General features: G+C 36.0%; 18 protein-coding genes and 1 long non-coding RNA gene across 48 annotated transcripts; 10 read left to right on the top strand and 9 right to left on the bottom strand.

Moving 5' to 3' along the window:
- Nucleotides 1-36,428: 36,428 nt before the first annotated feature.
- On the top strand, nucleotides 36,429-92,730 carry LOC129577942 (mushroom body large-type Kenyon cell-specific protein 1). Of its 15 annotated transcripts, XM_055465812.1 has the most exons (11): nucleotides 36,506-36,566; nucleotides 36,758-36,801; nucleotides 55,779-56,729; nucleotides 84,685-84,819; nucleotides 84,915-85,034; nucleotides 85,167-85,280; nucleotides 85,364-85,578; nucleotides 85,724-85,937; nucleotides 86,101-86,293; nucleotides 89,858-89,979; nucleotides 90,073-92,730. In XM_055465812.1, exons 3-11 carry the CDS (start codon nucleotides 56,636-56,638, stop codon nucleotides 92,220-92,222), a joined length of 3,357 nt encoding a protein of 1,118 aa, XP_055321787.1. In that variant the 5' UTR covers nucleotides 36,506-36,566; nucleotides 36,758-36,801; nucleotides 55,779-56,635; the 3' UTR covers nucleotides 92,223-92,730. The 15 variants fall into 15 exon arrangements, with proteins under 15 accessions (XP_055321785.1, XP_055321782.1, XP_055321780.1 ...); XM_055465810.1 differs by having other exon boundaries at nucleotides 36,429-37,732; XM_055465811.1 differs by lacking the exon at nucleotides 36,758-36,801 and having other exon boundaries at nucleotides 36,505-36,566.
- A 16,874-nt stretch (nucleotides 92,731-109,604) lies between these two features.
- Nucleotides 109,605-111,676, bottom strand: LOC129577940 (probable E3 ubiquitin-protein ligase HERC3). Of its 2 annotated transcripts, none has more exons than XM_055465803.1 (5): nucleotides 111,408-111,676; nucleotides 111,015-111,212; nucleotides 110,421-110,949; nucleotides 110,239-110,314; nucleotides 109,605-110,159 (listed from the first exon to the last, which is right to left on the bottom strand). In XM_055465803.1, exons 2-5 carry the CDS (start codon nucleotides 111,097-111,099, stop codon nucleotides 109,692-109,694), a joined length of 1,158 nt encoding a protein of 385 aa, XP_055321778.1. In that variant the 5' UTR covers nucleotides 111,100-111,212; nucleotides 111,408-111,676; the 3' UTR covers nucleotides 109,605-109,691. The 2 variants fall into 2 exon arrangements, with proteins under 2 accessions (XP_055321778.1, XP_055321777.1); XM_055465802.1 differs by having other exon boundaries at nucleotides 110,400-110,949; nucleotides 111,408-111,675.
- LOC129577941 (ADP-ribosylation factor-like protein 3) lies at nucleotides 111,186-112,498 on the top strand. The gene is made up of 4 exons (XM_055465804.1): nucleotides 111,186-111,313; nucleotides 111,701-111,902; nucleotides 111,999-112,294; nucleotides 112,383-112,498. The coding sequence occupies exons 1-4, from the start codon at nucleotides 111,311-111,313 to the stop codon at nucleotides 112,422-112,424; spliced, it is 543 nt and encodes a 180-aa protein (XP_055321779.1). The 5' UTR covers nucleotides 111,186-111,310; the 3' UTR covers nucleotides 112,425-112,498.
- A 2-nt stretch (nucleotides 112,499-112,500) lies between these two features.
- LOC129577938 (uncharacterized) lies at nucleotides 112,501-116,503 on the top strand. The gene is made up of 7 exons (XM_055465798.1): nucleotides 112,501-112,989; nucleotides 113,118-113,275; nucleotides 113,421-114,743; nucleotides 114,841-115,140; nucleotides 115,208-115,814; nucleotides 115,884-116,155; nucleotides 116,362-116,503. Exons 3-6 carry the CDS (start codon nucleotides 113,430-113,432, stop codon nucleotides 115,979-115,981), a joined length of 2,319 nt encoding a protein of 772 aa, XP_055321773.1. The 5' UTR covers nucleotides 112,501-112,989; nucleotides 113,118-113,275; nucleotides 113,421-113,429; the 3' UTR covers nucleotides 115,982-116,155; nucleotides 116,362-116,503.
- Nucleotides 116,504-116,905: 402 nt separating this feature from the next.
- On the bottom strand, nucleotides 116,906-120,135 carry LOC129577939 (uncharacterized). The gene is made up of 5 exons (XM_055465799.1): nucleotides 118,960-120,135; nucleotides 118,721-118,869; nucleotides 117,583-117,865; nucleotides 117,132-117,374; nucleotides 116,906-117,042 (listed from the first exon to the last, which is right to left on the bottom strand). The coding sequence occupies exons 1-5, from the start codon at nucleotides 119,728-119,730 to the stop codon at nucleotides 116,962-116,964; spliced, it is 1,527 nt and encodes a 508-aa protein (XP_055321774.1). The 5' UTR covers nucleotides 119,731-120,135; the 3' UTR covers nucleotides 116,906-116,961.
- A 9,701-nt stretch (nucleotides 120,136-129,836) lies between these two features.
- LOC129579433 (uncharacterized) lies at nucleotides 129,837-135,577 on the top strand. Its single transcript, XM_055469514.1, has 8 exons — nucleotides 129,837-129,861; nucleotides 129,995-130,313; nucleotides 130,375-130,924; nucleotides 130,992-131,491; nucleotides 131,614-131,796; nucleotides 132,320-132,685; nucleotides 132,770-133,825; nucleotides 134,265-135,577. Exons 1-8 carry the CDS (start codon nucleotides 129,837-129,839, stop codon nucleotides 134,713-134,715), a joined length of 3,450 nt encoding a protein of 1,149 aa, XP_055325489.1. The 3' UTR covers nucleotides 134,716-135,577.
- LOC129577937 (luciferin sulfotransferase) lies at nucleotides 133,892-137,326 on the top strand. The gene is made up of 5 exons (XM_055465797.1): nucleotides 133,892-134,225; nucleotides 135,696-135,925; nucleotides 136,245-136,383; nucleotides 136,468-136,582; nucleotides 136,671-137,326. Exons 2-5 carry the CDS (start codon nucleotides 135,727-135,729, stop codon nucleotides 137,184-137,186), a joined length of 969 nt encoding a protein of 322 aa, XP_055321772.1. The 5' UTR covers nucleotides 133,892-134,225; nucleotides 135,696-135,726; the 3' UTR covers nucleotides 137,187-137,326.
- Nucleotides 137,327-137,624: 298 nt separating this feature from the next.
- On the top strand, nucleotides 137,625-141,678 carry LOC129577935 (protein fem-1 homolog C). Of its 2 annotated transcripts, XM_055465796.1 has the most exons (9): nucleotides 137,625-138,034; nucleotides 138,153-138,656; nucleotides 138,741-138,916; nucleotides 138,981-139,076; nucleotides 139,143-139,320; nucleotides 139,427-139,808; nucleotides 139,892-140,026; nucleotides 140,117-140,242; nucleotides 140,331-141,678. In XM_055465796.1, exons 1-9 carry the CDS (start codon nucleotides 137,889-137,891, stop codon nucleotides 140,553-140,555), a joined length of 1,968 nt encoding a protein of 655 aa, XP_055321771.1. In that variant the 5' UTR covers nucleotides 137,625-137,888; the 3' UTR covers nucleotides 140,556-141,678. The 2 variants fall into 2 exon arrangements, with proteins under 2 accessions (XP_055321771.1, XP_055321770.1); XM_055465795.1 differs by having other exon boundaries at nucleotides 137,709-138,034; nucleotides 138,981-139,320.
- A 1,266-nt stretch (nucleotides 141,679-142,944) lies between these two features.
- LOC129577927 (protein Skeletor, isoforms B/C) lies at nucleotides 142,945-147,971 on the bottom strand. Its single transcript, XM_055465776.1, has 7 exons — nucleotides 146,772-147,971; nucleotides 145,172-145,397; nucleotides 144,739-145,086; nucleotides 144,251-144,668; nucleotides 143,830-144,188; nucleotides 143,585-143,741; nucleotides 142,945-143,496 (listed from the first exon to the last, which is right to left on the bottom strand). Exons 1-7 carry the CDS (start codon nucleotides 146,896-146,898, stop codon nucleotides 143,002-143,004), a joined length of 2,130 nt encoding a protein of 709 aa, XP_055321751.1. The 5' UTR covers nucleotides 146,899-147,971; the 3' UTR covers nucleotides 142,945-143,001.
- Nucleotides 147,972-148,448: 477 nt separating this feature from the next.
- On the bottom strand, nucleotides 148,449-151,711 carry LOC129577932 (allantoicase-like). Of its 4 annotated transcripts, none has more exons than XM_055465788.1 (5): nucleotides 151,455-151,711; nucleotides 150,639-150,746; nucleotides 150,267-150,546; nucleotides 149,751-150,167; nucleotides 148,449-149,674 (listed from the first exon to the last, which is right to left on the bottom strand). In XM_055465788.1, exons 2-5 carry the CDS (start codon nucleotides 150,693-150,695, stop codon nucleotides 149,127-149,129), a joined length of 1,302 nt encoding a protein of 433 aa, XP_055321763.1. In that variant the 5' UTR covers nucleotides 150,696-150,746; nucleotides 151,455-151,711; the 3' UTR covers nucleotides 148,449-149,126. The 4 variants fall into 4 exon arrangements, with proteins under 4 accessions (XP_055321763.1, XP_055321765.1, XP_055321767.1 ...); XM_055465790.1 differs by lacking the exon at nucleotides 151,455-151,711 and adding an exon at nucleotides 150,903-151,305; XM_055465792.1 differs by lacking the exon at nucleotides 151,455-151,711 and adding an exon at nucleotides 151,010-151,305.
- Nucleotides 151,712-153,836: 2,125 nt separating this feature from the next.
- Nucleotides 153,837-170,551, bottom strand: LOC129577928 (protein phosphatase PP2A 55 kDa regulatory subunit). Of its 5 annotated transcripts, XM_055465779.1 has the most exons (6): nucleotides 169,172-170,345; nucleotides 169,006-169,068; nucleotides 164,091-164,312; nucleotides 157,490-157,641; nucleotides 156,576-157,388; nucleotides 153,837-156,443 (listed from the first exon to the last, which is right to left on the bottom strand). In XM_055465779.1, the coding sequence occupies exons 3-6, from the start codon at nucleotides 164,257-164,259 to the stop codon at nucleotides 156,069-156,071; spliced, it is 1,509 nt and encodes a 502-aa protein (XP_055321754.1). In that variant the 5' UTR covers nucleotides 164,260-164,312; nucleotides 169,006-169,068; nucleotides 169,172-170,345; the 3' UTR covers nucleotides 153,837-156,068. The 5 variants fall into 5 exon arrangements, with proteins under 5 accessions (XP_055321754.1, XP_055321753.1, XP_055321752.1 ...); XM_055465778.1 differs by having other exon boundaries at nucleotides 169,006-170,551; XM_055465777.1 differs by lacking the exons at nucleotides 169,006-169,068; nucleotides 169,172-170,345 and adding an exon at nucleotides 165,372-165,384.
- A 1,713-nt stretch (nucleotides 170,552-172,264) lies between these two features.
- Nucleotides 172,265-174,057, bottom strand: LOC129577931 (MKI67 FHA domain-interacting nucleolar phosphoprotein). The gene is made up of 3 exons (XM_055465787.1): nucleotides 173,770-174,057; nucleotides 173,221-173,699; nucleotides 172,265-173,144 (listed from the first exon to the last, which is right to left on the bottom strand). The coding sequence occupies exons 1-3, from the start codon at nucleotides 173,932-173,934 to the stop codon at nucleotides 172,436-172,438; spliced, it is 1,353 nt and encodes a 450-aa protein (XP_055321762.1). The 5' UTR covers nucleotides 173,935-174,057; the 3' UTR covers nucleotides 172,265-172,435.
- Nucleotides 174,058-174,229: 172 nt separating this feature from the next.
- Nucleotides 174,230-177,375, top strand: LOC129577926 (sphingomyelin phosphodiesterase 4). The gene is made up of 6 exons (XM_055465774.1): nucleotides 174,230-174,442; nucleotides 174,535-174,670; nucleotides 174,809-176,427; nucleotides 176,563-176,700; nucleotides 176,775-176,897; nucleotides 176,989-177,375. The coding sequence occupies exons 1-6, from the start codon at nucleotides 174,416-174,418 to the stop codon at nucleotides 177,304-177,306; spliced, it is 2,361 nt and encodes a 786-aa protein (XP_055321749.1). The 5' UTR covers nucleotides 174,230-174,415; the 3' UTR covers nucleotides 177,307-177,375.
- Nucleotides 177,352-178,909, bottom strand: LOC129577933 (meiosis-specific nuclear structural protein 1). Its single transcript, XM_055465793.1, has 4 exons — nucleotides 178,350-178,909; nucleotides 178,030-178,273; nucleotides 177,570-177,958; nucleotides 177,352-177,495 (listed from the first exon to the last, which is right to left on the bottom strand). The coding sequence occupies exons 1-4, from the start codon at nucleotides 178,760-178,762 to the stop codon at nucleotides 177,405-177,407; spliced, it is 1,137 nt and encodes a 378-aa protein (XP_055321768.1). The 5' UTR covers nucleotides 178,763-178,909; the 3' UTR covers nucleotides 177,352-177,404.
- Nucleotides 178,910-179,051: 142 nt separating this feature from the next.
- On the bottom strand, nucleotides 179,052-183,141 carry LOC129577934 (inositol polyphosphate 1-phosphatase). The gene is made up of 5 exons (XM_055465794.1): nucleotides 182,935-183,141; nucleotides 182,261-182,476; nucleotides 182,058-182,106; nucleotides 181,723-181,888; nucleotides 179,052-181,616 (listed from the first exon to the last, which is right to left on the bottom strand). Exons 1-5 carry the CDS (start codon nucleotides 183,139-183,141, stop codon nucleotides 181,175-181,177), a joined length of 1,080 nt encoding a protein of 359 aa, XP_055321769.1. The 3' UTR covers nucleotides 179,052-181,174.
- A 1,026-nt stretch (nucleotides 183,142-184,167) lies between these two features.
- LOC129577929 (abl interactor 2) lies at nucleotides 184,168-187,654 on the top strand. Of its 5 annotated transcripts, none has more exons than XM_055465785.1 (10): nucleotides 184,168-184,304; nucleotides 185,123-185,285; nucleotides 185,359-185,562; nucleotides 185,680-185,851; nucleotides 185,934-186,224; nucleotides 186,410-186,476; nucleotides 186,584-186,668; nucleotides 186,879-187,039; nucleotides 187,112-187,144; nucleotides 187,267-187,654. In XM_055465785.1, exons 1-10 carry the CDS (start codon nucleotides 184,280-184,282, stop codon nucleotides 187,395-187,397), a joined length of 1,332 nt encoding a protein of 443 aa, XP_055321760.1. In that variant the 5' UTR covers nucleotides 184,168-184,279; the 3' UTR covers nucleotides 187,398-187,654. The 5 variants fall into 5 exon arrangements, with proteins under 5 accessions (XP_055321760.1, XP_055321759.1, XP_055321758.1 ...); XM_055465784.1 differs by having other exon boundaries at nucleotides 186,864-187,039; XM_055465783.1 differs by having other exon boundaries at nucleotides 186,560-186,668.
- Nucleotides 187,655-190,916: 3,262 nt separating this feature from the next.
- LOC129577923 (kinesin-like protein KIF19) lies at nucleotides 190,917-207,074 on the bottom strand. 3 transcript variants are annotated; one of them, XM_055465772.1, is made up of 10 exons: nucleotides 207,012-207,062; nucleotides 206,866-206,945; nucleotides 198,655-198,776; nucleotides 198,285-198,525; nucleotides 197,964-198,157; nucleotides 193,751-194,175; nucleotides 193,140-193,690; nucleotides 192,508-193,012; nucleotides 192,227-192,397; nucleotides 190,917-192,019 (listed from the first exon to the last, which is right to left on the bottom strand). In XM_055465772.1, the coding sequence occupies exons 3-10, from the start codon at nucleotides 198,751-198,753 to the stop codon at nucleotides 191,962-191,964; spliced, it is 2,244 nt and encodes a 747-aa protein (XP_055321747.1). In that variant the 5' UTR covers nucleotides 198,754-198,776; nucleotides 206,866-206,945; nucleotides 207,012-207,062; the 3' UTR covers nucleotides 190,917-191,961. The 3 variants fall into 3 exon arrangements, with proteins under 3 accessions (XP_055321747.1, XP_055321746.1, XP_055321748.1); XM_055465771.1 differs by having other exon boundaries at nucleotides 206,866-207,074; XM_055465773.1 differs by lacking the exons at nucleotides 206,866-206,945; nucleotides 207,012-207,062 and adding an exon at nucleotides 199,683-200,871 and having other exon boundaries at nucleotides 190,917-191,823.
- A 4,346-nt stretch (nucleotides 207,075-211,420) lies between these two features.
- On the top strand, nucleotides 211,421-213,892 carry LOC129577925 (uncharacterized). Its single transcript, XR_008689059.1, has 3 exons — nucleotides 211,421-211,868; nucleotides 211,932-212,331; nucleotides 212,475-213,892. It is a non-coding gene; the product is annotated as an uncharacterized LOC129577925 (long non-coding RNA).
- A 471-nt stretch (nucleotides 213,893-214,363) lies between these two features.
- On the top strand, nucleotides 214,364-229,484 carry LOC129577922 (probable myosin light chain kinase DDB_G0284661). Its single transcript, XM_055465770.1, has 8 exons — nucleotides 214,364-216,292; nucleotides 220,899-221,081; nucleotides 221,754-221,995; nucleotides 222,165-222,434; nucleotides 226,932-227,154; nucleotides 227,339-227,552; nucleotides 227,790-228,655; nucleotides 228,769-229,484. The coding sequence occupies exons 1-8, from the start codon at nucleotides 216,247-216,249 to the stop codon at nucleotides 229,191-229,193; spliced, it is 2,469 nt and encodes an 822-aa protein (XP_055321745.1). The 5' UTR covers nucleotides 214,364-216,246; the 3' UTR covers nucleotides 229,194-229,484.
- The last annotated feature ends 5,236 nt before the right edge of the window (nucleotides 229,485-234,720 follow it).

The raw sequence follows: 234,720 nt of genomic DNA, 5'->3' as shown, positions 1-234,720 counted from the left end.
CTCTCTCTCTCTCTCTCTCTCTCTCTCTCTCTCTCTCTCTCTCTCTCTTGCTCCATTTATGTGTTTTGGTTTTTATTTAGACTTTCCATAAACTTTCGTCCTGTGGATTTGCCGTCGTTGTTGTGTGTGTGTGTGTGTTCCGTGTTCCTGCTACTGCTTCTGATTTCCATTCAATGTTCGGTGTGTATGAGAGAAATTGTTCATAAAAATGACACAAGAGTATATAAGGATGAATTTACCCATTAAAAGAACAGTACTAACTAATGTTTATGGTAACTTGTATTCATGGAACTTTAGCTTATCGCATAATTGGGCTGGAATAACTTACTTTGGAGGCTCATCTTGTGATGCCGTCGTTTTCATTTTATGCATTGAAATTTGTATCTCTCTACCGGTCGTTATTTTTTTCGGACTAAACTCACAACGAACCAACCAACCAACCGACACCACTTTCGAGATGAAAATTGAAATGAAAAAAAACTGCGCACAGGCCTTTGCTCGAGTAAATAATCAAACAATTTTTTTTTAAATGTATATAAAAATAATGACAAAAGCTCAATGTTGTTGCGTACGAAAAGTGTGCACGGTGCAGGACAAAGTTTCATTTCGAACAAAATGACGACGAAAAAAAAAACGGATGAAAATGTTTGTTATTTTTATTTCTCCTTCTGCGCTTCCGTTTTGGTCTTTCCGTTTAATGACGGCATTTTCAATCATTCATTAAACGATAAATGCGTGGCCGCATATTGAAACATACGTATGCTGTGTACAATGTTCACACAATTTATCGAATGTACTCTCACTCTCCCATACTCACGGACGGTTTTTATGTTCGCTACATTCATCTACCTCCCTGAATATATTTTAACCATTTACACACACTTACACACACAAACTCTTCAAACGCTGGAAAATACAAAAAGCCAAAACATAATGAAAAAAAAATTAAATAAAACTCACAAAATAATAATCATCGCTACTAGTAGCAGCACATTATGTGTAAGCTACTAAAATACACAAAACACAAACAATGATGGAAAATGCGTAGCAACAACAGTGAACACACTGCAACAGAAAAAAAACTGTGCTTCGAATTTCCAACTCAACTCTTCCATACGTAAGAGTCATTAACCTGAAAATTATTATTAACCTGAACGCACTGCAATCAAAATATAGTTGCATTTTACACACAAATATCTATGATCCGCGTAAATGTTATGTTACCGTGCGGAATGTGTTTATGCGTGTGTGTGTGTGTGTGTGTGTGTGTGTGTGAGAGAGAGAGATAGAGAGAGAGAGAGAGAAACTAAGAAGTGTGTACGACGGTTGATGGAGAGAAGTAGAAGAGACTCCGGCAATGGTTTTTGCTGTTTTGTGTGTTCGATTGAAGAGTGAGATAGTGAATTGATAAAACAATTTAACGGAAATTTTTCTTTACGCATAAAAATCGGTCATTGACCTACACTTCGATTTGATTTAGTGCCTCTAATGGAAGTTTTGTGCACCGCGCCATTACGACGAACGCATATTGGGCTGCATTTGCGATGAGCGCGCACTTCGAATACCTCAAAGTACAGTCGTTGCTGCCACTACTGCTGCTGCTGCTGCTGCTGTTGCTACAAACGAAGGGCTTACAAATAGCACGGCAATGCGTAAGACATTCGCCTACTGCCAGATAATCGCAGGAAAACTTTTGACCCACAAATACATCAAGCCATCGCGTATATTTATATGCAAACGAAGTGAAAATTTCGTTAGATTTTTTTTGTTGAAAATATACACCGTTTTCGCTGTGTTTTTGGCAGTTACATTCATGTTACCGGTTTTGACATGTGCCTTGTGAAAATCCATCGACACAAAATCCATGCCATAAAGTTTTTCACATCTTTCTTCAGTTTTTTTGTTTTTGTGTTTTGGTGTTCGAATTAGTTTGCACTAGATATTTCGAAGTCAAAATTATATAATACACCAAGGAAATTATATCATATTATACATGCATGTAATCATAATTTGGATTCGTGCGGATTGAATGAATGCGATGGATGTGTGTAGCGTCGGCATCAAAATCGTTAGAACATATGGAATGTACGCAAAATGTATAAGAAATGGTACGGGGCATTGGGTGATATGTGTGCACATTTTGTAGGTAAGAAAAGCATGAGTGTATGTGTGTGTGTGTGTGTATGTATTTATGTATGTATGGCAAAAGCGACAAGGATTGATTTGATTAAAGAACTGCTTACTCGTAAATTCATTGAGCTAGGGAGGAGTGCAACCCTTTTCTCTAGCCTAGAATTGCTCGCAATTTTTCTTTTCTTCTCTTTTATTTTTCGATATGTACGGATATCGTATACATAATGCACAAACACAGCACCGTTCGCCGTTTCCTTGTTTTATAATAATAAAATTTCAATATCACGCTTTGTTTAACTATTAGAAATGAGATTGTACGTTTGTACGCGCATTTGACGAATGTGCAATGTGCATAGAAACGAGAATTAGAAATGTAATGAACTTCCCATTCGGTATATTCTTTTTCTCCTCCATTTGCCTATATTTTCGTTATAAAAGTTATAAACAATAGGAAAAGGATTAAATTTTTTCTTTTATTTCAGAGCAAATACAAACATCTGCTTGTGAACAGCAAACGCACACACACACACACACACACATACACACACTGTACACAAATAAAAACGATTTGGTCGAAAGTCATGGACCTTTTCCGTTTTAAGTTGCGTACAGTTCAATAGACGCGTTGTAAACAGTTGGAGCTTCCTCTCTTTCATTCTTTTCTCCATCCCGAAATACGACAAGCAGTAGTTGAATTCGAATAAAGTGGAAATTCCGGGAACAAATCGAGCCAAGTCTATATTCTGCATTGGAATTGATTTCGGTCGCTCTTAAAATGTTCTTTTTTTTTATATTGATTAAAATGGCCATTTTATGCGCGAATCATTCGCGAAAGAGAAGAAGTGAGCCCAACTATGCGCCTGCATGCTCACAGGATTAAGAGCCCGGAAAAGTATAAATGAAAGCTTGTTAACGGCCATGTATTGCAGCAAAAGTAATATAATAACGCTGTTTTCCTTTGAATTTCCTTTTAGCTGCACTTACTGCTGCTACTGCTTGCCATCGTCCATCGTCGGTTCCGGGGGCGATTCAGTGAGCTCACTATTCTCACTGCTCAAATGTTCATACTATTTTTGTAGCGTATGTACTTATCCTCAAATACTCCTTCAACTCTAAACGCTTGCGTTATTTTACAGCACGTTATTATGGCAATAGCCTGAATACCATTAATATCAGAAAAATTTCGCATGGGGTTGTGATATTCACAAATGTTGACCATATTCCATTTTCGTTTCGTTCCATTCCGTTCCTCTTGTTCTTCGTCTTGCTCTTGTGGTTGTTGTGTGTGTGTGTGTGTGTGTTTTTTTTATCATTTTCCAACTGATTTCAACCACATCATCGTCGCATTGCCCGAAGTTCACCAACATCCAGCATCCAACAACAGCATTCACCAATTTTTCTATCGCCTACGACAGAAACGAGTCCTTGCATCACGTTGCCCATTCTATCCGCATCTCTTTTTTTCTACCATCGCATCGTGTCCTTTTCTCCTCGTTGCGTTTATGCTTTTCAAGCTTACAATTTTTATGAGGTAACAAAGTTCACATTTAGGACACCCAATGGTATCGATCCATTTAGTTCGAAGATGCGATACAGACGTTCATTTTTCCCTTTTGTAAATAAAAAAAAACACTAACACACAGCAAACCAACGAACGAGCGAAAGCGAGAAGAGAGAAAGAGCTAGCTAGCGTGTAAGGGAAGAAGAAAGAAAAAATAAGCAAGTGAGCGAGAGAGAAGAAGAGACTATGTAAACGAAATAAAAAAAAACGAAAAATGAACGCGCGACAATGATGACGGCGATGATGATGGTTTCGAAAGCATTGCAGCAGTCATGAAGCAATCTCGACTGAGCCAAACGCAAAAGCAACGACAACGGTAATAGCAGCAGTAGCAGCAACAACAGCAAAGCCAGTCGAAATCGAAGCATTCAACCACCCAATCTACAATGATTGCAACTGACACTGTTGGCGAGATACTTTGCCGCTCACCATTTCAGTTAGATGTAGCTAGCAATTCACACACATGCAACGAGATAAAACCGAACCGAACCAAACGGAAAAAAATTGCAGATTAAAAAGGGACGAAAAATACATAGATATTTGTCTTAATGTGATACATTAAAGGAGCCAGAACGAGAGAAGCAAATATTTGAATCGCGCAAGACAAGTTTTAAAACAACCTCTTCTTTTGCCAGTCAGCTATTTTTTCCTTCCTTTTTTTTTGTATCGTGTCGAAAAAAAAGCACTGAAAAAAAAATTGCACTAGTCGGTGGAAAAATATGTGGTTTGGGGTGTATGATATTTTTTTTTTCATGCATACACATGCACACGTTTCGAGTCTTATGGATTGAACCCGAAAAGGGGATGAGGTCACCATTCAAATATATGCATATAGACTGGAGAACCGAACAAGCACATATAGATATGCGAAAAAGAAATGCGAACGTGTGTATTCTGTGCACCGTATACACAGATACACGAAAAATGCCAACACAATGCAGAAATGATGCTCTCGATGCTATGGTGGAACAACGAAACGAGGGAGAAAAATCTTTAAGGTCAGGGAAATGATTTGGCATTACGATGAGATTGGCCGCATTGGATGTGCCGCAGTGGATGATTTCATGGCATTTGTTTGATTCAAAGGCGTCAATTGACCACGGTCATTTTGACCCTTGAATTTGCCATTTTTTTTTCTACATCTCATGCACGAAATGTCAACATTTTCCAATGGTAAAAATCTTTCTCCGCACCTCGACGAAGTAAAAATGCTGGCGACGACATCGCACACACGAAAAAAAAGAACTAAAATGAATCACATTTTTTTCGCAGTCAGAATGAAGATGATGCTCACCACATTTGGGTGTGCACAGTGCACACGAAAAACATAATAATAATAACAATGCGGAATAAAAAAAAATGCATAGAATAAAACGAGGATTTGCACACAAACACAGGCAAAGTACAAAACAGCGGCAGGAAATACAAAAAAACACACAAACAAAATGGATACATGTAAAAATCTGTGTGTGATGCATATGTACTTGTGTACAACGATAAAAATGGCATAGGAAATAACAACAACAACAACAAATAAGATGATATAATAATTCTGGGCTCGATCGTGCTCCCCTATGTGCTTGGGCACGTTTTAATGCTACCAATCTCTTTTCTCATTATATCTTCCATGAAAAATTATTAGGAACTCTTTTTTTTTCGCTGATGTTTTTCGTTGTATACTTCTGCGTTATATAATATGACTCGTAAAAAATCACTTTTTTTTCCTCAGTCTTCCTCAGTGTCGCTATATCTCCGCGTATACTAAATGAATACATAAACTATAACTTGGAATAATTATGCACGTTTATGTGTGTGGTAAATGGGTTTAGTAAATTCAAGAAAAATGCGAGCAATAACAAAAAAAAATCGCAAATAATTAAATCCGAAACTTCGAACTATGAAGAGTGAAAAAAAAATCTGATGAGCGAGAGATAGAGTGGGAAAGAAAGAGAAAAAAATACATTAGCATCGATGCAAAAATGCACAAACTCATACACTGACACAGGGAAAAGGAGAGCAACCGGGAGAAAGAGAGACATTCTATCACGGAAGAGCAAAGATACAGTTGGCATTTCATGTCAAAACGGCCAATATGCATGCTCCTTTCTCATTTACACTGCTGGCACCTTTGATAATCAATTTACATTTTTCATTGATTGTTCAGATGAGCACATAAAACGAAACACACAAAACTGAAAATGGTGGCAACATTATGCTGAAAACAGTAAGTGACACGAAAAAAAAACAGAGAGGAAAGAGAGAGGGAGAAAGAGACACGAACGGAAAGAAAAAGAGTAGTGCTCATCTACCATATGGCTGAATTTGTGACATCGTATCAAAACATTTTATCCATCGCTCGTGAAATTTTAAAAGGTTTTCAAACCATATTTTGCACTCAGCACCGTATCTCTCTTTCTCACTGTCACAGTAAGCGCATTCGGTTCGTCAGTTTCCTTTTTGCTGGTTTGCAATATATGCTCATCGAATGGAAAAAGACGGAAAGTATGCCTAAATTCGCTTTCACAAACACACACGAGCTTATATTCACACAGCGATTATCTCATCGCTCATTTGAGTTTTTTTTTCTGTTTACAGTGTGTGTGTGTGTGTGTGTGTGTGTGTGTTCAAATTGTTTTTGATCATCACGATTGAGCAATGAACAATGCACCAGCCTTTCAAGTCAAGCTCTTTAAAGCATGCCAAAGTGATTCGATCATAATATTAGTTTTTTTTTCTCCACAAATCCAAAAGAGAGAATATATGAATGTAGAATGATGGGCTAGGGGCCTCACGCCAATTTCCATACATAAAATATGAACAAATAATATGAATTTGTTTATGTTTCAACATATTAAACAGATATGTATGCATAATTTCAATTTTGCTCAATTTTGTTCAATAAATCGACTGTCGGCAGAACCACGTCCAATCTGTTGACGTCATTATCGCTTCAAAAATTCTGGAAGTGGGTTTTGGTGGATCCTCAGGATTGTTCAAAACCGATCCTGGTTCTGGAAGTGGATCCTCAGGATGGACCAGGGCATTGTCAAACCCAGTCTGATCCATCCTGGAGATCCACCAAAACCCACTTCCAGAACATAATTCTCAAGGTGAATATGAACAATAACAAAGCATTCGGGAAATAATACAAAATATTTGAAATCTAGCGTGAATTTTACATGATTTAAATAATACAAATAGATTTTGCTAAATAAAATTTGGCGTGAGTCCCCTAGATGATGGGTATGTGTGTGTGTGTGTGTTGCAAAGTGGAAGAGGTGATTCATTAATTTTGATGCAACAGCATTTTCGAAGCCAACTTTTATACGCCGAGAGAGATTGACAAGCTATTGACGAAATTAAAAAACACCATGCATTATCCTTGATGCAATTAGACAAGTCATGAATTTTTATACGAAAATTCGTTCAAAGCACTTGACAATGGCAAGATGCGGATCGGTGGAAAAACAAACGTACATATACACGCCTACAGCCTTGTTACTTGAGAGCGCGAAAAAAGCACGCGAAATTTGAACAAGTTGTTTTACAACTCGTTTTTTTTCACTATCTTTGTGTGTTTTTGTTACAGAATATGAGCTAAATTTTTCATATGCGTGCCACCATACAAACACACTGCACGAATTTTTCGTTTGCTGTGTGCGCTATTTTGTTTTTGTTTTTGTTTTCATTACTACCGAATATTGACGGTAACATGTCAATCATTCAATTAACTGCATTTTTATTTATTGGATGGAAAAACGTATCCATAAAAAAAAACAACCCATTAACAACCATTAAATATGCTTTGATCGTGAAACACACCAGTTAAATCGCACAAAGGAAAACCAGTTTTTATTTTCGTCTCTATTGATTTCTATCCACTTGAAAATGTTATTATTTGTCAATTGGACAGAAGGAATAAAACCTAAACGGATTGGAATTTAACAGAAATTTAATCGCTCGGAATGATTTAGTGGGAATCTGGTTGAAATTGCAGCAAAAAAAACGAAACCAAAAAAAATGTATTAGCCGCAGAGATTCGAATCGAAATTTGAATTCGTTGCTTTGGACAGCGTTGACTCTTTGGCTGGGAATTCATGCATAAATTGCATACACGAGCAATGTTAAATGAATTTTTAAAAAGAACCGTCGAAATTTCCATTGATATTTTACAACGACAAAATTCAAATATCAATGTCATTCGACATTCGAGTTGCACGATTCATTTGCAAGTATAACATAAGAACGTGAAATGCTCAACCTCCATGCGAAACTATTCATCTGCATTCGGGTTTTGCATCTTAAATAACATCTTTTACGATCAAACACAAGCATCGATCCATAGCTGAATGCTCTCTTTCTCTCTCTTTGCTCCTCTCGCCTTATCCACAGTGCGAGGGAGAAACAATCGAAGCGGCATTTCTCTCTCATTGACACAAAAGTCAAATACCAACACCAACAACAACAACAACAGCAATGGAGCAACAGTTGGGTGCTGATAAATGCATTGCACGGCAACAATTTTCGGAAACTTCCAACTTTGCTCTCATTTGTTTAAGCACTTTTGAGTTCGTACTTGAGACACCTCATCGTTGCAAATGCATGTTTCTTTTCTCATTTTTGTTCGTTTTGTTGTCTGTCTGGCTCTCGCCTTCGTCGTTTCATCGAAATCGAAACTTGATAACAATCCAAATCAAGTTGTGCATACCTCACAATTGGGAAGCAAAAATATGAGACGCAACTAAAAACGGTTTGGCTTGTGTTTCAACTGCTGCTGCTCATTGTGTTTGTAATTGGATGTTGCTCTATTTTCGCGCAATTCGTATTACATAAATTTTGATCTGAAATCTCGAACATTGTCGCACGCGCGCGCGCGTGCAAGCTCATGCCATTCTTGAACAACAACAACAACAACAGAATATAAACACACACATACACTTTTAGCATTGAACGATTTCAAATCGCATTTATTTATACGATACATGAGCACACTCGGCATGCGGTATAAAGTGACAAAGTAAATTAATATATGAAAAAACAACTTATTCATTCATGGAAAATTCTTTTGAATTTTTTGCCGCACACAAAACAAAACAAATTGTAAAAGTGATTCAAGAATTTAGTGGATCATATTAATGAGATGACTGAGATTTTTTGTTGTTGTTCTGGCTGTTTTTTTTCTCTGTATTTATTGATTATTTATTGGGAATAAACAGACAAAAACCGACGAAAAAAAAAATGGGGAAATTGACAAATAAATAGCATCAAAAATTGGTTGGAACGAAAGGCCAATTCATCGTCAAACTATTTGTCATATGAAGTTGATGAAATGACATAAATTAATAATAGATGACAACCACGAGCAATCGAACGAAACGAAGTGAAGAGAATAAAAAGAGAGTAACAAATTTAGTACTGATTATCGGGCCAGGCCAACCTTTAACGAGTATCAAATCGACCATTATTTAAATGTCGAGTTGTGCATTTCAATTATTTTCATATTCGAGCCACACACACTCGACTTGTTAAGAGAAGAAAATGAAAAGCACCAACAACAACTCGTGCGCGGTGTGACACACACACGCCACTGTCAGGAGCAGTGTGTAGAAGAAAGAAAAAAAACGACGACAACAAACAAAAAATAGCAACAACGCGAAATAAATGGACAAAAACAACATTTCATACAGTTGCAGTGTCAGGCGCACTTTCAATACTTCCATTGTCACGCTGCTTATTCTATTGATATTTGCCATAGACAATACGCTCGCGCACGCCACATGCAAATATTTTGCACACATGAAGATAAACAAAAAAGAGAGAGAGAGAGAGAGAGAGAGAGAGAGAGAGAATGAGAAAAAGCACACGACAACCAGAGTAAGTGAGAAAGACAGAAGGAGGGAGGGAGGTATAGAAGAAAAATGAAAAGAAAAAATCGCTCTTTGCCTTTAAATCAAGTTGTAATTTTTCTTATTTGATTTGAGCATATTTTATACTGGAGCGCGTTGTTTTTTCTTCGTGTGGATTCGCGCTCTCGGGCAAGTAGTGTACGGGGCACAAAACGTGCGCGCACTCAAACTCCACGTTTCGCTTGGTTTTCGTTACTGTTGTTGCTTTGTTGTATTTTGAATATGGCTATACGATTCGATGTTTTTTTAAATATGAAATAGAGTTCCCGACGAGAAATTTGCGGTAAAATAGGTGTACGTCGACTATCCGTCGCATATCCGTTTTTGAGTGCGGATACTCGCAATGCGAATAGGTATCCACAATAAAAGTTGCCGCAAAATGTTATCGCTGAATACCCTGCGACTATTCGCGCTGCGATAAATGTGAAGTTGTAACTGGATCGAGTGTGACATTTCGACTTGAAACTTCGTACAACCAACGTGAAGTTGGCTGAGTTCGACGGACTTTTTCGTATTGCGACTATACGTAGAATAGTCGCAATGCGATATTCCGCAAATTTCTCGTCGGGGTTGAAATAATATTTAGTATGAAATTAAAATGAACCAAGGTCACCCACGATTTCCTGATGCAGTTGTTTATGTATATAAATTGTGATTAGTGTGTATAGCAACAACTACTTTTTTTTCGTTGATTTTCTTTGCGTTCGCTGTGTGTTTTTTTTCTACATATGGCTATTCATTTGCTTCGTCTATCGCAACAATGAATACCATTTGATAGAATTCGATGGGGCTTCTCGTTTGCTCAACGAATTAAATCAACTGGCTAACATTTCCTTCAGTCAAACTCGTTCCGATCACAACAATTCTAGCATATTAAGTGATTACACGCTCTTCTGGATTTCGTGTTGCTTGGGCATTTTTTGTTCTGTTTTTTTTTCTCCAGTACGAACAATGCATTTACACATTAGTATTGATGCAACTCTGACAACTACCCCTCTCACTGAGAAAGAAGAAAACAAAAGCAATGCCATTTCGGACCGAAAACTGAGAGCGTCTGTATGTTGGTCAGATCACTGGATGTCTTGGTCGGCCGTTGAACTAAACGATGTATTCGTCGTTTCAGGAATCACTTTTTATGCATCGAAAAATTGTGAGGGAAAAAAACAGAACCGCCACGTATTTCTTCCCAGCCGGAGCGTTGAATCGCTGCTCTTATTTAGGTTATATGTCATGCCATTTGCATATTCGACTCTGCGCAATAAACGGCATTCTTGAAAAACGAAGTAGCGCAAACACATTAAAAAAACAAACACGGAGAGCAAATGCGTTTTTTTCGGCGCTGTCTGTTCAATTCAGTTGTCGATTGCACCGCACCGAGAGTTTTGTTTCATGGCTTCGACAGTTGGCATGTGTGTGTGTGTGCAATGTGCATTCAATGCATTCGAAAGGGAAATATTTTCAACAAATCATCAGAAACGAATGAAACGAAACTTACCATACAATTCAGAACTTTATATGTTAACGTTCTAATAACTTCGATCAAAATCAAGTACGAAACCTATATATGATTTCATGATTATTATCATTACGTATGCAATTCCTAGTGTTATTTCGAAGTATTGGCAATTTTTGCTCAATCGATTTTTATCAATCGGCATTCGGTTTGCGCTGTGTGTGTCTGTTTTTTTCGTACTGTTTTGAATTTTTTGATTGCAACTTTCGTGTTCTTTCCATGTAATCAAAATGAATTTGACTTTAGGTCAAGTTTGTTCGTTTGGCGAACTTTAGAGTTATTGTTGATTTGATTTGAAATTGGCGTTAGTGATGTAGTTTTGTTGTTGTTGTTGTTGTTATTGTTTGGTTTTTGTTTTTGCGAATCGCAATGCATTCGATCATCATCAGCATTTAATGTTTGCATGCACTCTCTCGGTGTGTATGCGCTTTAGTAGTTTTGTTCGACGCTGGCGGGTGCCATTGGGAGCTAACTATCGTGCAAACGACACCATATAATTCGAGCCGAAAAAACTGCACTCTGGCCCCTAATCATAGAGTAGACGCACATTTATAATTATAAATTTGTAGTCTATTTGCTACGGCATGAGAATCAATTTCAATATTGCATGCACATTCGAGATAGAACGTTGATTATTGATTATTATTGAACACTTTGCATTTGCGTTTTGCTAACTGTAATCGTGAAATTGTTTTTCGGTTGTCGTCGACGACATTCGAATGTCGAATCGCTATGTAACTAACAATCTTTTGGCCATTTTGAATGTGAAATTAGCTGTAATTTTCAGTTAGCTGTAATTTGTGCAATCGAGGCCTAGTTTCCTTGTCATTGGTTTTGACTTTATTTTCGTGCACATCGGCTTGTTGCGATTTTCTTGTAACTAGTGACACAAGGAAGTGGACTGCTTCAAATGTCATGGAGATGTCACAATGACATCGATCGGTTCGTTGTTTTCGATATGGTATGGAAATTGAATTTAGTGTCGGTAATTCGTGAATAACGCCTCGAAATAAATATGCAAATTTTGCTGATATTCAATTTTTTATCGTTTTATTTTGATTATTGTCGTTATATGTGATTTTTCCTCGTCTCATTTTTGCTCTTGCACCTCAGCTTCGAGAGTCGGTTTGAGAGAACTTGATAGAATTGCTCGATGCGTATGAATCGTGCAAAACACACATGAATGCTCATAAGCATTCACATGCCGGACAACAATGAAGCAGCGACACAACAAACTTGCGCGCGAGAGCAAGCGACCGATCGACACTGTGCCTCTCTTTCTGTTTCAGTTTCACTGCCCATTGCACTGCGATACGGATGCAAATGTCAATAGTTGTAAATGCTCGCTGAAATAGGCAGTAAAAATATTCATTAGGCAAATTACAATTTAATTAATTTGCTGGTGGTGTCGTTTGTGTTTGCGCATGGAGACGCATGCACGGGCGGCAATCCAACAGCCACATTGCAACAGATTTGCGCTCAACAGGTTTATAAATGAATTTATGTGAATCAACGAAATTACGTTTTTATAATTTTCGCCACACGTTTCATCGATTCCATTTTGAAAATTGAAAATTGGCATCGACTATTGTGCGTTGTCATTGTCGACGCTGTCGTTGCCGTTGTCGACGCAGTCGAATTCAATCAATCAAAAAAAAATTGACATTGTTCGACAGGATCGATTTCAGGACGACGGGCAGCGAGAGAGGGAGAGAAAGAGCAGTGGTAATACCAACAAAATCGAATCAGAGAGCTGAAGTCGACCAACCAAAAGCAATCAGGTGCAATCAAAATTGATGGGCGATGCGCATGTATAATTGATTTACCAGAATTTATCTGACTATCGATTAGACAATTTTATTAACATAGCCGTACGAGTGATTTACAACTAGTGCATTTTGCACTACTACGATTTCGAATTAATTTTTGCTTTGTTTTTTCTCTCCATTTCTCTCTCTCTGTGTGTCCCGCCCTCTCGTTCTCTCGCCTGTGCGCACATTTTCTTGGTAAATGTCAAGGCGAATAAATCCACACACACACACACACACACACACACAACTGGTATTAGCGTTATAATTTATAATATTCAAACATGCAGTCACTGCTCTAATCATTTGAAGATTTGATTTTTTTTTCGTTCATTATTATTTGCTTCGTTTTCTTTCGAATTGATTGTGATACGAAAGACGAAATTGCAAATGAGCTATTCGGTGGAGGAAGTAAAAAAGTGTGTTTGTGTGTGAATTGCAGTGCGCAGCGTGTGCATTGTTAATTTGAATGTTTAAATGCAGTAATTTAAGATAGGGGTCTGGTTGTATTTTGATGCAATTCCACACGCACACGAACGCACATACATGGTCGCGCACGAAAAAAAAATAATGAAGAAAAAACAAACTGGATTTAGTTTTAAATTGGGATTTTTTTTTATTGTGTGTCAATAGAATCGTTGCTGCTGCACAGAGAAGTTCTGCCTTTCTTCCGTTTTCGTGCGTCAACCAAATCGGAGTGCAATACACGCACTGCATGCTTATGTCACACACATAAGTGCTAAACGCTCGAAGATCTCTATCACATTAAAAAAAATTGCATTGTTCGCAAAAAAAAAAAATCACAAAACTGAGCGCAAGCACACAAGACTGAAGAAAAAGAAAAGATTTAAAACTCATTACATAGCAGTTGTGCCTATATATATATATTTCTTTCTGTTTTTTTTTTTCATCGAAATGCAGATGAATGCATTTCGCCAAATACCGCTGCAAATTTCTTTGGTACGCATATTATTTTACTATACACGCGCAAAACAGTTCAAAGCAAACTGGTTCTCACGAATGAAAAAAAAAAGTTATAATAATTTAAAATTTCCGTTAAACCTTTTCCCATTCTCGTCCATATAACATTTGTTGTTTTTGTTGTATATTTTTCTTTATCTTTCGTTCACCTCTTTCTCTAGCTGTCTTTAGTGATTTTGTCTATAAAAATGTTCCCCATGCTCATGTGTACGCGTTGCGTTTATATTTGAAATGCACTTTTTTGTTGTGTGCTGCTTCTCTTGTGCTCTTTCTTCATTCCATCAACGCGCGCGTATAGCCATCATCGGCAGCTTGCCTGGGCTAATCGAATGCTTCATGGAGAGAAAAAAATACAACAAAACGAACGAACGAAAAACAAATGCATTTTAGCGAAATATTGTAAACATTTTCATTTTAATACGTCAAGAAAAGAATCACAGAACTTTCTGAATCTCAGTCAAAACCAAAAAGCATCTTGACTCGTTGTGTTTATTTGTTTTGCCGCTACAGCACTCGCTACGGTGTACGCGTTTTTTGCCGTTGCTGTTGTTGTTGCCGCTTCTTTTCGTTCATCTTATCTCGAATTTTATATGTTTCTATTTATCTAGTGTGTGTGTGAGATTGTCTATGCTTTTTTGAGTGTGGCTCGAATTCCTTGCTGTCAACTAAACAGCCAACACACAGTTTTATGGATGAGACGGTGTTCAGTTGCTGTGTATTATTTTTCTTCTGGCTTTGGAATCGTCTCTCTTTTTGCGCTTCTCTCGTCTTCTTCTTCTTCTTCTTTTTTCACAATATTTTGCGGTAGTTAGAACAAAAGGTATTTTGTGAAAATTAGCCAGAGAAAACAATGAGCACGAAGAGAGCGAGACAAAAAAGACAACCAACGAGTAGTTGTCGACGATGAATGGTTCGGTCTTCGGTTATGATGACTGCGATGACGGAAAAGGCTTCACGTAGTCGCGATGAGACTAAGAATGCTGCATCAAATCGAGGCATTTGTTCTTTTTTTGGTCGATTCACTGCTTTTTCTCTCTCTATTTCTCTCTCCCTCTCCCTCTCCCTCTCCCTCTCCCTCTCCCTCTCCCTCTCCCTCTCCCTCTCTTTCTCTTTCTCCCCGTTGCAAAGTCGTCATCATCATTATCGCGATTTTTCTTATTGAAACCCATTGCTTCCTCAAAAATGACTGTACGTATTTCTATATATACACTATAGATATAAGTACGACTACGAATTTCGAATAGGCACAGCCAGTCGCACACGCGTCACATAGCCCAATCGACTGCGGTATCTTACAAAACATTACTACTATCTAAGAGCATGTGACCATTTTTGCGAGCGAGTAAGTTTTTTTTCTCTGTTGCATTGTTCGCCATATACTCATTTTTTTTTCGACAATTGATCATCACAATACCGCTAAAATAACAACTACAAAAGCGCGAAAATATTTTTGTAGGGCGTTGCCGCTGCCGTTGCCTTACAATTGCATCAAAATACAACTCATATGCACATATTTTAGTTGATGCAATTACCGCATTGTCTTCGCATTGCTGTTTTTGTTAAGTATCACAAGAAAATAAATCAATTTTTAGCATTCGCTAGTGATTGGCAGATAAACGTACGAACGCACACACACACAAGCTCGTCGCGTCCTAAATATGGTTTTAATTCTAACGCCGACTTTGTCGGTTTATCTCAAGTGGCTGCATTTTCAAGAACTTTTCGGCTAATTATCGCAATTACAAATCTGCTAATTCATTACACAGAAAATACTTGAAACTGGAATTTTTCAAAGTGAATTCCAGTGTCCACTGGACACTTTGAAATGCTCGTGCATATTTCAAGCGGCAGCTAGGGAAGAGAGCAAACACACATAAATCATACGCGCCCATTTTTATTGATCAGAGGTTGTCGATCATTTTATCGGATTCATCATCGATAAGGAAGTCAAATTCGAATCGATAAAATTGAGGGCGAACGAGGCAACAGCTTCAAATTTTGCTTACATTCAAATTGCACATTCATTAAGCGTTTGTGAATGTGCAAACCCGGAAAGACGCTATTGCTAGAATCGTATTGCTCGGCCCCAAAATCGGCTTTTTATTAATTGCACCAGCACACAGCATCCACGTCGTGTCACATTAAAAAGAAATATGCAAATATTTATATATAGAGATATCGATACAGTGTTGTAGTGTACGTGTATTATACAGGACAAAATGGGCATTCAAGCTGATTTAAATAATCGCAGTCAAGTTATAAAATTCACTTGAATTATACTGATTCATTCCGAAAATTTTATTTCAAGGTTCTTCATTTTCATATCACATCGCACTTACTCATTTTCGCAGCAGTGCGGCGCGATACACAGCACAACTGTAACGGCAGCAAATCATCGAAACGCGTCGGTCGCCGCAAAGCGTGAACGAAATACCAGAAAAATAATATGACGATTTTTTTTCTTCTTGTTTTCGTGAATAAATTGCATTAAATTTATTGGTTTAAAACTTGTATAGCGATGCGCTTTATACGCTGCGTGCTGCGTTTGTGTGAGTGCGCGCGCATTTGTTTGCTTTCGAATTTAAACTATGTCGCTTTGCACACTTTTATTGCAATTCGTCAAATACTTGCTGTGAGTTGTGGTTGTCGTTTTTGTTACTCTTTTGTTGTTGTTGTTGTTGTTGCTTTTTTTTGCTTATGTATATATACGGTACGTATATATGTATATATATATATACATTTTTTTTTAATCTCCTTTCATTTCATTTTGTTTGCTTTTTCCTCCTTAGTTTTGAGCTCGTCTCGCCCGGCCTATGTGTATATCGCACAACAACGGTGACGACCCAATACGTATTCCCTTCCTGCTTTAGCTACGTACAATTGCGCACAAAAAATGGCACTCATTTTCTTTCTATGCGAACCAGCGACGAAGAAAAAAAATGCAACAGCAGCAACAACAAAAACAGAGAGTCCGGCACTAAAAACGAAAATAAGAATTCAACAAAACAAATACATGACCGAAAATTCTGCGCCCAACTCACTCAGTCTCTCTCTCTCTCTCTCTCTCTCTCTCTCTCTCTCTCTCCGCACATTTTTGTGCAACAATATTTTGCCATTTATTATTTCTGTTTATTCTCTATTCCTTTTTATTCATCAATTTTTGTGCATTTGTGTTCATCACAGTGCCGGTTTCTTGCGCGCTATGCACTTCATTGCGAGCTCGCTTGTTGCATATTTTTGCATTTATTTATTAATATTGTCGTAGTCTTTGTCACTGCTGTCTACTCTTTTTTTCGTCGTCGTCGTCGTCATCGTTGTCTTTTGTTAGGTTGGTAATCTTTTTATTTCGCTTGATTCCTACTTATTTGGATGCACCCAATGCACAAACACATTCGGCAAAAATGCACGGAGAATTGAGCTGGTTGTCAGTTTTGGTGCTGCAACGAATTCAGCTAATATTTTCTAATTGAAATCCACCAAACATCCTGCACCGTGTGTGTTTCCCCGATGATGAAATGTCGTTTTAGGAATAACCATAGGCGATGACAATTTCAATTTGACGACTAGCAAAAATAACAAATTAGTGTGTGTGTTTTTTTTCTCTCCAAATAGATTCCTGATTTGCAACCAGAAATTGTTAGCAATTATTATTCGTCGAATAAATGAGTCACAATCATGATTCCACATCTTGGCTATGGTGCAAAACGCTAAAATGATAGCATTTACATACTGGAATCATCAAGAATTTGCAAACTGAATTTTGATTATTATTTTTTTAAATGGAAAGTTTGTTGGGTTTTCTCTTTGGTTTGGGCAACAACATCAACAATAAAATTGTGATTTTGTGATATTCAATAGCAATTGAATAGAATAGAATGGCTGAGTAATTTTGTTGACAAATTCAAACAAATCGCATTCTAATATATGCTTAATTGCGCTGCTATTGTGGTTTCTGCTGAGCAAATGTGTAAGCCGTGTCTTTGAACAAGGTCACTTTAATTAAACAATTTAGAACGAGATTCGAGCATTTTTCGAAAATTGTTTACGATGGAAATGACAGCGAAAAAATGGTGAATGTTTTTGTATGCATGTGTGTGTGTGTGTGTGTGTGTGTGCGCGCGCTTGCTGTGTCTCATTTGTGATATGAGAGATTGAAGTTTACCATTTTTTTTTAAATATTTGGACCACTAATAGAATGGCTGGATTCAAGTATTCAAAACCGGAGTGCAGACGAACAATGCTGATTTGCGAGCGACTTGGGCTTTGTCTATGCAACAATTGTGATTGTTGTGAATGAAACGGTTTTCAGGGTGTATTTGGTGATTTCTTTTGTCTATCGTCACACCGCAAATACTCATTAAAACGAAGGAGGGAGTATATATGCCTCTCATCATTCATGTGTTACGATTTTTTTTTTTTTGTTGTTGTTTTCGTATGTTCAATTTGACAAAGTCAAGACAAGAGAGCGACCAAAAGCGCTTTTCCGCAACTAACGAATATTTTTCATCATCAAAACTATGGTGTTCAAGAGTCTCCTTTGTAACGTTTGCGCATTGATACTATTAATTTCGAGAAGCTGCCATAGAATATGTGACAACAACACAAGAAGCCGACTGCATGATAATTAAAGTATCTTTGTTGTTCGAAATGGTTTCAGAACCCTGTGTGTATACATTCAGTCCCGTTTTCTCTCTCTCTCTCCCTCTCTCTCTCTCTCTCTCTCTCTCTGGTAAAAGCACACACAGTCAAAACAACAAGACACAGACGAAAAAAAAAGAGTAACAACAGCAATCAGGACACATGCAGCATGCATGTAAAGTTATCATATGTGTTTGTGTGTGTGTGTGACGAAAAAGCCATTTTTTTTGAAGAAATGTGCAATTGTGAATTGTAAACGCACAAATTGCAGCATAACTCTCTTTTTGTCCATGAGATGAATGCAGGATTCATTTCTGCGACATGTTTTGAACTGGCAACATTTTAAAAGAAAAACTTTGTTTTTTCCTCCAAAGCACAAACGATCAGATTTTGACGTATTCGCACTCTCTCATTCACTTGCTCCCGTTACATATCCAATTTGTCCATTTATTTAAAAATCCAGCATACAAAGGACACAACATGTTAAACTATCCTTTCAGAAAATAAAATGTAAAAAAAAGAAGAAGACGAAGAAATGGAAAAAAACCGTATCGCATGGAGAAAAAAGTAAACACTATGGAACGCTTACATGGATGCGTTCAAATGAAATCTGTGTCTATTAAAAATCGCACATATCCAGAAACGACAAACAATTACACTCAAAGACAGAAGAGAGAGAGAGAGAGAGAGAGAGAGAAAGAGAGAGAGAGAGCGAGCGAAAAAAAACAATCTGTGTGCTTTCAAAGAACTAAATAAATATCCCTTTTGCTGCTTTCAACAGATAATTTAGCTCGTTGAATTGGGCTGTCGTTTGAGGCATTAAACATAAGTGATGCGAGTGAGAAAATGGACGGCCTCAGAGAAAAGGAAGTGCTCTGTAGTTCAACATGGTCGCTTTATTCCCCCCCCCCCCCCGTGTCTCGGTCTCTCATCGTCTTTCACTTCTCTCTGAAAGAAAAAAAAAGCGATGCCACAGTTGGGACATGGCAAAGAATTTGAGCTATTGCATGTGAAATACGCTCGAACCATTTACGTATTACTTCCGATTTCAATTGAAATAACAATCCTTGTGCTTCACATCTAAACTCTATGTAATTTCACCGAAAATACTGAAGGTTAACCCGTAAGAGAGCATGTTTGTACCGTTTACAGTTCGAAACTTCTGCTTCTGTGTGCCACGGCATGACTATTACACAGTGAACACAAACAATTTCGTTTTCATTTTGGTGCACGGCTTCAAACGGTGTGTATTGTTCCGTGTACATACTTAACTGTTGAGCCAATTATATAGATTTCGGATTCTTGGAAGAAGCTTTTGCACTAATAACATTTTCGCCTCGAAACACAGCCAAGTGAATGAAGTGCATGCATAACATCTCTGTCGAATAAATGAATGCATTCTTATTTTTCGAAAGCAAAATGAGTTGCTTTCAATGGAAACGTTCTGAAGATCGCAAAATAAGATTAAACATTCCCTTTTCGTATAATGGTAGCCCGAAAACACATGGATACACACCGCCGAATGCCGCAAACAAAGAATGCGCGGTCTAAATATACCGGGGAAAAAAACCAGCAGCGAGGAAAGCATAACAAGCCACAGACTGCATTTCCAAAAAGTATATGCTAATTGAATCGTTGGCGAAATTGGGTAAAGGCATATTTACTCGAACAAAAACATTGGCCCGACAATGAAAGTGAAATTATTTACTCTGTCTCGCTCTCGCTGTTTGGCAACATGTAATAATAGTCACAGAGCTGCGAAATACATAGAATCGATTGCCAAAAAATTTTTCAAGTACAAAATTTATATATTCATTCATTCATTCATTCCGGTCGCACGTTCTCTCTCTCTCTCTTCCTCTCTGCATCTGAAAACTTCGAGCGCCCGGCTTGTGTGCACATATAATATGTACATACATATTTAGTTGGTGTATTCACTTCACTAAAACATATGGCGATATGTGAACAGTGAACACTGCGATACAATGCACGATGTATGTGGCAGTATTTTAACCGAAAATTTCATAGGATCGCATGAACATGAAGTGCATACTGCATCAAGCCGAATGCCGAATTTTCTGTCTATCTGCGTGTGTAAACTGAACATGAGAGCGCTTTGAACTGTTCTTGGCCCCAACACACATTTCGCCGCTCCTGCTGCTGCTGCTGCTACTACTGCTGCCACCGTCGTCGTCGCCGCTGTTGTCGCTGTTTTTGTCGTCGTCGTCATCGTCGTTGATGTTATTGTTGTTGGCTCAGATGCTATTGAACCGAAATGCATGTGGATGGTTTTTATTCCTCGCTTTTATTATTGTTTTGTTTATATAGTTTTTGAGTGCTTTCGTCCTACCGCGCTGCGCTCGTCTCTGTCCCGACTGCCGATAATATCCACAGACGGCAACCAAACGAGTGCACATCAAATTCTCTTTTTTTTGCTCTCTGTTTCGTGTACGTAACATTGAATATGTACCAACGAATATATAGCACATTATTTCTGTCTGCCGAACTCGAATACGCATCCGACCTAGGGCAACCACTTTCACGTTAAACATGCCAAACGCCCAAAATATAAACGCGCTCGTACACATATAGCAGCTCTCCCATACACAAGCATGCACAAAGCAAATGCAAACAGATTTTAATGTCAAACGCGTTGTGCCAGACGGCACAAAGAGAGCAACACAGAACAAAAACAAAAAGGAAGAGGAAAAAAAATGCGTCAAATAAGATATTCGGTACGCAGTACGCGTAAATGCGAAAGTGAAAGAATGAAGTGAAAAAAAAAGAGTATACAACGGCGACCGCCTGTACTGTGTACATTATGTGGAATGGTGTTCGGGTTGATGATCTGGAAATGTTTGATGCTAAAATTAGGAATTTCGGCCGAGCCCAAATCGATGCACACGGCCGCACAACGAAAATATCAAGCAAGCGGCAACAGATATTTGTCCTTAAACTTATCAATATTTGCTTGTTGCAAGATGAATTCAGTGCCAGTGTCGGTTGAGAGCACCGAATGGCAATAACCAAAATCAATGACAAAGTCTTTATACACACACAAAAAAAAAATGTTAAACGCAAAAATTACACCGAAGCGTTCGTGAGTGTGCATGAGCAAGAGCAAGAGCGAGAGAGAGAGAGAGAGAGACGAATCCGGAAAATAAGAATGAAAATAAAAGGGGACTGAAATGTGTAAGTACGATATAAGAAGTGCATTGAACAGCTACGCCACAGTTCAACGGAGTGTATTTTTGAGAGCGCATGACCAAGGCCAAATATATAAACATCAACAGCCAAAAAAATCAACAACAACACCAACGAAAAAAAAAATTAAAACGCAGAGGAACGAAAACTGCATGCATGCTAATGCCGAATGGGTTTTATATTTCGTCGGTTATTTTTGGTTGTTGTATAATGTTCATGCGAGCAGTTTTACTTACACTCACAGTTCGTAATGCACAATTTGGCTTTATGTTTCCTTTGTCTCTTTCTTTTCATCACATCCTTCCCATGTGCGGCCGCTTTGTTTATACTCAGTCAGTTGTGTGTGGTGGGTTCATGAACATTTCGTTTATTTGCGTTTCTCGTTGTTTCGATTATATATATTTCTTTTTTCGTTGTATTTTCATACAAACACACCGAAAAAAAAAATTCTGTTCGTTCGTTCGTGTTTCTGCTTCACATAATTTTGTTCAAACTTTTCCGTCTGGCTTCGTTCTGAGTCAAAAATTGCATTCAAGGTTCCCGCTCGCATAAATAAGTTATTGGAAAGATGAATATTCGCCGAATATTATTCGGATATGTTTTTTTTCTCTTCTTTCATTTCATGTGTATATGTATTTCGTCTTGTTGTTGTTGTTGTTGTTTTTCTTCATTTTGGAGTGCTCGTTCTCGTTTTTAATTTTTCGATTTTCTTTTCTTCACCAATGCGCGTGTGAGTGCATTACACATGCACCGCGCTCAACAAACGGACTCAGTGCAGCCGCAAATATGCGTGCTGCTGTATTTTATTGTTATTCTCTTTTTTTTTGTGTATATGTACATTTCAACCTCTTCTCTCCATACAGACGAAGTAAGTAAAAATTCTTTTTTTTCGGTTCTGCATGTGCAACTCTTCGCGATACGATTGAATAAGTACACTCTTTTGACTGACGTTCCAAATGTAATGCGTACGGCTTGTTTTCTTCTTTCATTTTAATGTTAATTAAAACGACAATAATGTATGCACTTTTTGTTTTCTAAAATACAAAACCAAATGAGAGGAAAAATATGTATTCTTTTTTTCGTCATTGTCGACATTTGTCTGTACATACGACATGCACTTGGGCGATGCACATGAAAATTGCAGCGACGCGTATTTCGTTATATATGTATTTATTTGTTTTACTTTTTTTCGGATCGGCCACATTTCTTTCTCTCTCTCTCTCTCTCTCTCTCTCTCTCTCTCTCTCTCTCGGTCTGGCTCATATTTAGTTTGGCTTCGCTTCGTTTTGTTGTTTGCAGATTGCAATTGGAATTGCGTACAAATTTGTTGTTGTTGCCCGTTTTTGTTTTATTGTATGGTGGCTCGTGTGATCGACTATTCGGCATTTATGATTATGCAGAAAAGTGACAAGAACACCAAATTCATAACATGCATCAAATGCATTCAGCCCATCTGTTTGTCTATGCTGGTGCGCCCGGCTCAAAGAGACGTGACTGTGGCTCCCGATTAAAAACAATAAAAAGGAGAAGATTCGCCAAATGTGGCCAAATGAAGAGGGAGTGAGAAAGAGAGAGAGAGAGAGGCGGCGAGAAAAAATAACGTAGCATCAATGAACATTGCTCAGTTGCTTGTTGTCACAAATTGTTTTACAAAATGTGCTAATTGAACGAATAAAGTCTGCCCGACGTCTTGATGAGAGAGCAACATTTTCATGTTTACATTGCATGATGCAACAAAACAAAAAGAACAAAATATACACACAGACACATACACACAGTCGGCCAAATGCATTTATGCATAGAGAGTGTGAGCGGCTCAATTCTTCTGGACAGAATCAAAAACATAAACGGCAAAATTTCCATTGTACCATTTTTGTGAAACAACTATGCGAAACGAAAATGAAAACAATAACAAAAACACAACAAAAAAAATATTAAACGACGCATAAGCTAGTGGCAGACAATTAAAACGAGTTCGATGTTTATAAATTATTGGATTTTTTTTTGTATTTCTGTTTGTAGATTTCTAGATTTTTGTACCCAAGTGATTGGAAGGCAAACGAATGGTTTGGTTAACAATGGTGAGCCGCATATAAAACAGAATAATTGTCCATTTTTTTCCCCGAATATAATTGGTAAAATAAATCTTGTTTTAAGTAAAACTTGACGAAGAAATATGTGCGTGCTAAACATTTATGTAATTAAATTACTCAGTTCTGGTTACAATTATAATAATTAAAATAATTTTTCGTTGGAGATTTTTTCTCTTGTTCGAAATTTTGTCGTCCTCGTTGTAAGTTGTTTCAGCATACTTCTTCTGGCTATGCTATTTCCATTGGCCTTTCCGTGTGCGTTTTCCTTTCATTTTTCGTCGTTTCATAGTTTCGCACACACATCTCTATTGATCTTGTGTATTCTTCGCACAATTCGCTTATCTTGATCGGACGGTCGGTCGGTCGGCTTTTGCTGCTTCTTCTTCTTCTTTCTTTTTAAGTTCGTATCAGAAATTGTGCACACACTTTTTGCCTGAATTCATTAGCAGAGAGCGAGGCACAAAATACTTGAGAAAAAAAAAACACCCAACTAGTATAATAACTATAGAGGAAGAGGCATAGGCATACATTGTGAACACAACGAAATGCATTATTGCGCTCTTTGCCAAAGAACAATCATTATTATTATTATATATATATGTAAGCTTTTCAGCATTTCTTCCCTCACATTCATTCCGAATTGCTGGCTTGCTATTTGTACACTATTTTTGTGGAGTTGTATACTCTTCTTCTTTTTTTTCCGCCAAATGCAACTGAATTGAACTAAATGCCATAGACGAAGTTTAGGCTGAAGTCATGGCAAATCTTCTCATGTTATTAGTTTTCTGGACGAAACAACACGAAAAAAATAAAGAATATTTTTAAACTTTTTTTTTCTTTTCACAAGGTTTTCGCCATTTTTATTTCTTCTTTCGCACTTTCGCATTGCAATTGGGATTGTGCACCTATAACGCAGGCAAACCGAGGCATGTGTGCTTCTGTACACTGTCCGTACATTTGCAATGCGTTTCGAGCAATTCCAGAAATTCGTCTAGTTAAGTATATTATTGTTATTATCATTATTACTGCGATTCGTGTGCTCTTCTTCTTCTTTTTCTTTTTTGCTGCTGCTACGAAATTATCGGAATAGCCTGTGCTTGTGTTTGTGCCAAAGAGTGAAGATGGATGAATGGGATTGTGAATCGTCGACCGAGAATCGACTGCCAGCCAAAGAAGTGACTTGAAATGTTATCCAAATTACATATTTATAAATGTGGCTCAGCAATTGTTGAATCTTCACTAATTTAACGTATTTTAAGTACTTTGCCATGATGCACAGAAACGATATCAGGATACGCACAATTTTTTCTTTGCCAGCAAAAGAGATATCATGTCGTAGTTTGCTCAAAATTGCATCAGTCCAATTATTGTGCGAAAAATACAACAACAACCAAGAGCCTCATAACAGCAACAACAAAAAGAGCAACAACGACAGCAGCCGCAGAGCTTGTCTATCTATGTTTTCATGGGCGCATTGCCTCATCATGCCGGCAACGTTTCGGTCGGGTATTGCGGTACAATTTCTGTCGTATTTGTTTGGCCTTTTCTGTATACAGTGCGATGCTTGTGTGCTTGTGCTTGTTGCCAATGTGGTGTTGTGGCATTTGCAATTGCTGCCATTCGTTGCAACTAGCTCTGTTTCTGTGTGTTTGCCGTTCTTTTTACGATTTGACCTTGAATTGTGTTATTGAACATTCAATCTAAAGGCGCATGTTGCATTTGTCTTGTCTTGTCTTGTCTTGGCTTGTCTTTCATTTTCTTATGCATAATTTTATCTACGGTGCTTGCAGTGTCTTGATGTGCAGCACGGCTGTCGCTTTCTTCACCACTTGATCGTGTTGGCTCTGTTTGTTTTTTTTTTTCTCTCCTCTTTTCGCCGCCATTTCTTTATTCAAAATTCTGCCTTTTTCGGGGCGCACAAATTACGTCCATTGCGAAACAAGTGGATTTTTCAGAGGATTTTAATTGCACCTTTTATCAACTTCCGAATGTGCACGTATTCGATATATCCTTATGAAGCTGCTGTGTGTATGCAGCGCAGCATTCGATTGCTCAGCACGACTTCACACACATCAAATTACTTATTTAACACCCGTGTACGCCACTCAAAGGTGCATCTAAAAATTGAATTGCTTGGCGGGCGGACGGAAATTTGTGAGTATGTGTGTGTGTGTGCATCGCGTAGCACTTTCGATATTCGCTCTTACCCACAGTCAAATCTGCGTCAAAAATTATTCAAATAATGACTTTCATCTATTCAACGTATCTTGCGCTGGAAAATGCGATAGGATAAAAGGTGTTTTGCGCCAAAGTCGTATTATGGTTTCTAAAGTATATTTCGTTTGATCTGCGTTGGAAGGAAATGCTTTTTTCGTTAATGACAAAGTAATTTGACGACAGATTCCACTTTGCCGATGCTATCAACGACAAAAAAAACACCACCAACAACAACAACAACAGCAACAAAATCATGTGCACTGAAAATCCATGCCATCAAATTTGAAACGACTTTCTCGAAACCTGGGCTCTCGATGGGTGCCTATGTGCGTTCATCGTTCAAATGTGGAAATGTGCAATTTTCGTTGATTTGATGACATGCATATATTCAAAATAGGTAAAAAACAGGAATTCGAGACTACAGAATGCATCATTCTCATTTTGCACACGATAAAATGAATGTGCATGTGCACATTGTTCGAGTGTCAAACACTCAAAAAACGGAGAGAGAGAAAAAAAAAGCGTAGAAACGAGTCGGCGAAAAAAAAACACACCAAGCAGAACGTAGAAAAAAGAAGAAGAAGAAGAAGATGAAAAAAAATCAAAAGTGCACCCAGCAAATGAATGTCGTATTATTTGTTATCGCGGTACGAATATTCATCATCGCCATCATTTTACGAACATGCATATGAAAGAAGTTGCCTGCTTCCCATATATATCCATGTGCCATCGAGCTTTCAACGCGAAATTATGTAAACTTATCTTGCATTTTTTTTTGTCGCTTCTCGAATAATTAAAATCTAACACCTGAAAACACGAACATGCGACACTCTGATGATGTGCTGGTTGATGTGAATCTGGAGCCGTCAAAACTTTCAAGAGCCCTCGAAAATGTTGTTCGTATATATACATATATGTGTGTGTTGCCTGGCACAGGCATCGTATCGTATGCATATTCATTCGGTATTTGGATCCGCAATTCCACAATTGTTTTTCGCGTTCGAATCGCGAAGCCAAGATGAGCGTCGAAAAAACAGCACCATTCAAAGGAGTGAGAAAATGTTTGAACAAAAAAAAACAAATACGAGTGCAATAAGGAAGCATAGAAGGGGTCTGCCGAAAGATGTTGAATACAGCAACAACAAAAAACAAACGATGCATCCAAATATGAAAACACCTCCTTTTAGCAAATAATACACTTTTGCCAAAAACAATATCATGCACGAAAAAAAAGCCATGCATACACACACACACACACACACATATATATATATATACATGTCCCGTAAAGAGTACAATGCATGATTTTTTCACGGTATTAACGCGTCAGTGGGCTGAATCCACGAACAGAAGGAATTGCATGCTTTTCATATTACCACCAGCAGTTTGTAGTGTAGGATTAAACTTGGAGTGTGCCTATGCATGATTGGTAAGAGCCATTGATTCGAGATGAATATGATTTTTTTTTCACCATACTTTCTCAATTCGATGAATAATACACCATGAGATTTTCGTATTGGATTCATTGTGCTTGTCAAACTATTTGCTTGATTTTCAGTTATGCGCTGTCCTTACTCTCGTTCTATAGACCAATTGAGTGGACCAAATATATACTTAAACATGCATTGATTGATTACAATCTCCATACACCGACCCTATGCCACTAGGTGAAAATTAGGGGAAAATTATGGAGTTACTTGCATGAAAAAAAAGGCGATGTGATGCATTTCAAGCGAAATGGGCCCTTCACAAACTTCTTTCGAAAGAAGGTTAGCGTGCGCTTCAATTCTAATGAAATTATTACCGTATTCAGTTCAGTGATGAGGATTAATGCAAAGTTTTTGTATTCTATTTTGTCTTCGCACTTCCATAACATTCACCGGATACACATCTAATACAAATATAGCCTTGACTGGGGTAAACTCTCTCGCACTCCCTCTCCCTCTCACTTTCTCTCTCTCTCTCTCTCTCGCTTTCACTGCATCCATTATTGCAATTTCAAACGTTTCGATTTTGACTACACACTAAAACCTCGCCCCCCCCCCGTCATCACGTCACACACTGACTTATTATTATTTATATGCATTCGCACAATAATCGCTTGACCATAATATTTAGCGCGCACATTTGACATCGACGGTAATGAGGCGTTGGGATATGACGAGTAGAGCAATTTGCATCCTGTAACGCACCTCTATGGCCGACATACACAAATGACGATGTCGATGTTGATATTGATGATATGCGAGTATACATGGCATACACACATTGTCAACTCACTCATCAGGCCCAAGTGTGCATTGAGTGTGTGTATCATGTTTGTTGTGGGCAAACAGCAGCGGCGATTTTATGGGTACATTCAATTTACACTCACTGTCAACATTCTGTTATTTAATTATAGCCAATAATTTTATTACGTTAGTTTCCTATAAATAATAATTGTTGCCAATTTTATAATATTAAGTTTTATGGGCATTGGATCCACTGGCCTGCACACTAACACGGTGTGTTGCTGGCGCGAAACCAGGATACTCAAACTCTAATTCTTATGTGGAATGCGCTCGTGTCGCACTCATAAAGTATTCGCAATATGAGCGCGCGCGCCCGTGTGTGTATGTGTTTGTGTGTGAGGCCAAAAGGCAAATTAGAGCAGGCCATGCATCAAATTCAAATTAGCGGATCACATAAATTAATGAACGATTAGCGCTGGTTGACGACATTATCGACATAATCATTGAAATGTTATTGGCAACTAAAAATAAAATTTGATAGATGCTATGCATTGGATTGTATGAGCGACTATCATCCGTAAACACGAACACGCACTTGATACATTTAAATCCATTTGGCCGACCAGAGACAGGGCAAAGAATGCGTGAATAAATCACATAGAGACTACTGCTACAGCTTCCATACATTATATTATCACAAGTGTTGTTTATTGTCGTTAAGAGCAGTAAGGCAAAAAAAAACAGAGGGAGAGAGAGGGAAAGAAAGAAAGAGAATAGTAGTGTGTATGGCCGTGTCGTTCGAGAGAGTTTTATGACAATCAATTGAAAAACGGTTTACTTAATTTCCCACGGATTTCAGTTTGCGATGCTAAAATGAGTGTAAACCAGCCAATGAAATCATATTTGCTAGTAAAAAGAAGTCATATCAGGCTCTTCAAATAGTGGCACCGTTTATCTGAACGTATCGCAAATACGTCCTATTCGCTGGTGTTGAAGTGTTGCCGAACCAAAAAATAAAAATAAGAGAGAAATGCAAAAAAAAAACGGCTAATAAAAGCGAATAGAAAGACGAAAGTATAGACAGCCCACAAATGCATCAGTGTGCCTGTTTCTTTTTTTCTGAATGGTTGATTACTTACGAGTGTATTACGAGCACACACTGTCAATGTCATTAGGTATTTACTACGCGATGCTTCTTAGTTTCGCCTGTCTCTTTCTCTTGCGTTCTGTCTCTCTTCGGGCGTTCGTCGCGATAGTTTTTCTGCTGTTGCTGTTGCTGTTGCCGATGCCGTTGTTGTTATTGTCTAATTTATACATTTATAGGCTCTCGCGCAGTTGTTGCGCGATAAATGACATTTGCGCGGATTATATGAACTATCTAGCGATATGTGCATATGGTGTGTGTGCTGTTTTTTTTGTATTATGAAGTGCACGCAAATTTGAATGTTCGCTTGTTCGCCTGCCTCAAAAATTACATTGATTTCTGCTGTTGCTGTGTATGTGTGTGTGTGACTTAGATTGTAAAGCTCTTCATACCGGTACCCATTTGTGCCATTGTCAATGTGTTTTGACTCAATTGCCAAACTAATAGATATGAGTAACATTTTCACATACTAATAGACGCGCCGAGCACCATTACCTTCCATATATACAACACACTTCAATCGGCAAAAAATTTGATTTGATTGCAAACATAGGCTTTTTACAGTGCTTTTATTCGTCTCTGTGACTGTATGTTCTGTTCAGTGTTTTTTTTTCGTTCGTTCGTTCTCTTTTTCGTTCAAATATCCGATAGATACATTTGGTCGCCATATAAACACTGTTAGAGCCATATGCAAGAAAACAAAGCTGCAGAAAAACAATTACCGTTTGTGTTGTACTCAAACGAAACGAAACGAAGAGAGAAAAAAGAATCAGGACAGGTTGTGTTTAGAGCAGAATGGAAAATAAAAACCAATTCGAAAAAAAACATGTAAATTCTTTTGTTGAATTTTTAAGTTTCTCAAGGTTTTTGCGCCAATTTCAAATTTTCCACTTGATTTTTTTTAGCACAAATATATATATATTTATATATGTATATTGAACATAATCAACACTTGCAGTATGCAGTCCGTTGATTTGTAATATATGTTTAAATGTAACCAATAAACTCAATCACGCCGAGTGAATGGTTGGCACACGGGAATATATTTATTGAATTGCATATTGGATGATTAATGATTTGCTGTCGTTGATTCGGTCGTTTTGGTTTCTTATTACGTTCACTGCAAAGTGTGAACAGTTTTTTTTTGTTTTGAGCGTATGTGTGTGTGTATTTTTCAATCATTTTTCGTATTTAGAACGTAAAGAGCTGGTAACGAAAAAGAAAACAAACTATACAGTGTGTTCATTGGACTGCATTTTGTACTTTATCATCACAAATTTTACTGTGGTCAATTCATAACTTTTTATTTTTCATTTGTTTCGTCTTCTTATTCTCTATCGGGCTCAATGAGAAGTAGTCAATAAAAGTAGAATAAATAAATAAAATAGAAAACAAATCGAGAATATGCATGAATAATTTCACTGAAATGAAACGAAATGAATTGAATTTGAAGAGATGGGATCTTTGACAGATTATACATCAAAAAATATTGGCCTAGAAAATAAAATGGCATTTTGGTGTTTTGTTACCGATGTATGTATATATTGCAATGCGCCACTGCGAGAATGCACGAATTACAATAATCGAACAATGAGAACGAAACAAAGCACGAGGTCACTTCAATTTATAGGTTGCTTCTGTATACAGTACAAAGTCAATGATATCATATGTACTTGGTGCATTACCGCTACGCAATTTGCTCTTTATCTCCGACAGCCTTCCCCAATGGCTTCAATAAGTGCGTATATTTCGTTTGCGAATGCACTTATTTACCCATACTCGGTCTATAATTTTGGTATTTGGTTTCTATTGAGGTTTTTCAGCCATTTGATGAGCACAAAATTCGCAATATTACCTCAATTGTATGACATTCGAATGCGGCGCATTACAACAACAACAACAACAACAACAACAAAAGTAGCAGCAGAAACAACGTAAAAATAACAAATAAATAGAAGACTTAAATCGTGGACCGAAAAATTACAATTTCAAAGTCATATCGCTTGTGAACGCGTGTTTTTTTTCGTTTTCGGGCAAATACTGTTTTTCAGGAGATAAAGTGCAACGAAGCAATTGAATAAAATTTTTCAGCTATGCGACGACAACGAGAAACAAATTTGTTCGAATAAAGTGCAGAAAGTATTTGCGACGAATACAAGCGAAACGTGTAACCTTAGCGACAAACGAAAAAAAAAACTCGATGCAGTTGCACCAGGCGACTCTTTTTTTTGTCGCGAAATCATTTGTGTACGACATAAACGAAACTCTACTCTCATATCGCGTATGATAGCAGCGCATTATGGTTTTGTCCCGAATACACAAAAATAATAATAAAAAAATATATACACAACAAAAAGCATGCGGACAAAAGAGAACACAACGAAGCGTCACAGTCTGCTCCAGTTTTTTAAATAATCTTTTAATAAACATCTTTTCGAGTGTTTGAATTTATGATCATGCACTCGTGTTCGTTCGGCGCGAGAGAGAGAGAGAGGCATTAAAATAAATTAGGCAATTTAGCAAAGTATGTCACACCAATACAATGCATTTTTTGGTTTCGGTTATTTTTCACCACCTCGCCGCCGCATATCGCATTTCGTTCATTTGATTGCACCGAACAAAATTGTTTTTATTTATTTTTTTAGTTTTCTTTCCACTTCTTTTAGCACATTTTCACATTTTTTCGGCAATTTGCGCGTCGAAATATTTTCGCGTAAATTAATTTTGAGCTGAGCGAAAAAATGGAGAGCAAAAATTGAAAAAAAAAACAAAAGCAAAATAAAATGAATGGGACAGCATCAAGAATAACCATAAAGTTCATGGCGAATCATTGTTTTTTGTTGTGTTTGTTCGCAAATAAGGAGAGTCAAGACAGAAATGTTTTAATATTGTTCTTCCTGACTGTGTTTTTCTCACTCACTCACTCACTCACTCACTCTCTCTCGCTCTCAATCGTTGTGGTGTAAAACAATTGTGCTAAGTGTTTTCTTAACACTTCGATCGATATGCGTCCTTCCACATGCATATGTGCACCGTTTCAATCGACAATATCGCTGCAAAATAAGTTTCTGTCATGGGTAAAGAATGAAAAATTGGTGTGCTCGTTTTCAAAAGCAAACGAACAAGCGTAGATTAGGCATTAGCGTTAAGATTCTTATCACTCAGAAAATACAAAACTTTAAATCGCAATTCCTATCGCTTATCAAATGTCAATAAAGTATTTCGAAATTCAAATTTAGCCTAAATCACTTGAGAATTTACTATCAGCAAACTCGATTTGTCATTGCCAACAACGCTATACACAGTGAATGCATTTCCTTCTACGTCGATTTTTCCGTGTAATTGATTAGCATTTTTCATTCTCGATTGAGGCATTTTTCGTTTCCCTGAAAATCAGCAACAAAAATGACAGAAAATAAGAAAGGGCATAGGGTCTGTGTGGTTTTGATTTGAGCTATTTGATTTGCTTCTCGATCAAAATTGTTGCTGTCGCTTGAAAATGTTCGCGCGAATATTCAAGAATGAGTGTGCATGGCTGCCAATTGCTTGGTGTATGGAATGTGCATCACAATCGCATGCTCGGTTCTATATGCACATACATATACACATACACATACATCCATAGAATAATATGTATATGAAAACCTCGACAGTAATTTATGTTTTTTGTGCTCTTTCGTTATCGGATGCATTTCTCTCAATTGGATTGTCGAATTTAAGAATATGTTTTCGTGACGAAATGTGCATGGTTTTTTTCCTTCTTCTTTCGAAACAGTCGTAAAAACACATCGGCTGACGTGCATTTTGGTTGCATCACGAGGGGACTTATACAGAAGGGATTTTTGTAGCAAAAATTCTTTGCACAGAGAGTATCGTCATGCCGTTCCTTTCGCGTCTTCATATTTGGCTAAGCTTGCACATGCACACGTCTACATATAATAATTTCCACGTATTGGTTTTCTTCTTCTTCTTCTTCTTCTTCTTCCTTTTCGTGCATGTCTTTCATCCCGTCCGCTTTTATTTGCCATACATTATGCACATTGAACATGGGCAGCGTAGACACTTTAAAGGTGCATTTAATGCAATTATTCCGCGTGTACTTACTGTTATTGGAACAAGCAGTTTGTATATTGGCTGTTGCCGCCACGATTGCGTGGCTATACGCAGCATTAAACACAAACAAATGACTTACACTCGCAAGTATGAAATATTATATGGATTTGACTGCATGCTCTCTCTCTCTCTCTCTCTCCCTCTCTCTTTCTCTCTTGAGACGGTGTTCGTTCTGTTTGTTTGATTCTATGCAAACGAAAGAAAGACTTTAGAACTGAACTCTCTCTCTCTCTCTCTCTTTTTTTGAGTTTTAGCACCAAATGTTGGTGTATAGCCACAAAACAGACGACAATTCACTTTTTCAAAATATGAACGCATATATTTATGCATTTATGTGTTCTTGGTGCACGTTGCAATCATTCCAAGGCTTTTCACCTATCAATTCATTTCTCCGTTTTTCATCCTTCTTACGAAATTAAAAAAAGAAAGAAGTAATATACGTATATATCATGTATTCTGGTGCATTTCGAGCAGCACACCGAGAATTATATTTGCTAAGTACTGCATTGGATATGGACGATGTCTCTATCTGATCCATCACACTCCAATTTTTCCAACGCAAAGGGGAGTTACCCAACCAAAAATAACCAATGCATGCAATTGTATGCGTTCCGTTTTTTTTTTGTTTACCGAAATTATGAATTGCTAGCGATGTAAGCACGCAAATAAATTTTTTATGGCTGCTGTGTGCATTCAAAACCATTTTCATTCCGTATATTTGTTTCAGTTTCGCTTTTGTTCGGAAATTTTTGTGACAAAAGACACACAAAAATATATACAATACAGCCATATTTGCGCGTATTGCATTGAAGGTTTTATTCTCTTTCAGTTTTTATGAAGAAAACACTGAAGCGATGATGTCACTCGTGTATGAAGAATTCTGTATAACATTTTCGAACCGAGAACAACTTGATTGCGACGATGCAGTTTTCGTCAAGCATTCTTACGTTCAGAACATTCATTTGTACCGTCAAACCGAAATGAAACAAAACGAAACGTAGCACACTCTCAAAACACAACGGCTGGCCTTAGCGCGATTGTCATTTAAGCCATCGAAAAATTGAACACGATATAGCTGGCCAAAGCCCACGAGGTGTTCCAAACGTTTCATTGATCAAATGAAAATGATATGGAATGGCTCGAATAACCTCGACGAAGAAAATGGCAACAAATTTGAGAGTGAATTGCTTCAATCGATGCTGCATGTATGCATGTTGTGCAGTGCCAATGTGTTGTTGCGATTTTTTGTTTTTGTTTTCGTTGCTCGGTGTGCGGCGTGCACATTTGAACGGTACACATTTGCATTCTGATGCTCAGAACGATTCTAACAAATAAGCAAATGGGAGAAGGGAGCGAAAACATCTAGAAACCTCTTGAAAGTGTCGATTCGAGAAAATCGACAACTAGAACTTAAAAAGCTTCACAAGGTCTTACGTTTTAAAATTGACATCGATCGTCGAAATTGATGACGATGATGATGGTGGTGTGGTGGTGGTGGTGGCGATGATGGCGATGATGGCGATGATGATGATAGCAATGCTTCGACGGTTTGTAGTTTTATTCGAATTGTAGTTGCTTAAAAGCAAACTTCTCCAACCCGAAACGATTGCATGATATCGCATTTCAGATGAATAATGTCGACAATTGACGCACGTTTGACGATAAAGAAGGAAGGCTTTGCAACAAAGTGTGATAAAAAAAGGCAGAAAAGTGGAGCAATCTAGAGTTTTGGAATTTTCAGCCTTTTTGTAAATTAATCACACACTATGTCGATTCGCTGGCTAAATTCTACGATTGCATGGGTAGAACGGGCTGAACGAGAAGAACAAGATTTTGGCAATGATTTCATCGCCTTGATCGAACGGCAAAGTATTTATCAGCAGCAGCAGCAGCAGCGTAATTGTTCGATGCGAGCGCGATGGCAGTGTGAGTCTGTGTATATGTGGCGTGTGTATTGGTGCCGCTGGTGTCACTGTCGCTGAATGCATTTTTACTGCACTCTCAAATTTCCATAGCGTTAACGCTAATGTCGCTGTTAATGTGTGTTGCGCTGCAAGTAGTTGCAATTTTTTTTTACTCTCTACTTCTTTCCGTAGCTGAACTTATGGCATGAGGGCCGTGCGTGTGTGCTTGTGTGTGTGTGTATTGGTGCAGCCAAGTAATGCAAACAGTGCACACTGCAAATTGCACATTTTAGTAAGTACTCACAAACACAACGAGCGAAAATAATAATAAAAAAGGCATTTTATGACGGCGATGCATATAATTCGTTGTGAGTGTTTTGGTTCGTCGATGTGACTATGTTGTTGCTGTGTGTACTGTATCGTACAATTACTTGCTTCGTACTGTTTCAATCAAAAGAAAACGAGTACACGACAAAAAGAGAAATAGATAGTACCCGAGCACACACCATAGCATTGCTGAATCTCTCTCGCGCGCGCGACATAGACGGTATAGCGGTAAGAATAAAATGCACTTTGTATGCCATGTGTAGACGTTCGGCCGCTTTAACACACGTAATCGTGGTCGTATACAGCTCTAGCATGAGTGTGAGCTCAACTTAGCTCACAGTATTCGGTATTGAGGTATCGAGGTATTGTTGTATGCATGGAAAGAGAGAAAAACTACACTTACACAGCGAAAAAAAAGCATTCTCACCGATAAATATGCATAATAAAAGTATGAGAAGCATTATCTGTTTGCTGTTTTGTGTTTTCTGTTTTTCACGTACGGTTGCATGTTCGTGTATAGAGAGAGAGAGAGAGAGAGAGAGAGAGAGAGACGAGTAAAATGCATGTTCGGATTTTTTTTCCTTTGCAAGCGCGTTTCGGATCGGTGCGGTTTATGTGTATGCGTTTGTGCTGAAAGAGAGTAGTGGTTTGGAAAGGGTGTAGAACGGCATGGGACGCAGGCAATGAAGGTTACACTCGCTTCTCTCTATATGCAATGTATATAAAATTTTAGTTACTGAGTCGCTCTAAAATTGTAAAGAACTGAATAAAAAAACACATTTTATATTTTTTGGTGTGTGTTTTTTCCTATCGATTTTCTTCTTTAGTTTTTCTTGAACCAAATATATCTTCTATTTCACATTTTCCTCTTTCCAATTTTTTCATTAAATTTTTTTTTTTTTTTTAAATCGAAAATTCCGCGAAAAAACCGACGATTTTTTGTTGTTTTTCAATAAATTTTTGTACATTTTTCGCAACAAAAAGAAAAATATAAACGAACCCGTATATACAAAACATCATCAACGCGCGTAAGCATATACCATTCGAACTGCATTTTTGGTTCGGTTAAGTTCTACTGCAAATATTGGTCGGCTTTTGTCATTTTAACCGCAACTGACAGCGAAAGACAGAGCGGGAGAGAGAAAGATAGATTGCGAAAAATACGTGAACTATGAAGAAGGCTCGCGTTTAATAAAACATTTCTTTTTTAAAGAAAAAAAATGGAATATAAAATTTGGACAGTAAAATAAAAGTTAGAACAAAATGCAGTGGCATCACAAATTCTACAACAGCGTGCGTACGGCACGATGTTACTAAAATGCTGTTCAGAAACGATGCAGTGAAGTAGTTTTGTCGATTTAGTTCTAATAGTAATGATTAAATTGTGTGTTTAAAAGCTGCTAAAACTAACGAGAGAAAGAGAGAGAGAGAGAAAGAGAAAAATAACGACGGAAAACGGACACATCTCTTCCCGAAACCGACAACAGCCGTCGACTGTGCAAATATGTAATATCTATATAAAATTGATATGTGAAAAAATCCGAGTGGCAATGCAATGTAAAAAGAAATCAACTATTTAGTACAAAATATCCGCATTTGATGAACGATTGAACTAATTACGACTGCAAACATTTTGAATGTCATTTGATTAAGTGGAATTGTTTCATTTTTTATTTTGTTGATTCTGTGACATGTGATGAAATGAAAGAAAAAAAAACGTATTAGTAAGGAAATGATGAGAAAAAAAATAGAAGAAAATAATCCGCCAGTGCAATTGTCATTTACTTAACGAACAGAACGAATCCAAAATCAAAGTACTTCAACTTGAGGGACACGCATCGTTGTATTAAATTCCATTTTCCGTTGGTTTTACTTTTTATTTTGTTTAAATAACCGTCGCATGAATCCATTTACATTCAAGCGGCTAATGACAATTTCGCCAAATAATTCCATTTTTGTGTAAGTGAACAAAAAGCTAAAATGTTTTAACCAATTGCGTTCCAAAGTAAATACAATGTTAAATTTCGACCAATCGACATCACACACACACACACACACACACACACGAAAACAAATAAGAAGTTAAATTAAATTATGTACTGACGTGAATCTTCAAAACCTTTTTTTTCTGTGTAATATTTGTGGCTTTTTCTATTTTGCTTTCATTTTTCCTTCTGTCCTGTCCGATCAAAATTCCGCATGTATTTTTTTCGGTTTTCCCCTCCACCCAATTCATAAATAAACTATCGGCGATAACTTTTTGACCACACCGAAAAAAAAAACAAATTCGGATCGATGAATCGACGAATCCGAACGCAGTAAATCATTTGTGAATTGGGGAGGAAAGAAAAAAAACTCAAACAAAAATCTCTATCTATTCCTTCTTTCAACTTAAATTGCATAGTTAGAGCTAGTTGATCGCGAAGGCAGCGCTACAGTGACTCAATTTGTATTCGTTTTTTTTTTCGGCTGACAAAAAGGCATGCACAAAACATGCACATTAAATGTGATGACGTGGTTTTCAATGTGAATTGACATTATTAATTTATCGCATCGAATCGAACGTATGGTACTTCAAACGCAACAAGGAAGAGAACGCGCAAAAAAAGCACTCACTCACTCATTCATACACACACACACACACACACGTACACATACACACACATACACACAAATGTATATACAAACATACGAACGAATCTATAAAATTGAAACGAGTTTGATCAAGGTAATTAGCGTTTTGGATTTCTATGCTGTCATTTAACTGGAGTTTTATTTTTCATTAAATTACTTGTTGTGTTACCGTTGAATTTGTTATTTCTTCAATTTTCTTTTATCTCGCTGATACTCATTGATGTAGACGTTTTAGAATTTTGTTGTTTTCAATTTAAAATGTCGTTGAATTCATAATATGTATGAGGGAAAAAAACGTATAGGCTTTTTTTCTCTCTCTCTCTCTCTCACGCATACACACTTTTCTAGACTTATTAAATACATATTTATTCATAAGTTGCGCGCACGAATTATATTCAGATTCATGATTTAATGCATGTTTTGCGAGAGAGATGTCAAGTAAAATTGAGATACGGTGAGAGACGATCGATTGGCTTTATTTTGTGCTTAGCGCTAAACACACTCGTTGTCGTATGGTAATGTTTTTATTGATTCGCACCTTGACTCTTAGCAAACGCGTTGTTTACTTCATGCCTTTTCCTTCACATTTTTTTTTAACACGAATCAAGAATTCAAGGATAAATGCGCTTTTTTCGCCGCCGTTTCTTGATCAATTCAATATTTCTTTTAACATTCTTCGTGCCACGTTTTTCTTTGTTTAAATGGAATTGCGTGTGATTGGTCTTACATCCCCGGCCGAATCAAATGGGCGGGCATTTGCTTTGAGTCATCGTGGTTTTGATTGTGCCCAATCAACAAATATTCACAAGAAATTTGTGACACATACGCCGTACTAAAGTATTGCGATCCAAAGTATTTTTGAAGAATTTTTCGTTACTTTGGTCGCACACCAGATTCAAGTACGCATACACAATCCGCTTAGAAGTTTTACACTGTAGATATATCAACGTAAGCGTTAAAGTGAACGCATCACCGCCGTTCTATGTGCTGGACATTTTTATTGCGTGATCTGGGTGCTGCTTTATCATCAAGCTACTCATTATTTCAAAAGCTTTTCATTCAACCGCACTATTTGGAGTGTATCAGTCGCGCGATAAGAAGCGCGTGAAAATGACAGAAAAAAAAGAACACGCAGAACAGAAATATCGATATGTGGCGAAAAATCAAGCGATTAGAACCATTTTCCAATCGGCCCCAAAAAGACATTGAATGACACGAACACAAATTTACACACCGAATTCCATGAATCTATAGCCCAGAATCTTAATCGAAGATGGCTGACACATGTTCGCGTATGTACGTGTATATATTAACCATTTAACGCGTTCATGATTGCACACACAGCGACGATCCTGTCCATGCATGCTGTGCCGATCACTTACAATATGCTTCATAGTGTTTGTGTCAACATTTTAGTTTCGCTCTCTCTCTCTCTCTCTCTCTCTCTCTCTTTCTCTCTCTCTCTCTCTTTCTCGCTTGCTAGCTCGCTCGCTCTTTTTTGGTTTCCTTTGTTACTTTTGCTCTTCGTCAATTCGATGCATATGCAATCTATTACATTTTCCATGTGATTTAGCTGCTCCGCTTTTTTTTTCTTCTCCAAATCAAATATTTAGAATGTGTAATTAAAGCTATTTTTCGATTGAACAAAAAAAAATACTGTAGCTTTACTCGTGCCAACGTGCATTCAATTAACGGCAAAATATTTAAAATGAATCGAATACGAGAGGAAAAAACCGGCGCGAAAATAATTGAATTGAAAAAAAAAAACTCGAACTGAAAGCAAATTCGGCTGTCATGCAATAGAAAATAATAATTGAAAACGCGCTGTTATCAGCGTCGTTGCCAATTAAATGGTCGGTCGTTTATTGTTTAGCCATTGTTTGTGAATTTTGAATATGTGCTGAATTCAAATAAACGCGCGCTATCAGTAAAAATAAACAATTCAAATATGTCATCCCAAATAAGAATTGAATTTGAAATTTGCTTGTTGCTGTTAGTTTTGTCGTTGATTTTATGTTGTTGTTTTTTTTTCTCTTCAATAACAACAATTTTATTTTTCGTGCAGATTGTATTATCAATTGAAACAAATTTAAAATTTAAATTGAAATACATGAGCGAATATTCGTGGTTGTCAATTCGATGGCATTCGATTCGATTCGATTTTTATTGACTCTCGTTTTTTTGTCGTTTGTATGTGTGTGTTGTTTTTTTTGCTCTCATGCGCACGTCAGGGATTAGAAAAAGAAGTACAAATAAATAAATGTAAAATTGTTGTTGAAAGGTCGTAAATATTTGTAGTGCATTCGCAATTTTAACAACTCTCTGCATCATCTTTACGTCGGCGTATGTATGTGCTCCAATTTATTGCGCTTAGTTGACAAAAAAAGAAGAAGAGAGAATCGTACTGTCGCCCCAAAAGGTTAAATAGATTGCAGGCGCTTTCGTTTATGCAGCGCTCAATTCATTTTATTTCGACTAATGACATTGAAAAGAAAGAGACTAAGAATCGAAATGAATTTTTTTTTTTGGACACGTTGCTCCCGACAAAATCTGTCGTACAGTTTAGTTTGTGTCGAGTTTCAACTTTATACCAGGATAAGTTATTCTATTCTAATCGGCTATTTTCATGTGGCGACAAAAAAAAACATTCTTTATCAATTAATTTCGAAGGACATGTAGATAACCCTCGGCTGAAACTTTAGTTGATTTTAATTCTTTTTTTTTTCTTTCATTCTTTTTTTGTGTCATTTCAAAATGTTTTAATTTCGTAATGGAAAATGCCGCTCAGAAACGACACACGTCAAAATCATTTCATTAACGAAAGAAACGCTAGTGAATTTCATAAAGATTTTCCACGTATTCAATTTTGTTTTTGTTTTTTCCAACGAAAAAACAATCACACTTTGGCAATCGCCCGTCAAGGAAGAGTTCATTTCCGTCGAATGACTCAATTCCGCCAAAAGATTTATTATTCTATTTGCTTAATCAGAAATGCGCGCGCGTTGCACTTATCTCAACGCGGAAGAAAAATTTCTCGATATTACTACACAAAGTTGAAATGAAAAAAAAAACTAGCATACAAATAGTGTGTGTTCGAGTGAGATGGAAATTTCATTTTAAATTTCGAATTAAATTTCAAATGTTTCATAGAAACACAGGCATAGCGACATATTCATTTCATGTATTTGATTAGCGAAAATATTTCATTCCGTTTCATTGCTCCAATTTCGGTTACATGATCTTTGGCAGCCGAGTGAAGGAAAAATAAAATGAAAATGTTTGATTGCAAAAGGAAAAATTTCAATTTTCAACTCGTACACGAGCGCGCGCACACACACACACACACACACACATAATGAAGACTTAACCATAGATTCGATATCAATGGATGTATGGTTGAAGAAAAGAGGATTGACTTGTGCTATGCTTAGATTGGTGTGTACGTGCTAAATGCAATGCGTTGTGTGTCGATTGCTACGCGCTCGTAATTCTGGATTGAAATTTCAAAATAAATAATGGAGTAAATTGTAACAAAATGCGTGTACATGGGAGCAGAAAGGACATTTGATGCAATCGAGACAGCATGTTTGCATGTTGTGTGTTTGGCTTCATTGTTTCAACGGTTCTATGTGTCGTGCAGATTCGGTTTTGTGCATGTAATGTACACTTTTAGTTGTCGAGCGTCAAGAGATCATATCCTCTATGTGCTCGAGCAAGCGAGTATGTTCCATCCTTCGTGAATTATCTACCATACTTGCGACTAATACTGCGTTTGGTGTACATAATGGTCCGATTTAAATTGACAGAGTCACCTTTTTTGCATTCGTTACAAGGAATGGGCTACAGTGCGGCGAAAAAAAAACAAGAAGAAATAAAAAAAAGGATATAGCATTGGAGAGTGCGGAAGAGACATGTACATGTATATACATATACATATCATTACTATATAGCAATTGGTATACAAAAATGTGTGAAAGGAGCCAGTCTTGGCCAGTCCGTTCAGTGTTTCAATTTTTCTTCTTTTTTTTTTATTTCTCCATCGCTTATGCTGAAGCAATATTTGTTTTACTTTTTTTCTTCTTCATCGTTTTGTTTGCTTTTTCGTGGCTTTTTCTGAATGCAAACCAAACCGAACGGTGTACGGAGGTTTTTACCAGGCGAAAATGAGAGATTTCCCAGCATTTCTTTTCATACGCTCTTTAGCCTTGCGTATTATTATTTTGTCGCTGAAAGAAGACCAAACTACGAAATATGGGGTTTGCTCATACATTTGCACATGCACATACTTTCCTATAGATGCACATACGAAAATCGTCTATTAAGTTGAGTGAAATGAGCGTATATGACATCAGCACTTCTACATACAAACACTTCCCAAAGTGGGTTCATGTACATAGTTACTGTGTGAAAAAAATGCAGACATCGTTAGTTCTTTACTTCGGTTCTACTTAAAAAAAATCGATCGATTTTTTCGTTTCTTTCGCTGTGTGTTTTTTTTCGCTTGCCACTCGCTCATTCCAGCTTTTTTTCTGCTCTCCTCTTGTCGTTCTTCTTCTTTTTTTTGCACACGTTTCATTTTTCGTTCAGTTTTTTCGCGCGTTCATCGTCATATCCTTCCAACCAGTAACACTGTGAAAGTCTCCGCCTCAGATAGTCCTAAGTAAATTGAAACTAAAGACGGTACAGAATGAAAAAAAAAACCAATTTAAGTTAGCGCTTAATCAAATCAGCTCTTGGAAGCTTTTCCAAAGGATTTTAAATGGTTTTGACTCAAAAATTGCAGGTCTTTCAAGAATGTTTGAGAATGCACATCTTCTACATTTCATCCAAAAACGTCATTTTTTAAGAACAGAAAAAAAGAATGCACGCGAGTTCGCGGGGAGGCGAAACAACATAGTCCATCGCTGATATTACTGGCTAGTCTAGCTCTCTCTCTCTCTCTCTCTCTCTCTCTCTCTCTCTCTCTTATATCTCTTTCTTTCTTTCTTTTTTTTTTTAACTTCATCCCATGTATATAAATTTCGTTCTCTTTTACGAGTTTTTGGCTTTACACTTCCGGATTTATAGTTTTTATGTTTATTGTTCGTTACATTAAAAGGTTCATAATAAAAACGGAATGAGAAAAGCGAAATGAAAACAGTGTGGAAAGCAGATAAAGTGAACAAAATACAATCACACCGAGTCATCGTTTCAGAAACGAAAAATAAGAAGAAGAAGAAGAAGAATTTCAATTCCGACGGAATGATGTAAAAATTGTTACCTCCTTCGAGCAGTATTTCATCTGATTGGCCATTAACGATAGAAACATTCATCGCTCGCTCCTCGACATGTTCTAGTACATATTTTGATGCGATAAAATGCACTGAATTCTTAAAATATAAACGCAAATGTTTTTCAATTTTTTTTTAATGCTGATCAAACATTTTTTTTTCGTAAATGGCAAGCTTTCACATCAACGCGCGTCGTCCCTTCAATTTGAAATTGTGAAACATTTATGTTTCAGTGCAACTTATGTATCTTTCATAGGTTGCTTGTATTTTTGTGTTGTGGCATCGAAAAGTCTTCAACATTTTTATACGGCACTTATGGGCACTCAATTTTTTCAACTGAATAGAACACACAACAACTACTTTCTGATTCTTTTGAATAGTTGTTAATGATTTTTTCTCGAATTGTTTGCGGATAATGCAATATTCGTGCATTTCTCGCTAAAATGAGTAATTCCATTCCAAGCAACAACGGCAAGAATAAAAAACTGCGATGAAAAATTCGATGTCCCGCGCTCATTTAAGGAAGTTGTTATCAGCATAGTCTTTGACACTTGAATTTCATTTCATTACCAAATAAAACGAAATTAAAATTTCAACAAATTCCATTTTGACTCAATTCAAATATCATTCATTATCACCGCGTTTTGCTTGGTGAGTGCGCGGACGAGGAGAAAACTTGAATTCTATACGAAAAAAAAATAAAGAATTTCGTTTCCTGTATAATAAATAAAAAGCAGCAAATTATTTTGACTCACAAATGAAGTAGTAATGCGAATTGCTTTTGCTTTTTAGCTGTTTTGTTGATTGACGTATCTTCTCAAGGTGCTATTCAAACGATTAAATCAAATGCATGCGCACACTTTGACACTCGATATGAACGGTCGAGTCAGTACAAAAGAACTAAGCAAACCGAAGAGCAAGAGCGAGAGCGAGAGAGAGAAGAGAGAGAGAGAGAGAGAGAGAGAGAGAGGAATCAAACACAGATCTATATAGAATAATACAACGAGTTGTTAATCGGTTGCCACGATTTGATCATGAAAGATGCTTGCTTCAGCTCAAAATGCACCTTACCCGTTTGCAAACGCAGATACGCGCATCTAAGCACCCATACACGCAAGCGCGCGCGCGCTTCGTCTCGATCTTTTCTCGTTTAATAGATCACCAATTTGCACATCTCTTTTTTTTCTTTCGATGAATAAACAAGTTGTGCTATAGCTATTCTCCGTATGAACGCTGTGCGCGCGCGCTCCTGCACCAAACGCAGAATTTTGGTTGAGTGTGATGTGATGTGTTGAGTTTTTTTTTCGCGCAATTTTGCTTTGGTTAGCGCATTCATATTTTGCCATATTAAAAATTTAATAATATGACGAGATAAAATCTGCTTTTTCCCCTGTTTATTTCAATTCTATATTATTTTTTTGTTTGTTTGTTGTTCATACTGAGTGAGTGCACAATGCGTGCGTGTGTGTGTTGTTTAAAAAAAACTCAGGAAGAAAGAGAGGGAGAGAGAGAGAGAATATAATGCGACCGCCATTTTGTAATTTAATACTATTCTTGATTCTTGATGATGCAGTTCAGATTCATGTTTTTCTTTGATTTCCAGATTTCCCATTTTAAGTAATTTTGTTGCTGATTTTGTTTTGGGCTCAGCAACAATAAAGCTGCTTTTTGTATCGTAACTCAATGGCTTGCTATGGAAAAATCCAGTCATAAAAAGAGCTGCACTCATTACATGAATGCATTGCCACTGCTACTGCTGCTGCTGTTGCTGCTGTGTGTTTCCTCTTCTTCTTCGCTTCGCCTTTTTTTTGCTTTTAATTTCAAATAGATTCTTCTGAATAGCGCATTAAATAGACTACACAGTTTCTTGATCGCATTTCTTGATCGACGTTTTTATGAGTTATTAGGAAATATTTAAAAGCGTTTCGCATTTCTTCTACATCATTTTATCAATATATAAATGGATTTTGTGTGCGTTTTGAGCGATAAAGAAAAAACAACAATTATCACACAGTTGGATAAGAAGAAAAAGAAGAGAGCAACAGAAACAGCAACCAATGGTGTGCACAATTGTCGTACGTTTGAACGACATATCTCAATAAATCCAAATAAATATGCGCTTTTTGCATGTCTGCAAAGTAACTCAAGCAACTGAAAATTACATTGAACATGTAACAGGTTACAAATAGCTTAACAATGATGCTGTTTTTATTCTGTGTGCATGCTAGCGCGCATTGATTCCTCAAAATTCTTCAGAATAAAAAACGATGCATTGAACAAAACAACATCGGTAAATCTTCTTTTTTTTCTCCATCGCAACACCCGATTCTAGTTATAGTTTTTTCAAATGTGACTACTATTTTTATTCTCTAAATATTTTCTTTTTAACTGCTTCGTAAACACATATTGAACTCGTTCAAATTCTTCTGAACATGAAGAACTCTAGAGAAGCTTTTATTTTACCATTCGAAATAGAATTGATGTTCCATTCCGCCGGGATGTTTTGTTTAGAAAATGTTTTCATTCAATTTTCCTCAATGAATTGATTCAAATGAGCATAAAAATTAACGCAAAGTTAATTCATAAACAGTTATGGTTTAATACAAGTTAACTGTTTGTTCGATGATCCAAAAATACGTTGCCCAAAACTGTTTTCAATGAAGAAAAAAACAAAAACTTCACTCAGAATTTCAAAATCACAACAAAAAATTGAATATGTTTTTTTTCTATGTTCAGTTAAATCAATGCATATTTTCAAATAGAAAAGTACGGCTTATCTCGAACAGTTGATTTTGGATGCCGGCGGCAATACACACCCCTGAATCCTGACAGTCTATCATGAATGTTGTAATGTGCGGTGCGGTGCATTGAATGCGTCCGGCGATTCGCGTGTGTCATTTTCGATAATTTATGTAATAATTTGCCGGCTACTGGTTGGCAAAACAATTGTGTACAATTGTGTATGGATGCTGAAACTTGAACAGGGCAATCTGAAGTGGTGTTAATGCAAGCGATCTTCAATCTTATTGTGTCTCTGGGCACATCATGCATAGAACGCAACTCGATTTGCACATTTTCAATGGCCACTGCATTGTTAGTGTTGGCACGTTCATAAATAGTGATATTTGATTATACCATTTATGTCTCTCTGGCCAAGGACCAAGATCAAGTCTAAAATGTCGATTGCATTAGGTATGAATAAACAAAAACCGTATCAAGTGCATGGTATGACTTTCGAAATAGTGCAGCCATACACATAAACAGCTTTGCTGCTGCTGCTGCTGCTGTTGCTGTTTCTGTTGCTGCGTTCGACGCTTTGCCACACTCCGTGCATAATATCTGGCCAATAGTGAATGCAACAAGTTTTTATAGCCGCAAGTAAAATAATTTAATGTAAAATTGTATGACGGACATGGTGTTCACTTGCCATCTTTTGCTTATAACAGTAAAGCGTACAATTAATTCATTTATCCAGAGCAGACGTGGAACAGACAAATAAGCTCAAAATAAACGGCGACGACGACGATGTCGACAACAAACAGAGATAGAGAGCGAGAGAGACGACTTGTGATGACTACGACAAGGTGCATCGCGATAAATTATTTTATCAACGCTTCACCTATTCGCTATTTTATCATGAGTTGTTCGCATATTTACTTGAAATAGTAGATATATTCACTCCCAAATAGCTATGGTTACTCTTTATTATCGCGCGCATTATTTCCACTATGAAACTGCATAACTTTTCAACCTAATATTTTACGTTCGTTTGTTTTCTATTTAATGTTTAAAAGTCATACCCATTTTTGCGGTTACCACAGCTTTGCTGTTGTTATTGTTGTTGTTGTTAGTGCACGCAAAGAAACCGTGGCAATGCAGGTGTGTATTTCATTCTTCTTTTTATCTAGTCAGGATAACATAATCAAACCACGATACCAAGTACATGTTTTTGAATTTCCTCTCCTGTTTTTTTCTTCTCGTCGATTTTCAAAACTGGCCTCTACGTGAATATGAACGTACACCGTCCAATGAAGGTTGACTAAATTAGCTTTTTTCATTTCTTTAAATGAGATAAATTGAAAAAAAAGCTTTTTGCGGTTTAATAAATATTGAAAATATTGATTAAATTTTCCTTATTATTGCGTATACGGCCAGTCAAATTGACTAGTAAAAAGTGTTGAAAATATTTGAAAACGTGATATTCTAATGGGAGCATCATTGATCTCTCCAACAAAACCGCCTCCAATCAATTCAATCGGCAAACAAAGGATAATCGATAGCAAAACGTTGTATTGGAATAATACCATTTTTTTTTACAAAGGTGAGACATTTGTAAACTCTCTATTTAGCGTCACCTACTTCAAATATTGTCTCAAGATGGAGAAAGCTTTGATTCGAACAATAGAGGTACGAAGAGCCAAGGATATGGAATAAAGCAATTGAATCTGTTCTTCATGCGCCTTCTATTTTACCTTGTGCATGACACTTGTAGCTGTTGGTGGATTCAAGAAAGTCCAAAATACAATAGAAATCATAACCGACAGATAAAAGCAGAGAATCTGGTTGCCTTTGAGATAGTTTATACTGTTGAATGGTTATTATTACTATTGGTGTGCAGTTTCTGCTGCTGTTGCTGTTGGTTGCAACGGCATTCACATACTATCGATGGTAAATCTAAACTAAGTAAATGGTACAAGGTCATACATAACTCTAAAGACGAATGCCAGTTACACCATTTATCCATTTATACATTTATTACTATTTTACTATTTATATAAAATCATTGAAATTTAATGCAGATACACATGCATAGAATGCAAGCACGCCGAGAGAAAGAGAATCAAAAACGAACGAACGAACGAGCGAACGAACAAGCGAACGAGTGAACAAATGAACGAAAGAAAGAAAGAAAGGAAGAAAAAAAGAAAAAAAAAGAAAAAGGCACACCAACAAACGATACAGACAGACAGAGAGAAACACAACAAGCATAAAGTGTTGTTTGCATAAATAGTGTACGGTATGAGTGTATGCACGGTTCTAGTTGATTTTTCTTTTAATATAAACGTCACTCTTTCTCTATAATAGAGTGAAGCGTTTTAAATCATTTCGATTACAACATGCCGTGGCATTGACGGCAAACAAACACTGAAGCAAGTGCTTCTGGTTTCCCGTCTCCGGAAATCATGAAAATTATTCTCCTAATCTTCAGCTCCCTCTTTTTCACTCCTTTCTTTCTCTCTCTCTCTCTCTCTCTCTCTCTCTCTCTCTCTCTCTCTCTCTTCGAAAGGATAATTTTATTCATAAGATTTTTTTACTTCATTTGGCGAGAGAAAAAAAGAAGAAAGTAAAAGAGAGTGGGGGATAGTGAGCAAAATTAAAGGAGTTAGTCTCATAATCAGTAAGCAAGTTTGTCTGCACGTACAAAGCTCAATTTTCGCGCCACTCTACTTTATAAATATATAAAACATGCACGCCACACAATGCAATACAATACAACACGACATGGCACAGCACGGCAGAGCACAACTTGTGTACTCACAGAGAGCGAGATTAAGATACAATTTGCCTATTTATGCAAACTTACGCTAGATATTGTTGTGCAGATACGTAAAGTACCTATGCAATATTATCACTATAAGACTACGTAATGGTTAAACATTTGTACTTCAGTAACAACAAATGGCCTGGCTGATGCGGCAGCAAAAGCACATTGCTATTGCCATTGCAGCACGACATTGCATTCATGCAATCGTCTTCGCATCTCTCTCTCAATCTCTCTCTCTCTCACTTGGTGTATACAGCGCCCATCGTTGTGCACAATGCACATACAAATGAGAGTAGCTGGCACTCTAGATCTTAACCTTTTCGCTGAGAATGAATGAAATGCTCCAACAAACACCAAAGCGGTCAAACCGATTTCGTTTCGTTCGTTTTGAAACAGAATGGACCTTCACCTGACAACAACTTATGGCTCTCTCTTGTTTCAATTGAAGTATGCATTAATGAATTCGCGCGACAACTCCGTTCAAAATGCATATATACTCTCCCTCATTCCGATTAAATGAGGTCTTGTGGACGCAAGCAAAGTATTCTCAATGAGAAATTATTCCGTCTTCGTGTTTGTGCGTGTGCCACAGTCTGTCTTTGTGCTCACGTTTGCACTTTCTTCTTACACCATTATATTCTTGCATTTGTCATTGATAATACTGCTTATTGTCTTAATTCTGCACCGAGCATCATTCGTCGAAACTTTGGTTCTCTCTATGAACTGAATTCCGTCTTTGGCTTTTGCCATAATACTTGCGTCTATGCATAGAAATAGGAAGAAACTTACCAGAGATGATGAGACAGTACAAACCAAACGAATTTGACCAAATAGTTAAACCATCACTCGATTTATGAGCATACACTTTGCATGACAAAAAAAAACTTTTCAATAACTTCCATGATATGACTCATAAAATCCACAAACGAATTTGATCACAAGCCATATGCATTTGAAAGTTCATAAGATATGAGAATCCATTTCGACTCAAGATCAAGAGCTTAAATCCAAACAAATTACTCTACTTACTAAGTGAAAATAGACTATAAGCATGCCATGGAAAATCAAAAGACTCTAGTCATCTATACAACACTTTTCTCTCCCTTTCTCTCTCTCTCTTTTCATTCCATGTTCCAGTATAATCAATACCCCGAAATACCGTGACAAAAACCATTTCTTTCATATCACACATGGGTTTGAAATTGCGACGTGTTTGCTTTGAGATTGAATCTCGTTTGCAACGCATTTTTCGGACATGTATGAAACCGGTGTTGTTAAATTGACGGCATGAAATTAATAGAAGTGTTTGGAATCACCCACAAAACTGAAAACAGTTTAGTGTGTGTGCGTGTGTTTCGTTTCGCAAACATGAATTCCACACAAACATAGCACTCGGCATAATATGCCGGCACAATATGCACACAAAACGACCAATCGAAAAAATTTTCATGCAGTTCAAACGTAAGCGATGTGCATTGTGTACAAATCTTGTGTGTGCACTCACATTCGGTGCATGCACCTACATGCGATGGAACGTAATGTGCCACTTGCCCGAATTCATTCCAAAAAAAAAACAAAAAAACTGGAGAAAAGCATCGAAAAATAAAATAGAATGAAACGATCAACAAAAACTTCCGAAACTAAGAACTCATGTCTGCCATGTTGTGTCGTTGGCTGCTGCGATGCAGCAGCCAAAGCAACAGCAGCCAGCAGTGCCATCACCATCAGCAACAGAAGCAATAACAACAACCACCACAAAATACTATATATGACAAAAGTCACAAGTGCATACTACACAAATAAACATTAATTTCGTTTACGACATGGCATAGCAACAGGTGGAATAACCCCGAAATCATGTGAAACCTCAAATTGAAAACTACTCCATTAGAGAAGTCGTCGTTTTTGATTCTCTGCACATTTTGGAGTTCTGGCTCTCGTCGTCGCCGTCGTGTTGTTTTCTGTTTGATTTTCCCTCTGTTGCTGTTTTGCAGCGTGTCGTCTGTGACCGTGATTTTGGTTGGAATGGGTTGCTGTGCGCTTTGTGCATATCTGTTTGGCACAGCGTACTAGTGTTGTTGTTGGATGTCGTGGTCGTAAATTGGTTAACGGTTGCCTCTGCCGCCTATTTCAAAAAGTGAACTAAACAACCGTCATTTATTTTGACGCGCGATGTATGCATCTTTTCGCACTTGCATTCGCTTAAAACTCTTCGCAAAACACAAACAACCGGGCGCCTGTTTACCATTCGAAATTCGATTAATTTTTGTGAACACACACGCTTGGCGGTGGCGGCGGTGGCGGTGGCGGCGGCGGCGGCGGCGGCGTCTTTTCACGAAACGATGAAAAACGATGTAGCCCCGCTGGCATCAGGTTTAAGCGCTCTGATGATAGGAAATCAAACGACAGGAAATCATTTAAAGTGATCGTTTATTCGTACGATTTGATTGCATGTATCAGCAATCAAACTAACGACATTGACGACGCAAAATTATTATTCACCATCGTCACACTCCCAAATTAGGCGCGCATTTCGACCGCATTCATTCCAATCGAGTCAATCAAGAATTCGGTCAAAGTTTCGTTGTCAACACACACACACACACACACACTACCACCACTACTCGTGTCACCATCAAGTCGCCCAAAGAACTACTATCTTGAATTTGGAGTCAATTGAAATTTCGAATGAGGGATCCGCTCTGAGCACGTGCTTCCAAGACAATTTGTTGGAAACACGTGATGTCGAAGCCCTTGAATACACTTCGTAACACTTGATCGATTTGATAAAGACTTTTGAGAATAAAAAAAGGAAATAAAAAGAAAAAGAAATCATTGAAAGTATTGCTAACTAAAACTGTGCAATTGCATTTCAAATTGGGTTACGTCTCCATCCGTTCGAAATTGTGTGTGTTTGTTCGATAAAATGGCAAATTGAACAATGGCTTCTTTGGCATTTCCGATGGAAATGAACGATGTTCGTATTTTCTGAAATTAATTCGAATTCCATCGTTCGAGTGAGAGAAAGGGAGTGAGTTAATTTGAAAAATGTTTCAAGTATTCTCAATTTATGTACTAAATGCGGCATTTAAAGTGTTTTTCGATGAGATTTATAAGGAGAGCAATTCCATTTGTGACATAAGAAATACGTTAAAAATGGATATATAAACTGAAACTCTTTTGTGAGAGACCCAGCAAAAAGTATTATGTTCGTTTAACGTAACACTTTCCTCAGGTCTGATCGAGAGACACATTCAAACACGCAAACATACAGAAAGAAAAATTCTCGTTCTGAAAACAAAATTGCAGGAATGTCAGTATGCTTGCATAAGCTTGTTGTATTGTGAATTTTGTGCGCGCAATTTGATATAGAACATTGTAAAATATGTAATTTAGAATGCTTCATGCGCGCCCGCCCGCTCGCACTTCATTCAGATGTGCAATGTATCCTAAGTAGTTGGTATAGGTCAATCTGCATTTAGAAGTAATTCCAAAAGCATTGTCCGTACAATGAGTACATTGAAAACGCTGAATAAGTGCGATTTTACCGTTTAAGCTTCAGTTTAGGGGAAAAGCTTTTTTCGACCTTGAAACTATACAACAAACATACAAACACGCAAATTTTTATCAAATCGAACGAAGAAATAGCTGAAAAAAACATGTTCAAAAAAATCGATTCGACGAATTAATGCATTTTATTTTCCATTTTCATTTCAATTTCAGACAACGAAAATCACAAATGCAAATAAAATCCACAATCAATCTTAACGATGAACAAAAACCGTGCGTATTTAATACACGTATCAAAATCAAATCTAAATTTTTTTTTTGAATTTTTACTATTTTAATTGCTAATTGTTGTTCTGCAAATGCTCTTGAATTCAATGGAAAATCGCGAAAATATAAGTTTTTTCCTATCCGTCTATCCCTATCTCTCGATCCACAAACGATAAATTTGCAAGACGTGAAAAAAACAATTGTTGATCATCAATCTAAATTGCGGACAAGCGATGCAGTCTTTGCCTTGACATTATCAAAGCGGTGAAGTGGTAGACAAGCAAACAAACCGTCGAAAACATTGTATACTTTTGCGTTATATCTATATACATTTTCCAAATATTCGAAATGTCAAGCTCCCTCGATCTGCACAGTATGCACAAGGCGACAAAATCGGTTTGCTCGGATGTATGTGTGTATGTACGCGTATGTATGCTATCATTTTTATCCAATCAATTGTAGATGCATTTCTTTCTTGTCGATTAAATAAAATGTAGACACACAGGATGAATATGGAACATACATACACAGTTCAAGCATGGTGAGCATTTCGTGTGCGCATTTTCGCCTGGTTTTTCGTGCTACTTTCTAATACGTACAGTGTAATTTAGTTGCAATACACATAAAGGCGACGTGAAGTCGCAAAATCGATGCCAACGGTTAGAGAACAAAAGAACGAAAATGTATAACAATAATTGGATATGCATTTCGTATACTGTGAAAATACTCATGTTTATTATTATTGGAGTATATGCGTTTGCCGAAGTTAAATCAATCCAATGCAATCACACCATCACACCATTCAATTTACATCACATCACACAAACACCAACCGAAGAAGAAGAAGAAGAAGAAGAAGAAGAAGAAGAAGAAAAAAACACCCCAAAACCATCTGTGAGCTAAAGTCGACCCACCGTCGGTCGGATCCAAGTAAGAATGAGCAACAGGGCATATAGAAGTACAGTTGCAAGAAATTCGAATGATTTTGAGGGATAGTTGCGTCGAATGGTGAACGACGAAAGCTGAATGGACCGTCATTGGGTCCGGTCTAGTATGTGAAAATCATCTAGAAAGCCGAGCAATGGGACCGAAAAAAGTAACAACCACATGCATAAAACGAAAAAAAACTCCCTCTTCCGATCTTGCATAAAGATATTACACGTTCACCAAGCAATGTGTTGTGGATATCTAGCTATTCACATACTTGTACAGTCGAATACGAACATAGCTATTTACTTTGAAACTAAATAATGTGGAAAAATATACACATACACATACATATACATACATGCACACAGACACAGAGACACTTACACAGCGATCCACAGAAAAGCTTTCAATACACAAATATTGAAAACTCGGGACACACCAAAAATTTATCCACTTATACAGTGAATTTTCTATCCACGCTATGGTGGCTGCAAGACACGAAATGCTTTAAACTACCAACTCTTAACGAAATGCATGCGAGCCACAGTGGTGAGTTGGATGGAAACTAAAGCGGCACCACGCTCACTATGAATTTTCATGTGAGCTCTTGTTTCTTACTTAATAATGCAGCGACCGAACTAAATATTTTTCAAACAATCACCCACATCCACACATGCACTGCGCACAAAAAGTCATCACACAGGCACATGCAATCCAACTTTGTAAACCACATTTTCCCTTCTTTTTCACATATCGCATGTCTTTTTTTTCCACATTTTCCATTTATACGTCGTGCCCAAGATACATACGAAAAAAAAGCTAAATAAATAACAAAAAAAAACAACAACCGAGTAGAAGAGAAAAACGAAATGAAAACGCAAGAAACTGGGAAGTGCACGTTGAAAAAAGGGAAAAAAAGAAATACGTCGATAGCAAACTGATTCAAACATGAGGTATCTGCATACACAGCAATAGTATAAGTGCCAACGACCATAAGAATTCGCATTGCAAACTCACTATATGTCCAGAATTGTATTCTTGTTGTTTTTTTTTGTTTTGTTTTCGGGGGAGCAAAGCAAACTATAGCAATAGCGATTGCAACCTTACTTTCGGACATCGAATCCTACGGAGCGTTTGAATTTTATGCACAGCGCGCAAATCACACCACTTCCCATCCACACGGATTCTCTCGTTCTCGGTTCAAGTGTTGCATATTTTCACACAGATAAACGAAAACGGCATGCACACATCGCCATTCGCTGGTGGGAAAAACGGCGAAAGGAAGTAAGACAGAACAAGCGAATAAGAGCACACGCGACAAGTATAACCGTTTGGAAGTTATTACATTTTTCAATGTTTGTTGCTTTTGTTCCCATTTACCCCACTCCACCGCTCCATATTAAAGTCACGGTTCTCGAAAATCGACTATATTCTCTTCAAAAAAAAAAGGAAACACAGAAAAACGAGAAAAAACACCACTTTCCTTCACCATGTTCTCCATTGAACATTTTGAGCTTCCTTGTTTGTTGCGCGTCACGTTGTACATAACACTCGATTCACTCAGCCTCAAACTAACACACAGGTTGCCAATAATTCCTAATGTGGCAATTATCAATCGAAATCCGATTTTTATTTTCTTCTTCTTCGACTGATTTTTTTTTTGCTTCAAATTCATAAAATATAGTCTGTTCACATTGAAAATCCGCCCGTTCACTATATGGGAGGTAAACTACAAATCGACCAATTGAGAAACATGTAGTTGCTGCTTAAAGTGATTCAACTGAAATGATTTTGCCGATTTATGTAAATGAATTTAAAGTAAAAAAAAATCCTGTTTTTGTTTTTACAGAAAATGTTGACATATTTCTATTGATAATTTGGACAATACAACCCCTTAGGTGGGGTACTCAGAAGACGATTCTTGTTTATTTTTCTGCCGGATTGTCACCAAATGTTTTTGTGTACAAAAAATAACTGTAATTGAAAGAGCAAATTGTGTGAAATTCAAAACGAAAAAATATTTTACTCGCAGATGCTGTTTTAAAGTCTCAGTTAAATCAATCAAAATCACACAAACACCACATCAAAACTACAATTTAAGTGTTTCGAACTAGAAATAAGTATTTGCAAAGGAAGTCATGATTGACCAAATGGTGTAAACTACAGTGCAAAAATGAATTTCCGATAAAAGGTCCAGTGACTTTGTTCGCATTTGTTTCTGAGAAACAAATCCGATTTTGATTTCTTTGCAAACGGAATAGACTTGAAACGAACAGAGCAAAGAAACAAAAAAATGGCACCGAACATAAACCATTGAATTTTTGTTGTTTATCATGTGCCACATTACGATTGTTAGTTTGAAAATAAACGAAAAAAACAAACAACCCAAATCGATAGAAAATTGCAACCATCTACAACTAGAGATCACCATTCCAACCGTAAGAACATTCAAATCCAAAATAAATAAGAAAATATTGTGTGATGTAAAATGCACATGTGAAAGTTATCGCAAATGTTTGTGCCATTACTTGTTGCGTCACACATAGCTGTGACAAAGAAGATAAACGAAGTGAAAAAATCAAAATTTGCCGTGAAGTTTGCTGTTGCACTTGACAAGATTTTAACCAGTTTAAATTCCATCAAATTTCATTCGTGCGACGATCAAATCGAACATAAACAAAACAATTGCGTTAAAATCGGAAAAACATGGCGGATTGCTCCTATGCGCGTTGCGTTCAAGAAAGACGATTTTTAAAGCGAGAACTACAGAAATGGAATAAAGATATGGTACACGTTGTGGGTGAGTATATCCAAGAGATATTTATTGCTTTCATTGGCCGCATTTCTTTGAAGAAAAAAAATTACAACATATAAATATATACAAATCGCCTTTAATATAAGTATTTAGATATGCATTTTGCTTATTCATGTGTTTTGGAATGGTGCTAACGACGACAGAACACTTTTGTCGAATGATATCATGCATGCGTTCGATTTCTATTCAAACGCCGCGACGATTAAAACAATGTGTTAAGAGGGTCCAACGTGTCAGTGTTCGTTCTGTTTGTTGTGCAATTTTATACGCGGTCAGTAAACTTTGGACTTCTTCAATTTTCTTTTGACTTCACCGTCAAAAATAATAACAAGGAATAAATGGAAGAAAGAAAAAAAAAAGAGTAGACGATTCGAAACGAAAGAGAGTTAGAGTGAGCGTAAGCGAGCGAGTGAGTGTGAGAAAAAAAAACGAAGAAACGAGATGCGACTCAAGTATTGAATAGACATTTTCTAATAGTTGAAGGGAAACAAAAATATTTTTGCACTGTTTTCCACTGAAAAAGTCTCTTATGAGTTCGTTCATCCAGCAAACATAATCCAACGACGATGAAAAACACTGTTGAATGTGCGAAAACAAAGACAATGACCGACCAGAACACACAACAATAGCAGTCAAGTATATAATAGTGGGAAAATTAAATAAAATGTTCGAGAAATGAGAAACAAGAAGCGAGAAACGAAAAGCGAACAAGTCCGTTTAATGGACCTGTTGCCAAATTATATAGAGAAATTCGTATTTCCACTTTTTTCCATTTCATTCGCTATTCACTCGCTGTCGCCCGCTTCGTCTCTCCGTCTCTCTCTCTCTCTCTCTCTCTCTCTCTCTCTCATTGTTGCTCTCGCTTTGCCGCTCATTGCTCTGGCTTATTATTCAAGAATGCTTGCACAAACGCACTTATGTGCTAGATAAAGCTGCCCTTTATGTATGTATGGCAGAGCAAAAAAATGGTTTCGGTAACCATACCTATCACCGTCTGCGAAAATGTCTGGACAAAAGATCTGAAATTCTTCGGCACAAATACATACACATGCATGCAGGCAGCCAAAATAAGCGACAAAGTTAGGTTGTGCAAGCGCGAAACAAGAGTGGCATGAAACAGAGCAGCCTCGTCCGTTCGTACTACGATGCATTCCTGTTTTCTTCGCTTTTTTTTTCTTCTGCTGTTCTTTTTTCGTCTTATTTTTGCTCCATGCACTTTCCAAATGTATGTTTATGCTTGTACAGTGTACACTCGTGCAAGATTCTTATATTTTCGTGCAATATTGATGTCGTCCGAATTGCAGTTGTGTGCTCAGTCGCAGTGTACGATGGTAGCAAGCTTCTCCTTGCGATGGAACGAAAAAGTAGTTTACGTGAAATCACCAAAAAGAAAGGAGGAAAACATTGGGTTTGTAAAAAAGGAAAAGCAAAAGTCGGAAAAACCAATCCTTATGTGCTGATAATGCAACACACGCTATTCATGCTCATTCGCACAAACACATCATCGTCATCTATTTATTCGGTTCTCGGTTCGGCTTACATAACGAACCAGCACAGGACCAGAAAACAGCAACAACAAAAAATTGGAAAAAGGAATACGAACGAACACACCGAGAACACACAGTCACATACAAAAAAAAAAGAACGAAAAAGAAAAACCAAGAATAATGAATGTGTAGATAGGGAAAAAGAATTGAGGCAAAATTTTCCTTAACTGAATGAGAAAAGCCGAGAGTGCCGCAAGAAGGGCTTATAACTTTGGCTGTTTCCCAGATTATATATGCGATGCCGAAGCTAGAGCAGTAAGTGCACCACTGTAAGCATATTTTGTATATTCGATATTCGTAGCGCTTTCCCTCTCTCACTCTCTCTCTCACCAAACACACAGTGTGCCGAGGCTCACACAGTTCCACGCAAAATAACGTATCACGATTTTTGTATAAATACGTTCGGCACATGGATAAATATTGGTATTATACAGGACCAAATGCATCTCTATAGATGGTTATATGCAATTGTGGGTGATCACAGCTCAGAGCGCATAGTGCGCCAATCTGCGGAATAAACGAGATTTCGAACTGGTAAATAAAGGAATGAATGAGACAGTTTAAGTCAGGCACTAAGAATTTGGTTACCAATACATAGAACGTAATCAGTTCAGGACGGGAGGGAAAAAAGTATGGCAAAGTAAAATGGAAAATAAATGAGAAAAAATTATCAAAAAAGGTGATCGAACTCATTTCTTATTGGATACCAAATCGATTTCAATGTATGTGTGTGTGTGCATGTGCCCGTGTTTGTGTGTAGCCATCGGGACTTGTACACACTTTCGGCAAAGAGAGAGAGAGAGAGAGAGAGAGAGAGAGAGAGAGAGAGAGAGAGAGTGCATAAAATGTGGACGCTTCATGCTCTTTTCATTTTCCATCACACACCTAAAACTCGAAGGAACGTAAAATAAAGTGCAACAGAAAAATCTTCAAACTATCTAAAATCGGTATACATAACAAACTTACGTAAATAATTTCTAAGGGTGAGCAGTCACGGCATGGGAAGAAGGTCGCACAAATATTCGCAGAGAGAGAAAAAAACGTAGCGTTTTTTTCTTCTGTTTGTTGCACATAAACAAATTACATAGCCACGTACTTTGTCCCTTCCCATTCATTACTTTTAGTTTTCGACGAATAAAAAAACAAGAAGAAAAAGCGACAGAAATTAAAAATGAAGCAGCGCAAAAAGCACCCGAAACTAATTGGTAAAAAAGCTTCATTTCGTTGTTTTTGCCGTTGCCGCGTCGGATTTAAATATAAAATTAATGGATTTTAATTTTTGTGTTGCACATTTACCACTCTCCCAACCCCATTTTTTTTCTCTGCTTTTCCTCCGCCTCTTCCTCCTGGTGGTGCTGCTTCTTCTTCTTCTTCTCTCTTCTTAAACTGCCCGAGAAATATTATTAATGAACAAGAAAAATGTGAAGGGGCTCCAACCTTTCCTTTATTTCCTTCTAGTAACAGTTTGCCACTGCATGCATTGTATACAAGGGCATATATTGGAAAGAAGCATCCACAAAAAACGACACCATACACATAATCGTATACGAGTGCGAGATTCAACATATAAACGGAAACGGACAAAAAGCGGCTGCAACGACACACAAGATATCCCTATATTGGAACACAAATATTGTGTCGCTTGCATATGTATGTCTGTATCTTCGCCAAACTATAAATATTATAAAAACTACACCCTAAAAAAGCAGCCCACTCTATGATTTGTCTTTTTTTTTGCACGCTTTTGTCTATTTTTCTCTTCTTCTCTTATTTTCTTGTCCTTCGCCGTTTGTTATCACACTCCTGGAGGTATGTGTGCATCACTCGACGAACGCTCAACGCTATATGTATAAACTCGTTTGTTCTACTCTCGCCAATTTTCGAGTATACATATTGCGTCTATGCCATCTACTATATATGTCTTCTCACTGTGTACAAACTGGATTCAACAACATGAAAAAAAGAACTTGCCATCGTTATCAAACGGACCATAGATCGGTCTTTTTAACGGTGACCACCGCCGTTGAATTGAAAAATCCACAGCGTCTTCTCCATGGAACTATCTATCGTTCAACATGACACATATTCGTTTGGGTTCGATTCCGTTCGAAAAGCATGCGCCCGACCATTGGCCCATGGTAGAGACGAACGATTTTTCACGAAAATATCATCTATACCCTCTGCCATTCTGCTCTGTGTTGCACATAACAATCTTTTCGCAAGAGAAAAAGCAAGCGGCAACTGTCTGCTGTTGCTGCTGTAACGGCTCCACCACCAATACCAACGATATTAACGACATCGCCATCATCATCATCATCACACCATTCAATGCATATTGCATTCTTTTCTGTGGGGTATAGTTTTTCGGGAAAAGTTCTAGTGGGGATCTAAAATATCTTTCGTGCACCGTTTTTCCACCATTACCGCATTTCAAATGAACCATACTGCAAAGAATTCATTCGAATCCCCTAGTTCGGGCAAGAACACATTGCCATATCCCACACAACATTCAAATAAAGTGCATCACACTCCGACGTTGCAACTCATCGTTGCGCACGGGTTGGCTTACTTTTATCCATTTTCTCTCTCTCTCTCTCGCTCTCTGCCACATTCTTTTCCCGGTAAATGGGAAACAAAATTCCGGCGAACGAAAGATATCTCAGTATGTTGCTGTTGATCCTGAGCTTGCCGAAGTTTAAGTTTGCAAGTTGGTCGTGAGCAACAAGTGAGTTCATTTTATGTGATAGTGATTTTTTGGTTTTCGACTTGGTAGAACATAAGTGGAAGTGAAAATTCAGTTGTTGCATCGAGTTCAGTTTCGGGTACAACAAGTTAAATCTATTAAAGACAAGCAACAGTGCTGAAAATGTTTTTGATTTGTTTGACTTGAAATGTAAACGATTTGTTTTGGTTCAAATAATAATTTTTGTACGTATGGCAAACGAACGGTAAATAATATTTGTTTTTTTTTGGAAATAATCGCTTTTCAAAACCGAAACGAAATGGATAAGATTGTGTACGATTTGTTTATATTTCGGCCGAATCGGAGCTTATTCCCAATTCTCCCCCGAAAAATAAAAATAATTCCTTCTTTTTTTTTCAAACGGTAAACTAAACATTGGATTTGAATTGGTGCACTGCAAGAAATAATCTCGCTTTTATTCCAATAATTATTTGTTTTTGTGTCACTGGTAATGCGATAAAATGTAAATTATTTCGTTAATCGATCCATAATTTTTCAAAAGACAATTCTATTGTTTTCGATTGAATAACTGAATTTCGTACCATTATTTCCTGAAATAAATAATGTTACAGTTCAAATTGAAGGAAAAAAAATATATATACGTGATGACACTTTTTAAGCTTGTTTTGAAAATGCATTTCGTATTCACGCGCCACTATTCGCTCTCATCATTTTTAATATTTAAATGTGAAGGAAAAACAAACGAAACGAAAACTGTGTGTTTCCATTGTGGTATATTTGAATAATTTAAGGAAGTACTGTGTTGTGGAGCAATAGTTTGGCTCTATTTCTTGCACACTTTCTCCATCGATTCCATTTTTATTTTCGAAGAATTTTTCGCTCGTTTTGGTCATTTGCTTTATTTTTCGTTTATTTCATTTTTTTTTCGCTTTTGAATAATCAATTTCCTTCAGTGTGTGGCAAATTAATATTCGAATGTTCAGGAATTGCGTGTTAAGCGAAATGAATAAGCGGATCAAAATTCAAATTCAGAGTTGTGTCAGTGAATAACTGATTGGTCAACCGACTACCATATTACTGATGTTCTCATGACACAATTCGACAAAATGCGATCATCCAAATGCTCACAAGCCCACAGTGCACTAAAATGGTCAGCGTAATAATGAAATAAGAAGATGAGCGCGTTAAAATGTTAAAGCTCAATTACCATATGTCATTTTAACGAAGAGTTTCCATTCGTTTTTTTTTCTTCCATTTTCCTCTATATTCCGTTGGTTCAATGCAGTTGTTTGAATTCGGAAATATTTTCGAATAATTCGAGAAAAAAAAATTTGCTCTTCCATCATATATTCATAATCTATCAATAATTCGATGTAGTGAATTATTTTCTCGATAAAACGGAATATTAATTTTTTTTGTTTTTCAAATTCTAAGAAATGGACGAAAAAAAAATTGGTATGTGTCAGCGGCCGTTTTGAATTGTTTATTTGACATTAATTCGAAACAAATAGAGAGAGGGGGGGAAAATAGCATAAATTCAATTGTGAATTAAAAATTGGACAACGTATTGCACTTGAAGTTCGACCCAACGGCGACGAAACCAAAGAACTCGTGCAACTACTTGTCGTCTATCGACTTGTACATACAATTCCATTTCAAGCCATTTCCGTTTTTCAATTGACCATAAAAGACAACTCTTGTTGCTGAAGAAATGTGTGCATGGTACGGCATTATTTCTTATTCCTTATTTATTCGGTGAATGGAGGAAGAGAGAGAGAGAGAGAGAAGAAAAAAAGCAGCCGAGTTGAAATGGATTTAACGTAGAAAATTTGGCCTGCCAAACGAAAGAGTGGATCAAGTTCCTGGGATGGAACATGATGTAATTTTTCGACTATTCATTTGTTGAATGCGACTTGTGCTCCTTTCGCTCGACCCCGCGCTTAAATGTAAATTTAAGGAGAGGCCACCGAATGGCAAAGAGGCAAAATCGGCATCAGCGAAACCAGGAACAAGTGCATTTAAGTAGCAAGAAAACGCTCTCTACTCAAATCACACTCACATACACACTCTACATGCATGTATGGTGCAGCGCCGCCGATGGTCCTATTCGATGAACACAACAATATTACCAACACCAAAATGCAGCGTTCGTTTGTGTATTACTTTTTTTTCACTAACCAAAACCATTTCGTACACACTCACGAAACCATGCAAGAATAGATCAGTGCAAAGAATAATAATAGAACCAATACGGGAAAAAATAGGGAAAGAGCGAGAGAAAGAAACGGAAAAAAGAAACGCGCACACACAAACACACGGTTGAACGTTCAAATTTGAAAACCCGTGGCTTCCCCTTCAGAAATTAATTGAAGCTTGTCGTAAAAATTGCTTTCGTGCTAACTCTTTTCCGATAGAACGGCACAAACGGCGAAAAGAGGGAAAAAAAATATTTCGCTGCTGTTGCCACGAAACGAAGCGAACGGAATAAAAATGTGCAATAAGAAGCGACAGCACGGAGAACGAGCGGTGCACACGTCCATCCAATCTACTGTTATAAATATAAATATAATTATGGATGTGTGGTGCGATGGCAGCCAGCGTATCGCTTAGAGTATGAGTATTGCGATGGCTTTTAGGAGCTTTTGCCCATTGGATATGACGACGACTACGACGACGATGACGATGAATTCGTAACCTATACATGACAATAAACGTTGACGTCGGCATCTTCAATGTTCTCTCTTTGCGACACTCACTCACACAACGCTCCATACTTCATCGTTTTTTTTTTTCTGCGTTGAGTAAACACATCCAAACGGCACGAAACATCGTACACTCTTTGGAAACTCATTCTCTAGGAGTACGATGAACACCGTGCACCAAATAACAAGAGTTTGGTCTCTCGCTGTTGGCTGTGTGCAGTAGATGCTCCAGCGTCTTGCATTTGCTCACGTACACGATATGAGAGAGAGAGAGAGAGGCAAAATGAAAAAAAAAAAATTGCGGAACCAAAACCGAATACAAACACAACGACACCCGAGATGCACACATGCACGCCATGATTTTTTTACTCTCCTCATTGTCAAGCCAAAGTAAGAAAACGTAACAGCCCGTTTGCATAAACACTCTCAGTGCTCACTGTGCACACAGTAGAGCGTGCAATAATAAATAATAATACACACTTGCTGAGAGTTGCACGTCTTTGTGCTAATCACTCAGTAGCGGCCAAAAGCGCGTACTATTTTTTTTTCTTGCATTTTCGTTTCACTCTAATGAACTTGTGCGTTGGCGAAAAAAAAAAATCGGTTCAAATGTCATGGGTTTTGGGTTGCTATAAAGAATTTCGGCAATAAATGTGTTCTGTTTTTTCTTGTTTGGGCTATCCCGTTCTTATGTGCGATAAAATAAAAGCGGCCTCTGCACACACACAACTTAGGTCGAAAATTCTGCCATGGGGTTGCGAGCAGATGCATTTTTAAATCGATCTTCGGACACAGTGAGACGTGTTTTTTTACTTTTTTTCGGTTTCCACGTCTTTCGTCACGTCTCCACGGATCCGTATGTTACTTACTTACTCAGTACACAGTACTTAATTGTGTACGATGCACTTAGAGCATTACATGCACGCACACACAGTAGTACCAAGGCGCGCAAAAATAAAAAGGCGAACCATCCGCTGCACACATCAACACACACACACACACACACACACATACATATATTCGCCAAACCCATACACACATTCGGCTGCATTACATAAATAAGAATAGGAAGAAGAAAATGAAAAAAAAAATGAAACGGAGCGCTGAAAAAAATATTTAAAAAAATAAGAAAGAAAGAAAGACGAAGAGCGGAGTAATGAAAAATAAAACAGAAAACCTTTTAAAATGAAACACACAATGCCGTGGCAGTGTGTATTTCCGTCTCAAGCTGTACATAGTATAGTATATCGCATGCGCATCCTATCTTTATCACACGCTGGAAAACTGTTTCGCTCTCAATTGAATGTCGGTTTGATATAATTTTCAGTCGCATAAACGCAACAATATGCAGCGGAACGCATTTTCGGACGCGTTTTTTCTGCGCTTAGATCCGACTAGCGTTCCGAATGCGTTAATTTTATTTTCAGAATAATTTTCTCTATACAAACGTATTATTTAATTTATATCACGTTGTCGAAAACCAAAAAACAGAAACAGAAAAAAAAACAAAAATGCACTGTCTCAAAAAAAAAACCGAAACGACGAAAAAAATTGATAGTATGTATACATTACGCGTGCACACAAAATGAACGAAAGCGAAGCTGAACATCAGAAAATAAGAAAAACCGGCCGCGGGTGTTTTGAACGTTAGCTTATTCTCCGGAACCAGAAAAAATAAATTTATTAACGCTTTTTGCGAAAATTAATTCGTGACACAATCGACGAAACAAAAATTTGACTCATATTTATTGCTGTTTTATACGAGAATAGGACGCATTCAGTTGAATAAATGGGGAAAAAATTAACAATCGATCGCGTTCCTAAACTGAACATTCGAACGATTTTTTTTTTCGTTTTGTTTTTTTTTCTTGGTTGGTTGGTTCAAATTAAATCAGATATCTGTGAAAACTATATATATACACGTATATTTTTTATAACTGGAAACAAAAAAAAAATTCATCAGAAAAAAAGGATTGTTGATGTTTTATGGAAAAAAAATGCACTGTTTAACCAAGTTGTTTTGCTATAAACCGTTGGAAAAATCTTTATGATCAACGCATACAATTTTTCATTTTTATTTAAATGAACCGTTTTCATTATTTGTTCGGATTATTTTGAATTTTAAAACATTTTTGTGGAATTTTGTTGATACAAGCAAACGTTTTACTTCATCTTATGGTTTTTTTTTGTTCTGCTGAAAATGAAAATGTGTCATATTAAACATATGAAATGAGAATTTATTTTACCGTGCTTTTATTATCATTTCGATTTTCACCACTAGCAGAATTTCAAGCAGACCGATTGCTTTAACCGAAACTATGAAACTACAAGTGAATTTAAATAATGTGAAATAAAAGTTTTGTGATTACATCATGTGAACGTTTGAAAAGAAAAAAAAATGAAATGAAAAAATTGAAAAAAAACGGTAAAACCATTTAATTTCATCAATTTATCAAACTTTAGTGATGCCGTTTTGAAATTGAATTGGCAACAACTGTTCTTATATACATAGATTTGTTGTGACAGATAAAATTGAGAGAGGGAGAAGAAGTAAAAAAAAAAGAAGAAAACAAAACGCTTTTGAGTTTAGAATTTGAATTACGTTTAGCACATTGATCAAAATAGAACGAGAGAGAGAGAGAGAGAGAGAGAGAGCATTTTATTTAATTGAAGAAGATTTTGCGCTGAGAGTTGTTTTGGAAGTGAAGTGCACATGATCACCACGAACGAGGAAGGATTGGCGGTAAATGATCTCGATATCAATATCAGTACCATTTTTTTTTGTTTCTGTTTCTTTTCATTGGTGTTGTATGTGTGTTGTTTGTTTACCATTATTATTTATGGAGAGAGAAAAAACGAGGAAGCGAACAAAATATATGTGAATAGTTTTAGTTTTTGTGTTCGTTGTTTTCGGCCATCGAAAGAAATGTGTTGTGCTATGTGTTGGGAGGGAGCAAACACAGTGAGGTTGCAACAATTCACTGCAGTTCAGTTGATTTGACACAATAATTTTCGTGTTTATTATTTTCTGGTTTCTGTGGTCATTCCCCATTTGCACATAGCGATTTCAGGCGATCAGTGACTGTCATAAAAAGAGAAAAAAAAGCACAACAACAACCGAAATTGTGTGCACGCTTCAGTCATCAAAATTCACGGGTGCGAATCCAATGACCGATTTCGTATATTGTATTTATACGATGAGAGATACGGTATTCAAAAATACATGCAATACCGATTGGATAGCGCGCTCCCGTTTAGTGTCACAGAAATCGAAATCGAAAGAAATGCAAAGAACAACAACAATGAAAAAGAGCAGCAGCAGCAGCAACAGCAACAACAGTAGCAACGAAAAAAAAACAACCGATGCAATAAACATCACAATGTAAAAAGTCATCAACCCTAACGATCATCAGCAAAAAAATAAAATTTAAACAGAGAGTGCTCTCTGTGTTTTGGCATGTGTGCGTGATTTGTGTCTGCATATTTGTGAAAAACGCACACACAATGCATGACACTTTTTTTTATCGAAAATACATTATGCGATTGTTGCGAAATTATTTATAAACGAAGCGAAAATGAACACAGAATGAAATGAATATGAAATAAAAAAAAATATCACCGAATAATATAAACAGATATGGATTTGTATACTGTTGTGTTCTGTTGCTGCTGCTTCTGCTGTTGCTGCTGCTGCTGTGCGTATGTCATATATCGCAATCGGCCAATAACATTTTAAGCAATAACCTCGGTTTCTTATCTTGCGCGCAACGCATTCGATTCGAATGATGTTCTTGCATGTTCAGCTGTGTCGTGAATGTTTCGTTGTCGTGCAGTTTGCCCTACAACTATTTTCATTACTCTTGACTTACTAAAAACGATGCACACAATTTAATAGCCACTTTAAAACCATACGTCTCAATAAATCAGTGTGTCTCTTCTGCTGAATTGACTTTCTTTTGCTACAGCCAGAATAAATGCATGCATGAGCAAGACAATATTTATCCCGCAGTTCTGCAATTCATTCATATATTTATTCATTTGTCGATGTGCCCAACACATTCTTTATTTCGAAAACTTTTCGTTCGATTATTCGAACTAGCGTCATAAATTATTTAAAATGTCAATATTTTATGAATCAATCGAGGCGATAACATTTCACAGCCCAAGAAAGTTCACAGATATCAACACAAACGATGTTGTTTTAAAGAAGAAGAAAAAAACATCATAAATTTTTCATCGGCTTTTCGCATTTTGTGCATTTATCTTCAACAAACCATATTTGCAGTCCTTTCCGCTCCAAAGAAACTTAGCTTCATAAATCATTAAGTGCGAATAGTGCTAATTTTAGCAATCCTATTAACATACAAGTATCCTAGTTGTGTGCTCCATAACGCTCTTTGGAAAAAAAATAAACAACAAAAAAACAGAATCAACAACAGCTACAACAAACAGCCATCGCAAAAAGCATGTTCAATGTACATATTTCATGGATATTGTGCACATGAACACACATTTTTCCTCCTCTTCTTAATTCAAACTTTTTATTTTAATTACAATGAAACAAAGCGGCTTCTTGTGCCGCTGCAATTGCAATAAGTCAACTCTCAATGATGCTTAATTTTCGGTTATGCTTCGCAAACTGTATACATTTCCAGATGCCAACGAATGGCAGTAATTACATGCCAGTATTTCAACGGTTGTTCAATTCCAATGCGAAACGCACACATGACACAGAGTGAAAAAAAAGAGCGTAATTTCTTTTTCGACTGCAACTGAACTGAGGGCCATCTATATAGTACGAAACATGCACCGAATATAATATATATATAAATAAAATGCCATGTCAGAATACGAAAAAAATGAAGTCTTTATTTTGAGAGGAGTTCATTGTAATTGGTGCACATATGTGCGTTGTGCGTATATGTGTAAATAATAGATGCGGTTTGAAACATGTGTACGCGAGTGGCGTTCGATGCCGCCACGAAGCAGAGTGCACAAGAAAGAGTGCGATACGTATTTATCGTCCGTTTATTTTTGGGCTTACCGATTCATGCATTAAGTTGAACGTAGCACGCTTACCAAAATCCCATGACCTACCCCAATATTTTTTTGTTTGCCTAATACTCTGAATGGCATGTCTCCTTTGCCCGAAGATAAATACAACAACAGCAGCAACAACAACTACTACAGCACACACTCACGAAAAACATACGAGAAAAAAAAAACGCATGAATTCGCAAACAGTACGCTCAATTGAATTCAGACGAAGGCGCACAACACACACACAATTCACGATGACATATTCGGGAAGTTCAGAGCTGCTTTTTTTTCGTCTTGTTTTGCTTCAGTTTATTTCTTTCTTTCTTAAAGTGCATGACATCGAATCGTAAATAAAACAGGCCGCAAATTTGTGTATTTGAGCGATGTGAAAAATGAAAATGGCAATAAAAATTTCAGAAAAAAAATTGTTTCTCCTTCAATTTGAATTATTCATATGTGAATACTGTTCCTTGGCCGATTGCCATTTTCATGAAAAGAAGCTTTCACGCGGTCGCAACAAATCGGACCAGCACTCCACAGCCAATGTAATAACGGTATCAACGTGCTATTGTCATTCCACGTCAAGAGTTGCGAAAGAAAAACACAGCAGCAGCAGCAGCAGCAGCCAAACGAATGAAAAACAAACCTGATGTTGGTATGGCACACAACAAAACAAAGCTAGAAAATAATACGGTTCCCTATTAGTGATGAGGACCACACCTTAAATATTAATTTGAAAGGAAAATTTAATTTTGTGGATTGCTTGTGTCATGCCATCACATATTGGATATGTATATTCAAAGTAAAATATATCCATGTATTCTCAGCGCATATCGATGTGTTTGACCTTTGTATGTACAGCCATGCAATGTGCAACATTTTGGCGTGCATAGCCGGGATGGCATTTGTCGATTGAGTCGTGTTGCTGTGTCATTTTGTGGTGTATGGATAAGTGTGGCAAATAATCCATGATTATCAATAAAATTACACTTTTGATACAAAAACTAACTATACATTCTAATGGTGTAATTTATGTGCACCTCACGCGCTACACACCATCATCAACCATTGGCAATTGATGGGGAATCGCAAACATAGTATGAGTGCAGTCAGTCACTCAAGTGCTCGGTCCATTTTTTTTTACTTTTGAACTGTTTCCATTGGTCGAAGTCCAAAAAAATTGCGACGAAAAGAAAAGAAGAATATTGAAAGCGAAAATAATTGCTCAGTTATCTGTTCTTGTTTCATTTCAAAACCGAATTAAATTGGAATCAGCAATCAGTTGGAGTGGTCAATGGTCGATGGCACGATGAAAATCATCACATAAATTGGCTTCGCCCCATTGATAGATATTGTCACAAGTGTATCAAATAGCAAGTGGTCACTTCTACAGCAAATCATGTGTGTGTGTGTTCGATGCATTTGACTAAAATACACCATGTAATCATGTGAGCAGCGACACAATCGTTTTGAAGATTTCCGAATGCCAAAACGTCATTGCATTGCATTTTATGCAATTCGACCATAAATTATCAATTTGATGAACGATGAAAAACAAAATCCTTGGAAATTATCATTTGAATGCATAATTATGGCTTGTGCAATTTGTATATAACACACTATGGTATCCCATCCCGGCAATTAGGCTGTATCTTAATTCATTATGTATGCCACAGTGGGAGAGTATGGAAGTGGAATGAGGTTTTTTGGTGGGAATATTAGTATTTAAACTCTTCACCATCTATTTGATTAAATCAGCAGAAAAGTGCAAGTATGGATTTGTGATTTGTATGCATGTATTTATGTGAATGTCGAAACAAACAAACAAACGAGGGAGAGAGAGAGAGAGAAGACAAAAAACAATCAGAAACGATAAGTTCTCTCAACCTCACACTCTTCTTGCTCGGTCGCATCCTATGTAGAACAGTGCATTTGTCTAGATTTCAGAGGGCGATGCAAATAAAATGTAATGCAAAGATATGTAGGCTCAATGTAAGTGGTGTGGCTATAGTTTGATATAATAAACGACACGGCATATATACATTATATCATACATAGTGCAAAAGTACACAGGTTACTATGTCGCCAAAACAAGAATACTTATACCCAAAACAAAATTGAATTGTATAATCAAATACATGCATAATAATTAATCACATTAAATGATAATCTTCATTTATTATTTAGTCGTCAACATTACGGGATTTGAATGTTGTTTTCATGGCACTTTTTCACTCAACGCACCAATTATATAATGTGGTGTGCATTCAACAAACCTCCCAGCCCATGCCCTTAGCTAAAAGATAAAATGACTTATATTGAAAAACGACCAAGTTGATCGCATTTTGCCGTTTATATTTGAGTTTCAGTATTTTGATTATTTGTACGTATGTGTCCGTTTGTATATATAATCAGTTTCGCTAAAATTGCGGTCTTCGCCGCAAACACTTCTTTCGTTTCGAACATGATTTTGCCGTTGTCGTTTGAAAATGCACCGATTGTATCTATATTCTAAACGGGTATATGCTCCGATCACAATCCTGTTGACAATCATAATTTTCCGATAAACATTTTGATTGCATTGTGCTTACTGACCACCTAGTGTGTTTGTGTGCTGTGTGATTGAAATCCGAATCGAAAGTCAAACTCAAAATGTAGTTTCACTCAATATGTGTGGCAGTGCCGTTTAGGTGGCCAAAATGTAATCTTATCTATTTCACTGCAATAAATTTTACGTAGCAAAATTCGCTCTATCTGTTCGTTACAATGCATGCATCCCACCGAATATTTCGTAGCGCCCATAGTTTCAAATCTCAAGGTGTTCAACTTATACGTTCTTTTTTTTTAAAGCAAGAATACAATCTGTTTCGTTTGTGCTCGATCGAGAATTATTGTTGCGAAATCGTTTTTATTTATGTCTTTGGAAAATCAACATATGCTTACGTTCCCTCCGAATGAAAAAAAAACAACAACACATAACAAATCGGTCAAATTTATTAAAGTCAACCCAAAAAAAAAAATGATTGGTGAAAGCAATTAAAGTGTTTCAAATTCGACGAAAGCAACATTTTCAATCGTAATCGCAAACGATTCGAAAAAGAAAAACCAACCCATTTTATTTAGAATGTAGTCGTCCAAAGTCACCGAAAAAATGCAAAATAACCATTGCAACGCCAACTGGTCGTATGGCAGTAATTGGATTTTTCCTTCGCCTAAAAAGCATGTCGGTTATGGCCAATGATAGAAAAACCGAATACAAAACAGAAAAAGCGAGCTTCAGAATTCTGCCAATCATTAACTACTCCATCGGTATGACGATCCATCGCAAAGAATAAATGATCTATCCATATTCCGTGGTGAATGAACCGATATTAAATTAATATATATATATATATATAGTTTTCTGTTGTTGTAGTTGAAGAAAAAACACACGTAAAAGAACAATTGCAATGTTGCAGTAACGTCATGCGCAAAAGAGAAAACAAACTGTGAATAGAATGAATCGAATTCGATGCGGGTCTCCCTCCCCGCGTGTTTGCGTACACATATAAAAAAGCAACTGAATAAAGACTAAAGTAAATAAAATTCAAGGTAAATGCAATCAGCCTATTCAGTGTGACTGCCAACAGAAAATTCAAGTTTTGTGCATTTTTTTTTTCTTTGAAAAAAAAAAATTAAGAACACCTGTACCAATACACGCAAGTTTTAGACTACGGAATGCTAGGCAACCAATGAATCGTTGCCACACACTGCCAAAAGAAAAAAAAATCTATCTAATTGCAATAAGAGACGAAAAAACGCTCGCAAACGAGTTGGTTGGGCTGGCGAACGAAAAACGAAAAAGCAACAGCAGCAACAAAAACAAACACATACAATGTTGATCTCGCTGCAGCAAGCAACAAGTCCAGAGTTGATAAAAGCTTGGCACAAAAAGCAGCAACAGAAAAAAAGAACACACAAAATCAACCGAATGCATTTTTCGATGGCCTAAGTGCGAATGTAGTATACATTTGTGTGTAGATTTGTGAACTGTACTCACGGGCAAACATTTTAACAACGTTCTTGTTCGCATTCTCATTCCGCGCACGAATGAATTCAAGTGTGAGTGCGAAAATGTGTGTGTGATATGTGTGTCTGTGTGCATATGCACAAACCGAAAGAAAATACCAAGCTGATCGAATGCAGTTTTGAGCAAAGAGCATTGAATCGAGAAAAAAAATAATTAATTGTCGCGGTGTGTATCGTAGGACCAGAAGAACCACGTTCACCAATTGCCACGAATATTATCGAAAATGCGGAGAAGCAAAAAAGAGTAAAAGAGAGCGACAAAGAGGGAGACACAAAATAATGTCGAATATACAGGTAATATTCTCTCTCTGTGGTAATGATTTTGACTATTTTCCATTGCATTCGCAATAGCTCGTGTTACCTCGATATTTAACTTGGAAATGTTCAAACAATCATTAGACGCGTTTTTTTTCCATTTGCACAGTGCATATATTCGCGAATATCATTGGGTCGCTCCCATATTAACGCAATTTTATACCCATTCGGATCACAATTTATTCAAATTTATGTAACTTAGTTGGGTCGAATATAAAGAGCGCTCTTTGGACATTTCGAAACGACTTTTCAGTTTACGAAAAAAAAACACATCCATCTCTACCGCTCTACAGTTCATAGACGTTTCCTGTTTGGCGAATCCTTTGATTTCCAATTTTTCTTTTAAATACTGATGTTACTCGATAAAATCAACTTTATCACTTTTATTAAAACACAATTGATGCAGGAAATGCGACCGAAGCTAATATCGAAACCCTCGGAACGAGTAAAAAAAAATATAACAACGATTTGACACGACGTCAAGTCAATATTAATGAACACAAAATATATGGGGAATATGCATTTTTCTACTCTTTGCATTTTACCGGAAAACTAAATGGGAAATTATATGCTTCCTTTGGTAACTGGCGCTACATTATGGAAAATATGCACATTTCCATCAGATGAAATAAAATTGCACCGCACAGGAGCGAAAAAAAAAATCATTTATTTCGTTGCCCAACTTCTAATTGCAAAATATAAAATAGAAATAAATCCATTGTGTGTGTGTTTTTTTTTTCATTTTCATTTTCATTTTCGCGTTTTGTGGTAATGCTTGCGTTGATCAAAGATATAAATTTCCTTTCTATGTTTGGGATCTGATTTTGGAACGGCATACAGCAACTAGCATTTGTGAAATGTGAAATGGACTCGATGTGAATAAAAATGCTTGCATTTAAATTTCATTAATTTTTGTTGTTGGTTTTGTTGTTTTTGTTGCTGCTGTTTTGTCCATCGAGCACAATTGAGCTTGCGCATTTTCTATATAATTGTGGAATTCTGCTGCTGCTTTTTTTCTACTCTTCCACTGTACTGGCGGTGCATTTATTTTTTCGACATTGTAATCTGCCCCAATCTGATTTCTAGAGTGTTTTGCGCTGTAAAATTGAAATGAATTCCCTTTATTTTAGGCCAAATACGCATATTAATTATTTAAAAAACCAACATATTTTTATAAAACACGAAACCTCAATAAGCACCATATTTAATGTTGCTCAAATTTACGGGATTGCCGACTCTCCTGTTTTTTGTTGTTGTTGTTGTTCTTGTTGTTATTAGAATCTAACTTTTGTTATAACTTTCGTTCATTGCATGTTTGCGATTACTTAATATTGAAAAAAAGAAACTAATTTGATTTATTTATTTACTTCTCTAAATGTGATACACGTAGCACAAAAGACATGCACTACTCGCATAGCACTTAATTTCAACAATATGTATATGCATATATTCGGGTAAAAGCATTTCATTTTGCTCATTTCGATTGCCATTGTGAAGTGTATAACACCTGAAATTGAATTGTGTTTCCGTGCTTTATCCAAAATCCATGATTGCTAAAGATTTTGGCCGAATTCGCGAAAATGGCCACGTCTTTTTTTTTTGTATTTATACAATATATTAATGCTTCAACCTGTTGGAAAAACAAAGCACCTAAAATAATAATGGCGAAATGATGGGAAAAAAAGTACGAAAGAAAAAAAAAGTTGACAATAAATTCGGCTTAACTCGCAATGATAGTAAACAGAGTGGGCCGTTATTTGAGCAGCAAATATTGTCATGAAATTGCCTCCAAAAATGGTCAAATGCATTGAAAATTGTCGTGGCCAAAACGAAAGACACACACACACACATGCAAAAGCGAAAAAAAGCATTTTGAAAACAAAAAAATACATACATACATGCATGTATAGAAAAACAAAACACTCACACCGAAACAATCAAGTGTACTTTGCATCTACAGAGCGTATTTTTACGCAAATGACACGAAAAAAGCGCTCACACAAAAAAAACGCTATTATAAATTGAGGAAAAATACAGTCAAATGCAAATGGGTGTATCGAAACAAAAGCTATCATCACAAATAAACAGAAAACATGTTTCCATTTTATTTAATAGTTAGCGTTTTTTGCGCACGTACACTTTTTTCCAGGCCTTTATTCAAATTGCAAAATAAAGATCGAAATTCCGTTCGGGGAGAGAAAGAGAGAGAGAGAGAGAGAGAGAGAGAGAAAACGTAAATGCGGCAACAATAACATTGGCGCGCTGCACATGAAATTAAAAATATTTTCAGAAATGTGGAGTCAGATAGACGGGATAGAGCTATCACTTCGTGAAAATGAAGTTAATTAAAATTGAAAACACACTGTGAGAGTGGTTGGTGTCCATGTGTTTATGCGATTATGGAGTTTGTCTATGTGGCCTGGGCTGCAATATGTGGCACACAGACACCGTCCATGTGCACAATATATCATAATATTGCACAATATCATACACACAGGGTATCACACCATATCGCAATGGCATTGCAATAGATTCGAGCAGCATTGGTGTTTCGCTGCCAATACATTAGAACGTCATTTGTCCCATTTTACGCTAAATATGCCATCTTCATAAGATCTAACCGAGCGATAAACAATAAACGCTCTCTCTCTCTCTCGCTCGCTCCATCCATCCATCCCATTCCGATGCAGCCACTCTTCGGGCGCTATTATCTAAATGATGCATGCACGTGCAGACTATTTCATTTGTTGCTCGCGCTGCTCCACGACCATGTACAATGCAACACACAGTCACAGATGAATACTATATCTTTGCTGTGCATGTCAAACTAGTCGCACTAATCATATCATAAATAAGCGATCGGATGTATACAAAACAAAGAGAGGACACGATTACAATTCATTTGTTATTCCAGTGGAAAACCGAGCACATGAGGCACAGGAATGAGCAACAACTACAAGCTGCGAGATGAGCACAACCATAAACGCGTAACTGTATTGAGCATGTCGAATGCAATTCACAAAAATCATAGACGCACACACACACACACAAACAAACAAACATACAAACACACACACAATATGTATACATAAAACTTTCGATGCTTTGTGCCTATTTCCGACGTTGCGCGCTTTATGTGCCGAATGTGTGATACATAGTCGAACTTATACTTTATTCTCTCTAAATGTATGCCAACTATCAAATACGTCGCATTCGCAAAAGTTTTTTGCACAAAAACCTTTGCCGAAGAAAACGGAAAACGAGAGAAAGAAAGGAAAAGAGAAGCAAAGCGCCATGAGCCATAGTAATGCCAGTGCAGAGAGAGAGAGAGAGAGAGAGAGCCGAACAAAGCTCCGGAGCAATATGCAATGCGATGCGTGCTCTGCCATGGCAGATGCTACATAACATACAAGAAAATTGGATACGTTCAACAAGTGGATGTGTAAAGTTTTGATGTTATAATATTAAATATTTATATTTATATCCTTTCGCTATTGGAAGTTGATACACAGATACAGATACGGGCATGATTATGGGTGAGAGATGCGACGCTTGGGCTTCATTCAATTCGAAACACTGAACATTGAACAAACAGTTTTCCATATACCGGAGAAACGATTGAAATTGTATGTTTTTCGGTGTATATGGATGTTTGTTGGTGGCGGCAAAGGCGGCGTCGACGGCGACAACAGCAGTGGCAGCGGCAACAACACTGTGTGTGCATTGTCGAATTTCGACTTTGTCAGTTCGTTGCCAACAACACAATGCCCGTCCATTTTCAGAGATTTGAATGTGTGCATTCATGTGTTGACATACAAAATGGATATGGTTTCGTTTTTCACTTATTCACTTGTTACTCCCACATACCATAAGCATATCAATGGCAATTAAGCCACCGATAGAAGCGCTCTTGTCTAATTTTGTTGTATACATTTGAGAACGCACAAATCAAAATGCAATATCGAACTGTGATGATGCTGATACTCAAACTATATGACTTACATCGTTTAGAGATGAGGCTTCAGTGTGGCTGTTAATACAGTACACCGGCTCAAATGCGAGCCCCATAGTTGATAGTTGTTACGAATAAATACACCATGCTCTGACTTTAAGACCGCATCAATTTTTCATACCTGAATCAAATTAACACAGGGAAATAAATTGACCAAGACTCAGGCCAATCGGTGTGCTTACGTTCCCAGAATTGCGAATTCTAAAAACCAAGACAATCGCTTTCGTTTAATTGTTGAATTTAGATAGGAGTTGACATCATTCAGACGTGTAAGTTTTGTTTGACAAAAACATCGTCATGAAAACGAATTGCAATTCGGGTGATATGAATACGGTGTTACATGCTGAAATTGCTGTTAATTTGACAAAGAAAAAATCGTGTCTTTATCTGCAACTTGTGGAAAGTGACATCAAAAGTGTCATTGGCTAGTAAAGCTGTTATACTTTTCGGGCTTCTAAAATGCCCACGATTGTTTCCATGTTGTTCTTGTTGTTGAAGAGACGGAGAGTGAGAGAGACATGTGTTTGATATATTCGAAGTGACGATATTGTATATTGCATTCAATTGTACGGGAGATGCATACGACTGCCGTATTCACAGTTGTGCTCCATTAGTTGGTTTTATCGTTGATATTGCCAGTATTGTGTGACTTCGACATGTTGCACTGGCAACGAGTCCTAAATGTGAGCACACATTGTGGTTGCTGTTTCCTTTTCATATGTGGGTGTGTGTGTGTGTTTTGTTGTCTAAATGCTTACACAATTTAACCACAAATCAAAATGTTTATGCTGAATGTTTTCAATTGCCTTGCAAAGTTGTTTTTTTCCCTCTCTGTCTCTTTCTCTATTCATTTATTTTGTTTCACTTCGTCATTGTCCCTTGTGTCTGCACTGCACATATATAAAATATCTGTCGAAATAGTTTGAGCAACTAAATTAAGGTTGGTTCAATGCTTTAAATCGGATGCAGCAACAGTTTTGATATCATTATTTGTTTGACATGCATTCCGTTTGTTCGATTCAAATCGGAGAATTGTTTCGCATTCTTTTGACAGCAATCAAACACGTTGAAAAAAATTGTCGCTAAACAACGAGCATTTTCAAACTTTTAATCCATGCGAATATTTGGAGCAATTTTCATATATGCAATTTCCGATACAAGAAAAATACTGCAGTCACTACTTGTCGAAAAAATTCGAAAGTAAAATCGACAATGAATCTAAACAAGTGCCGTTTGCGTTATTAGATGCGCGAGCTAGGGATAGAGCGAGGCTCTATGTGTGTGATGCTGTGCACTTGGTGCTGTGATACAATCGAGCGCAACAAATGAACTTGACGATTCAGCAACGAGGTGTAGGTAACGAACATGATCGAACTAACACCCGAATACACAGCTATAGTAGACACACTTACCGTGTATTCCATACACACAAAAAGATGCATGCGCGCCCACTAGAGTGGTTCAACAAATGAATATATTTCCAATGTAATACACATCCAGAATGATTGTGTACGATTCGAAATTGTTCGGCATAAATGTGTATCGAAATGTTTTATTGAATTATTATAATAATTTCGAATTGTGTGGCTGCCAAAGGAAGATTAAATAACTGGCCTCAATTTGCCAAACGGTATCTTTTGTTGACCATTCTGAACACTGGTTTGGAAATAATAGACACACATTTGTAAAGTGCAATTGGGTCCGAGCCACTCTAACGTCTCTCTATCGCACTGTGCTCGTTCACTTTTCCGTACACACCGGTGTGTACAGTGTACACTGTATATACCATACGGGCACATATAATTGTTCTCTCACTGAACTTAACATTATATCAGCTGATTTGTTAATCATTTTCATTCATTATTATAAAATGGCAAATAATACATCGCACGGCATATTGCACTGCAAACCGACTGAAGTATTATTTACCAGCAACACGTTCTCTTATGTAATGCAATGTGAAACTATCTTCTCTCGATCTCACAGTGTACCGCCAATTTTCATATTTCTCATACATATATATACATGCGCCTGTATAATCATAGTGCACTTGATTTCAAACAGACATATAATAGCTGTGCAGCAGGGCACTTTAACCATTTTCACCTGATAAATCAGTCGAGTTGTCGATGTCAATTCCATTGGAATATTCCCAAAAAAAAATTATGCACAAATGTCCTACATATTTTGGATAGATCCTACTATTAAAATGAATATTTGATCCAATTGAATGACCGAATTCACTTAAAACTAATCAAAATATTTTAAGCTAACCCATTATTTATACAAAATAGATTGTTGCATTGAAAACGAAATCAATTTTGGCAAAAGGTATTTGATCATTTTGAGCGGTCTTTTATTGTATTGTGCTACATTCTCATCGTATTTTGCCATCAATCGGCATATGTGTACGACAGAGCTGAATGTTTTCAGAGTCGACAAACGGAAGAAAATGTCACATCTCATCGAACGATTGATATCATAAAAATGTGTCACACCATTCTCCATTGCAGATAAATGAAATTGTGACGATGAATTGACACAAATGATGGAAAAAAGATGCAATTTTCATTCGAAATTTTGCGAACCGCTTTTAGTTTATCTTGTTTTTTGAGAGAACGAGAGAGAGAGAGAGAAAGAGAGAGAGAGAGAGAGAGAGAGAGAGAGAGAGAGAGAGCGCAAAATTATTTAGTATCATTCGTCGCACTTTTATTATCAGTGTGCAGCATTGATGTAAGGCTTGATTTGATTTTCATGGAAATATTCAAGAGCAAATTTGTTTGGTGTAAATGGATTCAATTGTGATGCCATTCAACCCGAATGAATTGAGCGCGAAAAGCTCCTAGTTCGTGAACCAGATTCTCGGAATTATTTCAGTTGGGATATCATGTGTGTATGATGGATTCCATTTGCATGATACATTATACTGTACTAATCCAGGCTGATTTATGATTTACGCATTGATCTTTCATAAATGTTATTGACAATTTCACAAATATAATTTCATCCAATTACACAAGCGCCAAGCATAAATGATGCTCTCGGTTGGCTTTTTTTGCACATTAAATTCATTACAAGATTGAATTTTCATTGGGTGCGAGAGAGAGAGAAAGAGAAAGAAAAAGCACGCAAAATGGTAACTGGAATGTTTGCAAAACGAATTTAATTAGTGGTTAATGAAAACCTACAAAAGTGCAAATATTGGGACAGTACTTTCTGGTTTGTAATTAAATAATTTTAAAAGTATTTTATTACGTGATCAAACCATTTTTTTCTTCATTTGAAAGCATTGGGCATAAATGACATCCGTATAAATCCATTGATGCGATTGTTTACGGCACCGCAATTTCCAAATGACGCACACATTATTTATGGTATGAAAATTGAGAAAGGCAAAATCATAGCAAAAAAAAATGTCCCTTGACGTTTTTCGAGTGGTTAGTCATATCTCATATTTAATCCCCTCAATGCTTTTTTTTCGCTCTCTCGGTTCAACAAATAAACCTCATGCGTGCACATTCCGCAGTATATAAATATTGAACACCCGAAAAAAAACGCAATTATTGGTTTATGTATGCGTTATCGTCGTCATGAACGTTTTATGTGCCAAAAATTGGGTTAACGTTCGATGATAATAAATAGAACGTGTGCAACGAAAAAAAACAACAAAAACAACACCAACAAAAACGACAACAGAACAGGAACCACATCGAAAATTGCACACAGAGCGAGCGAACGAACGAGAGAGAGAAAGTTCGTTGACTGCCGAAAATAAAAGTAAAAATAAGTTTCAAACTATGCCGTTTGTTTGGCCAAGTTCATGTTTCGGCGAAACTACCGAAAATCCCATATGCATGCACTGTCGCTGCGAAACTGTACAGACACTCTGAGCTTCTCATCCACTGAACATTGCAAAATAATATATATATATATATTCATACATGTATGTACGTATAGTGAGTGAGAGAATGCGAGAGCGATAGAGCGAAGGAGACACAGAGAGATACATAGGCGGCTGTATATTATATATATATATATATATATATATATATATACAACAACAACAATTTTGCACTCATGGACATATGTTTGAAGCTCAACAGTTTGTTTTGGCTGTTTGTGCTGGTAGGTGGCAAGACCACGATGATTTTAATATTTATTACCATTTTTGGGGCAGGTCATGGTTAAGACGAAAATAAAATCGAAAACAAAATAAACAAGAGCACAAAATACATTTTTTGGTTCACTGAAGACGAAATTCAACACCGAAAACGAATGCCACATAAATGTGCATACATGCAATATGTGTGTGTGTGTGTGTGTGTGTGTATTTCGTGTATCTTTCACTTTGTTTTTGGCTACAGCCGCCTCAAGCACACGTCATTCAACTTGCATTTCAAAATGTATACCGGCGATTTTTTTTCTCTCCGTTTTTTGTTTTGTTGCTTCCGCATTTTCAAGAACAGACGTCCAGAATTTGATAAAAAAAAAAAATAAACCGACAAATTTCCGTTGGTCGAAACTGTTGGCATATGTCATTTTTCCGAGCGATAAATATTTCATGCGATTTGATCGAAGTGATTTATATTTGGTGGCACTATCACCATTTGTTCATTATCGATTTGGTTATTGTTGCTAAACACGCGAGAAAATCGACGAGAAAATTCTCACTTGAATCCAATAGGCAAATTGCGGCCGTACTATACAGTTAATACACATACCGTGTTACTTGTATCGCACACAAAACAATGAAACGCATACACATTTTTTCTGTTTATTTCTCTAGAAAGAAAACAATTTATATATTTAGCAGAATTTTAATTTCGAAATCCAAACGACGATGACCAAAGTAAATTTAATGGCACAGATTATTTTGAGAAATTTGATATGACAAAACAAACTATTCTAAAATTACCGATAATACGCCAATTATCTAGGAAAACCGAAACAAACTGAAAGATAATCGCAACCACTTCTAGACGAGAACAAAACGGGCGAAAAAAAACACATTTGCAATAAATAAATAAACAATTGATATCATCATCATCATCATCAGCAATGGTGGAACGGATTGGGAGGTCTGTTCACATTTTCTGTGGCGTTCAAACAGAAAAAGAATTCATAGCGTGTGAGCGTATTAGCCATATGCATGAAAAAATTCTTTTAAATCCACCCACGATAAGTAGCGGCTAAAAAAAATCTTTGTAAATAAATTCGTATTTCTTGGAATTTAACAGAAATCTTCTGGTGCAAACAAAAAGAAAATGAAATTAATCATCTAATTATTGCTGATGAATTTATATGCATGCTTATCTTTGCACCATTTATTGATGTGTGTGTGTGTGTGTGTGTTTGAATGTGTGCATTTTTTTCTCTCACTCGTTTTGCGACATTTGCAAAACTCATAAATAATACCGCAACCGAATGCAATTCTATTTTGATGGATGATAAATGAAACCAAACAAATTTAGATACTCTACACACACACATAGATAGAGAGAGAGAGAGGGAGAGAGAGAGAGATAAAGGATTTCAGCGAAACGTGATTTACATTTGTCTGCTGTTGCCCTTTGCACATGAAAATTTATAACGATTTAAATAAATTCAATATTTGGCACCATAAAAAAGACCTTTTTAATTACACACCGACAAAAATACGGTTGTGACTGTATGCTGTGGTGTGTATTTCAATTTTCGTGACATTTAAATATCTTGGAGTATTATGTAATTTACACAGTATTATCGATTATTTGGCGATATTTACTGAAAAAAATATGTGTATCGAATAACGCGAAAAAATGCCATTTAACATCAATACCGACGCTTATTTGTTTACTTCATCCATTCGCAAATACGCAACGCAACTTGTGACGGCTGTTTACGCGTTGCATTTAATATCGAAAGTATTTTATTTACGATTCCATCCGGACGTTTTGATTACCACTCTGTTTTTTTTTATTGTTTATCCGAAATATTCACAAATTATCGACAAAATGAGTCAGCTCGCATAGCTTATGTTGTTGTTTTTTATTTTAATTCCCAAAGAACTTACTTTGTCTTTGTTTGGAATGCCAAAGAATTTCATTAAATCGAAACGAATGCAATGCACATTCATTGCAACGCAAAGTTTTGACGAAGTCTAAGTGCATTTTCTGAAGGAAAATTCCATTCCCATTGATTTGTTCGTTGATTTGGTGTTGGAAAAATGACGCAAACGAAATGATGAATTTCAATGCTGTGAATTGATTATTCAGCAAATATTCGTCTGGTCTTTTGCATTTTTTTTTTGTTGCACGAATGAAACGGTTGAAAAATGAGTCGCATTAGCCCAAACAAACAAACAAACAAACAAACCAACCAACAAAATAAATAAACACTTGCATTGGACGCTGAAATTTCATCGTTTTCAATTCGAAAACCGAACTCAATCTCAATAATATGCCGTCATTGGATCTTGTTGCCGGGACTGTGTAGAACGCACACATAGCCATTTCCATGGAAAATGATAATAAAGTTTGAATTATAATTCTTGGTCTTTCATTATAAAGTAATACGTACGAACACGGATAAGGAAATGGATAACTAATGCGACATAGGTTTGCTCTGATGGAACATAACATGATTTCTGTAATCTACCAGATTACCATTGCGAAAATATTGCATGCAAGTGATTTTGCGGTGTGAGACGAATGGTCCGAAGCGATGAGGCGATGCGATACACACACACACACACACACGGAGAGACGAAGTGAGAAGGAGAAAACGGGAGAATGAGATGTTTATTAATTCACTTTGTGTATGCATTTTAAGACGATTGAATTGAATGCTTAAAAACATGTCCTTATAATACGGTTATCGCATATCGAATATGCCGTATGGTCTCTCTCTCTCTCTCTCTCTCTCTCTCTCTCGTTGATTATGTTATGCATTTCGATTTAGAGGCAATTCGATGAAAACTCAAAATTGAGGCTTCATTGAAATGTTGTTTTGGTTGAAATATGCCAATCGAATCACTTAGTTAATAATGCAGCAACCCGAAAGAAGTATAACCACAACGATGAAGATCAAAGGAATGCACCAACATTCAGCCCACCAACAAATCACACACAACCTCACGCTATAATTATTACATTAGAGCTTTATTCATATCGTATCGCATTGACAGAAATGCATTCACTCTCTCGTCGTGCCACAGTCTCACACTCGAACACAGTCGCAACACTACTGTTTTCCAGTCATCCGAATAAGATTAACACGAAATATGCGGCTCAATTGATAGGTTGCTAATTGCGGTCTTCATTCAATGGGTTTCATGAAAATTACAAGTAAATTCAACTCTCTTAACGCTCTCATTCCAGACACAGACATAGACACCAATAAATATTGCTTCAGTTTCGATGCTTACACTCGATTTTCCAAACACTTCTCTCTATTTTTATTAGCTCGTACATTGTTTTTCAGCAGTAAATGTTGCAACATACATATTTTTTGGTTCAAAATTTTCCGAAAGTTACTAATAATGGTCTCTCTTTTTCTCTCGTTTCGTTGACAGGCTTAGAACGAATTGCTGAAGAATTGATGGGTCGCAGGAAATGGAAACTATATCAAGAAGTCCTTGTGCGTTCCCATTCGAATTCAAATACAACAGTAACAACAGCCAATCAAATCAACAATATTACCGAAACCGGTAACTAGTTCATTTTTTCCTACAAACAATTCAAATAAAATCCAAAAAAAAAAATCTCACAAATACAGTTTTACGAAATAAAAGTTTTCTGATAGACGTGCATTGCAACAACGGCGAAGGGAATTCGTCATCGCTTCAACAAAATACACAAAACTCATCACGTGCCGACAACGTCAGCCAGCAACAGCAACTACAACAGCAACAAGAACTACAGAGTAAGTTTGTTTAGTAACCTCCTTTTTTTACGTGCAACATTTTCAATGGGTAGTGGTTAATATGTTATCGAGCGCACACACATACGAAAGAAAAAAAAACTAATTATCGCTTCCAAACATCTTGTGCTTTAGATTTGAAACAATCCATCATTCCACAAGAAAAGCTAGAAAACGCTCTTGGGACAAAAACGAGCGACAAAGATAATACAGATAATAAATTGGTCACAGAGCAAAGTTCCGAAATCGGTAAGCAATTGCATCCGACAAAAAAATGTTTGAATTGTGACATTGTCAATCAGAGTTAAAGCTTAATGTGTCCTTATTTGCAGGAAATTCTGACAAAAACCTAGACGATAATTCGCATAATAACAATAGTATTAGTGACGAAGCAAACGATCAAGAGAAATTACCAACGCCCATCGATTGGAAGCCACAAGAAAATTGTTACTTTTGTGTGGACGGCAAATTACTCACCGTGAACGACAAAGGAGACTTAGTGGCAGAGTCGGGTTCGGTGAATACCGAACCAGAACTCGCCAACAGAGTATGTAGCTCACATGCAAACAGACACACTGACACAACACCACACACAAAAACCAAATTGTTGTGGTCAACACCATATTGAATGATTCAAATGTTTCGTTTCTTTTCATGTGTTTTTTTTCTTCGTTTTTCTTTTCTCCGTACAGACGATAATAGAGTCAGACTCTGACTCTAGTGTTTGTTCTGAGCCCGAAATTGCAAATTACAACACACCATTGAATAAGATAAACAAGCAATCGCCATCCGTAGCCGATCTGTTACGTAATTCACTATTACAGCAGAATATGACTTCCTTTGAATCGATGACAGCACAGTTAGCAACCATCGCATCGCTAAATGGACTATCACCGTTATATCCAGGTAATGTATCTGTTTTACGTGTACATACATATGTGTGTGTTCCAAATCAAAATCATCCTCCAATCCATCAAATGTGAAAACAAAAACAAAATTGAACAATAAATGAAAACGAAACGGTTTTGTTTTGTATTCGGCTGGTTTTTTCTTCTCTTCCCGATTTCAGGGTTAATCTATAATCCGTTTATGCATCAAATGCATTCGAACGCAACGACTACGACCGAATCCACGTCTGCTGAAAGTCCAGGTGCAAAGCCATCACCGAGCCCAGTTGATCTGAATACAGAACAGCCGCTTGATTTAAGCGCTAAGCCATCAACAACGCCAACACTTTCCAATGATCCGAAACAAGTTTTCAGGTAACCGTCTCACTCTCTCTATCTCTATCTATCTTTTTTTCGTGCTCTCTTCTTCATCTCTTTTCTATTTTTCTCACGTCCATCTCGTTAATTAGCATTTATTATTGTGCAGTGAGTCACTTTTCATTCGCAATTGGAATATTGCAGCGAATCGAAAGTGTCTCACGATTTTTGCCATACGCCAGCCGCCACATCAAAACTGTTCGATTTGCGCCTTGCTGTTTGTTGTTTTTATTATTATTATCATTATTTTTTTTTGTGCCATGTTCGCTTGGTTTCGTGTATTTATTTATATCATTTTGTACACTTTCCCCAAAGTGCATTGATAAATTGCATCATATTAAAACACGATAACAATTAACCTAATTAGTATTGTGTTGATATTGAGGAGCGTGCTGAATGTGCGCTCCATCGATGAGAAACAAAATGCATTTGTGTGATAGCGCACACACACTCCTCTCGCTCCGTATTCCTTTCCGCCCAAAGTAATTTTCGAATATAAGCGCGTGTGCTTTTATTTCACCTTTTTCTCCGTTATTATATATTTTTTGCAATGCAACAAAAAAAAACCTTCGATTATCCATTGTTGTGTTTATCAGAAAAACCTCTTGTGGCTAGCAATTGCATCACAGAGTCGTTGTTATCACGTATACAGCGTCCAATTTCCCACTTGTATCTATGTCATCATAATTCTTTAGAATTTCGAAACCTCAATTCCGAGAATTTGCGTTTCGTTCAACGAACAAATGAATTTAAAAAAAAAACGCCAACCGTTGCTACCGCATTTCTGCGTCAAATATCTTCATTTAGCACATTCATCCTTTCGGTTCTGTTCTTTTTTTTGTTTTTCAATATTTTGTTCAAGATAAAATTATGCTGATGTCAATTGGACGTTTAATAAAGAAAGAACATTTTCCGTAATTTCTGTTGTTTTGAGTTCGAATTTTTGTTATGTATTGGATACTCACTGTATCACCAAAATGGATCAGAACACCCATTCTCCGCCGATGCCACAGCTTGTCGGAATAGAAAAACAATATGCAATGTTATGTATAGTTTTCTGACTTTGACTCTTTTTTACATCGTTTTTAATTCATGTATGTATCTACCAAATGCAATAGGTGTTGTCCTCCTTCCCATCGCCCAGATCCATCTATACACTAGATAATAATATATGTACCATAATAATCCAGTTATTTCTAGTTGATTTAAGTAAAAACTACGATGACAACAACGGCGCAAGATAAAACCATTGAAACCAATGGTTTGACATGTTTCTGAATAAAAATTCAACGAATCCGACATTTTTTGTCTGCTTTTTAATCGAATTGAATGACATTTATAATGCGGATAACGAAAATAGACACACACACACACACACACACACACACAAAAACAGCAGCGCGCGCGCACACACATACAATCGTATTGAAGTGCAGTTTTATCAATTCAAATAAAAGACGTATGTTTGACGTTGAATTCGAAGTTATTTTGTTGAAATGTCGAATACGGCACATTTTCCTACTCATCGCACTTTCACACATCAATTTTCTCATACAACTTAGCCATCATCGAACATTTAAATGTTTACAAAAGGATGTTGAATTTATATAGTCAACCGTTTTCGAGTGACATAGAACTCGCAGTACAAAAAGCAATCGAATGAAAACATACGAGATAATAATACAGAAAAAAAGGGAGCACATAAACAATGATAACACAAACAACTGCATATATGGATATGGAGGGCTTTTACGTGCACATACTCGTTTGCTCGCTCGGTCGCTTGCTTGCTTGCTCGCTCGTGCTCATTCGCTCTTCCGTCACTCCCTTGTTCTTCGTCTCGAACTGAAGAGCAACAACTTAATCGCAAAATCAACATAAGTGACCTCAATTAAAGAATTTTAATCATATTTTCGCAAACGAATTTCGTTCCTATATCATACATATATTCGTCATTCGTCAATTTATTTATCGAGTTTTATTTCCTTGGTGCCCGTCGTTTCTACTTCATCTTATTCTTGTTCCCGTTTTTTTCTTCTGACCCTCAATGCATCTGATTGTGATACAGATTGTAACCTATTTTATTTAGATAAATAAAAAGGCTGTGTTCATTTCTACATTGGCCAATATAATTGCAGTGAATTCAGCAAGAGAATCGATTGATTTGTTTCACGCTGTCCTAGGTCAAAATGTATCTCTTCTCTTGCGAGTCATGAGTGAAATGCATTGAGAAAGGCCAACAAACTGGATGAATTCATTTAGTGGAGTGGACAAATCAAAACGCGGAATTCAGTTTGAACAAACATTTTCATTGTTAAGACGTTGTCGGGCCTACGACTACCGCGGTTCATTCTTTTTTTTTTCGCTGTGTGCACGCACTTCACTCATTCTGTTTATCATCTGAATTCAACTGGTTGCGAAATCGCAGTAGGCAAAATAAAACATAAGGAAATTTTTTTTCCCCCGTCGGCCCAATCATTTTACAGTGTGTGAATATGCCGAAATTGGGACTCTTTGTGCGCTTGATTTTGATGAAATATTCGTAACAATATTTCGCTTTGTTTGCGATCCGAAGTGTGAATGAACCGTCCATATTTGGTTGCTTAACACGAGGTCGAACATATGTACGCATAGCGTATAACGCACTCATACGCACGCATCGCAGTTACGAATCGCTTTACATTTTTTTATTATTAACTTCCAAAATAAATATTGATAATTGCAATTCGGTCGAGAGTTTTTTTTTTGGTTCAGAGCTAAAAATGCCGTGTCTCCTTGACAGCGAACGCGTTCGTTTCGGCTATTTTCAATCACTATACCATTTTGATTGAATCTGACGATGTTGAAGCGGCAGAAGGAAATAAATGTGTATACTTTTCGTACGATTCAAAAAACCGAAATAAAAATAAAAACTAAAACAAAATATTCAAAGGCATTGATGGATTGGATTCCAGTGATTCAGACGACTTAAGTGCTTCTGGCTATATCACATTCATGTGCAAATTAGCACATTGCACAAGGGGCATTTACTTTTTACAATGTTTTTTTTTTCTCTGCTCTGTGCACAATGCACATTCACCTTGAATGGGTGAGCCAACGGTGATGTTTTGCGGTTCGAAAACAAGATTTATGAAAATTTATTAGCTATTTACTGCTTCCGCTGTTTTCACAAGCCAAATAATTCGAAAATTAAATTCATCATGTCGACAGTAATATCGCTGAACAAGTTCGCTTTATCCTTGAAAATAAAAAAGATTCTGGCTGTAAATGAACTCGGCTGCGAGACGAAAATAAGACGAATGGTAAATCATTGCACTTTGCGCGAAGGATTTTCACACAATAGCAACCAAATGTGTGGGCATTTTTCGATGTTGTTTTTGATCTTTTTTGAACGAAAAGCGTTGATTGAATAAATAATCGATACGTGAATCGGCTGAGGCGTTTTGGCATTATGACATTTTCTTTCTTAACAAAATAAAAATAAAAATAAAATGAAACAAATCGTTTGCTGATATTTATTCATTCCTTTTTATTCGTTTCGTATTTTATTTTACGATGCAGAGCGAAACCACGTCTGTCAACTGTGGCCGGTCGAAAAACATACACTGAAGAGGAGTTACAAAATGCCCTTGAAGCGATTCTAAGTGGAAAACTTGGCACACGAAGAGCTGCCGTACTTTATGGTATACCGAGATCGACTTTACGAAACAAAGTCTATAAATTGGCTATGGAGCAAAAACGGGAAGCAAATCTGCTAAATCAAGCCTCTGTTTTAGATGACCTTGACGATGATGACGATAAGGAATTGTCTGGCGGCGAAGAAGACAAACTGAAAGATGATTCAATGCTCACACCCGAAGAAATGATTCGGCTCTCATCATCTCGTGCATCCTCGGCGGCCGCCAGTCTGCAGAAGATTTTCGAGAACAACAGTCCAAAATCGGATGGCCTCACAGCGCCCACCTCGCATCCGATGCAATCGAATAAATCACAAACATCCACGTCAACCACTTCCTCACCGCCCCTGGTCAACAATCCATGGCTTAACCCAGACATGTTCTCCAATCTGCTGCTAGCCACCGGCCTAATGCAGCAAAAATATGACGATCCAACGTTCCAGGAGATTTTGCGCAGTCTATTGATACGGCAACAGGAATTGATGAAGCTGAACACAGCGAATCAAACGACGTCACCCACAAAGGCAACGGTCGATCATTTGAACAATGGTAAGCCATCGGATTCGAGAAATCTAATGCACAACATTTCATTGCTTCAACAACAACAAAATAGACTGATCAAGTCCGAAACACCAGACACAGTGCCGACATTAGATTTGAACAATGCCGATGAAGCGGCTGCTCTTCTAAAAATTCCGTCCTATTCCAAATTATTGGGATCATCGTCATCGACCAGTGGCAAGAATGGTGATAACGCAAACGATTCCACTCCGCAAACGACACCGCCATTGCATTCACGTAGTCCTCAGGCGCATCTATCGACCGACGTATCGCCGCCGGTCAATCGACAAAACAATGATTCTCAATCGCCACCGATACCGGGCATTGGCAGCAAGGGGATGCTATCGCTGCGCGATGTTATTGCCAAAAGTATCACTAGAACGTTTAGTCAACAGAATGCGGAAACAATGAACAAGCCTTCCATGGAGCATCTAGAATACAAGCGGCCAAGCATATCGGTCATTAAGAATTTGGGCGGCACGGATATATCGAGGTTCGCCACAAATCCAAACATGATCGCCTCGATGCATTCGCACTCGCACTCGCACTCACACTCACACTCACATTCGCATCCAAACAACTCCCAATCGCCATCAAATCTAAACAACACCGGCAAAGGTACACGACCCAAGCGCGGCAAATACCGTAACTATGATCGTGACAGTTTGGTGGAAGCGGTCAAGGCCGTTCAGCGTGGCGAAATGTCAGTTCACCGAGCCGGCAGTTACTATGGTGTACCGCACTCAACGCTAGAATACAAAGTCAAAGAGAGACACTTGATGCGACCAAGAAAGCGAGAACCAAAGCCACAGCCATTGGACAGCAGTGGCGGCAGCACATCGTCGATTTCGTCGGTGAAAAGTCACGATTTGGCCGGATCGGTGAATGCGGGCATTCGTGGACTGGACAAAGCATCGAAATCGTCCATGCCAACAACAAAGACGCCAATGAAAACGCCCCCATTTCCGGCTGCATCGGAGAACGGCTTGAAAATGGGCCTGTTTGATCCGTCACAATTGCAGTATCCACCTCAATTATTCTGGCCACATGCACCCGGCTTCGCCGGTTTACCGATCGATTTCCCTCAACGAACGTCCGGAACGAGTGCCGCCGCATTCGGTGGTAATGCCGAAACCTACTTTGCAACCCAAATGATGCGCTTCCAAGAAGATGCATTACGTTCCAATGCCAACAATTCCAATAACAAATCGGACAGCGATTTAGCACGAAAGAAAAGTAAGAGCGAACGCGAATTAACATTAGAAAATCTGTACGATGGTGGCGCGAATGGCTCATTTTTGGATGGTATCATTCGTCACAGCTTAGATAGAAAATCCGATTCGATTCCACATGGTGCACTTTTAGATCAATTAGTCAAAAATAATCGACAGTCGGTGTGCGATCCGGAAAATAACACCAACAGCAACAATAAGCGTGCGGCCAGCCCATACAGTTTTGTTCATCAGGCGATCAAGCGCGAACGAACGGGATCATCGTCCGGCGATACCGATCGTGAATCCGTTGAACGTGACATGTCCAAGGAGTCGGTCGAAACGCTGCTTAAATTCCGAGATAACCTAACCCTACGCATGGACGAGAAAAACCTCAAAGACTCTGTGGAAGATTTGAACGGGTTATCATCCGACAACAAGAGTGTCCGCAACACAGAGGCCGACGACAGTTCATAGAAATTAAGAGCGAAAAAGTGAAATTAATTTTTACGTATTTTTCGTATACTCAAGTATGACATTTTATGAGAGAAACAAAAATTACAAATGGAAAAAACCAGAAATAATTTGTTCGAACATTGACCACGATGCGAAGAATGAAGGCAATTTTTTTTTTTTAACATTAACATGATCGTTTTGTAGCGTGAAAAAGCGCGTAAGTTGAATACAAACGCGTTTCTAAGCGCAAAAAGTGTATGTCGACGCAAGCGAAAGATATAGCAAAAACAATTAGAGAGAGAACAACACGGAAGACAAGACAAAACGATAAAACAATAAAAATGAAGGAAAAAAACAACAATTTTATCATTTATATAGTATTTAGCTATCTACATAAAATGATTATTATCTTTTTTATATAAATATATATATATCTTTCGTTTGACAATCGACCTATAGGCTCCTGTACAAACCAAAAAGAATTTCCAATGATACTAACAACAACAACAACAACACAAAATCTGTAAAAGCGAGAATTAAAATCGAAAAAAATGCGAGAAAAGAAAAAAATCGAATGGAAACAAAAATGAAATGAAAATAAAATAAAATGCGGAAACAAAGAATCAATGAACCAATGAAACTACGGAAAATATACAAAGCTGAAATGAATATTTTTGAGATAGAGAGACAGAGATAGAGGAAAAAAAGTAGGTGCAACTTGATGCCATTTTTTTTTGGTTCACAATACAAACCACCATACAAACAAAGCACAGACATTTTCAACCTTCAATTCAAAAACAAAACCATTCAGATGCAACTGATGTTATAGTTTTTTTTCTTCTCTCTCTCGATTTGTTTTGAATGAAGGAAAAAGAACCATATGTCTTTGGTTCAAATGCAATATCATCGGAAACTGTTCTACTCCACACATACCGAGCGGTAACTATAACAATGGCATGCTTTAGCCTAGCCAACAGTTGCATCAACTTTGTCAGAGGGCTTCACTTGCACCAACATCAAATCACACAATGAACAAGTCCATCGCGAATACAGCTTTTCAACCGAACATAAAAATCGCCGTCAAAACTATAGAAAGATAACAGAAAATCAATCACCAATACACAATCTTCAAACAGAATCGCAATATCAACAGCAACAACAACAATGCTTAAATCAAAACCCAGAGAAAGCATTTTAATTTTTCTATTTTCGTTCATTCCTACTGACACTGACACTAACTAATATCATTTTTGCGTCGAAATTTCGTATCCAGTTGACAATTTTCAAACGTCTTGTTTAAATGATAACAAAAAAAAAAATATGTACTAGATATTGAATGTCTATTTTATATCAGGCACAGTAACAAACAAACAAAGAAAAAAAAAACACGGGAAAAACCATATGTTTGGAAATAATGTTTTGAAAAGAGCTCTTCAAAGAAAAATGGGAAGAAACCATTGAAATTTGTATGCGAAATTGTAATTTAGTCGAAGGTATACTCTTCTTCAACGTCCTGATTAGAATGTGCAAATATCAAACTATCAACTCATGTGGCGACAAAGTAAATGAAGAAAAAGAAAACAACAACAACCACACACACATACAGGTTTAATGGAATCAAAACACAGAACAAACAAAATCATATACTTTTGGCTATGAGATTTATAACGTTTCTATACAAACGAAACCGAATCAAATTATTCGTAAAAAAAGACTTAATTGTATAAACAGAAAATAAACTAAAAAAATAAATAAATAATAAAAAAAAACAGAATAGAAAATAGGCGTACATATGACTGGTTACTGCGACGTGTGTTTTAATGCCTGCCGGATACGATGTAATCGGGCAAAATTTATGCTAAAAACTGCTATTTTTTTAGTACAAAAAAACCTCGGTACCACATCTAAGGTGTTCATATTCATATGTATGCCAGACAACACACACACACACACTTACACCGGCGAGTAAATATTTAAAGTGTCTATCAAAAATGTGAGAAAGATTTATAAAATTTAAACACGGATTCAAAACTGAACAACAACAATAAAAACAAGCATAGTGTTGGATATTTGATATGAGGAAAACACAAAAATGAAATCATTATATGTAAACTAAACGCATGTATTGAATGAAAATTAAGCAAAATTAACGATTTACACACAACCACAAAAATTTATATCATTATACAATTATATGACTATATACTTCGGTGTTTCAAAATTAATGTATTAATGGGTGAACAGAAAACAAAAAAAACCAAAATTGTAATAGGATGCATTCCATATATGCGTATAAAGTGTGTAGTGTATTAACAAAGTCATAATCGTTTGATGTTTATTAAAAGAAGAAGAAAAAAAAGAGGTTAAATCCTATATTATAAGAAAACGATGTTAATATTCAAAACTTTCTTTGAATCAAAAGCCAGTCGAAATGTGCAATTTTGGTGAAACAGCACACCAGCGCTGACCGGAGCTTTTTTACCACACTTTTCAAAGGGTACGAATGATAATATGAGCGACACCGTTTGAAAGTTCAGCACATTCACGTTATTCACATTTGCCAAATAAGAGCATTGTGGCATTGCCGTATCGTCGAATCGAATCACATGAATGCACTAGCCTATCAAACACTATCCATTCTCACTCATTTCAACAAATTCATTTCAAATGAAGAGAGAAACGAACAATCTCCATCAATGGACAAGTATGAATTGACTAGTTTTTGCTATCAAACATTTTTCCACTGGCCAAAAACCAAATTGACCAGACAAGATTCAGAACAAACAAATAAAAAAAATCATATTATTATATACTGTGTATTATGATTATAATTTAAATAATATAATACTACATAATATATGTGTGTGTCTTCACGTTGCGTATACCTCAATGAAAACAAGAAAAAAAATAAATAAAAAAAATAATCATAGATATTTCTTATTTCGGTGTAATGAATCAAACAACCATGAAATTAACACTTTCGACTTTATAAAACGAAAACAAAAAATGAACCGACTATTTTGCCACCACGTGGTTACTTTATTATTGAATGGAATTACTAAGGAAGAGACAAAAGTGAACGAGATCATCAAGGATTTTAAAAACTTTTGGAAATTTAATCGAAATTGTTTTTTTTTCACGGAAATTTAGTCTATATTATACACAGATACAAAACAAATAGACTTCAAACGATTGAAGCAAACCACAATCGTGTGCCTATCATATCAAAAACGATTGGTTTTTTTGTCCTTCATTCATTTTCAGTCTCGTTAATTTTTGAAATTCGACAAAAGCTCCAAGTGGCTATTGTCAAAATTCCATTGATTTTTCCAAAACGAAAAAAATTTCATGCCAAAAATAACAAAATTCGTGTAATGCAACCCCATTTTGGTAACGAAAAACCGAAAATGTTTGTTTATTTTTCACACTCATCGTTAATTATTGCTATTCATTCAACACATTCACATTGTCTATTTTATGTTCATTCCAAAGTCCGACAAAAGGAAAACCAACACAATGTTGTTTATTGTAGAATTCAAATTGGAGAACAGGGAGTTATTGGTCATGCAAAAATCCTGAATCAAACATTGTCTTTTTATTGATATTTGAGCGAGAAAATAAAAGCGAACGATGTTACAACAATCATTGAAAGAAAAAAAGTAAACTCAATCAACCATCATCATCAACAAGTAACAACATTCAAAACGGGAAGAAAAAATAATGCGGAAGAAAATCTATGAAAAGCTATTTAAATATAGAGAAATATATATTTTCGGGAGAATGCATTGTACTTGTACACCTATGACAAAGAAAAAAAAATGAGACAAAATAATAAGACAAACATGTAAGAAAAACGGAATAAAAAAGAGAACTAACAAAATCATTATGATGAACAAAAATCAGATAGAAACGGAAAAGACAAACACAATGAGGAGAGAAGAGAAAGCAAAAAAAGCTGTAAACGAGTATACAAAAAATACATATATATACAAACACACCCACACACAATGATTATAGAAGTAAAGACTCTATTTATTACGGAATGGGGAAGATTTGTGGATCCATATTCTCACATGTCTTGCGAAATAGCTTATATATTTTTCGCTCGAAAGGAAAGAGCGATGCATGAAGAATAAGAAGAAGAGGAAATGATCAAGAACAACAACAACAACAACAAATTTCAAATATAACGTGGAAGAAGTTTAAATTTAAAAAAAGAAAATCAACAAAAAATATTATGTACACTATCTGTGATTAATAATCCAAAATTTTGATGTATATTTTCTCAGCAAGTATCATAGCAAACAGAAAATTTAATGCGTTAAACAAAAATGAGGGGAAGAGAAAATAGATAATTTACAAGGGATGAAGAGGGCGAGGGGAAAGTGAGGGAGAGAAAGAGAGATATGGAGAAATGACGAGAAAATATGAAGCAGAGAGTATAAGAAATAGGCGTCTGCATGAGATTTGGTAGAAGTTTTTATTTGTCCTTTTTGCCATTTATATTTGAAGTAATCGTTTAAAAAAATATAAACAACATGTAAATCATTGTGAATGATGAGTAGAAATAGAAGCTGGGAAAATAACGTGGAAAAGATTAGTGAATGTGAATACAATAACAAAAAAAAAACAAGTAAAATTAAGATCGCACATTTTGCCATTTAGGATAAATGAAAAAGGGGAAAAAAATCAAAGGACATGTGGAACGCTAACAAAACAAAACAAAACAAAACAAAAAAATCCAATGAAAATGTTGTATTTTTTCAATTTTCGAATGAAAAGAAAGAAAAAACTTAAAAAAATAAACAAACTAAAAAATTGCCGCCGATGCCGACACCGCCACCGCTGAATGAACTAAACAAAATAACAAAAAAGAAATCTTTGGTAATTTTTTCTGCAGACGTATATTTTCTACTTTTTAAATTTAGTGAAAAAAAGAACCGGAACATTGAAATGGACTAGAGGTTTAAAAACGAATTTCGAAATTGTTTAGGATAAATTGAAACAAAAAACATTGAATGAAAATCTTCAAATACACACACACACACACGCACACACACACACACACACACACACACACACAGTGAATTCGTTTATTCTTTTGAATGTTTTGAATGTCAAACCTAAAAGAATATAATTTAACTAAAAAACTATGAAATAAAAGTGCAATTAGATCGATATAAACGGTAACATATTCGCTAATGAAATATTATTTAAAAGATGAAGAGAAAAAATAAAGATGAAACAAAACATAGGGAATAAAATTTATTCTATTTACATATTTAAAGAAGAATGAAAGAAATGAGAATGAAACAGAATGTTCGAAGAAAGACGGAGAGGAAAAAAAAGAAACAAAATGATAGTTAAAAAAGAAATTACGTATTAAATGTAAACAAAATGAAAATTAAATAAAAAATCATAAATAGAGCAGTTGTATAAGTTAGCAAAGAACAAAATGGTACACTCTTAAAACAAAAATGGAAACCGAAACAACAACAAAAAAAAAAAACATTATCGTAAAGAAAAAAAAATAAAGCCTTCGGGGAATGTGTTTATATTCGGAGAGAAATAAGATTGACTATATTAAAAGTATATAGGTCCAGTTGAAATATATTTAAAGAGAAATTAAACAAGTAAAAAAAATGTTACTTCAAATTTATTAGAGCAAGGGAAAAACAAGTGAAAAAAGTGTAATAGTGCAATTGTTTATTTTTCTTTTCAATATTATTTTATACACCCAACACACATACACACAAGCAGATCCTTCTTTTTTTTCTGTGGTTTTTTTTTCTCAATAGTTAAGAAAGTTACGAAAAACGCAAAGCAATTTTTATTTTGAATTCTCTTTTTCGTTTTCTGTATAAATTCTTTTGTTTATACGTTTTTTTTTTGTTTTTTTCTCGATTGAACAACCTATATTACTCGATTTTCGATTCGATGAATGGAAGTCTGTGTGCAAAGAGCTCATTCACCTCTTTTATTGTTCACGAAATGCTTTGAAATCACCTTTTTTGTTCGAAGAAATTTCAGTTCGAAAATCATCAAGCTTTTTTTTCTCCTTTTTTTTATTTCGCTCTGGAAAGCTCATTAAACAAACGAATCTAAATTCTTGAGAGCTAATTAGCTCATTTAAATTTACTGCATTAGATTGACGAAAAAAAAATTGCGTAATTTCACCAGGTCGAAAAAAAAGTGAGCAAACAAGGTGAATAAATGGGTTCTTTTGCGCAGATTGGAATGAAAAATAATGAGAGAAACAATTTGCCCCCCTAAAAAACAAATCAAGATAAAAAAATGAACACATAACATCTCAAATGTATTTTTGTTTAATATTTATATACTGCTGCTATTCAAAATTGCCGTACATGAAACAATAGAACGAGAACACCATTTTCGAAGAACAGTTTTTTTTTGTTTGATTTTTCATCAGGATCATGCATGCACAAGGGAAGAAAATCGATATCGCATTTACTTTGCCAACGCATTCATCCATCCATCTGGCATACTTTGTGCATGCTCTTGACATATACGATATATATATATAATTTTCTTCAGCCATTAGCAAAAGAAATTTGGACCGAACGTTTTCACAGAAAGAATAAACAACAACAATAAACCGAACACATACCGAAATAGAAAACAACAACAACAACAACAACAAACACACACCAACTATCAATAATTGACAACACAAACTACAACATTCAAAATAGAAATACCGCATTAATTACAACAATAACAACAGAAACAACAGCAAAAAAAAAATAACAACAACATCATCATCAGCATCAAGAGCAACAACTACAACCCCCTCCTTAAAACTGATCAAAGCCGCCAGTCGATTGTTACATTTAACCAACCACACATACTCAGCAATAGTTACGTCTGTTTTTTTCTTTCACTTGATTACAATTTTATATTCTAATTATTAACACAAAACAGGAAATCAGCAAAAAAAACAACACACACAAAAAAAAACTCAACAACTAAGTAAGATAAAACTGTTCTCAACACAATAATACAACTTAATTAGCGATTAAATTTCCTGAAAACAACAACAACAACCACAAATTAATTACTGCAACTACTTTAAAGTAAACAATAAACAGGACACACATTCTCACATAGAAAAATAAGCAGAAAATCAACAAAACAAAAAAAAAATTACAAAAAAAATAAACTTAAAATAACCATAGCCACATCACACAAACACAGCCGCCATCACTACCACAACTCTCTTTTTTTTCTCCAGTAAATACAATGTTCAACAGTTACAGTACAGTATAAAATATTAAAGAAAAATCAACACAAAAAAAAAATCTAAAAAAAAAAATATTACACAAAATGAATCAAAAAAAAATTACATACCTTAATATTCCAAAATACAAAATATTTATATCAAAAGATAAATGCAACCGAATGAGATATTGGAACAGTACAATATTTTATTGATGCAAAGCAAAAAAAACAAAGCCAAAAGGGTTGAATTGTGTCATTGAATAGATATCGAAATGATATCCGAAATTTTCATTCGGACACACAATTCGAATTCGTATTCGTGACACTTTCCCCACATGGACAAAACACACAACAATATATTATATACATCAATATTATCCTTCGTTTTCTTTTTGTCAATTTTTTTATCGCTATAATTACGACTACAATTATAATTTCTTTTTCGTTATACACTAGTATCACATGCCGGAGTAAATATTTAAAAAAGCGACTTTCAACCTACACACACACTCACATAAACTCACACTCAAACTAACACAGAGAACAAAAAAAAAACGCGCGCGCGAAAAACCGAAAAATGTTCAATCCGGTACATTTGTACGGCGCGAGCATCATTCAAATTTTTTTTTCGCCCACCCACACTCCCAACAACAACAACAAAAATTGGCAGGCATTTTTTTAAGCATTTACTCCTTTGCCTAGCATGCGTTAATAGAGTAATAAATTTAATCACTATGTAACATTAAATAATAGAAACAGAAATAATTAATTAATACCTTTGAGTTAAAACTTATACACAAATACAACAACAACAACAACAAAACAAAGCTTAAAAACAGCAACATCAACAACAAACAACAACAGCAAAAAACAAAACAAAATTAGCTCTTAAGATAGTTAATATGTTTATACATAAAAATATTAATGACAAATCACCATGCATCATTGATGCAGAAATATGCAACGTTGGACGCTTGTCAAACGATGTACGCATTAAAACAAACACAAAAGAAAATAATATTGAGTGAAACAATTACGAAATAGAAACGGGAACCGCAGTTGCAACATGATTCAAAAAAAAAAAAAAAATGAAATGAAAATTTAAAAAGGAAATATTCTCACTATGACATCAGCAATAAATAATAGCGTAAAATACGATGGAAATAGTAACAATAGAACGGAATCAAATTTTTTAACTTCTCAACCCGATGCCCGAATTGAAATGGAAATGCTTCTCTGAAGCATTGTTATGTTTAGTTTATCATAGTTCGTAATGGTTAAAAAGCGCATAACACATCATCTGATCCAAAAAAAATTGGAAATTTTCAAACACACACACACACTCACACAAATGCAATAAACATTATGTATGTTTACTGTTTAGCATTAGACTTGTTTGTGTCTATTATTTAACATAAAACAATTCCAAATCGTTTGTTCTCCAAGTAAAAGCAGAATAAGAAGAAATAAAACTGATTGTACACAGTAATGAGATTTGCGTGAAAGACAGGAAGCGAGAGAGCGAAAGCACGCGCGCGCCAGAGAAAGAGAATGTTAAGAAATCTGCAGCATTCGTCGTAATTCTTAAAATACTACGGGTTATTTGCCACTTGTTCGTGCACACTTCAGTTCGATTTTTCGAGCCAGTTTCATGTTTTTAACTGTGTGATCATGTGTGTTTAACGTATTTTTATTCTTTTGCAAAAATAAAACACATTGTTTTTCTTTTTTTTTAATGGAACATTCCCAATTGAAAGCAGAAAGAGAGAGAGGGAGAGATAGAGAGAGAGAGAAAAAGCATGCGAGTAAAACGATTCCAGCGACATCTCAACGATTGCCTTTTTTGTGACGTCGCGCCTTAATATTCTCATTGCATTTTTTGCCTAATCCGAAAGAAGAAGAAAAACAAATCGAAAATATATTCGTTTGCATAATGGTGTGAGTAAATCCGAACGAAGAATGATCTTGTTCTGAAAATATCTCTGGCCAAAGTTAAAATTGTCATAACGTTTGCCTTAGAATCTAACAAAACAAAACAAAAAATTCCGATGAAAGCTTTAACTTAAGCATCGGTCAGTAATTCATCGTTCAGGCATACCATGCCGAAATAGACTTTATGGACAATTTTACATTTTACGTGCATTTGGCATGCACGGGAGCAACAACAAATCAAAAATCGAAATTTATCAAAAGAAAAAACAAAGAAATGGAAACATTTAAATCAAATTTAGTTACACATGTTATTGTGCAGCCGATTTAAGTAGAAAATGAAGAGAGAAAAAAAAACAAAGTGCATGTGAACAGAGAATGAGACAGACAGTTAGAGATGTAATCATTTCACAATTATACCGAAAATCTTTTTGGATTTTGTTTCAACACAAATAATTTTGTTTCTTCAACAACAAACTTATTCTGTTTCTTCATAAATCCGAGGCAAATTCACGTAATCAACAAGCGATGCTAAATATGCAGATAAAATCCATCTTGGAATGAATGCTTACAAAATTAATGACCACCTTTGAGAATCACAAGAAATTTACAAAAAAAAAAATCCCGAACAAACGTTTGTTTAAACAAAAATGGACATTTCCAATGGAAACACATTTGCCTCTTTCACATGTGAAAAACCATGCGAAACATTTTAAAAATTGTATACAACTGAACGCACCCAACACAAATCGTACGCTAAGAACCATTCCTTATCGTTGATTACGGTAATCGTAGATATTTTTCGTTCACAGTAATTTCCGGATCATATTGTCAATCATGAGGAATCATCTGAAAAATTTACACACACTCACACATTTGCCGTTTACAGTCTTGGCAAAAAACAAAGAAAAAAAAGGTTTCACTTGCGTTTACATGAACCAAAAAAGGAAAGACTAAGCCCACACACACACACACACAAATAGCAAACACATAGACCGAGGCGCATGCACGCCACACCAACAAATGAATTAATGAATACTGACCAAAGTTTGATAATAACATGTACATATGCTAGTTTCGTCATCCGCTATGGCCTCCAACTCCAGGCGATTGTTGATTTTATTTCTCTTTCGTTCATTCATTTTGAGTGCTTTGTACTCATTCGGAAGGAAACAGGTCCTCTTGTGTTTCCATTCCCGAGAAACAAATTACTTCTTTTGTGCCCTTAAACCGTTAGCAAATGTCCCATTTGCAACGTTTCTTCTATTTTTCAAATTTCAATTCGAAATTTTGTGATTCCAAATTTGTTTGAAAAACAAAATCGATTCGCACCCGAAAGAGTATGCACGAAACAAACAAATTAGTGATTAATTAGTGTGTTCGGATTCTCTTATTTGATAATTTTGTTGGATTTTCCCGTGTGAAATGTTGAAGAGAAAAAAAAGAAAGAATTTAATGAATTTGATACGTGTTTTTCTTTTAGAAAGAGTTGGATTTTTTTTTAGTAAACAAATTTAACGAATTGGCGTCTAATTCAAAATTGTGATAGATTTTAGAAGAAAAACTGAAGGAAAAAAAACATATAACAAATTCGACATGTGATATTTTTATGAGGAAAAAAAAATAAAAAAAAATGAATCACAAAAACGATAGGTAAATTTAGGATGAAAAAAAATGAGTCAAATTGGCATTTGCTGTTAACAATTAACACGACGATGAAATCTAAAAAAAATTAGTAGGTTTACATTTAGACGATGAAACGAGACACATGCAAATTTATGAACACATTTCCCAATTATTAAATGATTCGGCAAATTGTCGGGTGATTATCAGAACGAACACTGCGCTTGACACGTTCAAATTGATGCCAGAAAATAAGAATAGGAAAACAAACACGTCAAGACAGTGGTAGTCTTTCTGAAATTACGACCAAAATCACAGAAAAAAATCTATCGAAACAAAACTTATTAATTGAATTTATGAAAAAAAAAATGGCAAACCACATTCAAGTGTGTATTGCACGAATTGAACACATGATAGTCATCCTTGATTTAAAACTTCTGTTTTTTTTTTAAACTGCACGAATCGATTTAATATTTTCCTGCTTGGATTCTCTTTTGGCAAGTTTGAACAATATTTTACTGTTAATTTAGCATTAATTGTGTAAGTTGAATTAAACGAAATGAACATGGGGGAACAAAAAACAAAAGAGAAAAGAAAAAATCACACACACACACATACACACATACACAGTGGTAAAGAAACATTCACAAAAGAAATTGTAATTACCTCAAGCGACTCTGGCATTTTAATATTACGATTATTATTATTATTACTATTATATTTTCTGTTTCTTTGTCATGTTATTTTATGTTTTTTTTTTTAGTTTTTTACTTAGACACCAAAAGAGAACTCGTTAAAAATAGAAATAGAACAATCGATTTAGCAAAGAAATCATTCCGAAGAGATGAAAACAAAACAAATGAATGGACGCACTTTTCAGCGACATTTTTTTTTCTTCTTATTTTTTTTTTCATTTTGATGGTTTTAAGCCGGACAAATTGATTTCGATAAAAAAAATTAAGAGTGATTCAGTATTCGAAATTGAATACGGAGTGCAAATCACGATTCATTGCAGGATTCGTTCATTTGTCGGGTTCAACGTAAAAACATTCATAAATACGGGCATAGAATATATGACCATGATTTAGAGAGAGAAAAAACAACACAGGATAACAAATGCTCTTCATTTTTTCTTTTGTTTTAAACATTAGCGAGTCCAGAAATTCAACAACAATAAAAAAACACACTAAATAATATTAATTAACAAAGAGATGAAATGGAATGCAAAACAAGATAAGACGATTAATTCAGTTGCTATTCAAGATTGGAAGATCAAAAAGAAGCAAAAGGAGCTATAAGAAATTAAATGACGCTTTTTTTTCGACATGTGTGACCCATTGGATGGGTTGTGGACACTTTGATTTTTAATTCGATTCAAGTTTTTGTATAATTACTATATTAACTTTTATATTCTAAGATTGTGTTTTTATTACAACAATTATAGTTTTACGACAATTTTCCCAAAAAAAAACAAACAAAAAAAACAAATAACGGACGACGAAGAAGTCGAAGAGAAAAGTGCATTGATGAAATGTCTGTTGTTGCCAGGTCGTATGCAACAGACATAAGACGTAAGTGTGTGCGCGCAAAATTGTGGGAATACAAACAAAATTGTTATATGAAATCATTTCTTAGATTGATTTGATGCGCACGATGATTGAATTTTTTTATACAGAAAAAAATACACACACACACACACACAAAAGAATATTTACAAATGGTTAGGTTATAGTGCGATTATGTTCATTTTTAAGGTATTTTAAGACGTTTTATTCATCTAATTTTCTTTTATTTTGTATTTGAGATGAGGAACATGAATGACTAATTTTTCTTGAATTGAGATGAAACAAATAGGACAAAAAAACAGCAAACAGAAAATTAAGCGAAAACAAAACACAAATGCAAACGATGAGAATAAATAATGTGCATTTGCAAAGCATAAAATGGATGCGCCCATTTTCCATTGTGACTTCTTTGATTAAATTTTTTTCTTTTGTAAAAAATGGTGAAGAAAAATGTTCGTTTTCGTGTGTAGGAAAACTCTCAATGAAATAACATACAAACAAACAAACGTACTATTACATAATCTAATGAATAACTGATTATCATTTGAAAAAGTATGTTTAGTAATCCAATTGAATAGTTATGTTTAAAAAACAAAAAAGCTAGAAAATGATTTGAAAAGTTAAAATTAATTAATTATTATTATTCATTGATATGATTTTTTTTTATATCCAATAACAGTGTTTAGTTAATCGAAAAAAAAAATCAAGCGAAGAGAGGATAATGCAAGGAAATTCATTTATATCTTTTAGTTTTATTGATAATCAATCATTGAAATTGAAATAAAAATTATGTAAATAAATCGACTAAAAAAAAAAAAATTGCGCTCATCACTTTTTCTTTTACAAATTGTGGATCCGAATTTTGATTTTATCCCATGTTTGCTTTTGTGCACACGGTTTGGTTGGCAAATGTGTTTCATTGTGGAGCAATATGTCAATGTGATGCAAGAATTTTCCTGGGGCGATTAAAAATTCACCAATTTCGACATTAAAAATTAGTAAAAGAAGGACGTGACTCAGCACTGAAAGCTGTAGACTCTACGTATTAAAAGCATACCATCAGTCTACTCAGTCACAGTCTTCTTTACTGAGTAAATTGATAATCGCCACTGAGAGATTTTGGTATAAAACTGACATATTTGACCGCAATGAGAAGCATTTTGCCAATTATTTGTGTGTACGCTAATTTGATTATTGCCAACATTGGCCCACATCTTGGTTTTATTTTTCATTCTTGCTTAGCTGGTCTTGCGTTGTATTTTGATTTACATTTCGCTTCTATTCTATTGTGTTTTCTTGCTTGCCGACGATGAAACGCTGATGACGTTAAAACGCCGATTTCGTTTCGTGTGTTTTGTTATTGTTGACATTTTATAAAGTTGAAATTTTCCATAGACACAAAACGACACATTCAAATTACCCAAAAATCTTACTCGTCTAAAATACGAAAAAAAATTCACACAATCATTTCATTCGCACCTATTACACTAAGAAACACAATCAACTGCATCCCTTCCGGTTGAAAATAGGGACAAAAATTCTTATCTTCTTTCAGCGATGAGAAACAAAAAACACACAATCATTTTCAACTGAATAGAAAATTTCTGTCTTCTTTTTTGAAATTCCATCGTAGGCTATAGAAACGTATGTTGTTACATTTGATTTGCATTGAAATTATTGATCTACTTACTCCTTTTTATTGGAGTGACCAATATTTCGATGGAATGAAAACGGCAAGAATATTTTTTCCGATGATTCTGAGATCAAATGGAATGGCACAGTGAGTCGTGCCAAAGAAAAAAAAAATAAAGAAAAAAAAATTGGAGGGAAAAGAAAATCATTTAGGAAAAAAATAAGTTCTACACAGTTCGGAAATTGACACACATACACACATTTTGACTATTTCCAATAAAAATGAATAAAAAACAAAACACTTCTTAAGCCATTTTTTTACACATTTACCTAAAAATCCATCTGCTTCTCCAAAACATATTTTCTGTCTAAATGTTTTTATTTTTGTAAAAGTGAAATGAAAATGCATACAAATTTTTATCTTGAAATGAAAAAAAAAGAAGGAAAATTAAATGTTGACAAACTGTTCAAATGTTGTAGATAAAATTAATGGAGAAGCGCAGTAATTGTAAGCTGTAGAAGAGAGTTTATAAGGAATGAGAAAGAGTGGAGTGAGGTAGAGGGAGAGGGAGAGAGGAGGAACAAAACACATGAGGTAATGAATACCACCGTAAATGGTTCAAAATAACAACTAATTTAGAAACTCAAAGCAGAAGCTATTTTTTCTGTTCGTTGACTTTGTTCTTGACAAAAAAAAATAAATAAAATAAAAAGCCAAAATTATCATTCTTTATTTATCGAATTTTGAATTATTCTAAATTTTTGAACATGAATAAGAGATGAAAAAATTAGCGAAAAGAATAAAGTAAATAAATAATGATATAAATGACGAGAAGATGATATATAATCAACCGTTTGACCTGATCCCATATGAAATGCATATCCACATTCCTTTCACACATACACACACACACACATACATACATACACAGACACAAGTACCAACAAGAAAACATTTTCTTTTCTTTATTCTTCTCATAAATGTGGATACACATATTCAGAACAACAATGCCGTGAGTTGGGACCAAAATTTTATTCCACACATTTAATTTTCTCAGAGAAATTACACACAAAACAAACAAACAAAGGAAACGCTGAAATGGATTTATCGAATAACTGACTAAAGTATAATTTTTTGTAATCTTTGTATATCATCGCACATGGTCCACACGCACTGCTGGTCAACAAAAAAAAAGGAGAACAAATTCAACAAAATAGGGAAAAAATTTAACAAAATATATTGTCATTGTAATAAATGAAGAAGAAAATAAACGTGCGATGAAAAGGAAACAAAATAACACTAAAGCAGCTACAAATATAAAAAATAATCAAATGTATTTAACTGTCCAACAATCATAAAAGTGCATGAATTTTTTCACACCGTTTGGAATTTTTCGAACAACTTAACTTTATTTGACTCAATTTTCGAGTATCTGTTTTTTGTCGTCTTGATGTAAATATCCTTATTATCTCACATTTACACGGCATTTATCAAGAATCATGTATTTGCATCGTAATATTTACTAAATGCAGAAGATAAAAAAAGAGAGTAAAAAGAGGAAGAAAAAAATTGAAACCAATAACAACAACAGCAACCGTAAATCAAATTGTATGTGAATGAGAGATAAGTAAGGGAGATTGAAACCATGTAAAAAAAACAAAACTAAATCGAAAACTTGGGAAAACACAGAAAATATGGTGACCAGCGCTGACTAAATCGAATCAAATCCAATTCGATTTGTTAACATGGTTAAGCTTTATTTGGTTAGAATACACATTAATAAATAGGTACTCGTTAACCAAATACAACACACTCATTTACCTACCTACCAGACAGAATATTCAATCCGCCACACAGAATACACGCAAATTCCCGGACACGATTCCGTACACATTTCAAATTAGTAAAAAACTATTTGAAAATTATAGAAAAAATACAACAATGATGAGATGAAGAAAAAACATCTCGATTGAAAACCAAAAAAAAGAAATCACAACACATTCATCCGCGTTAAGTGTATACGATTACTGCAGTTATTCCATTTAAGAAACACAGTTTCACCCATTCACTCAACAGAAGTGCAAATTCAAAACTGTTTCAAGTGGATGAAACAAAAACAAAAATTCTTAGCCAATGTATATTTAATGAAAGAATAAAAAAAAAGTCAAATAAAAATGAAAAAAAAAAAAAATTCTAAAAATGATGGAAAAAAGTAAAGAAAAAAAAACATAAAAAACATATTTTTATACACTTTTTAAAATGTTGAATTGGATTTTTGGACAAACATTCTTTGGCTATCTGATGATCTTATTATTATGGAAGCGAATGAACATGGTGTCTGCAGTAAATTAGGTAATCGACGGTTCAACCATTTTGAAATATTGAATTTTTTTTTAGCTATTTAACTGGAAACGCGGGAGAATGAAGTAAAACAAACCGAAACCAAAAAAAAACATAAAATCATTCATGAAATAAATGTGCATTAAATTGTAAATGAGATAGAAAATTAACAACAACAAGAACAAGAACAAGAACAAAAAAATATTGCGTTCACTAGAGACTAACGACATTAATGGGATGTGAATTTATTTGCATTTGGCAGTGGTAACAATTATGTTTCGTTTTGATTTTCGAACGTATCATTTTCGTTTATATGGTATTAATAGAAAAACCACATATTGAGAGAAAAATGAAAATTAAATATATCCGCTTTGTTGTAACAGATAAAGAAAAAATTCGTATCTTTGTGCAAGCATAGAATACAAATAAAATCAACGCGGTAACTGATAATAATCGAACATAAATATTATTTGGTTTTTTATTATGAGCTCGCTTCGTCGGTAGATTCATCTCGCTACCGAGCCAATTTCGAAATGACAGCAACAAAAAACCAACTAACATGCGCATATTCAAAATATATATATACACACACACACACACACACAAACTCACAATCTAAAAATGAAAGAAAAAAAAAACATTAACAAAACTATTACACCAAAAAGCTACCATAACATTTTCTGAAAATCAATCAAACTTACACAATAACAACAACAAAAAGAACCACAAATCATTAATCAAATGAAGACTTAAACTGTATGCATATTTAAAATGGCATTTACAAGAGAAAAAAAAAGAAAATAAAAAAAAGAAAAGAAGACGCTAGTGGATTAACGACACATAAGAGTGCATCAATCGAATGCATTCATTTCGATTGAAAATCACACACATGATGAGGAGACAGCAAACAATTGTATTAGACCGTATTTATCCCAACTAAAAAAAAACAAAAACAAATAAAGTCTAATGTATGTATCTTCAAAGAGGTAAATACTACACTAATTGTAATATATTTATAATGTGAATTTGGAGTGGATCAGTATTTACTATACAAAATAAAATACTAATGATATATTAAATTGTGAGATCTTTCAATCCCACTTCATTTCCAATTTCCTTTTTATTGACTAGTTTGTTTCGATTGTGACATTATCTTCGTTATTAATCCTTTGAAATAACAAATGTCGACCAATCACCGCAGATAACTTCATCAGCCTTTGATACATTAGTGTTGATAATATGGAATTGATCACAGTCAGCATCAAGTTTGTCATTTGCAAGTTGGCCGTATTTATTCCAGCCGCTTGCCATTAGCGAGCCGTCATCAATCTTGACAATGGTGTGCCGAGTGCCTGCACTCACCGCAACTGGGTGGTACTGATTCTCTGAAATGCTGTCATTGTCGATGGATTCAGAACTTTCCTTCGGCAAATCAACAATCACTGGCGAAGCAAATACCGTCGAACATTTTTGACGTTCAACTCTTCTCTCTCCATTCGGTTGCATTGCTTCGAATGTTTGGAACAATGGTAAACCAAGCTGACCATTCACATTCCATCCCCAGACATATAAGTCGTTAAATGCTGATACAGCTACACTATGCCAGCCTCCAGTCGCCACATCGATTACCTGAAATTGACGAGAAAAATACAATAAAAAAAAATGGGAAAAATATTTAACAAGTTTCAATGAGAAAAATTTTAGTCACTTTTATTCCTGCCAATGCTTCGATCAAAACCGGCTCATCTTCTGATTCCAGGCCACCCAAACCGAGTTGACCACGTCTAATAGGAAAATTGGAAAGAAAATCAAGTTATAAATCAATCATAAATACATTTACAAAAAAAAAAAATGAGACATTCCACATACGAAGAACTACCGAAGGCATACAGATCTCCATTGGTGGTTAAAATGAGGCAGTGCTCATTTCCACAGCACACTTTTTTGATTTTAACATGCGCTGGAAATGTGTAAATCTTCAACGGCATATTGTAGACATTATTTTTATTAGTTATAACAACGGAAAGTGATCGTCCGGCCGTGATATGTGTGATAAATTCGTCTTTGCTTTCATTCAGATCATTTTCCAGTTGTGCGCTGAATTTGCCAAATATTTTGCTTGTGCTCATCTCATTGCTGTGCGATGATCGTTGTATTATCGTCGAATTAATTTCAGTCACTTTAAATGTTTGACAATCGATCTTATACACAGTGCCAATACTGAGCAGAACAAGGCAAAATCGGTCCGTGCAAGCAACATCTTGGATTGGATATTCAAACGGAAAACGTCTTTCCTGAAAAGTTTCCCCATTCAAAAAACCGCAAATATATACATCACTACCGTTTGCGTACGCACAATAATTCCACAAACATTTTATAAGTGTTTTTTTCGTCGCTGTCAATGAGTCCAATTTTAGTTCTGAAAAAAAAAAATCATTTGATAAAAATGTTTAAAAAAAATTACAACGAAAGCGGCAATTCAACCTTCAAGCGATGTGACGACTTTGGGTAGATTTTTCAACTGTCCAAAACCGTTAAATCCTGCAAAATATATATTCAACGTGGTCATGGTAACAGGTAAATGGCTGTCATGAGCTGAATTACACCAATTGGATAGTTTTACTGATGATTGACAGTTTGCTGTGAATATAGGGCGAAAGCGGTCGAAAATAGTTGTGTGCGCTGAAGAGCAAAATAGAAATAAAATCAAACTATATTTCTCAAATTGCGAAATTCATTGGGATTCAATAGAATCGATACACGTACTGTATTTTAAAAGAATGGTAAGTAGGTAAATGCTAAATAAATTACAAATGGAAATGACAAAATTGAACGGTGAATTTTCAATTGAAATAATAAATTTAATGGTTCGCATACCGTAAAATTTTGTATCGATAAATGTTTGCGAATTGGTTTCTATAGTAACTTTTGGGTGTTGATGTGCTCAAAAGAAACAACAGTCGAATCTTTGTATTGTTTATTATTTGAAAAGAGTAAACACGTTCATGACATTGACACATTCATTGGTTCGCCTTTAAGATGACAGCGAACAATTTACGCAGCGGGTAACACCGTACCATTAAATACAAATACTTAAACCACAAAGTATTTGGCTTGATGTCGTTCGACCACGACCACTTGAATCATTTGAATTTGGTATCGTTTTGCAGGGTTTGCTATCATTGTTGAGAAAATTGCGATCAGCACCAGAAAAAGAAGTTCGAATATTGCTCTTGGGATTGGATAATTCGGGCAAAACCACGCTGCTCAAGCAGTTGGCATCTGAAGAAGTGACACAAGTCACACCAACGGCTGGATTCAATATAAAATCCGTTGCCGCCGATGGTTTCAAGATAAATTTCTGGGATATCGGTAAATGAATATCATTTGAATGCAATTTCTGAAATAAGACTAAAATATGACAAATTTTCTCTCATTTCTCTTTGGGTTTCAATCCTAAAACAAAAGGTGGCCAAAGTAAAATTCGTCCATATTGGAAAAATTATTTTGAAAATACGGATGCACTGATTTATGTGATTGACTGTAGCGATCGAAAGCGATTAGCTGAGACTGGGAATGAATTTTCCGAATTGCTTGCTGATGAAAAGTTAAACGATGTGCCAATCATGATATTTGCGAACAAGCAAGACTTACAGAACGTACTGAAAGTGTCGGAGGTGGCTGAAGCCATTGGTTTGGTGAAATTGAAAGATCGTACATGGCAAATTCAAGAGTGTTCCGCTCTCGAAGGGACTGGAATTAAGGTACAAATGGCATTAATTTTTTTTTCTTTATTCAATACAATTTGCACACTCATGGAACACTGATTTTATTTTCACCAAATATTCACAGGAAGGAATGGACTGGGTCTGCAAAAACATAAAAAAGAATTAATCGTGCTTGTCCCAGTTCGCTTTCAGCCCAATATTTTCATCATTTTCAATCAATCTGCTAATGTAGCCCATGAAACATTCATGTAACGCAATTTAGTCATTTTTAACGTTAAAAGATGTAACGTTTTCAGACTTTTTTTCCGTCAAAATCGACTGAAATTTCAGTGTAAACCAACTGTATGAATATTGGGAACGAGAAAATGTTAGATTTTAAATTAAAGAGAAAAGAATTATGTATCAATTAATAGTGTTCACAAAAATAGTATAAAATTCTATGATTTAAATTGTTCATGTTTTTGTTCATGTATTGATCCAAAGAGAATGAACTAAATGGTGAGAGTATATTTTCAAATTCATTTCTTCTGATTTTCAACGATTACGTTTTAAATTGTCCAGAGATGGCAGGCAAAACTAATGTAGTGAATATTCCCGCTATTAGTGTTGGTTCATTTTGAAGTTTGTTATTGTAAACAAACCGCCGTTCACAATTTCACCATGTCATGAAATATGAATCTTTGCTTCGTTCGACTAAATTCATATTGAACAGCCAGCAAAAGGGAAAAAGGGTAAGTCATTTGAATTGTTATCGTTGTGACATCGAACGAGTGATCGAACCAAACAATACCACCGTGTGCATGTGATTTTCGAAATCAACAAACCATCGATTGTTGTGTGTTTTTTTGTTTGTTTACAGTTTTGATCCGTAGCCTGTGGAAGAAATCTGCTGTCGAAATATCGTGAGCGTTTCGATATTTTATCACGGTGTGCGGTGTTCGTGTCACAACCAAATTCAGCTTGATGTGTCAAACTGATGCCGGTTGCACATTCACATTGATCTGAACATTTGGAAAGGCAAGTCATTTGTTGTGAATACTGTTCGATTTACAGTGATTGTTTTTTTTTCGTTTTTCGTTCAAATTAAGTAATTTAGAAGCAACAAAAAATCATTTCTAGTGCGTTCTTAAGTAATTTTTGTGTTTTCATTCTATTTTTTCAGGGTTCAATAATGGGCAGAAAAAGGATTGGGGCACATGCCATTCGTGGCAATAGGTCGAAACCGCGGAAAGTTGAAGATGGCAAGCAAAAGGAGGAGAAAGCATACTTTGCAATCAAGTTGGCCGCCACTAGTATTGTTCGACCGGAATATCGTGATCGTATTCTGCCATGGATCACAAAAACCAGCATAAAATGCACCGAAATATCTGAATTGGCGTCGCTTCTATTCCTCAACAAAGTCAGAGCTGCCACTGAACAGGCCATCATCACCGGCAATTGGGAATATTTCGACGATGGCGATGGAATGCACATCATCGAAAATTGCTTCTATGCTGTGTTGCGGCGCTACAAGGAAGACGATTTCATTATGGATCCATGGTTCCGGCATTGCTTTGAGAATGTGGACATCGAGAATCGCTCCGCATGGCCAAACAATGATTACTTCGGCAACTTGATGAAATATTTGTTCCAACAATATGGCCGTAATGTGAAGACGAATTTGGATACACATGCACAGAAACGATTGCGGTATTTCTTGAGATTGAAGGCATTCAGACAGAACTACACTAACCGGATTCGTGGCCTACCGGACACATACGATGAACGAGATGTGGCAAATGCAGTGTCATGGGCAATCAAACGATATGACGCAACAAGAGGTGATGCTAATCGCTTGGCCAAACGAGATCGATTGTTGCGTTACGTTCGAGACATTCGTGGACCAGCTGACGATGATATCGCCAAATTCACCAAAGACGAAGATACATGGTTTTCATCATTGCCAATGTGGTTGATCATGCAATCGGAAATCGAAACGCACCTCAACTGGGTTGAACAACACCACGACAACATCGTGCAAGTCATTGCGTTGCCAAACATCAAGAATTTGGTGGTCATCCCAATCTGTCATCACACGCGAAAGGCAGTGAGAATAGACGCTGATGTTTTGTATCGTATGATGTGCGAAACCGGTACCATTCCGCGTGATGAATATGGTCGGCAACATACAGTGGGCCACGTCACGTCAAAATCAAATCAAGCGTATTATTTCAATATGATTTTTAACATGGAGAAAATCAATCGAGTGTTGAAAGCAAACAAAAAATTCGAACATATTCTCAGCGATGGTGTATCGGCATCGATTCTGTACTCAGTGAAGAAAACCGTAGTCGACAAGTTAGTGGAAGATGGTTTGGTGCGTAAACGGTACTCGGATGGCTTCTATGTCTATGAATTGGGCATTGATTGGGGCATGAAGACGTGGAATGCAACCGTTAGGCGACGGATTAATAATGACAAAGAGCGAATTCATAATGGCAAAGAGGTATGTTAGCGATTGAATGCATTCTATTGTGATTGTGTCATGTGAATCCATTTCATTGTTTAATTTTTATTGTTCGATTTTTGTTTCCATCTCACAGATGAACTTCACAATCAACAGCAAGAAGTATCATTATGGGACCGAAGAAGGAGTGCGTAAAGAAAAGAGAGAGCGATGGACTCGTGCCTTTGGGCAGTTCGAAGAGAGTGATCGAAACAACCGAGCGCGATATGACCGAATGCCATCACCAAAAGGAAGCAATTGGCGTGACTACATACGGCATCGATTGACCATCATGAAGAAAGCCATTGCAGTGTACACAACCAAAAAGTACACACGTTTAAGTTTTGATCATTACATCGAGTCCAATCGAATCAGTGACAAGGTGGCCGCAATGCTGGTAAGAATTTACGATTGAATTTTTGTTTCTTTGGAAAAAATTGAATGTTTTTGTTGTTGCTCAACAGACAAATCGCAAACGATGCATCATTAACATTGGAGCTTCCCAACCAGCTGCAAATTCACCAATACAGATCAAGAAACACGTTCGATGCCCGGGCGTGCGGAAATTGGTGAAGAGTTTCAAGAAAATGGAAGGCAATGTCATACGATTTGTGAACGAAGCCAGATCATCACGATTGTGTGCCAGATGTTTCGAACCGTTTCCATTGAGTACATTGAACGATCGTGTCAAGGTGTGTGAATGGTGTATGCCCGATCAAGATGATTGGCCTGATGGAATGAAGCTACCAGAGAAAATTGTAGCGGCAAAGAGCAAGCGGAAGTTACGATCAGAGCGACGAGCGATGCGACAAGCAGCAGTGCAGAATCCAAATCAACCCCGTGGTTTTGTGTCTAAGGTGATTTGCTACCGTAAAAACTGGCAACAAAACGCGGCAAACGGTATGGATGACAATGTTGAAGAGCGCAGAGGTGTAATCATTCACGACGCTGAACTCGGTATCATCGAGTACACAGATGAATATGTGCCCGAAGACCCTGTTGACGACTCTCCAGTACTGAAGACAGTTTGGCAACGTGACATTTCGGCTGCAAAATTGATCTTGTACAGAGGTATGTTACTCATTGAATTAAAATTGATGCAATAGTAATGTGTGTGTGTTTTTTTTCTCTTTGTTTCAGGGCATTGCGAACTCTTTGGACATCGGCTGCATGATGCGTTCACACGTCAACACCTCGTGTATCCAACTCGATTCCGAGTCAACTTCAACATTCATTAATATCAATGGAGCCGCAATTTATGTTTTATTTTTCAAAAGAATTTATGTAACAGTATGTTATTTGTAGTTGGTTGAGGTCTTAGTCTCCCAGACATCATCGATACCAGATATCGATGGCTATCTATATTCTATAGTCTATATAGATGTAGGTAGAGTACAGGATAATTCCTGTAGGTGAGTATCACTATTTATTAGCATATTGAATATTGATTCATAATCGTTTTTATATCATTCTAATTGATTTGTTTTTACTGCTCTTTTTCTACTTCCATTGTGACGTTAAAAATGACTGAAACTACACCCAAATGCGGGCCCAAATTCAACCGTTTACATACGCTTGGTAATGGATGTATTTGCGTTAACAATTGTTCCTTGGGTAGCCCATGAATTCGAATGAACACAGTGTAAAACACAAAATTGGTTTTGTTGTTTTTTTTATCAGCTATATTAAGATTATTTACCTTTATATATATATATATATACATTGAAACAAAAACAGATTTCTTGCTCAATTTGAAATTATTTTCATCATTTTTCTTTTCTCTCATTTTCTGTTGTTTTTTTTTAAATATAGAAACTTGAACTAAATTTTACAATTATACAGGCTTATCACACAATGACAAAATTTATAATATAGATTCGAAGAATTACGGCAACAACACACATTGCAGATGTGGTGTTAGATTCGACGTTCATGCTTAATTTCAATTTCCTATATTAGAGGCACATTTCGTGTACTCGCATGTTGAATAGAAAGTGAATAGACCATGGGTTGTGTGCGTTTGTCATAAATATCAACAAAAAAATTTCTCTCAAAATCAATTTCTTCTCCAGAATTTTTTCCCGATATTTTTGTAAACTTTTTTTTCTCTTGTTGTTCTTTTTTTTCTGCGTATTGTTGTAATGGAGTAGGTGTCCAACTCATTTTTAATTAAAATGGATTCTTTTTATTGATTTATTGGGTTAAATTTGTGTTCATCTTATAGTTCATTATGGATATATTCTGTTGTTACTTTCGCTTCGCCTTCATGGAAACCAGAACAGTCAACTGGATAGCGTCGCTTTAATTGAAAGAAAATAAATCAATGAATATAATAGAAAATCGGTAAAATAGCCTAAATCAATGGAAAAAAACATGGAAAAAACTTACCTTGCAATCATATGGATCCGAAATAACGCTGAATAGGGTCCAGAAAGGCGTGCCGGTTTCGCTTCCAATGAACCAAGCGGCTGCCATACTACTGAATTTTGTGATGCCCGCTTTGAAACCAGCCAAACCGAGTGTTTCATTGGGATCATGTGAGTTAACTTCACACAATACATATTTATCACATTGTGGTGAACGAGATGCAAATCGATAGGCACGATGAACTTTCAAAACTGGTTCGATAACCTAATAAAAAAGCATTAACAGGTTTAGGTTTTTCTTTTTGTTATTCTACCTCTTTGTGCTCTCATAACTTGGCTTAGAATGAGAGTACAAGCGCATATATGTGTACGCATGCGTGTGTTAATGTATTGATTTAAGCACCACTGTGTTTAACTAAGTGGTTAGATAGTCGAATATAATTCTTCGTTCTTTTCTGTTTTTTTGAATATACCTCAAGATTAACGGTGTCCGTTAGTTTGTCACTGAGTTCCGTTGCATTGAATTTCTGTAGCAAACCGCGGGCTTTTCCCAATTTCACCAAATCCCTCACGTATGTCACAGCTGGTTTCACATAAACGATTGTCGATATTTTCGTATGCAAATGTTCACGTGCAATAAAATCAAATAAATTGGCCAAACTTTCGCTTGGACGATGTGGATCAAACAGTGCATGCGGTGGAATTCCTTGTGCTGTTAAAAATCCATTAATCATCAGTTGAGCGGTGGTAAAGTATCTGCGCAAGTGAAGAAAAAAAAAACACGAAGAAAAAAGAACGATTTTATTTCATTGATTTGATTGAAAACGATTGAGAAAAATAGAAACAAATTGAAAGAGAGAGAGAGAGAGATAAACATAAAATGCAAAGTCAATTCGAAATCGTTAATTAAAAAAATAGAAATAATTCAGCATTCAATGGAAAGTATACAATGTTTGCTAGTCAATTATACTCCGTATGTATTTTCATTTGCTCATTTTACCCAGCTTTCGTACGCAACGCGATCGATGAAAAGAATGAGCAGATGAAACAACCGCAAACGGAACATAAATCGCAACGGTAAAATGGTGAAAAAAAACACAACACACACACACACACATATTTTTATCATTGAACATAAATTACAAAGAGCATGTCTATTGCTAGAAAGTTGTCTAATGGTTGTTTGGCGCCGCTTTAGTTAATTATACAGTCCATGCACATGAAACAGAATAATGCATAATAACCAAAGTGCATTTCTTCTAATTGCTTTCAGAAAGAAAGAAAAAAACAAACAAAAATGTGTCACGAGAGAGAGAATCCAATACATGTCAGTCATAAATTGGCATGGCCTTCAATCAGACTCCGGCTCATTACCATATCGACCCAAAAATCGCTTCACGTGTAAATTTATTGCAAATCTAGCCCTATATATTATCTATAATACCTGTCAACATTTTGTGACATAGAACGTATTTCGAGCAGCAAAATAATAAATTTACTCAAATGTTCTCAGGCGATGAGCGATTTTTTTCAAGGTCAATGGTATGATACTATGGTTGTTGTTTTTTTTTTCCAATTCCATGTGTTGATGTATTAAATAATTACACTTACCGTTTGTACACTTCTGGCTCAGCAATATAGTTAACCCAATCGGACAGATAGAGTGTGGTGGCTTTCAGCCATCTTCGTCGGAATGCTTGATTGTGTAGTGAATTGAAGAGTTTATCATAGTCTAATTTGCCATCACGACCCGTGAAACCCTAAACGTGAATAAAGTTATGAATGATTTGCAATTTTTGTTTTGTTCGATTTTCTGCCGTTTTCGTTGGTACTTCTAATTTGACACTCACTTTGAATATTTGATTGACACCCGATTTCTCCCAGAGTGCTTCAGCAAGTTCCGAATTTGAGAAATGGTCCCACAAAACGTGGATTCGCTCCAAAAATGGTGGCAAAACCCATTGATGATCCTTGTGTTTTGCATGAACTTTTTCACCCGCCGGCCCATTAAATGAGTTAATCGCTTGAATGGCCATTGGCAATAGGCTCATTAAGCCTTCATTTGATTTATCAGCATGACTGTCAACATTGTTTGTGTTACCCATGAATGCAGACGCAATATTCAAAATAGTATCAATGCCGATTCCACCATCTTGACCACTATTTGATCGTTTTCGGCGTTTTGCTTGCGGTTGATCGTCATCATCGTCCGAATTGTCACCAGCTGCCGTAAACATTTCAATAACATTTCCAATGATCGATGGATCAAATCCTGATCCACCGCCGCCATTGTCACCACCATTGGCATTCATCAATTGACTGAGTCCGGTTAAAATTTGAGCCGCACCAATACCACCGCCATTCGATTTGGAACCATCTTGTTGAACTAAACTGCCAATCAATTGTGCGATGCCAGCGATTCCAGTGCCACCGATGCCGTTGCCACCGCCTCGACCACCTTGTTGATTGGCGAAGGTTTCTTGCAAAAATGATGTGGCAATATCGAGGAATGGATTTGAATCGTCAACTTTATTATTGGTCTTTTGTGCTGTATGCGAATTTGCATAGATAACACACAGATTCAATATTACAAATGTTACATGTTTCACTTTACAAATCATTTTTGAATTTATTTTTTCTTCAACTAATTATTTCACTATGCTGGTTCAATGGAATCTTTTTTTCTCGTTTTTTCTTCTTGCCTTTTCTACAATTACAGTACAACTGGTTTATAGAATAAAAACAATTTATTGACTAAAATTTTTTACAATTTCCAACTGAAGTAGATCAATGTAGAATGTGCTAGTTCATTTTCGTGCGGTAGATTCTCTTCAACTGCGGTATGATCACCGAAATAACGACCGCAATAAGAATATCACACCAAATCGAATGAACCCGAATTACACAACACACCCAAAATGTACGAACAAAATTGAAAAACTACCGAAAAATATACGTCTACACAGGTTGACCGTTTCCACTGTTCTGAATAATATTGCAGTCATAATGACTATAACAGTACTGTGTGAGAGATCGCTTCGTGTAGAAAATGACGATGATGACGACGACTACGACGAAGAAATGAAAAAAGAAAGAAGAAAGAAGAAAGAGAATGAAGACGACGAAGACCAAGAGTTGTTCTTTTCGATGGAACAATGTGAAAGAAGAAAGAAGGCTTAGATGGAGCGAGTGTGTTGATCGTTAACATTGCCATCGATGACGTGTGCATGTGTACGGAAGAATATATGGAGTTTGAATCTTCACCACTCTTTGGATTCTATCGTGTTGGTATCGCTCTGTATTCTTGTCGTGCCGTCCGGCTCGTGTGTATGCCCCAAAACAGAGGCGTGTGTTTGCCTGTGTGTGTGTGTGTGCGCTTGCGTGCGTGCTTGTGTGCGATACAGCGCAAAGAGTTCAATAAACGATTTATTCTTTAATACGGAACCGCTCAGGTTCTACACACTTGAGATCATTTGGTGTTTTGGTTCGGCGGCTAAGTAACACTTTACAGCAACAACAGAAATCACAACAAAAAAGAAAGCAACAGTTTGTGTACAGTTTCTTTTTTGTTCTTTTTCTTTTATTTCGGAATTTACTAGAAGAATTACAACATATCTGCATTGTCCGACAAACTTCATAACAATTAGAACTTGGCGTGCACACCGTGCTCATTTCATCTATTTTCGTTCGTTATTGGATTTCATTCAAGGTGAAAAACAGAATCTGTTCTTAATCCAATGAGCAGAAAAATACACGTCGATGAAATCAAAGCTAAAATATTGTCAGTTCGTGCACAATGCACATCGTGCATTGGACATTGCGATAAAGCTTGAATTGACTTTTCACGTTGTTCTATTTAAAATGCATCGCTCTATTCCGATGATGGCTGGTGAGTGGCACACGTGGAACAATCATATTTAATGGATTTAAATCATGCCGACACGATTATCATTTCAAATTTCGTTTCGAACATTGATGATATGGCCCATCATCATTGATATGCGCTTGAATATCACGTATTTTCAACGTCGAACTTTGGATATCAGCCATGAATTCTATTTTAAGAATGTCTCAAATGGAGAACATATTTCTAGAAGAAATTCATTCGATTATATTTTATTTTCAGCTAAGAAATCCGCTTATCAATTTGCGTATTTATGAAGAAGAAAAAAGATTGGCTCTATAAACCTGCTACGTATACGCATTTCATCCATAAAGCTGTTTGTTGCTTTTTACGATTGCCGTATATTTTTCATTTCATTTCATTTCTTTTAATCATTTGCTATTGAGATCAGTTTATAAACTCGAAATTATTTCGAATGAGTGATTGGAAAAAAAACAGGATTTGAAATGGAGTATTCCGTTGAGTCAGCATAGCTTTGAATACGTATCAATCGTGTTCAATGTGAATGATACAAAGCATATGAGTTGGCTGGCTCCGATTGTGACCCACTTAAGAATTCCACTTTACCGGTTCGTTTAGCGTCAGAGTCACACATACACACAGACATAAACACACGGACACAGCTGTATGTCCAAAAAAAACTGTGAACACTGAACATCCTTGTTATGTGGAATTTCACGATGGTATTCGAAAATTGATTGAGTATTTCTTCTAAGTAAATTACGTGTATTTCGGCAAATTACCAATTAATAACCACCAATTTACGGTTTAAGTGACACGTCAGTTTCATCAGCAACCAATTCAATTAGTACATTCTTTTGTTCAATCCTAATCTTTATTCCAGAACGGTAAACGTTCCATATTTACTTAATCTTTTTTGTTTCTTTATTTTGCTCGTTGTTGTCGCGGTTTGTTGATTTAGATTTGCTCAAGCGTCGAAATCTCTCTTTTTTTCGTCTTTGCTCTGCCATAGTCAATAATTTCTTGTTTTTCTGCCACATTTTTTGTTGTTTTTGTTCATGCTGTTATGGCTATATGTTCTTGTGCTCATATATTTCGAGAGCATTATAAAATGCGCAAGCAATACTTAGCGACCTATTTTAATGGCGAGCGAAAGACACAAGAATACGAACGATCCTCATTACTTGTGTCGCCCGTTTCGTCGTCTTATTCTTCTTCTTTGTCACATTAGCTGCTTCGTTTTACGGTTCCTCGTTCTGAATCAATCATCGCCATCGCCATCGCCATCGCCATCGCCATCGCCATCGCCATCGTCGTCGCCATCGCTAACCAGTGTTTAATATCATTTATGCAAATGATCACGTTAAATATTTACATGGTGTACCTGAGTTCCGTTAGGCGGTTAGTTCTTCTTCTTCTTCTTTTTCTTGTTTTTCATTTCTTCCATGCTTTTTCGTGTGTATCAATTTCATAATGCATGGATTCGTGTGGTTTGTGTTGACGACATTTACAGTAACAAACGTCTACTATGGTTGATGTAACATGAACATTCGTTGTATGTGTATGTGTATATGCGTGGACTAACGCTTATGCACACACCAATTGAGCTTGAGATTCTTTACTTTTCATGCGAATCATATCAACAATTATTTAATTTTCACGTTACTTTATTTTCGTCGTCCATGAACCATATGAAGAATGTTTTCGGAATTCTGCTACTTGTTCTTGACATGCATTTTAATGAGCAAACAGTGAGCTGATGATTCAGTTATGATATCTATCATTTCGAAACTTTTAGTATTAATTGATATCATTAAATTATCTAAGTCAATTTGCACAAGATTTTATTCATTTTTTTAAATGAATTTTATTCGAATGTATTTAAGTCAAGAAAATCTTTTTTCGCAAAATTTAACGGTTTTAATTGGAATGAAAAAAAAAACGATAGAAAATTGATTTGAACGCTTTTAATTAGGGTTTCGGAAATGTTGTTAATTGATTTTCTTAGAATTCGATCTTCTGTCATGTTTGGTCCAATCACCACACTAACAGCAGAACGGTATCAACACGGTTGGTGCTGATTTAAAGCCGGTGGAAATCGTTGCTTCAATATGCTTGGAATCGAAAGTAATGAAACGCCTTTAGCTTGTCCGATCGAAAATTAAATCGCAGCGAATCAGACCGGTAGTCAGCGATTTTACAGATATTTCGCATTTACAGCAATGAAAGATCCAGGCATATGTTTGTACCTATTGATTTGATTGAGTGCGTCACATTTCAATTGCTTAAAACTTGTCACTTGGAGAATAAAGATTTTTGTTTGCGAAGTATGTTTTGTCAAAAATACCAGATATGAATATCCGGAAAAGTGACGGTTGTTCTTCTTATTACGAAATTTTGAATTTCAATCGGAAATGGAAAGAATATTTCTAAGACTTCATAGAAGGTAATACAAATGTCTGGGGTCCGCTTCATAGAGCCGACCATTTCTCAATGCCGTATGCATGTCAGTATAGGATAAGGTTGGCTTATATTTATAGAAAACCAAATTCGTTTGAAAAGAAAGAAATATATCTCTTCTGAAGGTCGTTTAGACATGCTGCGAAAATATTTACGCAACAAAATATTTATTCAGCAGATTGATTCAGTCGATCATTATTAAACCTTAGAACAAAAGAGCTGCAAATAATGTCGATTATCGGAAATGATTACACAACTCGAACATATTGTTTGTTTATAAATTTACGGTCGTATTAATGGTTAATGTCGACTAGAAACTCAACGAATAAGATCACGAATATGTATGAGTTTTTAATTTTACTTTGTCGTGGCAAAAATTGTTACGTTGGATATATTTTAATAGCCAAACGTTGTACTAGGCTGTTTCCAGTAATCCGAATGACAATAAATCAGATTATTCTATCGCCTTTATTGCTATCATTCATGCACTAATTTAATTTGCACACGATCTAGTACAGTATTGAATATCGATAAAATGAATTTTATTAAATTATTTTTTATTATTTCCAATCTCCAACATGACTTTCATACTTGTTTTGGGTGATTTCGCTTTTAAGATAAGAATTTTGAACATTTGATTCTAATTGATTTTGTTCATTGATATGTGGCATAATCGCATCAAGTTGTACCCCCGTGTTATGGATTCCAATTGAACCGGATTCAACGGTGTTGGCTTATGCTTTGGAAAATGTCATGACTCGATTCTATAGCAAACGAACGTCAAATGTGTTCATTGCAGTGAAATCATCGCAGACAGTGAACGGCGGACCAAATCACGTTGCTGCCAAAATGATTCAAATTCAAAGCAATCGAACTTCAATGATAACTTGAGTGATCGCAAACCGTTTCAACTTCAATCAAATCAAATTGAGGCTGTGAGAATGAAAATGGCAATACAGGAATAAACATTCTGAAACGCATCAAGAAAAAAAATTCGCAAAAACGAATCATGAGTTCTGAATATGCAAAAGTGAAACATGAATTTACATGGGCAGCATAGGTTCACTTTTGCGTATTCAGAACTCATGATTCACTTTTGAGAATTTTTTTTTCTTGATGCGTTTCAGAATGTTTATTCCTGTATTGCCATTTTCATTCTCACAGCCTCAATTTTACAATGTGTTTGTGATTGACGATTACGATAGTTTTAGGCAAGCTTCAAATTGAAATCATGTAAATAATTCATTGATTTTCAATTTTTATTTTTGTACATTTTTTTCGTTAAATGTATTTTCACTAAAATGACCACGGCAACGTTTGATTACACTGGATTTCATGCAATTGCTTTGACAAAACGAAGCGATCAAGTGATTGTGCAAAGGATATTGAATGATTGTTGGTCGCTTCACATTGCAAATGCAATTGTTCTCGCACCAGCTGCATACGACGGAAAAATCCATTTATTTACATATTTTCCATACACTTCGACACATTGTGAAGTTATTGAATCGATTCACTATGATTATTTTGATAATGGTTCATTCTCACGCAATGCACCAATCTTCCCTAATAAGTTCCGTAATTTTTAAAAATGCCGACTGATGATAGCGTCATACACATTTATTCCATACATGAACGCAAGATCCATGCCAAACGGATCCTTTGAAACGGACGGCATTGAGGGTATCATGCTTATGACCTTAATTCAACGAATGAATTTTACACCAGTCATTCATACTGTATTTGGTAATTATAACAAATATGGTTCATCTCAACAATCAACGCTGGGACCGTCATAACAAATGGTAGGACATCCTTTTCGATGAAGATTTTTCGTATTCAACATTTTATTATTGTTTAAGGTTGCGGATGGTACTTCAAATCTCTCTATATCGGCTCTAACGCTTACACCTAGCCGTGCTTTAAAGCTGTCCACATCGGTTGCATATCTATATCCATCTCTCTTATACGCAATTCCGCCCGGTCGTCCGTACACCTTTTTAGAGAAATTATACTTTCCGTTTGCAATTACAGTTTGGCTATGTATCTCAGTTCTATTCGTGCTAGCAACGATTTAATGCATTGTTTTAAAATTAGTCGAGAAAAAGAAGCGAGATTTTTTTATCGGGAAATCCATTAATATGCCTTTCTTCAATATGGTGTCTATTGGTCTGGGAGAGTCTGTTACACAAAATCATGTCTCTTTGCGGAACTTTGCGCGTACATTGCTCATGATTTGGCTGATATCGTCTTTGATTCTTCGAAATGCCTACCAAGGAAAGTTGTTTGATTATTTAAGTAGTGACCAGCGTATGGTACCGTTATTCGATCTCGATGATCTCTATGAATACGATTTGGAATTGCGTGTCTTTGGCACATATTATCAAAATATCGTTGAAAACTTCCCAGAACTCAAGCACAAGTAGGTCAAGCAATATTGTGGAATCCATACTGTGGATACTATTCAACTTCAATTTCTACCCAACATGTACTTAGATTTTTATTGAAATAAAATTTCTTTTGCAGAATTCATATGTACAATGCAAGAAGTGTGTTGCATCCCAACCATGCATATTTAACAGTTACACAAATGCTTGACTATTTTAGTCTCATCAATTTTCCACACTTTATAAAGTAAGATTACCTAACACATTATAATGTGTTGAAAACCAGAAAGTACGCAAAATTAACACCAGTTTGCGCCTACTTTCGCAAACATACATGCCTGCAAAGACCGTTCAACAATCACAATAATGCGCTCATCTCCAGTGGATTGATCGATTTCTGGGCCAGCAAATTTCGGCCCCATTTCTTTATCAAAACCAATCAATTGGAACCGAAACCATTGACACTTCATCAAATTGGTGGCGTACTTATTGTTTGCGGATATTTGATCTTATTCAGTGTGGTGTTACTGATTTTAGAGATTATTTCCCCTGGGTATGAAGCTGTTAGATTACTTTTAGATTTTCTCACGTTCAATGTAAATAAAAGGCGCACATTTTTCACAGCACAACGAGTTCAGCCGGTCGAATAAAAACAAACCATTTTCCAAATAAATGCATTTGTGATAAACGTGTACTTTGTCACTTGTTCATGAATTGTATCCATTTCTTTTGTGATAGTCTTTCACCGTGACACCTCATTTACATACTTACCATGTAGTTGAACCTATATTGTACATAAAATGTAATTTTTTTCCAGTATAACGTAAGTGTTCTATGACCTAAACCATGAACAAAAATTGCAATCCACACGCGATATTGAAAATGGCTCATTAAAATGTTCCACTTGTACCCGCATTTCAACTGTATCCTTATCGACTGAAAATGAATAACGGAAATCATTCGCATTGGTTGAAATGCAATCATCCAAACGGAGAATATCGATTTTTATATTAAAATTATCTCTATTGACTAGATCGAGAGGAGAGTAAGTTCATCTGACTTTGTTATGAAAGAGAAGAGTAAGTTTCTTTCGACTCAAAAATGGTTAAAGGCGAGTATGTTCATTTTTGGCGGGTCCTTGCGGTTTTCCACGGTTTCCGCGGAACTGATAAGAGATAACAACTTGGTGTCCTCGGCAAAGTTGTAGCACTCGAGGTCTCCTACAACATTGCTGAAGTCAGTTATCTCTTATCTCTTATCAGTTCCGCGAAAAGCGCGAAAAATGATAAGAAAAAAAAGTTCTATATAAAATTTGCTTTTTTATGTGCGCGATTTGCGCGCAACTGATAAGAGATAAGAGATAGATGTCTTCAGCAATGTTATAGAAGACCTCGAGTACTACAACTTTGCCGAAGACACCATGTTGTTATCTCCTATCAGTTGCGCGAAAACCGTGAAGACCGCAGAGGCTAGACGGTGCTACAACATACTCTACTTTAACGCCAACAGAATCATCAGAAAACATACTCTCCTCTTTCAAAATATATAAGAATTTTTTCACATACTCTCCTCTCGATCTAGTCAATAGATCTAGGGGTTTCACGCAAACTCGAAGGCCGAAGATTTTACTAGATAGCTGGAAATAAAATCATTTTATGTGTAAACTATAGATATTGCTTCTTTTTATTCATAAACTCGAATTTTTTAGAATTTTTTGAATCTAAAAATTCTGGAAGTGGGTTTTGGTGGATCCTCAGGATTGTTCAAAACCGCTCCTGGTTCTGGAAGTGGATCCTCAGGATGGACCAGGGCATTGTCAAACCCAATCTGATCCATCCTGAAGATCCACCAAAACCCACTTCCAGAACATAATTTTCAAGGTGAATGTTGAAATATTTCGAAATAATACGGATTTTGGTGAATCCCAGAGAATGTGAGAGAAAAGAGAGAAATATTGAAATTTTAGATGAATTTTAAGTTGCGTGAAACCCCTAGAAAATTATTTGTTTTCAGAAATGAATTTTACCGGGGGAATGATTCGAAATCAAAGTAATGGAGCTTCGGTAACTTTATCATTGAAAGCAATATTGGTATGTATCACACAATCATTGACAGCTCCAAGAGTTTTATATTAGTTTGAAATTTTGTGAATTCAAACGAGTACACAATAATTTCAAGTCCATATTTTCTAGAATTTGGATATACAATTGCTTTGAGAGAAGACAGAATACGGCTGTTGCTATGAAGAAACTATCAAGAAGATATCTCTTGGACCTAACAGAATATTTGAACAAAAAATAAAATAAAATCAAGCATCGAATCAAACATAAAAAATTGATAAAAAATGATAAATAATTCAAATCTATTTGGTTCATAACGTGAACGGTTACTTTCCACACCAAATTGTAACTGAACTGATTTAACAAGTGTGTGGTCCATAGTAAATCATTCAAATCAATTTCGACATGTTACTGAAAAAGTCAATTTTTTCCGTTATAAACATTTATTTAAATTAAATTGAACGAGAAAAATCACTAATAATTTTTCAGATGAATATTCAAATCTTGGCAAATTTGCCGAAATGACTTCGGGTAGGGCGATTTCAATTGTAGATTTTATGTACTTTAATGTAGTGTTTTTACTTTTTTTATGTAGGAACAATTTTTTTGAGTAATCGGCTATCGAAAAACTGCTGTAAAATGGGACAACTCAAATCTTGGTCAAAAAACGTATTTTCCACAAATCGAATTTTTTTTCGAATGAAGAATGATTCCAAAAAATTGTAGATAAATTGTAGAATTCAAATCAATTGTCTGTTTTCAAATATGTCTGCCCGTTTGTTCGATATCGGGACGAGTCTTGAAAATTGGCCCAAAATCGGTAATACTCAAATCTTGGCCACAAATTGAAATTTCCACAAACTGAATCTTCCTCTCTTGATGCTAGGTTCCATAATATTGTAGAAAAAATGTAGAATTCAAATCAGTCATCCGATCCTTGATGTTTTCAACAACTTATTTGGCTCCAGGGGAGTTTAATATTTAATATGGGAATAAAACTGCTATAAACTGCTATAAAAAGAGTTTTAATAACCAAGAATTAATTGTAGTGGCCCGAAAATAATTGTAGAAGTACCTACAGTTATTGTATCGCTCGAAATTGACTGAGAGTCTTGTTTCATCGTCATGAAGCTGCCATTAAATTTTCAGAACGGTTTTCTAGCTGTGAAGGGAGTACCAGCGCCATATGTGATCACAAAAGTCATTCTTTGAATTCCATGCAAGGTGTCATTGATCGACTATATGGGTGTAAGTAGGTAATGTTAGTGTCTAAATCGGTAGAAAATCACATTTTCTTTGATTTGGGAATAGGGATTCTCAATATGTTGATTTTCTGAAGGCTTGGACTGAACAGGTCAACTCCCTTGTTACTAACATTTTTCGTCTTTTATTGGTCATCACTTTTCGAGTTTTTTCCATGCTAGGTGACATTTTTGATAATAACGCCATATGTGATCACAAAAGTTAAACGGCGTAGAGTCCAACAACATTCACTTCAATACATTCCAATGAATGCCAATTTTTTTTTCACCTTATTAACTCTACTTGAGTCAGATTAAATTATTGAAAATAAATTTAATTCTAACCTGAATGCATTTCGGACAATGTTACTGTCCACATTTATTTAATAAAGTTTTTGCAATACATCAAATAGAATCTTCTGTCACATTGTTTTATTTAATTGTAATGGAAAAATGTCATATTTATCTAACTGTGTCCTTTTCGTTGCGTGTCTATGGATTTAATTGGGATGGCTGTAAAATAGCATGACATGATTTTTGTTGTGGCCAGTGCCATCGCTAATGGATAACTGATTTGAGATCAATTATCAGTTCAAGGTTTTTTTTTCAATTTTCAAGGCGCTTTGGTTTTATTTTTCATTTGAACGTGATTTGCGCCTTCACTCATTCGGAAAACCAAATTTAATTTAATGGCTGCTCACTCTTTAACACAGTATGGATGTAAAAAATTTATTCCTGGGTAAATATCACTCTTCGAAATATTAAATTGTAATTACCATTTTCTCTTGTGTTTTTCGAATTTCAATCAATCTGTTGTGAATTACAGTTTCATTTCTTTTCATGAAAATATTTCTAACGTCTCATTATTTCAGCGTTAGTTGGCATACTGTCATCAGTTCATCTATTGCATATAATTCCAGCACAAATTGAATCAAAAGTAATCGTTCATGCCTTAGACAATGTTTTGGATCGTTTTTATAGTCCACGAACATCAACCGTATTCATAGTGGAGCAATCAAGTCTAACGGTAACCAGTGGATTGAAGCCAATCGAAGTAGCTGGTGAATTGATTCGAATGGAAAGTAATCGAACCTCAATGACTTATGTCATCGAAAATTATATTCCATTGAAGAAAACGGCTTATCAACGTGACTTCAACATATTTATTGTAGATTGTTATGAGAGTTTTAGGTAAATTGTTTACACAGTTTCCATTCAACAAAAGCAAAAAACTAATTCAAATTTATTTTAGTCGCATTATGTTCGAAATGACAACGGACACAATAAATGACTTTCGATATTATACGATTGTTTTGACCAAATACATCGTCAATTATTCAGAAATTGTTCGCAGAATGTTGAATGATTTTTGGTCACTCAACATCGCAAATGTTGTTGTTCTCACACCGGGCAAAGATTATAAAAAAGTATTCTTGTACACATTCTTCCCATACACTCCAGAGCATTGCGAAATTGTTAAACCAATAGTGCTTGATCATTTTGAAAATGGTAGCTTCGTCAATGAACGTAGCGTACCGATATTCCCGGAAAAGTTTAACAATTTTCACAAGTGCCCATTATCCGTGTCCACTTATAATTTCACTCCGTTTGTATTTCTAATGCCACAACCGAATGGATCATACTATTTAGACGGCATTGAAGGCACCATCATTCGAGTTTTATCACAGCAATTGAATTTCACAGTAAATGTTTTGTTGTCGAGGACCAATATTCTGAAAAATATAACCAATAGTTCAACGGTGGAAAATAAAAAATACAAATTACCGCGATCACTTGAGTTGGTGGGATGCATTGGTAAGATTCATTCAATTCACTCATTATTTAATGTGTGCTTTGTTATACTTCAAGATAAGCAATGGAAGTGCAAATTTTACGGTGGGTGCGACGGTGGTTGCCGAAAGTCGAGCTAGAATATATTCGATGACATTCGCACATTTCTATGGGTCACTCATCTTTGCTATTCCTCCCGGACGGCCATATACATCTTTCGAGAAGCTCTCTTTCCCATTTAAGATGCGAGTTTGGGCCTGCATTTGCGTCCTATTCCTAATTGCAGCAATTGTTATAGTGATTTTGAAATTATCATCAAAAGAGAAACGGGATTTTTTCTTTGGGAAATCTAATAATATGCCCATCTTCAATATGGTGTCGCATTGCTTCGGCGGAACTACCACCTTCATTGCAATGCCAGTACGAAATTTTGCACGCACATTGCTCATGATATGGTTGCTAACGACTCTTGTGCTTCGCAACGCCTATCAGGGAAAATTATACGACAATCTGCGTGGTAACCAACGCATGGCACCATATTTTTACATCGATGATCTATTCCAATCGAATCTCAAGCTGTATTTGTACGAATCTTTTTTCCAAGATGTGGCTGACAACATTCCCAACCAATACAGTGGAAGGTGCTCTTAATAACATATGGATTATGATATGAATTTTCCAATCTTTTTTCATATTGCAGATTATCCCTTTATGATTACGGTGGCATAAATTTCTTCTGGAATCTTACCGATGATGATTTCGGCGGTGCCTACATGACAATAACAGAAGTGGTTGATTACTTTAATTTGAAAAATTTTCCATATGTTAGCGTTCTTAAGACCAAAGATTATATTCAATCGATGCCGCTGGCCTTTTATTTTCGGTTATTATCATAGCACATCCAACACACAAATGTACACCTTGTGAATCTGAATTATCTTTTTCTTTCATCCAGCAAACACTCTTGCCTCGTTGAGCCTTTCAATGAACAAATTCGCAAATATTCTTCAAGTGGACTGATTGTTTTTTGGGCAAGTGAATTCAGAAAACCGCCCTACTTAAAAGACAAAACCGCCGAAAAGGAGCCGAAGGCACTATCATTTGATCAAATCAGTGGTCTTGTCACTGTTTGCATTTTTTGCATTGTCATCAGCCTAATGGTATTCACGTGTGAACTGATATCACCCAGTCACGGAACCATTAAAACCCTTTTAGATTTTCTCACATTCAAAGCTAATAATAAACTCTATCGCCGCATTAATACCCCAAATAAGCGGTCAAAACTCATAAAGCCTAATGGACACTAATCCGCTTTTTTTATAGCTTTGAACGCGGTTTGTTTGAACAAATTTTGCCATTTAAGCCACCGATTTTAAACAAGGTATGCTCAGAAGTAAATAACCAAGTAAACTGTACTGCTGTAAAATGTCGCCAGCGATTTTAACGTCGTTTTTCTTAGTTGTACTTTTTTCACAGCTCGGAAACGGTGCCTTGAACGAATTTCAAATGGATCGAGAAATAAAGTTCTTGGCCAGAGCCACATCACATATCATTCGGCAATTTTATAGTAAACGCACTTCTGCAATATCGTTAATCCAACCTTTCACTGTACAACTACAAAAACATTATAAACAATCGGAAATTATGAATCGCATCCTTTTGCACACCAAATCCACGATGTGTTATGTAATTGAATGGCCAAAGTACATGAAATATTTACCATTTTTGCGGGCCTGTGCAATTATTTTCATAGATTCTTATGCGGCATTTCGGTAAGATATTCGGTTCAGAAATTTGAATTTTGGAAATAAAAGTTGTTTGTCGCATAATTTCAACATATCAAATGTTTTTTTAAGGCATTTTTACCAGGAGATCAACGTCAAGAGTGTTCACTATGCCGGCTATTTTACTATTATTTTAACGGAGTACATCGAAAAAGACGAGATAACTCAAATCTTTCAAGATTGTTGGAAGTATCGCATGATTAATGTGAATGTGCTGTGTCCGGATGAAATAGAAGATCAAGTGAATGTTTATACGTATTTTCCGTTTACACCAAACAGTTGCGATCGCATCCAGTCAACATTGTTGATGACCTTCAGCAATGAATCGATCTCGATAGACGATAGTTTTTTCCCAATGAAATTGAAGAATTTTCACAAATGTAATCTATTTCTGGCGACTTATAATATTCCGCCGTACATGATATTGAATCATCATCACACTGATGGATCGTATGTGACCAGAGGCATCGAGGGAAATCTATACCGTGAATTATCAAAATTGCTCAATTTTCAACCGATAGTTCGAGTTGGGCACGAACATTATTTGGGAGGTGCAAAAGAAAACTTTGAAATGTTGCGAAAGGGTGAAGTAAACCTAACGATGTTTGCGATAGTCAACACGGTTGAAAGATCGAAACGGTTCACAGCATCATTTCCATATGCATACACATCGGTGGTGTTTACAACACCACATGGACCGCCACTCACACCACTGGAAAAACTGATGCTTCCGTTTGAGCCTCTGGTTTGGGCATGTTTTTTAATTGCCACTGGAGCTGCCTTAAGCGTTACAATCTATATGACTGGTCGGTCAAAAATATGGAGAGATTTTGTATTTGGCAAAAAGAATCATATGCCATTCCTACATTTTATCAATATCACGCTAGGCGGAGTCGTAACACAACCGCCAGTTCGCAATTTTGCGCGTACAATTTTCATGATTTGGCTACTGGGCAGTTTGGTACTACGCAGCTCATATCAGGGCGCTCTATTCAGTTTCATCCAATCACAAAAATCGGCCGTCGAAATCGAGAGCTTGGAGAAGTTGGCAGAATTCAATTTTACCATATACTCTTCGGTGCAAATTATACGTCTCCTACAATTGGGATCGCCTCATTTGAGTGCAAAGTAAGTGTTTCATTTGAAAAATATTTATTTCAATCGAAAAAAAAATATCGTTTTCGTTTTTCTCAGAAAAAAAAAATCTTATCATTTTCGTCTTAATTTTGCGGAGATTTTATGAGTTTATTTTTGCGACCAAATTTCTGGCGTGGGATGAAAAAAATACGATAAGATAAGAGCGTGCATGTTAAACTGAATCGACACAATGCGATCGCCTACGCCAAATTGGATTGAATTTTGCAGAATTTTTTTTTTCATGTGATTCACATCATGCTGATATAGCTTACGACTATTTCTGTTCTTATCCTGCTTTTGCTATTCCACCCCGAAATTTAGTGACGAAAAGAACAACAACGCACTTTTCTGCGAAGAAATAATACGAAACTGGATGGCAATTTTCTAACGAGTATGTAACATTTTTGCTTTGTATTCATTTTTATCCTAGCCTAAGACTGCATGATGGTAGTTTTGACATATTGGAAGAGCTGAAGAAACCACAATTCCATGGTGCCTTTGTCACGACAAACGATATCATTGGCTATCATAATTTGCTATATTTCAAAACTGGTACAATTCGACCTTCCAAACAGCGTATTTTTCTACTTCCGTTGAGCATATTCATGGAAAAGCATTCGTGCTTGGAATCGATCATAAATCAACAGATTGAATTGTTTACGAGCAACGGATTAATTGAAAAATGGAGTAATGTGTATCGTGAAAAGTTAATTATTGCGAGAAAACGGCCAAGACATCAGCCTAAAAAATTGAAATTGGTTGAAGTCAGTGGCGCATACATTATTATGGCGTATCTTTATGGCGTGAGTTTATTATTATTTATTGGAGAAATATGCTCAGCGCGAGTTCGTTATCTCCGTACGTTATTCGACCATGTGTAAAAATCATGCATTCTTATTTCACTTGTTTTTTTTTTAAATTGTAAATCTATAAATTAGAAGCTTCGCCTGTATGTGTACTCGCTGCTTATTTGTTATTTCACCATTCGATTCCATATACTACAAAAGGTGCACTTGCAATACATATCAGAGAGAAGAAAAAAAAGTACGCATACGAATAGGCATGTGTTGATAACGAGAGGCGATGAAAAAAGAAGAAACATATAAGATGCTTCTGCCTATTGCAGTTTGAAACACAAGACGATGAAAGCATTCTGGTGCATGGCTTGGCTTGGCATGGCTTGGCGCACTTATCGTGTGTGTGCCTATTGACTTCAACAAACTAACCGTTTTTAATTTTTACGCCAGTGCACAACTCTCAGATGCTCGTTTTCTCGCTTTGCACTCTTCATGCACACCATACACACATAGACAACTTTTGCCAATAGTTCATCGATTGCATCTTTGCGTTCACTTTGCAAACGCAAGCGAAGAGTGAAATGAACCAAAGTAGAAGAGAAAAAAAAATCACTCACAATGAGAAATAACTGCATTTAACCGATCAATTATTTGCGCTTTCTCTCTGATTAACTTGTTTTTGTTGGTCATGTTGGCAGAAGAGAAAAAAAAGAATGAAGAAATGAAACGCCATTGCAGGCAATATCAATGGCAAGCAAAGCTTACACAGAGAAAATACATTTTTCAGTACTTCTTCAGTCTTCAATTCAATAACTTCAGCTTAACAGTTCCGATGCCAACACAATCTGGTCATTGCAAAAGTGTTTATAATTATTTCTTGTTTGTGATTCATTTTTTGTTTGTTTGTTTGTTGTGAAATCGGTGTCCTTCAATCTTGATTATCAGCATTGCCAATACGGTAGACTGCAAGCTGAATTAAAGAAGAAAGACAAAAAAAGCACCATCGACTGAATTAATGTCAATGTGTACGAATTTTGTTTGATTTGTAAATTCCCGGAGCTAAGGAAGCGAAAGATAGACAGACAGAAAGCGAAAATGAGTCAAGTTGTGTGCAGTCCGTTGGGTGGGAAGGTTGGCGAAAAACTCGACAGTTTTTTCCAGCGAAAGAATTGCTTCATCGAAGTGAATCCCGGACACGTTATTATGCCAAAAAAGTACCAGGATATTTCCGAAGAAATTATCAACACCGATGTTCGGCTAGATGACATCTGGATGATTTCTTATCCACGCACAGGTAAATTAAGCATACGACTAGCTAGAACAATTAAATGACTCATATTTCAACTGCTCGAGACATTCAAGAAAGCAGCGAATGATAAAGAAAAGAGTTTCCATAAATCTGTTGTTGTTTTTCTATTTTTCTTCTTCAATATTTCACTTGAAACTCTTTGCACACTGAACGACTTTCTCCATCATACGCTGTGCCCGCTTGTTTCGTTGCAAGTTGTTTTCATGTTCTGTAATTGATATGAACAATTTTCTTAATGTTGAGAACTGTTTGATTGTTATTTTCCACGCAAATGCAAAAAAACGCATACACACACACACAAAAGGTTCAACTTGGGCACAGGAAATGGTTTGGCTTCTTGGTAATAATTTGGATTATGAGGGCGCCAAGAGCATACAAACATTACGATCGCCACTTCTTGAAATGACTGCAATCATGTATGAAGACTATACGGAATGGGTGAAGTGAGTTGCTTTGCAGTTGTCCCGTTAATTCGTCGAAATTAATTTGAAAAATCAATGATTATTTCTATGTGCTTTTTACTGTAGGAATTCGATCGGAAACTCTGTGCAACAGGTTAGCAACATGCCAAGCCCCCGTTTTATCAAATCGCATTTACCATTACAGCTCCTGCCAACAAAACTGACCACAGTCAAACCGAAGGTTGTTATCTTATTCAATAGCATATTAAGAGTGGCCATGAAATAGCTTATAAACTTCTATTCTTTTCCATAATCTTCATTCATTCTAGATTATTTACGTGGCACGCAATCCAAAGGATTTATGTGTATCATTTTATCACTATTGTTTGCTGATACACGGTCTAGTTGGAACATTTGGGGAATTCTGTGAAATATTTTTGAGTGACAACGCACCAATTGGACCCGTTTGGCCACACTGTCTGACCTTCTGGAATATGCGTCACGAACCAAACGTACTGTTTCTGAAGTACGAAGACATGAAAAAGGATTTACCGTCAACGATTTTTCGGTGTGCCAAGTTTTTGGGTGTAGAAGATCGAATAACGGACATAGACGTGACACAAATGTGTGATCACTTGAAATTCGATCGAATGCAAAAGAATCCAGCGGTTAACGTTACATCATATTTACCGGTGAATGGTGAAAATGATAAGAATGTTCAGTTCATACGAAAGGGCCAAATTGGTGATTGGAAAAATTACATGTCAGACGAATTGTCTGCACGATTCGATGAATGGATCAGAAAAAACACCGAAGGCACCGGATTAGAATTCGAATACGAATAACGAGCATAAGACAATTTATGCCTTTGATATTATAATATTTGCTTCAGAAAAAAAAGTAGATTACACGAGCAAAAATGTATTGATAAGCCTTTTCTTGCTTAAATAAAACAAAAAATAGAACAAACACACGCTGTGAACCCAATTTCCATTCTTATTTCATTTTCGTGAGAGACATTGAAAACTACTGGCTACCACTTTCTTTTACCTTGAATTGATGTTTTTTTTTCTGTTTTGCTCTTGAGGCAAAATACTCGTATCGATTTTGTCTACACTCGCTTGACAAGTACTCGCTATACTCTCTTCATCTCGCATTGAAGAAAATGCTTTGTCGTATAAAAGCAATGGCAACGGGTAACACTGCGACTACTCAAACTGTCAAGTGTTGAGAGAGAGAGAGAGGGAGAGAGAGAGAGAAATATATATAATATATATACACACATACACATGCACACGTGCTACTGCTGATGGTTTGTGTATTGACAGATTGCACATACAAAGTCATTAAGTATATTTTTCTATTGTTTGACGTTTCAGTTCAATGAAAACATTGCAGATAATAATGGTAGCATAGGAAATTGTATTTCGTGAAGTAAAGCATCAAGATTTTGTGTAGGACTCATTACGTTTTTGGATATTTTCACGGTGGGAATTAATCTTGATGAGAGTTTGTATTTTGTACACATTTGCAAAAGTGATATAGTGATGAAGAGTAATGTGGCTACTCGAAAATCGCACACAATCAATTTGCAGACCAATTTGGATGTAATCTCGAACGATTTGATGCTCGAATGCAAGTTATGTAGTACGGGTACGCGACTTACAAAATCTCTTCGTGATAAAATAGCGAAGTGAGTAATCCTAATTCTGTTTTTAACTTGAGAATGACACAAAGCCAATGTATGGCTATGCAATGGTATTTCATTAATCACATTTCACGTTTACATTGAATTTTACACACGCACACAGTTTGCCAAAGGATGCGCGCAAAGATATTGTTTCTAGGACACGCGAAGGTTGTGCACCACTGTTCGTAGTATGCAAACGGGGCAATCTGGAAATTGCTGAATTTTTAATTACCATTTGCGGTGCTGACATTGAACAACGTGGGCTATTTGAAAATCCTGAAGATTCGACCGTACACTTGGTCACACCGTTATGGTGTGCCTCAGTGTCAGGCAAATTGCCAGTTGTCAAATATTTGGTACGGGTCGGAGCAAATATCAATGCGGTTTCGGATTCGGGTTCAACATCAGTTCGAAGCTCATGTTTCATGACAAACATGGAGATTGTCGAATTTCTAGTGGAAAATGGGGCCAACATCAAAAAACCCAATTTCAATGGCGGCACCTGCTTAATCAACAGTGTTCAATCCGTTCAATTGTGTTCGTATTTGATTAGCAAAGGAGCTGATGTTAATGCCAAAGATATCCAAAACAAAACCGCACTACATTATGCGATCCAAGAACATAGGTAAGCGTGGAGTGTATTTCTCAAAATTAAAATGTTTTTTTTTATTGATTTTTCCTTTGCTTTTGTCGATAATAAATAAAACAGACTCGAAACAACAAAGCTATTACTGGATTCTGGTGCTGATCCATTTGCGAAAAGTAAAAACGGCGATGATGCTTTGCAAATAGCCTGCTTGAAGGGGGCTCATGATATATTTCGTCATCTAATCGAACGAATCCCATACTCAGTTGAACGCTTGGCCAGTGCAAATGAATTGATTGGTATGTGTTCGATTGCATTTGCATACCATAGCAGAGGCTATTCATTGTTGGATTTCCGTTACAGGATCTACTTACCTGGATGAGCATAATGAAACAACGCTGGCTGTTTTACATTGGAAGGAAGCGCATGAGATCCGTTCAAAAGACTCCATTTACCGAGGTATTTTATTCATTACAAAGTTTACATGTGACCTTGATTACCATAGTGGTATTGTTCGTGTTTTAGCCAAGGAACCTTCGGTGCCGTTACGGCTAGCCTACTGCAATGTCATGGAGTTTGCCACGCTCAGCGAACTTGAAAATATTTCGACGGATGTCGATGCGATGAGAATACAAAGTTTGTTAATTTGTGAACGAGTTCTTGGCATTCAACACACAGACACACTATTTAGATTAATGTTTCGGTATGAAAATTTCCGAGGGAAAAAAAATGAAATTTTCATTTCATTTAATTAAATTAGATGGAATTTAAAATGAAAAATTAACATGAAATCATTTACATATTTCAAGTGGGGCTTCCTATGCTGATTCATTGAGATTTCAGCGCTGTATCGACTTGTGGCGATTGGCACTCCAAGTGCGCATAAACACCCATTCGATATTGCATTCGGACACCTGTTTCACCACACAGGCACTGGTCCGGTTGATGCTCGATCTGGAAAACAAATCCGATGAAGGTGAATCATTTATTGGATCCGATGTACCGAAATTTGAGGATGTCTATGGTGTCTTCACATTTTTGCACAAAAATCTAATCGAGGCCCGAAAATTGCTACAAATTCGACCTGTCTATCGAAAGCAACAAGAAAACTTTGACCGAGTTTTGAAATGTGTCACCCATTTGATCTATCTGCTTGAAGTGACATCAAAAACGGCCGAAGAAAAGCAAATCGTAAGCAAATTTCTCTTGAGTAGCTAAATGAACCGATTTAAATGGTACCAATTCATTGGAATTTGATCGATATTTTTTTGCAGGTGTGTGAGTCAATAAGATCTTTGGTGAAAAGCAACATACGTAGTGCTTGTACAAATGATACTCTTCTACATCTGTGTGTATCTCGACTTAACATAATCAAAAGTGGATATTTCAATGATGGAACTGGAATGCGGGTAAATAAAATTTCAAACGAATTTTTTTTAATGTTTTTGAATGATGACGGCCAATTGAGTTTAAATCTTTGTTTTGGAACTTGTTCGCAGGGAATTTTCCCAAATTTGAAGGTTGTTAAACTATTGCTGGAATGTGATGCAGAAGTAAACGCCAAAAATGAATCCAAATCTACAGCTTTGCATGTTGCATCGAATCCATATAACTATGTGGGCGAGGTTTGTATGCCAAAAAAATACCAAGAGAAAAATTTCTATCGATGCAATTTAGAATGATTTGATTTGAGCCAAAATGTTTTATTTCCAGGTTGTTCGAGTGTTACTGGACTACGGTGCACATTTAGATCAACCAAATCGAGCTGGCGAGCATCCTCACTATCTCATCGCATTCAATTCATCAAATACAATCCCAATAATAAATTACACCTCACTTAAGTGTATAGTTGCATCAACAATCATCAAAAATAGGATCCACTATAAAAATCAAATACCAAAAACATTAGAGGAATTTGTTCAACTGCATGAGCCATAAGCAGCAGCCGTTGCCATTGCAGCAACAGCATAATTCTCACTCATCAAATGGCATGCAAAACCCTAAGTTAAATTTTAATGTGTAATTTTTCGAAGACTGTACTGAGATAGTGAAAAGATGATTTAACAGGAAATTCATTTGTTCATACACGATTCACCTGCATCTATACTTGAATCTCTGGTAAAATCACACGTGTAACATGTGATGTGATCGCTTATAAGACCTTGACACTAATATTTTATTGGTTCTAAGCGATTACTGCCCAATGCAGGCAGTAATCGTATTGTTTGTTCTGCATTGAATATCAAGCATCTAGTTGACACATAAATAATACTCTTAAGACAACAATAAAATTAAACACAGCCTAATCAACTCCAGCTTTGTGTGAACGTTTAGTTTTTTAGTGCCATCAATCGCTTCTATATTATATTTATATGAAGAGCTCTGGAAAGAAAAAACTTAAAAATGGAATTTATACTAAACACATTATTAAAATGTCCATTGTCCACCAACATGATATGGTGTTGTATTTAAAAAAAAAACATGAATTTCATGGAAAAAAAAAATTCCTTAAGCCAAACAGTAATTTACAACTTTTGTGGTGTATTTTTTCAATGTATTTTTGTTTGTTTGTGTGATTCAATTTACCTCAACGAATGATTTTTACGTTTTTTTTTTGTTTGAGTTTCATTTGTGTCGCTCAAATAGATTCAGTTGGTATTTTGTTTCAATTTGTGATTTTTCAGTATTTTCTTTCTCAATATTTTGAAAATGGTTTCCCATTTTTCTTTTAATTACTTTTATCATGCAGTTAATGTCTTCTATGATTTTGTGAAATTTTGCGATTGAACTGGAACAAACTAATGACATAACAAATTATCAAGAAAAAAAAACTGTGGATTCAAAATCTAGAATATTTAACAATGTGCAAAAATAAATAAATAAACAAAAAAAACTATATATTCATAAATTTCGCAATTCCCAACAGTGGCAGACATACCTATTACATATACATATATAAACACATGCATACAATTGAAAATGTTATACAATAAAAAATGTATCTATTGCTGATAAACAAAGGAAAAACAAATATGTAAATATATTTTTAACATGATTTAAACTGTTCATGTTTTTTTTATATATTGATCCGAAAGGAATGAACTGAATGGTAAGAGTATGTTTTCAAATTCATTTCTTCTGATTTTTAACGATCACGATTCAAATTGTCCACAGATGGTATGCAAAACTAATGTTATACATGTTCCCGCTATGAGTTTTGGTTAATTTAAAATTCGAAGTTTTTTTTTGTACATAATGTAAGATTTGTTCATTGTTTTTGTTGGGCAAACACGGCCATGGATGAAGAGAACTGGACATTTTTCAACGGTGATGGTGAACAAATCATTTTTGATTGCTTTAAAGCTGTGTTGAGACAGAACGTTAACGACAACAGTATCATGCCGGCCAAATTTCTGGGATGGATTGCAGATGCTGTCAGTGCGCTGTTTCTATGGCTAAGCAATTATTCGTTCGGTAATGTAGTAACAAGTATCTGCGAGAACAGTATTGCGACAATGTGACAACCAACATCCGAACTCATTGTGAAAAACGACTCAAAACTTTCTTCACAATGTGTGTGTACGAGTCGAACGAACTTCTCCGGAAGAATAATGTGAATCAGATTTACTTGTTCAATGCCACCGATATTCGAAATGCTGTGAATTAACACATACCAACGAGTAGATACCACTGGTGGTGATGTACGTTTCCCGAAGACATGGCACTGTGCACAACGGTTTGGCAATGTGACACGACAGCAGCGAAACTGATCCTGTACCAGCATTCACTCCAATACCAATTCTTAATTGATAAAATTCGCTTTTTTAACGATCGTTAGGTCGCTAGCCTTGTAATTTGTTTAGGGAAGTGTGAATATCAATGGCAACACTGTACGAATACCACGAATTGTTACAGAATTTGCTACTTTCTTAACTGATACCTAGCATTTTTTCTCTTCGAGATTTGAGAAACACTCTACGTGTAAATATATTCTGGAAGATGGAAATAAAATACTTATTTTTCAACATTGAGCTAATGCTAATATCGTCCCTTTTGAAATGTGAATGACTAATAAGCCCAACTCAACTGGCAGTTCTATGGAAGTGTTGAATTACAATCCAAACCTTCGTTTGAGCATAGGAATATTCAATAATCAGAGCTCAAGTTGCTCAGCATTTTTGTTCCACCGATGATTTGATTTGTCCATCAATTTAGAAAAATGGAGTTTTGAAAATGAGTTGGACCTCTAGAAAAGAACACACGCTACACTCAAGGGGAATATGCAAAAAGTTTTTGTACGTAATCGCAAATGAAAATCCCAAAAACATCATTTTATCATTTTTCCGTATTTATTTACTTCAGTTTCTATTCTTCTGTCATACACTTATATACTTTGTATTAGATTCCTTACATTTGTGACTAAACTAAGGACAACTAAACAAATTACAAAAAAAGATTGCGTATTGTGGTTTGCAGCGTTTTTCTTGTTATACGTATCAACAATGTGTATTTTCCATCCCATGTTGGCATGTGTGAAACTGTTGTAATATACAACATCTGGCCACGATGAATTCGGTGTTATTTCAAGAATGGCTGGATCACCGGACTCACATGACCAGCTAAGCGATCGATTGAATTTTTTGAATGTCATAAAACGATCGTCTAATCGTCGATCCAAAGTGTCGGGATGTCGACCTAAGCACAATGGACCAGCAGCCGTTGGCTTCGGTCGGCCTCTTCTCGTGAACTCAACACCGGCCAATACACGAATCTCATTTTGTTTTGCATCAGTCAAACGATTAAAACCACCAGACTTTTCATCAGTTATGACTAATGGATGATAGTGCTCCGGCGAATGCGGATTATTGCCTCCTCTGACCTGCGATCAAAAGAAAATTGCGTTCAATGTTCAAACGTTGAGCAATACGTACGTAATACAGGTGTATCGTGTCACACGAAATAATTACTTTGAACGAATAAGTTAATCCGCGGCGCAGCCAAAGCTCTGGAATCAATAGACCATTGATGTACCAAGCCAATCCATTTGAAACATGACCAGTTATACCAGCATAACCTCGTTTGCCACCTGCCGGTCCCAATGTTGCGGTGAATGATCTGATTGAACTAGAAGAAAATATTGCAGCATTTAACGACACATTTTTTCTCCTTTTTCATTCGAAATAAAACTAAATCCAAACTTTGGTCTTCATACCGATCAAAAATCTGTGATCGCTCCCACACTTCTTCTATAGTCGTTTCGCTTCTCGTAAAACTGAAGCAGTCATTGTACGGTTCACTAGTGTTAAAGTGGATGATTACATCTTTCTTTGGATAAATGTCATGGAAAGCAGGTTCATTATTCGAGTCAAGTTTTCCCATTGCCCACACCACATACATCGGAGCATCCAAACGAAATTCTTTATCTCCGTTATCATTTGAAATGAGCGTTCGCCGGTATGTTATCGTATTGACTCCATTTTCACGTGTATGCGTGTGAATTTGATAACTGTCGATACCACCAACCACATCGTCTCGACAAACGCCTTTGTTCTGACCCAACACTTGTACACACTACGGAAAATCAATTGATGAGAACAATTGAGATGGAATCGTACCGAATTCGATAGACTTACCGGTGCTAAGGAAGTGATATTATAATCAATTGCATATCCACGAGCGCCATCAATGTAAGCAACGACAACGTCAGAGCCCGACATTTGACTTGAACTGTCTGAGCCTGATAATCCAAACGACATGTACTCATCTTCCATCACTTGACCAGCCAATTCGAAGGTAATTTGCGGTCCAAACACTTCCCATGAAACACGGAAATCCTTATGCAATTGACGACAGTTTGGCAATGACGCAGTGCGCGGTTGAATTTTGATGAGAGACGGTGGCACATTCAAACCATCCGATATCAGTACGGATCCAAAGTTTTCGTTGGTTTCCAAATCGTAAATACTTATCCAATTAATTTCGAAAATGGTCATATCGCCAGGCAGCTCAAGGATTATAGTTTCGCCAGTATACTTTCTCAGTGGATCCAAACTATAGAAATTTAATGTTTATTTTAACATTAATCACAATTCTTAACATGCAACATTCCATTGATACTTACTATCCAAGTTCATCGGGTATTTTCGTGCCTTTCGATGATGGTTGCGCCCCAACTCCAGCCAAGAAATACGTTTTACTACCCGTTCCATCATAGTATAGGTCAGGAATTCGTACCGTTTTTGAATCAATCACCTCAATAGGGCTACTGGTCACGCCGTGACTACGTTTCGAAAAAGTACTGCCGCGTTGCGCTCCTGGCGGTTCGAATGCCTCCGGAATGTAGACGTCACCAAAATCATTTTGTGTGCTCAAATCGTAAATGGCCAACCATTTAATTTCAGTGATCTTCTTGTTATCGGGGAGTTTAAGGGTGAAATCTTTATTGAAGTATCTATCTAAAATATTGGTTCTATGGAAGAGAAGTGTTTGCATTTTGATAAAAATAAAGAATTTTCAAAGCAGAATGTGGTGGTAGTTTTATGACATGAACATACTTTCCATATTCATCGGGCACAATGAAACCCTGAGGGCCTGGTCTGTTAGATGCACCAGCCCAGAAAAACGTGTCGGCTCCGTTGCCATCATAATTGAAGCCGGATAACAGGAAGGTGTACTCGTCGACGGCATACACCTTACCCGAAACCTGATGATGGAATGAGTTCAGTGATCCAATGAATTTGCCTTGGTATGGACCATTTTCCTCTTCGTCTTCAATACATTCTGGAAGATAGCAAACAAAGCAGGTCATACATTTTGTATAGGTAACCAAGGGGACACAAATTCCGGCAATAGTGATCAATCTTTCGATGGCATTTCTTTTCTACTATTTCAATACAAAGTATGCAAACTGAGAATCTCTAAGCAAACATTGCATTTTAGAATCGCCTGAATCAGTCAAATTCAATATTCACTAGCGAAAAGATCCAAAATCGTTTGATTGTTTAAAGTAAAAACATGGCACAGCCAATGGAAATGAAAAAATTGAAAAAGTGTTGCTATATACAACCAGCGGTGCGTGAGAATATGAAACCAAATGTAAGATATCAACGGCCAACAGCGCCATTCGAAGACGAAACCGTTCATCGCACTTCGTATATGCCAATCGATCCAGAGCTCGCACAACACTGCAAACTGGATTCGATGAAGCCAATTGTGAATTTGGATTTGAATCCAAATTTGAAAATGGACACAAACACCATTCACAATTTGTCATATCAGCCGGTCAGAACGAAGCCAAGAGAGATTCCACCGTGGGCCATCAAAGCTAAATATACAAGGCCAAACACTCCGATGGATCTAAACACAATCTACGAAAACAGTTACAGGCTGCCAGGTGTATTTACGGAGTGTGGCGAAAATTCCGAAAACGAAATCATAGTCTATGCGGAGCATTGTGATGACATTGACGGATTAATCCGAATACCTGATAGGCCGCGATACTAATCAAAATAACCCAATAGATGACAGAAAAAACCGCAACATCTTGCAATAAGCCTTAGTCACCAAACAGAGATTGCATCACGGCAACTTTCGATTTTTTTTTCTTCTCTGATAAGTTACAGAAGCAAAAACAAAATCGAAAATGTCAATAAAAATTACTATTTTAACAAAGTAGAAAAAAAGCACTCATGTATTGATATATGAAAAAGTTGCACCAGGCGAATGAGAAAAAAGATGGCTTTTTTTCGTAGTTACTCCATGCAAAATAGTTTCAAGCGCTTGACAGTAATTCATGCACAGTCTCAATATATGTGTAAATTAGTTTGCAACCGAATGGTAAAAGTGAAACAAAAGACAACGTTTAAACTGTAAGCGCGTATATGAATAGACGTAAGCGGCTCTCAACACATTTCATTGAAAGTCAATTGAATACAATGTACTTGTTTCACTATTTCTATCACTTATGCTCTCATTTGAGAGGGCATGTAAAAGACTTTTTTCAATTTTTATGAAAGAAAACCTTTCTGCTTTTTTTTCGCTTGATATATGCTGGACATGAGACACATTTTAGAAAATTTTCAACACGGAAAAATAAAAACACACACATACACTCAATTCAGCCTTCAATTCACTTGAAAATTCCAATTTACTCACCAACAATTCGGATATTCCAAACAAAACCACAAATTATATAAACTAGACAAATGTTAATCATTGACTTGATCACTGCTGCATTCTTTATGTGATTTACCATTTCTTTGAGAAGTAAAAACATCACCATGGCATTTGAAAAACCAAATAACTAACTTTTTGGTGTTTTTTTGCTTTCAAAATTTTCAATAAAAAAATTTCTTGTTTGTTCAAATTCAAATTATTATTAAATGCATGTATTTTTTTTATTATCTGTCTTCAACAGCAACATCAAATCAATTCATTAGTTTTCTAACGTTGCTGTCCAATATTCGATATTCATTCAGACGTTTAACGAGATGCAGACACAAACACAACACCACCGAAAAATTTTATGATCAAAAAGAGATCAAATTTTTTTTTTCTCGACAAAACAATAAACGAAGGAAAAAAAATTCGGAACAGAAAAAGAAGAAGTGAAATAAAATGTGGAGAAAAAAAAACTTGCTGCAATTTTCGGCAAAACTACAACTACATCGAGTCTATTGCGTGAAACACTAGTAAATATATTCGTACGGAAACACGATACACAATTTTCGTCATATTATTGTAGTGAATTTTAGTTTTTGATGTGTGTATTCACAGTACAGGCCATAAACGCCTTTGAAACGCGATACTCCAACGAATTGGCGAAAAGTTTCATATACAACTTCTTTTTTTTCTTTCTTTCTTTTGTTTCGGTTTGAATATTCTCTTTTCTTGTGGTTATGATGTATGTGTAGGTTGTTGTATGTTGTGTTATGTTGTTTTTTTTTATGTCTGTTCACTTCACGTATATCGCCAGTATCAAGATGATGAGTGAATTCAATGTGTAGTTGTTGTTGTTGTGGCTGTTTCAAATGTTGAACAGAAGTGAAGAGGAAAAAGAAGAAAAATAAAATAACACCAACGAAGAAAAGGTAAATGGTAAAAGACTCGACGTATTTACACGCAAGCAAACGTCTACTAAAACTGGAATTTGACGATCTGTATTCAGTGTTTACTATTCACCACCAGTCTATAAGCGTCAGTGTTTTATGTAAGCTAACATGCTCAGTATGTTCTCCTCTCTCTCTCTCTCTCTCTTTCTCTCTCTCTCTCGCTCGCTCACTCGCCCGTCAATGCACAATGGAAACTTCATAAACTTTTACATGATGTATTCTCACACGCACAGAACCTTAACACATATACAATCAAGCTCAATCTGCACAAGTAAAGCAGCCAATGGCAAACACACCAGCACAAAGCTATACACGGCCTGTCTACTTTGTGTAACTGTGCGCCAACGGATTGAAAGCGAAACGAAGAAAGAAATCAAAGGAGAAAAAAAATTACCACCAAAAACACTCTTTCGATAAGCATTCGATTAAGTAGTGTGTATATATAAGCTCTCGTTAGACGCCTAATTTACGGAGTTCCAATGCACTTCGATTCACACAGAACATGACTTCGCCGATTTTATCATTCACTTTCATTTCGTTTCGATCGCATAAAATCGCATACCCAACGAATATTTTTGTTTGAGATGCGAGATGGTAACTGAATATTTGGTTCCATAAAATATTCAACAGTTAAATGTCATCCGATGTCGATGAATAATATCAGTTCGGACATTTTCAACTCATCTTGTGACCGGTGTTACAGGAGATATGAATGTACAAATTTATTCAAATCAATATAAATGTATATATTTCAAACTCATTTGGGTACAGAAAATATTACTTTTAAATCTACACTTGTTGTGGCTTGAATCGCTCGTTTAGCTTCTTGGCAACATTCGATAACATGAAGAATGAATAACTTCAGGCGATTGTGATTGTTCAAAAAATTCGCCGTTTTTCTTTGCTTTGCACAATTCAGATCTCTTGAGTGGTTTTAGATATTGTGAAACGATATTGCACTGAAAACATAATAGGTGTACAAGTGTTCAATTGAATGCATAAGCGCAAAATAGCAACTTAGATTTGCAGTATTTTAAAGTGTAACATCTCCATACAAACGTATACGTCTTTTGCGCTCACGCATTTAATTGGTCTCCTGGTAACACGTGCCAATTAAAATGAAGACTAGCTAACCTGAGCATTGAACTTATAAAAGCTTGTTAATCATTGTAATTGTTTTAGATTAAAGCAAAATTAATTTATTTTTTAAACGCCTTCGGTGACGTTGTTTCGGTGACATCTCCTGCGGTGACATTGTTGTCTGATTACAATCAGACGAAAAGTTATTTATTGTGTCGTCCGATTAATTAATTTAATTCTTGTCTGATTATTTAATTTTGGATCGATTGTCTGTGTACGCGTGATAATTACTACTTGATCTCTACTGTGGCGTTGGCGTTTAATCAGAAGTTGAGTTTTCTTGCTTTTGATCCGATCCAGATTGGGCGGTTTCAGTTGTTTCTGAAATTTCAGCTGGTGCTTCTGGTGTCTCATTCGTCTCGTTCTTCTCGTTCTGTTCATTCTTTTGATCCGGTTCATTTGTTTCGTTCGTTCCATTACTTTGGATTTTCTCGGCAAACACTTGGCCAAAGATTCGGACTCGAGACATTCCACCATCGGGTGCCATTGTGATTCGAACGCAGTTGAATGGTCCGGTATTTTTGAGTTCTTTTTTGATTACATGCAATTTGTGTGGTTGAACTTTTATTCTATCCACGATAACAGTCCAATCGTTATCGTCGAATGTGGTTGTAAAGTCGCCGCGACGCGTTGTGCCCTCGATCGTTACATATTCGGGTGAATTTCCCTTGAAATGATTCGTATCGATTTCGACTGAGACGATTGTTGACGTTGTTCCCAAACGGAAAATAGCATATTCAGAACCGGGAGCATTTAGAACATCTTTATCAGTCATCTCAATGATTGACGGGCGATCCAATCGACGAGCTAATAAAACCACATGATTTGATAATGATCCAAATGAAAATTTCCTGAACAAAATTAAAATTATTTCAAATCTTACCTGTTTCCCAGCCATCAGCCATACATTGTCCACGGCTCGGTTTATTCAGATTTTTCGGATGTCCATAGTGTGCATTGGAGTAGCTAAGACAGCGGCCACCGTTTTGCATGCCAATCACATCAATAATAGTATTGCCGATCGTTTCTGGAGTCACGTCCAATTCAATGTCACCGTAGACACGGAAACGTGCGATTCCACCGTCGGGATATAAATTCAGCCGCAAATGCGTGTACTTATCCAAGTGTTCAGTATTTTGAATGTACGTATATCGAGTGTCATAGTAGCCGGGCTTCAGTTCAGTCATTGGTACGATTGTATTCCATTCGTTTGATTTTAATCGCGCAATTTTGTCAAAATCACGATTTGATGGGGCACGACCGATAACATCTGGCTTACGTCCTGGTGCCAATGAGTCAGCTACGTCATTGCAACGAAATAAACAATTTACGTTGTAGAAATAATAACAATTTTTTTTCTTTGGGTTGTTATGATTAATTTTTATCAACCGATACCTACCAGACGGGGGCAGAGTTGCAGCTTGAATGGAAATTTTCGGCACATAATTGCCCGTAAAGTGAGCGGTATCAATGAGAAAGCCTTTAATCGATGTGGGACCAGCCAATCGGATAATGCTCCAATCATGGCCTGGAATACGTTTACGACGCGTTTCCCAGCCATCCATCCACTTGCCATACTCGGTGAATTTTTCGGGTATGAAAATTGGTTCGGTATCTTTCAACATGCCCTCGGCAGCAGCAAAGAAATCGTCCGATGCAAATAAAATTTTTCCACCGCTCTACAAACATTTAAAATAGAACCAAATTTTTTTCGACGTTGTTTACGAATGTTGATTTAACCAAAAAAAAAAATAAAAACCATATCACTTACACTCAATGCAGCCACTTCGGTACATTGTGTAAATTCGGGCAATTCTGCTGTAGTCATAATAAATGTGTTGATTGAAAATTCAAGTTGTTTTACCTTTTAGAATCGAAACTGAAATGACAAAGAAATTAAAATGATTCCATTTTTTGGCAATTTGTTGTCGAAGCGCCAGTCCAATGTTGATATGCACAATTGATGGATGACGTGTTCATACACTTTGTGTGGAATGAAACGTTATCTTATTGTGTACATATTGCCCTTGCTTACTGTTATAATGTCAATTGATTGCAACGACTTTGGTAATATTCAAAATAGGACGATGTGTTTTATTCCACTCAACAGCAAGAGATTGAAACAAAATATGTAACACACACGTTTTTACCCAACTCATTTTCAGTATTTCAATCGTTTACTAATCACAGTATTATCACTTCAAATGATATTAAAATCCAACAATTGTTTATTACGTCGTTTTAATGAATTTAACGGTTTTTGTAACAATTTTTAATCGCACTAAATCAACTAAAACATTACAAAGTCTCTTTGAGTTCCATCACATGGAGTGATACGTGTGATGGCATATTTTCACACGGAACTTCGTTCCCAGTGCGCCGAGCACTAGCTACATGTAATAACGTGTGGTTTCTAATATTCGGATACGTTCGCTCTATATATAGCAAGTGCTCGGTGCACTGGGAACGAAGTTCCGTGTGAAAATATGCCGTCACACGTATCTTTCCATGTGATGGAACTCAGAGAGGTGTATGTGAAATTTTGCAAGCAAGGAAAAAAATGATTTTCCATTTTAGAATATCTTACCACTTGGTCGGGATAGGAACGAAAAAAAAACTGTATTTATTATATATAGTGAAATATGCTGAGTCTGCAAAGCAGCTTGTTACTTCGTGTACAAGAAAAAACGTTGTGTGCACAGCCCAAGAGCCTCTCGATGAAAGCAATCAGTGGAAAGTTCAAATGTGAGCATAGCATTGTATTTGCTGATAAAAAAAAATGGATTATCAGTTAATGGCGGCATTTGTTGAGAATGTTTCCATGAATGAACGATGTTTTTCGAGACTCTGAATACAGCAAAACAATGCAAGCAACAAACAGGCTACGTTTAATCTATTATTTTTCGGTTGTTCGGGGCGAAAAAAAAACGACTTGTTGTTTCCTCGCCGCTGACATCAGTTCCAAATTTGTATCGATATCGCATTAAGATATTTGCTGAATGGTCCAAAAAATTCAAATTCCAACTTGGAGATCCACATACCTATTCCTATATTACCCACACATACCTACACTCAATTTCGGTTTCGGTATAAATGTGCAGAGATTATGGCGAGAACGCATCGTACACAGCGGCTGATGATAGGAATAATGATATTTTTGAATGAAAAACACACAACGACTTGTTTTCATCTTAATTTTTTTTTATTCATATTTTTCTTATCGTTTAGTTATTATTATTGTTGCGATTTCGTTTATATTTGAATCATCAAATCTCCCGTATAAACGTTATTAATTTTTTTTTTTGGTTCGTGGGCTGATTCAATAAACCATTTGTTTTTCATTTTTCTCATTTTTTACAAAACTATTAAATTATTAATCCATATTTCATTATCATTATTTATCTGTATATAAAATAACGTTTTTTTTTTAAATAAATATTCCTTCATATAATACGTACAAGTTGGTTGGAATACAATCAAGATGATCGTTGATACATTCACTTTTGTGTGTAAGTTGTTTTGTTTTTCTTTTGACAAGGAAAACAACACAGAAATAGATGGTGGCTAAATGTTTTTCAAAGAACGAAAAAAAATACGTCATTTCTGATCCCACCGAGATGTTAGAGTGGACCAATTTGTTTTTCTTTTTCTTTTCAAACAATTCAAGAACCATTGAAAATAAAATATACAGAGCAACAGCAGCGCTGCAGTAAAATAGGTAACATAGAAGAAGGATTATTTGCGACGAAAATTTTGGTAGACACTTACAGTAAAAAAAATTCAGTTTGAATTGTTTGGGGTTTGATCAATTGTAATTAGCATTTCGGATTGAAGCCAAAATAAAAACGTGAATTGTCGTGATTGAATCGTATCGTCCGTATTTTAAGTATATATAAAACTGTTAAGAGAGAAGTATTTTTTTTTGCTCGGTGAAACAACCGACACCACAATATATTCAACAATAAATGGCCTATGGTTTTCCATTTTATTATTCGAAAATAAACTGTTTATATTTTCTTTTGTTTTCCTTTCGTTCGAATGTTCATTCATTCACTCACATGGCGCAATGCATTTAGAACTTATTTCTGTTTTTCTGAATTAAGCACTTGTTTTCATCTTATTGGGCTGAAGAAAAAAAAAGTCGAAATGGTCATTTATCCGTTGAAAGAAGGAGGAATTTGAAATCAGTTTTACTTGTGAATCCAATAAATGTCACAAATTATTTTTTTTCTATGTGAATTTCGCGCGCAACAATGCTGAAATTACTGTTAACATTTCAAGTGGTTAAAAAATTTAAAAAATTGAGACCGTAGTACGACCGATAAATTATCGGATCAAACTATGTTCGGGTGTGTAGAACGAGTGAAAGTGAGTGCAGTGGCATTGGTGTGGATTCGAGGAGTGAAATGAGAATCCGAACTCACAGGACATAACAGATAATAAAACTGTTGATAGCACTAGATTTTCAAAAATATATTTTATTGAATATTTTCGAATGTCGAATTATTGATGCGTTTTTTTTTCTTCTCTCTTTTCATTTTTGTTGTTGTTGTTGTTCTTTTTTTCTTTCATCATCCGTTTAGTGTTTTTTTAAATATATAACTACTATTTATTTTGAACTTCATCATTTCAATTTCAATTTGTTGCTTGTTGAAACGTTCTGACTTAGAATGACTTGATTCGCTCATGCTTCGTCCGATTTTTTCTCTCATTTTTTTCTTGTTCAAATTCGTGCGTCGATTGTCGACAAAGACAATTGCATACGAGACACGAGTTGTACACATTTTTTTTTTCTGTAGACAAAATTATTTCGATCAATTGGTCAGTGCAGCGATTGCTTTGAGCAATTGGTTGTGTTACTATTGTGTGTGTATGTGTTGTTGTTGTTGTTGTTTTTTCTTCAATCTTCTTTTATGAAATTTTCTTGCCTGGAAGACGCCAATCAAATAAAAAGTACTTTTTGATAATATCCAGAAATTTGACCACAAAATATTTCATAATCATTCAATGTTTCAATTTATTCATTTTCTTTCTTATTTCATCAAATGCAATCCATTTCTCCATAGTGTATTAAGATTTGCGATCGATTCTATGCGACACCACATTCAGTTTTCCACAGAAAGAACTAATGTTCTCGGTCATCTAGTTAAACTTAACAACTAAAAAAAAAACATAACATAACCAATACATTATTTATATGATGCGCACGAGAAAAATGATTGCTTATTAAACTGAAACAAAAAATTTCTTTATCTATAACAATGACGAGTCTTGATGATAATATGCATCTAGTTTGCCAAATGTATTTTGTCACTTCTTTTCAGTTTACTACCATTCTATTTTGCTCTCTAGTGGTGACACAAGCATTCAATAGTTTTAATTTTGCTCGGTTTCACAACAACAATGCCCAATTGGTATCGACTGTTCTGCAAAAAGTCATAAATAATGTTGTGTCATTTACAAACGAATCGTACAAAAAGAAATGGAAATCCTCTTTCCAAAGAAGAAAAACCTCTCCTTCAACAAAGAGGGAGAGAGTGAGATAGAGAAGAAATCAACATAGCGCAGACACCAGGAGAAAAATATTTGTCACTCTAACATTCTCTGTTTATCGCATATCTATCACACAATGTCGTCATCAGAAGTCATATTTACTTTTTTTTTTAAATTTTTCGTGATTAAAAATTGTTTCTCTTCTTCTGTTTTCTTTTGCTGTGTTTTTTTATTGTTTGTTTTTCATTTTATCGTTGTTAAACTGAGGAAGCGTTTTCAATATACTTAGAATGGTGCGATTCGCATAGGATATGCAATTTTTGTCACTTTTTTTTGTTTGTTTCATTACATGAGATACATTTCTCTACCCTTTCGTTTTCTTTCACATGGAACAATCGATTGAAGTTGATTTGTGTCTCGCTTGCGACCATAAAATGGCAACAGCCAGATCGATTTGCTTTCTTATTAATGTGGGTGTTTGTGTCTCTGTGATCCTTTCGATGCAAATGCAAAATATCGTTTATATGCTGTCTACAACTAAATAGGACACCATCATTGATCATTATCGGTTGCGGAAAAAAAAAATTAAACGAAAATTTGGGCTACAATGAGTGTCATTGGGACTCATTTTCATTTGTTTGTTTCGTCACGTGATAAGACAAATGGGAAAAGCTTAATGTGAATGTGTATCTCTCACTTCTAAATTAAGTATTTTATTAAGTAACTGTAAAAAATAGATTTGTTTTCTTTTCGTATTTCATTAACATTGTTGCATTGTTAATTCCGGTATGTTTATATGTGTGTGTGTGTGAGTGTTTGCGTGTTTATTTCACACTTATCATCGTGCTCGCTCATATAAAATGATATTCGTAAGGCGAATTTTATCAGCGAAACTCTGATCACGCTTATTTTCACGTGGATTCGGTTCGGTTTAGATCTTCTTCTCATTTCCTTAGATTGAAGGACACAAAAAAAATTGTTATGCAGATGTTGCATTTAATTTTGATAAAATTTTAATCATTCTTCGATATAACAATGTATGGATTGAATTTTCCCCAGTTTTCTGTTTTCTCTCAAGTATTTTTTTTTGTTTTTCTTCCACATATGACGGCCATTTTTTCATCATTTATTTTTCTTTTGTTTTTTCCATTATATTTTCTCATGAATTTTGAATTTTCCAATCTCATTTTTGTTTATTTAATTAAGTTCATTGTTTTCTTTTTCTTCTTCTTTTGCTTTTCAAATTACATTCAATTTTTTACCAAGATCAATTAAGATTCTTCTTCTCTTTCGATCGATTAAAAGGAGCTAGTTTAAAAAAAAAAAACGTTTTTTTTCGATTTTTTTCTTCTTCCTTTTGATTGAAAACAGAAAAAGTTAAAATGATTTGAATTGTTTACTTAGTATTTAACATATTTGATTGTAGAAGTTCTTTTTTTTTGTATTTGTTTTCTGATTTCGATTGAATGCCATTTTTTTTGTTCGAATGAGACTATGTGTTTTGTTTTGTTTTGTTTTGTTTTTTTAATTTTCGTGTTACTGAATCAATGAATGTACCGAGAAATTGAACTGATGTTCCAAATAACCGTATTTCCGGAATTCCGGTTTCAAATTCAGAAACTCCAAAAGAAAAGAAAAACAAATAAAATGATTATTAACAAGTAAAATTAAGGATGAACATAATTTTAGCGTTGAAGGGAAAGTTGGGCTAAAATTTATCTTGAAATATGAATAGATTGTTGGTCGCTGCAACAGCAATAATGTTCTCTTGTGGATGCCAGGCCGTGTGAAGAATTTTTTTGTTGAAATCCAAACAGTCGACGCTAATTTCATCTTTTTTTCGCTTGCCACCGGTGCACACTTTGCGTGGCTTCAATACAGTTTTCGGCTTGATAATGTCCCGTGATGCTTCCAATGTGATTTCGTTTTGGGTGCGACGATTGCGGTCAAACACACGGAAAAAGTTATTGTAGCTACCAGTCATAATTTGTGTATCGTCGCCGTTCCAGCAACATTCAAACTTATCAAATATACAATCGTTCTCGTACAGCGAACACAGCTTCGATCGTAGGTATTCGTGAACCTATGCGATGAGCGTTAGGACGGAGAGGGAGAGACGGCAACCAAATTGCCAGAATGATAGAAAAAAAAGTGTGTCAATCAATGGAATGGTGTGAATGGTGTGAAACATGATGCAAACATCATACAAACTTACCGGGTATGTTTCGATTGGTTTCGATTCCATGTGCAGATCCCACACTTTGATGCTCAAATAATCCCTTGAAATTAGATAACGACCCGAATTACTTAGTTTTACATCACTAATCGAACTTATAATTTCACTGAAAAAGCTTCTATTGGTTGGATTATCGGGCTCCTCGAACTGTTTTGCGTGCCGATCACATAGTGCCGACGAGCGCATGTCGCACAATCTTATCGTTCCCTTGCTACTGGAATACACAAATAAATTACATTCATTTGGATGAAATTCAGCTGCGGTTATGACTTCGGTGAGCTCCTCCATGTTCGTCGGCTTAATGTCAACGATATTGAAGCATTGATCGGTTATTTCTAAATGCCATAAATTAATGCGTAAATCGTCGGCGGACAGATAGGTCTCCTGATCCGAATTGACCGATATTGAGTTTATGTGGTACGTGTGCGCGTTGGCGAATATTCGTCGCGGTGATGCTTCTACCAGTAGATCCATTGGTTTTGTGGTCGGTATGCGCAGTTGATCCTTTGACAGAATCGAAAGTGGTTCGCGTATGGAGCCGATATCCTCTTTTGTATTGTAACCCTCGACCCGCTTATCGCGCTCCGACACCTTCCACAATTTGATTGTTTTGTCATTTGTTGACAGCAGAAAATGCGCCTGATTCTTTCGCTTCAGCCATCGAATCTTGTTGATTTTCTCTTCGATTTCCAGCGACTTTAAGTAATCGAATTCGGGTTCGTGTGACTGAAATGTTGAATAGACATTGTACTCGCCACGCTTCGGTACGGCTGTTTTGGAGGCAGGATCTCTCTGTACGAAACGACAATAAAAAAAATGGTTCTTCGATTAATGTTTGGCCATTAAAATTATCGTATAAAATACACATAACACAAATCAGTGTTTGAGCTTACCTGAAATATAACAACGCGACCACCTTTATCACCTGTAGCTAAGAGCTCACCATCATGATTAAACTCGACACACGATATAATATCTGCATCTGTCACATCATCATCTAAAGCCCCTTTAATTTGTGAGAAGCACCAAGATGTTTCGCCGTGGCCTATATTCATGTGTTCAATCCATGTCCGCATCGATACACGGATACCAAGCAAATAGAAAACAAATAAATTCAAATTAACAAATTGACTCTCTGTAAATAATTTAGATTGCAAATGTTTCGATTAATCTATTCTTGCTAACTTTTTCTTACGCTACACATTCACAAAGTGTGTCAATGTCAAGGTTATTATCAGCATTTCAATTGCACATAGTCACACACACACAGACACACATTTATATATTTGCAATGCATACAATAAACATGTCCACTGAATAGATTTGACTATTTCATTGAATTCTTCGGAAAAACAGGTATTTTGTTTGGTTGGTTTCAAGTGAGCAGCTCAATAAATCACGGGGCTGGTCCATGGATTCAACAAAAGCCCGCAAACGACATTTTGTGAAAATTTCGCCGTAAAATGTGCCCATTACAATGACAGTGTATTTGTCTATAAATTTGTTATGTGTTTTTTTTCCTTTTCAAAAAGTGGCTGAATAATGCAATTTGTCGCATATGCAGAAGCATTAAATAAAAGAGCAAACAATTGAACGTTGACGCTTCAAAGCAGATAAATAGCCCCGTCTCGTTAATGCGTTAGAAGGAATATATATATATATTACGACATTCGACGAAGTAAATACACAAGCGAAAGCAACAAAACATAAAAATGTATTTAAAATAGTATTTATTGCGGTTTTACGTAAACCAGCTTACTATGCCTTCTGTACATAATTTTATTTGTTTGTTTTGTTTTGTTTCGTTCTCCCTTTTCCGTGCTGTGTCCACTGAATATTGCGCCGAGAGTTCACGCTTATTCAAATCGCGTCGAATGGCAAACGATCTGGCGGACGAGCGAATGAGTGAGGCAGAGAGAGAGTGAGAGAGAACGAGAGACATGGAGAAATAAACACACAGTATAAATGGGAATAAATCGAATCGGAGACACAGAATAGGCAATAGAAATAGAAAGATAGAGGAAAAAAATACACAAACACCGCGCGCGCGTAAAACGCTTCCATCACATTAACAAATGGAAGGAAAAAACAGTGTTGAGGTTGTGGTGCTTGTAGAGCGAGACGTCAATATACGATACAGGGGGAGAAAAGGCATTCATACGTGCGATATGTGCTGATTTTGACTTATTTTGCTCACACTCACACATTAAACATGCATCAACACTTGTTATTTTCCATGGAAAATGCACTGGTTCGGCACTTACACGTTCTGATTACTCAATCAATCATTATTACATTAAAGTGATTTCTTCTCACAATTCTAACATCACATGGTCTAGCGGGAGGATCTCAAAATGGATGAAGAGAAGGAAAAATAAAAAGAGCAACAACAAGGGAAATTTTGCCAACTGAACGAATCTTGCATGCCCCGTCAACTAGAGAGCGAATCGTTCGTGATATATTTATATACATTTAACAATAGAATGATGGAATAAATTAAACGTTCACATTGCTGATGAAATGCAGTCGTAAATTGATTGAAGCACCGTTGCTATTCAATTTTTCCAATAGATAATTAAATTTACACACAGCGTACACTTTTATAGGGCAGAATTTGCGCGCGAATGAAAAAATCAAGCGCGTGCAATTGGCAATTGCATACACATAAGCGAACGTAAACATGCATAAAATCTCTTTTCTTGCCATTAATACAACTTAATTATGTTTTATTTTATTTCTGCTCATGTTCCCATGTTTTTGGTTGTTGTTTTTTTTTCCATTCATTTTCATCTGAACACAGATTTAATGTTCACCGAATGAGCTACGGTTGTTGCAAACGAAAAATGGTGTCCGAATAGAACATTTTGACTCATAAAACCGAAACGAGAGATAATGCCGAACGAGGAAGAAAAGAGAGAGAGAGAGAGAGAGAGAGAGAGAGAGAGAGAGAGAGAGAGAGAAGGATGAAAGAGAAGGATGAAAGAGAAAATGCGCAAGACAGGTTGCAAAATAATCATAATGTTTCATTTCACCGTGTTCTGTGTTCGAATCATGTGATCGCATTAAAAAAACGCAATGATGAATATTGCCGCGATGAAATTTAATTAAAGAGTACGATGAATTTAAAAAACACGTAACGTTGCGTTTTTTTTCACTCTTCAATTAGATTTTGGTTGAACGGTACAATTAACCTGCAATATAAAATCGATTGCATAGAGAGCAACACAGCGCCGTTTGACAATAAGCCGAATTGAGGTTAGTTTCAGTTTTTGACGATGTTCAGCCTCTCTGATATCATCGTACATTCGCATTATTTGGCTGTTGTCGTTTCACATTTGCCCGCATTAAATTAATATATGGAAGAAGAGAAAAAAAATAAAACGTGAACAAAATGAGCGAAAAACAATGCCAATAAAAAACAAATCGAGCCTCAAATGAAAAAAAAAAGACGTATTTCAATGCCGCTATCGTGTACAAAGTGGCTGAACTGTATGATATATGTTTGTTTTGTCGATTAGATAAAAGCTGATGAAAGCATTGTAAATTTTTCTTCGTCTGGGGATTTTCATCGTACAATATTTCAACAATTATATCGAATTAATTTTTTTCAAAATAAAAACTTCATAAGAAAAAAACAAAAGAACTACATCCATAACGCTTCAATTCTTTGTGATATACTCGCTCTATCTTTCATTCTCTTTCTCTCTCTCACACACACACACACACACACACACATACATACACGCACACATTGTATCTTAAAATTTTTGTTTGTTTCGCAGCTCAACGTAAACACAAACACAATTACTGATCATATTATTCTTGTTTCACTTTCGATTTTTTTTTGTTCATCTCTCTACTGATTTTGCGAGATTTTTAAATTTACATTTTGGATATGAATAAGAATAGACACAGACACATACGCAACATCATTGATTATCATTTAAATCGAAGTGTGTTTATTTTGAATTTATTTCGATGACCTTGCGCGCTTTTTATTATACACATTTATTAAGAGTTAAAAACATTTGCTTGAAAAAATACAGCATTTGGATGTGATGCTATGGACAATTTTCGGGCGCGAGACACAGAACTTCGAACAAAACGCGTTCAAAATGTCATACGGAATTTGGCATCGGTGGAATTGTCAAATCATGGAATTTAAAAAAAAAACGTCATCGTTATCGTCGTCGTCGTCGTCGTCGTTGTCGATGATCGTTATGTATGTAAAGCTAAATGCTTTGTTCTTCTGTTATTTTTTTCTTCACTCTTTGCGAGTGTGTGTGTGTGTGTGTATTTTTCGTTCAAATTTGAACGGAATTAAAAGTGCAAGCCAAAATCTGAGCCAAGTAGCGATATGGTTCGGAGCATTGGGGACAAATCAAGTACATGAATCAGCAAAATGAATTGCACAAATAGTATATCTCTCTAAGTTGGCGCCGCTTGTTCAAGTATTTAGATACAGAAAAAAAACTTGTTTGTTGTTTTTCTTGAACGCACTATTTTCAAATCGATGAAAAAATATGCCCAGGTAGTCGCTATTCAAAATCAAGCAAACATTAATGAAATGCGAAAACAATGCGAAGCCTTATCCTGACATTCATTTCAGATGCGATGAATGAATTCGTTCGAGACAGAAAGCAAAAGAAAAAAAAACAATTTAAACATAAAAATGATTTGTATAAACGAATAAAAAATTTCTGTCGTATTCTCTCCTCGAATTTGTTGTTGTTTTTTTCTCTCTTCTTTTGCGTGTGTGATGTGCTTGATTCTAACGAGGAGCACATTTCATATATACATACACACATGTCGATTGTATTCGCTGTCGTATTATTTCAATAACCTTTTCTTGGTAAAAACGGATCGTGCATATCACACGTTAGATGCACATCGAAACGCGCACGCACACAAACAGATTAGGATAATCGGCACAAAGAGAGAGAGAGAGAGAGAGAGAGAGAGAGATAGAGAAAACAGCGACACAATGAAATATACAAATATAAAAAAGAGAACAGAAGAAGGAGAAGAGGTAGGAAAAAACAAAAACATCGGCAGACACTTATTGCACTTTTTAGCAGCAGCAGCAGTAGTACTAGTAGTAGTTTGTTTGATTGCCATAGATATATACAGATATATAACTATAGGCCATGCATCGTAAAACTGCTCTATGTGAGCGCCAACTATACATACATATTCACTTTTGCTTGTGCTTTATTTTGATTTTATTCCGTTGTATATAGAAGTATATGTGTGTGTTATATTATATTTCTTCTTCTTTTTTCTTTTTATTTTTTTCCTTCGCTTTCCTGTCATGTATCATACATTCAGTTTCAATAAATATATTTTTTCTTCTCTCCCTTCATTCGATGTATTGCGTTCATTGTGTATTCTATGTGCGATGTATCCACCGACATTTGCGCTAGTGTTCGTATCGTACGGACGGACGGACGAAAAGAGTGAATGGGATTGTGAATGTGTTGGTGAGATGATTGTGTGCGCAAAATTTTTGGGCGAATGTGATTTGTGCAATATTCCTTTTCTTTCTAATAAGTTCTCAAACAATTATGTCGCCCGATTTCTGGGAGGAAAACAGAGACAGGCGATTGAGAAAGAGAGAATTTTTGTATCGCGCGCGCTCTTGTCATCTGCTAGCGCATCGTTCGCTCAGAGAAAGAAGAAGCAAGAAAGAGGCAAAAAAACGCGGCACAAAGAATTGGAATTGGCTGTGTTTTCGTGTCCTCGTCTGTTTGCCATGCACAAATAAATGTGCTCGGCTGCTTGCAGCTCCCCCCGATTATGGATCGACATTTTTGTCGATTGCAGAGATTGTGGACTGACAAATTGTTGTGGCCCCATAATCTTTGTTGTTCCGACGCTAATACTGTCCCACTATTTCGTTTTGCTTTCCCTGTCCCTCTCTCTCTCTCGCTCTCGCTCTCGCTCTTGCTCGCTCCGTCTCCGTTTCAGCACACACAAAATGAACGACAATGCGGCGAAATATACAATGTGAAATGACGACAATAACAACGTGATAAATATCAAATGCGAAGAGCAACGCGTTTTATTCCACTGTGTGACTTGAATTCTTCGCATTTCTTTTTTTCTTTTGCTTTACTTATTTTTTTCTCTCTCATTTCATATATTCATCTCTGTGTTCTTGATTTAGTGTCTCTGTCATTCGTTCATTCTTGCTCAGTTTCATTCCCTTTCATTCGATCTACGTCTGTTTAATGTTTCAATGCCCGATGTGCGTCGTGGTGCACATATAACGTATGTAAAACGCTCGATGCATTTTTTTTTCGCTTTGCGGCTTTTGTTTGCTGTTGCCTTGACTTAAATTCGGAGTGAGAGATGTAATCAGAATGGTCTCCAAAGGATACGAGTTTTTTGTTCTGTCCATTTTTTGGTGGCGAGTTTATTTATTTAGTTTTTCCTTCATATAAATATATAATTGTTTGGGCTATCGCCACATGCACACACACACACACACACACATACACTTTTTTTTCTGTGATCGAACCAATAACTTACCGGCCATGTCAAACGAATTGTTCGCAATTGTCGAGCTTCCTCATAAAAACACCAATGATACACACTATGGCCGGCGATTATTCGTACAATTGAATACTCTACTAGGACTATATATTATATTTTTTTTATGTGAGTTGTTTTTGTTTAACTTTTACACGAACGTCAAATATTCAATTGTATTCGCTTGAATCCAACTTTATTTTGGCAATGCAACGAATTGAAAATGATTTTACGTGTTATTGAACTATTTAGAACGCTTCAAGTTGATGGAAAAAAATTAAATGTGACCGAAACTGAAGAAAACCGAGAAGAAAAATCGCAACTTTATAACATTACTGAACTACAATGGCGGAGCTTCATAACACATTTGAGAGTTTTGAGTACACTAAATTTTCGCAGTAACACAATTTAGTAGTGCCCGATGTGGTCGTTATTTGCGATAAATGGCTACATTGTCAGTTGGCGCTGTTCGCTGTTATCGCTTTCGTCGGTTGCCAAATATGAAATATTAAAACCAAATTCATTTATTTATTTTTTTATTCATTCACCCAATTTAGTTTGGTACATAAATTGTTCGGTTTCTCATCGGTTTATCAATAAATTTGAATAAATTAGATTGAAATGGCGTCACAATCGATTGGAAATAAAACGGTGGGTCAACTAATTTCAAAATGGTCGATTTGAGCAACTGATATTGCCATTTGAATATGACTGATGGATTTCGTACTAAATTCGCACTTGTGACACAAATACATGTGCCATTTTATCTGATTGAAGTTGTGCGATAAAGACACACACACACACACACACTCACATACGTCTCGTGTGTTTGTGAATGTTTTATGTCTGTTTATTCGACTTCTGTCACTTTGTCAATGTTTCTCCGTTCAATTTATGATTAATTCCTTTTTTTCCATTCCAATACATAAGCATAGGGAAATGAATTATGGTTTTTGTACTCACTCGGTGATCTTTTTGTGATGCCGTTCTTCGTTGAATTCAGGATTGATCCAAGCCGCTTGAAACTTGACTGTCGCACAATATTAATGGAATTTTTTGGTGGCAACGGCGGTGGAGACGGCTCGTTTAACTGTTCAATGGGACTTTGTCTGCCCCAGCGACCCATTATCATTTTTAATTCGTTCACGTAGATTTGCACCGCAATTATTTGAAATCCCTTCAAATCTGCAATTTAAAAAAATTTAAAGGAAAAAACATATTTTATTCGGTGGCAACATTTAAATCCGCAGGAAATTTTAGTTGAAGATTTTTTTTTCTTAAAAAAAAAAGGTGGAAAATAGATAAATTCCATCCGAATGAAAACGAAAATAGCTCTGTGTTGATAACGGTTTGCATGTCGATTTAAACCGGGAAAAATGCGCCAAACCTTTCATCATAAATTATGACCATATTGTGCAAGCGTGCTCATGACATAAAATGCATCGATATAGCATTGACACCAATGCACTTTTGTTAATATTAATCAGGTATTGGGACGATGTGAACACTTTCAAACATGGTCGAAAAAAACACACATTGTGGATTTGTTTTTCTCTCATTCACGAACAACGAATAAACATACAAAAGAGTGGAGAAAATAGCTCCAATGCTAAGTCCACAAATTTATCGGAGAGAAAAATTAATGTGTTTCGAATTCAATTTTAATTTCATTACAAATCGATGTTGTTGTTTATTCGTTGTCGTTGTCGTCGCTGGTGGCGTTCACATGTCGATGCTGTTTCGCTGTTTTTATTCGTAATGCGAATGTGATTCCAATAGCTCGTACATGTGTAACAGCGTACAGAAGTTAAGTTGCGGTTTTGTCGGCGCAAAACTTTTTTCGCTGCGCTTTGAAAAAAGCTTTCATGTTTTTCATTACATGTCTGTATTGCTTTGCCTATTGGAAGCCGTGCTCATTGAAATTGTTGCCACAGTAAAAGTAGCAACAATGAAGAAACCAAATAAAGCCACAGCCAGACAAATAGAAAATCGTGCCGAACCGTTTCGACGATAAATGTTGATACATAATATTCGCGACACTCGAATAAATATATGATATTGTATTTGGCGACTTATTGCATTCGCAGTGTTTGCCGGCATTTCATTGAAATGAAAATGTTCTATATGATGAATACGAAATGATAAACGTGGAAGATAATAAAGTCAATGCCGAGATTTTTTATTGCAGTCATTTACTCGTGCAAATAGGAATGGAGAAAGAGCGGAAAAAACGAAAACGCTCACTGCAACTGTTGCGCGCTTAACCCGTACTAAATCACTGTGAGCTGAGATAAAGATTAAATGCATTTTTAAGAAAAAAATATAAGAAATAAGTAAATCACAGAGAAAAATTACAACCAGTTACTTTCAAAGAATTGCCAGTTCTGTCAAGACAGCCTGGATTCGGTCGTAATTCCATGCCAACATTTGCTAATCATTCAATTCAACAGACATGTGAACAATGATCGAATTGTGAATGGTTTCATTTTGGGCTTCCGAAATCGGCATGCTAACCGAAAATATCAACAGTACACTTCTATCACTGCAACACATTGTATAGAACTTGGGTAGAATTGATTGAATAGCGAAGACCAATGAAAACAAAATCGATCATTGAAAACGAAGCACTTTTTATTTTAATTTCAACTAGTTAAGTTTCGTTTGTTTTTGCGAATCAAAGACTTTAAGTCCTATGCAATCAAGCGGTGAATAGCAGGAGAAGTCTGGAAACGATATTGAAAAAAAACTGCAACGATTTTTTCCAAATAGAAATACACCTACGATCCGAACAATCAGATGTTGTCATCTAATTTCCCACATTCGATTGTAATTTGACGTCATTGATAAAAATGAATGTCACAAAAAATCACTCGTTCGGTAATATTTCAATAGCTTATCAAGTAAACTATATTCCTTCACACAAGTCTTACTCATTGATGGTGGTCTTTGTTTTGAAGTGCAAAAACGAGTAGATACTCCATTTCTTTTTTCTCTTTCTCTTTCTCAATTTCGTTCGATTACTCTATGTGACTGACATAGAGCCAGATATAATTACCGATCATAAATGCCGTTTTATTAATGAATAACTTTCGCCGACAATCGTAGCTAATGCTTGTTGTAACCGGTTACATGTTCAGATCGAACAGTGAGTAGAAGCGAAAAGAAAAACAACAACAAAAACAATTGTGTGTACGGAATCAATTAGAATCTATTAGATCTAATTTGCATGATGTAGCGCCAAACAATCGATAACGATGGGATAATTCGGTGCGTCAGTAAACTGTCAGCAAAATAGATTGGATGCGAGAAAAATGGCAAATAAATCGTAAATTTGCACCAATCATTTGAGTCAATAAAAGGTTCATCATGATGACAAACTATGCACTCAGGGTATACACAAACGAAAAAAAAAAAATTCGCACGACATTCGATTTACTCGTTTTGCTTATTTGCCATGACAAATTTCACAATGATTCAGCTCAAACAAATAGCGATATAGATAATTACAATTTGACACTGCAATAACGTAATTACTACTCAGGTAGCCGATAAAGTTATCTAATTGGATGTGACAATTTATTGTGTGTGCATTCAAAATTCAAATGAATTGCATTTGTGAAACAGCCATTTATAAAATTGTTATTGATTGAATTGTCGAATCATACCGGCCGATGTCCTTCCACAAATTCGATCGAAATGTCGTGTATTTCTCTACTACTGTGTTTGTGAAGCTTTCATCTGCAAATCGCAAAAAACAAAAAAGCTGTGTACTTTGTTTCTCTTACTTTTATCTCGCAAATAATTGCGTCTTAGTGCAAGCGTACACAAAACAATCTAATGATAAAACTTGATTGTTATTCGATATGGCGATGTCGCCAAATAAAGTCACAGGTTAGAGCAAATTAGCTCTGTTAAGAACCTTAGCGTAATAAAAGGAAGAAATAGATGTTTGTTGTTCGTGACTAAAATGGGCTGCTATGTGCATTTTTTTCTGCTTCTCTCTTTTCGCAAATACTATTTGCTCTGGCAAGGGGGGGGGGGGGGTATAACGGTGAGATAACCCATTTGATATGTTAATATGTATATATATATATATGTTAACAGAGTGCAACAAGTGAGCAAACATACATGAAAACACGTGAAAATGCAAGGATTCCATTTACTTCGTATTTAGATCGATGTTTACACATTTAATGAGCAGTAGAAAAGTATACGAAAGGAAAGGAAATCAAACAAAACGATAATAAAATAAAGAATAAAAAAAAATCTCGCTTTGAAATCATTTGCATAAGTAGTCGGTTTCATTTTCTTGGCGACATTATTTAATGATTGTCATGAATTTGTTCTCACTATCATGAAAATCATGACAGCAATGTACGCTATAGTCATTAATATGGAAGTCGTTATGACCATATTGGAGCGAGAGCGCACGTGAGTGAGCGCTGTTTTATAGGTATTTTCTACGTTCCAGCTATTGAATTGATGTTGAATCATTTTCAAATTGCAATTGGCCCGAAACGATAAACAAAAACAAAATATCGAAAACAAATACGTCGAGAATTAATTTGTCACATTGGGTTCTTTAAAGCTTAACGACAAACGCATTAAGATGTACTTTGATCGAGATTCACTCATCGCAAAGCATCGCAGACACACAAAAACATTCATTGGCATACACAAGCACACATACAGCGATAGCCGAAACGAGAGCAAAAATATGATGATTAAGAGAATATTCGAAGAAATTGTATATCACAAGAACGTTAAGAGGAAAAGTAAATATTGCGCTTGCAGAATTTTCCTCTGCGAGCAAATGGGCGAAGCGAGAGAGAAATAGAGAAGAATGTTGTCATTGAAATGATGAAACAGAAAAACTTTACGTACTATAATACAGTGAGTGAATGCGCTGAGTGAGTGTGTATGTATGTTGTTGAGGCCGTTGTTCGTGAAATGACATCGCTAAAACTCACAATAAAAAAAAGAGCGGAAAATGTATCCCTTTCTTGTTGTTTTTCCTTATGTTTTGACTATTTTTAAGATGCCTATAAATACTTGCACTAAATTGAAAGCCGAATTCGTATATCCGGTTTCGTATCCAAAGTGAACAGTTGAAATCAAGTGGATTATAGCGAAAAGGAAAATTGGTTTTGTTGAAAGAATGTTGGCTTCGCCAAAACAGCAATTCCCCCTTTTTCTCTCTGTGTTCATTACCTATAATATGTGCACATATAATATACATCGTTATTTGAATGACCTATTCTATGAAGGAAAACGTAAGAAACGTGCGAGGTCCGTGCAAGCCACACGACTCATCCAAATTATTAAAAAGAAATTATTAATAGTATTTCCCATTGAATCATTTATACAGAATTTTGCCATCAAATTACGTCGGCGCTGTATAACAATAAATCTTTCGATCGCCAAATTTACATCCACTTCTCTTAGAACTATCAGAAGCTCAATAAGATCTATCATTTCAATTAAGCGTTTTGCGCGCGTATGATACATAATTCTATGATATCTTGCTATTTCCAATAGATTCCAGTTATAATCAATGTGTAAACAATGCGACCAACTCGATGGAGAAAGAGTGAGGGAAAAAAAACTATAAACAAACAGGCGATAGTATGAGGAATGCTGTTAGTCGAATCCATTACAAGCCACAAAAATGTAAAAAACGATTTCGTAAAATCCGAGTGAATGTTTTGTATTAAACAGAGTACATCGATGTTTGTTCACAATTGACCGTTAATGGAGAAAATCGATCGTTCGAAAGCCATTTGGGTATTTTGTGATTGTTATTCATTAGTCCTTATTTAACTGTATGAAAAAGAAAATTTTGGTAAATTATGAGAGTCTTTCGCAATTTGTCACTTACCCGAGAATTGTCAAGCACACCGAGTTTGGTAAATCAATTTAGTTGTTGTTCAATGATCAATTACTTAGAGATGGATAGACAATTGGCACGAGATTAGCAAAATAAAAAGATATTGCGTTTATGTGTAAAATGTGTCCAAAATATCTGCACATTTATTTGTGATTACATTTTTTTGTGATCGTTCAGGTCGGTTAATGCGATGTAGCAACGAAATACGTCGAATAACAAATATTTCACACATTCTTTAAATTAAGTACTCAGTTTCTCCGATATTCCGATCAGTGCACAGAATATTTTTTTTTTCGTTTTACTTTGTTTGTTTTTTTTATTTCATGTGTTAGCACTCCAATCGAGTCCCGGGTGACGACGAAGACGACGACGACGACGCAACTGAATGAACAGAAAAAAATCCCATTCAATGCATTGATTGATTTTACAAATAAATCTGTTTTGTTTTCTTCGTTTCAAATTTCGTCATTCGGAATTCATTTCAATTGAATATCATAAATTGCATTGCCTTTAAACTCATCAGCACTTTTAAATAACTTGAACTGAGTGAGTGCATTTCAAAATCGGCTAAAAAAATTCAAATTCAATTTCAAGATTCAAATCGATTTGCTGTTGCCTTTGATTAAGTTGTTGTGTTTTTCTGTCTCTTCTGGACGTTCACATATCACACAAATCGGTCATTAATCAAATAAAAATTGAAAACAAGTGAAGTTCAAGTGTAGATCAACTATACACACTTCAACCGCAAAAGAATCAGACTTTGCAAACGATGAATCCCCATGAACAGCAACAAATAAAAAAAAACGTAAACAAAACCGATTTCAGTTACTAATTGAATGAAAAATGTGTTGCTTCTTTTTCACAACATCAACGGATGCACAACATGTAAATACGCTTTTCACGCCTTCTATTTCACACTCGAACCACTCACTGCAATTCACTTGTTGTTAATTTGACTAATCACATAAACCGCGATAAACATGATCACCCCAATTAAATGTAAAACATTTATCTGTTCGGTAAGAAATTGGCGAAAAACGAACAGAGAGAACCAGAAAAAAAATCCAAAATAAAATTAAATACACACTCCGCACAACAAATAGCATGTAGATGAAGAGAACACACAGAAAAATCGTGTTTATTCGGTTTCCGTAATCAAAATTCGTTTCATAATCTAAGCCACAGAAGCTCTTATTTTAGAAGAGCAGAAAAAATAATAATGTTTTGGTACACAGCGGTGGCTGCTACCGTTTACAATGCTGTATGATTTTCGAGTCTGGTCTAGCGTTGTGGCTGAACGAGATTGAGCTCCAACACGATGGAAACATTGTCAATCGCCGATGAAATGCTATTAAATAATATTTTCCTACAATCATCACGCGAACACATCACACAGTACACACATTTTTCTTCTTTTTTTTTCTTCTGTTTATACACACGTTCAAGCAACGCCTGCTAGTTTACGATCGCACGTATGGCTCTGTTTCTTGTTGGAGACATTGAAAGTGCGAGTGTAACGCGCAACGATTCAATTTTGGTTGTGCGCTGTGTGCAAGCGATCGCTCAAGCGCTGTTCGTCTCTCCGCAGGCTTGTCATATACACATATTCTACATTCGGTTTTATTTTTATTCTCGGATGTGCTCTTTTTTGCCATTCGCTCCCGTTCAGTTGTGCTCAGTCAGTCACAAGTCTGAATCAAACAAACACATCCCAGAGATACCTCTTTGATGAACAAAAGATGAGATTCAACAGCAAAAACGACAATAGCAATGAAGAACAAGCGTTGCAATCAATCCCAAAAGGATACTGCAAAACAATATTTTTAAGGATTAACCAGTACAAACCGCTCTCTCTCTCTCTCTCCCTCTCTCTCATTCACTGCAAATACCCTTTGATGTTCCACGCGAAATATTAAAATAAGAATGTGTATCAAATCATTCGAATCGAATGCCATAAAAATACCAAAACAACTTCTGTTGAAATAAACAAACCCGTATTACAGAAATTCAATTGAAAAAAAAAAAGGTACGAGTGAGGGTTTCATTCTGATGTTTACATCTATTGACTAAGTGGTCTATGTTTCTCCATACAAGCTTCACAAAATAATCATTTTATTCACAGCTAAAATAAGTTTGTACGCCTCCTACTAAATGCGTTCGAAGCTTTTAATAGCATTTTTAGTTTGGATTTCTAATTTTGTGGTGGAATAAAATATGATCTAGTTTTTTTTAATATTGGCTTGTAACGGCACTAATTTTTGACAGTTCAATGTACAAATCATAGATGTGCGTAATTCGAAGAGCTTTGCTTTCCAGCCATTATGAATTCTTTGGGCAGTTTTTTTACGCTGTCAACACATGATGCATTCGTGATGTAATAAATGTTTTGCGTTGTAATCCAATAATCAAAATTACTGATAACAAATTCAATTGAATTCCCATTGTCTGCATTCATGATCTAGATCATCGATCGATTCGTCGTTGTGCTCGTCGTTGTCGACTGATAATCCAACATGTTGGCCTGCTTATCTAAATTACGTCATGGGTTATTCAGTAAAATATCATCGATAATGTCCTTATCCTCTTCATACGAGGACATGTCGTATATTTGTTGGCTCACCACTTCGCACTAACATTCACACGGATTACCTTCTGCTGTGGCTTATTTGATTTTCATAAATTCTTGAGCACTTTTTTCTCCATTGTCTCCAGTTCGTTTTATTTCTTGTGCTTAATATCTTTTGTGATGATTCCATTTTAATTTCGTGATCATTCTCATGATACGCACTCTTCTCATTGCTCTGAAAAAAATGTACATGTTCGTGTTCACACTGATGATTAAGACAATTGGTATAGCGGTCGGAAAATTGAGACAGAATAATAGGCGGCATTTCAATCTACTCAGTCCATTTGACCCGAGCAAACAACGCTCTCAACTTTGTCTCATTGCCCGTTAGCTGATTATCACTCATGCAAATCTCTTTTTCGCATTTTTCGTCCAAACCAAAAAGGCTTCAAGATTAAAATCAAACCGCATAAAATTTCTTTCTTCGATCACAGAGGGGCTTGGTACTAATATCACTTTGATTTTTCGATAGCTCAATGATTGATTTCAGAATTGCTGTATAAAGAACAAATGGATAAATGCCCCTTAATTTCACTCTGAATTAACAATGATCTGCAAATTGGCTGGCTATTCAATAGCCAAAAAAAAAATCGGTGTCAATTTCAAGATTGAAGAGAAAAACCATTTTGTCATTTCAATTGCGTCATTCAATTGTTTTATTTTAATGAATCACGAATATGATTAGTAACTTGTACATGTATCAAAGAAATATTTGTTTTTTTTTTTCGAATATAAAATCAAAAAAAAGTATTATGCAACAATTTTGATTATAAAAGTCCCTGTCAATTCACCTAACTATTTCTTTTTGTTTTTCAATTGCTTATTCTTTTTTGGGGCGATATTTTTCGGGGAACTGACTGTGACTTTTTGTGGTTTCGTTTGTTTTTTCGTGTCAGCATTCTTTTGCAATTTGACTGGTTTACCGAGGCTAACTTCAGCTGGTTTGGATTTCTTTTTCTTTTCAATTGGTTCTGGCGTTGGTGCAGCAACGAAATTGGTTCGAACTTTCTTCTTTGGTGTCTCTACTTCGCTAGTGACAACATTTGCAGCGGCCTTTTTCTTGGATTTCACTGGTTTTTCCAAGCTAATTGGTGCAGGTTTCGATTTTTTCTTTTCTGGAACTGCTTCGGGCGTTGGAGCTGTGACAAAGTTCGTTCGGATCTTTTTCTTTGGTGTCTCTGGTTCGACGCTGACCTCGGCTTTCTTTTTCGACTTGATTGGCTTTTCAGCGATCACTTCTGTAACTTTCAATTTCTTCTTCTTCTCAGTCGGTTCAGGGGTTGGTGGAGTAACGAATTTTGTGCGAACTTTCTTTTCCACCTTCTCTACCTTCTCTACCCTCTTCTGTGCCTTTTCTTTCTTGTCCACTTTTTGCACTTTTTCCACTTTTTCCACTTTTTCCTCCTTTTTAACCTTATCTACCTTTTTGACTGGTGTATACAATTGACTGCTGAGGTCAATATCAATTCCCGCTTTGGCCAATTTCTTTTGTAAGAAATTCAATCTGAAATAATGACCGAAAAAAATCAATTAATGCATCTCTATCCGGTAAACACATGGAAAAAAAATCCAAAACTCACTTGTATTTGCTGCGTTCAACACGATTTTCCTTGACTTCGTCTGAAACACGTTTATTATAGTTTGCTACCGCTTTAGCAGCTCGAACTGTTTTCGGTGTGACCAATTTGACTTTGCCCAGTTTTTGTTTGACAAACTTGACCGGTTGCTTGAAATAATCGTGGTCTTGTTCTTCGGGTGGAATGTAAACGGTTCGCAATTTTTGCCGGAACATAAGATAACCATTCATTGATTCGGCTGCGACTTTTGCAACTTCCGGATACTTGAATTCGATATATGCATAACCTTTGCTGCCTCCAGTTTGTTCCGAACGGGCCAAACGCAATCGTGTCACACGGCCATACTGAGTGAAATATTTTTTCAACTCTTTCTCGAAGAAACCTCTCGGTAGGTTGTGAATGAGCACCACACCACGATTCAATCGGGTCGGATCGAATTGATGCTTTGCCTTTTGTCTCCTTACAACTGGTGCACGATTCAGCTAAAAGAGAAGAGATCACATTCACACCAAAATCAATTTATTCCACACAAAATCTCAATTCACTTTTTACCTTATCCGAAATTGCTTTGGACGATTTCAATTTAGACAATTTCTTGGCAGCTAAAATTTCAGCCGTCTTCTGGGTTTTCTTCAGAGATTGCTTCTTCGGCTTTTTCAAGGCATCGTCTGACTTTGAGGCAGCTACTTTTGCTGGCTTTTTCGCAACGGCTGGCATTTTTGTTTTACACAAGTTTTTTTTCCTTTAAAATAAATCCAAATCACTGCTAAAACCCGTACCGTCCAAAATAAAGGACCAAACACGTGCAGTAAGCAAGTCGGTTGTCAATACGATGTTTTGTATTTAGCATGACGTTGGCTGCGAGTCAAACAACATGCGTTTTTGTGACGTTCTTCTGAACGTAATGAGAAATTAATATCAAAATAACAAAATGACGAAAAATGCCATTAATTTTAATTTGCAATATTATTTGTTGAAATTATTAGATATTTATTGAAATTTTTTAGATCACCAGTTTGACACAATCATCACAATATCTACGGTTTATTCGGTGCATTTGAATATAGCGCCACTGCGGTTGAACAACGTTTGATTTTGACAGAAGCCGGCACTGAAATGTTTTTAGTCGCATCTAAAATACCTTGACAGACGACCGGAGTGGATTTGGCTTTTGTTTAGTTTTAGGTTTGGAATCAACATGACCTACTATTTGGAGAATAGTTCAGTAAGTATTTGCTTCGTATTTCACGGAAAATTGGATTTAAAAAAAAGTTGAAATTGATTGATGTGAACTAAAAAAATTTCGTCTAAAATTAGTTATGTTTAAACGAGTGTCTCAACTATCCACTGAGCACAAGATGTGCGGAAATGGCGCGTTTAATTGATTGCGGTAGCATAAAGGATTTACATGATTTTTTCCCAGTGTTGGTCAAATCAATCTTTGGATATCCAGGTGAGTGATGAAGAAAGAATCTAGGAAAAAGTGATTCACCTCATGAAAATTAAAGCAAATGTCAAGCCCTCTGTCGTTGACCAAGCTTCTATGCATTATGAATTTCACAACATTTGAAAATATTCGTTGATTTTCCAGGATGGGGATTACGTACAATAACAAGAGAAACCGCGCCAATGGAATTCGAATATGTATACAGTTTCTTTGTGCCGCTCGGGCCAATGTTTCGACTGTGTTATCGCTTGTTGTCCGAGCCGATAAAGTTTGATGTACCCATCGAATCTTTGCCACCGAAAACCATCCAAATGTTAAACAACGGGCGCTATTCGGTGTTCTATTCGGATATCTTGAACATTGACCCCTATCGACGTCAAGTGGCATCGCTTCAATTGAATGCCTTCGACTACTTCATATTGCATTTTACATTGCATGGCATGTCACCGTTGCATAAACAGTTTCCAGCCGCATTGACTGTACACAACGACCACTTGAAAACCGTTTACTATTTTCTGACAGCCGATTATCTGTGTACATTTTTGCCAACCGATCCAAATACCGAGGTGCAGCCATCGAATGTATATTGCTCGGTAAAATCAGCGGCTCCGGTGCCTATGTCACCAATTGTACCGATGCGACGAACTAAATACCTATCGCGTAATGTCATTTCACACAGTTTCACATCGAATGCAACGAACATTCGAACTTCGGCTGAACCATCACGATCGTCATATTGGCGAACAGAGAGTGTTTTGCATTTATTTATCGATACTTGGTTGCGGTATGATGTTGATGGTATTGCAGATTTGCCAAGCAGTGAATTTATCCAAGTTGTTCGTGTGTTGGTTAAACAGTTGCATTCGTTTGCAAACTCGTCCGAAATCGATGTCACACCGATGGCTTCACTGCGTTCACTCGCTCAGCCAATGATGAATGCTCAGATGAATAATTTTTTGCGTGGAATTATCCAAAGATGGCCATTGGATAGTTCATTTCTTGTGGTGTTGGAACTGTGGCTCAGTTACATTCAACCGTGGCGATACACACTGAATCGACAGCATGGCATCGATGATGTACAAAATCAAATTGCCATCCCACAAAAATTCGAGAAATTTATCATGGAAAATGCCGCATCGTACACACAGATTTTCATCCAACTTTTACCACGATTCGAACGACTTGACTTCACATCACCGAAAAATGTGACAATTTTGTATCGTTTGGCAAGAGTTTTTAATCAATCAAATCTGTCGCAACTACTGCGAATGCATGATCGTCGATTGCTCAGTGAACATTTGACATTGTCACCGAACAAATCGAATTTGTTGCCAAATATTTCGTCAAACAGCAACCATTCGCCACCTAGTCCATCATCGCCGCAGCGAACCTCACTAGATGTTACCGATTCCTTCGATTCGGCCACCAATTCGACAGCTTACTTCTCACAACGCACAGACATCAATTACATGCACGAAGATGACACATACATTTGCTTGTTTGGATCAACCGAACGACAAAGGATTATCATTTCGAAACTGGAACAATTCAAAAGTAAACTCTACGAATCATACGATTGTGCCAATCAATTGATCAACCAATTGGAAGTTTCGGTGCAAAAACGATACAATGGCTTCCTTGGGTATATCAAATGGTATTTAATAAATGACGAAGAAACTGAACACAATCAAAGTCTGAATGATGCACGAAAAATCGCCGAAGTTCTTGAATTCGTTATTAGATCATTCGCAATGGTATTTGAGGTGGGTTTAATTTGCAACTTCTTTTTTTTCGGGATATTCGACAGTTTTTCATATGGAAATGAGCTAATTTCTTATGGCTTTTGATAGAATCTATCATTGATTATCAAAAAAAAAATTGGATTCTCTTTATTGCAGGAGGAGATACCAAACTTTTTGGCAGAGTTTGCCGAATTTCAACAACGGTCCAGAGAACAAATTGTACCCAATCCTCTATTCGAGGACACAAGCATTTCGGACAGTTTGAATATGAGTCAATACACATCACCAGCAGCGGTGAGTGCACATGAAAATCCTTTTATTCTTTGTATTGAATGGCAATTCGTTGATTACATTTTCGTTTTCAACAGATGATTCGGCGTATCCGAAAGGTTCAGTTCACCGGAGATCCCCTCACATTGCCTGCTCGCAGCAGTGAGATTGAATTTTTGGTCCGTTTCTTCTATAAGCTTTCGTGTCGCTTAAATGAAACGGTAATTATAACACTCACGTCCCTTCACCTTGTCCTTATCAAATACCAAATCAATACATTCCAATTGATGAGGTTATTTTCCTCAATTGCAGTATGCCGTGGAAATCGAGCAGCTCTACCGTCGACCAGATCTTGTAGGTCAAATTGCTCACCGTGTCTTGGAATCACCGCGCATTGTGCAAACATTTGAAAAATCGCATGGTTCCAGTGAATTGGTTGAGCGACGGCTCAGACCGCGCGTCAACTTACGAGGATTGGCATCGTATCGTACCGTTATCATAATTGCATTATCATTTTGCGTAGGGAAACTGCTGTTTGGCGGTTCATTTTTTGGATTTTTCTTGTTAATTCTGTTCAAAATCACGATAACATTCTTATTAGCGTCGTACGAGTTTGTGTTTAAGTCATAGTCAAAGCAATCATTGCGCGAATTTAAAGCGAATAAAATGAAACGGTTTCATTTGTCAATCGACACAAAATTGTATTTATTTCTATCTAATAAAATCGTTCAATGAAGTAGCTCTTGCGGTAAATAGCCGATGATATCGTCTGCATGCTGTTGTAAGATCTTTTTTCGTTCGATTGCAAAAATTTCTTGTCTGAAAATGAGAAAAAGCAAGAGTTGAAGTTGAAAAAATTGCCTTAAAAAAAATGGGCGTCGGTGTCGACAAACCTTCGTTTCTCCAAAACCATCAGTTCGTTGTGCTCTTGAATCAGATCGAATATTTTGGCATGTCTAGCTTCTTCTCGCGCTGTCAGCATCTCACGCACACGTCGGTAGTGCTCTTGCTTTTTAACTCGCTGTCGTTCCTTCGTCAACAGTTCCAAGCGATCTTGTTCAGCCAATAACCGGAGCTGCTCATCACGGAATCGATCCTCTTCTTGTTTCCGTTGCAGTCTTCTCATTTCAATCTCTTTCAATTGCGTTTCTAATTCTAATTTCGTTTTCAGCCTTTTTCGAATTTGATCTTCAAGCTGCTTTCTATCTAACAACAACTGCTTTTCATGGACTTCTTTGCACTTGAGCTCAATGAGCAATTGTTCTCGCTCCAATTTTTTACGCTAAACAAATGGAAAAAATGTACAAAGTGTGAGTTGAAAATCGACCATGAATCGCTACTAAGGATATTCACCTCCATCTCATCCAATTCGGAGCACATTTTCTCCTGTTGTTCGAGTTTGGCCAACATTTTTTCCCGATCAATTTCTTTCGTTCGTTTGGCACGTTCCTCACGATCGGCCATATACTGGCTGATTTTCTCATTTTCTTCGGCTGCAATACGTTTCTGATGCTCTTTCCACTCTTCCTGCTCTTTGATCAGATGCAATATATCTTCGCGTAAGCATTCGGTTTTTCGGATTTTCTCTTGGATTTCCCTATGAAAACAAAAAAATCAACCGAATCATCAATAAACAGTAGAATGTCCTATGTAAAACCGAATAAAAATCATACTCAATTTGTTCTCGTTCAATTTGCGCCATAATTTCGTCGATGATAATTTTTTCCTTGAGAAATTCTTCGTAGAGAATTTTCCGCTTGAATTGTTTATCGGCAATTTGTTCCAGTAGTTCCCGGCGATGTCTTTCTTGTTGAACACGCAATTCCTCCTTTTGTTTGCGTTCTCTTTGAAGATCATCATTTAATTTCTGTTTCATCAGCTGAATCTCATTTTCAATTTGGATTTTCTCTTGCAATCGCTTCTTTTCCCGTTCAGCCAATTGCACTTTTAATGATTTGTTTACGTATGCCGCCCGGATTCTCGACTCTAATTCACGCAACTCTTGACTATTCTCTCGGATCTGTTGGGCCATACGCTCTTCCCAATACAGACGATTGCTCATTTCTCGATCACCGTTTTTATCCATTGTTTTTTTGCAACAGAAGAAAAAAGAGAGGAAGAAGAAATGCACAATAGAAATAAACTAGAGTTGAGATAAGGTAAACAACACTTGATCACACGACCGGACTAATAACGACTATTTGCTATAGCAACTGTCATGCAATGGTAACAATGGTTCGGTTCGACAGATGTTTTACCCAAGTTGTTTCGCGCCAAAATCACCTGCTCTGACATTTCATGCAACATAATAATACATAGATATAGTCACATGAACAGTGAACACGCTTGTAAATAAATAAAACACAAATCAATGGTTCTTTTTATTGATTTCTAAGACAGAAATTGAACATATTTTGTTCGTATATTTAATTTTTGAAATAATGTTAACACAGTTAATGTACAGATAATTTTTTTTTTTGTTACTTTTTGAACAACAATTACATATATATTTATTTGGACTACAATCCTCTTTCACATTGGAAATGAAACGAAAAACAAAACGAATGTAAAATTAAGAACGCAACTGTGAAAATGAATGGATTTTTGTTTATGTTTCTAACAAATTAAAGACGAACAAAAGGGAGAACCAAATAAATGAACGAACAAAATAAAATATCTCTATACTAGTTCAACTTTCTTCAACTATACCCATATCTCGTTCACATTCTCTTTCGTTATTGTACCGTTTCGTGTAAACGCGTTGAACACGTTTGCAAAAATTCAGACTAAGTTTTGGAATTAGTGTTGTTGTTGTTGTTGTTTAATACTATATGTTCTTCTTTGGATTTTTTTTTTCTTTCATTTTTTTGTTGTTTTACTTTTGGTTGTCGTTTAATCGACATACTGGAGACGAGAAAAAAAATATATATATGTTTGATGTATATCATGAAAATAAATTCATCTGTTTCTATTCATATTCTAGCCAATCTAAATCAATTTTTGTGTGTGTGTGTGTATGTGTTTGTGTGTAAACAATAAACATTTATTTTGACTTTTTGTTTCATTTTGCGGATTTGAAAGCACAACCACATAAATAATTCATACTAATTTGTGTGTCCATTCGGTTTTCGGTATCCATAAACATTCGTCAAATTTTTTGTTTGTTTGTTTGTTTGTCGCACTCCGAATAACCTAAGCTTCTACAATTTTATTGCACTTTTTTGTTGTTAATATTTTCACTTTAATTTTTACAAATATATATTAGATTTATCTATGATTTATTTTATTAAGCATTTTCATTTGCGTTGTAAATATTCGACTATGCGATAGACTCAAAATGCAACAAACATGTATTTGTTCTGTTTCTGCTTTGCATTGAGACTACAACACTTGGTCTGATCTATCGATAAGTTTTAAAACATATTCATTGGATTGCTTTAAATTTGTTGTTGTTGTTGCTGTTCAAAAGTAAGTGTGCATAAACACCACATAAATCGGCACATAATATATTGGCCTGTGCCATTTTTTTTGTTTGTTTAAGTTTTCTTATTTTCTGGTTATTGTTGTTTGGTTTGATTTGTTAGTTTTTTTTGTTAGCGATAACGGCTTGTCCAACATTAAGAGATTCCCAAATCTATAGCATTTTAAGCTTAACAATACTAATTTTAACGTAAATTTATGGTAAAACAATTCTTTTTTTCTCTTTACAACTGTGTCAAATCAGTCAACAAATTAATAAAAAAATACCGATAAAATAAAAAAAACGGTAGATCCAATTTAAATTCCAAACCAAATTTACATCAACAATCTAATAACGAAAAATAAAGTGTGTCGGCGAAATGCGCCTGCAGTTATGCAAATGCGCCGCCTGTGTTGAGAGAAAAATTCAAGTCGCTGCAAATCAAATGATAAATTCGTCGAATATGCTTTGAAATGTTCAGTATTGATCGGTTCAAATGTGACTTGAACACGAGATCAGATTTCATTTTTGTTTTTTTTTTTTCATTTTTATATTTCGGTGTAGTTGTTTTCCTATGAAAATAACTATCTGTTATGTTTGTTTGTTTGTTTGTGTGTGTGTGGCTGCAAACATCTGGCTACAAATTTCTTCAAAATGTTCACAAGAATAAATAGTCAAAATCTAATATATATATCATTGCCTCTCGGTTGTGTTTTCTTTTTGTTTCTCTAAATGCCATAAATGGTTACACAAAAATAATTCAATGCTCTGTGTGTTTACCTGTTTCGTAAATTTTGATAAGTGGAATTCGTATGTGTGTTTTTTTATTTGTTTTTTAATTGTGTGTTGATACGGTTATTTGTCAGCAATAAATGGTTTGTGTCTTAATACTTATCGTTTTTGTAGTTCATACAATTTTGCACTGCCATCTATTGGGAGCCTATGTGTGTGTGTGTGTTGAAGGGACAAAGGGGACACGGAGGAGTTTGGGGAGGATGGGACGTCGTAGGAAAGAGTAACAGGATGATAAGGAATTGCTTACTTTTTACTGTACAAATCCTGTAGGATGTGCTTTTCGTTGCGACGCAACGCAAGTAAACCGCCCTCGTTGGAATTGTCACGTTCATCCGAATAATCCAATTCAATGATATTATTCGATTCGATGATGTCTTCAATTTTAAAGAGACCACCATCGATGGCATTTAGAATGGCATGTGGTCCGCATGTGTCCCATTTGAATGTGGTATTTTTGCTGAGCAAAAATAAATCGGCATCGCCAATGATCACTTTCAATATCTTGTAGCCAGCACCGGCTGAAAATACAACCGTATAGCCTAAATCTCTGAGCGCTTTGATATATTTTTCATCTTCAGACGATGACACAACCGCGAGTTTGGTGTTTTTTCCACCTTCCTTTGGAAGATTTGTTACTTTGAGATCGTCTCCCATGCATATACCCCAAATGACTTTGCTGTTGTACCTGAGTGCGTAGCACAACAAGCAAAGAACAAAAAGAACAAAACAACAAGAAATATGAATGAGAAATTGCGTGATGGGCCAATTTTTCACTAGCCAATTGTAATTACCCTGTATCCGTTTTCTCATTGAACGGCTGATTAATGATGCCAGCCAACGGTTTTCCATTTCCCTTATCGTATAAACCGATCAAAACGGTTACACATTCCAAGCCCGATGCGCATATTTTTGGATACTTTCTTATCATTTCGGCCTTGATGTATTCCTGAGTCGCGTCTACAATCACGCACACATCCATACACACAAGCACACGCCATCCGCGTATACACAAAGGGAAACGAAAGAGAAACAGAGAGAGAAAACACATTTTCAGTTAGTCTCATGCAAATTAATCATCGCTGCTACACTTAATAAAAATGAGTAATATGATTGAAATGTGCCAAACCAATCGGATCAATCCAAATTCCGACTCCTGATAAGTCCAAATTGTCTGGCTGTTTGCAAACGAAATTCAATCAATTAGTTTAACCAGCACCGATTACAATCGGGGGGAATGGACATATAAAACACGGTTTCAATTACAAAACAAGACGTAAAATAAAAAACAAAAACTGAAAAAAATATATTAATGTGTGTGTGCGACATTACCAAATCGGGCAGTGCGTCAATGTCACCATGTTCACAAATGACTGTTCGATGTACTTCGGCAGCTAAAAGCTCGGCAGCGACTCGGTCTCCGTCCAAAATTTTCACTAAACACTCGATAGTATTTTCTTGGTTATCGGTTATCTCTAAATCTATTGATTCGCCGAGTCCGTTGGTGAATGTAGCTGTCTCTTCACCTTGAATATTTACTAGTGGATACTTGATTGCGGGCACAACAAATAACAATGAACGAAATATAAATATTTTGTCTACGTCTTACAGGGTATTTTTTTGTGGCCTTTTGTTTTTGATATTATTGCGATTTGAATTTCAATATTTTCTTCGAACTCGTTTTTTTTTCTCTTCATTCAAACACTCGCATTCACACACACACAAACAAAACATCCACTCAATTACTTTTCAATTTTCTTTTTGTTTGTACCAATGAAGAAACGAAAAAAAAAACAACTACTGTTTGTAATTACATAACACCAATATTTGTTCAATTTGTACGTCTTTTTCCTCCTTTTCTTATTCACTAAACGATTTCCATTTAGTTTGAAATTGATTGTAATTGAATCGCAAATAAACAAAAAACGAAACAGAACAAAAAAGAAACCACCACAATTGAAGTGGGAGAAGAAATAGTGAAGGAAAAATTAATCCATAATTCATACCAAATTGCCAATGTCATAACGAATGGTTTGTTGAATCAAAACATCGGCCAATGTTTTAAAATCTTTGACGAAACGGGGATTCGATTCTTCGGCTGATTTCTCTTCGACGAGCAACGGAAATAAATGTTCATTTTGACGGCACAATCGCGCTATATTGGCAGCTTTTTCTGATGCATGCACCAGCGCTTCTATAATATTCTTCACCATTTTCAATGTGTTTTATATGTATATAGAATTTTGTTGTTGTTGTTGTTGTTGCTTATTCTCCTTCTGCCGAGTATTTTTTCGCTTTTAATTTTCTCGATTTAATTTTCGAACTTTTCGTTGATTTATATATAATGACCGATTTTCCGACGGTAAAAAGATATGAACTTTACATTCGAACTTGTGCAGAATAGTTGAATCGAAACGAAAGAAAAAACAATTTTTTTTTTTGTTGAGATAGAAAGGATTTTCTTTTGCTGTAAAAATGTTTGATAATTTAGATAACGAAACATGAAACAGCAAGCAAGTACTTTTTTTCTGTTTTCTTGTATTTTTTTTCGTTTTGTTTTCGTATTCGGTTATATGTTTATGACTTATTAAATTAAGGAAATAAAATGGAAAATTATGCTTGAGAAGGAAAAAAAAGTTTGATGGCTATTTTTGAGAGCAAAGTATAAATTTAGGCGATTGTCCAAATATTCTGTCTGTGGAGTTGCTTAACAATTTGACAATTGGGCTAGTATAGTGAATGAATGCGTTCGCTTGCTCATAATGCGTAATGACACTTTGAATTGGATTTTGTTTGTTTTTATTTTCGTATGGACGAATTTTTTGGTTTTTTTTTTTAATTTAAATTTTCATTAATGCAAACAATGGCAATTTTCATTCGGTTTATTTTCCACCTTTGCATTTAATGGCCAAACAGAAAAGTGTTATTTCGTTTGGTTTTCATTTGCCATTCGGATGTGTTTCAACCGAGTTTTGGTAATCGATATATAGAATAAACGCATCCATGTTTGCCTCGACGGCCGTGACGTGTGATTGTCACAGTATTCGTTTGTGTGTGTTTGTATGGTGCGCGGTGTGTGTATGATTTAGGTGTATTGCACGATCCGGAATAAAATATGGCTGATGTGTTCGACTATCAAACCAATATATACATATAAACACACAATCAAATTGTTCTTGAAAAGTCAATTAGTATTATTTTTTTTTTGTCCGTTTTAGTTCTTGTACAAATACAAATTTGCCTTTAGTTGATTTCGTAAATTGGTTGATTGGTTTTTCGTTTGTTCAGAATATTATTTACATTTTGTTCAGAAACGAAATCAAAAAAAAAAACAACAACAAATTCTTCAACATGAATCGATACTCGTACAACACAGGTGAGGCACAAAAATGATTCACTTGGCCGAAATGTTTATACGGTGTTTGAATAAGAGAGAAAAAAAATATATGGTATTTTGCAACCGCTATCACAAAGGAAGTGTGTATTAAATTGTCAGTTCTCCACCCAACCGATTCGGAGACTGTGTATGCAACACCGATAGAAACATGCAAGATATGCAATATTGCATCAAAATGCATCTGCTCCGATGCGCAGAACTATTTTAAAATAGTTTGATTGTTGTGTGCTGTTTTTTCTCTCTTATACTCTTCTCTATCAGCTTCTTCTTTTAAATGTGAAACCAACGATCAAAACAGATCGACCAACACTTATCTCATTCTGTACGTGAAGCTCTTGTTTTTTTCCCTTCTAATTGTGTGCATTTGGCCCCTTTTGGTTTTCAATCAGACATAACCGAATGTGTAATGCAAATTGAATTGGCCGAGCATGCAGTTAACTGCAATTGGAAACTTGCATTAGTAGAATGTTAACATGGAATACACTAAAAATGTGATGGTTTTCGTGCCTGTGTCTGTGTCTGTGTCCGTGTGTGTGGCTCAGATTTTCCGGTTTTATGATTTTGTGAATCATAATTCACATCTTACGAAAGTAAATACACTTAAACGCTGAACAATTCAACGTAGCTGAGTGTGTATTGAATCATATTCGCTCTCGCAAAATCGCAAGATATTTCATTTTTGAGTTACATTGAGCTCGTGTCACACACAGGCAGTTGTCGATATAGAGAACAAGATAAAAAAGGCGTGAATTTTACAACATCAAATAGTTTATCGTTGATCTCTTGTATCGAATTAGATTCCTCGTATCAGGATCGTCAAAGTGCAATGGGTAGTGAAAATATCATGGACGAGCTGGCAACGTTGATAAGAACTGACATTCCAGAGGGCAGACAAAGCCTTCAGGACAGCTACACGAATCTTGCCCGAGTCGCCGAATACTGTGAGGATACGTACTATAGGTAAATTAACATCCATTCCACTGATTCTCATTCATGATTCATATCAAAGCATTCACGGTTATTCGGTTTACAGGGCAGACAACAAGAAAGCGGCACTCGAAGAGACAAAGAATTATACAACGCAATCGTTGGCCAGTGTTGCATACCAGATCAATACGTTAGCGTATAATTATCTACAATTATTGGATATGCAAGCGCAGCAACTGGGCGAAATGGAATCTCAAATGAACCATATCGCCCAAACAGTTTCGATTCACAAGGAAAAAGTGGCCAGACGGTGAGTTTTTGCTGCTTTTACGCTTCCTCTCAAACTGCTTGCTTCTAATTACATGAATGAGCTGTTCTGTCGGACCACAGTTATAATGGTTATGTTTCGCTTCTGTTCCATTTGCAGTGAAATTGGGGTGTTGACAGCAAACAAAATTAGTACGAGACAATATAAAATTGTTGCACCATTGAATCCGGAGAAACCAATCAAATACGTTCGCAAGCCGATCGATTACTCCATTTTGGATGACATCGGCCATGGTTTGCATGCAAAGCAGAAACAACGAGTCTCGGTTCAAGTAAGAATTGTCCATTGACATTGTTACTATCGCAAAGTATACTGAGTCTGTTTTATCTAATTGAAAACCGGTTTTATTCCAGCAAATACCAGCACCGCCAAATCCAGTTGTTGGTCCACCGCCAACGACAAAGCCACCAACACCGCCACAGCTGAGCCGAGGTGCAGTGCAATTGAAAGCTGGTAGCACGGGAACACTTGGAAAGGGTTCTCGCGAATATCGAACACCACCAGTTGTTGTTCCGCCACAAGTTCCATCTCATTATGCGCCAAATTATCCGGTCGGCCATCCACGTCGACAAACCAGTGAACGTGGACCCGGCTATAGTGCCGTTCCAATGCCGCCAAGTCAACAAATTGCACCAGTCAGCAATGTAAGTGAATCATTCACATTTTTTTTCTCACAAATCCCCACTACATTTCGTACACTCGGTGGAAGTGGTTGGTTTATTCAACGTAAAGCAAGGGCATTGAACTGATCGTGTAATCAAAAAATCAAACCAGTTCTGTTGAAACTAAATACAATTTTACGTAATAATCAATGGTGTTTCCGTTTCAGGTTAATCTAGTTCATCCATTGCCACCTCCACCGCCAAATACGTTTGATGATAGAACCACAATGCCAGGTATATTTTTTCAATTTGAGACAATGTTCGACGACTTTTAACTTCAATGGAAAAGACAATAATGGAAATTCTTTTAATGTCAGTTCAAAAATGTTCCTTCTTCACAGCTCCGCCATCGCCATTGACTATGACTCATGAGATGCCTGATCAAAACCATATCGGAATGCATACTTTGGGCCGAAATATTAGCAGGTAACCAGACTCGAATCAGTTCAATTTGTCTCTCAACTCCTTTGCACAAAAGCGCACATTCCAACATTTTGGAATTTGTACATATGAAAACAATCGAAATTAATGCACGCACAAACCGCTCTCTCTCTCTCTTTCCTATGCCTCTGTCGCTCTCCTCTTTGTCTCTATTGTACTCGATTGGGCTGAAAACTGTAGAAAGCATCTTCACAGACCTGGATCGCAATCACCACCATTGCCACCGCCACCACCAGAAGAAGATGAAAACCAGAATTTCGGCAGGCCAAGAACGCAATCAGTCGGTCCATTGGCTCCAATTGTGCCAGAAGACCAAAATCTTCCCGGTTGGGTGCCAAAGAATTACATCGAAAAAGGTAACAAGCGATGGTTATTATCACCTCATTTTCGTTCAGGTCATCATTAATGTATAATGTTAATAATTTCAGTTGTTGCTATTTACGATTACTATGCGGATAAAGGTATGTATACTATATTCGATAGTACTTGACCGACGGAGTAATGATCCAATTAAATATTCATGCAATTTTCGTTTTTCTTCTGTTTCCTTTCCGTTTCTTTTCGTCATTCACCATGAAAACAGACGATGAATTAAGTTTTCAAGAGAGTTCTGTACTGTATGTGCTCAAGAAGAACGATGACGGTTGGTGGGAAGGTGTTATGGATGGCGTAACTGGACTATTTCCGGGAAATTATGTCGAGCCATGTGTTTAGACGATGCACCAACAGCAACGCTAATCTTCTTCATATTTCCTTTTTTTTAATAATAACTCTGTGCACGGTTCAAAGTTTGAACAAACGAAAAATAAGTCAGATAAATATCGCTATTAACATTCAAATTATTCCATTGTGTGAAGCAAAAAAGAAAAAAGAAAAAAATGAAACAAAACAATTATGATGAAGACAAACAAAATTCATATTTTTTAATTTATAAAATAAATAATACATAGTACGTTCGGTCCTGATTTTTATGTTCATGTTGTGTTTTTTTTCTGTCTAACACCAGAACGTTTAAATGTGAAAAAAATATGATAGTAATCACTTGACAACTATTATTACAATTATATTAAATTTATGCAATATTCAAAAGCGTTTATATGAAAAATACTTGAAATATAGCTGCCAAAAAAATATCTTTATTGTTCCCTTCGAATTATTTATTCCTTCAATTGGAATTCTCTCTCTCTTTTTCTCTCACTCTCTATCTCTATCTTACTTCTTCAAATGTACAAAAATAATGTTTAATGTTTGTGAGTTGTTGTTGTTGTTGCAGTTTACCCATTTTCACAGTTATTTCGAACAGATGTTCTAAAGCTTCACAAATAGAAGAATTATAAGTAAAGAAAAAGATTTTTGATTGGTATTTCCTGATGATAATTTTAAGGAAAGATTTCGTGTACCTTTGAATGGCTTGATCGTTTGTATACATAGCACCCCAAATGAAAAGACCATGATGACGAACTAAAACCGCCGGTGACCAATTTTCTTTTGGAAAGAATCGCCCGTTCAAGTCGAGATTTTTGTCGTTTTCGATGATAGGCAAGACGTATTGATCGTTTGAAATGTATTCTTCCATAGTCTAGAAAGAATTGTTTGATTTAGTTGTTTAGTTATCCGCATATTTCGTTTTTCACTACCTTGCACATCATCGTATGCAATAGAGCAGAGTCGGAGAGAGATAGAACGATCGTAAATCATTGTTTCAGTGGAAGTTATTGTAGCTAATTTATGACATTTTATTGTCACCGATTGTCACACGAATCGAATTGAAAGTGAGATGATTTGAACGTTTGGAACATGTTGATTGCGATGTTGTGGTTTTTGTATTTGTATTCGATTTGATTTTCAGTTGAAGTGACGGTCAATAGAAAATATATTTAAAAATTGGATCGTAATATGAATTGCATGAAAAATTAGAGGATATGAAATAAAAACTTGTTTCGATCTGTTTAAATTTTGAATAAGAAATCATCGATTAAGATAAAGAATCAATTATCTAGGTAAAATTATAAAGATAGAATAGATTTTCTAAATCATATTTGTATTGAACGGATATAATTGCCGGATCATTGTCATATGTGAAAAAGGATCTAGTTGTGCGTGAACCATACCGATTGTATTTAAATCGTTTATAAGAGAAAGGATGAGGGAATTGTCCACTTTGAAGTTTGAGATTTGGGCAATATTCTCTAATGCGTGGAATGAAATTGGAGCTGTATCCATGGCGCAATTTGAATAATTCTACGATATCTTCTTCTTGAAATTTTTTGTTGGCAAGGAAATAAATGTCATCGAAAAAAAATAAATTTCTCAGCGTTGGAATATGGACTCTAATCGCTGATGTATCTTTGTATCCATTGTGGCCCATTTTCAAAGTATGTAATTTTGGAAAAAAATCTATTGAATGGAAGCTCCGATTTGAACAGACATTGTTCGATGCAAAGAGTTGTAACGTTGGTAAATGGCCTTTGTATATGATCAAGCAGAACATCGTCATAGTAGCAGTATTGCAATGAAAGTTGATTGAGCGATTCAGAGCAGTATTCAGCCAAATAGTTATCAATCATTTTATATGCGTCAACTGGGCCATGTCTGCGGCAATAAAACAAAGTAAAATCTAGATGCAAATTCACTATTAAGTGTCCGAAGTTTCGCAGAAGTTTTAATGCCATCGCGGGATTCGAAACGCAAATGTCTGGTTCTGATATTGGTTGTGGGCATTCGCAAAACCTAAATTAAAAAATGAACGTGAATAAAAACACAGCATTTTTTTTTAGTTCAGAGTCAAGGACTTACACATCATCCAATGGCAATCCAAGATCAGTTTTTTTATTGCTGCCATATTTTCGCTTAAAAACTCTGCAAGCTGATGTATAAAGTTGTTTACTCGTATCTGCCACATTTACCAATTCTGACCATTTCAATCGTTCGAAAATCAGTTCTTTACAGTCATCATTTATCGTTGTTAGGCTCAATGATTCAGGAGATGCAGACAACATTTTGATGAATTTTGTGACTTTTTTTGTACACGGTCTTATTATCGCAATTTATTTATAATACTCGTATCAAATGGAAAACAATCAAATTCTTTTGAACTAGTAATTTGTTTTATAATATTGAAATCAGTACAAAATGAAATTTGACCTTTAGAATAATCAACACCATTCTATGCCTTTATTTTCACACTGAAATACTCTGTCCTGTGTAACATATGCATTGCAAATACAAATGTCGTTCCAAAAAAATGCTCTATTTTAGTACTGCGTTTTTTATGTGTTTTAACGCGCATGTGTTTGGATCGTTGTTTAAGAAGGATATTTAAGGCTTTTGAGTAAGTGCTCTAACGGAAAATATTTGAACTAAACAGTCACTTAAGATAAGACAATACTTATTCCTGAGCGTTAGCTCATACCGTTAGGAGACAATCTGGGATGATCTAATGAAAATGAATCGGAATTTCTCCCACACAGATCATCCACCTCAAGATGTCACATGTTACACTATTTAATATGCAGCATACTTCTTATTCTATTCAAACACCGACAGTAAAATGTGAAGTTTAAATGTAGGAAACAGAATAATGATCACTTACTATGAAAATCATTACAATTAAATTAAATCAAATTTATGCAATGTTCACAAGCATTTGTATGGAAAACACCTGAGATAGAGCGAACGTGTAAACCATATAAATGCGTGTACACTGTACAGTGCAAAATAAAGGCGACGTGTTGTTTCAGGAATATGATAATTTGTTGTCTCATAATCGACTGACTCACAAAGTTCATACGGTGTGTGGCACTTACCTAAAATCCACACATTCAGAAGAATAGAATAAATGATCCGTGTTATTCTCCTTGTTTGTTCCATCGTTTGCCTCATGCAAATCCAAACGAAATGGCCACAGAAGCGTGTCAAACGTAAAATGAACAACAAAAACTTTTCAAGCATAATTACTCACGCGACAGGTCGGTTTACCGCCATTCGTATCCTTAAAACGCAATTTGCTTTAAATTTTCATTGTCGCAGCTACAGCTATATCGCATAAACAACGTTAAATTGAATGTTTTGATGCAGCTAAAACGCGCCAATTAAAAACAATTTCAATAATCTCACGGCAAATTATTATTGAACGATTATGATCCAAATCAATACACCAAAGCTCACCCACCCTGAAATGCACAGTGATGCTGTCCATTCAATTTACAAATCAATAAAAGAAACGCCCAAAAATCCTGTGGTTGCAAATAGCTCAAGTTTTTATTTCAAAATAGTACAGATTTTTTTGTAGGGTAAAGGTTTTTTTGTTTTCTTGGTTCAACACAACTAAAATAAACCATTCTAATGCACAATTAAACACATGTCAAACTGCGGTTATTTTTCAAATGGAATGTTTCAAGAATAAAGGCACCAAGTAAAACTTTTGTCAACGACAAAGCAAAAAATGTGGCCGTTGAAGACAGCGAGCAACAGGGAAACAGAACGGAGAGGAAAAAATAAATAACTAACGCTAAATTCTTATCGAAATAGTTGAAGAATTCTGTTGCTAATATGTATTGTCATGAAATGTTATGATATTATGCATTACATGAAAGTCTGAACATACACACACGCAATATTAATTGCAATTGCTGCGCTTTTGACCTAGTTAGTTGTTTGTGCGGGAAATCGACATAAAACTATCTACAGTAAAAGTTATAGATGATGAAGAACATTTTTCAATTTGAGCTCATTTTTGTTGTTGTTGTTGTGTTGTGTTCATTATTATTAGTCTTCAATTTAAGTTCCATTTCAGTAGGTGAACTGTTTTTTTTTTCTTCTTCTTCTTATTAATAATTCATCAATTGTTGTTATATGCTGCACAACAAATCATCAACCAACATTGGTTTACATAATAATGTAATTATTAAATACCCTAATTTATACATTGTTCATGTAACAAATCTACTTACATTGAGCGCGACTGAATCAATTTTCGAACTATCAACTCTTTGATATTCGAAATTTATGGAAACCCTTTATGTTCTTTTATTTTTGGTCTTGCCTAAATCTAAAATGAGTAACGACGAACTTAAGAAAAACAAAACTCTATTTGATGCACAAGTAAAATTATTCAACGTTTTGTGCACTTTGGTTTTCGCTGTAAATAACAAAGAAGAAAATGGAAGAAAAAAGAAGAAAATTTGTTTGATTTCAGCTGAGAAAATAACATTTGACGACAATTTGCTTTACTTCATCTACTTTTCGTGTTTTACTACGGATCAGTGTTTGGAAAAATTCACTCAAACACAGGCATTTTGATGTGGTGCTGGAAATGCCAAAATCGAACACATCTACTACTTTCGTGAGGTTTACATTTAAATGGAGAAAAAAAAACATAATCAATTCCAAAAATTGCTTATACGTTTCTTCGGTTGTTTCGTTTGCACATTTTTTTTTGTTTCGTCTTTTCACACACACACAAACAGTGACACATTTACGAGTTTTTCTTGGTGCTTTTGTTCGGCATTTAGATTTGTGCAAACGAAAAAAATGATTCTCACCTAAACCGACTGGCGGGCTGATTTTTCAATATCGATGGAAGTCGAGGCACCACTGGCGCACCCATTAAACGGTCCGGGTTATCATGTTGTGACGATTGCTTTTGCTCAATGGCCGGCAATGGTGATATTGACCAGTCCGAGCTTGAAGACGAACTTCCCGGTGATCGTTCGCTGTAGAACGAAGAAAAATGGATCAGTTGCATCAATTATTCCAACTGATTGAATTATTATGAAAGAATATTTGGGAAAAATGAAATGCCGATGAATATCAAAAAACTAACCCCTTGGAATAAATCGGTGGAAGCTTTCGGTCGTAGAGTTCACGAGGCGATGATAAACTGCCATTGTATGTGCTGGCATGGATCTCTTGTTGATAAAGCGAATAAAGCTCTTGCAATTCGACCGGTAATTCAACTTTACCATCTTCGATCAGTTTTCGTTGTGTTGAGATAATATCCTCGCATAATCGTCGTTGGCGTTCAGCGCGTAACAATTGCAAATCTCTTCGGCGAAGTTCAGCTTGTCGTGCCAATCGATCAGCTTGCAGTGACACTTTATCCGCTTCTAATTCGTGCACCCGACACAACAGTGCCAATAGCTCCCGTTCATCGTCGCTGCTTATACGATCAGGTAGTTCATCCTCCAGGGCAACACCTTTCTGACGGCACAATTCCAAATCCTTTTCAGTTTGTTCGCGAATTTCTTTGTATCGTTTCGCCTCTCGTTCGATTGCCGCCAATTCGCTCCAAGCCGACTTTAACGCAATATTTCCCTCGGAATCAGAATCTGTCGAAAAACAATCAGATTATTAAAAATATCTTGATCCGCAAATTGCAACGCAGTTTAAGACTCAATTGAAAGGGTAGCAAAGAACAAAAGATGTTGATTTCCCCAAAACGAGCAATTATCTTACCATTTTCATTGTTTTGATCGATTGCCGTGTCATACAATTTGCCCATGCGGCCTTGCCAATGCGAAATAACCATGTGCTGTCGTTCAGCATCCAATTCAAGACCAAGTAAATGACTCTCAGCCTCAAGCAATCGTCGTCGCAGTTTCATTTGTTGTTTGAAAGTGAGAACGATTTGTTCGCGTAAATATCGTAATTCGGCTTTCTTCGTTTGTTCCTCAATTGAATTGGGATTGGCAAGTGCTGCAGCGGCAACGCCGCTCCGCGGTCGTTCGGTAAGCATTTTTGATTTCAGACGTGTAACTTCTTCGCGCAGTTCAGTTACTAAATGCTGATAATGATTTAATGGAAATTCAACGGTTTCCTCCATGAGTTCGGGTTTTTGCAGTCGTGTCGTTATGTGATTGGCACGATCTGCATAAACTAGTGTATTCTTGGTTTCATCGCGATGCTGTGCTTCGGGTGAAACGTGAGCAATCATAACAGTTTTGCATCGACCGCTGAGTGTTTCTTTTAAAAGTCGCGTTAGCTTTGAATCACGGTAGTTGACATACCTGGAATCACAAATGAAAATGAGGCTGATTTATTAGATTTTTTTCTAAGTACCGACATACTTGGCTCCATCCGATAGTGCATTTATGCAATTGCCCAGGGCTAAGAGACTTCGATTGATGTGTGCGCCTTCTTGCAAACGTTTACCGCGATTTTTTGTCTTTTTGGCGCGTTCCGAACCGGCCAAATCGGTGAGATAGAGGCGTCCTTGTTTCGTGCCCAACGGCGTCGAATGTTGTACGGTTACACTGAGCAATGCATGACTTCGTGATGACGTTTGATTGGCGGCCGTTGGTTCCATCGTTCTCGCTTTATTGCCACGAATCAGTAGCGAAATCACTTCTTGTCGATTCGTTGCAATTATCTCCGAAAGACCAGCAACAGTTATACGTTGACCTCGATTATCTTCTCGTAACTCGAGCGGCCCACTCGGATTCAATAAATCCTTAATGAGTTCATTGTAAATTTCCAAATACGAAATGGACACCTTGATATTTAGAGAGAAAAAAAGGCAACAACAACAAAAGCGAAAATGATTTTCAAAACGCAATCAAGAAAATTGAAAGTGATTAATTAACCACACGAATAACACAATTGGCGTTCATGTCGAAAATGTAATGAATATTTGAAAAATCCATTTTGAATCGCCTACAAATCCTAATCAGAAAATAAATCAAAAAAAAAAGTAGAAGAAATCCATCGGTAAAGGTATGTGTCGTTTACCATTTCGCAATCGAATGTTGCAACTATTTTTAAAGTGGAATCTTCAAAATTTCAACACTTCCGAATGTGATTACGTAGTGAAAATAGTTGTGTACGTTCTAGAAAATATGTGAGAAATTCTTCGAAAGTGACACGATTAATTGAAAGCACGTGTAAATACGTTTCATTCATGTCGCCGATAATTCAGTGTTGAGTTGTTTTTTTTTCGGTTTATTTCCATCGTCTGTTTGTGTGTAGGGTAAATCATCTATTTTCGTTCGACAGGCCGTTGCTGTAAAGCTTATTGCGATCACAAACGAAGCCCAGATTCCTTCGCATGTTATATGCTCAACGCAAAAACCATGAGTGCAACAACAGAACATGGATTGTACTGTAGCGCGCGCGTGAATGGTTGTGTGCGACTGTATAGGTTTTGTGACGCTTTCAATTGGAATTCCACAGAGCCGCCCCCAAAATGAAACGTCGGGAAAAAAAGTGAATTGAGCAGGAAAGGAATGAAAGGAAAAGGAAAAGAATGGTGAAAAAAATAAACGCAAACAATACGTAAATAAAGGAATCGAGTCGAATCAACGCGTTTCGTTTAAACATCGAATCCAGCGAGCTGGGTAATTTCAATCAATAAGCATTAGGGCAAGGTTATGTATATAATTATTATTTATAGCATTTCTCGCTTTTCTTTGTGATCTTTCCACCTCTTTCTCTCACTCGTGCGTTTCGCAAACAGTTCGTTTGTGAGAACATGTGCAAAATTCACTTTCTCTGTCCCGCTCACTCGAGTGACAGACAGAAAAGGAGTTTACATGCAAAACCAGCCTGTATACTCTCGATTATTCGCTTTTTTGTTTTGTTTTCGCGTTGATTTCTTTTTCATTTTTTTTCAATAGTATTCGATGAAATCGAACCGAGTGAGCATTTGTTGGAAATATTACACGATTTATTTTGTGTATCGTGTGCGCCAACAACAATCATATACATATATATATATATATTGAGGGAAAAAAATATGACGAAATTCGAAGAAAAAATAAATGTTAAGCGCAGAGTCATTCGTCACATGTTTTCATAAACCTAAAACAACATAGTCTTGGTTGCTCTTGTTTTCCTTTTTTCGAGCAAAAAAAAATAATTTACGATGAATTTCGTGTGTGTGTCGCCACTTGTCACCCCCCGAAAAATAATGAAATATCGTTGTTTTTCTTCTAGCTCATATGTGAAGCGAACAAAAAAAAAACAGCAAAAACATGCAAATCTGACGTTTAATATAAATATACTATTTCTTATTTCGGTTAAGGTTAGCATGCAGAATGGCAGATGTACGCGCTGAATATTTGCTACAATTTTCGTCACGCGTTCTACCGAAAATAAAAATGAAATTTATCAGGTAGCCGTTCATTGTGGTTTGGATTCGGCAAATGCTGTGGTTATAGCGTTAAAAATCAAATTGGTTGCTCACTTTTGTGGAATTAGGTTGTTTAGTGGATGTGTGTGTTTGGCTGTGGGTCGTGCGTGTGAAACGTTCACATTATTACAACAATTTATACATATTCTTACGTTCGAATACGGTGTATAATTTGTAGTTGCGTTCGTTAAATTGCATAAATTAATTAGATCAACGAATTGAGCAATGTAAAAGCATGGATCGATCTTACTGTGTGTCCATTTAGCAAACGGGGCTAACTAGTTTAAGTCGGGACAAATCACAGAACAAATAATAGTATAACCGAGAGCGCGCCGATAAGCTTTGGGCAATTGTTCACTTTATTCTACAAGTTTAACCGAGAAAATGCCGTACCGCTTGGGCTGAGGAATGGCATGCGACAAAAACGATTGCGTTACAGCAATTACAATCGTTTGGCCAAAAAATATTTATTTTTCGTTTTTTTTTCTCGCTCTCTGCTTTTTGCCTAACCCCAATTTAAGCCATTCATTTGGTATGTAAATATTTTGTAAATAATGGCCAAGCTCTCGCGCGTATTTTATTCATAAGTTTTGTAAATTTAAGAATCTATTGACACGAAAACCATTGACCTGACGCCGTCACTCTCTCTCCGATTATGACATTCCTTTCGGTGCTATGACCTAATTTTACGTTGATCTAAATTTGGAAATCAGTTCGGCATAAAGTTAGGGCAAAAAAGAAAAGAAAAAGAAACGTAGGTGTAAGGAGGCGATGTAATTGTAGTCGACGTTACGATAAATCGTGATCAAGATGCCTTTCGACCATTGACCAATTATACTTTGAAAGTTTTGATACCAGTTTTAATCACTCTTTAAACACGTCTCAAATCAAGAGTTTTAACCGCTTTAATTATTGTCATCGTTGAAAAACTTCAAAAACTCTTGATAATTGAATCTTGTTTTTGAACTAATTTTTCCTGTTGTTATTACTGTTCATTCACCACATCGCCATTCATTTATTTGAAATAATATCAATAATTAACTCTAACCAATTCTATTTACATTTTCATATAACTCTATAATCCTATATGATACGATTTTATATGCGATTACAGCAAATCCCGAATAATGAAATCAAACTTATTACTGTAATGAACACGAAGCGTACTTTGTGTTTGTTATGAGCGAGAGAGAATAAAAAACTACTCATATGAGGTGATAAGGTATTCACTTGAAATAATAAACGGATTCCTATTAATTATTAAACGTCGCGTGTAATCGCAATCGTTCAAAGTACTTTTTAAATGGAAGCAATGTGGCGCAGTGTTTGCTTTGCCACACACTCAGATTCGCTACCACTATCAGCAACCGATCAAGTTATACAACAACCGTTGCTGTTGTTTTTATTTTCATTCTGTCTGTGTTTTTTTCTTCTTTCAAAATATCAGAACAAAAAACATAAACTGTATCCTTCGTTTATATTCAAATGTGATGAATGATTAGATAAAAAAGACCTACCCCCGAAAAAACGAAAACGTCATATTCGTCGTGAATGGTGTGTTATGGTTCAAATTTTGTTTCTCTACTGTTTGTCATGAATTGCTTTCGATAGGATTCGGAAGTTGAAAAGCATTTCTATGCTAATGCATGGATTCGTTCGGTCGGTGACTGTGTGTCAATGCTTTCTAAATGCGCCATATCTTATCCTCAATTAATATATGCGAAGCTCGTTTATGCTATGCACACATCAAGGCAATAGGGAAAAAAGCAGACACACACATATCCATAAAAAAGCACTAATCAAACAATGATGAACTTTGGCGTCGGCAACAGTGAACAGGATGGCAACAATTCTTGAGACCGACATAATCAAAACAAACTCCAATATCAAGTATATGCTCGAATTAATACACTTTAACATTACTTAGCTCACGTAATTGCTTCGATGTGTATTCATTTCAAGAGCGGTTTCCCTTCATACTACTGTCCATTCGTAGTGTGATATAATGTTGCTAACGATATATCGGTATTTTTGATTTTCAAATGGCTTTTAAAAAAGAATCGCAATTTTTACTTCCGAAGCAACTCCGTAACAGCCATGAACAAATCAAAATTAATCATTAATAACCAATTCGAATTGAATGTATTAATTACCTTGAATGATTCGGGGTTGTCAGCCTGTTCGACATGTCGAAAGATTTCATCCATTGCTTTTACCATTAGGCCGCCGTCCGTTGATTGTGTTTGAACCGATATGGCCGTTTTTGGTGGAAATTCGGCTGCTGATGAAGATATCGGTGTGCCAGCCACCTTTCGTGGATTTGCCCCGAGCATTGTGTGTGTTTTGCCTTCGGAAAAGGAAAAGAAATAACATTCAACACCGAAATCGATTTCAATCAAATTCCGATCGTGGAAAGCGAAATTTCCGTTTTGTAATTTCGTTAATTTATTATGATTATTAGTATATATTATTACCTGAACCGGTGGCACCGTACGCAAATACGGCCGCACTATATCCTTTGAGAACGTCTTTAATAAGTGGCGATGTCGTTGTCTGGTACACTTCATCTTGTGTTGAATCCTCAGCAAATACATAATCGTACATGTATTTCTTGGGTTTATTGTGGCCATCGTCGAAGTAGAGTGATTTCTTGGAAAATACTTGAATGCATTTGTCTTCCTTCAAATTGATCGGCGGTCGAACACGAACAGCAACCTAATTGAATGAATCCAATGTTTCCAATGACATTCAAACTTCAATTTTGATTTTAAATGTGTTACAACACACAAACACATACGAAAAATTGACAAGTATGACATGCTAATTTAAACGATATTTCCTTACCATTAATCGTTCTTCACCAACTTGAACTGGATTTGTTGACGATGAACTGCTGCCGCTGCTTGACGAATGGTTGCTCGTCATATTGCCCTTATTTATCATTCAATCTACACACTCACACACACCTTGAAAGAAATAAAGAATATTTTCACAAGCTGCAGTCCCATTGATTTTTCTGCTATTTTCTTTTCGGTTTTCGATCGATGATGGATTATGAGCGACGGGAAGGGAGAGGGAAGGGGACAGGAGTTGAATTGAAATAATATCCAAAAAACAATGGCCTGTAACGATGTGGAATGCAAATTTGAAAAATTCAATGTGAATTTACTCGAACCGCATAGAGAGACCATTGTGTAAATCCCACCAGTAATAGTGCTCGCCAAAGCAATAGCTGTTGCATTCAATTCGTTTTGTGGTGAGGGTCGGTCAATAAGCGGCGGTCCGAATAAACGGGCGGCTATAAAAAGCACTTAAGAAGAAAAACGAAGCTCGTTGCTTTGAAATCCAATATCTGGAATCTTGTATCGTTTCCTTTGATGCGATATTTCAAAAAAGGAAAAATGTAAATTCCCAACCGACTGACGTAATAAACCAGAACATATAAATTGCTTGCGAGAAGCATTCAAAGGATGTGCATAGCAAATGTTGCCCTCAACCGCAATTCACACGTACTTGGATTGGTGGCTGATTGCACAGACGCTATTGTTTTTTTCTCTCTCTCTCTCTCTCTCTCTTCATTTCTGTTCTGTTGCCGTCTAAATGATATTGATTAATGATTCGCTTCATTATTCTGTATCGCCAAAGCAATTGGATTATTTACTAATTATTTCAGATTAACGTCAATCGTCTGATGGAACAAAACAAACGACTCGGAATCCAGATAATTGAATGGAAGCTTTTTTTTTTAACATACAACGAAACGACAGCAACAACAAAAAACATGGATGGTGTTCGTGAATGATCAATATGTATGGTTATAAAATTGTTAGAAGGTCATTGTTGGATAAAGGTTGATTGATTTTGATCCATACCCTTTCTATTGTTTGTAAAACGATCTTTTTCTTGATTTGGTAAAACTTATGACTCTTCAGTCTTTTTATATAGCATTTCAACACACTTTTTATGCCACAAATACAAAAATCCAACACAAAAAATCAATTCATCGGCAAATGTTTTCTTTTATTTGCAAGTGATTCACTTTGAAATAATAGAAATTGCGCACTCGGTTCACAAATAATTATTCCTTTTTGATCATATATTGTATTATGGGAGGGCACTTGAGCTATAATAATATCTTGAGCAAATATCGCCAAAAGCGCGACTGTCACATCATGAAAAAAATCAACAAGAACACAAAATAGCCAAGAATTTCGTTCTTTTCACAACTAAAACATGCAAAGTCTTTTGTAGCTTTTGCTAACGTCACCGTAAATCAATTCGCTCTTTTTCTCTCATTCTCTGTATATTTTCGGTATTATTCTCTGTTGAATTGTTAGTCGGCGGTATTTTTTCGGTTTTCTTCTTGTTCTCTTCACTTTGTTTCACATATATGCTATTGTTCATAAAAGTAACTATCGCTTATGATTGCACTAAAGACACTGTGATTTCACCGAAAGCGAAGAAGAAAAACCATTTTTTTTCTCCTATTTTCCAAATAACGCAAATAATATTGTATCGCTTAATGAAATTTGTATGAAGCCGATGGACGACGCTTTTAAATACCACACCAACCAAATGCCGCACACTCAACTTGAGCTATAAGCGATGAAGAGTTGTGAGTGCCATGAAAATTCAAAGGATACTGTTTCCAGCACGGATCGCTGTGCCAGCTTTATACCGTTACAAACCCAAGTTACTTGTGCCGACAAGCACATGAAAATGTGCTTCGGGGCGCTATATAACACTGTCTCATAATTATATGTATAACTTATTAAGGAATAGCAGCAAAGGTACAGAGAAAAAAAAACATTTACCAGGGCATATTTTAACTGGTAGCTCTACCGGATTCCGGTAGTTCCAAATTCTAATCCGGTAGTTCTCAACGAAAAGTCCGGTAGTTGAAAATTAACATATAATTCAAACATTTTTTCTGTACATTTTGCTTCTAACGATGCTAAAAATGTTTAATTAAACTTATTTAAAACCAATATTATTCAGAAGCAATATTATATCGATTCTATGCATTCTGCGTTCAAATTACCTAGGGAATTTAACCTCATTTTTGGAATCATTTAGGCTTTCAAACATTTGACATCATTATTATTGGAGACGCCTATGCCTATTATACTTTTAACATAATTCTGCCAAAGATAGAACAAAATTCAAAGCTTATTTGTGTATTGTTGTGAGGCGTCTTCATTAAATTCGTCGATATAATGTAAAACTTGAATTGACGCCAAGCTTCCCTAGGTAATCTGACGAGATAACGGAAACCGCAAAAATAAACATGAGCAAAAAGTGCTACATCTGCTGGAAAGAAATCAAAGCGATGTTTACGAAAATGATGAAATACAATATATTGGCCAAAAAGAGTTACAGTACTGCTGTCCAACACAATTTGCAATGCTCAATGAACAAAATACAAAAAAATTATGGTATATTGGAGGTCACAATTCAGTCGGTGTAGAATTTTAATACGATGCACATGACATTGATAGTTTAATTGAATGTCCGAGAATGAAAACGCAACTTCTATTCACAACACATATAAGTGAAACAAAAATAAAAAATTTATTGAAATGAAACAACAAAATCGAATTTTTTCAAAGTGTAACAACAAAAAAGATTTTTTTAAAGTGTAACATCTGTATGTAGTAAGTGTAACAACATACCGATTCATTCTCGGACATTCAATTATTGTATCCGATTCCAATACAGTACATTGAAAATGCGTGCTCCAGAAAAGAGAAAAGGATCAATTTGGAAAAAAAAGTGCCAAAAGTGAGTTGGTTTCAATGGAAGAAAAGAACACCGAAAGTCGCTACTGAAGTAATTGAACTACGCATTTATATTGTAAGGGAGAATTCACTCATTTGCGTCCTTCTTTAAAATTGTGACGAAGCTCATGTTGAATGTAGCGATCACTCATCATTGATGATACCAAATTTTCCAAATAAATGTGTGCCCTGCCTATAATTTGCCATTATCATCTTTTATTTTTATTTTTACGGTAGTTCTAAAAATTCCTTAAAATATTCCCTGCCATTTACAGCATACATTGACACGAATTCCTTTTTTCCGTTCGACTCTCTCTATCTCTCTCTTACTCATTCACTCACCCAGTCTCTATCTAAGCATAAAACATTCAATGTGAACTGACTCTATGGCCCCAGTATAAATAACACACAAAATAACATAAACAATATAACCAATGTATATGGATCGGGTATGCGTATGTAGGATTTTCAGGTGGCTTTTGCCTTAATTCAGCAGTTAGATTCAAGTGTAAATTGTGGTGTAGTCCAAATGACGCGTTTTATATAAACATTCACCACGTAGGCCGCTGTGTAGTAACAATGAATCAATACAATTAAAATGAATATCAACATCGGCCACTAAGCATACCGTTCGTGCACTTCGATCCTTTTTTTTGGCTCCAACTAATGCCAATTGTACAAACTGTACGCAGACCCTTTGCAACGCAAAAAAAAACACACATACAATATTGGATCGGACACGCTTCCGAATAACGCGATGAACTCACAGGCAATGAAAAACCATTTCAACGATTCGGAATGCTATTTCGATTTTTTTTTTTTTTAAATGAATAGGAAACTTTGGCACAAAACATCGAAATGTCATATTCTTGAAGTGAACTTTGGAGAAAAAATGACCTGTAAGCTTCCGTTTTTCTAAATAATTCTTATTTATAAAAATAGATTATTTGTGGCCGCCTTTGAAGTATGTGAGTCGTTTTGTGTGTTATTTATTCTCAATGCATAAAAAACAAGGTCAATTTCCAGAGAGAGAAAAAACACGTAGACAAGAAATTAAATACAAAGAAATTACATTGATATTTTATGCTTAGAATTCTTCCGATCGTAAACGGGAACGCATTAAAAATTTTATTTCAAATGAAATTAAATTTTCAATAGAGCAATGCGATCGCCGAAATAAGGACTCCGAATGGTAAACAATTCAAGATCACGGAATGATATACATCAGTGCAATGCGGTTTGTTACAATGATAAATAAACAATTTATGATTGAGCCAGTTCACTTTTGTCAAAGTAAATTTTCCCACCCAAGTGGACACATCCGACGCACCAGCGGTCACAACAAAATACGAACTGATACTGACCTTTGATTCGCTTGGCTGCGCTCACTACAATTAAGGCGTGCATTTCAAGTTCATAGCGGGTGGCAAATTGTAATTGGTTGAGGTTGCTTTAAAAACTCCTATTCAATGTGTGAATTACATGTCCACAAATCACTTGATCTGGTCATTACTTCCAAATAAAGCGAATTGCTTCATGAAAAATTTCGCCTAATTTCTAACCAATTTCTTTCCATTCATACTATCCTTCTTATTCAATCATCTTGAATTAAACGCGATCAATCGCACAATAATACGAATTTTTACCTGGGCACCTTGGTTCAAAGCAGTAGAAAAGAAAATGAAATGAACAAACAATGAATTGTCAATATTTCGTTTCAATTAGGAGCATTGAAAACAGTCGGGAGTAAGTCAGAGCAAATAAAAATGTCCATTGTAATTATTATTAAACGAAGACAGAGATAAGCTAATGCGATAAATTGAAATGGTATTTCGAATTATTTCGTGAGTTTTGTTGATTTTTCGCATTTCAAATGGGGTTTCCAGAAAGTTGGTCAAGAGTAGCTATAATGTGCACGACACAACAAAACTCGATCCGATATTTACATTGTCATTCACATTCCTCTTTCGTTTGTCGAACCAACAATTGAAGCAGAAAGTTGTTCATTTTTATGGTGCTTATAGAGCTATAAGCACTTTTAAGTGGAAAAAACGTTGGAAGTTGGAAATTTTCCATGTGTAGCAGCAACAATCAAATGGAAATTGTCACAATTTCCAATGGCGTCTCCATTTTTTGTTCGTTCTGCCAATGAAAAGGGAGAGTTGATTAAGCTCCGCTCATAAGTTTGTGCTTTGGTTGAAGTCTCGATAAAGCTTTTCGGCTTGTGGTCGCGTGATTAAGCTTTTTTTTCAAAGGTGTGTACAAAAGGCACGACCAATACGGCATACTACGCATTAGCATATTATACTCCACTGTTACAGCGACACACTTGATTGTGGCACATGCAAATACATATTCAACGAAAGCTCATACAACGTTGCGATGACTCAAAACCAAAACATTCAACGTGACATAATCGCACTCGCTTCGAACCGAACCGATTATTTTAAATAATTTCGATGCAAGGCATTTTGTTTTTTTTCAATTGTTGCTGTTGGTTATAGTCTGATAGCCGATTGCATCTTATGGGACAATCGATTCGTTTGCATAATGTTCCGATGTCATTTTCAAATGACACACATTCATTTTGGCCGGAAACCAACTTGTTGCAAATAAAGACACACTCAAACCAAATTTGAGATAGACATTGGACAATTTGTGTGAGAGAGCGCAGAAGAGAAAAAAAACACTCGATCATACGATGCAATTCAATAATTTTCGCAGTAATCACGTCAGCCAACCAGATAGATAGAGAGACTGGGAGAAAGGGAAAGAGTGAAATGATGCAAATCAAATAGTAAACAATCAACAAATGTAAAAATAAACAAAGGTTACCAGTGTTTGGATTTGAATCAAAATAAACCGAAACTAAATCAACAAATAAATTACATTTTTTTGCGAGCCATGGCGCTTATTTTATGCGCCGTTTGTCACATATACCAAACAATAACACATTCATGACGACGACGACGACAACGGCGGCGGCGACAGTAGTGGTGAAAACAACGGCTGGCTACAGCAGCAGCAGCAGAAGAAGAAGAAGAAGAAGAAGAAGAAGAAGAAGAAGATGAAAAAACGATCAATTTTCTCGCCCATTTTGCAATTAATTTATATATGCCAATTTCCATTTTGAATATTTCATTTTGGTATGAGCCTGTTGTTGTTGTTGTTGCTATTGCTGTTGTTGTTGTCTGTAATCGACGTGAAATTGTTCGCATAGATATAAACACACGGTGCACACACAAAATCGGTGGCGTCGACCGAGAGCCAACGAACGAACGAACGAACGAACGAACGAGCGCTGTGTTCATGATTACATAATCGGTGTGATTGACTTGTGTTTTGAGACGACGTACGTAATATGAACTCACCAAATCGAGTTGACCCACGATACAGCATTCTGGCTACCGACACAATTGAGAAAGTGCTATTTTGTTTGTTTGTTGTTGATATTTTTTCACTTCTTCGTTAACCCAATGCATTGAACTATTGCCGGCGAAAGTGACAGCCACCTCTAATCCATGCGTACACCATGTAAAAGGCAACAAAAGGGAAAAATTCGATGCGGACGATGAAACACACGAGAATAAAAGATAGGAAGCGATATGTGGTAGCGAAATAAAAAAATTGATGGGCAAAATACGAAATAGCCATAATTAGGATTTCAATCGGTTTATAAATAGAAACTAATAAGATAAGAGAATCAGAAAAAAAATTCTCTCTTATTTCGATTTGTTTACTTCGGAACAAATTGATGGGATTTTGTTATCATTTCCATTTCGATTTCGCACTCGAAAACCAGGCGCACACACCAAAATGATGATGAAACAAAACGAAAAAGAAGCAACTGTTTATCATCAAACGTGACTATTTTTTCTCGCTTCCTCTATCTCTCTCTCTCGCGTGTGATTGTGCATTTTTTTTCTTCTGTTCGTCTCTCTTTTGATTCCAACTTCAATCGAAACACAATCAAACCGAATCAATACTGCGTACGTGTTCATCGTGTTATCAATGGTTAGTTTGTGGTTGTTTGCGCTACCTTCTTTTTTTTCTCTCTCCCTCTCTCTGCGGAGAGGAATAGATAGATTCTCTCTATCTCATTCGAATCAACTCACTCACGTTACTGCTGTAATACATGCAAATGCGTGTAGAAAAAAAAATTGTATGATAAGTAGCTGCGGTGGCCGCAGTACAACAACAATACCAATAGCTGCAATAGAATGTTCGAGATATTGAACGCAATCGGTAAAGTTGATTGAACAAATAAAATGTGTTTTTTTTCTTGTTGTTGTTTCTGTTGTTGTTGTTGCTTCTCTTGTCGAAAAAAAAAATTATATAATCGGATGAATCAGCGGTGTAAGGCGACATTGTTGCATCTTCCGGCATTTGTGATGGGCGCCCGAAATGATCAAAAGCTCCAACATTTCCTAATATGACCATAAATTTTGACCACGCACAACAGTTTGCCATATTCCATTTCATGCTCTCGCTTCGGTTGATTTGCATTTGTGTCTCTGATTCTTTTTTTTACATGCTTTTGTTGCTGTTGTTGTTTGTTTGCCCGTTGAATGCATGCACACGACAACACATATGGTCGATATTGCGAGCAATTGGATGGATGGATGGATGGGCGATGGGTATGGTATGTATTATGGTGTGTCAACTAAGAACGATATAAAGTGTATTCAAATAACGTGTTTAGAGAAAATTGTGATGAAGTCAATGACAGCAAATAGAATCGGATTGACTTGGTTGGGCTGGCTGGTCTGATGCCACAATGATGACATTTGTCATATATGCATGGCACACGCTATTATTGTTGCCTTTGTCGAGTGGTTTTTCTCTTTTCGCTGAGAGCGCGACGAGAGAAGAGAAAAGCCGAGAGAAAGAAAGAGAACGAGAGAGAAAAGAAAAAGAAGCAAACGCACCTCATAAATCTGAATGTGCATTGTTATGGAAAGCCATAGAATCAGAGAGACCACAATTCGAAATGAAAGAGAAAAATAAAGACCGAAGTGAAGAAGCCGTAGGGAAATGCAATCGTCGAACAATGATAATAATGCTAACAATTAAGTAATTTTGTTAGCGTAAACATCGTCATAAGCGCGAAGTGTCGAAGGCGAATAGAAGAACTGAATAGTCGTAAAAAATCAACTAAATGAAATCTAATATGTACATTCTATTAACCGGCACAAGGGCAAAGGACCAACAACCTCACAAATATAGAAATCATACACGACCAAAAACGAATGAAAAACAAAATAATACTTGCGCTCACCAACACTTGTACGCGCGGGTTCTCACACACAGAGCCAATTGCATTCGCCAGCTACGAGCTGAACGGCAAGAAAATGATAGCTGAGAAATAAAATAAAGCAAAATCAACAGAAAAATTGCAATGCACTGCACATGCACACAACAAACCAATATTACTCGAGCCATATAGCTGGCTCTCATTCTCCCATACTCGCTCGCTCGCTCTCTTGCTCTCACTCCATTTGAATTGTCGCGTTCTCGCTCTTTCGCGCTGCCTGCACAATATTTACCACTTACCTCATCATCATCATCATCATCGGATCGGCATACAGCGCAAATTCGCGTCATCACATCTATTTACGACACCCGAACGCAAGTGAGACCGAGATGGAGAGAGACGATGTGAGTCGTCGTGCATTTCACACAATTACAATGTTGTGCTGCATTTTGTGCATTCACAAAACCGAAGTCCCTCGCCAGCTAGCTACGTTTGTGTGAGCGAGCTAGCCAACGAATGAACGAGTGTATTTATTTATTTATTTATCGTATGGCAGAGTGTGTTTTTTCTTTAATTCTCTTCGTTAAATTCATTCGTTGTTTGTTGCGTTCGTCGTTTTTCATAATAATTGCACATGAAATGCATTTGTTCGAACGTTCAGTGTCGGTCATGCACACGCATCGATTTCGTTTGTAGACAAAATTTACGCGCGCGGGGCAAAAAACCATCAAATCGTGTCATTTTACGAATATTACACGAATAAAAAAAAGCAGCGAAACAAAGCAATATATAAAATGCACACACAATTTTCAGTGAATTCAAATGCAAAAAAAAAAATAAAATCCAACACGCAGCCAGAGCCACGATTAGCTTCAATTAGCTAAAGCAAAACGACACAGTCTTGGGCTTCAGAAGATGAACTCAGCATAGATTTAAATGTGTGTTAACTCGAAATGAAACATGATTCATTGCAAACCCCTGGACGAATATCATTACTATGTTGATTTGACACGTCCACTCAAACACAAAATTCTAGATTTTTTCTGTATACACACAATATCTAGCTGGCTATCTATCTATCTATCTAGCTATCATACTATCTATTTTTATATATCTATCTACGAAACGACCAAGCGAACGAACGAACAAACGATTGAACAGAGCGATGAAAAAAAGTCACACACCAAGAGAGATCTTTTGACTCTTTTCGGAAAGCACAAAAATGTATAAAACAGCTAATTTGTGATCAGAGTACAAACCACTGAACAGTAGTTGCGCGCGATGGAGAGAGATAATAATGCATACAGAAAAATAACACAAAACGCCCGTAAAGTAGAAGACAACAAAACAGTCAACAAAAACAGCACACACACAAAAGCACATAATGAACTGAAAAGAAAGAAACAGACTCAAATTAAACTTATAGTAAAAGATGAAAAGAAAATGCGCGAATCAAATTATGAATTCAGCGTAATGGACTGAATGGCGGACAACGGGTTAAATATTGTGTGTGACAAGGAAAATGCGAATATAAATCATTCATTTAAAATGCATCGTACTGCACTGGTTGCAATTTATGCATATTATTTTCTCCCATTTATTTAAATTTCTCTTTTTTCATCAATGTCGATTATTTGCTGGTGTGAGTTTGTCTGTTTTTTTTTAAATAAATTTTGTTTCTTTTCCTTTTTTTCCATTCGTTTTATTCTTTTTTTTCTCTCTCTCTGCGCTTTTTTCGTGTGTGGTGTGTGTTTTTTTCTTCTTTATTCGTTTCATTCGTATTTTTGGATGTCTTTTTTTTCTTTCTATATTTTAATTTTATCGTTATTATTTTAATGGTATTGTTTGTTTGGTGTAAAAGCGTCGCCACCGTATGCATTGCTATTTCACTGATGATTTGGCTTTCTTGCCGTTTGCAAAAAATGAAGCAAAAAAAAAAATCTAATTTTCACCAGCATTTGTGGCCCTTTGCGTCTCTCTTGCCGCTCACGCTCGTGCCCGCCTGCCTGCCTGACTCACACCGATTTCTCTTCCGAACCGTAGTTTTCTGGTGGATTTTTTATTCCATTTCCTTTCAATGTTTCACATTTCACATCGGTTTGCTCTATTGGAAATTCTTATTTGTAGAAAACGGTCTTTGCGCTGGCATTTTGTGCCATTTTTTTTCGTGTCGTTTTCTTTCGCTAAATATGTAGCATATATATACCCAATGCCGATACACTTTGAATACTTAAGACCTGAACGGTATACAATCGAATGAAGAACGAGTAAAAAAAAAATCAACGCCAAAATAAAACCGAAAAAAAATTTGACTGCGTTTGAATTTGGTGCTCAGTGTTTCGCAAGCATATATGCATATTTTTAAGCCCATAGCCAGACAGTGCACATATCGCATTCAGCGCGATATCGATTGAGCACGCAAATCACATTCATTCGTCGTTGGTCGCCGTTGATTCAACACTTTTCTCTCTCTCTCTCGCTCGCTCTTCGCTCCTACTTTTTCTTCTCTCTTTATATACTCATCTATTTCACATCGTGCATTAATTTCACAGTTTGGTTTATAATCTTGTCTATAGTCTATATCATGTGGTTAGGCTTGCCGATTTGACTTTTATCATATTCGATTGCACTCCATGATCTGTTGGCCAAAAGAAAGGTGAAAAAGAAAGCCATTTCAAATAAAAAGAACGTTTATTTATGTTTTTTTCTTTATCTCTCGCTCTCTGCCAACGATTTGCTTGCATCGTTTCAAATGAATGCAAAAAAAAACGACGAATATAAGATGAAGAGAGAAAAATATAAAAACAAGAGGAGAAAAAAAAATTGATGGAAAAACTCGTTTTGGTAGTTGATTTTTGCTGCTTACTGCTACGTTGTTACTGAAATAAATTTTCTTCAGTTTTCGACTTTGTTTTGACTTTATTTCATCTTAACGTGTGTGTGTTTTTTTTTCTCTCTCTCTCACCGTTGTTCTCTTCCACCGAGTCTATCTCTCTACATTTCATTCAGGTCGGTTGGTTTGTTGCTGGCGTTCTCATCATTGTGTTACATTTAACCCGAGAAGATAATGATATCCATGCAGTGGAATTGGCTGTGTAATCAAAAAAGTCGCATAAATTGAAACACACGCAAATGTAATGAGCAGCAAGTTGCCAATCATCGTTTCTAAATTGAATTTAATTTGTAGGAAAATTTCTCTCGTCGTAATGCACACAGCATACACTCACTGAATGTGCTCGCAGCACACAAAATAATAAAAGATGCAGCAGAAAATGCAACAACAAAAAAAAACAACACAGCAACACCACCACTGAACAAAATAAAATTTGAAATAGAAGGCTTCGACCGGCGCAAAGCCCACATTAGAGATCACTCGATCATAGTAAACATGTGTGCCACCGCATAATTGTTAATCATATTTATGTAAGTGCATTTAGATTCACGTATGCCGAATGGCCACAGCAAAAACGACCAAGAAGAAATAACAGCAGCAACGGCAGCAGCAAAATCACACGAAAAAAAATATACGCAGCAAATAGAAATGTATAGAAACGATAAAGAACAATATGGCAAAATGGTTGATGAGTGGCCGACAACTATTTAAAAAGCAAGTAATAGAAACATATAAAATCTCGTTCCGATGTGTTGAACAAACACATTTTTTTTCTGTTGCTGTGGTGATTGTTGTTGCTACACTTCGCTCGTGGCGAGCCACTCAGTCCAGCGCTCGATTCGACTGGTCGCTCGCAAATTTGTCGATTGGGAAAATTGCGAGATAGAATGCCGAACAATGTACTTGTGAGTGTCACACTGTGTTTGGTCATGTCATTTAATTGTGATAATCAAATGCAAACCTCAAGAATTATCTGTTTCAATGTATGATGATACATTGTATGCATCAATTATATCATCTTCCAAACAAACGACCAAGACTATATATACATCACAGGCGGTTGTTGTTTCTGCCGTCAACTATGCTGTTGTCACCGTTGCCGTTGCCGTTGCTGTGTTGTCATAGCTATTGCCTCTGCCTCAAAATATGGAAATGAATGCGAATGAATAAGAGTGAAAAGCTGAATTAAAAAAAAACTGAGGCCACCGAATTTCCGACTAAAAAACATTTCCAAATAGTAAGCACGGCGAATGGAAACGCGACTATGAACACGGCTCGGAATTCTTGAATCCCATGTGAAACAATCGAAAAAAAAGAGCTAAAATAAAAGAAACAAACGAAAATTATAAAAATGGGTATTAATAAGAATTAAGTAGCAATGCGATGATACATGGCTGAATTCTTCTACGCAGTCAAGAGGACACGTAGCCAGCCTGTTGTGCACGTTCGCGTTCCCAGAATGTAGTACTCATTCTTTCCTCACACACTCTCTTTCCTCTCCCTCTCTCTCTCTCCCTCTCTCTCTCTCTCTCTCTCTCTCTCTCTCTATATATATATATATATACATACATAGTATATACATTTATATGCAACGCGTTGATATGATGCGTGTATATTCTCATTGAATCTTAAAATAAAATAACGCGCAATAGTTGAAATAAAATGAAGAGCCGACTAACCAAACCGAAAAAATAGCATTTTATCGTCATGACCGTCGTTGAGAGCTCGCAGCGCGCACACACACACCGTGTGTTTCAAATTATTGCCGAAAAGTAAAAGCAAGGGAACAGCAACAACACCAAAGAATTTACACTAAACACGCTGCTCGCATGTCAACAGGGTTAGATGCTTAGAACACTTTGTCTAATCTACGGTGCAAGGGGCTAAGCATTCACATTGGTAAAATATAGAAATTGGTGTCCATTTGTTTTCGACTGAGGAGAAGAAAAAAAACTGCGATGATTTTGCTTTCCATTCAACTCAATAAAAACTAATTTCCGATACGGTGCTGGGTAGAAACATGCGGGTATGCATTCATTCTTCAATTGGACAGTAACAATCACAATGAACAAGATGAAAAAAAAAATATTGCCAAGAAATTTTCGTTCAATATACTATTCGTATGAAAAACTCAGTAGGATATTCGCATTGTTACCGCTGTCAAAGGTAAGATTTTTTCAATTCAATTCCATTTCAGAACAATAGGCGAGTCGAAAAAAAACCATTCCATCTAGCTATATGCGTCATAACTGTTAAAACCATTGAAACGCAACTCAAGAACAATGCCGTGTGCATAAGTTAGGTGCATCATCCCCTCGCTGAACTGGTAGACTATACTTGATGTCGAGAACGACGACGACGGTAATGATGACAAGAACAACAACAACAACAACAAGAAAACTAAAGGAAGCTGATAATTCATTCGCTCTTTCTTTTCAACTATTTGAATAATTATTCCTATTTTGGTTTAGATATTTCTTTTCATTTTATTCGATTATTGTCATTCCAATTTTCGCACAGCCAATCCATTATGTATAGCACACAACATTGAACAAACAAACTATTCGAGGGATACCTGCAAACATGACTCAAACAATGTAATTCATTTGTATTTTGATTATTTATGAGTGTATGTGTGTTCATTTATATATTTATGTCTGTGTATCGATGATACTCACTAAGCCATTACTTGCTATTAGTGCCATCCATCAGCAATAAATCCGTTGCTTCATTCAAACAGATGAGCGTTCAAAAAATTTTCCATGACGCAACTTTTGTAATTACAATGCATTGGAAAGCTGTGACTAAGGAAGAACACAGAAACACAGAGAGTGAGGTACACGAAAGAAAAAGTGAAAAAAAAGAACGAAAGAACTACTCGACGGCGAAAAAAACTGAAGAACACAGGCATTAAAATTGAAATAAGGGAAGAAAATATAAATACACATAGACGATTGCACTGGCACGGAACACAATGAGGAGTGCTAGTGTATCAGAATGTTGGTGACACACAGAAAGTCAGGTTTTAAGCGAATGTGTGAGCGAGATACAGCTAAAATGGTATAAGGTATGAGACAAGGGACGAGACGATGACGACGACGGGCAAACAGCAACAACAAAAAATGATATTCGTGGAGAGAGGGAGAGAGAGAGAGAGAGAGCGACCGAACGAAAGAGCAGAGTGCGGAGTGCGGTCTGTCTAAAATACAAGAAAAGGAAGAACATTAAGAATGTATCGGATGGCTTGAGCTGGGTAGCTTACATGATTCGCTTCATGTATCTTCCCGTCTTGCAGAACCATGCTCCTTGCATATGAACAACAGCCGTTTTCTGTTTTTGTTATTGTTTTGGTTTTGTGTGTTTTTCCTCTCTTTTGAGCGCTCGTTCGTCACTGTACCATCAAAAATCCACAGCCAAAATTTATACATATATTGGACCGACTCTATGCATCTCTCTCTTTTTTTCCTGCTTTTATTCACACAGCTCACTTCATTTCGGTCTCGCATTGTGTCTGAATATGTTTTTGTTCTTGCTTGAATGGTTTTTCGTATGGATTTGATGTGTTGCTTGCCACTGTATTGTTGAATACAGTATACGAATTCGATACTCCGAATACGAATCGGAGAAAACGTCGTTGTGGAACGAATACGAATGAACGAACGAACACAGATGGGAATGCACAGCACATATAGACGTGCACAATTACCTAAAAATCAATCATCAGTGTGTTGATATTTAAAATGCGCATTGTTGCAGCTGCCTACGTGACTACGGGTACGAAAGCTATGCTACTATGTGAATAGAAGCGAGAAACGAAACCAAACGAAACGAACAAGGGAAAAAAAAGCAGCAGCAACAACAACAGCGCGATGACAACAAAAATAATAATATATAAAATATCGTGTTAAAAAAGAAACAAATTTACAGAATAAAATTCTGTTTTTTGATGTGTGCAATTCAATCGTACGAATGAACAGAGAAGAAAGAAGAAAAAACCATGCCAAAAAGCTAAACAGACGAAAATGACACACAAAAAATAATGCTACAAAATTATTATTTGCTTCGCATGTCGATTCAATTTTGTCACTTTATCTTCTACAGTTTGACCACATATATTGTGTGTGTTTTGTTTTTGTTTTTTTTTTTTCGTCAGTTTAGCCAATTTTTTCCATTGTGTTTGCGTTCTGCCTGTTGGCTTCGAATGCTTGCCATTCACGATTTGACGTGTTATCGTTAAATCATGCTAAAATGAAACATAAAAATAAGGTTTTTTTCCCTTTAAAATCAGAATTTATTACAATTATGTCTTTCTACACACATGAACATACGTAGCGATAGCCCTAATATAATACGCAAAAATTTTGCTGTTGTTGTTGCTATGCCTTTTCGTATTTGCAAATGTATATGAGCAAATCGTCCGATTCACAAGCACAATTGCACGCAATCGAATGGCTGGATTGCAAACACACAGTCTGGCTCTGTGTGTTGTGTACTTGTAAACACAAGCATACCGAAACGTACACATCAATCAATGTGTGGTGCTGTCGATGTACACTGTTTTCTCTCTCTCTCTCTCTCTCTCTCTCTCTGTGTGTCTCTCTCGCTCTCTCTTTCGTTACCTCTTGGTACCGCACATACATACACACAAACACACATACACGCACACAGCTGTAGCATCTCTTGTCATGCCTCATACACTGTCACTACTGTTACTGAAAACACACGCATACACACAATCGCACAGCTGAAACGCGCTGCTTCGAAAAATGGCGATTCGAAATCATTTCTATCGTGAGTTTGTCAGTCGGAATACAACCATTGTAGGGATCGAATGTAAACTATGGAGCGGTAGCTAAATCTGATGAAATTTATCGGCCTTTGTCCGCTATTTTAGGGATTCTTTTTTTTAACATCATTTTTCAAACAAAAAAGAATAAAATAATAAAAAAAAAAATATATGTAAATATATTACACAACATATTTGTAACAAGTTTTTGCGCTATAAATGCTATAACACAACAAAAGTCGGTAAATATATTTCAACAGTAAAACTACAAGTATCAAAACCAAAATTTGTTTCTTCAACATCAAGTTTCATGCGACATATTTCGATTCACATGAAGAAAAATTTGTCCACCCGAAGTAAAAAACCAAAATCTGTTTAATTCAAACACCATATCCAGTGATGACAGTTTCTTTTTTGTAATTCAAACAAATTAATTAATAATCAAAAGTAATAATAAATTGTGTGTTGTTAAAATTTCTATCTAAAAAAATTAAATGATTTTTTTAAAATAAAATCAAAGAGTCAAACCACACACACACACACACACGTCTATCGATTCGACAACATTACGTGTGAAACATCAACAACAAATTAAAGCTATTTTTCCGACTTGAATAAAAATTTAATTCCGGTTGATAAAATTCTAAATGATTGTTTTCATACCAAAATTTAAATCGTGTTAATAATAAATGTTTCAAGCGTCATTTCGCTAATAATCTCATCAGAATAAAAGTTTGCACGCAAATCAAAGTAAAAAAAAAGTGGATTGTGGATTGTCATCAGTAGCAGAATTGTCAACCAAATTTATTCCGATAAATTCAAGAGGCCGTCATTTTTCTACGTGTGAAAAATAGTGTAATTTTTCCGTGTGCATCTTCAACTCGTTAAATGCGAAATCAATCGACATTTATATTCTCACGAGCAAATCATCGGCAATACAAAGCGCAAATCTTCTTCAATTTAAAAGCGGCATTCATCATCAGAATAGATCCAATTCCTTTTTGATTTACTGAACCAGCGTAGCGAGGACGAGAGAAAGTCAAAAAGCAAGAGAAAATTTCATTTGTTTCTGTTCTATTTTCGGGAATGTACGAGCAGTAAGAGACATAGATCCTGACTGAATCTGATTCAATGGTTGAAATTTGAAAGGAAGCACACTAGCAAGACACCAAGAATAAAATACCAGCACTTTTTTTGGGGGGAACAGGAACCGAAACCGTAAACGTGAAACGCGCAACACATTTGGGAAGTTGTTGAAAATTGAAACTTGAAAAAGAGCCATATTGACACAGGCGCGATTGACAAGCAACAAAACACAACTCAACAAAAATATTTTGTTTCTTTGGACTATCGTTGCTGTGCACCACAGATCGCTAATAGATCACAGACATACATCATCCCCGAGGGAGTTAGAGACACAGTGTGTGAGAATAGAAAGGGGTCAGCATCAACATAATAACGCCATTTGGAAGCTAATCATCAAATCCGTTGTTTTTTTTTTAATTAATTGCGGCAAAAACACGGTGCAGAAGCCAAAACGTCATACCATTTCAACATAGAGATATATAAAATATACACAGAAGAAAAGTATATCGGAGCCAACTACTTGAAAAGCGGAAATCGAAATACTATTGAACCGATCCGAACCGACCCGAACCGACCAAACCAACCAAACCAAGCCAACTAGACTGTATTTTCATTACGATTTTTCTCTTTTTGTACAAAAATGGTGAAACAAATTCTCGAAGAAAATCCAAATGACGCGAATTCGAGTAAGTGTTACGCTCTTGTTTTTTTTTCCCTTCTATATTCTCCCAATCGAATACTCTCGAACAATCTATGTATACAAATCTATAGCTATGTATATGGAATGAGAAAAAAAGACGCAGCAGAAACAATATATGATTTTTGAGTTTAGGCATATTTAATTAGGCATTAGATCTCTTTGTGTGCAGAGAGTTGTGAGAGTGAGATAGTCAGTTTAGAGACTGCATAGTTGCTAGTATGGTGTAGATAAAATACCAAATAGATATTTTATGATCAATTATTAGTCAACGATGTGTCGACAGAGTCTCCGTACGAATGTGGTTGATTTGAGTGGATGTCACTGATGTCACTAATGTCACAAATAAAGAACAAGTACTCATATTATATGGTTTTTTTTTGGTCTTTATTCCAAAAATGTTGGAATTGACTGAAGAAGAAGAAAAACAACACCATGAATGAGGAAAAAATATGGTAAAAATTGAATAAAAGAGTTTGAGCGAGTGAGCAAGCGAGTGAGAGAAAGAGAAAGAAAAAAAAACGTAAGCCCAATACATAAATGCATCGAATGTGAAACAACTACAGCCACTCTCTACAGGCAGCACACAGATTTGGGTACGCAACACCAAAACAGAAAGTACAATGTAAATGCATACATCATTTTGGAAAACATATGTAGCCGAGGCACCAATACTATGGCAAAAGAATTTTAAAGATGCAACGCGCTTACGCGTTCACATATTTTCTTTTCCTCATCGTGCGACGCGAGCATGTATGTGCGTGTCGTTGTCGGTGTCTATACACGATAGATTTTGCTTCTGTGTATTACGTAGATATTTTAGTTTTTTTTTCTTTCTTTCGCATAGTGGTTATTATGAAGTTGCTCTGCATACAAAGTGAATTTTACACAAATCTGTACGAAAATGGATTTAATTTGTTGTGCATTCGTCATACAATGTACAACAACAACAACAAAAAACTCTTAATTCCTGACTATAGGCTGGTCGCTCAAGCGACGTCCAACGATAACCATGAACGTTCAACTCGAAAAATTGTAACGAACAGACAAAGCAGACGAACAAACGAATGAAAAAAAAACAACAACACCACTGTCTCAAATGAACAGGCTATTGAGGCTTACGCTCACATCGACACCATACACACAAATACACACACATCGACGAAGAGAGTGGCGTACGTGAATTGCCGCATATAAACATAATTTTGAGGCTATATATGTATATATACAACAAAAATCATACGGTTTTTGTTGTTTTTCATTTTCTTCGATCAGATGGGAGTAATATTTTGATTAGGCCTTGGTGCTATGCTATGATGTGCTGTGTGTATTTTTGTGAAACGTTCGGTTTGTGTTTGTGCTACACATGGGCAGAGAGAGAGAGAGAGAGAGAACTCGATGTGATTGTTATTGAGCGAGTCAACTTGAATTGCCAGCCCATGATTGTGTATGCATTTTGATATTAATTTCGTGTGTATTGCGTCGTTATAAAATGATTGTATGCGTCGCGTCGGTGTTCAACTCTACATGATTTTCTGTCTTCGTTATATGTGGGTTTTTTCTGGCTGTTAATCTCTTTTTTTCAATATTTATTTCGTTGGGCCTGTTTTTTTATATTCTCTTGCTGTCTCGCTCTTGCTCTCGGTCTAATAGATTTTCAAAGCGAACGTATTTTAATTACTTTTGTGTATCAAGCCCAGGCTTTGTGATGCAAAATGCACGGGTTTACACTTATACGATACGAGCGATAAATAGTGAGCAAACATGCATTTTTTCCTACCATTTCTTCGTTCGCGATTATGATGTGGCTGTTGTGAACATAATCTGAATGTGTTCAGTTTTTTTTTACTTCTTCATACGTATACGTATATTCGATTCGTCTTTGTGTTTTCTTCTTTTCGAATTAAGAAGAAGAAAAAAAAACATTTATAATAAAAGAAAAAAACATTTTCTGGTTTGTTGTGTGTTAGAAAATGCACATGCACTAGAAGCCAGAGCCAAAGTGTGATGATGGCTGGCAAAACTGGTTCAGATAAATGAGTTTAAGATGCTCTGTAGCCGATGTGTTGGTCTCGGTTCTCGCTCTCTCTCTCTCTCTCTCTTTGTCTCTCTCACGTGAGCTCTTTTTCTGGCACACTCGGCGAGTCTCTGTCTTGTTTGCTCGCTCTCTTGTCTCGTCTCTCTTAAAGAGTTGACGAATTACGATCGATGCAGATGAAAATTAAAATTGTGACACTATGCGAGGTTGGCTTTTGTACAAAATAAGAAACACCATGTTGATGCTGTTGCTACTGTTGCTGCAGCTGCGACGAAATGACGAAATTAAATATTGATTCATCGAGCACCGAATGCAAATAAGCCGAAGACTAGTTTGAATTCATATTTAAAAATAATAATGTGTCATGAGTGCACTCGGTTTTGTTCTTTGCTCTGCTTGCGTGTGCAATTCCCTCATTGTTTTTCTGTTCTGTGCGACCTCTGATCGTTTGTTAAATGAATGCAATTAACAATGTCTTTTATTTTCCATGTTTAATTAAAAATAATGGCACGCAAATCGATTCTGCACTTGTCGATGCAGAAATACGCTTTCACACAATCTTCATTATGTACTTTCTTTATACTCTTTTTCCAATCACATGTTGCCAAAAATTGAATTGAAGAAAAACAAACCAGTTCAGAAGAAAAAAAAAACCATACACACAACACAAATATCGATCTCGCAGAAATGAGATCGCAGAAGCCAGTTGACTAACGCGAGAGATAGACAGACAAACAATCATACACGATCACATTCAGTTTAAATTAACACTCTAATGCATACAACCGCCTCTAGACGGGCAACAGTTGAATGCCTATAGAACGTAAACCGTACATCGGATCATACTGCTTCAAAGAGAATTTTTATTTGTCAATGTTTTTTTCTTTATTTTTGTCTTTGGGAATATTTGTCTATGTAGTCTAATTGTAAAGTTATAAACAAAAATGTGTGCAAAAACAAAAATTTGACAAAATAAATTATTTGGACCACACGTTAGACACATTTTTGACGCTTTTAAACAATGGATTTGATTGTTCTCTGATTTATGTCAATCACATTTCCTGACTAAACCATGAGGAATCCAGGATTATGAATATTTTTTAAGTATCTATGGTCAAAAATCAACCAAGTACCAGTACTTCTAGCCCTGGGAAAAATTAATGCATTGGAGGGTTAAGCTGGCAATATGGCATTAATCTAAAAAGCATTTAAATTTATAGTTTAGCTCATTATCGGAAATTATATGAATTAATTAATATTTATGCGCACTGAAAAGCAGAACAATACACATTTATCTTATATATTTCTCTTAGTTTGTGTGTTTTTCTCTTCATTCTCTCTATTTCTCTTCGTCGATTGTGCGAGCGATCTTGCGATTGCTGTCACTATCACGCACACGCATATATACGTCGTAATAGCAGGCAAGCAAGCAAGCAGTTCAGCTTAGTTTGGCTCAGCTTACATTTTTATAATTCTGAATTTGACGACGACGATGACTTCAACGACAAAACGCAAACAAGAAGAGAGCACAGAAAAAGCAAAAAACAAACAAACATGCAAAATAGTTGATAATATGTATGTAATTACAACTGCAAATAGGCCACGCCCGTATTCTCACACAAATCCATTTGCACACAGCGTTGAATAAAAGCAAAGCAAAGCAAAGGCAAATACAAGAATGGCATAAAAAACCGAGAGCAAAGAGATAAATAACGATTGAGAATTAATTTAAAGGTAAAAATGCCAAAAAAAAACTTAGAATTATTGAATATATTAGGCAGCGTGGAAAGAAACACGTTTTTCAAATCTCTCGCAATTTGAGGTTCGATTTTCAAACAAGATTCGTTTCACGTCTCACTCGATCGAAACATGGGCATATGAATTTGGCAGGCATTTATGGCATCGATGAAACGCGCAAATTAAACCACTCTCCGGTGCTCTTTTTCCCACTCCAACTGGCTCGAGGTGCTTTTGTTTCTATCTATATTTCGCCCTCACTTACGCATGTCTTCAATTTACTTTCGAGCCACAACATCATCGGCATATTTCACACATTATAGTATTGCGATCGCGCGTTATAATTCCACGCGAACACCATTCACACAAACAATGTGCTCGATGTGTCTTTTCGAGAGTTTTGAAATAAAAACAAAACGAAACGATATGAAATGAAGAGAAAAATAAAAACAAAATAGAAACCAAACTGGAAATGCTCACTGCGAAAAATGCTCTGGATGAAAAAGAAGAAGAAGTTGAGAAAAAAAAAACATTATCGGAAAGAATTAAAAATAAAATTTATAGAGAGAAAAAAAGCCCAACTGAAATATGAAATACGTCTAAATTTAAGCAAGTCGCTATCAAAGCTTATTTATAAATAAGGCCAAATCAGAGCAGGAAATATTGCGTCGTAGCATTCTTAGATTAAAAGCCCATTGAATCATATGATTTTATTTTAAAAAAATTTCTCTTTAAACATATTTATATATATATAATACCCCATAAATGCGTGACTAAATGTCAATTGAATTAATTCTATTAATTTTTGACCATGTTACAGCTTCGCACAATGAAATTTCACGCTATTCGAGTGAAGAAATTTCAGGGAATGAGTCGAATGAAGTAACATCTATGACGGAGTCAGAACGACATGCCGAAATCAATCGCCAGAAGGAGGAGATGAAGATCAAACGTCGCAAAAAGAAGCGTACAAGCTCATCAATGCAATCATCTACATTCAAAGGTAAACTATTAATAAAAAATTGTGTTCAATTTTCGTTTGTGATTTTACGCACTGAATCGAATGAACAGGAGGAAATGTGTGTCGCATAAGACACACGCTTTAAATAGCCCGATCCAATTGATTGTCCGAGATCGCAGCAATCATTCAGCAAATCTAATAAACTTGGCTATGAAAGGATACAACATGAAAATTCACACATGCAAATAAATAAGCATTGTTGTCACAAACCATCGTGCTTCGAGCAAAAACGCCGTTTTCCTCGAAGTCGTCGATGCATGCTCGTTCTCTGTCTGTCTGTCAGGTTATGTCGAGAAATTTCAGCTTGTATCAGCACACTTTTTTCTTTTTCTCAAACGTATACTAGATTCTATGGCGATGAACTTTAGTTTGAACCAAAAAAAAGGAACTAACGCGGATTTTTCTTGGAAATATGTATATTTATATTTCACGGATTGACGTGCAAGCACGTGTAACACGAATATTTGTTCACGTATTCATGTGGCGATCATGGGCGTCCATACACTCGTACGACAGCCTAAATGATTGCGCATCAATACAGAAACTAGACCAATTTGTCGCATTTCACCCAGTTTTTTTTTCCACACACGTTTCAACGATTTAATTTCTTAATTTGTTTCTTCTTCTTTTTTTCTTCTCGTTTCGCGTGCACAGAACTGTACAAGCTAACTGGTGATATTTTGGGAGAAGGTGCATATGCTTCCGTTCAAACATGTGTAAATATTTATACAGATTTGGAATATGCCGTGAAAATTATTGACAAGATTCCAGGCCATGCTCGTGCCCGTGTTTTTCGCGAAGTGGAAACATTCCACCATTGCCAAGGACATCCCGGCATTTTGCAATTGATCGAATTCTTCGAGGATGAAGATAAATTCTATCTAGTTTTTGAGAAGGTACGTGTATTCACACAGTATTACTATCGCTTGATTTATGACTGGTGTTTTTTCCCCATGTTTTTTTCTTCTTTGATCACAACAAAATGTTGTTCCCATGTTTTCTTCTGTCACAGTCCATTTCTTGCTGTATTCTTATTGAGTTTTTCTTATTTTATGGTATATACAGATCAACGGGGGTCCTCTGCTAACGCGAATCCAAGAGCATGTACGCTTTTCGGAGCACGAGGCAGCTCAAATAATCAAGGAGATTGCATCGGGTCTAGACTTTCTGCATAAGAAGGGAATTGCTCATCGTGATTTGAAACCGGAAAATATTCTGTGTGTCTCAAAGGAAAAATTGTGTCCAATTAAAATATGTGATTTTGATCTGGGATCTGGCATCAACTTTACCACGGAATTGTCATCACCGTCAGCCACACCGCTACTCTTAACACCGGTAAGTACCAAAGTGTAGTTCGTTTATTGAACAAACAAGCAGAAAAAAAAACAAATAAAAATCGATTCCATTTGGCTGTAACCTCATTTTGCCGACAATAAAACACCGAACGGCATGCTTCATTTTGCCAATTTTCAAAGTGAAACACACACACAATCCATTTCCATTTGTGTTCGGGTAATTTTTATTGCTTTCGTTGCCATTTTTTCAAAGTTGGTCAAATGTAAACTGGTCTCGGGCAAAGAGACAAAGAAAACAAACATACAAACGAAAGAAATGAAAAAAAAAACCAACAAGCAGGAATGTCACTAAAAATAATATTGTCGAAAGTGCGGCATATGCTCCTGAATTGCGTTCGCGCAGAGAGTGTGATGTGAAAGTAGATAAATCGAAAGAAAACTGAAATCATAAGAATAATGAAATAAACAGAATGAAAAAAGAAGAAGGATGGCATAAACAAATATGCATGCATAATGTGTGTACTTCATCAATTGAAATGCCGACAGCTGTTACAGTTGTTACTCTGTTTTTTTTTTACAAAACTACGACGACGACGATGATGATAAATAAATAATAAATGAGTCAATTTAATAGCGCGACCACCGAAATGCAACGCATTGTCGAACGCCACTATAGAAGTGAAGAAAAAAAAAAACAACCACAACAACGACGACGATACACAATAACAAAACTGAAATGACAAGGAGGGCTTAACAGCTTAGAACTTAGGGCAGTTTGCTTAAATTAGAAATTGAACAAACAAAAACCAGCAAAAAGAATCAAAGAGTCAGAAAAAATCGCTATAGGGAAAAAATCGCATTCAAAAGGAATCGAATGGAAATAGTAGCAAAAAATAATAATAATAACACAGAAAAAAAAGTGGTGTTAGGCAAAAAGCGGCCGGAAACCGATAGAAAATGAATGCAAATGAATTTCAAATTTTGCATTGTGATGATTTCCTATTGTTTTCTATTTGCTTCTTACGCGAGCCAACTCGCAAGCAGATGTCGACTACGATTGTGCTTCTTTTTTTTCTTGTGCCATTCATGAGTGACAAATGAAAAAATAAATTCCAAGTTCGATGGCATACAAAAAAAAAATGTACTGATACTTGTTATTAACAACATATGAACGAAATAACAAAACTATAAATTCACAATAATAAGTTAATTTCATTCAAATTTTTGTGTTTTGTGCAAGCAAAACAGAACCAACAACAAAGCAGCAGCGGCAAAAAATATGGAGATGAACAAAAAGTGAAAAGAAAGGAAACGAAGAAGTTGGGAATAAAATAAAATTCGCAAAAGTGAAATAGAATATTTGCATGTCCTTGGGAATGGCAATCATAGTCACGGGCGTCAATCACATTCGGAAACCGATCACACATTAATAAAGATAGAGAAATATCGGTTCAGATGATACTGCCACGTTGAATTGAACCGAATACCAGAGCAAAATGTTTTGTTCATGTTATTGTTTTTTCGGTGTGTGATATCACGATCTTATGTTAGACATTCACTTTATATTCATATCAATTGGCCTCAAAAAATTCAACTTAATTGACCGAGTTGATGTTGGGAATGTTGAACGAAAAAAAAGAGGAACGAGCGGCCGCATCATCATCAACATTTGTATCAGCGGCAATATACCTAGTACATATTGAGAGAGAGAGAGAGAGAGAGAGAGAGAGAGAGAGTATGTGTGTGTGTGTATGGAAAGCACAAAAAACACGTGGTTCACAATTTACGCAGTAGAAAATTTCGCGCAGATATCGCGGTTTGTTGATATAGCTGACTCGGTCTGTCTCACAGTCGCTCCGTATGTGGCACAACCGATTATATAATTCTCTATTTCTCATGTGTCATGCAAGAGTTCAGGCATGCGCGCTGTCGTCTTCAAATATGAATTTTAAATAAACTTTTACCATTCACAAATACACTTCGCCGTGCTGCCTTGCCAATGTTCTTTTATTCTCTCTCTCTCTATATTCTTCCTATTTTGATTTCTTTTTCCTTCTTCTTCTTCTTCTTCTTCATGTTTTTTGCAAATGAATCGACGCAAATCCATGAAGTAGTAAAACGGCCGTCAATTACGACGTTCAATGAACGAAACAAATAGATTTGGGGGATTTTAGATACCTTTTTCTGGTTTGCGATAACATTCAACACTCCATAAATATTGCCGCCGCCGCCGCCGAAAACTTATGCGTATGTGTTATTCTGGGTACAATTCAATCCATTTCGTTTTCAATCGATTGTAGTTGTTGTAGCAACAGAAGCAGCAGCAGCTTCTACCGCTGATCATGTACGTTGTTGGATACTACGCATTATAATTCGTGGTGTATTTCAATCAATGTATGTTTTGCAAATGTTGTTATTCGTCTTCTGTTCATATGGTGAAAACGAGTTGGATGAAAAGAGCAAAGCCGCTAACAAAATCCCCATTCTAATGCCGGCATTTCAATTTTTTTTATGTAACATTGTTGCGATTCACATGATTCCCTTTTCCCCTCAACAATTGCGTCTTTCGCAAAGTCAAACAATTCGTTTGCGAGTAATAATGCCTGCTGGCTGGCTTGTTCGCCAACTTGTACGATTCTTGCCAATTCTTTCTTTCTTGTTCTGTTTTTTTTTCGCCATTATGACATAATACAATTAGGGAATAAAAAGTGAAAACTATGAAGAAGTAACACACAAATAAAACGAGCAACAACAACAGCGACAACAACAACGAGAACGACATCAAGAGAGACGGGCAACACAGCAGTTCCAGCAATTAACACTAGCACACAAAAATTCTTTCGAGAGGAGTAATCTAGTGTTACGCGATATATTATGGCCAAACCACGAATAGCTTTGTTGGCTCTTATTCACATTCTTTGCGCCTCGTGCCTCCCCAACGTTCTACGTTGCCTCTCTCTCTCTCTCTCTCTCTCTCTCTATTCTCACTTATCTTATTTATACGAACTGCGCAATTTTCTTTTCTTCAACTATTTGCCGCTGTCGCACGTTTTGTTTTTTCTCTTCCGCTTATTTCACTTCTTGATTGTTGAGCAGACGGCATGGAGTGTGTGTGTATGTATGTATGTATGTATGTTTTTTTATGGATTTGTCGTGCAATAAACATTTCGTTCTCGCATATAGGCTTTCAAGAGCATGCGGATAAATTTGCCATAAAGTTAAAACGCCGACCATTCTTCTATCTACTGCGTTTTAACAACGAAAAAATTGCTACGCATATCGGTACCTATGATCGACTTAGACTTTAACAATAGCGCCTTCATTCTAAAACAACATTTTTCATTACGAATTGAAATAGAACCCTTTCTTCTTCATATTCTCTCTGTGTGTGTGTTTTCTCTCTCTCCCTCCCTCTCTCGCTCTTCATTCTGTTGCTATTTTTATAGCACACAACATGAAACGGCCCAATGATTAATTACACCGAATTCAATTGATTATTTCTGATTTATCAGAAAATTAATTCCGTTTTTGCGCACTATACTATTGCGGAACCACGCGATGACGACCAATGACCACTCATCGCCCAATGATAGTGAAATCGCTTGGCTGATATTCAATCCATATGCACATATACACATGGACGCACATGCACGTACTCGAAATATATTGCGATCTAATGGAGACATGAACAACAGAAAAACAAAGTATCTATTTTACGAGCTTAGAACTAAACGCACATAAATTTTTGTTTATTATTTTCAAGGTTATCACATCAAGTGATAAGTGATAATCGCAGACAAGTTCAAAACCAATATCAACAAAATGTTGTGGAAAAACAACCCAATTACATATACAAACCCAGACACACAATTTCTCTCTATCTGACTAATGAAAAAAAAAACAGTTTGCGAAGGGATTAGCTTCATAATGAAAATTGGCACACACAAAATTGAAACAATTTGCCAAATGAGGCTCATGAATAATTCCGAAAATTTGCTAAAAATAAAAGCCATCAATTAAAATTCAATTGAAAATTCATAGCGAACATTTGGAAATGGATTATTCTCGTAATATATGCATTTCATCTGATTGAACATTTAACTGGGTACTGTGTGTATTGTTGCGATTGAAACAAAAATACATGTAGCAGAGGAATAAAAAATGTCACTTAGTTAAATCAAAATACAATGTTTTTTCGCTGAATTCATCATTTGCCTTTTCATAATCGGAGTCGTTGTCATAAACCATCCAAATTTGTAACATAGTCCAAATTGTAACAATTGAACAAATAGACTAATTTTCTGCAAAACTTTGAAAGGTAACTGTTGTTTTTTATATCATATTTGAGAAAAAACTTCCGATATGAATATATGACCTATTTGTATTTTTTCAGAAAAATGGTTTATTTTAAGACTATGTTACAGTTAGAACTATGTTACAATTTGGATGGTTTACGATATCTGATTTTGTGTGCGTTATTAATGGTTTTGTGTTTGTCACTCTCTTTTTTCCCATTGCAATTGTCTTGATCTCATAGGTCGGCAGTGCCGAGTTCATGGCACCAGAAGTAGTGACGCTGTTTGAAGGTGAAGCCAATTATTATGATAAGCGGTGCGATCTATGGTCATTGGGAGTCATAGCCTACATCCTACTCTGTGGCTATCCTCCATTTTCGGGTAACTGTGAAGAAGACTGTGGTTGGAATCGTGGCGAGAATTGCACCAATTGCCAAAAATTACTGTTCGAATCAATTCAAGAAGGTGAGTGTACATTACTGGTTCGCTACGAGGCTGATGCAATCACAGCCAACTGTTTCGCCACGCCGAATAAATTGATTAACTGGATTTTTGTGTGTTCTGCGTTTTTTTCCCTCTTTTTTTTTTTACATACGCGCAAAAAAAAAACAAATCAACAACGACGACGACAAAAAAAACACGAAAACAGGTCGATTCAGTTTTCCAGATAGTGAATGGGCGGACGTAAGCAACGAGGCAAAAGATTTGATAAGAGGCCTTCTGGTAAAGAATGCCCCAAAACGATTGAGCGCTGAAGCTGTGCTACAACATCCTTGGATCAAAATGGCTGAAAGTGGAAATGCCGATAAAGTTGACATGGAGCGACGACATCGGGCATTGAAAACACCGGGTATTATTAGACGGTAAGCAACTACGGTTAAATTTATACATGATACGGATTTCAAATGAGTTGTCATTGGATGACTCACCACACTCGCTCACCGACTGTCACATGATTCAACACGTTTTAATCATGTGATTATTTATCATTATCCTGCATTTCCATTCCAAATTGGATTTTTACCTAATCTAGTATTAATTTATTCCGTTTATTTGTGTTTTTTTTTCTTTTCGTTCTTGTTTCGATATTATGCAAACAGTAACCAATCGGCACGTGAACTGAGTCACTTTGCCGAATCTGCAATGGCTGTGAAACGTGTAATAATGCAGCATTTTTCAATGAAATACGATTACATGAACAAAGAACGTCCGAACATTTACCATCCATCTCGAGCCGGTGTTCGTGCCGAACCATCGATGAACGGTGGTGGTGGTGGCGGTGGCACTCGATCAAACAGCAATGATGACGGCGACGATGTAACGTTGCACAATTCAAGTGAATCCACTCCACCAGCTGACGACAATCAATTGGTTGATTCGGTGAATGACGACGATGACGATAACCGCACCGAAATTTATAACATCAACCATGATGACGGATGCAACGACGATGAGGTGTTCAATGATGGTGTCGAACGACGACAGAGACGATTGTCTGATTTGGATTCGGAACTGAGCTCGAGAAAGTTGCCAGCGGCCGCAACAAAAAAGCAAATGCCTTCCATTGAAGAGCAACTGAATGACGCTGTGCGCTCATTGAACGAACATCAACAGATGCAAACGAATGCAATGGCCAATCGTCGCTCCCAGACCGCACTAAAAATGTACGCTACATCGAACGGCCTAGGTAGTATTATAGAAAAGTTATCTGTGGATGATTCCGAAACAACAAATACTTCTCCGATTGTTGAGTCTCCATTCAAAAAACCGCAAGTGATAGTGAAAAATTCTGGTCTCGATGCGAACGCCAAGAATGTGCCATCGTCGAATATTCGTCACGAGATCCAGGATAGTCATGCGCAACAGAAAAATCCCATGGCTATTAATACGCGTAACAATATTCGACCCGAAGAAAATTGGCGTTATCGCAGCAACAGCAATTCCTTGGAGAACAAGCAGCCAACAAGTGAGTTTGTCGCTTTCCTTCCTGTCTTTTTCTTTCCTTCTCTTATCAAACTTGTATCGATCATGATTTTCGACACCGATATTCAACGTGCACATTTCCATTTCTTCTCGCAGGGAATATGCCAACGATGGGTTTCAAAACTTATCGTAATTTTACGAATAATTATGTGAATTCATCGAACATCGATAGAGCCGCAGCTCTGTACCATCACCATGCGGCCAACAATAACAACAGCAACAACAACATAAATAATAATAATAACAGCATCAATAACAGCAACGGCTATCGCAAGATGCAGCCGTATCAGCGATATCAGAACGAGCACTATGCGTTTGGTAAGGGCAAAGGGTACGAATCTTCACAAAACACTGGCATCAACTGGCGCAACGAATGTCGGCACACCATCGACTATGATGAAGATTCGGACCTAAACATTGGCCTATCGCCACCAAGTGAGTCAATGCTATTGCAACGACGCATTTTGCGACGATCCGATATCGCCATCCGGAGTCCTCCGCCGCAAACCGCAAGCGGTTAATGAGTATTCGGGCTCCCAGAACATCTTATTATTTTTTTTTATTTTTTTTTTCATTGGCTCATAAACTTTTCTTCTTTAACTTGTAATAGAAGCAAGTGGTAATTGTAATGTTACTCTTGTTTTTAAACATTCAGTGAATGTGTCATTCACAAAACAATTTGATGAAGATTCTCTTTTTTTTGTTTTTTTTTTCATCTTTTCTTTTCCCTTTAACCAAGTCCAATCTAAATCGATAGTTATGCTTCAAAAACAAAAAACAAATCAATTAAATGTTACTTGAATCAGTGAAAAGAATATTTTTTAAAAATTTCTTGTAGAATTTTTTTTAGAAAACAAAAAATTTGATATTTAAGTTGAACTAAGAGAAACAACAGCAACAACAACAACAAGAAAAAAATAACGCTAAAATAACAAAAAAAATCCATACAAAAAAATCCTTAGAGATGATGCTATAAATTAAGCAATACGATCGACTGAAATTCTAACAAAACATAAGCATTTTTATAGAGGAAAAAAAATTAAACTCTTTTGCGTAATCAAAAAAACAAAAAATAATGAGAAAAAAATTGGCAAGAAAAGAAAACCAACAAAAAAAAAATCAACAAAAAAAAACAAAAATAGTAAACATAAAATGCAAGGGAGATAATAACAACGAGAGGATACATTTAACCAATAGATATTATATTTAATACTTTTGAATTTGAGAGCAATGTAACAGTTAGAGCCCCTCTCTCGCTCCCATATGGTACTGGCTTCCATTACTTAAAAACATTGAGAGAAAAAAAACCAACAACCCAAAAAAAAACCAAACGAAAGAAAGAAAAATAATTCTGGAACGAAAAAAAAAAAAAAAACAACACTGAGCGAAACTTCATACAGAAGGTCATTGAATGGAAAATTGAAATAAAAACGAATTATAAAACAAAATCTAGTTTGTGAACGAAAAAGAAAAGAATAAAAGGAAAATAAAATAAAAATGAAGCAAAACAAAAGTGAGTCGAAAACAGACCACAAAAATACAATTTCTAGAGACGAATGTATCGATCTTGAGATAAAAAGCAAGCTGATGTATTTGATCAACTTGCAAATAATTTGTAAGCCAAGTGTCTTTCATTTAGTTTCGTTCAAGATATGTATGTAATTCCAATCCTCAAATTTCCATTTATACACATTTTCGAGACTCTCAGATGTTTCCATGAATTCCCTCATGTTCGCATGTTGTGTGTGTTTTTTTCCACACATATTTCTCTATATGTGGGATAAAAAAAATTCCTCAGAGCGCCGAAAATGGTTCTATTTCCATTGAATGTTTGTCGTGCAAACAAACACACATTGCCTTGTGCACATCTCAATACGATAGAGTCGTTGTTTTTTTAAGTACAGAATTATTATTTTTCGGATGGCGAAGACAGCCCAAATCAAATGAAATTGAAAAGGAAGAAAAAAAAACACAATTTTTTTTTTGTCATTGGAACGCAAAAAATCGAAAACAAAAAAAAAGAGTGAAAAGAATAAGAAAACAAATTAATGATAAACAAAAAGAAAAGAATAAAAGGAGTGAATACGTTTGATAAATTAAAATTTTAGAAACAAAGAAATAAAAAAAAGAGAATGTTTTCTAATGTGAACGACTGCATAGCATAAAAATAATGGAAAAAAAATTAGTCATTAAAAGAAAAGAATCATTATTGTTATGTTTAAAGGTTTTTTTTTCTTCAATAAGCCTTGTCTTTTTTTACTATACCTATTTGTACAAATTTGCGAGAAAAAGAAAAGAAAAGGAAAGCGACAACGAATCGCGAGACAATTTGATATGCGAGTTTAAGAAGGAATGAACGACAGAAAGCCAGAGCACACACAAACACACTCACACACATACCACAAAAAACATAAACACACACACACACTCGAATAACAACTAATTTGTATTTCAAGAGTCGAGAATTTAAGTAACAAAAAAGGATATATATATATATATAAAAATATAACATAAAAATTTATCGCTCTACACACAAAATAAATGAGTCAAACATCATAAATGATCAATTAGAAGAATTGATTGGCGGTTGAAACAGAAGAAAATTTAACACAAAACGAACGAACGAACGAAGAAGAAGAAGAAAAAGAATGAAATTCACCATTAGATTTTTATTGATAGCGTGCAGTAATTTGTTTGCAATACTGTCTGATTTTCGCAATTCTCCGGATGATTGAAAGACAAAAAGAAGCAAACAACATCCAAATTTGTGTGCGGTTGAATCTTAATTTTGGTGTTTTTTCTTTTCTCTCTATCTCGCTCATTTGGTTTTGTGTGTGAAAATGGCCAAAATTAAGATTCATTTCAGAGAATTTGCATTTATTAGTAGTATTCCACGACAAATTGAGCAGAAGATACTGAGGCAGAAGCAGATGAAGAAGATGATGAAAGAAGAAAACAAACCAAAATGAATTAAAATTCAATCAAGCGTGAAGGACATTTCATTTTACTCTCTTTCTTTAATAAACAAAACAAAACAAAAAATCAACCGCGAAGCATTTATACGTTCGAATCTATTAAGTGTTGATTGATTCAGGGAATTTAAAAAACAAATATAAAAAATAAATAATAATAATAATGCAAACAAGTTAATAGCAAACGAATCACGAATAATTGAATTAGTATTTCAGATAATATATATATGCTTTCTATTGATAGACGCAATCAGTGGTTTTTTTTTTAAAAGAAGAAGAAGAATTGAGAGTGAATCAAAGCCATTGTTTAACAGCGTTGATAGTTTCGTTTTGCAAGCAAACCAAACCCAAAATCTTTTCTCGTCTTTCGTGAAATACAAACGCGTTTTAACCAATTTAATTTGGCTTTGAAATCAATCTATTTTGCCAAACATTTCTCAAATGGGCTATAAACGTCATACAAATGAATCCAAATCCGTTTCATAGCACCAAATCCAGCAGCAACAACAAAAACAGTAGATCGAATGATTGAAAAATTTTGCAAGATTTTTCTCCGCTGATAGTAACAACAACAAAAATAATATAAAAAGAATGTATACACTCATTTCCACATTTAAAATTCATTGTGATAATTTGTAATTAAAAGAAAAATGATAAAGAAAAAAAAGAAGAGCGAAGATTGAAGGAGGAGATGAAATTGTTAACTTTCGAATAGAAAAACATGGAGAAAACGAATAAAAAAAGAGAGAAAAAATCTTCGTTTGTGGTATAAATGTACAAACACATACCGATAAAATACGTAGTACTTGCGGCGAGTGGCATTTTGCATGTCCACTTTCCAACAACAATTTTTGTACAATATTTGCAATTCAATCAATTTGGATTTATTTTATTTCCGAATGGATGCGTGTAAAACGAAGGCGTGTTTTTATTTTTGGTCTTTATTTCTTTTCTCAATGCACTCATTTCAAGAGGCATCAAAACATACCTATGTTGAAGGTCATATTGTAATATCACACGTTGATTTTTGTGTTGTTTATTTTATTTCTTTCTATTTTTGTGATTTCATCAGGCATCCATTTCAATAACCGAAACAAACCAATAATCGCAATAATAATTTACAATTAATATCATTTTCTTCCCGAAACAACAAAAGTGAAAAGTAAAAAAAAAAACCTAAATACAGTGATAATTGGAACGCAGAATAGTGTGTAGGCAATAGGGAAACAGTTGCCATTTTATTAAAGAACAGAACAATTCATTAAAATCAGATAATAATCAACGATTAAAACCGTAATTTCTCAACACATTTTGGTTCTTTCCCCAGTGCAATTTTTTTTAATACCAGAAAGAACTCTCAAGAACACAACCTCATTGAGCATTGCTAATAAGTGTCACACACCGATATTTATTCTTATGAAATTGACAGCAGAAACTATAAACAGACAACAAATGACAATTTAATCACATTCGCATGCAAAACTTATAAACACAAATTCAATTTTTGCCGGATTTTAACTAACTTTGTTTTTTTTTATACGAAAGCATATAAAATGTACGATTGTGCGCATTGTTTTCCAGGGCGGGAAAACGAAAATAGCCAAACTAACGAAAAGAGAATTGCCATTTCAGAAGAGAGCTAAACGAAATAATTGAAGAACGTTTCGGTCAAAACCGATCAATTGAGAGAGAGAAAACGAATAGAGTGATTGTGAGGTGCAACATTTGTGATGGGAATTTGATGTGAGTGCAGATCATTTCATTTGATTGGAATACATTGCGCCCTTCGTCAGAAAATAGGCTTGACATACGGCTTCATATCGATTTAGGTATACATTGAGTATATGCTGTTGCTTTTGAACCGCAATTACAATCAAATCATAACGATTTGCATCCAGAGTGTTTTTTTTTTACTTTTTTCTATTGTAATTGTCTACTACTACTTGAGGGATAATAAATCATTCCACGAATCAATCACACGAATCCAATTCGATTCAATGGCGATGATTTCGATGGAATCATTCACATACAAACCGTTGTGATGGTGTTTGTACATTGCGGTTTAACTAAATCAGCATATTTCAATTCATAAATAAGCATTGTGTGTTTAATAAGTTTACTAGCGTGTAACCATTTTTCATAATTGAACCGAGCATTAAAAATGAAACACGAAGTGAATTATGTATTGGGGGGGGGGGGGGGGGGTAAAAAGGGAAGAAAATTTCTAAATTGAATTTAACAAAAGTAAAATCGGAAAAATACCGCATCTAAAATCGCTCAACAGCGACTATTTCAAACAACAACAACAAATGAAACGAACATTCAACTGCAATTGTCACCAGCACTTGAATGAATGACTGCAGCAATGCAGACGAACATTTATTATAATAATACGTGATGATAATGATGATGATGAATTATTATTTTTCTGGTGTTGATATATAAAAACGCAAGAGTACATTATTATTACAATTACAATTATTATTAAAAACTATATATTGAGAAAGAGAGGAAGAAGGAGAAAGAGAAAGAAGAAAAAAATGATAGAAACACAAAACGAGATCTACAAAGAATTGTTAAAACGAAACAAAAAAAAAATGTTCTAATTTTTTTACAAATAAAAATAACAGAAAAAAGTGATGAATTAATGAATTAATGGTGTTTTATTTTCTATGCATAATGTTTTTTTATGGGTTTTCTCTTTTTAGGTCTGCCGAATGACGAATGTGCCCAATGCAAAAGAATGTAAAAAATTTCTAGCTCCCAATTGTTCTTCCCATTTTAGAATTATTTGGATGCATTAAAATTATTTCATTTTGCTAGGATTTTCGAGAGACCATCGGGTCCTTCCAAAAAATTCTTATTACATTATGACAAGGTTATTTTTTTAATTTGTAATAGAAACCACTCAAACGTACAAGAAACATCCGTCATATTATGTACTGATTAGGCAGTTTTTTCGTTTATGGATTCGTTTATTTCGTCGTACACTTTCGATTGATCGCCTCGGTTTTTTAATCTGACTTGGCTTTAGTTCTGTATTTTTGAATTGAAATATTTTTTTAACTTGATCCAT

Source organism: Sitodiplosis mosellana, unplaced genomic scaffold (genome assembly GCF_009176505.1).
Source record: "Sitodiplosis mosellana isolate CC-2019 unplaced genomic scaffold, AAFC_SMos_1.0 Smas_scaffold_6226, whole genome shotgun sequence".
Classification (NCBI taxonomy): domain Eukaryota; kingdom Metazoa; phylum Arthropoda; class Insecta; order Diptera; family Cecidomyiidae; genus Sitodiplosis; species Sitodiplosis mosellana.
The sequence above is the reverse complement of the archived record's forward strand: the minus strand, read 5'-3'. Positions and strand labels throughout refer to the sequence as shown.

Excerpts from the sequence above, each read along its gene's own strand:
- LOC129577926 (XM_055465774.1), top strand. The coding sequence starts at position 174,416 with ATGACCTACTATTTGGAGAATAGTTCA. Across the intron at positions 174,443-174,534 it reads ACTATTTGGAGAATAGTTCA|TTATGTTTAAACGAGTGTCT; the intron begins GTAAGTATTTGC and ends GTCTAAAATTAG. Across the intron at positions 176,898-176,988 it reads CGTGTCGCTTAAATGAAACG|TATGCCGTGGAAATCGAGCA; the intron begins GTAATTATAACA and ends CCTCAATTGCAG.
- LOC129577931 (XM_055465787.1), bottom strand. The coding sequence starts at position 173,934 with ATGCCAGCCGTTGCGAAAAAGCCAGCAAAAGTAGCTGCCTCAAAGTCA. Across the intron at positions 173,700-173,769 it reads CCAAAGCAATTTCGGATAAG|CTGAATCGTGCACCAGTTGT; the intron begins GTAAAAAGTGAA and ends CTTCTCTTTTAG. Across the intron at positions 173,145-173,220 it reads GTTGAACGCAGCAAATACAA|ATTGAATTTCTTACAAAAGA; the intron begins GTGAGTTTTGGA and ends TCATTATTTCAG.
- LOC129577922 (XM_055465770.1), top strand. The coding sequence starts at position 216,247 with ATGGTGAAACAAATTCTCGAAGAAAATCCAAATGACGCGAATTCGA. Across the intron at positions 227,155-227,338 it reads GTTCGAATCAATTCAAGAAG|GTCGATTCAGTTTTCCAGAT; the intron begins GTGAGTGTACAT and ends ACACGAAAACAG. Across the intron at positions 227,553-227,789 it reads ACACCGGGTATTATTAGACG|TAACCAATCGGCACGTGAAC; the intron begins GTAAGCAACTAC and ends TTATGCAAACAG.
- LOC129577923 (XM_055465771.1), bottom strand. The coding sequence starts at position 198,753 with ATGATAAATAAGGGCAATATGACGAGCAACCATTCGTCAAGCAGCGGC. Across the intron at positions 198,158-198,284 it reads GTACGGTGCCACCGGTTCAG|GCAAAACACACACAATGCTC; the intron begins GTAATAATATAT and ends CCTTTTCCGAAG. Across the intron at positions 194,176-197,963 it reads ACAACCCCGAATCATTCAAG|GTGTCCATTTCGTATTTGGA; the intron begins GTAATTAATACA and ends CTAAATATCAAG.
- LOC129577937 (XM_055465797.1), top strand. The coding sequence starts at position 135,727 with ATGAGTCAAGTTGTGTGCAGTCCGTTGGGTGGGAAGGTTGGCGAAAAA. Across the intron at positions 135,926-136,244 it reads GATTTCTTATCCACGCACAG|GTTCAACTTGGGCACAGGAA; the intron begins GTAAATTAAGCA and ends CACACACAAAAG. Across the intron at positions 136,384-136,467 it reads GACTATACGGAATGGGTGAA|GAATTCGATCGGAAACTCTG; the intron begins GTGAGTTGCTTT and ends TTTTTACTGTAG.
- LOC129577929 (XM_055465782.1), top strand. The coding sequence starts at position 184,280 with ATGAATCGATACTCGTACAACACAG. Across the intron at positions 184,305-185,122 it reads TCGATACTCGTACAACACAG|ATTCCTCGTATCAGGATCGT; the intron begins GTGAGGCACAAA and ends GTATCGAATTAG. Across the intron at positions 185,563-185,679 it reads AAGGAAAAAGTGGCCAGACG|TGAAATTGGGGTGTTGACAG; the intron begins GTGAGTTTTTGC and ends TTCCATTTGCAG.
- LOC129577939 (XM_055465799.1), bottom strand. The coding sequence starts at position 119,730 with ATGATTTGTAAAGTGAAACATGTAACATTTGTAATATTGAATCTGTGT. Across the intron at positions 117,375-117,582 it reads CGGACACCGTTAATCTTGAG|GTTATCGAACCAGTTTTGAA; the intron begins GTATATTCAAAA and ends CTTTTTTATTAG. Across the intron at positions 117,043-117,131 it reads CGGATCCATATGATTGCAAG|CGACGCTATCCAGTTGACTG; the intron begins GTAAGTTTTTTC and ends TTTCAATTAAAG.
- LOC129577935 (XM_055465795.1), top strand. The coding sequence starts at position 137,889 with ATGAAGAGTAATGTGGCTACTCGAAAATCGCACACAATCAATTTGCAG. Across the intron at positions 138,657-138,740 it reads TATGCGATCCAAGAACATAG|ACTCGAAACAACAAAGCTAT; the intron begins GTAAGCGTGGAG and ends TAAATAAAACAG. Across the intron at positions 139,321-139,426 it reads CTATTTAGATTAATGTTTCG|TGGGGCTTCCTATGCTGATT; the intron begins GTATGAAAATTT and ends ACATATTTCAAG.
- LOC129577933 (XM_055465793.1), bottom strand. The coding sequence starts at position 178,762 with ATGGATAAAAACGGTGATCGAGAAATGAGCAATCGTCTGTATTGGGAA. Across the intron at positions 177,959-178,029 it reads CCGAATTGGATGAGATGGAG|CGTAAAAAATTGGAGCGAGA; the intron begins GTGAATATCCTT and ends CCATTTGTTTAG. Across the intron at positions 177,496-177,569 it reads ATGGTTTTGGAGAAACGAAG|ACAAGAAATTTTTGCAATCG; the intron begins GTTTGTCGACAC and ends TCTCATTTTCAG.
- LOC129577928 (XM_055465778.1), bottom strand. The coding sequence starts at position 164,259 with ATGATAATGGGTCGCTGGGGCAGACAAAGTCCCATTGAACAGTTAAAC. Across the intron at positions 157,389-157,489 it reads GTCGCGTTGTTATATTTCAG|AGAGATCCTGCCTCCAAAAC; the intron begins GTAAGCTCAAAC and ends CGTTTCGTACAG. Across the intron at positions 156,444-156,575 it reads AACCAATCGAAACATACCCG|GTTCACGAATACCTACGATC; the intron begins GTAAGTTTGTAT and ends CTCATCGCATAG.
- LOC129577932 (XM_055465788.1), bottom strand. The coding sequence starts at position 150,695 with ATGACTACAGCAGAATTGCCCGAATTTACACAATGTACCGAAGTGGCT. Across the intron at positions 150,547-150,638 it reads CCGAAGTGGCTGCATTGAGT|AGCGGTGGAAAAATTTTATT; the intron begins GTAAGTGATATG and ends AAATGTTTGTAG. Across the intron at positions 150,168-150,266 it reads TGCAACTCTGCCCCCGTCTG|CTGACTCATTGGCACCAGGA; the intron begins GTAGGTATCGGT and ends GCAATGACGTAG.
- LOC129579433 (XM_055469514.1), top strand. The coding sequence starts at position 129,837 with ATGGATGTAAAAAATTTATTCCTGG. Across the intron at positions 129,862-129,994 it reads TGTAAAAAATTTATTCCTGG|CGTTAGTTGGCATACTGTCA; the intron begins GTAAATATCACT and ends TCATTATTTCAG. Across the intron at positions 131,797-132,319 it reads CCGCTGGCCTTTTATTTTCG|TAAACTGTACTGCTGTAAAA; the intron begins GTTATTATCATA and ends TAAATAACCAAG.
- LOC129577934 (XM_055465794.1), bottom strand. The coding sequence starts at position 183,141 with ATGGTGAAGAATATTATAGAAGCGCTGGTGCATGCATCAGAAAAAGCT. Across the intron at positions 182,107-182,260 it reads TTGACGCACTGCCCGATTTG|CCAGACAATTTGGACTTATC; the intron begins GTAATGTCGCAC and ends GTTTGCAAACAG. Across the intron at positions 181,889-182,057 it reads AATTTGGATTGATCCGATTG|ACGCGACTCAGGAATACATC; the intron begins GTTTGGCACATT and ends GCGTGATTGTAG.
- LOC129577940 (XM_055465802.1), bottom strand. The coding sequence starts at position 111,099 with ATGACCACGTTGAATATATATTTTGCAGGATTTAACGGTTTTGGACAG. Across the intron at positions 110,950-111,014 it reads AGTCGTCACATCGCTTGAAG|AACTAAAATTGGACTCATTG; the intron begins GTTGAATTGCCG and ends TTTTTTTTTCAG. Across the intron at positions 110,315-110,399 it reads TATGCCTTCGGTAGTTCTTC|ACGTGGTCAACTCGGTTTGG; the intron begins GTATGTGGAATG and ends TTTTCCTATTAG.
- LOC129577942 (XM_055465807.1), top strand. The coding sequence starts at position 56,636 with ATGGCGGATTGCTCCTATGCGCGTTGCGTTCAAGAAAGACGATTTTTA. Across the intron at positions 85,035-85,166 it reads ACAGCAACAAGAACTACAGA|ATTTGAAACAATCCATCATT; the intron begins GTAAGTTTGTTT and ends CTTGTGCTTTAG. Across the intron at positions 85,579-85,723 it reads AACCAGAACTCGCCAACAGA|ACGATAATAGAGTCAGACTC; the intron begins GTATGTAGCTCA and ends TTCTCCGTACAG.
- LOC129577941 (XM_055465804.1), top strand. Across the intron at positions 111,903-111,998 it reads GATAAATTTCTGGGATATCG|GTGGCCAAAGTAAAATTCGT; the intron begins GTAAATGAATAT and ends CTAAAACAAAAG. Across the intron at positions 112,295-112,382 it reads TCGAAGGGACTGGAATTAAG|GAAGGAATGGACTGGGTCTG; the intron begins GTACAAATGGCA and ends AAATATTCACAG.
- LOC129577927 (XM_055465776.1), bottom strand. The coding sequence starts at position 146,898 with ATGGTGATGTTTTTACTTCTCAAAGAAATGGTAAATCACATAAAGAAT. Across the intron at positions 144,189-144,250 it reads ATATCACTTCCTTAGCACCG|TGTGTACAAGTGTTGGGTCA; the intron begins GTAAGTCTATCG and ends GATTTTCCGTAG. Across the intron at positions 143,497-143,584 it reads GATTAACTTATTCGTTCAAA|GTCAGAGGAGGCAATAATCC; the intron begins GTAATTATTTCG and ends TTTTGATCGCAG.
- LOC129577938 (XM_055465798.1), top strand. The coding sequence starts at position 113,430 with ATGGGCAGAAAAAGGATTGGGGCACATGCCATTCGTGGCAATAGGTCG. Across the intron at positions 115,141-115,207 it reads ACAAGGTGGCCGCAATGCTG|ACAAATCGCAAACGATGCAT; the intron begins GTAAGAATTTAC and ends GTTGCTCAACAG. Across the intron at positions 115,815-115,883 it reads AAAATTGATCTTGTACAGAG|GGCATTGCGAACTCTTTGGA; the intron begins GTATGTTACTCA and ends TCTTTGTTTCAG.